The 239,721-nt window shown below is 58.3% G+C and overlaps 16 protein-coding genes across 32 annotated transcripts; 12 read left to right on the top strand and 4 right to left on the bottom strand.

Annotated features, from left to right (window-relative positions):
* Nucleotides 1–4,307: 4,307 nt before the first annotated feature.
* Nucleotides 4,308–23,371, top strand: LOC126038674 (signal transducer and activator of transcription 5B). 4 transcript variants are annotated; one of them, XM_049800707.1, is made up of 19 exons: nucleotides 4,308–4,422; nucleotides 16,966–17,106; nucleotides 17,257–17,413; nucleotides 17,497–17,586; nucleotides 17,766–17,940; nucleotides 18,016–18,146; nucleotides 18,222–18,373; nucleotides 18,456–18,611; nucleotides 18,712–18,891; nucleotides 19,048–19,135; nucleotides 19,312–19,434; nucleotides 19,606–19,698; nucleotides 19,842–20,048; nucleotides 20,533–20,627; nucleotides 20,696–20,826; nucleotides 21,457–21,627; nucleotides 21,836–21,887; nucleotides 22,297–22,404; nucleotides 22,476–23,371. In XM_049800707.1, exons 2-19 carry the CDS (start codon nucleotides 16,979–16,981, stop codon nucleotides 22,600–22,602), a joined length of 2,364 nt encoding a protein of 787 aa, XP_049656664.1. In that variant the 5' UTR covers nucleotides 4,308–4,422; nucleotides 16,966–16,978; the 3' UTR covers nucleotides 22,603–23,371. The 4 variants fall into 4 exon arrangements, with proteins under 4 accessions (XP_049656664.1, XP_049656665.1, XP_049656666.1 ...); XM_049800708.1 differs by lacking the exon at nucleotides 4,308–4,422 and adding an exon at nucleotides 12,151–12,542; XM_049800709.1 differs by lacking the exon at nucleotides 4,308–4,422 and adding an exon at nucleotides 12,562–15,911.
* A 604-nt stretch (nucleotides 23,372–23,975) lies between these two features.
* Nucleotides 23,976–27,609, top strand: GHDC (GH3 domain containing). The gene is made up of 8 exons (XM_049800718.1): nucleotides 23,976–24,235; nucleotides 24,329–24,459; nucleotides 24,565–25,141; nucleotides 25,412–25,595; nucleotides 25,691–25,762; nucleotides 25,897–26,030; nucleotides 26,182–26,270; nucleotides 26,632–27,609. Exons 1-8 carry the CDS (start codon nucleotides 24,013–24,015, stop codon nucleotides 26,830–26,832), a joined length of 1,611 nt encoding a protein of 536 aa, XP_049656675.1. The 5' UTR covers nucleotides 23,976–24,012; the 3' UTR covers nucleotides 26,833–27,609.
* A 1,528-nt stretch (nucleotides 27,610–29,137) lies between these two features.
* LOC126038671 (inactive phospholipase C-like protein 2) lies at nucleotides 29,138–42,113 on the top strand. 3 transcript variants are annotated; one of them, XM_049800701.1, is made up of 6 exons: nucleotides 29,138–29,323; nucleotides 35,424–37,913; nucleotides 38,133–38,336; nucleotides 38,884–38,959; nucleotides 40,837–40,946; nucleotides 41,183–42,113. In XM_049800701.1, exons 1-6 carry the CDS (start codon nucleotides 29,138–29,140, stop codon nucleotides 41,366–41,368), a joined length of 3,252 nt encoding a protein of 1,083 aa, XP_049656658.1. In that variant the 3' UTR covers nucleotides 41,369–42,113. The 3 variants fall into 3 exon arrangements, with proteins under 3 accessions (XP_049656658.1, XP_049656660.1, XP_049656659.1); XM_049800703.1 differs by lacking the exon at nucleotides 29,138–29,323 and adding an exon at nucleotides 34,694–34,809; XM_049800702.1 differs by lacking the exon at nucleotides 29,138–29,323 and adding an exon at nucleotides 34,867–35,105.
* Nucleotides 42,114–43,412: 1,299 nt separating this feature from the next.
* On the top strand, nucleotides 43,413–44,022 carry HCRT (hypocretin neuropeptide precursor; the record flags this gene model as incomplete). The annotated part of the gene is made up of 1 exon (XM_049801106.1): nucleotides 43,413–44,022. A coding segment is annotated over one exon (456 nt), but the record flags the coding sequence as incomplete, so codon positions are not given.
* An 818-nt stretch (nucleotides 44,023–44,840) lies between these two features.
* Nucleotides 44,841–57,183, top strand: KCNH4 (potassium voltage-gated channel subfamily H member 4). 2 transcript variants are annotated; one of them, XM_049800704.1, is made up of 16 exons: nucleotides 44,841–44,996; nucleotides 47,940–48,173; nucleotides 48,305–48,436; nucleotides 48,628–48,755; nucleotides 49,791–50,034; nucleotides 50,278–50,435; nucleotides 51,923–52,130; nucleotides 52,386–52,580; nucleotides 52,868–53,067; nucleotides 53,514–53,763; nucleotides 53,867–54,081; nucleotides 55,147–55,194; nucleotides 55,308–55,675; nucleotides 55,821–55,927; nucleotides 56,024–56,100; nucleotides 56,177–57,183. In XM_049800704.1, the coding sequence occupies exons 1-16, from the start codon at nucleotides 44,921–44,923 to the stop codon at nucleotides 56,648–56,650; spliced, it is 3,114 nt and encodes a 1,037-aa protein (XP_049656661.1). In that variant the 5' UTR covers nucleotides 44,841–44,920; the 3' UTR covers nucleotides 56,651–57,183. The 2 variants fall into 2 exon arrangements, with proteins under 2 accessions (XP_049656661.1, XP_049656662.1); XM_049800705.1 differs by lacking the exon at nucleotides 44,841–44,996 and having other exon boundaries at nucleotides 48,080–48,151.
* Nucleotides 57,184–57,552: 369 nt separating this feature from the next.
* RAB5C (RAB5C, member RAS oncogene family) lies at nucleotides 57,553–72,593 on the top strand. Of its 2 annotated transcripts, XM_049800719.1 has the most exons (7): nucleotides 57,572–57,640; nucleotides 66,411–66,651; nucleotides 67,404–67,648; nucleotides 68,707–68,858; nucleotides 69,177–69,299; nucleotides 70,084–70,177; nucleotides 70,601–72,593. In XM_049800719.1, exons 3-7 carry the CDS (start codon nucleotides 67,483–67,485, stop codon nucleotides 70,714–70,716), a joined length of 651 nt encoding a protein of 216 aa, XP_049656676.1. In that variant the 5' UTR covers nucleotides 57,572–57,640; nucleotides 66,411–66,651; nucleotides 67,404–67,482; the 3' UTR covers nucleotides 70,717–72,593. The 2 variants fall into 2 exon arrangements, with proteins under 2 accessions (XP_049656677.1, XP_049656676.1); XM_049800720.1 differs by lacking the exon at nucleotides 66,411–66,651 and having other exon boundaries at nucleotides 57,553–57,640.
* Nucleotides 72,594–73,866: 1,273 nt separating this feature from the next.
* On the bottom strand, nucleotides 73,867–75,061 carry LOC126038682 (heat shock protein 30C-like). The gene has a single exon (XM_049800723.1). It carries the CDS (start codon nucleotides 74,602–74,604, stop codon nucleotides 74,020–74,022), a length of 585 nt encoding a protein of 194 aa, XP_049656680.1. The 5' UTR covers nucleotides 74,605–75,061; the 3' UTR covers nucleotides 73,867–74,019.
* A 231-nt stretch (nucleotides 75,062–75,292) lies between these two features.
* LOC126038681 (heat shock protein 30C-like) lies at nucleotides 75,293–76,483 on the top strand. Its single transcript, XM_049800722.1, has one exon. The coding sequence runs from the start codon at nucleotides 75,712–75,714 to the stop codon at nucleotides 76,318–76,320; it is 609 nt and encodes a 202-aa protein (XP_049656679.1). The 5' UTR covers nucleotides 75,293–75,711; the 3' UTR covers nucleotides 76,321–76,483.
* A 737-nt stretch (nucleotides 76,484–77,220) lies between these two features.
* Nucleotides 77,221–84,817, top strand: KAT2A (lysine acetyltransferase 2A). The gene is made up of 18 exons (XM_049800706.1): nucleotides 77,221–77,712; nucleotides 78,537–78,660; nucleotides 78,758–78,903; nucleotides 79,301–79,390; nucleotides 79,537–79,718; nucleotides 80,023–80,214; nucleotides 80,316–80,422; nucleotides 80,569–80,676; nucleotides 80,767–80,903; nucleotides 81,042–81,250; nucleotides 81,325–81,451; nucleotides 81,776–81,886; nucleotides 81,965–82,108; nucleotides 82,424–82,538; nucleotides 82,648–82,684; nucleotides 82,880–82,943; nucleotides 83,151–83,235; nucleotides 83,459–84,817. The coding sequence occupies exons 1-18, from the start codon at nucleotides 77,503–77,505 to the stop codon at nucleotides 83,650–83,652; spliced, it is 2,382 nt and encodes a 793-aa protein (XP_049656663.1). The 5' UTR covers nucleotides 77,221–77,502; the 3' UTR covers nucleotides 83,653–84,817.
* Nucleotides 84,818–85,204: 387 nt separating this feature from the next.
* DHX58 (DExH-box helicase 58) lies at nucleotides 85,205–90,041 on the top strand. 4 transcript variants are annotated; one of them, XM_049800713.1, is made up of 12 exons: nucleotides 85,205–85,521; nucleotides 85,641–85,842; nucleotides 85,948–86,138; nucleotides 86,384–86,458; nucleotides 86,741–86,867; nucleotides 86,956–87,138; nucleotides 87,225–87,481; nucleotides 87,604–87,753; nucleotides 88,035–88,196; nucleotides 88,456–88,700; nucleotides 88,923–89,016; nucleotides 89,302–90,041. In XM_049800713.1, exons 1-12 carry the CDS (start codon nucleotides 85,354–85,356, stop codon nucleotides 89,479–89,481), a joined length of 2,034 nt encoding a protein of 677 aa, XP_049656670.1. In that variant the 5' UTR covers nucleotides 85,205–85,353; the 3' UTR covers nucleotides 89,482–90,041. The 4 variants fall into 4 exon arrangements, with proteins under 4 accessions (XP_049656670.1, XP_049656668.1, XP_049656672.1 ...); XM_049800711.1 differs by having other exon boundaries at nucleotides 86,342–86,458; nucleotides 89,302–90,040; XM_049800715.1 differs by lacking the exon at nucleotides 89,302–90,041 and adding an exon at nucleotides 89,128–89,294 and having other exon boundaries at nucleotides 86,342–86,458.
* Nucleotides 90,042–90,565: 524 nt separating this feature from the next.
* Nucleotides 90,566–189,406, top strand: ZNF385C (zinc finger protein 385C). The gene is given in 10 exon segments (XM_049800717.1): nucleotides 90,566–90,596; nucleotides 90,599–90,841; nucleotides 134,530–134,778; nucleotides 174,708–174,850; nucleotides 179,810–179,920; nucleotides 182,198–182,369; nucleotides 183,194–183,541; nucleotides 185,122–185,309; nucleotides 185,534–185,647; nucleotides 186,373–189,406. Coding segments are annotated over 10 exon segments (1,824 nt in total). The 3' UTR covers nucleotides 186,598–189,406.
* C5H17orf113 (chromosome 5 C17orf113 homolog) lies at nucleotides 160,367–168,592 on the top strand. The gene is made up of 3 exons (XM_049800716.1): nucleotides 160,367–160,817; nucleotides 164,077–164,705; nucleotides 166,427–168,592. Exons 2-3 carry the CDS (start codon nucleotides 164,187–164,189, stop codon nucleotides 167,957–167,959), a joined length of 2,052 nt encoding a protein of 683 aa, XP_049656673.1. The 5' UTR covers nucleotides 160,367–160,817; nucleotides 164,077–164,186; the 3' UTR covers nucleotides 167,960–168,592.
* A 143-nt stretch (nucleotides 189,407–189,549) lies between the features above and the next one.
* Nucleotides 189,550–192,298, bottom strand: NKIRAS2 (NFKB inhibitor interacting Ras like 2). 2 transcript variants are annotated; one of them, XM_049800725.1, is made up of 4 exons: nucleotides 191,702–192,298; nucleotides 191,363–191,440; nucleotides 191,199–191,265; nucleotides 190,563–190,790 (listed from the first exon to the last, which is right to left on the bottom strand). In XM_049800725.1, the coding sequence occupies exons 1-4, from the start codon at nucleotides 191,793–191,795 to the stop codon at nucleotides 190,694–190,696; spliced, it is 336 nt and encodes a 111-aa protein (XP_049656682.1). In that variant the 5' UTR covers nucleotides 191,796–192,298; the 3' UTR covers nucleotides 190,563–190,693. The 2 variants fall into 2 exon arrangements, with proteins under 2 accessions (XP_049656681.1, XP_049656682.1); XM_049800724.1 differs by having other exon boundaries at nucleotides 189,550–190,790; nucleotides 191,199–191,440; nucleotides 191,702–192,230.
* Nucleotides 192,299–192,351: 53 nt separating this feature from the next.
* DNAJC7 (DnaJ heat shock protein family (Hsp40) member C7) lies at nucleotides 192,352–218,048 on the top strand. Its single transcript, XM_049799445.1, has 14 exons — nucleotides 192,352–192,459; nucleotides 202,489–202,577; nucleotides 203,107–203,231; nucleotides 203,326–203,439; nucleotides 204,024–204,098; nucleotides 205,661–205,779; nucleotides 206,123–206,276; nucleotides 207,074–207,238; nucleotides 208,291–208,382; nucleotides 209,561–209,634; nucleotides 210,202–210,348; nucleotides 210,583–210,735; nucleotides 211,295–211,357; nucleotides 212,243–218,048. Exons 1-14 carry the CDS (start codon nucleotides 192,380–192,382, stop codon nucleotides 212,278–212,280), a joined length of 1,488 nt encoding a protein of 495 aa, XP_049655402.1. The 5' UTR covers nucleotides 192,352–192,379; the 3' UTR covers nucleotides 212,281–218,048.
* Nucleotides 217,986–224,926, bottom strand: CNP (2',3'-cyclic nucleotide 3' phosphodiesterase). 4 transcript variants are annotated; one of them, XM_049799446.1, is made up of 4 exons: nucleotides 224,728–224,926; nucleotides 221,755–222,424; nucleotides 221,050–221,192; nucleotides 217,986–220,481 (listed from the first exon to the last, which is right to left on the bottom strand). In XM_049799446.1, the coding sequence occupies exons 1-4, from the start codon at nucleotides 224,728–224,730 to the stop codon at nucleotides 220,029–220,031; spliced, it is 1,269 nt and encodes a 422-aa protein (XP_049655403.1). In that variant the 5' UTR covers nucleotides 224,731–224,926; the 3' UTR covers nucleotides 217,986–220,028. The 4 variants fall into 4 exon arrangements, with proteins under 4 accessions (XP_049655403.1, XP_049655405.1, XP_049655404.1 ...); XM_049799448.1 differs by having other exon boundaries at nucleotides 221,755–222,419; XM_049799447.1 differs by lacking the exon at nucleotides 224,728–224,926 and adding an exon at nucleotides 222,671–222,761.
* A 142-nt stretch (nucleotides 224,927–225,068) lies between these two features.
* Nucleotides 225,069–236,516, bottom strand: ODAD4 (outer dynein arm docking complex subunit 4). Of its 3 annotated transcripts, XM_049799443.1 has the most exons (12): nucleotides 236,395–236,516; nucleotides 235,716–235,847; nucleotides 235,260–235,413; nucleotides 233,254–233,315; nucleotides 232,058–232,214; nucleotides 230,827–231,051; nucleotides 229,587–229,794; nucleotides 227,952–228,038; nucleotides 227,531–227,727; nucleotides 227,235–227,335; nucleotides 226,317–226,395; nucleotides 225,069–225,457 (listed from the first exon to the last, which is right to left on the bottom strand). In XM_049799443.1, exons 1-12 carry the CDS (start codon nucleotides 236,506–236,508, stop codon nucleotides 225,216–225,218), a joined length of 1,758 nt encoding a protein of 585 aa, XP_049655400.1. In that variant the 5' UTR covers nucleotides 236,509–236,516; the 3' UTR covers nucleotides 225,069–225,215. The 3 variants fall into 3 exon arrangements, with proteins under 3 accessions (XP_049655400.1, XP_049655399.1, XP_049655401.1); XM_049799442.1 differs by lacking the exon at nucleotides 236,395–236,516 and having other exon boundaries at nucleotides 235,716–236,061; XM_049799444.1 differs by lacking the exons at nucleotides 227,952–228,038; nucleotides 236,395–236,516 and having other exon boundaries at nucleotides 235,716–236,062.
* Between the last annotated feature and the right edge of the window lie 3,205 nt (nucleotides 236,517–239,721).

Raw genomic sequence — 239,721 nt, 5'->3', positions numbered from 1 at the left:
GCCGGGGCCACGGGTCTGCGGTGCCAGCGCAGCCCTGCTGAAGCTTCACCCTTGCTGCTTTTGAAACTGAGTGGGAAAACATGAAGCTGTGACTAATTTGGGGATTCATCTGCTTTTCATTAGCTGGGCTGGATTATCACAATGGGGTTTTCTGGCCTCAGCACAGATCTGGGACCGCGTAGGACCCAAAGCAGGGATGGGTCGAGGCTGGGGTCCTCAGCAAGACTTCCTGGCCGCACTGATAAGCTTGAGGGGATGGAGATCAGAGGCTGCACCCTGGCCTATGGGTGACGTGGTTGGCGCATTTATGTTTTGGCCGAGCCCTGTGCCCTGCGTGTCCCAGGAGCAGCAGAGAGGGATGCAGAGGAGCCTCATGTACAGGATGTTCTGGGAGGGCTTTGGGGAGGGGAGGGCAATAGCCGGCAGCCTTGGGACCTCTCCAGAGGCTGCCTAAATAAATGCTTCCACTCCTGAGAAATAATCAAGACCCTCGAGATGCCACTTAGAGAAGAAGGCTGCTCTGCCTGCGCTCCTCATGCTCCTGCTCCAAACACAGAGGCAATTTTCTAGGAAATCAATTACGAAGGCCCATGCTCCCTCTCTCCCCTGAATGCGCAGCGTCACTCGGCATCCTGTTGAGCTCATCTGAGATGACAACGTGTTTGGACGCAGCTCAGCCTGGGCACTGTTTACCTTCCCAGAGGCTTTTTTGAGACTTTCTGAGGACCAACGCAAGAGAGGTCCTGATGAGAGCGGGGACCCAGCAGCGCTGGAAGCTTGCTGGGGTTGTGAATGGGCTCAGGAGCTTTGCCATGCTCAGTTGGCTGGAAAATCCACCTTTTCTGTCCTGCCCAGAGGTGTCAATGTTGCCTATTAGATCCCCTGGATGCCAATGCACCACCCCAGCGCCTGCTCTCCCATGGCAGGGTCTGGCCATTCTGCACCGAAGCAGGGCCAGGCGAGACGGCAGAGGGGGGAATACTGGCCATGCCCAGGAACCTCCGCTGGTGTTTGCAGAGTCCGTCCCACCAAGACAGCCATGTCCCTGGGACCCTCCAGATCCACCTGGACCTGCTGTGCCCCGCCAGAGGCCCAGCAGCCACAGACATTGTGCGTGACCTTGATTTTCTCGGCTGGAGCAGCCAGTGCCTGGATGACTGCGCTGGTGGGTTATGTGGGCTGAGGATTGTGAAAGTCGTTTGTCCGTGTGATGCAACTCACTGGAGCGCGAGCGTCCCCAGCCAAGGCAAGGCTGGCAGGGAGTGCAGTCCTTTTGCCGATTTCCCCATTCCTTTCCTTTGTCTCAGTGGAAAAAGATGCCGTGGGAGATGCTGGCCCCACACTGGGCGCCCGTCCCCAGCTCGCTGGGGTCCCAGCTCACATCCCCGTGAGGTCTGGAGTGGCGTGGGAGCGCTGGGAACAGCAGCCAGGACTCTGCTGGCAGCGGCTCAGCAGTGATGTGTCAGCCCCGTGTGCGCGAGATGCCTCCTGAGCATAGGCACACGGGCGATGAAACGTTTGGTGGGAGTCAGGAGCTGCTCGGGCTGGAGCCACTCGTGCCCCCGGGCTGTCCCATTCATCCTGGGCTACTCTGGGCACATAGCAAGTGCTGGCAGGGAGGAGGTGAGCCAAAAACCACTGGTTTGTGGCTGGCATTTGCATGGGAGCAGGTGCTCGGGTGGTGCCTGCCCAGCCCACAGATATTTATCTCTTGGACATGTGGAGCTGGGCTAGGCGGTGAGGAGCTGGAACTGGAGAAGAGCTGTTTGGGGGTGTCAGTCTGGGCAGCAGAGCCCTGAAGGCCATGGTACCCTGGGCTGGCTGTGTCTTTACTGGCTGGACAATGGTCTCTGGGCATCCTGCTGTGTTCCTGCCATGGCCCCGGCTTTTGGGGCTCACAGCGTTGTCCTCTGGGCTCACTTCGCCCCGCCTGCCAGTTCCCACAGTTGCATGGTCCCAAAGGAAAGAGGAGGAATTTAATACAAAAGCAATAGATAAAAAAAAAAGGAGAGGTGAGAAGCTGAGACCGTGCTTTTATGTAATTGCCAATTGATTCGCAATTGCGGGCGCATTAACTGTCCCAAGAACGATCCTGTCCCAGCACTGGCACTCGAGCAAGGAGAGCCAAGCCCGTCTCTCCCGGCTTCCCAGGGCTGGCGCTGGGTGCTCACCAGCCGTGGGCAGGGATCACCCACGCTTCTCCCAGGCCAGAGCAGGATGGCGCCCTGTGCCGGCTGAACTTCCCTCCAGAGTTTTTTCAGGCCGCAGAAGATTAACTGGTAACGAAAGTGAAAGCCCAGGAGATCCCATGCGGGGGCAAGAGCACTCAAGCAGAAATGAGCACACCCGGTATTGCTTCCTGCCTGGCCGCCTGTCCCTGCCACTGCGCAGCAGCCGCTGCCCGGGGTGCCCCGTCACCCGGGGTGCCCCATCGCCCTGGGGTGCCAGCGCTGCCTGGGAGGTGTTTGGTGTGGGTGGGCAGCTGTGCGAGAGCCCCTCAAGCTGTTTATCTCATGGCCGCTGCCACCTTTCCGTGTTTGGGGGATGCCAGAAGAGCAGGTAGTGCCTCAGGTCTCCTTACATCTCGTGGCAGCTCAGGAGAGGGAGACGCACTGGTGCCTGTTCCCCTGCCCTCACTCTCAGCATCCTCGCCCTGTGGTGCACCAGGCTGCGACAGCGCGGGGGACCCAGCTGTGGTGCGGACGTTGGCCGTGCATGTGTCCCCATGGCGTCACCCAGGGCCTGCAAGCGGGAGAGGGCATCCAGATCCAAACAGGGGAGCCGAGCTCGTCTCACATGGAGGGCCCAGTGCAGTCGCTAGCCAGAGTCAGCACGAGGCAACGCCGGAGCCACGTGTGCGGCTGCCCGGTACCGCAGCGGCGAGAGAACAGGACGCCGGGGTCTGGGGAACCCCGATCAGGCGTGTGCAGGGACCCCACCTCTGGCGCAGCAGGCGCTTGGCAGGAGACGACAAACCCCATGGACCCCGCAACACCAGGCCGGCACTCTCGTCCTGCAATGGCCCCCGGCCTCAGCTGCGGCACGGCCCAAACCTGGCTGTGCTCCTGCCGGTGCCGGTGGCCAGGTGCTGCACCCTGGTGTGGATGTACCTGCTCGAGTGGCTGCTGCTGCGCCGGGCGGGCACACGCAGGGATTAAGGAAACCTGACAGGGCTCTGTCATCAGGAGGTGGCTTGTGGCTGCTACGCTCGTCCCTGCTGGTCTCGCCTTTTGGATGGCTTGTCCCTGGAGGCCTCTCGCCCCGGGAGCTCCCTGGGATGGCCGGCCTCACCAGTCCCACCGGCCCCACTGCGTGGGAGCCTTTCCCCGCGAGCCCAGCCTGAGCACTGGAGCAGCCCTGGCGCCTGCCTGCCGTGTGCCCGTGGCTGAGTTACCAGAAGGGAGGAAGCCTGTGGAGCCAGAGGGAGCTGGGGCGATGGCGTTACTCACCCTGCACTTGACGGGATGTGATTTCCTTTCCCTCCGCATACTCACATGCAAACCCCGGCAGGGCCCACACTCCCATGGGAAACCTGTTCTCCCCAGGCGCCAGAGCCGGCACAGCCTCTGCCCCGAGAGGTTCAGGGCGTGCGGGAGGCAGTTGAGGCCTGCAGGCAGTGCAGCACAAAGAAAGCATTCAGAAATATTAATAGGGGCAACGGGCAGCATTCGCACCTTCGCCGCAGCCCAGCGGCTGTTGGGGATGAGCGGCAGAGGGTTTGGCCGGCACGCAGCGGGGTGGGTGGGTGGCTGCGGGGCTGCGGGGGAAGAGCTGTCCCGTGGGCAGGGATGGTGACGAGGGGGAAACGGCCAGCGACGTTGGGGACCGGGGACAATGTGGGAGAAAGGAGAGGTGCAGACGGGGGTCCCGGTGCCCACGGGGGCTCCCGGCCGTGCCTGGTGCCGGGGACCTGATCCCAGTGCCAGTGCGCGGTGCTGCGGTGGGCTCCCCCCGGTGCCGGCGCTGGTGTTGGAGTGGGATGCCCCAGGTGCGAGGGCCCCGTGCCGGTGCCCGGTGCCGGTGCCAGCTCCTGTCGCTGCCCGGTACCGGTTCGGGTACCCCCGCGCCCAGCACCGCCGCCCGGTGCTGCTTTGGCCTTCCCCGCTACCCGGTGCCGGTTTGTGCCCCGCCGTAGCCGGTGCTGAAGCCCGCAACTGCTTCGGGCTCTGCCCGGTGCCGTTACCCGCTGCCCGGTGCCGGTGGCGCGGCGGGGGCGGGCGGGGGGCGGTGCCGCGGGGGGGGGGGGGCGGTGCCGCGCGGGCCGGGCCGGGCCGGGCGGCGGCGGCGGCGGCGGCGGCGGCGGCGGCGGGGGGGGGGCGGCGCAGGCGGCGGCGGCGGCGGCCGGAGGGGGCAGAGCGGCGGCGGAGCCGAGCGCCGAGAGCCGCCGGAGCAGCGGAGCCGCAGCCGCCGCCGCGGCCGCAGGTAGGGACGGGCGGGCGCGGGGCCGCCATCGCCGCCGGGGCCGCTTTCGCTTTCCGCGGCCGGGGCGGTGGGCGGCGGGCGGCGGGCCCGGGGCCGGGGCCGGGGCCGGGGGGCACCTGCCCCGGGGGCGGCCGGGGCCGGGGGCTCGGGGCGCGCCTCGGCTGCCGCCCCCCGCCCGGCGGAGAGCGTTTTGGGCGTTTCGTAACTGCCGGCCGGGCGCAGCTCGGCGGCGGGGCCGGGCGCGGGGCTCCGCGGGGACACCGGCCGGGCCCGCGGCCTCCGGGGCGGCGCAGGTGCGGGCAGGGCCGCGGGCAGCGAGCGGGGCCGCCCCCGGCGCGGCGCTCCCCGGCGAGAAGGCGGCGGGGGGTGGGGGGGGGGCGGCCGCTGCGCGGGCCGGGGCGGGCGGCGGCGGCGCCGCCGTCCCGGTGCCGCGGCGCATCCCGGGGCGGGGGCGCTCGTCGCCCGGCGGAGCGGGGCCGGTTCCCGCCGCCGCCGCCGCCGCCGCCCCGGGCCGGGCCCTGCCTGAGCGGCGGCCGCGGGGGGAAGCGCCGAAACCGGCGCTGCGGGGGCCGGAGTTGGGGGGGCGGGATCCAGGCGCGGGGAGCGGGGGGGGGCCCGCCGCGGGCAGCACAGCGGCCCGGGGCGGCGCAGCGGGAGCGGGGGTCCCGCTTGCCGGCGGTGGGACGCACGGCTCCGCGCTGCTGGGCAGAGGCGAAGGCAGATGGAAAACGTTCCCCCGTGGAGGCGGGAGCGGTGGCACCCCGGGGGACTGCAGCGCCCGGTGGCCTTTCACCCAGCTCCTGCGCCGGCCGGGGCGCGGCCGGGCGACGGCGAGCCCGGGGGAGCGGCGGCCACCTGTCCGGCGGGATACGGGAGCTGTCAGGGCTCTGTGCCCAGCCAGCCGGCCGCCAGGCTCGCGCCGGGCCGGGCTCCCGGCGGCTCCTCGCCGTGATGCCGAGCGGCTCCAGGTCTCCGGTGCCCGGCTCGCGTCAGCGCTGGGGTGCGGGCACTGGCACCGCCGAGGGCTCCCCGGCTCTGCCTCTGCCTGAACTGCTGACGGCGGTAACACCTCCGATGTCAGCTGCAGCGCAGAGCTGGGGCCGTCGGTTCACGTGAACTCGCGGTGAGGCTTGGCAGGAGCCCCGCGGCAGAGGGCAGGGGACAGGGGCAGTGACAAGAAGCCATTTGTTCGCGGTGTTTGGGGTGCGTTGCGGAGAGGTGCGGGGCACGGGGCTGCTACGGCGGCACGGTGCGGGGCTGCGTGGCTCGCCCGTGGCAGGGACGTGGCACACGAAGTCCTCGCAGCTCGGGTCGCCTTGTTGCAGCAGGATGTTCCTGGCCCCAGGCTGGCTCACCCTGCCAGCTGCCTGTGGCCAGCCCTGTGTCCCCGGTGTGCTCGTGGCCACAGCCGGAGCTGCGTGAGCCCTAGCAGCCAGCATCCATGAAGGCAGATAGTGCACCGTAGCGTGGTCTGCAGAGCCTGTCCACCACTGTGGGCAACCAGGGAACCAGCCCTGTGCTGCAGGAGCTTTGCCCCCTCTCCCCCCGTGCCCCAACTTTTGGAGGAAGGCTCCGTGCCCGTTGCGGGGAACATGGCCCTGCGCTGGTGTGGGAAGGTTGGCTGTTGTTGTGGTACTTCCTTGGTGGTGCTTTCGAGCCAAGGTTTGCCATCATGCTTTGACAGCTTTGCACCAGTGCAGCAATCCTGCACTGGAGGGAGGTTTGCCTGAAGCCCAGGACCGAGCCTGGCTCTGCCCTGTCTGCGTGGCACTGGGTGAGGGGGAGGCGTTGGGGGTGTCGGGGTCACCTGCCTGCAGATGGCTGCAGCAAGCCCTGATGCTCCCAAAGCTGTCGGGATCTCGACCTGAGCTGACGTGGCTCCTGGATCCCCAAGGTGCTGGACGGAAGGATGAAGACCGTCTCCCTGGGTTTTATAACCATCCCTGGGGAGCGGGGCTTGTCCGCGGGGCAAGGGAGGGCCGTGCTATGCTGTGCCGCGTGTGCAGCCACGTGGAGGAGGAGCTCTTGGTGCAGGTTGAGAGGTGCCAACAGCCCGTGCCCGGGGACATGGGAGAGCCCGGCTGGGAACGGGGCGTGACGGGCGGCTGTCACCCACTCTGCGTTCTGTGGCACTCTGACAGTGTCCTCCCTCAGGGGATGTTTGCCCCCCTGGGCAGTTGTCACTACAGCCACCTTGCTGGCTTCGGTGCACCTGCCTTGTCCTGAGACTAATGCTCTGGGGCAGGATGAGGGGTGCTGGCACCGGTGCTGGGGATGGGGAGCTGCAGCTGGGGATGCTCGACGCAGGGTTGCGTGGAGCCTCTGGAGGGACCTTCCCCTCTTGCTGCAGGGGAAGTGCTGACTCCAAAGCGGCTGTGAGGTCTTCGCCGTGGGGTTTCCCAGCTCTCTCTCGAGTGATAGCAAAACTCAGATACTCTGCTTGCGAAAAATCCCTGCTCCTTGTACCCCTCCACGGCGTGGGTGGTGGGGCAGCGAGTAGTGACTGTGCTGTGCTGAGTACAGTAAAGCGGCCCTGTCAGCTGGGAAATGACTTTATGGTTTGCAAGGAATTCCTGTAAGCTGGGCTGTGCTCGACAGGCTTCACGGCAGCCCTGGGGAGCCAGCGGGAGCCTGGGCACGGCAGGATGGCGTGTGGGTTGAGCAGGACCTCCCTCCCGTCGGCATCCCCTGGGTGCCTGTGCTGGGGCCCCAGTCCCTCTGCCCGGTGGGGCTGCAGCGGCTGCCGGCTTCCCACTGCGCGGCTGGGGGTGCTGCCCTCGGAGCAGCCTCTGCATTATGGGGCCGAATGCACCGTGGTGGTGGCTGCTGCAGGGGAGCCAGTGCAGGGCTACGTGTGCTGGGGGATGGAGGCAGGGGCTCGCCGGTCCCTACCTTGCCGGGACGGGTCAGAGCTTGGCTCCGTGGCTGCGCAGGCGGCTCCAGCCTGGGAGGCTGTGCCGGCTGCTGGCTCTGGGGCTCCAGCATGCTCCGGGAGAAGTAGCCTCGACAGCTGTAATGTTTCTGTGGCATGCCTTTCCTTTCATGGGGTGTCTATTTTGCAACCCCCAAGTGTTTTGATCCCGGGAGGAAGGGGGCGGGGGTGTTTACCCTGGCACCGCGTGGTCTGTGCAGGGATCCAAGCAGTGCTGGGCATGCCTGAATTTTACATGCAGCAACAGTTCTAGCAACATCTGCTGGCTGATAAAAGGTAGGCTGCTGCGAACCGCTTCTCCCGCCGCGTTGGGAAATGTCGAGGGGGAGGCACACATGTGAACACGGCTTCCTGGCCGATAGGGCTGAGCTGACTTGCTGATAAAGCAGAATCCACCCATCTAGCTGCACCAGAGGGGCCGGGAGCATTGGCTGCTCTCAGGTGGGCGCGCTTGGTGCCCTGCGTTTCCCCTAGTGCCAGCTCCTGCTTTCCGCCAAGCTGGAAAGCGATGTGCTGCTGGGTGGCTTCTTGCCGGGCTCGGGGAGCTGCAGTGGTATAGCCAAACCATAATATAGTCACAACTCGCTCCCTGTTCGGTCACTGGTGAGTTTTGCAATCTCTATTTTCGCTGCAACTTCGTGTCTTCCTGTTGTTATGAGATGTAAATGCTGGTTTATAGCACAGCTCTGCCAGGGAGGGAATTGGGGAAAAGGCTGGTGCTGGGGCAGAGCTCAAAGAGCTGGCACAGCATCAGCACAGCCCTTGGCAGCCGAGCGGCTGAGTGCTGGGTGCATGCTCTGTCTGACTTTTTGTCCCTCTCGCTTGATGGCCGTCTGCAAAGCTTTTAGTAGAGAAAGAGGCAGTTTTCACTGGCGGCATATCTGAGCCCCTCGCACCGGCTGAAACAGCTGTAAAATGATCTCTGTCCTATTTGGTGGTGTTAACATGCGGCCCTGGCGCTTTTGGGCTGCAGCTCTGGGTGGCACAGTTGCCCTGGCCCGGCATGCTCTGTTTATAACCCCATTAGTCACCTGAGCCTTCTGGAAACGCTTATTTGGGGCACTCGTGGTGCAGCCGGGAGGCCGGTGCACTGCTTTGCTCTGGCACCGCCAGCGGCTGCTGCTGCTCCTGGGGCTGCAGAGCATGTCCCAGGGTGAGGAAAGCTGAAACCCAGCTCTCCGACCCGGACGTGTTTGTGTGCTTTGGGGATGAATGCTGCGTTTAACCCTGGGCCAGGCTTGCTGTGAGGTTTACCCACCCTGAATGAGAATTTGTTGCAGAAACCATTGGTGGTTTGGTTTTTCATTCCCATTCTGACTAGTCCACCCTCCTGCCAGCGTCCCTGTGTGTCTGCTTGCCCCCTCTTCCAAAAGCAAGGCTTTACCCTCCCTCCCTTCCACTCTGCTGATCTGGTGTGAGAGCATCTCCCTGCACAGAGCTGCTCCAGCTGCTGGGAGCACAAACCCCAGTGGCTGCAAATGGCCTGGAGGGGCAGAACATGGTGGGGGGGACCTGCCTGCCCCACACATCAGCTCCTCTTAGCGCCTGACAGCACAGGGCTTGGGCCCTGCCTGCCTGCCGTGGCGGGAGCCTGTGATGCCCGGGAGCAGTTTTCCCGTCGACTGGATGCGTCACTGGGCTGTCGGCCTGCACTGGTGGGATCCCGGCGCTGTGCCATATTGTGCTGCCTGAGCCTGCCCTCGGGCAGGGGTGACGGGGTGCTGCTGGGCTGGGACATCTGCGAGGGCTGGCAAGGCTGAGCGCTGGAAGCATTTTCCCAGGCACCATGCAGGCTCCATGCTGGCAGCACCCAGCGTCCCTCACTGCCCAAGCATCCTTGTGTGCAGCTGGGTGCTCGCAGCCTGCGTTTGGTGTTTGCTACTGAAGACGGGTGTGAGGGTTTGCACAGTGGGTCCTGCACGTACCCTGCGCTGTCTCGCAGTGTGGTCGGTGCCTCTTCCCCGGGCAGGGTGGCTGGGCAGGGCAGTGGGTGTCCTCAGGGTGCTGGTGTCCCTCTGCCTGTCCCTGCTCACCAGCTGTCCCTGTCCTGCCCCAGGTGCCCGTGCCGTGGCGTGCAGGCTGGGCTGGTCCCATGGGACTGCCGAGCCAGCAATGGTGGAGGCTCCTGGACCATCTCCCCTGCCCCATGGCGAGCACGAGCGTGGTGTCAGCCGGGGGGGATGGATGCAGCTGGAGCGGTGCAGCCGGTGCCTGTGCTGCCCGCATCTCCCATGGCCCACCTGGGTCCTGCTCTACAAATCCAGCCTTGCCGATGACTGGATTAGTGCGATTGTGTGCACTTGCTGGAGCGTGGCAGATAAAATGAAATTGTGTCTCCAGACCCCAATCGGCACTAATTCGACACTGAAATGAGCTTAATCCTCAGGTCCTTCCGACCAGCCCATCCCTCCTGGGCTGGTGCTGGTCTGAGCAGGGATTAGCAGTGAGCCTGGGGCTGCGCTGGAGGCAGCCTCAGTGCTGGGGGCTAGTGCAGGACCCATGGGACCCTGGAACTGTGCCAGGGCATCTGTGGGGGCCCTGGGAGGTGGCTGTTCTCCTTGGCTCGTTTGTTAGAAGGGCCAACTCAAGGATGAACTGGCTAGCAGGGGTGCGGGGGCTTCTCTCTTGTCCCAGATCTGCCTGGCCTGTTCCTATGCCTGAAGCTGCTGCCCCATCCTTGGGGGGGGCATTGCTGGGATCCTGTCACCTCCCTGTCCTTCCCCAGGTCTTGCGTCTGGGGTGACGCCTCTTCCCTCCTGGGGTGGAGGATGGGGACTGGAGCCAGACCCTCTCTGCTGGGCTGGAGCAGACACGAGGGCAGCGTGCTAGTCCCCAGGGGCTGCACCTCCTGCAGGCAGGTGCTTCACCCTCAGCACAGTGTTACAGGGGGTTGGGGTGGGTCATTATTGTGGAAGAAAAATACCTTCATCAAGTGTCCCAGCACATGGCGGCTGCGCATCCCCTCCTGGGTGAGGTCTGGTGCCTGCCCAGAGCCAGGATGCTGCGATTCGGCAGTGGCTCTGTGCCTGCCCTGGCATTCCCCCATGGAGCCCGGGAGAAGCCCTGGGACCCCGAGGCGCTGGAGCCGGCAGCTTGCTGCCACGCCAGCCCCGCAGCCATTAATTCAGCTGCTTGGCCCCAGGGAGCCGGGAGTAATTAAAGCTCTGCCCCAGCCTCTCTAATCCTGTCTGTGGGCTTACGGCGGGGGTAGCACCAGCGCTGGCGGGGATTGGGCTCCCTGCGGCGGATGTCCCGCAGGATCCACGCTGGACTTTTGCCTGTGGGGGCCAGGTGGGTGCTGGGCTCTGCCGGTGGGGCTGTGTGGAGCATCCTGCCCACCAGTGCCTGGCTTCTGCTCCGGCACTGGCTGCCTGCATCTGTCCGGGTGGGCAGGCTGCCTGCACCGCGCTGCCCTGCTCTGCTCAGCCCCCAGCCCCCCCGGTGCCCAGACAGGCCCCCGTTGTTCCTTTGCAGCCGCAGCCTCCAGCCCAGCCTGCGCGGGGTCCGGTACAGCCAGCTCGTTGTGCTGGGGCCAGGCGGGTGGTCCTGGGTGCCCAGTTCCCTGTGCGGTGGGGCAGGCTTGCCTTGCCAGAGTGACCCCAGGGGATGGGGCTGGAGACGGGTGGTGCTGGGGTTGGCCCTCCTGCGTGCGCTGCAGCAAGCTTGGCCAGGGGAGTGGCAGCATGGCCGCGGCCCCCCTGCTCTGCCGTGGGGACCAGGGTCCTGCTGGTGCTGGTCCTGCTACGTGCTCAGCATTGGAGGGAATCCTGCCGATGCTGGGGCAGCGCCTGTGTCTGGCTGCGGCTGCCCCAGGGTGGCTCTCGGTGCACCAGAGTGGTTTTTTTTCTTGAGGTCCCATCCCCTGGATTCGAGGGATTTTGCTGGGATTTCATTGGGTATTTTGGTGGTTTTGGTTTGACGCAGGTTTCTGGGCCTCTGTGGTTGGAAGGGAAAGTCTGAAGAGGAGAGAAGAAACGTTCCCAAGGGTGGCAAATGTCAATGGGCAGGTACAGCCCCAGGGCTGTGGCGTGAGATGAGCTGCAGGCAGCCACTGGCCCTGAGCCCCCCGGGCACTTGGGCAGCAGTGCCGGTCCCCAGCTGGGGCATCTCCATCTGCGTGTGGGGCCAGTTTCTCCCTGGGCAGCATCAGGCCACGTGTGGGGTTTCCTTGTTCCTATAATGACGCGAGTTCTCCATTTTTGGCTCCCAAATTTGCCGGGACACTCGGCTGGTCCCAGCACTGCCAGTCCCATCTCTGCCCACCAGCTGCGGGGTCCATTGCCTCTGCCCCTGGGGGGGCACGTTGTGTTTCCAGAGCTGGCCATACCTCTTCTGTGAGCCCTGTGGCTCCCGGCCCTGGTGGTTTCCAGCGTGGGCCAGGGGCTCTGGCGGGCCAGGATGGTTGGCTGCCTCCTCCCCGATGCCGCTGGGGCAAAACCATCGGCTGCCACTGCTCTTCTGCAAGAGACAAACAAAACCCATCAAAGCACCGAGCTTCTAGAAGGAGCTCGCCTCCTGCGCCGGGCGGGCGCTGCCGCCTCCTAGCCGAAAGCTGGAAACCACAGGCAGGCGTAAAACAGGCAAGCCGCCCCATTCCCAGCACCGTGGCCGTCTGCGCCGGCTTCGCTGTTCCCTGCTGCCCGCCAGCCCTGGCCGGCAGCTCCAAGCGGGGCCAGGGGGTCCGGGGGCTACTCACCAGCACCCCGGTGTTCCCAGTGCAGGCAGTGCTGTGTGCTGGCGGGGGTGGCAGCGGAGTCAGAGCTGCAGGTGAGTCCGTCCCGTCTCCCCCCACGCTGAGCTCCTGCATCGGTCCCTGGGGTCCCGTCCCTGCGGCGGGGCTCAGCCCCACTGACCTTCTGGGGCCAGAGGCTCTGCCTGGCTCCGGCACCGGCGAGGCGTGTGGGGCTGAGCGCGGAGGGGGTGCCAGCCCCGCTCGCTCGGTGGGCACCGTGCACACAGCAGTGGCAGAGGAAGCTGCCGGCAGCCTGGGGCTGGCTGCCCTGCGCAGGCAGCTGACATTTTGGAAGGAAATAGCTGCTCTCCGCTCCTTCCTGTAGCGCGCAGCCTGCGAAACGGCTGCCCTGGGAGCCCGGCTGTGCCGGCAGCGCCTGCCTGGAGCCGTGGCTGGGCTGCCCCCGGGGCCGGGACGCCGGAACGGTGCGTGGGGCAGAGCGGTGCCCGACCCCGGGTGAGTGTGGCTGCGGGATGGGGCACCCCCGCTCCAAGCTGGGGCTGCGGTTCCTGTGCTCCGAGGAGCTGGGAACCATGCCGAGCCCTGGGGCTCTCTGCCAGACCCTGCCAAGCCTGTGCATGGGGGAGCCCCTGGCTGCGGTGGCCCTGGGGCCGTGGGGTCCGTTGGGTGGGTGCGGAGCCCTCTGTGACCCCCAGCTGTGGGGCAGGACGTGGTGCGCAGCAGCGCTTGCTGCTTGCAGCTGACAGGCCCACGTGTGAGGGTGAGGGGGGCTGAGCTGTGGGAGCCCTCGGTGTGGGGGTCCAGCTGAGCGGGGCTGTCGGGCTGCCCAGGGGCTTCAGCAGGTCCCCTGGGGTGAGCCGGTGCGGGCAGGGGGGTGAGCCGATGTGGGCAGGGGTGTGGGCTGGGTGGTCTGTGTTGGGGGATCTGGAGCCCTTCTGTGTGTCGGGTGGCTGCTATCAGCTGCCAGCACTGCTGTTCCCAGGGCACGGCTGGGGGGGCCGGATCCTGCCCCAGAGGGAGCCTGCGTGGGGCTGCCCTTCTTGGGGGATGCAGGACACCCTCTTGCCGGGGCTGTCGGGGGGGCAGGATCAGTGCTGGCTGGGGCAGGACCGGAGCGCCCTGGCAGCACCGGCTGTGGGGTGTGCAGGGTCCAGCCCTGTGGCCACAAGCGAGGCCAGCTCTGACCTGGAAGCGATCGCGAGCTCCCGGAGGTGCCGAGAAACCACGTGTCCGTGTGTTTACTGCGATGGGAGCAGGCATCCGCAGCAGGCGCAGGGCTGCTGCCTGCCGGAGCCCAGTGCTGGGGGGAAGCGCCGTGCCCCTGCCCAGGGCAGGGTGCCGCTCCGGAGACCCCCAGGCTGGGAGAGCACTGGGCGAAGGGCAGTGTGGGAGCCACCGTGGCAGAGGGGTCGCGTGGGGCAGGCGCGTGGGAGCGGGGGGATTACGGCCAGAGCCCTTTGCCGTGGCTTCCCCAGGGCTATGCCCGGCTCTCGGCCCCTGCAGGGTGTGGGGCTGAGCAAGGGGCTGCAGTCAGGGGCTGTGCCAGTGCCGGGGCAGGGGTGTCCTGCCCCAAGGTAGCTGTGCGCTGCGAGAGTCCCGTGGCTGTGTGCAGCGAGCATCCTGTGAGCATCCCGCAGCGGCGCGCGTGCCAGCCCCTGGGCGGGCGCTGCCCGTGTTTGGGCTTTGCCGTGCCTGTGGCACGTGGGAAGGCACCGCTGCCGGCCTCGCCCCATGAGGCATTTCCCTCCTTTTGTCTGCCTGCGGACGTGCTCTGGCTGGCTCTGACTTTCCTGCAGCTTGTGACCCAGCGCTGGTGCCAGCCACTGCCACAGCCGGGAGGTGCCACCGCTCCTGCCCCCAGGGCTGCTGCTGCGGCTGTGGCCCTTCCCCAGTGTGGTGGTATTGGGTCCCCTGGCCACCCCTGGCCCCAGCGGTGCTGCCAGCCTCTCCCCTGCTGCTGCCTCTGGCCCTCTGAGAGCCCCTTTTGGGTGGGTTTTGCCTGTTTTGCGGCCGGTCTAGCGGTGCCTCCCCATCGGGAGCGGGGCTGTCAGATGCAGAAGCAATGACTGCTGGCACCTCCCCTGCTCACGCTGTCTCTGCAGGGCTGGGGTACCTCTCCAGGACACTTTTCCTACCTCCAGGAGGCTGCCGTGTGCACCGCTTTGCAGGTAGTAAGTCACCGGTGGGTGCATTGCTGTGGCTTGTTGAGTTGCTGCTGGTTAACCGAGCTGCAGTAATGGGTGGGTTATAGCTCACTGCCAGCAAGTAAAATGCAAAGTAGCTTAAACCACTGCAATTACCTGTCTCTTGCAGTTGTTTGAGTGCACGTGTGGCCAGTGGCTGCAGCACGGCTGACCTGTGGCAATGCATGACGCTGCAGCAGCACTGCCCATCCCTGCTGGGGTGCGGGAGTCGCAGTGAGCATTGTGGCTGGTGGGGTGGGGATGGCACTGGGGGGGGACAAATGCCGGTGGGCTGGAGCAGACCTCGGCTGCCCATCCCCGGAGAGGTTTTCTGAGCCGGGTGGCTGCGGGGCTGGGGCTATGCACTGGCAGCAGGAGCACAAGGAGAGAGCTGGTCCCTGGACACAGGGGCGAAACCATCCCAGGGCTCCAAGGAGTCCCTGCAAGCGCTTGCGTGGGGCAGACGGCTGTGCCACCGAGGAGCATGGTGCTGGGCATGGACCAAGGCAGGGCACTAGCTGCCAGCAGCCGGCTGGATGCAGGAGTGCAGGGCTGCCCGGAAAGGCTGGTGGCTCTGGCTGCACTGTTGGACCGTGATGCTGCAACTCTTGCTGAAGCAGAGCTGTTGCCCCAGCCTTGCTGGGTCTCGTGGCCAGAAAGCTTCATTTGCTTATGGCAGGTGGCGCTGGTGACTTTTGCTGGGGCGCTCGGGGTGCCCTATGGCCCTCAGGGAGGTTTGGTTTGTCCGTCTGTGGGTGAGACATGAAAAACAAAAATGAGGTGCTTGGAGAAGTGCCTACTGTTGGATTGGGGATTCTGCTGGAGGTCAAGTCCAAGCCTGGCACGAGTGGGGTTTTTTTGGGGTGTGCTTATCCGCTGGGGTAGTGTGGCCCCGGGGACGGCCCTGCCTTCAGTCAGGGCACGCACCAGGTGAGCCATGCTGCCATCGGCCACTGCATGGTCTCCTTGTGAAGGCTGATGTGATGCTGGCTCACCTTCTGCCACACAGCCCGGCAGTGATGGTCGTGCTCCTGCTCCCAGGCCAGCGCCGGCCGAGTGCGGTGTCTGCCGGCTCACCGCAGCGGCAGCCTGAGACTCGTTGCTTAACAACACGCTGGAGTGGAATAGGAAGTGTTTTGTCACCACGAGATGGGAAGAGATCACCATTTTCCCAATAGGCAGGGCAGCATTTGTTTGCTCTGTGTCCATGCGGATGTCCCCGCTGCTCTGGGGACTTCAGCTGTTTGTGGCGCGGCCGTGGCCGCTCTCCTCCGCTCTGCCGGGGCAGTGGTTTTCACCAATGCCCCTTATCAAGCATCCGCAATTTCTAACTGCCAGCGTGCGCGTCCTGCTGTCGACCATCCTGCCTTCCCTTCCCCTCCTCGCCTGCATTTTTATGCCTCCCCAGGCCCCTTCTTGCCAGCAGAATTTCCAACTCGGTGATTTCTGTGAATGTGGAAATGTTCCTCCCTTTTTATAGAGGAAAAATTCATTTTTAGCCAACTCTCGGTTATTGTTCCTCTTCCTGCACAGGGGGCGGGTGCGCAGGGCTCAGGGGCTCCAGCCATGGCTGCTCTGCTTGGACCTGCTGCCGCCGCTGTTCCCTGCCGTGTGCTCCCCCGGCGTGTGCCCCTGCCTGCGGGACGGCTCCGGCTGCTTTTGGAGCCCCTCAAGCCACCGGGTATTTCTGAGGCCGAACAAAACACTTTGGGGTGGGAGGGAGGCACAGCCCCCACCAGTGCGGTCTCCCTCTGTTTGTCACCGTTCAGTGCAGTAACTGGATCCTGTCCCGGTCACCCAGCCTTGGGACACAGCCCAAGGCATCGCGCCCCTGTGTGGCACCTCTGCATGATACTAAATCCCAGGGTTTGGGTGTGAGCGTGTGTAAATGCGATTTATTGCTGCATTCTTGGCTCGGAGGGGCTGTGAGCGCCCCAGGCCCTCCCTTATGGCTCGCCACCACATCACCCTCAAAGACTCAACGGCCAGGTTGTTTTTCCAGGTCCCGCTAAGCCGCAGGTGTAACTGCGGCAGGGGACGCTCCGGCTTTTTGTAGGTGCCATCCTTTCTTGCTGCCCTGTGTGAGCCGGGGTACCAGAGCCGTGTGGCAGGTGGGATCTGGCAGCGCTCATGCATGGAGCCAGAGCTGCCCCAAAACTTGCTTTGGGAAGCTCTGTACCCTGGCCGTGTCTCCCTGCGGCAGCTGTGGGACTGGGGTCCTGCCAGGATCTGCAGTGCCACGTGGGCCCTCGGGGCCGGGTCTGCTCCTGCCTGTCCGTCTGCCGGCGCTGCCAGGGTGTGGGCAGGAGCCAGGGTGAGCGCGGGGGGGCCTCCGCTCTGCGTCACCCTGGATTTCTCACCAGCCCTCCTCCCGGCCCCGTTTCCTCATTTGCGTGGCCAGCGATGGCTGCGATCCTGCGGTACAGCAAGGGGAAATGATTACCATGTGGAGAGGCAGCGCAGAGGCGTGTTCGTGGCCCCAGACCCCCCCAGGGCTCTTCCTAGAAAAGAGAGGGTGACTCAGAGCCAGGGTCCCCTGCCCCCCCACACCTTTTCCTTCGGTAGCCAGAGGTGATTCCAGCAGCACTGGAGAACTTGGAGGCTCCTGCAAAGGGCTTTGGGAACCTGGAGGAACCTGCAAAGGGGCTTGCAGGGGCAGCCAGGGCAGGACCCCCACCCACAGCGCAGCGCCCGGCCCAGCCGCGGTGCCCTGACAAGCCCATCCTCTGCGGCAGGTGGTGGTGAGCCATGGCGGTGTGGATCCAGGCGCAGCAGCTCCAGGGCGAAGCCCTGCGGCAGATGCAGGCGCTCTACGGGCAGCACTTTCCCATCGAGGTGCGGCACTACCTGTCACAGTGGATCGAGAGCCAGGCATGGTAGGTCAGCGGGGTCCCCGTCCCTGTGGGGGATGCTGGGCTTGGCAGCACCTGCCCTGGCGGTGCCAGCAGGTGCCCCCCTCTCTGCCAGGGACCCCCCGTACGGGGCCGGGGCTGCCCTGATGCCGCCGCTCTGCTCTGCGCACACAGGGACTCCATCGACCTCGACAACCCCCAGGAGAACGTGAAGGCGACGCAGCTGCTGGAGGGGCTGATCCAGGAGCTGCAGAAGAAGGCAGACCACCAAGTGGGCGAAGATGGCTTCCTGCTGAAGATCAAGCTGGGGCACTATGCCACGCAGCTGCAGGTGAGGGGGGGCCGCGGGTGGGTGCTGCAGGGCCGGGGGGTGTCCCTGCCCCGCACCCGGCTCAGGCCGCGCTCTCCCCACAGAACACGTATGACCGGTGCCCCATGGAGCTGGTGCGCTGCATCCGGCACATCCTCTACCACGAGCAGCGGCTGGTGCGGGAGGCGAACAACGTGAGTGGGGGCCAGGGAGCAGGGCCCGGCAGGGTGGGGGGGATGCACAGAGGCTCCAGTACCGGGATGATGGGAGCAGCCCTGAGGCAGGGGGTGCTCTGGGTCCCCACTGCCCCCAGCACCCAGGGGGATGGGGAGGGTCCCCTTGCCGTGCTGAGTGCTCCCTGTGCCCTGTGCAGAGCCCCTCGCCGGCCGGCTCCCTGGTGGATGCCATGTCCCAGAAGCACCTGCAGATCAACCAGACCTTCGAGGAGCTGCGGCTCATCACGCAGGACTCTGAGAACGAGCTCAAGAAGCTGCAGCAGACACAGGAGTACTTCATCATCCAGTACCAGGAGAACATGCGCCTCCAAGGTGGGTGGGAGACCGGGGGCTGACAGGGCCGGCGTGCTGGCAGGGCCGGTCCTAACACTACGCCCCGTCCCCCAGCCCAGTTCTCCCAGCTCTCCCAGCTGGGTCCCCAGGAGCGCCTGTCACGGGAGACGACGCTGCAGCAGAAGAAAGCGTCGCTGGAGGCCTGGCTGCACCGGGAGGCCCAGACACTACAGCAGTACCGTGTGGTGAGTGCCGCTGCCCTGGCCCCATGCTGGCTGTGCCACCATCCACGTGCCCCATAACACCGTCCCGCCTTGCAGGACCTGGCCGAGAAGCACCAGAAGACGCTGCAGCTGCTGCGCAAGCAGCAGACGACCATACTGGATGATGAGCTGATCCAGTGGAAGCGTCGGCAGCAGCTAGCGGGAAACGGGGGTCCCCCCGAGGGCACCCTGGACGTGCTGCAGAGCTGGTGGGTGCTGGCGCCGGCCGTGCCTGGCAAGGCAGGATGGGGTACTGAGGCCTGGCACGGTGCTGAGCCCCGCTCCCCCCAGGTGCGAGAAGCTGGCGGAGATCATCTGGCAGAACCGGCAGCAGATCCGCCGGGCTGAACACTTGTGCCAGCAGCTGCCGATCCCGGGCCCGGTGGAGGAGATGCTGTCGGAGCTGAACGGCACCATCACTGACATCATCTCTGCCCTGGTGACCAGGTAGCAGTGGGGGCCCGGCTTGGCTGAGGCATCTGGCAGGGTGGGGGGGCCGGATTGGGGCTGCTCTGCCTGCCTGCCCCTGATCCCCGTGCCCCCCCAGCACCTTCATCATCGAGAAGCAGCCCCCCCAGGTGCTGAAGACACAGACTAAGTTTGCAGCCACCGTGCGGCTCCTGGTGGGGGGGAAGCTGAACGTGCACATGAACCCCCCCCAGGTGAAGGCCACCATCATCAGTGAGCAGCAAGCCAAGGCCCTGCTGAAGAACGAGAGCACCCGCAAGTAATGCCCAGGGAGCTGGGGGGTGTGCTGCAGGGAGGGGGGACGACTGCTGAGGCAGTGGGGAGCAGGAGCTGGAGCTGGGGGCGTGAGGGGACTGCCCCTCACGTGGGCTCCCAGCCCTGGTGGTCCCCCTGACCCTGTGTGTTCCTGCGGCAGCGAGAGCAGCGGCGAGATCCTCAACAACTGCTGTGTGATGGAGTACCACCAGGCCACGGGGACGCTCAGTGCCCACTTCCGCAACATGGTGAGTGCTCCTGGCCCCCCACTCCCGACGCTCGCGCCCACCCTCCTATCTCCCCTTCACATTCCCCTGTGTTCACCCCTCGTATCCCCATCTGTGTTGCATTCCCCCTGCTTTCACCTCGGTGTCCCCTCGTGTCCCCATCCGTCGCCCCGTGCTCACCTCCCGTGTCCCTGCAGTCCCTGAAGCGGATCAAGCGCTCGGACCGCCGTGGGGCTGAGTCTGTGACGGAGGAGAAGTTCACCATCCTCTTCGAGTCGCAGTTCAGTGTTGGTGGCAACGAGCTGGTCTTCCAGGTGAAGGTAAAGCTGCCAGCCACGTCCCCTCTGCAGGGCATGGGCAACCCGTGGGCATCGTGCCCACAGGTGTGGGGCTGGGCTGGGGCCACGGGGTGCCTGTGCAGGCCAGGGGTGCCCGCGGGCGATGCTCCGGCAATGCCCCACAGCCCGTCCCGGTCTCCTTCCTCCCGGCAGACGCTGTCCCTGCCTGTGGTGGTGATCGTGCATGGGAGCCAGGACAATAATGCCACAGCCACCGTGCTCTGGGACAATGCCTTCGCCGAGCCCGTGAGTGCCAGCGCCATGGTGGGGCAGGAGGGGCCCCGTCCGCCCCGGGGGGGGCTGCAGGAGTTGGTCTCGGTCTTCTGGCAGGGATGCGCCAGGAGGCGGCAGGCAGAGCTTGGTGCTGACCCTGCTCTGTGTCCCCCCAGGGTCGTGTGCCCTTCGCCGTGCCCGACAAGGTGCAGTGGCCCCAGCTCTGCGAGGCACTCAACATGAAGTTCAAGGCAGAGGTGCAGAGCAGCCGCGGGCTGACCAAGGAGAACTTGGTGTTCCTGGCGCAGAAGCTCTTCAACAGCACCAGCTCCCACCTGGAGGACTACAGCAGCACCACGGTGTCCTGGTCCCAGTTCAACCGGGTGAGTGGGCTGGGCTGTGTGCCAGGAGAGTCGTGGAGCCCCGAGGTCCCACCGTGCTCTGGGATGGGCTTCACTACATCTGTGGTACCAGTGCTCGTGCCGGGGGGGCTGGATGGGGCACATCCCTCCCAAGGAGCCGTTTCTTGCTGGGGTGATGCAAAATGCTGGGGTGATGCAAAATGGGGTGATGCTGGGGAGATGGCTGTCAGCTGCAGCGGGGCGGGAGGTGTTGCCTCCCTTGCTTGAAGGCACCCGGTGCTCTAGGCCCCGCAGACAGGGTCTGTGTTCTTGGGGAGGCATTGCTGGTGCTCCCCTGGGGCTGTGCTGCCTGGCCAGGCTGACCTGCACCTGGTTCGGCAGCGCTGGCAGGCGTCCCACAGTCCAAGTCCCCAAGTGTCCGCTGCTGCGCCAAATGCTTGTGCTGTTCAACAGCAGCCTCATAAGGCTGGAGGCAAGAGTGCTCATTTTCTGGGCATTTCAACAGGAAAACCTGCCTGGGAGGAATTACACCTTCTGGCAGTGGTTTGATGGGGTCATGGAGGTGCTGAAGAAGCATCTGAAGCCGCACTGGAACGATGGGTAAGAGCCGCCCTGCCCGACACTGCCCGGCCCCGAGACCCCTGGCCCTGACACCCCGCTCTGCCTAGGGCCATCCTGGGCTTCGTCAACAAGCAGCAGGCGCATGACCTGCTCATCAACAAACCCGATGGGACCTTCCTCCTGCGGTTCAGCGACTCGGAGATTGGTGGCATCACCATCGCATGGAAGTTCGACTCCTGTGAGTGCATGCTGAGAGCTGGCACCCCCCCAGCCCCACTGTCTCTGGCCCCAGCCTAGGACTTGCCCGTCCCGTGCCCACAGGGCCGGTGCTGCTGCTCCGGCACCTCCTGTCTCGTCTGGGCACCGGCACTGCTGCAGCTTGGCTGCCCTGTGGCAGCTGCGGCCACATCCAGCTGGGGAGGAGGGACTGGGCTAAACCGTCCGACCCAATCCCCTTTGGGGCTGTACAAAACGCAGCGACTCCATGGTGCTTCCTGGTTCCGTGGGTTTGCATGGGTTGCCTGACCCTGTGCAGCAAGTCTGCTCATTACTGTTCTTCGTAAGAACATCCTTCGGAGGGTTGTGTGGCTGAGGAGCACTGCAAAGCCCCGCGGAGCCCCGCTGCGGCCAGGGGGGACCTGCCCCCTACGTGTCTGGTTGAGGCCAGACCTGCTTTGAGTTCACTGTGCCTCCTGGCTGATCCAGTTTCCTGGCAACCTGTGTTTTGCCCTTAAACGTTGCCGGGGAGGGATGCAGAGCAGGAAATGCCATCTGATGTTCAATGTGATCTCACAGCCTGCATCCGGAGCGGAGCTGGGAGCCACCAGCGGCTTTGGGCGTCACCGTGGTCCTTGCTCTTTTCTTCCAGCTGAGAGGATGTTCTGGAACCTGATGCCTTTCACCACCAGGGACTTCTCCATCCGCTCCCTGGCCGACCGCCTTGGGGACCTCAGTTACCTCATCTATGTGTTCCCTGACCGGCCCAAGGATGAGGTCTTCTCTAAGTACTACACGCCGGTTCTCTGTGAGTCCACGCCAGGTAGCGCTGCCCCTTCACCCCACGCGCGTCCCTCTCCTTCATGCATCTGACTGGGGTAGAGCCGGGGCTCACAGCATCCCTCTGCCCCAAGGCTGCATCCAGCCCCATGGGGGCCCTGCAGCTGGCCATGCGTGAGCCCCCAGCCCCACCGCAGGCTTGCAGCATGCACCAGCAGCTCGGGGCCTTAGCGCTGTCTTCTTTCCTCTAGCTAAAGCCGTGGATGGATACGTGAAGCCACAGATCAAGCAAGTGGTGCCAGAGTAAGCCTGACCCTGAACGCAGACCCTGGGCAGTCCTGTGGGATCGGCCCCAGCAAGGCGGCTGGGGTGGCCAGTAGCCCAGGGCACCTCTGCTTTCGGGCTCCAGCACCACCACTGGCCACGTTGGTGCTGAGCCGGTGCTGGAGGCTGAGGCGTGTGGGCCCGTGGCCAAGACAGGGCTGTATGTTCCCCGGGAGGGCAGGTGCCCCACTCGCCGTGCTGCCCTTCAGTGGGCTGGGGCCCCCACACATTGTCACTGTTTGTGGGTGTGGGGTTCGGGTCCCCTGCCAGCACCCTGCCAGTCTCAGGAGATGCCGGTCCGAGGTGATGGGAAGTCCCAGAGTACAACGTCGCCCGGGGGAGCCTGTCCGGTCCCCTGCCAGCGCTCACAAGCCCCCCGTCCCCACAGGTTCGTCAGCGCATCAGGTGATTCTGCCCCCGGAGGGGCCACCTACATGGACCAGGCTCCCTCGCCCGCCGTCTGCTCCCAGCCCCATTACAACATGTATGCCCAGAAGTAGGTATCGCATCCCCTGTCTCTGTCCTGCCATGGCTGGTCCTCCCCGCCTCACCCCCTGCCTCCCGCAGCCCCGACACCGTGCTGGACCCCGAGGGAGACTTCGACCTGGATGACACCATGGACGTGGCAAGGCATGTGGAGGAGCTGCTGCGGCGCCCTATGGACAGTCAGTGGATCCCCCATGCCCAGTCGTGACGGGCAGTGGCCCGGCCCCCTGGCCGCGGCCCTGTGGGGACTGTGCTGTGTTCGTGTCTCTGTGCCAGGGGGGGCGGCGGGTGGGCCCTGCCCCGGAGATTTGCTCTGTGCTGCCCCGAAATGCAGGCTGGCGTCCGGCTCTTTGGTGTTTATGCCCTTGTATAAACGGCAGCGGATTTGTCGCATGGTTTTCCTGTATGTTCCTTTTAAGAGGCCCAGCTTCGGCTTTCCGCTTCTGCAAGCACCGGCCCCGCAGCCCCCCCTGCTCCCCGTCAAGGGGCTGCTCGGGGCAGGGGCCGGGGGTCCGGCCTCGGGTTTGCTTTCGCAGTCGTCACTAAGAATGTACGTGTCGCCTTCTTGTTCTACCCCGTGGCTCCGTTCCCAGGGGGTCTGTGGGCGCACCAGGCTCTGGCATGGGGTGGGGGGTCAGCCGGGGCTCCCCCCTGGCCCGTGCTGGCACTCTGCTCCACAGCAGCAGGGTCTCCTCCCGGACCTTGTCTCCTCCTCTGGTCCCCTAAGGATGCGGGACCCCCTTTGGCTCCTGGCCTCAGTGTCCCCTGCCAGAGCCGGTGCAACACGAGGGAGACAGGGCACGAGGGCACCCAGCGAGGGTGGCCAGGCAGTGTGGGTGGTTTGGGGGGAGCGGAGCCTTCTGCCTCCCCACCCCCCTGCCTCTCCCCTTGCTCTGGCCAAAAAGTTCTGGGGTCCTGGCCATGTTATTTTTCTATCACAGAGTAAATAAAGCACGGAATATTTTTATAACACAAAAGCTCTGGGTTTCACGTGTGTCTTGGGGAGGAGACAGGTCCTTGCCCTGGGGGGGGGGGGGGGGGGGGAGGAGTGCCTGGGGCCAGGGGCGGTGGGGGACACGGGTGGCCCCATGTTCCCCAAGCTCTGGGTGACACACAGCGGGTGAGTGGTGGCCCGGTGCAGGGTTGGGGTACGTGTCCCCATGTCCCTTCCCCAGTGCAGGGGGGGTGCAGGGGGGGTGCAGGGGGCCGGGCCTCCACCTGCAGCCCCCGGGTCCTGGGAGTGTGCCCGGGCAGCGGGGGGGGGCGGCCGGGGGGGTGCAGCTGGGGCCCAGAGGCTGGGGACGTTTTCCCGGGGGAAAAAAAAAAAAAGCAAACCAGACAACTTACACTACTTTTTTAAAAGAAGGAGCTTGCTTTTGCCGAGGCGTGAAGAACGGCGGGGGCTTGCTCTCGGGTTTTAATTGCGCTTTAATTCTCCGCTGGGCGGGGGGGGCGGGGCCGCGTCGGGTTGTTGGCAGAAATGAGAAAATGAAAATAAAAATAAAGGCGGAGCTGACGGCGGCGCCGGTCGCGGTCATTCCCCGTCATTTCTGCCGGAGGCGGAATAGCCGCGGGGGGGTCCCGGGGCCTTGCTCGGGGCGGCGGCGGGCGCCCCGGGATGCTGCCGGCGGTGGCCGTGGCGGTGGCCGTGGCGGTGGTCGTGGTCGTGGCCGTGGCCGTGGCGCTGCCCGCCGCCCCCGCGCTGCGGCACCGGCTGTCCCGCTCCGCGCTGCGCCGGGCCGCGGGCTGGTACCGGCGGCGGCTGGAGCTGCTGGGCAGCGAGGTGCGGCTCAGCCAGGAGCGGCGGCTGCGGCGGCTGCTGCCCGCCGGCACGGAGCGCGGTGAGAAGGGGGGGGGGGGCGGCGGGGATGGGAGGGGGGGGCGGGCGTGGTGTCCCGGGGGTCGCCCCGCTCAGCCCGCGTCTCTCTCGGCAGGCTCGGAGGCTTTCCGGGAGCGTCACCCCCTGGGACAGAGCTGCCCCGAAGGGGCGCCGGGGAGGCAGGTCCCCCCGCTGCGCCCCTGGGCTTTGCTCCGCAGCTGCTGGGGCACCGACCCCCCTCTGCAGGTACGGGGGGGGGGGGGGGGGCGACGGGGCAGGGAGGGGACCACGGGCACCCCACCGCACCTCCGCCCGGGTCTGCCCCACTGACCCCCGCCTCTTCCCGCGCAGGGGTCCCTGCTCTACCTGGATGCCCTCGGCACCGCCTTCCCGCAGGCCCTGGCCCCCTGGGGCACGGCCCTGCTCTCCTGGGCGCCCGGCCGCCCCCTCGCCCCGGCGGGCTGGCCCCTGCCCACCCTGTACTGCACCCCGGCCGAGGCGGGCGCCCTGCCCTCGCGGGCCGCCGCTCTGCGGGTGCAGCTGCTCTTTGCCCTTCAGGAGCGGGCCCTGCGGGTGCTGGAGGCCGGGCTGGCCGCCGAGCTGCACGACGCGCTGGCAGCCCTGCGCGCCGGCTGGCCCGAGCTGGCCCAGGACCTGGCGCTGGGCAGGCTGAGCCCCCAGCCCGGGCTGCCCGAGGACGCGCGGGCCCGGCTGCAGGCGCTGCTGGCCCCCGACGCCGCCCGGGCGGCCGAGCTCCGGGCCGAGTGCGCCCGCGGCTTCGAGGGCATCGTGCAGCGCCTGTGGCCGCAGCTGGAGGTGGTGGTGGTGGGGACGGCACACGGCACGGAGCAGCTCTACTGCGATGCCCTCCACCAGGCCGACTGCAAGGGGCTGCCGTTCTACTGCCCCTTCTACTGGGCGGCAGGAGGTGAGTGTCCCCGGCGTGGGGCTGTCCCCATGGTCTGGCCTGGGTGCACGGTGGGAACCGCAGCTGTACGGCAGCACCAACTCCCCCTGCCCCCGCAGGCATGGGTGCATCCCTGTGCCACATCCCTCCCTGGAGACCTGCCTGCTCTCCAAAGCCGGCTCTGTCCTGGCACCGGCTGAGAAGTCCCCCTTGGAGGGGGGTGAGGCTGCGTGGGGCAGAGATGGGAGGGTCTGGGGGGGCTCATGCTGACACACGCTGCACTCTGCCCAGCCCTCCTCGGTGTGAACCTGTGGCCGGAGGAGCCCGCGCCCCGATTCCTGCTGTGCCCTGACTGGGCTTTCTATGAGTTCCTGCCCTGCCCGGCCGAGGAGGAGCCACGGACGGTGCTGCTGGGCGAGCTCTGGGAGGGCCGCGAGTATGGGCTGGTCCTGACGGCCTGGCCGGGAGAGTACAGGTGCCTACTCGCTGCTGCGGTGGTCTGGGGGGCACATCTGCCCCAGCCCCACGTGCCTGGCACCGGTCCCCCTCATGGTCCCCCTGCCCACACAGGTGCCGTGCCGGGGAGGTGCTGAGGGTGACTGGCTTCCACAAGCAGTGCCCCGTGGTGGAGCCCGTGCGCAGGTGAGGACACCCCAGCTCCCGCCCCTCACCTTGGGGGGCTGTGTGGGGGGACCCTGTGCTGGGCAGGATCCGGATGGGATGGTGCCGGTGGCACCCCTGGCACAGGGCACCCACCCCGGCCCCCTGCACCGCAGGGAGAGCCAGGCCCTGAGCGTGCGGGGCGAGAGCATCCCCGAGGAGCGGTTCTACCGGAGCCTGTGCCGCGCCGTGGGCATGTGGCCGGGTGCTCGCCTGGTTGACTACGTCTGCGTGGAGAGCGCCCTGCTGGGTGAGTCCCCCGCAAAGCTGCCCGAGTCTCCCCAAAAGCGCTGCCCGGAGCTCTGCTGGCCCTCCTGCACCCTGCTCGGCCCTGGGTTGCCTGCGCCCAGCGGGGCTGGGGGCCGCGGGCAGCTTTAACGTGCTCGCCGGTGCCGCTGCAGGCGCCTCCTCGGGGGCCTGCGCCCCCCACTACGAGGTGTTCGTGGAGCTGCGGGGCCTGCGGGACCTGTCGGAGGGGCAGCGCTACAAGGTGAGGGGGACGCGGGCTCTGCTCCGGGGCAGGCCACCGCAGGCAGGCAGGCAGGCAGGCAGGGCCCGCTGCCTGCACCCGCTGCCTGCACCCGCTGCCTGCACCCGCTGCCTGCACCCTGCCCGCCGGGCGGGCGGGGCGGCCGCAGCCACGCGGTGGCGGTGCTGGCGCGGCAGCCTCTGCGCGGCCGGGATGCTTCGCTGCGGGGGCTGCGGGGGGATGGCTGGGGGGCACGGGCAGAGCCCGGCCCTGCCCGGCGGGGGCAGCTGCAGCCGCCGGAGGGGCCCCGGGCACGGCGGCGGCGGCTGGGCTGGGCCAGCCGCTGTCGGACCGGCGCGGGCAGCCTGCCCTCTCTCTGCAGCTGGACCAGTGTCTCCAGGAGGATTTCCCCATCTATAAGTCCTTCCGCTTCAAGGGCAGCATCGGGCCCCTGCGCCTGCACCTGGTGGGGGTCGGGGGCTTCGCCCGGCTGCGGGAGGCGCTGGGCTCCCCCCTCCCCATGCCCAGGGTCCTGCGGGAGGAGCGGCTGCTGCAGCTTATCCAGAGCACCGTCATCTCCTAGGGCAGCCCGGGGGACCCGCAGCCCTCCCGCCCCTGGGGTTCGCTTGGCGTGCGCCCGCCGGGGACGGAGCGGGGCCGAGTCCCTGGTGGGGGGCGAGGGTGCCCAGCCCCGGCGGGTTTGGCTGAGCGGAGAGGATGGAATCGGCGAGCTCGGCTTTGCCGGGCACCGGTGGGGCATCGCGCTCGGTGCCGCCCGCAGGGATGGAGCAGGACGTGCAGCACACCCCAACCCCGGCACCGGCCCCAGGCACTTCGCCAGGCTGTTTCGGGTGCAGGGTGGGACCGCGGGCGCTTGTGAGTGTCACGGGGGCAGCTGGGTCCGGCTCGCCCCGCTCTGCTGAGTGGGTGCCTATGCCTTACCTGAGGGACGCCTCGGCCATTACAGCCCATGGCTGGTGTCGGGGGGACAGCGGAAAACCTCCCCAGGAGCAGGAGGAGCTGCGGAGCTTCAGGCCCGTGCAGGAGCTCAGCTCATCCCTGTGCTGAGCTCTGGGGCCCTGTGGCATTTTGTCCCCTGGCAGGGACACTGTGGGCAGGGCACAGGGTAGCCGGTGGTGGCTGGTGCCAGCTTCTGCGGAGCAGCCTCTCCATTGGGCTCCAGTGCACATCCGCTGGTTTAGGAAACAATAAGCTCCAGCAAGGGCTGCTTTTAATGTTTAAAAAAACAGAAGCGAAATAAAGGAGGATTAGCTCTCAAAAATAAATAAAGGGAGCGCTCCGGGATTGATTTTTTAATACTATTATTTTTAATCCTCATTAAAGACGTTTCTTGATGACAGCCCTGACTGCTCTGGTAGTTGAGAAGTTGCTGTAATTTCCTCGGGGTCCTGGGGAAGGGGCAGCCATGAATATTTAACCAGTTCAGCATCTGGCCGGGGCTCTGGGAGCATCTGGCCATTTGTGTCTTTGAGGCATGAATGTACCAGGTGGGAGGGACCGGTCTTTTCCCCTCCTGCTTGTTGAGGTTTATTTTGAGGGCTAGTGAGCCACGGTGCTTGGGGAAACTGCTGTGTGGGCAGCTGCTGCCCAGGGTGGGGGCAAGCCAGGCCGCTGGCAGAAGACAATGTCTTGAACAAGATCCACACAAAGCATCTGCCCCAGTGCAGCCAAAACCTCTGCCAGGGATGGAAACCGGGCTAAGGCCCCTTCCCCCCATCCCTGCCAGAAAAATAGCCTGGAGCAAAATTCCTGGTGCAAGTAGGGGAGAAGCAGTGCCTGCGGCTGGTGGGGTGTCTGCGGCTGGGAGGGGGATGCCTGGGGGGGGGGGCATGAGCCTGTATTGCTGCTGGCACGGTGGGGACACGGGTGCTGGGCCAGCTGGCATTGGGGGGTGCCTGGCCCCGGCATGGTATGGGCTGGGGTTTAGTAGGGAGAGGAGTGGGTGGTGGCCCGATAAAGGCCGGGGTCATGAAACCGGGCTTGGGGGGGGGGGGGGGGCTCCCGAGCAGCCCTGCGCTGGCAGAGACCCGTGCAACTGGATCCAGCCCAGAGAGCCCGGGGGGCTGCTGGGCCCGCCGCCTGTGCCACACACGCCACGCAGGTGCCTGCACCCCGGGCGAGCACAGCCCTTCCCAGCGGCCCAGCAGTGACCCGGCGCCCCAGAAAAAGCCTCGAGCCCCCCGCCCGGGAGAGCTGCGCTGGCCCAGGGCTTCACCTGGCAGCTCTAGTTGCCCCCTGCCCCTGCCTGGGCGCTGACCCCGCTGGGGGCTGCAGGCCTGGTGTGTGGGGGGGTGTGGTGTGTGCCCCGCTGGGCAGGGCCAGGCTGCGGGGTCCAGGCTCGGTTTGGGTGCCGGGCTGCAGGGTGCAAGGTCGATTTGAGTGGCAGGCTGCAGGGTGCAGGCTTGTTTTGGGTGCCAGGCTGCAGGGTGCCAGGCTGCAGGGTGTGGGCTGGGTTTGGGTGCCAGGCTGCAGGCTCGTTTCGGGTACCAGGCTGCAGGGCGTGGGCTGGCTGGGGGTGCCCGGCTGCAGGGTGCGGGCTTGGCCGGGGTCCCACCGCCGGCACGGGGCGGCCGCCGGGCCCGGGCGCTGCGGCGCTGGGCGGAGGCCGGGGGGGCCCCGGCGGCGGGAGGTGCCCGGTGCCCGTCCCCGCTCTCCGCCGTTGCGGCCCGGGGCGGGGGGGGCGCGCCGTCCCCATCCCCGTCCCCGTCCGCGTCCCCGCCCCCGGCCCGGCCCGTCCCCTCCTCCCGGCCGCGCCGCCTCCCGCCCGCTCCGCCACTGAGCCCGCAGCAGCGGCGGCGGCGGCGGCGGGCGCAGGCTCCGGGGGCGCCCGGGGCCCCGCGGCGGCCGCTGCCCTGAGGCCGCGGGGGATGGCGGAGGGGCCCCGGGGCGCCCCGCCGCCGGGCTCGCCCCGCCCCGCCGCGCCGCTGCCCAACGGGCCCCGCGGCGGCGGCGGCGGCGGCGGCAGCCCCGGCTCGGGCTCGGGCAGCAGCAGCCGCGAGGACTCGGCGGAGCGGAGCCCCGCGCCCGCCGCGCCCCGGGCCAGCATCATGAAGGTGAGAGCCCCGCACCCCGGTCCGGCCCCTCCCGCCCTCCCCTCCCCGCCCCGGAGCGGGCTCCGGGGCCCCCCGGGACCGGCGCCGCCCGGCACCTGCGCAGGGCTCGGGGGGGGGGGGGCGCCGAGCCGTGCCCCCTCCGCGGGAGCTGCGCGTCCCCCGGCCCCGGAGCCGGCGGGCACCGGCCCCGCCAGCCCGCGATGCCCGCCGCGCCCGCCGCCCCCCCCGGGCTCCCGCCGCGCCCGGCCGGCCGCTGCCTGCGCCCGTGGGGCGGGTTCGCGGAGCCGTGGGGCAGCTGCGGCCCCCCCCCCCCCCTCCCGGTTCGGTGCCCGGGGGTTGCCTGCCCCACCGGGCGCGGGGTTTGCCCCCTGCCCGTGGCACCGGGCTCCTCTCCGGGTGGCTGGCCCGGCGTCCCCTCACCCTGCCCGGCACCGTGGGTCCCCAAGGGCAAAGCCTGGCTCGGGCTTCGTGTGCTGCCGGGCCAGGCCTGTCCTCTCTGCGTGGCCGCGGAGTGCCCCGTCCAGCCGCCGCTCTTCCCGTGGGTCCCCTGCACGGCCACGCTGCTCCTGCCGTGGGAGTCACAGCGCAGCATCGCCCCATCCTGCTCAGGGCACCCATGGGTGCCGGTGAGGAGGCGCCTGCTCCTGGCTCCCAAGCGCCTTCCGTTTTCCCGTGCTCCCTCCTGCAAAGTCGCGGAGCCTTGGGCCCAGCCTGACCAGCTCCTGACTGACACCTCCCTGGAGCTGTGCCGTGGCCAGGCAGGGGTACTGGTGGGGCCGTGAGGGACGGTCTCTGGGGGTCTCCCACACGAGTGGGCATTGGACACATGCGTGCTTTCCTAAATGAGCCCCCCTAATTGCACTTAGGCCAGTGGTGCTCGCTGACACAATAGGTCGCGTCCGCCTGGGACCCGCCTCTCCACTCCTGGCAACCTATTTTAAGCTGGGATTGCTCCGGTGCTATTAATATAACCTGTGTGGGGGCTGTTCCCGTGGTGCTGGCCCAGCCCTGGCCTTCTGCCCCCAGGACCCAGTCCTCTGGGCAGAGGTGTCGGCCCCTCCTCAGGGTGGCCGGAGAGACCCTGCGCCCCTGCCGGTGCCCGCCTGGGCTCCCGCTGCAAACTGTTGCAGGAGTGGCAGGGCTGTGCCCCACATGGTGATGGCAAGGAGACCTCCTGGTGCTCCTGTGCAGCCAGAGGCCAGTGCGCCGGCTGTGCACAGTTTCCCTGGGGACCTCGCCAGGGTCTCTTGTTCCTCCCGGGTCTGGACAGCACGCCTCCTCACCGCTCTCTGCCCAGGGACCGGCCATGGGCACAGTGGGCTGAAGGTGAACCTCTCACTTGCCCCCGGGCTGGGTGCATCCCCTGTCAGGGCCATGCGTCCCTGTGGGATTTGGCCTCACGTGAAGGTCGGGTGGCCCAGGGCCAGTGCTGATAGGGGAGGGTGCTGGTGCTGGAGGAGGTCAGGGGCGGACGGTGTCCCCAGCCTGTGCTGATCCATCATGCATCTCCGAGTCCATCCAGAGCCTGATCCTGCCCTGGTGCTGGAGGGCTACAGGTCCCAAATCCTGCAGCTGTGAGTTCCCCAGGCTGAGCCTGTCTGTGCCCCAGGACCCTGGCCATGCTGAGCCCCTCCATGGGCTGAGGCTGGCAGGCAAGGGACGGTGGGCAGACATGCTGCCTGTGGGACCATGTGGGCACCGGCCGCCCACACCGTGCTCCTGCCCACACTGTGCTCCTCCTGCCCTCGCCTGTTCAGAGGCAGCGAGCGGTCCTGCTGCTTCCCAGTGCAGCATTCCTGTGTCTGAGCAGGGACAGAGGACAGAGCAGGTCCCTCCTGTCCCCCATCAGCCCCTCCAGCACCATCGGCTGAGACCCCTCTGTGCCCAGGCTCTCCCCGCTGGGGGATCAGCTTGGACCAGCTCTGCACAGCGGCTGGGGAGAGGGTCCATGGGGATCCCTGGCAGGTCTGGGGCCCAACCAGCCCCAGCAGGAGCTGGGGAGCAGCTGCCCAACCACAAATCCCTAGGAGATGCTGAGGCTGTTCCTCTGCTGTGGGCTCTGCAGCAGCTTTGCTGTCCCCCTGCATGGTGGTGGGTGGGAGTCAGGGGCTGTGCCCGCTGCTCGGCCATGGTGCAGGTACGGGGGTTGTGGGGCAGGGAGGGGGGTACAAACAAGACACGGGCAGCGGGGCAGCAGGCTGGGCAGGGGCTGGCTGCTGATGAAGTGGAGGAACATGTAGGAAGAGCTGCCGGCTCTGTTATTTTTTGGGATTTCCAGAAAAGGCTGGAGGAGTGAATCTGAAAGTGAGACTCACCGGCTGTGCTGGGGCAGGGGGAGCTTGGGGCCGGCCATGCTGGGCAGCAGCAGAGCCAGCCCCATGCGGCCTCCCCCTGCCCTGGCTAGAGGACCTGCTTTCTTCCCAGGCTGGAAGTGGAAGGGGCTGGAGGTCCGGTGGGCTGGGAGGATGCTGGAGAGGGACTGGGGGAGTACTGGATCTGTCCCTCCCTGCTTGCAGGAGGTGACCCTTCCCCAGTGCCCCGCTGTCCTATCCCCTGCTCCCCATCTCCATCCCATGCCAGCCCCAGGAGCTGTGCGGTGCCTCTGCTCCGGGCTCCGGCTCCATGGCCCCTCGCTGGGTAGCGGCAGCTGGTGCCGCGGGGAGTGGATGTGTCACTCGCTATCTTGGCAGGGAACAAATGACGGTAGAAAAGCCCTGGCTGTGCCTGGCCTCCCACTGCCTCCGCTCCGGTGCTGCTGGCTGCTGCTGCCTGCCTGCACCCTTGCTCGTGCTGCCCAGCCTGGGATGGGGGCAGTGGGAAGACCCAGGACCTGGGGAAACCAGCTGCGGTTGAGTCACGTCACAGCCACGCTGGGGAACAGCCCCGTCCCCTGGGTGAAACGCGTCCCCACTGCACGCCTCGTGGCCAGGAGAAGGGTTCCACTGCCGGGGCAGTAGAGCCGCGGTTGGGCTGAGATGCCTCAGCCCCAGAGGCTTTCAGTTCCTCTGTCTCCTGCAGTCATGAGCTGCTGTGCGGCAGGGACCCCCCCGGCCAGGCCTCGGGGGATAACGGGAAGGGAGGGGCGGCCGATGAGCCCTTCCCCATCCCTGCACTTGGGAGCGGGTTGCTTGGCCGGGTAACAACGGCGGTCACGTGGCGGCTGAGATTAGGGCTGCTGCGCTTGCCAGGGCACTAATCATGGGAGGTAATTGGCTGAAGAGGTGCTTAGGACATGCTGCAGAGCTGGGCAGGGTGCGGGCAGCTGGGTTCAGACATGCCCTCTGTGCCCAGCCAGATGCCCGTGCTCACCATTGGCATCGTGGTCGGCATTGGCATCATGGTCGGCGTGTCTTCCCTCTGCAGAGCCGGGCTATGTGGGTGCGATGTGTGTGGCAGCGCTGGCAAGAGCCCTGCCTGCTTGCTGCCAGCTTGGCGGCACAGCGAGTGGGATGCCCTGCTCCTGCCGGAGCCCTGCCCTGTGACCGGGGATGCTCTGTGCTCCTGTGGCCATGGGCGCCACGTCCTCCCGCCTCCGCTGCTGGCCTACTTATCCCCTTATGGAGCTCTGCAGCCCGGCTGCCTGCACCACTCCTGCCCGCACCTCGTGGAGCACTTAGTGGGGTGTCCCCAGGGTCGAAGCCTGCCTGGAAAGCGCCTGTGTAAGGGGCTGCCAGGGAGCAGCAGCTTTTCCCTGCCAGCCCCCAGTCCGGGGGGAGAAGCTGGCAGGCGGCTGCGGGCAGGAGGCCCCGTGCAGCTGCTGCCACCGGCTCGCTGGCCGCAAACACATTCGGCCGCAGCGAGGGCTGGGAGCTCCTGGAACGGGGCGACAGCAGCGCCCGCCAAGGTTCACCTGTGCAATTGGAGAGAGCAGAGCTCGTGTGCCACGGGCCACTCTCAGGTCTGTGCCGTGCATCTGCACCCCAAAGCACTGCAGCAGGCACCTCCAGTCCTTCCCAAGTCTGGGGAGAGGTGGGGGGATGCAGGGACGGGATTCAGGTTTTTGCCCTGAGCCGGGGTGGCACAGGATCCGATGGGGCTGGTGCCAGAGGGGTGGGTCTGGCTGCCTGCGGTGGGTGCAGCTGGAGGCAGGTCCCTGGGCGCTGGGTGCACACAGGCCCCCCGCCCGTGTTTCCTTTCCGGATGGATTTCCTGTTTTCGGCTGTGGGGCCCGGTGCAGAGCCGCCCAGGGTGGGGTGTGCCGGGGCGGGGAACGGGTCCGCAGAGGTGTGAGGGTCCTGCCTGGGGCAGGAGGGGGCTGTGCTCGGTGCTGGCCATTGCCCCGTGGTGGGGCAAGGGCCAGGGCTGCCCATCAGTGGGGTGCTCAGGTTGCTGCTCGCAGGAAGCATCCCGGCAGGTCTGCCAACAGCGAGTCCTTCCCCGTGGGGCTGGCCAATGGGGTGACCTGCCGCTGAGCCCCCCCTGCCGACTGGGGCTGACTGGGGTCCTGCACGGTGGCCCCCAGCAGCCGGGTCCCTGGCTCAGCCCTGGGAGTGATTGTCCCAGCTGGATGGTGAGGCTCCGGGGGATGCTGTGCATCACCACCCTGCTGCCCAGGGAGGCTGCAGAGGGGAGGGGGCAGCTGCTGCTGGCCGGGGGGCCCGGGAGCCGTCTGAGCAGGGGACACCCCCCCAGGAGCTGGCTGTCACGGAGGCAGGGTCCTGGCACTCGGCCGGCTCCCAGGAGCAATCTGGCAGTGAGAGGATGCAAACAGCTCCTGCATCCGAGCTGGGGGAAATAGCCCCTGTGCCAGGCTGAGCGGCGTCTGCCATTGCCAGCGGGCAGCGAGGCCGAGGAGGAATGGTGCTGCTACCCGCCGACTGCCCCCTTACCCGGGAAGGCATCTCTGGGACAGCAGGATCCAGCCGGCTCTGACGTGGGGCTGAGGGCTGGGGCCGGTTCCCCCTTCCCCGGGACTTTGTGTGCTGGGCACCCCCGGGGGAGCTGGCCAGCTGCCTGCATCACCCATCCCAATTACCCTTGGGCTGGGGCTGCCTGGCCCCGCAAGGGCAGATCCAGACCCTTTGGGGTCAGGCATGGGGATGTTCCTGCCTGCTCTGCAGCCCCCCTGTCCAGGAGGTGTGGATGCTCTTGGGGCACCAGAGGGGACAACCCCTCACCCCCAACCTGGGCAGCTGGGCAGGACCTGCCTCTGCTGGAGACACCACCAGATTAGAGGTGACTCACCATAATCTTGAAGGAGTGGATTAAATCTGCTCCTGCTGCACTACTTAATGAAATCCATCCCATAATATGCTCATGGCCCTGCTGTTCCCCCTCATCCCTTGCCCCCTCCAGTCCCTTGGCAGCAGGGTCCTCCTTCCCTGCCGAGGGGCAGGGCTGGCGCAGGCGTACGGGCAGAGTGCAGGCATGGGGTGCAGGCAGCAGACAGCCTGGACCCACTGTGACCCCAGCCAGGCAGCAGCAGCCACGGGCTCTGCGGGACCGGGCTGCGGGCCGTGCTCGTCCCCAGCGTGTGGCACTTGCAGGTGGCCGTCCTGCGCCGCTCCCTGGCAGACAGAGTGGGGGGGTCTGGCTGGGGGCCCCCAGGAGCAGCTCTGCCCGGGCATCGCCTCGGGGCACCCCAGGCATCCTTGCACCCTGGTGCCCAGGGTCGGTGCCTGGGGTGCAGGGGAAGGCATGAGGGGCCATGGCGTGTGCCTCTCTGCAGGGATGGGGCCGCTGTGGGCAGCCTGGTCCTGCTGGGCGCCTGTTTTCCTCCGGTGTCCCCGGGCTGGGGAGACGGGGACTTCTGGGCTGCCTGTGCACGGCCGTGCCTCCAACAGTGAGTGAGCAGTGGGGAAGGATCCGGCTCAGGGCCGGGAGCAGGAAGGAAGGAAGGAAGGAAAGCAGAGTTAAAATAAGCCAGGCAGCGAGCTGTGGGGGAGGCCAGGGCTGGAGCCAGCTCCCAGCCTCCGGGGAGAGGGTCGGACCAGGGCGGACTGGGCTTCGCATGGCACTGGGACACCCTGGGGTGCTGCACTGTGCATTGGGGCTGGAGTAGGGACTGTGTGTGGCAGGAGGGCACTGGGAGCTGGCAGGGTGCACGCTGCCGGCCCCGTCCCGTCCCTGACGGCTGTGGCCCCTTCTCCCACCTTGGCAGGATGGCTCCCGGCAGCGGCCGCCACAGAAGAAGAAGACGGTGTCCTTCAGCACCATGCCCAACGACCGCAAGATCAACAGCACGGCTGCCTGCATCTCCTTCATGCTGGAGGGCTGCGAGCTGAAGAAGGTGCGCTCCAACTCCCGCATGTACAGCCGCTTCTTCGTGCTGGACGCTGACATGCGCTCCGTGCGCTGGGAGCCCTCCAAGAAGGACTCGGAGAAGGCCAAGATCGAGATCAAGTCGGTCAAAGAGGTGCGTGTGGGCAAGAAGACGCCCGTCCTGCGCAGCAATGGCCTCTCCGACCAGTTCCCAGATGAGTGCGCCTTCTCAATCATCTACGGAGACAACTATGAGTCCCTGGACCTGGTGGCCAGCTCGGCCGATGTGGTGAGCGCCTGGGTGATGGGGCTCCGGTACCTGGTGTCCTACGGGAAGCACACCCCTGAGGCGCCCGGGACTGGCCACCCCAGCCTCCGGACCTCCTGGATCTCCTCCGTCTTTGACCTTGCCGACCTGGAGAAGTCTGGCCGCATCCCTGTGTCCCGGGCCGTGCAGCTGATCAAAGCGCTCAACCCGGGCATGAAGACCTCCACCATCGAGCTAAAATTCAAGGAGCTGCAGAAGGCCAGCGAGCGTCCTGGTGCGGAGGTGGCCTGCGACCTCTTCGTGGAGGTGTACTGCGAGCTCTGCACCCGCCCCGAGATCTTCTTCCTGCTGGTGCAGTTCTCCAGCAACAAGGAGTACCTGGGTCTGAAGGACCTGCTGATGTTCCTGGAGGTGGAGCAGGGCATGGAGGGGGTGACGGAGGAGAAGTGCTTGGAGATCGTCAGCAAGTACGAGCCCTCCAAGGAGGGCCGGGAGAAGGGCTACCTGGCCATCGACGGCTTCACGCGCTACCTGCTCTCCGCCGACTGCTCCATCTTCGACCCGCAGCACCGCAAGGTGTGCCAGGACATGGCGCAGCCCCTCTCCCACTACTACATCAGCTCTGCCCACAGCGCCTGCCTGCTGGAGGACAACTTCTGGGGCCGCTCAGACATCAGCGGCTACATCAGCGCCCTGGGCCTGGGCTGCCGCAGCATCGAGCTGGTGCTGTGGGACGGCCCCGAGGGCGAGCCCGTGGTCTACACCAGCCCCTCGGCTGCCTCCTGCGTGCCCTTCCGCGCCGTGGTGGGGCTGATCGACCAGCACGCCTTCACCGCCTCTGCTTACCCCCTCATCCTCTGCCTGGTGGTGCGCTGCTCGGCCGCCCAGCAGCGCCTCGCCGCCCAGTGCCTGCGCAAGACGCTGGGGGAGAAGCTGTACCTGGAGCCCCCCAACCCTGCCGCATCCTACCTGCCCTCTCCGGAGCAGCTCAAGGGCCGCATCCTCATCAAGGGCAAGAAGCTGCCGCCCGGCTGCGAGGACAGCGAGGGGGAGGTGTCGGACGAGGAGGAAGGCTGGGAGCTGGCGCGGCGGCTGGGCCAGGAGGACCGGGAGACGCTGGAGGGAGGTGGCCCACGGCGGGTGCGCCTCAGCCGGGAGCTCTCGGAGCTGGTGAGCCTCTGCCAGGCTGTCCCCTTCCAGGACTTCGAGAGCTCGCGGCGCGGGCAGCGCTACTGGGAGATGTGCTCCTTCAGTGAGGTGGAGGCGGGACGCTTCGCCAACGAGTGCCCAGCCGAGCTGGTGAGCTACAACAAGCGGTTCCTCTCCCGTGTCTACCCCAGCCCCATGCGCATCGACGCCAGCAACATGAACCCCCAGGACTTCTGGAAGTGCGGCTGCCAGATGGTGGCCATGAACTACCAGACGCCAGGGCTCATGATGGACCTGAACACAGGCTGGTTCCGGCAGAACGGGGCCTGTGGCTACGTCCTCCGCCCCGCCATCATGCGGGAGGAGGTCTCCTACTTCAGTGCCAACGCCAAGGACTCCTTGCCCGGGGTGTCTGCCCAGCTCCTGCACCTCAAGGTCATCAGCGGGCAGAATCTGCCCAAGCCCAAGGGCTCGGGGGCCAAGGGGGAGGTGGTGGAGCCCTATGTCTGTGCCGAGATCCACGGCATCCCGGCCGACTGCGCCGAGCACCGCACCAAGACGGCCCTGCAGAGCGGGGACAACCCCGTCTTTGACGAGAGCCTGGAGTTCCAGATCAACCTGCCGGAGCTGGCCGTCTTGCGCTTCGTCGTGCTGGACGACGACTACATCGGGGATGAGTTCATCGCCCAGTACACCATCCCCTTCGAGTGCCTGCAGCCAGGCTACCGCCACGTCCCCCTCCAGTCCCTGGCCGGGGAGCCCCTGCCCCACGCCACCCTCTTCGTGCACGTGGCCATCACCGACCGTCGCGGCGGGGGCAAGGGGCACCGTCGGGGGCTGGCGGGGCGCCGGGGCCGCCGGGTGCGGGAGTACACCTCCACCAAGGCCACTGGCATCAAGGCCATCGATGAGGTCTTCCGGACAGCCACCCAGCCACTGCGGGAGGCCACTGACCTGCGGGAGAACGTGCAGGTATGGACTCTGTGGAGGCACCGGGGGACCTGGTTTCTGCGGGGGAGGACGGGGCCGGACCATGAGCGGTGGGGAGCCCGGGTGTCCCCCCTCTTCCTGGGTACGCGGGCAAGGAGCTTCATCTGGAGGAGAGAGCCAGGGGAAACGGGGATGTTCCCGGCAGGGAGGATCTTGGGGGCCCTCCCAGGCTGAGCCCCTGATGCCGGTCTCTGCCCGCAGAACGCGCTGGTCTCCTTCAAGGAGCTCTGTGGGCTGACGCCCGCCGCCAACATGAAGCAGTGCATCCTGACGGTGGCCGCGTGGCTGCTGCACAGCGACAGCGCGCCCAGCGTCACCCTCAACCTGGCAGAGCAGTACCCCCCCATGGAGGCCCAGGGCCCCATCCCGGACCTGCTGCGCAAGGTCCTCACTGCCTACGAGACGGTAAGCGCCATCCTGCCGGGGCTTGGCTCCTCACGGGGATGAGCTGTGGGGCCAGTGGTACCGGGACCACCGCCCTGCCCAGGGTGGGGGACCCCGAGCTCGCTGCACCCATCCCACTGCAGGGAGACGCTGGCGGGGGGCTGTGTGGAGGGCTCCCCAGGGAGGAGTCTTGTCGAGGCGCAGGCTCGCCCAGCTGGGTACAAGCCCTGGGACCCCGCAGCCCCGTCCCCCTGCCCGCGCTGCCTGCACCCTGTGCCAGGGCCGGCTGGCGGGGCGTCCTGCGGTCCCGCCTGGCGGGAGAAATCCCATTAATAGCCACAGCCGGAGCTGCTTCCTTCCTTTGTGTTGGAGGGAGACCTGGCCGCCGGCCAGGCGCTGGTCACACCGCACCTGGCTGTGCGCGGCGAGGCGAGGAGGGCCAGACCTCAGCCACCGCGCTGGGGCGAGGGGCAGCCCCTGCCCAAGCCTCTTGGCCTCCTCCGCTCTGCTAGGGGGGGTGCGTGGGGCTGGGGGGCTGCCCAGCTCCTCACGCTGCCCCTCTCCCCAGATGATCCAGACCAGCCGGACGCTGATCGAGTCCGCTGACGCAGTGTACGGCAAGCTCATCCAGGCACAGCAGGCAGGTGGGTCCCAGGTGGGCAGGCCCAGCCCCGGCGATGCTCCGGGATGCAGACCCGGGCACGTCCCTGGGGGTGTGGGGGTGCCATGTCTCTGCACTGGGCTGGGGGCACGTGTACCCGCAGGGCTGGGTTCGGGGGGTCTGGCACCAGGCTCTGGACCGGGGCGTGGGCACAGCCAAGCGTGCCGGCTTTTTTGGCCGTGCGCTTGCATGCCTGTGGTGTGTGACGGAGGGCGAGACGTGCGTGTCTGCACCCTGGGCGGGTGGGTGCCAGGGCCGGAGTTCAGCGGCAGAGCAGCCAGGGCCAGCCGGCCATGAGAGAGTGATTTCCAGCTGGGGTGGCCCTGAGCCCGGCTCTGCGGTTTTCCCGTGTCCCAACAGCGCGGGGTGGGCATGGGAGGGTGCCGGGTGCCACTGGGGTGCTGGGGCGTGGAGCTGCCTGTGCTGGGGCAGGGTGCTGGGCAGGTGGGCTGCAGGGGCTGTGCTGGAGAGAGGGAGGGGAGTGGAGGAGGCTGATGAGGAAGCGGGGAAGAGTCATTAGCTGCCAAACGCCAGAATATAATTAGCACCAGAAATAACAGACTGGGCTGACGGTAGAAGTGGCAACTGAATGTTACGACTTCCAAGACACATGGCCGAACCCACACAGGCAGGTGCTGCTGCCTGCCTGCCCCGGTCCTCCCCCCATCCTGCCCCCACCCCGGCGGCTGCCCGGGACCCCCGGCCCTGCTCCAGGCACCGATGGCTGCATGGCCCCTCTGTGGGCTGGGGGCCCCCAAGGATAACCCCGGCCACCCCGGCTGCACGGGGGCTGCTGGCCCCGGGGCTCATGTGGGCTCCCTGCGGGGCTGGGCGAGCCGCCAGGAGCTGGAGGGGCCGGGGAGGAAGGAGGGGGTCCCGCTCTGCCACCCCCAGCCGGTACCAGCCTTGCTGCCAGCAGCCCTGTTTGTTCCCAGCCTGCGCGGCAGCCCGGAAATCTCCCCGAGCTCTTGGCTTTTGGCTGTGCCGCCGCTGCCAGCGCCGGGGAGATCGGCAGTGGCGGGGGGGGAGGCACGGGCTGTGGGGTTGGGGTGCGGGGCACGGGTGGGCTCTGCGCCCTCCTGTGCCCCTCTGGCTGTGGGAGCCCTGCTGCTGTGCTGGGGGGTGTGTGTCGTGGGGCAGAGGGGCTCTGGGGCGTGCGGCCACTGCTGCTGCCTCTGCCCGGTGGGAGGCAGCGGTTCGGGGGCTGCAACCCCCACTCCCATGCCCAGCGTGCTGCCCATCCCTGCTTTCGCCCCAGCTGCGCTGCAGACAAGCCCCTGCGGTGCTGGCCCGGCCCGTGCCCAGCTGGGGGGTGCTGCGGGGTCCAGGGAGGTGCCGGCTGCAGGCGGGGGTGCGGGGCTGGGGGCGTGCTGATTGACAACGTGTGGGCGAGCAGGCTTGCGTGGGAGCCCTCGTGTGGGCCCGGAGCCGGTGCTGCGTCAGGAGGGGTAAATATAGCACCCGCTCACGAGGACGTCACGCGGTGCGCAGCGCGGGAGCCCACGCTCCGGTGGGGGGGGCCCGGTGGCCCCGCTCTGAGCCCCCCTGGCTGAGCTACGGTGTGCAAGAGCCATGCCTCTGCCTGGGGTACTGGCTGCCCTTCCGGACCCCACAGCCTCCAGGGCCCAAAACCACCAAGGGCTGGACCGAGCGCGATGCCGGGGTGGTGGTGGCTCCGTCGGCCCATCGTTCCCAGCACGGAGTGGGTTTGGGGCTGCTGGGGCAGCGGGGAGCCCACCCAGCATGCATCCCCATGCCGGGCGAAGGGCATCTCTCTGTCTCAGTCCCTGTCCATGCGGGCAGCGGCCGTCCTCGTGCAGGTGGCCCTGCGCCCACTGAGCGACGCTCCCATCTGCGCAGGCATGGACTTCCACAAGGAACTGCACCGCATCGAGGCCAAGGAGGGGCTGCGGGGACGCAAGCTGCAGAAAGCGCTGGAGAGCTTCGCCTGGAACATCACTGTCCTGAAGGTGAGGGGCGAGGGCTGTGCGGCCCCCTCCCCACCCTGCCGACCTGCACCTGGGGGATGCTCCGTGAGCACCGGGGATGGCGTGGACCCATTCAGGGGGTCCAGGCGGTGCCCACACCCAGCGAGCCCCCATCCCAGGTGCTGGCCGGCGGGGCAGCCCAGGCTCCGCGCAGGGGGTCCGGGCAGCCCGAGTGGCACAGCCCTGGGGCCGGCCCCTGATGCCCTCTCGCCGCACAGGGCCAGGCTGACCTCCTCAAGCATGCCAAGGCTGAGGCGCTGGACAACCTCTGGCAGATCCACAACGCGGGACAGTCCTGCGGCATCGGCAGGAACGGCTCGGCCTCGCCGGAGCCCTCCCGGCTACGCACCCCGCTGGAGCCCATCCCCGAGATGGAAGGAAGCGGCGACACGGCATCCTGCTGACCCCGGCCTGGGGCTCGGGGCCCCGGACAGAGCGCTCCCCTGCCCACGGGGGCCAGGACCAGGGAGCCCCAGCCTGCTGATGGATGGGCAGCTGCCTGCCCGCAGGCTCAGTGCGCGCGGAGGGATGTGTGCGGGGCTGGGTACCCGTGCTCTGTCGTGCCGAGAGGCTGCGGCGGGGACGAGTGGGGAGGTTGGGGAGGGGTGTCCCCGCTCCTGCTTGCCCTCCCCCACCCAGCTCCCAGGGCCTCATCCATCCCCCCCCACATCTGCTTCTGGAGCAAGCGCCCTGCTGCGGGGCCAGCGTGGATGCTGGCACCCCGGTGCCTGTGTGCATGTACCCCCAGCCTGCTGTGCCAGACTCCCCTTGTAAAAGCAGCCCCGGGGCTGGGCTCCTGCTCCCGTCCAGGGCCAGAAGTTTTGCCTTCGCCAGCCCTGGGGAAAACCTGCCTGGCGGGAAGGGTCCTGGCCAGTCCCAGTCCCCTCTCCACAGGGGAGCAGGTCTCTTCTCCTCCCTGGTGTGCCTGGGGCCCCTGCTGTGCAGAGGGGCCGGGAGGCTCTGGGTTGCAGTTGCTGGGGGAGCTGGGGGGCCGCTGGAGACCAGCCTGGGCAGCAGATGCGGCCTCTGGCATCAGGGAAACGTCGGAGCTCGTCCTCCAGGGCGCGGGGGTCCCGGCGCAAGCAATGGGTGAGGGGCGGTCTGGGGTCAGACCGGGGCTGTGGAGCATTATAAAGAGTGCGAGACCCACCATGGTGCCCTGCTGCTCCCTCTGCGTGCCTGGTTTGGGGCCAAGGTGGGGTGGGGTCACCAAAGGGGATAGAGGGTGGCACGGGGTACGGGGACCATGGCGGCATCATCCCTCCCATGGCACCAGCTGAGCGCAGGGTGACGGCTCCCCACGTCAAGGAGCCGTGCGGCTGCCTGGCACCCCTTTGTTCAGGGAAGTAATTAGCCTAATGGGGCCATGAGGAGTGGACCCGTGTGCTGCTGCTGTCGGGAGCAGGCCAGCGCCTCCCCAGTGCTGACCTTCAGCCCCTTTGTGCCAGCCTGGCCGCAGGGCCCGTGGGCAATTATGGCCTCATTAGTGCCATACGCCGGTGGCCACTGCGCCCAGCCGGTGAGCACCCACACAATGAGGAGCTGCAAATGAGGGGAAAGGCCTGGCTGGTCTCCGAGCTACCGGCCACAGCGCACCCGTGTCTCCCAGAGACCGGCTGCTCCCGCCTGGCCCCAACGGTATTTTTGGCACCGCTATTGTGCCAGGCCCTATAAAGTGGCGGCTGCGGTGGGTGGCACAGGGTGCTGTTCTCTTGGCTGCCTGGCAGGACATGCCCCAGCACTGCTCGGCTGCCTGAAGACCCCAGGAAGGATGGAGGTGCCCAGTGCCAAGGTGGGGCCGGGGTGCTGCAGCCCATTGGGTTGGGAGGACAGCGATGGGGAAGAGGTTAGGATGTGGGGCCAGAGCTCTGGGGGTGTCGGAGGGCCTGGCTGGTTCCTTGGGAAGTCCTGAGTGTGCAGCTCTGCCCCAGGGCTCCCCAGGTGTGGCCAGCAGCCGACTGGGGGGGCTCGGCCCCATGTGGGCTCCTTGGGAGGGAGTTGGGCACATGGTGCCTGTGGTGTTGAGCATGGGTGCTCTCACTGGTTGTCCTTTGGCACTTGGTGGTGAGGGGAGGGTGTTTGCCACAGCTGCCTTGTGCCGGAGCAGGGCAGGAGTGCCGGTGCGGGCACCAGCATCTGGCTGCTGGTCGGAGCCTGGGTGAGGGCTGTGATTGCTCGGGCTGGTGGGAGGGTGCAGGGAGCAGCAGTCCCAGCTCCCCTAGGGGTGTGGTGCTGGCTGTGCCCCAGGGCACTGAAGGGTGATGCTCCAGGTGCACCCTGGATGTGGGGCTGGGTCTCAGCAGCAGTGGGGACAAGCAGGCAGCACTGCAGCAACGAGGGCAGCAGGAGCCAAGACACCGGTATGCACGGCAGGACCAGGGGGCAGCCCTGGGGCTGTGCAGCCCCCCCTCTCCAGCACTGCAGGCTGCCCTGCACTAACGCTGCCCGTTGCTCCAGCAGCTCCAGCGAGCTGCCTGCCTCTTGCTCCTGCTTCTGCTCTGCTCCCTGGCCGCTGCCCGGCAGAGTCTGCCCGAGTGCTGCCGGCAGAAGACCTGCTCCTGCCGCATCTATGACCTCCTGCATGGCATGGGCAACCATGCCGCCGGCATCCTTACGCTGGGCAAGAGGAAGAGCGTCCCACCGGCCTTCCAGAGCCGGCTCTACCGCCTGCTGCACAGCTCTGGCAACCACGCTGCGGGCATCCTCACCATGGGCAAGCGTGGGGAGCACCCTGGCTCTGCCTGCCACGACGCATCAGGCTGCCCTGTGGGTGCGGACGTCCAGCCGACGCCAGCGCTGCGGGGCACTGACGCCAGCCCTACCAGCCCCAGGGAGTGCCAAGGACACTCGGGGAAGGACGTCACCAAGACTCAGGCCGAGGGAGCTGCGAAGAGCTTTTACTGAGAGGGGTGGGAACAGCAGGAGCAGGGAGGGGATCCCTGGGGGGACAGACCCCGGGGACACAATGCCCGGTGTAAAATAGTACTTTCACATACCTCCTCCTGGCCCTGGCCGAGCCTGCTCAGGGCACTGCAGGCACCGCTGGCCTTTTACAATAAACGGTAGCCTGACATGACCCGGCTCTGCCTTCTCTCTGGGGAGGGGCTGGGGGGGTGGGTGGCACAGCTCTGCCCCGGGTCAGCCGGCAAGGCTGGTGCCTTTGTGGTGCCTGCACCAGGGGCGCGCATGGGCCCAGCTGGGTGGATGCAGGACCAGAACTGGGGCGAACTGAGCCTCGACCAGGCTTCCCAGGAGCGGAGGGTGTTTGTGAAGCCCCCCTGAAGGGCTCAGAGCATCCCTCACCGCAGCACCGGGGAGCCTCTGGTCACCCTCTCATAGCCCAGGGCCCCGACCTGCCACCCTTCCACCGCCCTGTCCCTGCTCAGGGTCCTGGGGGGGGGGCTCCGGCTGGGTCCTGTCACCCCTGGCTTGCCCCTCGGGGGGTCCTGCAGGACAGAGCCTTTGCCCTGCAGGCCCCCGGGCTGGCCCTCCCCAGGGCTGAGCCCCGAGCGGCGGGGCTGAGGCTGGTGTCCCACAGCAGCTGCCCCCGCGGGCCGCCGCGTCCTGCCCCCTCCCCAGCCTCCACGGACCCCGGGAGGGCCGGTGCCTCCCGGTGCCCAGCAGGCGCCGGTGCGGCGAGTCCCGGTGCCGAGCGGGTCCCGGCGCCGCCAGCGCGGTGTCCCCGGGGGCCGCGGGGACCGGTGTCCCCCGGGGCAGAGCGACCTGCCCCCGGGCGGCTGCCGGTGCCCGCCGGTGCCGAGGCCCCTCCCGGTGCCGGCGGCGCGCAGGGCCCGGGGCGGGGCGGGGGCGGGGCGGGAGCCCCGGGCGGGCCGGGCCGGGCCGAGCCGAGCCGGGATCAGCCCGCGGCGCCGGGGCCGCACCTGCGGAGGGGCCCGGGGCGGCGGCGGAGCCCAGCCCCGCGGCCGCAGCCCCGCGGCGGGCGGCCCGGCGGGACCATGCCGGTGATGAAGGGGCTGCTGGCGCCGCAGAACACCTTCCTCGACACCATCGCCACCCGCTTCGATGGCACACGTAGGGCCGGGGCGGAGGGGACCGGGGAGAGGGGAGGGTCCGCGCTGGGCACGGCGGGGCCCGAGCAGGGGGAGGCGCTGCCCCCGCCCCGGGAAGCGGCGGGGAGGGCCGGGGCTCGGCCCGGCCCCGCAGCCCCCGCGGCTCGGCGGGACGCGCACCGTCCGTCCGCGCTGTCCCGGGAAACCACCGTGGCCGCGGCCGGGCTCCGTGCCGCCGCCCGCCCGCCGCGTTCCCGGGCCGCCCCCGCCGCGCGGCAGGGGTGCTCCCCCCGCTGCCCGGTGCCCGCTGCCGGTGCCGGCGCGGCCGCGCTCAGCACCAGGGACAGAGCCCGGGCGCGGCGGGAGGGGCCGCGCGGGACCCGGGGCCGGGCGTGGGTCGGGGGGGCCGGTGGGGGGGGGCCCGGCCGCTCTCACCCCGCGCGGGCTGCCCCGGGAGCCCCCCCGGCGTTGGCCCGTCCCGTGCCCGAGCGGTGGCCGGGCCCGGGGGGCACGCGTGGGTTGTGCGTGACCCCGCGCTGCGCGGGGGTCGGGGTGCTGCCCCGAGGAGCCCCACCCCCCCCCCCCGGGGCCCTCGGGAAACGCCGGTGCTGCACGGCCAGCCCTGCCCGAGCCCCCCGTTAGCAAAGCGCCCGCTGGTTTGGGGTTACGTGCCTGGGCAAGGCGCATACCGGTCGGTGGTGGGGTGTTTCGGCAGGGGCGGGAGCGGGGCCTGTGCTGTCCCAGCACCGTCCGTTTTGGGGCCAATTCCCGGGGCTGGAGGTGCTGCTGGCACGTCGCCGGGAGGTGGGCTCCCCTCCATGTCCGTGTGCTGGGGCCAGGGTGGATTCAAACCCCGGCACGTTGGGAGGGGGATCATGCCGGGGCGCCACGTGCCAGTTCCCAGCACCGCTGGGACCATGCAGTCACTCAGGGATGGGCTGTGTTCAGGGCTGACCCCAGGCCTCCCCCAAATCACCTGGAGCAGGGGCCTCCCAGGCCAGCTGCCTGAGGGGCTGGATGTATCTCACCTTGCTGGGAGGGACTGGCGCGAAGATGGCACTGGGAGCCTGCAGCCACCTCCCATGGCACCGTCAGGGCACCAAGAGCGTGCTTGGGGCACGTCTTGGCTGCGATGTTGGGCTGGCTCCTGGCCTGGTGCGATGCGGAGCACCCCAGATGACACAGGGTGTCGTTTGCCTACAGGGGCTCTCATTTGGGGTGGTACCTTTGAGACTGTAATGCGTAACGAGGTAGCCAGCCCCCTGAGCCTTCCCCAGTTCAGACCGAGCTGTGCACCTCGTGCTGGTGATCCTACGACTGTCCCTCCGCAGGGGCAGAGGCTCCCCAGGGCTGGATCTGGCTCTCTGAGGAGAAGGGTCCCCAGGGGACTTGCCTGCAACACCCCGACACAAAACCCTGGGAATTTGCCCCGGGGAGACAGGATTTGCCCCACAGCACCCTGGCAGCATCCTGCCTTCAGCTTCACCAACCGCCTTCCAGGCACTTTTAAACAGTGTCCGGCTTTTCAGGTTTGATGTGTCTCTTATCAGCTTTATCTGCCATGGAGAGGGGCTTTAGCCGCAGTGATAGCCGTGCGAGTTAACCCTGCCTCTCCCAGGCAGCCGCTGCCCGCTGGGCCCAAGGGTGCCCATCCAGGCAAGCTGGCCACCGTGGCAGGGGGCTACTGAGCTCCCCAGGGCCGTGTCCCCCTGCTCAGCAAAGCTGCTCCCAAATGCAAGCCCTTTTTTTTCTTTTCTAATAACATATCCTGGACAACGCTGTAATCCTGGCTCCCCAGAGCCAAAATCTGGCCTTAGTCACAGCTTCAAGCTATTTTTGCTTCTCCAAGCTAATCCTGGGCTGAGCTGTGCTGTGGTGGCCCCGCTGCACCCCCATCACACCAGGGCTGCCTGTGGCTGCCATCCTTTCCTTCCTGCAACCTCCTTTGCCCTTGCCCTGCCCGCGCTGCCCTGGCATGGCTCTGCTCTTGGTGCATGGGTGCTGTAATCTGCTGCGGGCTCCCCTCCTTTGCTGTGGGAGGGGGCAGACCACATCTGCCTGCTCCTGGTGCCTGGGCTGTGGGCGTGCGGGGGTGCTGGGCTGGGGACCTGCAGGCTGGAGAGCGTGTCAGGGCTGGGGACACCCTGCTCTGCCCTCGCTGGGTGCAAACACAGCCCACGCCAGCCGCACACCCCGCTTCCTTGGCACCCTTTTAGCACGAGGCCATCTGTCCCGCTGGCGCAGAGCCTGCGGCAAGGAGCTGCTGCGGCCCCGGGGGCAGAGCCCTGCCCGGCCGGTGGCTGGGGTGTTGCGGGGTGAAAGTGTCCCCTCTGCATCTGGGCAGGGCATGGGGCTGGCGAGGGCCTTCCTCTGCCTGGTGCCATCTCTCTGCCAGGGCAAGGGTGATGCTGGGGAAGCTCTGCAATGTGGTGACAGACCAAGGACACTGCATTTCCCCTTCACCTCTGGCTTGTCCCAGCTCGGCATGGGCTCTCGACTCACCCCAGGCTCGCGGCTTTTCTCCCACCCTCTCGGTGGGTGCCACCACGACGCTGCGCCTGGGGCTGGAGGTCCCAGCACTGCAGCTCAACGCCTCTGGGCTGCCAGTGCCTGGCTGGGTTTGCCGCTGCTCCCGCTAAGCTGCCTGAGCCCCGGCGGGAGGTGGGAGCGGCAGATGGCGAGGGGGAGGCATGAATTGCCTCGCTTGGGATCGCGTCTCTGGCGGTGGGAGCCGGGAGCTGGATCTGGGCTCCTTGCCCTTCCAGTGCATGGGCCTGGGGTCCTGCTCGGGACGGGGCCTGGGGGCAGCAGGGCAGGGGATGAGCGAGTTCTGGGGGCAGCTGGCAGCTGGACAGACCTGGGTCCACTTCCCAGAGGGAGCCATGGGGATTCAGGAGGGCTGGCCTGCCCTTCGTGCCCCCCAGGGTGGCCCTGAGCCCTCAGGGGTGGCTGCATCTCCTTTCAGACAGCAACTTCATCCTGGCCAACGCGCAGGTCCGCCGCGGCTTCCCCATCGTCTACTGCTCTGACGGCTTCTGCGACCTCACCGGCTTCGCCCGCACCGAGGTCATGCAGAAGAACTGCAGCTGCCGCTTCCTCTATGGGGCCGAGACCAGCGAGCCCGTCCTGCAGCGCATTGAGAAGGTGCTGGACGGCAGGCAGGAGTACCAGACCGAGGTCTGCTTCTACAAGAAGGGTGGTGAGTGGTGCATGGGGCTGGGTCCCTGTCCGTGGCTCCAGCTGGGACTTGGCCCCGTGCTGGCCCTGGGGTGAAGCTGCCGAGCGGCTGGGGGGACTGTCCCACCTTCACCACCCCTCTTTTTCACGCAGGAGCTGCCTTCTGGTGTCTGCTGGACATTATGCCCATCAAGAACGAGAAGGGGGAGGTGGTGCTCTTCCTCTTCTCCTTCAAGGACATCACAGAGAGCCGGGGCAGGAGCCATCTGAGTGACAAGAAGGAGGGTGAGCCATGGCTGTGGGATGGGGATGGGATTTGGGGAGCGGTGTGCACAGTGGGCACATGCCAAAGGGGCTCCCCATTCCATGCTGGGTCCTGCCCACCTTTGTACACCTGTGCAAGGAGGGGTCCCCAAAGCAGCCCCTGCTCTGTGGTACAGTGCTCCAACTAATCCAGCATGTCTCGTCCGCTGCAGAGAAGCAGAGGAGCAAGAAGCCCGGGAGCTCACACCTGCGGGCAGCGCGGAGGCAGGGCCGGACGGTGCTGCACCGGCTTAGCAACCAGTTTGCCCGGAGGGACCGTGGCGAGATGAAAATCAACCGCGTAAGGACCCAGGGGAGCCTTCAGCTTCACCTAGTGCCTCCCGGGCTGGGGCTGCAGACAGGCTGGCAGTGCTGCAGCTTTCCTGGGATCAGCCCCACAGCAAAGCCCGGTCTCGCCAGGATGCTGTTCCCATGCACGCACCTCACTGGCCTCCCCAGGCACTAAAATGCCCTCCATCCCCAGCAGCCGCACCATGGTCCAGGCTGCAAATGTGGTTCGCTGGCAGCAGGAGAGAGAAGAGCGGGTGCCCAGAGCTTGCCTTAGGGAGAACAGATCTTCTGGCAGCTCTCACAGGGCTGTGTCTCTCCTCACACGTTAGCTGTCAGGAAAACCCAGCCGCTCGCTCGCAGCACAGCCGTGCTGGCCCTGGGGAGCGCCGTTACCAGGCTGCGGCAGCCACGGGTGCGAAAGCAGCGGGGCTTCCAGCAGCAGCAGGGACCAGTGTTGTCTCTGTGCCAGCCCATTCACACGGCTGGGGTGCCCCAGCGCAGGGTCCCTGGGCATGGGCTCAGCAACGGGCACCGCCTGCAGACGTGGAGCCAGGGTGGGGGTCAGCCACCGGCCGAGAGCGGCCAAGGGCCCAGAGCTGGCAAGGAGGCAAAGGGTTTCGGTGTGCCAGTCTTGAATTTTGGGGGCTTGGGTGCGATGGACCCAGCTCTCCCCTTGCTCAGGCTGGGCTCTCGCTGCTCTCCAGGAGCACCGTGTCCGGGCAGAGCACGAGGGTAGCTCTGCCCCAGCACGCGAATTGGCACCTGAGATGGTTCTGGGCAGCAGCTGGCAGTGCCAGTGGATTACTGTTAATAGCATTAGCATAGCGTTAATTTCGGTGCCATAATCGGGCATTCTGTGCCCATCTCTGAGGGTGACCTCAGCTCAACCCATGTGCTCCATTGGAAAAGTGTGTCCTTCACCCTGGCGTTGGGGCTGTCAGCCAGGCTGACAGGACTCAGGGGGTGGGAACTGCGATGGCCTCTACCACTTGCACGGGATGGCGCCTGCACCATCTGTGTGCCACCCTGCCGCTTGCTCCCCCAGAACGTGTTTGAGAACAAGCCGTCCATTCCCGAGTACAAAGTGGCCTCGGTGCAGAAGTCCCGCTTCATCCTGCTCCACTACAGCATCTTCAAGGCCCTCTGGGACTGGCTCATCCTGTTGGCCACCTTCTATGTGGCTGTCACTGTCCCCTACAACGTCTGCTTCACGGGCACGGAGGACAGCCTCTCGGCCGCCCGCAGCACCATCGTCAGTGACATCGCCGTGGAGATGCTCTTCATCCTGGGTAGGTCGGTGCCCGGGGCCAAGCACCCGTTTGGGATGGGGGACATGGCTGGGTGGGGCAGGGACGCGGCCAGAAAAGCAGACCTGAGGGTGGGTTGATGGAGAGGGGAGCTGGCATCGCTTTGCCCCTGCTGCTGGTGCTGAGCACCCCGGGAGTGGGACCCATCTTGGCCACAGATCCCCTGCCCAGCTCCCCTGGCTGTGGCGGGGGCGGTGAGGGCTGGTTCTGCTGTCCCCGGGGCAGACATCATCCTGAATTTCCGGACGACATACGTGAGCCAGTCAGGCCAGGTGGTGTATGACCCCCGCTCCATCTGCATCCATTACGTGGCCACCTGGTTCTTCGTGGATCTGATCGCCGCTCTGCCCTTCGATCTGCTCTACGTCTTCAACGTGACCGTGGTGAGTGCTGCTTGCACCGTGGGCCGGGGCAGCGGGGGGGAGATGGCCCCTTTCGCAGGGATCCGCTCCTCGCACGCCTGTCTGGGAGCGGCGCGGGCAGAGAGGGGAAGCAGCGATGGCAGCTATAGCGGGAAGCCTCCCACGCATCTTAATTTAACCAGAGGCTGCCACAAACGACAGTAACTGCCAAGGCACCGCTCCAGGAGCTGCAGGCAGGCACCCGCCCTGCACCCAGCACGCCTGTGCTCTGTACAGAGCAGCTCCACATCTGCGTGCAAATACCTTGTGCATGCACGTGCACCCCATCGCAGTGAGGGGCACTTGCATTTTGCCCGCTCTGGCGGGGGGGAGACCACGCGTGCAGGCACAAGAGGGCACACGCCAGTGACGAAGGCAGGTCCCAGCCTGAGCATCCCTGGGCTCCCGAGGGCCCCGCAGCGCAGCGGGTGTGATGGGCTGCGCAAGTGCGCTGCTGGCACCAGCCCCTTCCCATCCTCAGCTAATTGGGGCAGGGAGGGGAGGAGGGAGGCGAGCGCAGAGACTGTAATTACGCTTATTGGAGGCAGAGCAGCGTGTGGGGAGGACAAGGGCACCTGGGGCTGGAACTGCCCCCCTGAGCCAAACCTGGCTCTGCTCACGCCCCGATGATGCTGCCCGGCAGGAAAACAACCATGTCCGAGGCAGGGGCACGTTCCTGGGGCCACGGCCGCAAGGGCCATTGCTGCCACTGCCTCTGCCAGGGCCAGGCAAGCTGGGGGTGTAGAGCTGTGGCTGGCAGGACGGGCAGCCCTGGCAGGGACCCTCTGGGCAGCGGAGAGGTGAGCGGAGCCGAGCCACCCAGGGAGCAACTCTGTACTGGCCCACCTCGGTGGGGTCTGACCCCAACATCTGCTCTGGCATAGCCCCTGCCTGCTGCCCCTGCCCGTCCGATGGCCCTGGGCTCCTGCGAGGTTGCCCGATGAAGCGCTGGCAGGAGGCAGAAGGATGAGACAGGAGCTTTGTGTGAGGTGGGAGGCCCTGGGGCACTCAGCATTGCTGCACGTCCAAGCCCACCTGCCTAAGCCAGGGCATCTCTGGCTCTCTTTGTCCAAGATCTCTGCAGGCAAGGTGCAGCATCTTGCTGAGACTTCCCCTCGCAAATAGATTAGATCAGCTTTCTGCCAGCACAGCATCACTAATCACAGCCTCTGCTAGCAAAGCCACTGCTTCCTGCTCGCCCTCCCACCAGCCACCTCCCTCCCCCTCTCCAGCACCCCAAATCTCCCAAGGTGATCTGGTGCCCTGATGAGCTGTGGCCTGGGCTGCCTGCTGGGCATGGTGGAAGGCTGCTTGGGGACGAGTTCTTCCCAGTTGGCCCCATAGCCCACAATCCTCCTGGCAGCTGTGGGGAGGGGTAAAGGGTCCCTGCCCTGGGGGGAGGTGGGGGGGGTCCCTTCCCACCCCTGCCTGCAGCTCCGCCAGGTTCACTTGCCTGCCCCGCTCCCCAGACCTCGCTGGTTCACCTGCTGAAGACAGTGCGGCTGCTGCGGCTGCTGCGGCTGCTGCAGAAGCTGGACCGCTACTCGCAGTACAGCGCCATGGTGCTCACCCTGCTCATGTCCATGTTCGCGCTGCTGGCCCACTGGATGGCATGCATCTGGTACGTCATCGGCCGCAAGGAGATGGAGAGCAACGACCCCCAGACCTGGGACATCGGTGAGCGGGGCTGCCTGCCTGCGGGGGCTGCGCGGGGCGGGGGGCACGCTCGGGACGCCTGGCTCCCCCCGCCGTGCCGCTGCGTGCTGCTGGCAGGAGGGAGCGGGCAGAGGGGAGTCCCGTGGGGTGGGCCGTGGCGGGAGCTACGGCCCTTCTGGCTGGCTCCTGCCTGCGAAGCGAGGCTGGGGCAGGGACGGGAGCTGCGCTGGGCACCAGGCGCCTCGGCAAGTGCTAACCCCTGGCTGTGCTTGGCAGGCTGGCTGCACGAGCTGGGCAAGAGGCTGGAGGCTCCCTACATCAACAACTCAGTGGGGGGCCCCTCCATCCGCAGCGCCTACATCGCCTCCCTCTACTTCACCCTCAGCAGCCTGACCAGCGTGGGCTTCGGCAACGTCTGCGCCAACACCGACGCCGAGAAGATCTTCTCCATCTGCACCATGCTCATCGGGGGTGAGGCGGGGAGTGGGGCAGGGCTTGGGGGGCTTCATCTCCGGCTGCTGGAGCAGCGGGTGCATCAGGTAGCTGGGCAGGGCAGGGCACCGGGGGGAGGTGATGAAGACGTGTGCCCTATGGGACAGCCCTGGGGCTGGGGTCAGGGGAGAAGCCCCCCGTGCTGCACTCCTCACCCCTGTGTTGTTGGCGGGGGCAGAGCCCAGACCCTGCCTGGGCCCCCGTACGCCGCAGCCCCCACCCAGCCGGCCTTTCGGCGGGCCTGACGCTGCCCTCCCGGCCCCCAGCACTGATGCACGCCGTCGTCTTCGGCAACGTCACGGCCATCATCCAGCGCATGTACTCCCGCCGCTCACTCTATCACACTCGCATGAAGGACCTCAAGGACTTCATCCGCGTCCACCGCCTGCCCCAGCAGCTCAAGCAGAGGCTGCTGGAGTACTTCCAGACCACCTGGTCGGTGAACAACGGCATCGATGCTAACGAGGTAGGAGGTGTCGGCCGGGCTGGGCCAGCCCACCTCCGAACCCCCTCGTCCTGCACCCAGCGTGGGGGCAATGGGGTTGGCAGGGCCAGCTATGAGAGTGCAAGAGCAGTGTGTGTATGTATGTGTGCGCAAGCGTGCGCCTGTGCAGATGTGCACATGTCCATGCTCCGTTGCTGGAGGGAACAGAGCTGCGTGCCAGGTCTGGGGCACATTCCTGCCAGCACAGGGAACGGTTCAGGGACGTGGAGCAGAGGCAGCCCGTGACCACAGCCACGGCTGTCCTGCATTTGCCAGCTGGGACTGCTGGGCTCTGCCGAGGCAGCCAGGGCAGCTGAGTGGCGAGATGCTCCTCTCCGGAGGGGGATCCGTCCCCTGGGGATGTCAGGCTGCGGGGAAGACTGCTCCCCACCACCTGCACCCCAGCACCCTGGTCGCATTCTCCCCAGCTGCTGCATGACTTCCCCGATGAGCTGCGGGCAGACGTGGCCATGCACCTCAACAAGGACATCTTGCAGCTGCCCGTCTTCGAGACGGCCAGCCGGGGCTGCCTCCGCTCCCTCTCGCTCCACATCAAGACCTCGTTCTGCGCCCCGGGGGAGTACCTGCTGCGCCAGGGCGATGCGCTGCAGGCCAACTACTTCGTCTGCTCCGGCTCCCTCGAGGTGCTGAAGGACAACGTGGTCCTGGCCATCCTGGGTGAGGGCAGGCGGTGTGGGCTCTCCCCCAGCCCCTTCTGCTGCCCGGCCGGGTGAGGGGCCCGGGGCTCGTGCTGCTAGCCCACCCCGGTCCCCTCCTGCAGGCAAAGGGGATTTGATCGGAGCCGACCTGTGCAGCACGGACCAGGTGATCAAGACCAACGCAGACGTGAAGGCGCTGACCTACTGCGACCTGCAGTACATTGGGCTGCGGGGGCTCTGCGAGGTGCTGCAGCTCTACCCCGAGTATGCCAGCAAATTCACGGCGGACATCCACCAGGACCTGACCTTCAACCTGCGGGAGGGCAGCGAGATGGAGGTGGGTGCGTGTCCTCCCTCGCAGGCCCCTTCCCGTCCTTGCGGCCCTGGAGACCGGAGCAGGGCTGGGGCTCCGCATGGCCGCAGAAGGGGAGTTTGTCCGCTCCCTGCTCGCAGTCCCCAGGCTCCAAGGCCGGGGCGGGGGCTGCGGCTGTGCCACCCCGACCGTGCAGGTATGTCCCGTCCCAGCTCCTCGCAGCTCTGCGCAACCCAGGGGACTGGAAGCAAGAGCATTGGCAATGCAGGAGGCTGAGGCGGGTGGAAGGCTTGGAAATGGGGGGTGGAGGGGACTGGGGGGGCAATGCAGGACAGGTAGCTGGGGCACGGCCCCCCCCGCCCCGGGTGCGCAGGAGGCAGCGCCGGGGGCTGCCGGGTTTAGTCATGCTGCTGACTCCGGCAGCTGGGGGGATGTTCTGCTGCAGAAATAGCTCTGCAGCGCTTTTCCTCCCCCGTCTCTGATGCTGGCTCTGTGTTGGCACTGAGCGGCCGGGGGCTCCTCCAGAGCATCTCCCCCCAGCACTCACCGCCCCCAGGCCCTGTAGAGCTGGGGTAGGAGGTCGCTCTCTAGATCCCTGATTGCCCTACCACAACCCGAAGTGGCCATCACCCAGGAGAGGTATAAATAAACCAAGGGTGGAGGATGCAAACAGAGCTTGCTGGGTCCTGCAGAATCCCTGTGCACCCTCCCCCGGCCAGTGGCATGCTCCCGGGGGAGCTGATGCTCTGATGGCTGAGCCGGGGCTGGGATTTGGGGTGCAGCCTTGGCTCTGGCTCGGGACATGCAGGCCAAGGTTGGGCAGCTCATCAGTGTCATGACAGCAGCAGAGGAAGGAGAGCAGGCGAGGGGCTGCAGAGGCCAGTGCTGGGGCTGACGGGGATGGGGCTGATGCACGGGGCTGGGGGAGGTTTGGTTGTCCAGGGGGGACGAGAGTCCGGGATGGCTGCGTGCCGAGGCGGGGAGTGGGTGGGCGCATGCCCAGCACCGTGTCTGCCTGTGGCCGGTCCCTGTGGAGCCGTGCAGGGGTCCCGCGTGCCACTGAGCCGGCATCATCTGCTCTCCCCCCAGGGGCTCTGCCGCTACTCCCGGTCCCCACGGCTGTCGCAGGCATCGCAGGTTTGTGCCACGCCAGGGGCGAGCTGGGGGAAAGATGGGCTAGGGGTGGCCGTGTCTGGCCTTGGCACCCGTGTGGGGACCAGCCCTGACCTTCTCCCCGTGCCCGCCCGCAGCCTCGTTCGGAAAGCGGTGCTGCGCCGGAGAAGCCCCTTCCCTCCATTGTGGAGGATGAGGAGGAGCCCGATGAGGTCTTCCAAAACTCGCCTGCCACCATCACCCGCCGCAAGCTGCTGCTGCCCCAGCTGAGCAGCCCGGCGCGCCATGGCTCCCTGAGCAGCCTCCTGGGCGATGAGCTGTGCCAGATCTCAGCCCTGAGGCGCAACTGCCGCTCCCCTGCCCGCTGCAGCCGGGGCCGCAGCCCCTCTCCGCAGTGCCGGAGGGACTCCCGGCTCCCGGAGCAGGAGGGCGGTGTGGGCAGGAGGCCAGCCAAGCTCCTCATCCCCTCCCTGCATGCCTATGGCCCGCCGGACCTCAGCCCCAGGTAAGGCTGGGACATGCCGGTGGCTCATTCCGCTGCTGCGGGTTTGTGCCGGCCGGGCTGCGTGGGGCCCCAGGAGGCCACTGGGAATGGTGGCGGAGGGGCGAGGGGGTGATGTTGGCCAGCTCTCACCCCCTCCCTGCCTTAGAGTTGTGGACGGGATTGAAGACAATGGCGGGACCTCAGAGCCACAAACCTTCTGCTTCAACGTGGACCCTCCGCTGCAGAGCGCGGCCAGGGACTCCCCCACGTCAGGTACCTCCAGCAGCCGCTGGGCACGGCCAGGGGCGCCGGCCGCGGGCCCGGGGGGCTCGGGGAGCCCTCCGCCACCGGCCGTGTCTTCCCCGGCAGGGACCGACGCGGGCGGGCCGGCCCTGGCGATGGAAGCAGAGGAGATAAAGCAGAACATCAGGAGGCTCAACCAGGAGGTGCGGCGGGGGCCGGGGCTGGGGGGGCTCGAGCGGGGGCATCCACCGGTGCTCACCGTTCTCCCTCCCCTTCCAGATCAACCACCTCAACCAGGAGGTTTCCCACCTCAGCCGGGAGCTGCAGCGCATGATGGAGTTGCTCCAGGGCCGCCTGGGCGGCCCGCAGCCCCCCGCTTGCCCCCACCGCCTGCCCGCGGCCGCCTCGCCGCCCCCTCGGCCTTCGCCGCCCTCCGCCCCCGTGCCCCCCTCGCCCCCGCCCGCGCCCCCCAGCTCCCGCAGCTCCCCCTCCGCCAGCCCCCCGGCCAAACGCTGCCCCGTCCGCAGCCGCTCGGCCCACGCCGCCGCCAGCCCCGCCGTCCACCCCTGGGTGGGCGCCGAGGGACCCTGCCCGCCGCGGGGGGACACCCGCAGCCCTGACCCCCGCCGGGGCTCGGACTCGCAGCCCCTCTCGCTGCCGCCCCGCTCCGCCCGCTCCTTCCCCGGCTGCTCGGCCGGCGGTCAGCACCGTCTCCACCGGCACCCCCGCTCCAGCTCCACCAGCTCCCACTGACCCCGCGGACCCCGGGGGGGCGGTGGGGGCCCCTCTCCCTGGGGAACCCTCTCCCTGGGGGACCCTCGCCCGCCGCCCTCCTCGCTGCCCAGGACACGCCAGCTCCGGCCTCGCCCCGGTCACCGGGTCCGACTCCGCCAGACCGAGCCCCAACCCGCCCCCCCCCGGCGTGGGGGGCACCCCGCACCCACCGCCCCACTGCCGCGGGGGCACCCCAGGGTGCAGCGCTCGCCCCGGCCCGACACCGGCAGGGATTTTGATACGATTTTATACTCTTTGCCCACGGGGTCTTTTTTTACAACCAGGCCGGGCCCGATTGCCCCTCCCGACCCCCCCCCCCCCCCCCCGGGGCCGGGGCCGGGGCCGTGGGCCGGGGCTGGGCAGCGCTGCCCCCCCCGCCCCGGGGCCGGGAAGGGCTGGCGGCGGATTTTGTGCGGGGGCTCGGAGGGGGTCTCCCGGGGAGGGGGGGGTGTCACGGTTGCTCCTGCCCGGTTCCGCGGCTGTCGGCTCTCCGGCGGCTGTAGTTTAGGTCGTTACCCGCCCCCCGTACCCCCCGCCCCATCGGGAAATAAAGGCTCTATTTTTCCAGCCCCGGCTCCGGGTGAGTCTCTGCCCGCGGCTCGCCCGCTCCTGCGCGGGACCTGCCCGCGGTGTCGCCGCTCGCCCCCGGCGCCGGGACCCCCTTTCCCGGACCCGCCGGGGACTCCCCGGTCGTGTGTCTCCCCACCCTCCGGACTACAACTCCCATCGTCCCCCGCGAAGGACGCGCCTGGCGTCACACCGCCCGGATCACGTGAAGCGGTGCGTCCCCTAGAGGGGGCGGAGCCCCCCGCGGGGCGGGGCGCCGCTGATTGGCAGTCGCCTCTGCCTGTGGCCGGCGGTCTCGGAGCGGAAGGGGTGGGAGGATCCGGAAGCGGAACGGGTAAAGGCGGAAGTGAGGGCTAGGGCCTGCGAGACTCACCTGCGGCGGGGGGAGCGGCGCTCCGGGCGGTGAGTGGGGCCGGGGCCGCCCGCGGCGTGACGCGGCCCGCGGCAGCTCCGGGCAGGCGGTGCCCGGCGCGGCTCGGAGCCGAGACCTACCCCGGGCGGTGCCTGGCCCGGGGGCCCGGCTCTCCCGGGAGCCCGGCAGGCCGGCCGGGGGAGGCAGCCCCGGGAGGCAGCCCCGGGTGGGGCGAGGCCGCCGCGTCCCGGTCGCGCCGCCGGGTTTCGTGAGCCGGGGTCCGGAGCGAGCTGGCGGGGCGGGGGGGGGGGACGGGGACGGGGACTCCGTACCTCGCCGGGTATTGGGCGAGCCGGTCCCGCTGGGTGTCCTGGTGAGGCGGGAGAGCGGCGCTGCCGTGGGGCACCGGCGGCGATCCCGTGGAGAGCCGAGCCAGGAGGGGAAGCTGTGCTGATGGGAGCGACCGGCGCGTCAAAGGTGACGATCTCAAACTCGGGGAGAACGTCACGTCGGCCTCGTGGAGTCTCAGGTCTGGCACTCCTTCGGGCTGCGTTCCTTCACGAGTGGGAAAGGCTGGCTCGGCAGCGAGTGCCGGTGCCTGCTGTCGCTGTGCTGGGTCTGCCTGGCTGCTCTTTCCCAGCTCCTTTCTCTCTCTTGTAGCGATGGCTGTTTGAAAGTTAAGTGAAATCTGCGGAAGGTGTGGCACCTGTAAGGACAGAAATGGTATAATGTTTTGGTGTAGCTAGTCGGCTGCTGAGGTGGGTGTAGAAATGCCAGAAGTCTGGAAGCCCAGCCAGGTTCCCAAGTAGAGAATGCCTAAATGAAGGATGTGACTTTATCTGCTGAAAATAGGTTCTGCTGGAATGGAGACTATTCTGGATTGCTGCCGGTGACAAACACAGGCCCTGTGCTCCTCAAGGGGCATTTGTGAAGTGAAATATGCAGTGCTGCAGGCTCTTGAATGAGGCACAAAGTCTGCAAGGAAGTTTTGTAGCTTGTTAGGAAGGAAACCCAGATGCGCTCAGGTGCAAAGCCATCCTCGGATCTTCAGTGGAGTGGGAGAGACCACTGTGCCTAAGCCGAGAGCACAGTCGGTGTGTGATCCTGCAAAGGCTAATAGTGCAGGTGTAAGTGTGAGCAGCGGGTCTGTAGTGCTGAATCCTGTGAAATCTGCTTGAACCTTATTTCTGGTAATGCTCAAGGTGCTGCTAAAACTCCTGGGGCTGGGTCGGGGCTGTGAGGAGCCACGGCAGTCGTAGTTGCTCTCTGCTAACATGACTGTGACTCTCTCTGTAAACTGGTCTGCCAGTGGGACCAAATACAGTATTGACCTGATTTCAGCTGACCTTTAGCTTGTTGCTTTTGTACATGGCTGTTGGAGTTCTGACCTTGACTGTTTCTGAGTGTGTAAGGAAATCAGAGGGAAGAGAATATGCCGAGGTACTATTTTAAGTCTTATGTGGAACAACTTGCATCTACTATTCATAGCTTTTTGTGTGGTGGGTCAACACATATTTGAGCTGCCCCGCTTACAGCATGACATCAATTCCGTGTTGCACTAAGTTAGGACTCCTGAGCCTACTCTGAAGGCAGGACTCTGAAGCTTGGTTGAGACCAAAAAAAGAAAGATACTTTTGATTCATATTGGCTTGATGTGCCGTGCTGTATGAGTGAACTTTCTTGGAATATCCAATTAGTGTTTGCTACTGCTTTGGCTCTAGAAGTATCTCACATTTTTTTCAGCTTAACTGGATAATAAGGGGAAAGAGCTGTGACTGAAAAGGGTGAAGAATTCAGAACAGTGTGTGTAGGCAGCTACAAGACAGTGTCGGTCTTAAAGCACTCTTGGAGTGAGGAGAGCAGATAAAGCAAAAGTCTATATAGACCTGTACAGTTAAGAAAAGCAATGCTTGGATCCAGTAACTGGGTCTCAGTGCTGAAATCATCTCACGCTTCTCAACAGCATGCCCAAACAATCAACTACTTTCATAGCAAAAATCTACCTCTGGAGGCGATCTTTCCCTCTAAGATACTATAGGCTAATCTAGATTACACTTGTTTTAAGATAGTGCCAGGCACTGTAGGTCCCTCGAGGCTGTTTAAGTAGGTGCTGATACCCCTTCAGGTGAGGGAGCAACACAGGCAAGATGAAGTGGGGCTCCTGAAGAAGGGTTTAAGCAACACAGGCAAGATGAAGTGGGCCTCCTGAAGAAGGGTTTAAGTTACTAGAGAGCAGTAAGGGGAAGGCTCACTTGATGTACGGATATGAATATAGTAAAATAAAACATCTGTCTAGTTTTACTATGAACAGGGTTGGGTTTAGGTCTGTTTGCTTTACTAATGAAACCAATAATGAATTGGGCAGTGTCTGAAACAAAACTGTCTAGTAATGTATTCATACTTTGTGTGCTTGGCCAAACTTAATTGTTGTGATGAGAAATGACATTATCTCCATTATAGCAAAGCTCTTCTGCATCTGTGGAGGGATCAGCTCTGGAATTGCTCTAGGCCCTGATAGTGATCCTAACTTCTTAAACTGGTGCATGTTTAGCAGGTAGGTGGTCATGGCATCTCCCTGAAAAGGGAGGGGGAAAGAATGCCAAGTACTTTCAGACACAGGAAATGAAATGGGAACACTTCTAATGATGTGGGTGTAGCCCAAAGTATTTCAGTCAGCATACTTAAAAGAGGGTAGAATGTAGAAATGGCAGAGTCAGCTGTTTTCTTCCCTTGGGGTATGAAGTTTGAAGTCCTCTTATGCAAGTTCTGCGAAGTTGTCAGAGTAACACTATGAAAACACTCCGAATGCTAGCCAGAAACAATGAACCTTCCTGGAAGTGACAGTATTGGGGAAGAATAAAGCTTCATCTAAATCCTAAAAGGAACGCTTTCCTCCCCTGGAGCACAGGAATGAACTGCTGGAGTAGTTCTACATAAACAGATAAGAAACCCCTGGTTTTTGTGTTTGCTTTTGTTTGGTAGAGTTCCAAATAAGGAGCTGCTAGAGGCAAGAGATCTTTGTGCAGTCTAGAAAAGATATTATGAAGGTCACTGACTCTTCTGCAGGGAAGATGGCAATTTTTTGCTTAGCATTGTTAATGATCTTGCCTTATTGTTCACAGAACAGTAGGTGCTATTTAAAGCATGTGTTGCTGGACTTCTAGTCAAGATTAAGTGGTGTCTTGAGGGCATGCTGAGCAGTGGACAGTATCAAGAACAGGAGTTAAAAGAACCTAGCCTGCAGAATTAAAAACTTGATGCTTTTGTTCAATTTGTAGTTGGTCCAGTCTGTACTCGTGGCTTTCTCCTTCAGCCTAGCTGTGCTTCAGCCTAGCTGTGCCTCATCTTCTGTGAAATAGGACTAAGTTCTTGCAGTATCAAGGATAACTAAAAGTACGTAAGAAAGACCTCCAAGAGGGAGTTAATGTGGGGACAGGGAATATGGAGGCTTTGCTCCCTACAGCTAATGGGAAGCTTATATGAAATGAAGGAGGATGCAAAACTCTTCCACAGAAGTCCTTTGCTGCAATTCATGCCTTGATAACACTTCACAGAAAGCTGCCACTTCTCATTCCACTCTTTTTAAAGCAGTCTTTGCAAGTGTATTGTCTCCATAGCTTATGTAAGTAGAGCTTGACCAAAGCAGTGCTGAAAGCTTGCGTTTGTGAGTCTTCCATCACTTGGGTCTTGTGTGAGTTCACTTGCTATCGTGTCAACACAACTCGGGGTTTGGTGGCGCTGGTTAGAATGTGAGATCTAGTGTTATCCCTGTTGTCTTCCTGATACACAATCCTGATATGCAGAAGCACTACACCTCAGCCTGGCCTCACTGTCTGTTTCTCTGTTCAGCTATGGTGATCTAATAGGACACTAACTGCAGTTTTAAAAGCAATTAGTCATGCTATTCTGCAGAATTAAAACCCCCACTGGATTTGGCATACAACTTCCTTGTGCTGCTAGTGTGACCAACATGGTAATAACTCTTGTTGCTGATACCTAGTCAACTGTCTGTGAGTATTAAAAAACTGTAGCTCCAAGGTAGCACCAGTAAGTGTAACTTCTTTTCACATCATGAGGTGTTTTTGAGAATTCCTGGTAAAGGATAACCACATAAACCTAGGAAACCCGTCTGAGGGGATGTGTATGGGGTTAAACAGGCTGTAAGGCAGCTTGAGGGAGCTTGAGAACTCCCTTTGACCAAACTATTGCACTTCTTGACTCGGTCATGCAGGCTGTGATATTTGCCTCATCTTCCAGAGAAGTCAGATCAGCTTTGTAGCTTGCAGAATTGTTCCTGGCTTCATAGTTTCCTAACAGTCTTAGAGCTGACTTGCCAAGTTCAAGCAGATGACACCTAGGAAACGAGATTTAGTCTCAAACTGAGCAGTAGCTTTCTGTATGTAACAATGTGTTTTGAGTGAATCTGAACTTTGGACAATCTTGTCCAGGTACAGCGCTGTCTGTTCAGATGAGATCTTCAGTGTGGCCACTTGTGCTTGGCACTGAGCAGCAGCCTGTCAGTAGGGCCTCGTGCATGAGGCCCTGAGAAGTAGCAGAAAGTTAGCCTTCCTTGGGATTTCTTCTCTTGGGTTTGTCTTGCTTTGAAGCTTTAAAAAGCTTTAGAGATGACTGAAGGAAGATGGCTCTATTTCACTCTGCTTGGCAACTGTCCTTCGTAAGATCAGGCTTCAGCTTGCATTGTGAAGTGATGGAAAGGCCTCCTGTGCAGGCTTGGCCCTGGATTGCCCAGCTGGGGGTAGCTGCATGTTGTACTGTCCTGCTAGCTCAGCTGCACATAGCATCTGTGCTGGATTGAGTGGTAACTGCAGGGTAGTGGCCTTGAAATCTCTGATATAATTGTTTTTGAAAAGCTGCTTTGAAAAACAGCCGGCTGTTGGGGCTGCTTTGAAGGCCATGGCTCTGCAGATGTCAGGAAACAGATGCATGTGTTAAAAGCATGAAAAGGAGCTGGTGTTACAAATTCTACTGTGCTTGTTCAGGACTGTAGCTACCAACAAAAAGTAACTTGGCTTTTTGCCAATGTAGATCCTATTTACCTCTAAATTAAAATGAGTGTGCCCAAGTCTTTGGGAGACTTGGTCATAAGACTCTCCAGAGAAGTTGTGACCTTAACTTATGATACTGTAACACCCATAGTAGTACTTCTGGAACTGCTGCCTTGGCTGATTTAGGTCTGCGAATCTACATTTTAAAGCTGTAGCGTAGCTCCTGACAACTGCAATAACTAATTCCCCAATTTAGAGCTGTTGCTGAAGCTCCAGATAATAGCCTTACTGATCAAGAGACTAAGTATTCTTTGTGGGGGGAAGTGCATGTTGTCTGTAGAAGGATGAAGTATTAAAACTGATCAGACTTTATGGGGCTGAAGGACTGAGGTCTGTACTTCAAGTCTGTTTCCTTGTTCACCTTGCTGGTAAGAGCTGGACCTACTCCTTCCTCTGGCCTGTGGACCCTACTGCAGTAAGGCTTTGAAGTTTGTTCTTATTAATCATATTAATGTGTTGGAAAATCAGGTTGACACTCTATCCTATGCTAATCTGGGCTAGTGGAGTCTGTGTGTTGTTCTGGCAGGTCCTACACTTGCTGCTAGTCCTGCTCATGGAAGTTGCTTGTGAATCTGGGTCCTAAAGCTGACTTAACAGTTCTGAGTAGGAGCAAGGTAGCACAAGCTTCCTGCTAGTGGTGGCTAGCTGCCCATTCAGTGTGAGGTGAAGCAAAACCACTCAGTAACTTCAGGGCTTTCTTTGCCAAGGAATTCATGTAACGCTGTCAGCTATTTAACAAGATAAATACTTCACTGGGGCTTTTGTCTTTAGTATTTTGATTCTAAGCCAACAAATCCCCAGTGAAATGGCTTCTTGCATAGCTGAGAGCAGAAGCAGTGTTCAGAGTCTAACTTCTGGCACCTTAAACTAGCAGCTTTCCTGTGGTAGGGAGTCTTGGGAAGCAATTGTCTCATGCAGGGGTTAACATGGGGATCTCGTAGTAATGGCCCTGTGGAGACTGGGATTCTTGTACTGGGCTGGTTTGTTTGAAACCAGCTCTCGTGTTATTCTTGAGCGTCCTAACAGCTCTGGAGAACTACCTTGCTCTTGGGTAGGCTGGGAATACAGCAGCGCTGGCATGCATTTTTTCATTTAGGGCACTCAAATTCTTGAATTCAGTATTCATGGAAGTGTACAAGCCCCTACAGCAAATACTGGCAAACAGGTTAGGTGTTGAGAGGAGCATAAACTGCAGAATTGATAGACCTAAGAGTTCTTGGTTGTTGGACAGCATCAGGTATTGAAACTTGTCTTTGATCTCAAAACAAAAGAGACTTTTCCAAGAGTTTGCAATAAAAAAATTGGTACTTTTTTCCTGTAATGCAGAGCTCCTGCAAGCGCTTCAGTAAGCAGGAGACAGGTAGGGCAAGCAAACAAACCAGCACGTACCTTTTTATGGATCTTGTGACATCACAAGCTGCTGAGTTTTACTAGTTACAAGAAGCTAGTAGGAAAATGAACACTTCTTAATCTTAATTACATGAGTAATTAAGTATCATATCTTTCCTTCTCATGGTCTTGACTTCTTGGATTAGTATGGCAAGCTGCAACTTCAGCTGCTTCCATTTGTCTGCTCAGTATTGCTGTAGTTATTTTGGTCTGACTGACCCATGGCTTGAGTGTCAGTGCCAGTGTTCTCACAGGGAGCAGGGAGGGGTGTGTGCCCAATGCATTTTGCTGGAAGAGGGGATGAACAGCCTCCCTGAGCATCAGAAATGGCTTTGTACAGCAGGAAGCACTCTCTGTTTCTCAAGCCAGTGTTAACTGATAGGTGTGGGCTGATCTAGTGCAGATCCAGGCTGTGTAGTTTAGCTGCCTGTTATTTCTGCATTCAGCAGAGTAGAGTTCCGTTTGACAGGAATGTAGAAATCCTCAAAGATGTTGGCATTAGCAGAAAGTGCCAAACTGATCCTCCTGCAGTGGAGAGTTCTTGGTGTCTGCAGCTTTGGTAGTTCAGTTATTTGGTAGTCTTATGAACATCAGCAGAAGTGCTAAGCTGGTCATCCTGATCTCATGTATGTTCTTAGCCTGAGACCCTTAGTGACATGGCTGTAAATAGGGTCATCTGAACTGCATAAATTCCACCCAAACATCCTGAAAATCTGGCAGCTTCAGGTGGATGTGAAGTCATGTAATCCTGCAGCCAAACTTCAAACCATCTTTAGATGATGATCAAGTTCCCTATAATTAAAACTGGTCAAAGGCTTTAAGCTGCTTGACTACTTGCTTTGATCGGTACCTCTCCATGATGAGTTGGACATACAGACATGCTTGCTTAATTCTGTTTGAGTTCACATAGCACAACCAGATGGCAAAATGAATCAAGATCTGTGAAATACTGGTTACGCTAAGACTTGAGGATGTCTACAGGCTCATTTCCTTGTTTTGCTCTGGGGATCACCCCTATCATATTTCAGGAGGTCATAACTCAGTAGGGGCATGATTCACGTGGTGTTTAATGTGCAGAATGTTAGTCTGAAACAGCAACAGAGCTTACATATTGTTGATAGACTGCCCTGGTAAATGAATACAAGGTTAAACAAGCAAAAGCTGTTCCCTTGCAAACTCTGGTTAGAGGAGAAACTCTAAAAGGTGGAAAGTTTCAGGCTGGTAGAGATGTAGAGCTGCTCATGTGCCTTGCAAACCTGGTGATAACCAAGCTGCTCCTGGCCAGATCTGCAAAATGCTGCTTCCTCACTGTCCAGCAAAACAAGTTGCTAATTTGCTTCCTATCAAACTGTCTCATCCTGTCAAAACAGCATTTGTCCTTTCTCGGAAGCAGAGGTGGGGGTCCTGACGGTGTTACTAGCCTTTGCAAGGACCCAGCTCTGAATTGCAGTTTCCTCACTGACTTAACCCAAGACTGGACAGGCCACTCAAAGCAATGGCTTCTTCACAGCTCAGGCTACTGAAACATCTCACTGCACTGGGAAGTTACTCCTCATGGTGTCTTTTCTACCTGCTAGCTTCAGTGAATGGTACTGGTGTAATAGTAGGCTTCTTACTTGCCTCCTGGTCAAAACAATTTGAGGTTGAATGTCTCTAGGTCAGAGTATGTTCAAGTGCTTTTGTGTTTTGAAAGCTGAAGAAGTTCTCCAGCTGATGACACTAATGGGCTATCCCTCCGGATGAGCTCTTGGTCTGAAATGGCTGTAGGTTTCCTGTCAAACTATAGAATTGAGTTTAAACTTGAGTAGCCTCACAGCAGTCACAACTGGACAGGGTTTGCTCTGGAAAGCAGGTATTTAAACTCTTCTTTAGTAAGCCTCTGTACTGAGGCAGGCCTGAGCCTTCTTCACAGGACACACTGCTCCAGTTCAGACCCATTTCAACTGGCTTTAACCTTATTCTTGGGGATCTGCTATTTGCTGGGTAAATGCTGGATGTACTCAGAGCATACCCAGAGTTTCTTTGGGGGTACACTCAGAACAAGGAGAAATTGGCTTTCGGGGGATTTTTTTGCAGTTGTCTCTGTCAACAAGAAGCTTGGGTTATGAGAGTTGAAGAGAAAGCAGCAATACTGAGCAGATGCAATCAGTTGTAACATTTATTATTGACAGGAAGTGGGAGTTGTGATGAGTACAGGAAATATGCCTAAATCTGTGTAACTCTGTGCTTTGAAAGTGCTCCTGTTCTCTGCTGCATGCAGTTGAGCTAAATGGTTAGGAAGGCACTGAGACTTCACTTGTGGTTAACTATGGATGTAAACCAGCTTGTCATGCTGTTTGTGCAATGGTTTTGTGTTTCTGCACAGCTCTAGAGGTTTGGTGCTGGGGAGATGTGATGGCAGCTCTGATCATGGGTGATGCTACCTGTTTGTGCCGTTCAGCGTAACTGGATTTGAACAGACTTCTCGAAGAATGTGGCCAGTAGCCTGATGACCTGGAATGATGTGGGATAAGGGCATTGAGGCAGCTGGGACAGGGTGTGGGAAGTGGCAAGCATTAGGTGTTGCCTCTGCATTTGGATCAAGCTGTTCAGGCTCTTGTTTGGTGGTAAGTATCTGTTTGCAGCAGGGATGGGGAGTAGAAGCTTTCAGTCTCTGAATATGCAGCCTGTACCCAGTGAGTGGCTGCTACAAAATGACTTTGCTCCCTGTGGCAGGCTGCTTGCCTAGTAATTCAAGGGCCTTCCTCAGGACTGCTCTAAGATACAGTATTTAATGGCTTGGTGTGAGTGCCTCTAAACTAAGACTGAATATAGAAACTGCCTTTGAATGCCTTGTGATCTGAAGGACTGACATACAGAACTGTTTCCTGTAATGGCTTATGTGTGGCACTCAAACATCTCTGTATGGCATTGATAGTCTGAAGTTGCTGCCTTGTGAACTCAGGAGTGGAGGAAGGAGCTAAAGGTCAATCTCTGTTACCTCCATGAACTGAGTAATTGTTGTTTTAACAGACGAAGCTCTAATAACACCAGTTGGTGTGCTGGCTGTTCTTTACTTGCCTCACCCTAGCAAGGTGTGTGTAACATCCCCACATAGTGGAAATGCTGGAGGGGAGGGAAGCTTGTCTTACCAATATCCCTTCTCCAGGGAGGCTCAGAAGACTTAAGATTCTGCTGAAAGAGCTGCTGATGGACAGAAAGTGCCCAATAGTACTGTGGTGCATGCACTTGATAACTTTCCACTGTGGGAAGGAGTTACCACCTGTCTGTGCTGATGGTGGCTGCAGATCAAACCCACCCTCTAGAACTGGTACAGCTGGTCCATGAGTGTGTCACTAACTCTGACCTCCTCTTCCAGTTGCAACCTGCCTCCAGGTGGATCCCAGTGCAGAACCTGTAGCATCCTTAACTCTTGGCAACCCTGCACTTAGGCCACAATGGCAGGTCGAGGTGGAGCTGCTCGACCGAATGGACCAGCTGCTGGAAACAAAATCTGCCAGTTTAAACTTGTTCTCCTGGGAGAGTCAGCAGTGGGGAAGTCCAGCCTTGTTCTGCGCTTTGTGAAGGGGCAGTTCCATGAGTACCAGGAGAGCACGATTGGAGGTGAGTGCCAACTCCAAATTCCTATGGCTAAAAGATGCTGGCCTCACTAGTGTAGCTGAGGGATAACAGAAATAATAATGGCTATTTCAATCTGGTCTGGGGTTTTTGCTACACAGTCAAGCAGCTAATGCTTTAACTCTTGGTGTACAATTTGTTAGTATAAGATCAGTGCAGCAGAGAATAATACTATGGCAACTGGTGGTCTGCCTCTAAGGCGTCTTCACTTCTAGTGCTTGAATTCTTGCTTCCAACTAGAACTGAGGCCTTCAGCTTGGTTTATAGCCCTTAATTATCTTTTCAGACCATGACCTGGGATTTTGGGGCTGTTTCTAGCAAGATACTGTTAACTACTTCCACAGCTCTTTCAGGTCTGGTAGTTCTTTACCTTGAAATCATTAGAACAGTGTCACCAAAGGTCAGTCGGCACCCATGTCTCTGGGCAGTAATATGAGGAGGTGTGTACTGAGAAAAGGCTTGATTTGTCCCTATAGTAACCCATGCAGGGAGTGAGTATAGCTTATGGGCAAGCAGGGCTTAATGCTTTGCTGCAGAGGGCCATGTGGGCACTCTGCTGTTCTGCTCCAACCTGTATCCAAGGCTGGTTGCCTTTATGCTATTGTAATGCATGGTATTATGCTCACTGGAACAAGAAAATAACCAGTTACTAAATTGGGGAGCGCAGTGTAACTGGGCTGACTTCAGTGCTTTGGCACTGTGGTGCTCTCTAAAGCTAATCCTGATGATGTTGCAGCTGTAGTGTATGATCTGTGAGAGGAGGTGGCTGGGGAAGGGACTGGCAGTGCTGCTGTTCCAGTGGCTGTCTGCTGCCAGGGCTCTTGGGGCCACCTTCCTGTTGGCTGCATGGTAGCTCTTGGGTTTCTGTGTGCAAAGAGCTTGATACAGCAGACCTGCAACTTCTACAGCAAGCGGCACCACATTGGCCTCTGTCTGGGGCTTCTGCTCACTCCCATGCAAAAGCAGAACTGCTCCAAGCTCCTGGCTCTTGCTGCAGGGGCTCTCCAGCTGGAGGTAATGCAAATATGCACCTTCTCTTTCAGCTGCCTTCCTAACACAGACAGTCTGTCTGGATGACACAACGGTGAAGTTCGAAATATGGGATACAGCAGGGCAAGAGCGGTATCACAGCCTGGCGCCAATGTATTACCGAGGTGCCCAGGCAGCCATTGTTGTCTACGACATCACTAACACAGTGAGTACTGTGTAGGGCTGTGAGTGTTTACTGGGAAGGAGGCGTCTGTGCTTGCAGTTGATGCTTCTCAGTTCCCTGGGAGAGTGTCTGGGTTCAGAGTCCCTGCAGATGCCTGCCTGCAGGTACTGAGTTTCTTGAAAGCTGCTAATGGCCTCTTCCTCAGTTCTGACCAAGGCTGTCTAAGCTGATAAAGGATCCTGCTACAAAGTGCTGTAGAGGCAGAACACTTCTTACAGGAAAGACTTGTTCTAATCATATCTTCACTGTGGATTAGTAAGAGGCTGCCCTTCCTGACTGCTGCCTCCTGTTTGCTTCCAGGACACATTTGTACGAGCCAAGAACTGGGTGAAAGAGTTGCAGAGGCAGGCTAGCCCCAATATTGTAATTGCACTAGCAGGAAACAAGGCAGACCTTGCTACCAAGAGAGCTGTGGACTTCCAGGTGAGTGGGAATCCAGATCAGTTGTTAACTGAGCAAGTCAGGAAAACAGTTTTTTGCTTAAGTGGGGGATATGGTGGCTATGTGCAAAATGCTTTGAGGGAGAGTGGAAGCCAAGATTTATGCTGCTGAGGACCCCAGGATGCCACTTAAAATGAATCGTAGCCTGCCTTTCCCATGCACTCCTTTCACAGCACTTGTAGCTTTTGTTGGTAACAGTTATAGAATAAGGCCCACAGAGCACAAGCTTCTGTCTTCAATCTCTTCTGATGCCTTACTCATCTGGGGCTGTCTTCAGCAGTGTATGAAACAGCGTCTTTTAGATACAAGACATGTGAAGAATGATTCCCAGCTTGTTCTCCACTCTTCACAGCTCTTACCTTGTCTAAGGCAGACTTTCAAGGAGAAGCTTTTATCTCAGACCTCTGCACAGGATTGCTTGTGGTGCATTTACAGTGTGTATTACTCTCCCAGCTAACCAAAGTACATGGTGTTGTGCTGCTCGGGACATGCTGTGTCTACATTTGGCTCCAGTGGCTCACAAACAGTCTGTGCTGCTGTACCCCAGCTTGGCTGCTGGGACAGTAGCCATGCAGTATTGTCAGCGATGCATGTCTCCCAGCTGTCCTGGCCAGGCAGGGTCAGGGGACTGGGGTAGGAATGTCTGGCCTGGGGTGGGACAAAGTGTTTCTTCAGCGTTTAGTTTGCCAACAAGTGAAGTGTGTGAAGCCTGCTTGGGCCTCCTCTTGGCAGGATGCCTTTACCACTCTAATGTGATTGTTTGTAGGATGCACAAACATATGCAGATGACAACAGCTTGCTGTTCATGGAGACGTCAGCAAAGACAGCGATGAATGTGAATGAAATCTTCATGGCAATAGGTAACGGCTTGTGTACAGAGGGATGGCTGGAGTAGCTCTGAGTACCAGCAGTGCAGCCCACTGGAAACCATAGGAGCTCCCATGTCATCCAGGGCCTGGAGGCTCTTACTGGAGTAGATGACCAGTTTGCTGTACTTTTGTGAACAGTCACTCCTTGAGTGTTTGGAGCCTTTGCCTTGCAAGGCCTCTTCCCTCTTTCCCTTTATCTGGGGTGGTGAGTAAGGATGGAGCAGGGTTGATGACAGCCAGAACTAGGAGTGGGTTTGTTTGCTGTACTTGTGCTGCTAGCAGTGCCTGATCCCAAACTCCTTAAGAGGTGTGAGGGCTTGGGCCAGAGCAGGACTGAGCCCAGCCTGTGGTCTGCAGTGGGGAGGAGGTTGGCCTCTGTAGAGGAGCCTACTAACATCTTGGGTTTTTTTCTAGCCAAGAAACTGCCAAAAAATGAACCGCAGAATGCTCCTGGTGGCCCAGGTAGGAATCGGGTGGTTGACCTTCAGGAGAGCAGTCAGCCTAGCAGGAGCCAGTGCTGCAGCAATTGAGCAGCCGTTCCCGCCTGACGGAGCCCTCGAATGACGTGACTGGAATCCACGCTAACAATCGCACTTACCGTAGAGCGGCTGCTGCTGGTGGCTGCTGTGATTTCTCCATCCCTTTCTGATCATAGGCTGGAGGGAGTTCTTCCACCTGCACCTTTCTGTACAAATACTAATTCAATTCTAAGTCTTAAGTCACTTTTTTAATATATGAACTTCTGCTCTTCCCTCTTCCTGGTGGTGGTGGATGCATGATCTGGTGTCTGCCCAGCCAGCTCACCCCTTCCTGTGGGTGAGGGCCAGCAGCACCCAGGTCCCACAGTACTGTAGTTCACTATTGGAAACAAAGGGATATTGAGACTAGACAACCTTGTTTAAAATTACCCGTATGTAAAAGCTAAGGCTAATACCAGTACGATATGCCTAGAACAACCACTAAACTGTAGCATTATAGTGACAAACTCTGGCTTTTCAGCCGCTTGTTGACCAAATCAATGATGAGTATTCTGGGTTGGGGCAGAGGGAAGCAAAACTGGTTTCTTCTGTATTTTGTATTGTATGTTTCTTCATGTAACCAATCAGTATCTTGTCAATATAGTACATACAACTAGCTGCCTGTTGTCTTTATTTGTGTTGGACTCTAGCATGCCAACTCCTTTTTTTCTATCTCCAGTTCTGTCGTAATGCACTAATCCTGTTGCAACTTTTGCAAAGATCTTGTATAGAAAATTGTCCTTTTTTTGATGGTTGTGATGCCACTAATGTTGTTAACCCTACTCTAGTGTGAATACACATGGTTTACTGATGTACAGAGGTGGGGTGGGGAAAACCTCAGATAACTTGTCAGTGAAAACAATATGTATTGCAAAAGCCTGTAATTCCACAAAGTATGAAGGGAGGTATTAAAATGGCTTCTGTTGCCAGACTCTAACTGATGTTGGCTGCTGCCTAGTGCCTAATGCAATGTCTTATGCATACTGGTATTTAAGAGGAACTGTCAACTTAGTCTTCATCACAAACTTCAGTTTTGTGTGATTAAAAAAAAATTTTTATAAACCTATCATAATCAACAATGTTCATGTTTCTTAATCAGCTTGAACCAGACTGGGAGTGGACCAGAACATAACAGTTGTGCTGGAGGCTGAGATGCGCTAGGCTGCAGTGGTGTGTATAACACTCAGCTCTTCTGTAGGGAAATGTGGCCTTCCTTTGCTGGGCAGGGAGAAACATGGGCTGGTTGCCCTTGGACCTCAGCCTGAGTCTGGGTTGCGGTGGCTGCTCCTGCAGCAGCCAGCTCCCTTGAGAGACAGGAGCTGCAGGTGGTTCAGTAAGCTTGTGGTGTGCTGTACAGCAGCGTGCAAGGAAGCTTGAGGCAAAAAGTGGGAATTATTCATTGCCTAATACTTCTAGGGAAACTGTCTACAGTGCAAGTTGGGAAGAGGTGAGGGGAGCAGTATGCAGAGGAGCTCAGCTTGACAACTGGAGGGGCTTGGGAATACTGTGCTCAAGTATTAATGAAGAAAATGGCTCTGTCCCTGGAGGTTAATGGCCTTGAAAGATGGTACTTTCCTGTCACTGCTGCATGGACTTTGAGATCCTTACGCCCATGGGTGAGACCTGGAGTCAATATGGAAAATGGAGCATCCCCTTGTAGCTCTACTGCTGGGCCAGCACTGTATGTGCTTGGGAGAGCTTGAAGATGGTGATGTGCTGGTGCTTGAACCTGCTGCCTCTCAGCTGCGTGGCTGCTGTGGAAGCTCTGCAAGAGGCACAGCTACAGTCAACTGTGTGACCATCCCTCAGCTGGGCTTGCCCTTGGCTTGCAGTGTTGGGGCTCTGAAAGCTCTGCTGGGTAGCTGCAAATAAAGTTGTCTGTGTGAACAGCCTTGGCTCATGTGGGCTTCATCCTCCATCCAAGGTCTTGGTGCCTTTTGCACATGCTGGATTTCCTTAAAAATTCTGGGAGCAGGAAGGGTCTGGAGTTGACTCGGTGACTGAGTTCCGAATGTGTGGCTGGAGCACAGGCTGCCTGTGGTAGGGGCTCTAGTGGCCTCCAATGGGCTTTGCTCACCTGGTGCTGTGGGTGCTGGTTTTTTCCAGCCCCTGCAAGGCAGCCTGGCTGCTCATCTGCTAGAGGAGCTCAGGACCTCTGTGGGATATGAGGTCTCATTTCTTCCACTGTGGTTTGGACTGGTGCTGCTGGTTTGGACATGTTGGAGAAAGGCTTCCCCAATCCCAAATCTGATCAACCTTGTGAAACAATGTGAGGTGCTGTTGCCATCTGCTGGCTTCTTTTCCTTGGTTCCTGGTCGGCAGGGCTTCATTTCTGGCTCCTTCCAGGACTCTGGGTCTCTGAAGGAGCGAGCCTGTGATGCCCTAAGGGGTGTCTTACTGCTGCCCGAGCATATGCAAATATGCTCAGCACATATTTGTGCATGTGCTGCTCTGCTGGCTGTAAGGGACTCTAGCAGGGCTGGGGACCTGCAGAGGTGTGCAGCATGGCTCTGCGCAGAGCCTCCTTGCTGCCAGCACTCTGCTGCCACAGGGAAGGGCTGTCCGAGCTTGGAGCAGCTCTAGCACAAATAGGTGTGCCTGCCTGCATACCTGCTGCCTGCCCAGGCCTGAGCATGGGTGTTTATGGTGGTTGCACACAGTACCTGGAGCTGGGTTTTGCCATCCCTGCTGCTGGGATATCGGAGGGGGCTCCAGCAGCCCCCTTCTGAGCTGTGTGTGGAGAGAAGTGTGGCTACAACAGGGGCACCCTACACCTAGCCAGGACATCCAGCATGGTTATCTTGCCATTCAGTGGCATTGGCCGGGGAGGGATGGGCTGTGGAGCTGGTTGAGATACTGGCAGTAGCAGGAGGAGGGAGTGAAGGCAACCTGCCTGCTCCCTGGGAGAGCTGCCTCTGCTCAGGTATGGGTGAGTGGGGCTGCCCTTCCCTGCTGGGGCCCTTCCTGCCTCCCCCTACCCTGAGCAGCACTATGCTCATAGATCCCATCCCTTTCCTCCCTTTGGGTCCACTGTTGGCCCCATTTTGTGCTGCCCTGAGGCACCAAGAGAGGTTCTTCCTCTCTGTGCATCCAGCTCCTCTGGCATCAAGAGCCGAGACCAGAGCCCAGCCACCCCATCAATCAACACCAAGAGAGCACAAGCAGGTTCTATGCAAAAGTGTTTTTATTGGATACAAAAACATTCCAGTATAGTGAAAAAAATGACATCATTGCTGATGGAGCTTGTCTGGGCTAAAACCCGAGACTTGCTGCTGTCTGCTCCGGTCCTGCCGTGGGCCATCTGTTCCCCTCCCATTACACCTGGGCTTTGTTGGTGGCTCCATCCTCAGAGGCTGGTCCAGGTTGTGGGGCTGCAGGGCTGACCTGGATGGGCACGTTCCTCTCTGGAGCAGCCGGCAGGGCCAGCCTGGGGGCTTCGATGCGGAGCTGCCCTTCCTTGGACAGGGAGCACGTCAGCGCCTCGGCATCCACCTCTTCGGGCACGTCCCACTCCCGCTTCAGCACCTCGTACTTGTAGGAGAAGGAGCCCTTCTCATCGACGTTCTGCGTCTCCTTCTGCCCCACCAGCACCACCTTCCTGCCCACCACCTTCACCGACAGTTGCTCCGGTGCAAAGTTCTTCACGTCCTGGCAGACGGAGAAGCCCTCCCCGGAGCCCTGGGTCAGGGCTGTGCTGGTGCTCGGGGCTCGCTCCAAGGCAGCAGCTCCGTGGCTGCTCAGGAGCTGCTCGAAGCTGCTCATGAATTCCCGAGCTTTCTCCATCTCCTGCTGCAGCTCAGTGAAGATGGTCTCAGCGTGCGGCCAGAGGGTTCTCACTGTGCCCAGCCGGGAGGCCAGGGAGCTGGAGGCGAATGGTGCGAGATGCATTCGGCAAAGCATCGCTGCTGCTGTTGCTGCTGCTGCTGCTGCTGCTGCTGCTGCTGCTGCTGCTGCTGCTGGCTCTCAGGCTGGGAGCGCTCTGCCCCGGCTCTGCTGCCCGTGGCTTTTATTCCTGTTCCCGGGAGGAGTGGCCTCAACCCGCACATCACGTCATCCTCGGGAGAAGAGCTTAGCTCTTTCCAGCCCGTTCCAGCTCATTCTTGTTACTCACCCATGAGGTGAGGCACCTCTTACGTCGTGCCCGGCATACCTTCGCCCTTAGTCTTGCAGCTCTGCTCTCCTGGCTTATAATTAGCAGCATCACCTCAGCCTCTGAGCGGGATGCCTGAGCTGCCCCTGCCAAAAATCTGTGGCCTTTCTACTTCCCAGGCAGGGAGCAGGGCTGGGCTCCTCTCCTCCCTGCCTTCCCCCCCTTGCCTGTGGCCCCCCTGCCAACCTGCAGGCAGGAGAGCCTCTCTGCCCCCCACCCCATTTGCAGGACCCTCAGCTGCCCCGGGGGGGACATCAGGGTGAGAGCAGAAACCAGCCCATGGGCCCCCTCCCCAGGCAAAGCGCACAGGCGGGGTGCTGAGGGGCCGGGACAGGATGGCGGGTGGCCCCCGGGGAGGGAGGGGGCCTAGAAAGTGCGAGAGGCGTCTGGCAGCGGGTGACGTAGGGACGCGTTGCTTTAGGGGTGGGACTGTGCCTGCTCCAGCCGAAGCGACGCGCTCCCGGCACAGCGTAACCTGCGCTCTGCCGAGCCCCCCAGTGCAGGGGCCGTGGGAAGGGCTTTGCTCGCCCCCCCCAGCCAGTGGTCCCGCAAGCGTTGCTGCATCACGGTGGCTCTGCAGAAACCCGAGCTCCCAGCGGTGACTGCAGCGCCCTATTTGTGTCGTGTGACTCGTTCCCAGAAGCAGGCGCTGCTATTTTGGCTGGCAGATAATCAGCCTCTCAAAAATAGGCGATGGCTCTAGGAAGGTGCGTGGGGAGAGAGCGTTCTGGAAGGGGCACACCCCTGAGCAGGGGAGGATAAAACCCTCCGCTCCCCAGCCCCAGCCCAGCACTGCTCCAGCCTCTTGCGCAGAGCCGAGCCGCAGCACGCGCCAGGAGCACGCACCAGGAGCAGAGATGCTTTGCCGCCTGCACTTCATGCCGCCTGCGTCCAGCTCGCTGTTCCCGTGGCTGGGACCCGTCCGCACCCTCTGGCCACATCCAAGCACCCTCTTCGCCGAGCTGGAGCGAGAGCTGCGGCTGGAGATGGAGAGAGCTCGGGAGTTCATGAGCAGCTTCGAGCAGTTCCTGAGCAGCGGGAGCAGCCCCAGCCGGATCGGCATTGCCGCGGAGCGAGCCCCGAGCACCAGCGCAGCCCTGACCCAGGGCTCCGGGGAGGGCTTCTCCGTCTGCCAGGACGTGAAGGACTTTGCGCCCGAGCAGCTGTCGGTGAAGGTGGTGGGCAGGAAGGTGGTGCTGGTGGGGCAGAAGGAGACGCAGAGCACGGACGAGAAGGGCTCCTTCTCCTACAAGTACGAGGTGCTGAAGCGGGAGTGGGACGTGCCCGAAGAGGTGGATGCCGAGGCGCTGACGTGCTCCCTGTCCAAGGAAGGGCAGCTCCGCATCGAAGCCCCCAGGCTGGCCCTGCCGGCTGCTCCAGAGAGGAACGTGCCCATCCAGATGGGGCCAGCGGTGGCACAGCCGGCAGCCAGCACCGACGACGGAGCCGAGCGTGCCAAGGCGTGACGGGGAGCGGCGTGGGGCTGGGCTGAGCCCGGCTTCCGGGGCAGCTGCTGGCCGCAGAGCAGGACCGCGCTGGGGACTGCGTGACGGCCCGGTGGTGGGGGTGTCTCTGCCCAAAACATGTAGCTTTTTTTGATATGTAATAAATATTCCCGACTTTTATTTGTGCGGTTTCTGTGTTTGCTGGTCTCGCCTGGCCCCGTGCTTTGCGACCCTCCTGGCTGTGCCCACGCAGCAGGACGGCAGCCCAGGGAGCTGGGCTGTGCTGGCCCAGGGCACGTCCCTGGCACCTCTCCCCAGTCCGGCCTTTGCAGGGAGGTTGGCTGAAGGGCTCCAGCGCATGCACAGCGCTGAGCACCGCTGGGGGGGCCCCTGAGCATCCCCCAGGGCAGCCCTCGGGCACCCGACCTCCATCTTCGGGATGGGGCTGGGACGCTCCCGTGCGATGCCCGCTGGGCCACGAGCCGTGTCGTGACAGCATCACCCGTGCTGTGACATCATCCCCCGTTACCGTGCCCCCCCGCCCGCCCGCCCGTTGCTGGCACTTTCCAGGCGCTGCCCGCTCCTTCGCTACCCAGCCAAGCCACGCCCCCTCCGCCGCGTGAGACTGAAATGGGCGGGGACTCCCATAAATGGGCAGGCGGGGGGCGGTCCACTTTATATGTAGGAGGCGGGGGCGGGGCCACACTCCATATTGGGTGGAGGAGGCGGGGCGCAGCGGCATGGCCACACACTCCCCGTGTTTACAGGGAGGAGGCGGGGCGCGGGAGGCGGAGGGGCGAGGCCTCACCCCATATTTGGCGGAGAAGGCGGGGCCGCACTCCATATTTGGAGGAGGGTGCTGGGCGCGGAACGCGTCGTGCAGCGCCGAGCACCGTCGAACCGGGCACGGTACCGGTTACCGGAGCGGGGACACCACCGGGCAGTGATGGGTTCGTGCCGCCGGCACCGCCTCGGGAGGGGGTCTCGGGGTGGTTGGTCCCCGTCGGGTCCGGATCTCCATCCTCCCTGGCCGGCTCAGGCCTCCCGCAGCCACGGGCGGAGCGGGAGCTCCCGCCCGTGGCTGCGGGAGGCCTGAACCGGCCCCGGTATCACCGGACCCACCCGGCTCCCCGCAACGGACTACCGATCCCGGCGTGCCCGGCGCGCAGGCGCAGTGAGCGCGGAGCGCACGCCGGGCCCGGCATGGCGGAGCCGGAGGCCGCGCAGCCCGGGCGGCCCCCGCCGGGCCCGGGGACGGCGACGGGGAGCGGGGCGGCGGGAGGAGCGGGGTCGAGCGATCCGGCCCGACCCGGGCTGAGCCAGCAACAGCGGGCGAGCCAGCGCAAGGCGCAGGTGCGGGGGTTCCCCCGCGGCAAGAAGCTGGAGAAGCTGGGGGTCTTCTCGGCCTGCAAGGTGGGCTGGACCGGTACCGGGCAGGACCGCCGGGGGAGGTGGGGGGAGTTGCATGGGCAAGGGGTGCAGGAGGGGGGGGGTGCAAGTCCGTGCGTGGGCGGGGGATGCAGGAGGGGGTGCTGAGCCATGCAGGGGGTGCAGGAGGGGATGCAAGGACGTGCATGGGCAGGGGATGCAGAACGGGGTTGCAGGAGGGGGAGTGTGCAAGGACACGCGTGGGTGGGGGTGCAAGGACATTTATGGGCAGGGGTTGCAGGAGGAGCACGTCGGGGGTGCAGGAGGCTGGTGCAAGGACATGCATGGGCAGGAGGTTGCAGAAGGGGTTGCAGAGCTGTGCAGGGGGTGCAGAAGGAGGATGCAAGGACATGCATGGACAGGGGATGCAGGAGCGGGGTGCTGAGCTGTGCGGAGGGGTGCAGGAGGTGGGAGATGAGCTGTGCAGGAGGGGGTGCAAGGACATGCATGGGCAGGGGATGCAGAAGCGGGGTGCTAGGCTGTGCAGGGGGTGCAGGAAGGAGATGCTGGGCCGTACATGGCTGGGGGGTGCAGGAGGAGGGTGCTGAGCTGTGCAAGGGAGATGCAATGACATCCGTGGGCAGGGGGTGCAGATCCTGGGGCTGCACACAGGGGAAATGTGGGAGAGTGTTGGGGTGCTGGGTCATGCAGGGTGGGTGCTGAGGAAAGCTGGGATGGATAAATAGGGATGGGTGGGACAGGTGGAGGAGACTTTGCAGGGGGAGTTGTTTGGCTGGAGAAGGCGGCAGCCCTGGCACGAGGTGGTGCCTGGGCTGCTGCATGACGGCTTCTCCTGTCCCTCGTCCCAGGCCAATGATGCCTGCAAGTGCAATGGCTGGAAGAACCCCAACCCTCCCACTGCCCCTCGCATGGACCTGCAGCAGCCGGTGACCAACCTGAGCGAGCCCTGCCGGAGCTGCAGCCACGCACTGGGTAACCCCCCCGCAGGGTGCCTGGGACCCCCACGGGGAGGGGGAGCGGTTCTGACCCCCCCCACCCCGGTCTCACTGCGGCTTTCTCTCCGCCACAGCGGACCACGTGTCCCACCTGGAGAATGTCTCGGAGGAGGAGATCAACCGGCTGCTGGGCATGGTGGTGGACGTGGAAAACCTCTTCATGTCGGTGCACAAGGAGGAGGACACGGACACCAAGCAGGTGTATTTCTACCTGTTCAAGGTGCGTCTGGGGCTGGGCACGTCTCTCTGCCCCGTTCACGGTGGGGCTGGTGCAGGGGTCCCCAGCATTGCTGGGGAGCTGGGGCTGCTGTCCTGCTGCTTGTCCTCTGCCTGCTCTGCTGGGAGCTGTGCTCTCTCTGTGGCTGTGAGCCAGCCCACCAGCCCAGCTAGAGACCTGAAACGCTGACCCTGTCCTGGGAGCGACTGCTCTCTGGGCCTTGAATTCCCCTGGGAGGAAGGTTTCCAGGGAAGAAACGGGTGTGCTCCAAGATGGACCCTGGCACCTTCCCGGCTGCGTGAATCGGTGCAGCCCTGCAGCACCGTTCTGCCACTTCCACTGCTTGTGGTGTGTCTGGTTCTTGGGACTTCAGTAACTGTGTCTGACGGTGTCTTCACAGCTCCTGCGGAAGTGCATCCTGCAGATGAGCCAGCCTGTGGTCGAGGGGTCCCTGGGGAGCCCCCCCTTTGAGAAACCAAACATTGAGCAGGTGAGGCTGTTGTCAGGCTCACGCATTGCACCGATGACTTGTCCTCTGTTTTGCTGCTCTTGCATGGTCCCCTCCCTCTTGGGGGGCAGCACTGAAGGGTCTGGTGCAGCACCTGGCACCCCTCCACCTCCCCTTCCTCCACCCAGGGAGTCCTCAACTTCGTCCAGTACAAGTTCAGCCACTTGCCACCCAAGGAGCGGCAGACCATGTACGAACTCTCCAAGATGTTCCTGCTCTGCCTCAACTACTGGAAGCTGGAGACGCCCTCCCAGTTCCGGCAGCGCTCCCAGAATGACGATGTGGCCACCTACAAGGTCAACTACACAAGGTGAGGGCGGGAGGGGGTCTGAGCCAGCCAGCCTGGGGGTCTGCCTGCTCCTCCCACCCCTGCGTGGGGCTGACCCCTGACTCCCAGGGTCTTCACCTCTCCCCAGCTCTCCAGGGTTGTTGGTCCGTTAGGAGGGCAGGCATCCAGTGGGGAGACTGTTCCAAATAACGTCAGCTGTGACCCACCCCCCCCGGATGCCTCCTCTTCTGGTCCCTGCTTCCAGCAGTGTAGTCCCAGGAGGGATGTGGATGCTCTGGGGTTGCTGGTCCCAGCCCTGTCACTGGAGCGCGTTCTTGTCTCCTAGGTGGCTCTGCTACTGCCACGTGCCACAAAGCTGCGACAGCCTTCCCCGCTACGAGACCACCCACGTCTTTGGGCGCAGTCTCCTGAAGTCCATCTTCACAGTCACCCGCCGGCAGCTGCTGGAGAAGTTCCGGGTGGAGAAGGACAAGCTGGTGCCAGAAAAGCGGACGCTGATCCTCACCCACTTCCCCAAGTAGGTGCCTGATGCAGGGATGGCTGCTGTGCCGCTGGGGAGGCTCTCCTCCCTCGGGGCACTCGCACACTGAGCGTGGCTGACGTGCTGCTCCCTGCCAGGTTCCTGTCCATGCTGGAGGAGGAGATCTATGGCGAGAACTCTCCCATCTGGGAGGCTGATTTCACCGTGCCAGCCGCGGAGGGTGCCCAGCTGGTGTCTCGCCCAGGTATCTCAGGGAGCAGCCCCCCCAGCTCAGGGGCTCTAGGATAAAGGACCGAGGTGCGGGTGAGCCTTGGCTGGTGGCAGTGGCTGGGCTGCCACAGCGTGATGAGCTGCTTTCTGGCATTCACAGGCATCGTTGGTCTCTTCCAGCTGCAGTCAGCACTGTCGCCGTGCCCACCACTCCACTCTTCAGCAAGAAGCTCAGCAACAGCAGCTCTGCAGTGAGCATGGATGCCAGCACCCCGGAGCCCCTGCCAGGTAGGGCTGGCGTGAGCCTGGCACCGGGGGAGCTGGGACCTTCCTTGGTCCCTCCTGGCGCTGGATGTGCTGCTCTGCTCCGGTCCCCAGGGGAGAAGCGAAAGCTGCCCGAGAGCCTGACGCTGGAAGATGCCAAGCGGATCCGTGTCATGGGAGACATCCCCATGGAGCTGGTGAACGAGGTCATGCTAACCATCACGGACCCCGCTGCCATGCTGGGCCCTGAGGTACGGAGTTGGGGGCGCTGAGGTGGCACCGGTGCCTGCCAGGGCCCACAGACCTGCTTTCCTGGTGTGCCGGGGCCTGGCTGGTCTCCCCCTGCGGAGAGTGTGCTGTGGCCAGTGAAAGCCCCTGCACCCCCCCAGACCAGCCTGCTGTCGGCAAATGCGGCACGGGACGAGACGGCCCGGCTGGAGGAGCGCCGCGGCATCATCGAGTTCCACGTCATTGGCAACTCGCTCTCGCAGAAGTCCAACAAGAAGATCCTGATGTGGCTGGTGGGCTTGCAGAATGTCTTCTCGCACCAGCTGCCCCGCATGCCCAAGGAGTACATCACCCGCCTCGTCTTTGACCCGTGCGTGGCTTGGGGAGTGCAGGGGGGGCTGGTACAGGGTACTCCCATCTCACCCTCAGCCTTGCTGCCCGCAGGAAGCACAAGACCCTGGCACTGATCAAGGACGGCCGAGTGATCGGGGGCATCTGCTTCCGCATGTTCCCCACCCAGGGCTTCACGGAGATCGTCTTCTGCGCCGTCACGTCCAACGAGCAAGTGAAGGTGAGAGTGGGGAGGCGGGTGGTGGGCACGGCACGGGGGTCCCTGGCAGCGCAGTGCAGTGGCTGCAGGGTGGGGGAGGAGTGGGGCAGTGGGTGGGGGCTGTGGGGGGAAGGAGGGTCTTGCTGTAGCTGGTAGAGCCCGGGGGTGGCCCAGCCTCTGGGGTAGCCAGACCCGCTCGGCACTGGCCAGCCCTGAGTGGCAGCGATTGCTCAGGAGCGTCTTCCAGCTGCCCGTGTCAGTGGGTGGGAGGGGGCCATGCGTCCCATCTGACTTGGGCTGCCTGGGGGGGCACGGGGTGTCCCTGTCTCACGGCGGCTCCCCCAGGGCTACGGGACGCACCTGATGAACCACCTGAAGGAGTACCACATCAAGCACAACATCCTCTACTTCCTCACCTACGCGGACGAGTATGCCATTGGCTACTTCAAGAAGCAGGTGGGCTGCTTCCCCCGGGGTGGTTCCCCTCAGCCCTCCTGCCCGCCAGCCCCTTCCCACCTGCCCTTTCCCTCCTAGGGCTTTTCCAAGGACATCAAGGTCCCCAAGAGCCGCTACCTGGGCTACATCAAGGACTACGAGGGGGCAACCCTAATGGAGTGTGAGCTGAACCCCCGCATCCCCTACACGGAGCTCTCCCACATCATCAAGAAGCAGAAGGAGGTACGTCCTGCGAGCAGGCGGGTGCTGCCAGGATCTGCCTGCTCAGGCCCCTGCCAGCCGCCTCCCAAAGGCAGGGGAGAGGGGTGGGGATGTGTCGGCCCTTGGGAACCGGCCCTTGAATCTCCCCTGGGAGCAGGGTCGAGAGGGGAGGGACACTGCGGTGGTGTTTACGGTGGCTGGGCTTGGCTCCAGCCCTGGGCAGCGGGTGCAGCCGGTGCTCTGGGCCCGTGGGGTCCCACGTCACGGTTTGGCTCCCCGGAGTATCCTGCAGTCCCTGCTCACCTCCCCGCTTCCAACCTCCCCTTCCTGCTGCAGATCATCAAGAAGCTGATTGAGAGGAAGCAGGCGCAGATCCGCAAGGTCTACCCTGGCCTGACCTGCTTCAAGGAGGGTGTGCGGCAGATCCCCATCGAGAGCGTCCCAGGCATCCGTGAGTCTGGCCAGCTTTTGGTGGGGAAGGGCTGTCTGGCAGGAGGGCTCTATCCTTCCTCGCCCACTGGTGTGAGGCAGACATGGTGATGTTGACCCTTGTCTTCCAGGAGAAACGGGATGGAAACCACTGGGGAAGGAGAAGGGGTGAGTGCTGTGCAGAGGGGGTGGGTGTCCTGCAGCAGCCGGGCTGCGGGGGCTCGGCTTGGGCTGTTCCTCGCTCCTGGCACTGCCCCGGTGCCACCCTGGCCATGGCCCGGTGCTGGGTTGGGGAGGTGGGAGCGCCGGGATGGAGAGAGGCTGCCCATCCTTGGGCTGATGGGCGCTGGTTTTGTCCTGCAGAAAAGAGCTGAAGGATCCAGACCAGCTCTACAACACCCTGAAGAACCTCCTGGCCCAGATCAAGGTGCGGCAGGAGGGGATCCTGCGCTCCGGGGAGCCTGTCTCCCCGACAGCCCTTGGAGCTGCTTCCCCCGGGATAGGCTGTCCTGGGCTCTGCCCTCGGGGGGCAGGTGGGGTGACCCAGGTGCACGGGGAGCGGGACCCCCGTGTGCTGCGGCAGGCAGGGACTGCGTGTACTCGCTGTTGTAACCTGCCCCTGCCCTCTCCCCAGACCCACCCCAGCGCGTGGCCCTTCATGGAGCCAGTGAAGAAGTCGGAGGCGCCGGACTACTATGAAATCATCCGCTTCCCCATTGGTAGGTGGTTGTGGCTGGAACCCCAGCGCAGGATGGTGGAGGGAGGGCTGAAGACCCCCTGTTGTGAGGTCTGGGCTAGGGAGTCATGGCTGGGGTGATGGGGTGCTGGGAGCCCCAGCACAGTCCAGAAGAGAGAGGGGTGAGTCACGACCCTCAGTTGGTGTCCAGCTCCGTGGCTGGGGGGTACAGAGGCCTGGGGGACCTGACCCTTCCCCACCCCCAGACCTGAAGACCATGACCGAGCGCCTGAAGAACCGCTACTACGTCACCAAGAAGCTGTTCATCGCCGACCTGCAGCGCATCATCACCAACTGCCGCGAGTATAACCCGCCTGACAGTGACTACTGCAAGTGTGCCAACACCCTGGAGAAGTTCTTCTACTTCAAGCTCAAGGAGGGGGGGCTCATTGACAAGTAGGGGAGCTGGCCTCGACCTGCCTTGGCCACTGGCCCCCCCATGAGAGGGACAGGGCTGCCTGTGGGCCCCAGCCCCGCTCTGTGGGCAGGGGTTGCTGGAGGGTTTGTTGGTGCTGAGCAGCCTGGGGGAGCTGAGCCTGCCCTTGGGGGGGGCTGGCAAGGTGGTAGGGGGTGCCTGGTGCTTTTACCCTGAGCTGGTGGCTGCCTCTCCTGGGGGTGTGTGAGCAGCAGGGCTGGAGCCACCTTATCAGCATCTACCTGGGGCAGGGGCAGCAGCAGTGCTGAGTTCCTGCCTCTCCCTGGGGGGCTGGGGACCCCCCCCCCACCCCACACCGGCGCTTCCCTCCTCCCCAGGGTCGTGCCTTCTGCCCTGGCTCTCAGCGACAGGGCAGGGGCACACAAAAGTGCTTTGGTTTTCTGCTTCTGTCCACGCACAGGCAGCTCCTGCCCCTCTTGTTGAATGTACGGCAGGGCTCAACCCTGCCCGTCCTGGGCTGCGGGCAACGATGCTGCTCCGTGGTCTAGGGTCCTGCTGTGAGGGGGTGCTCTGCCCCCACACACCCCCAGCTCCTGCTGCCTCTATCAGCTCTTCCCTCCCCCTGGGGGGGGCAGGTCAGCCCCCAGCCCTGCCTGTGCCCCAGGCAGGGGCCCAGCTGCTGGCTGTACAGTGCTCCCTGCCTGCTCCTGCTGCCAGCCAGGGCTGCCCCTGGCCTGGCCGGGAGTGGTGAGGGTTGGTAGCCGTGCCTGCTGGGTCAGTGGCCTGCCCCGTGCTGCACTGGCCTCTGCTCCCCCGGCTCTGCCCCAGCTGGGAGCCAGCTTCTGCCCCTGGGTGTGGGGTCGGCTCCTGCTCGCCTCCCCCCCCCCTCTTGCTGCCCCCTCCTTGCACCTCACGGGCCATATTCCCCCTGTGCCTACTTGGGTGCTGGGCTGGGGAGCGCCTGAGCCCAGCATTGACTTGTCCCCCACCCTCGCTTGGTCCCCTGCTGCCTTCCCCCCCTCCCCGTGCTGTCATCGCTGTGTGGGTGCTGGTGATGCTCTGCAGCTCACTGGCCTCGCCAGGGTGGGACCAGCCCCCTCCACCCCTTCCCTGCCACCCATTCCACTTGACGGTTGTTCTGTTTGTTTGTTTGTTTGTTTGTTTTTTTAAATAAAAGTCCTCGTGCAGACCCAGGTGCATCCTGGAGCCTGGTCCTGCAGCACGACCAGGTGGGCTGGCAGCCTGGGGTGCTCGGGGCGGGGGGGGGGCCAGGAGCAGCTCAGGGTGGGGAGGATGCAGAGGGCCCCTGGGCCGGGCTGGGGTGCACTGGGCTGAACTGGGGTGCAGGCTGCTGCCCTAGGGGCCCGGACTGGCCAGGGAGCGGGGGCCGGTTGGGGTGCGGGGCGGGGCTGCACCGGGGCGGCCGCGGCTGTGGCGGCTCCGCCCGGTTTCGGTTTCTGTTCGTGACCGGGGCTCCCGGGGGGGCTCTCGGGCCGCTGCGGGCCGGGCGGGCGCCGAGGCCGGGCGGGGAGCGGCGGGGGCGCGGGCAGCGCGGCTCGGCCCGGCTCAGCCCCGCTCGGTTCGCCCCGGCCCGGCTCAGCACGGTCCCGCCACCCGCCCGGTCCCGGCAGCGCGGCCGGCGGAGCCCCCCCTCGCTGGGGCTCCGGCAGGACGCGCCGCCCCGAGTTTCGTTTCCTGGCCGGCACCGGCACCGGCACCGGCGGGATGGAGCTGCGGGGGTACCAGCGGGAGGCGGTGGCCCCGGCCCTGCGCGGCCGCAACAGCATCATCTGGCTGCCCACGGGCGCCGGCAAGACCCGCGCGGCCGTCCACGTCTGCCGGCGGCACCTGGAGAGCCGGCGGGGCGGCAGGGTGGCCGTCCTGGTCAACAAGGTGCCCCCCCGAGCCCCCGTCCCCTGCCCCGGGGGTAACGGGGCGCCAGCGCCCGCCGGCCGCGGGCTCGCGGGCGGTGGTCCCCGGGGCCGGAGCTGAGCGGGGTCTCGCGGGCGCAGGTGCATCTGGTGGACCAGCACGCCAAGAAGGAGTTCCACGTGCTGCAGGACGCCTTCAAGGTGACGGCCATCAGCGGGGACAGCCACCACAAGTCCTTCTTCGCCTGCGTGGTGAAGCAGAGCGATGTCGTCATCTGCACGGCCCAGATCCTGCAGAACGCGCTGGTCAGCGGGGAGGAAGACATGCACGTGGAGCTGACGGGTGGGTGCGGGACACGCTGCTGTCCCCGCGGCCGGGCTGGGGTGCGACTGCCCCGGCCAAACCTCCGCCACGGCTCACCCTGCTCCCCTCTCTCGCCCGACGCAGATTTCTCGCTGCTGGTGATAGACGAGTGCCACCACACACACAAGGAGGGCGTCTACAACAAAATCATGCTGAATTACCTCCAGCGCAAGCTCAGCGGGCAGCAGGGCCTGCCGCAGGTCCTGGGCCTGACGGCGTCCCCCGGCACCGGGGGGGCAACCTCCTTCGAGGGAGCCGTAGAGCACATCCTGCAGGTGGGTCCTGTGCCCCCTGTCCTGTGCCGAGACGGTGCAATGGCCCCGGGCACGGCTTCCCCTGGGGTGTAGCGGGTTGTCCCTTGGTGTGGGCATTGATAACCTGGTGTGCAGGTGCTGGGCAGCTGGGCGGCCTGGGGCAGACATCCCCGAACTCATCGGGGCTGCTAGGCTTAGGGCTAGAAGCGGGGTCTCGCCCTCAGATCTGTGCCAACCTGGACACCGAGAAAATCATGTCGGCGCAGGAGGAGGTGCAGCACCTGCAGAGCCACGTCCCCCAGCCCAGGAAGCAGTACGACCTGTGCCAGGAGAGAGCTCAGGTGAGGGGTAGCTGGCTGAAGCCACAGGGCTGCTCGCTGGGTGGAAGACCAGACCCCTGAGCCCTGCTGAGCCGGCGGGCTGTGTCCCTCCACCCGCTTAGCTCAGGCCAGCACGAGGACCCGGTTGATCCAGAGCCTTGGTGCAGGGGGATCCCGCAACCGTCTGGGTCCTGCCGTGCAAACATCCCCTAATCCCAGGCCAGGCGCTCTGGGCTGCACCTTCGAGGCTGTCTGGAGCAATGTACCTGATTCCTCAGGTCCTGAGCCCCTCTCTGCTCCCAGGACCCCTTTGGCGAGCAGCTGAAGAAGATGATGGAGCAGATCCAGCAGTACATGGAGATGCCTGGCCTGCCACAGGACTTCGGCACGCAGATTTACGAGCAGCGCATTATGGAGCTGGAGAAGAGAGGTGAGGAGGCGGTGGTGTGGGTGCGGCGAGGCAGAGCCGGCAGCCGCGGTGCCAGGCCGTGACCGTGGCATGCTCTGTCCTTTGCCAGCGGCAGAGACGTTTTGTCGCAAGACGCGGGTGTGCGCACTGCACCTGCGCAAGTACAATGACGCATTGCTGATCAATGACACGGTGCGGATGATCGACGCCTTCCAGTGCCTCCAGCAGTTCTACACTGCTGAGAGGGACGCAAAGGACCCCACCGAACGGTTCCTCACCACCACGTTTGAGGGTAACGGAGAGACCAGGAGCGGGGGTTAGTGCTGGCAGCATTTGGGGGGCAGGGAGTCCCCCTTGACGCCCTGTTTGCCTGCGCAGAAAACAGGATGAGCTTGCAGGCGCTTGCCAGGGACCGGCGCTACGAGAACCCCAGGCTGGGCAAACTGGAGGAGATCCTGCAGGAGCACTTCCAGCCCCCAGGCACCGCTCGTGGCATCGTCTTCACCAAGACCCGGCAGAGTGCCCACAGCCTGCTCAGCTGGCTGCAGGACACGGCCACGCTCTGCGGCCAGCACATCAGGGCCGCCGTCCTCACCGGTGCCGGCTACAGCAACCAGACCAAGCACATGACGCAGGTGAGCGGAGGGTGGGAAGGAGCTGGACCTATCCCTCCCTATGCACTTTGTGGATGCTGCAGGTGCTGCCAGGGGCTCTGAGCCCTATGCAGCTGCTGAAGCATCACCCCCTCTTCCCTCAGAATGAGCAGCAGGACGTGATCAAGCTGTTCCGCGAGGGAGCCCTCAACCTGCTCTTCTCCACCAGCGTGGCTGAGGAGGGCCTGGATATCCCCGAGTGCAACATTGTGGTCCGTTATGGGCTGATGACCAACGAGATCGCCATGGTGCAGGTAGCTGCCTGGGCTCCCTCCAGATGCTCTTCCCGGCTCCATGGGGGGGGCAGCCTGCCGGAACGCCCCAAAGCCACAGGTGTGGGACGTGGGGGGCTCTCACATCCCACGCCCGCTGGCAGCTCCCTGGGGATGAGCCCAGCCCCTGGCAGTGCATCTCCTTGGCGAGGCGCAGTGGGGTGTGGAGGGTGGATCCATCCTCGCGGGGTGGTGTGGGGGGGCAGGAGGGGCCGGCCATGGCCCTCCTCTGCTGACCGTAGCATTTGGCCCTTCCGCTGCAGGCCCGGGGCCGTGCCCGTGCCGAAAACAGCGTCTACTCCGTCCTTGCCAAAGCCAACAGCAGAGAGGTCTCTCGTGAGCTGCTCAATGAGAACCTCGTGGAGCTCATGGAGAGGGCGATCAGAGCGGTGCAGGCCATGCCTGAGCAGGACTACAGCCTCAAGGTGAGCACTGGGCCCTGCCCTGAGCACCAGGAGGGCCAGGCAGGTTCTGCCCGTGCCCTGGTTTTGGCTACCCGCTCTCCCTTTGGGGCAACACCGGCTCCTGTGTAGGGGAGGCATCAGGTGCCCAGGGCAGTGCATGCCCATCCCGTCCTGCCCATCCTGCCCTGCCCGTCCTGCCGTGCAGCTTGCGCTCTCTAGGACAGCACATCTCTCTCCAGCCATGTGTCTTGCCATGCCTGCTATCTGTCTGTGCCCGTAGCCCTGTGCTGCCTCCTGTCCTCCCCCCTGTCCTGCCTCCCACTGCCTTCTGCAGATCAGGGACCTGCAGGAAGTTGCTGTTGCCAGCTGGCTAATGAAGGAGGCCAGGATCAGCGAGAGGCGGCAGCTGCACGACCCGGACGATGTGTACTTCTACTGCGTCAACTGCAACGTGGCGGCGTGCCGTGGCAGCGACATCCGCACTGTGGAGGGCATGCACCACGTTAACATCAACCCCAACTTCAGGTAGAGCCCAGCTGTCAGGCGTCACGTGCATAAGCTGCTGCACTCTCCACCCAGGATGGGCAGGGGTGGCAGCAGCCTGCTGCCAGCTCTTTCTTGGGGACACCAGTCCGGGGAGGTTGCAGGGGCTTTGTGGGACTGTGTGACTATGGGAGCACATGTGCTGCCCTGTTTCTGTCCCCTGGACCATTGTCCTTAGAGTGTCTTTTGGCCCCTTCCTTGCAGGGTGTACTACAGAGTTTCCGGGAAAATACAGTTCCAGCGGACTTTCAAGGACTGGGAGCCCGGCTGCCGCATCATGTGCAGCGAGTGCAGCCAGGTGAGTGGGACACGCGGCAATCCCCCCGTGACTGCAGCCCAGTCAGAGTTGGAGGGACCGTGCCTTGTGCCCCAGCTCCCGGCTGAGGAATGGAGCTGTATCTCCCTTCAGTACATGCCCATATGATGTGCGCGCTGCGCATGTGGGACATGGACACGTGCAGCTGTCTCCAAGCGGGACGTACCCCGGGAGCAAGGAGCTGCCTCCGTCCCAGGTGTGTGTGGCCCTGGAGCCTGGGGATGCTGCTCTGCGGTCTGCATGACTGTCCCCTCCCTGCCCACACAGGACTGGGGAATGGAGATGATCTACCGACAGGTGAAGCTGCCCATCCTCTGCATCAAAAACTTTGTGGTGGAGACACCGGCTGAGAAGAGGAGATACAAGAAATGGAGTGCCGTGACGTTCCCTGTCAAGGAGTTTGACTACCTGGAGTACTGCTCCAGCACCCATGGCCAGTCCTTCTAGCATGGGCTCTGCTCAGAAGAGGACTATTCCCAGGCCATCTCCTGGAGCAGTGGGACCCTTCCCGTTGCCCTTGGCATGGGACCCTACCTCCAGGCCTGTGCAGAGAGCCACAGCTTGCTCCTCTTTTCCTTGCTGGACTGAGTCACCGCAGCACATCCCTTGCTAGAGCCTGCAACTGCAGGAGGAGGCTTTGCTGCACCCATGCAGAAAGGACGAGACACTGGGATGGGAAAATACATGAACGCTTGCCTGCCCGCTGGCAGCTGCTCCCTGTGCCACTGCCTTCCCCTCCTGCCCCCCAGCACTGTGGGACTCGGAGGGCTGTCACCGCAGCCCTGCCAGAAGAACCAGCCATTTCACGTGGGCCCAGGACACGGCCCAGCGTTTATCTGGCAGCCTCCGGTCTGCTTTGCGAATTTGATGGTCCTCCGTTAAAAACGTGTGTGTGCGCCGGGAATGAGGGAAGCGTTGGCAGTTTCATTCATCGCGAGAGCTCACTGCGTGCAGGCATGTTCGATGCGGGACAGCCCTCGCACCAGAGCCAGACCACCCCATCCCCTGCTGGAGAGCCAGATCCCACCGCGCCAGCAGGGCAGGGGTCCCCAGGGAGGCACCTGCGAGTGCCTGGAGCTGCATGCGTGGGGCTGCCCCAGTCATACCCCTCCCGCAGCCACTGGCCCGAGCGACCCACCCACCCCCCCACCCACCTGTGACCAAACCTTCCCGTGGCCCAGAACGAGTCTCAGCGGCAGCTCAGCCCTGCAGGAACGCAGCCGGAGCTGCGGGTGGATTTGACCTTCTGGCAGAATTGAAAAGGCTGCTGGGGCTGAACCGGGGCGTCTGGAGTCACCCGGCCCCGGTGCCCGGGCGCTCGGGGAAGGGGCTGTGTGCCCCGGCAGCCCCGGGTGTCCCCGCGGGCTCAGCTGGGGTCGCCCCGGGGAAGCCGGGCTGGCCGGGCCCCTTGCTTCCCAGCCGGGGGGGCTGAGGGAGCCGCGGGGCTTGCGGTAGGAGCCGGGCCGGCCTCGGGGCGGCGGCGGGGGGGGGGTCGGTGCCGGGCGCTCGGGGTCCCCGCGGCCCGGCCGGGATGCTGCAGCCCCGGATCCCGCGGCCGCCCCCGGCGTGCTCTCCCGCCGACGGTCGCTAGAGGGAAGCCCCGGCCCGGCCCGGCCGTGGGATGAGGGCGATGCCCGGGGAGCCAGGGGACGCCCGGGGGGTGCCGCCCGCCGGCGGGAGGATGCTCAGCCTGTGCCCGGCCGGTGGCAGGGAGTCTGCGGCGCTCGTACCCGCCGCTCCGTGCGTGGCCCTTCCCCGCGGGATCCGGCCACGCGTGCCGGTGCCGGCCCGGTGACCCGCCGCTCCGGTAAGCAGCGCGGTTGCTCGGCGGGTTACGGGGCGCTCCGGGGCACCCGGAGCGTGTGTGTGGGGGGACACGGGGGCGGCAGGGGGATGCGGTAGCGCTGGGAGCCGCGGTCTGTCCGAGCTCCCAGCCCGGTCCTGCCGGGCACAAGGAGCTCCCGCGGAGGGCGAGGGGCGGCTTTTCCCCCGGGCACCGGTGGCTGCAGGCGCAGGCAGGGGCGGGCAGGGGCACCCGGGTGCCTGAGCGTGAGCTCCATCCAAAACCCGCCCCCCCGCCCCGGGACAGCCCCCCCCCCCGGGAGCGCGGTACCGGGCGCTGCGACCAGCGGGGCCGCTGCCGGCGGTTCTCTCCCGCGCGTTCGGAGCCAGCGTGCTGCTCCTGCCTGACTTTGAAGGCAGCGGCTTCTGCCGTAATGAGGCATAGCCCAGTTTCAGGTGGAGTTAGCCCCGGGGGAAACATGAAACCGAAGTCCTGTTCATCAGAAACTGGGTAATGAGGCCGTTTGAGTTATTTGTAGCTCTCTGTGGGCCGGGATGGCCTCTCCTACCTCTCCCCAGGCAGAATCCCTCCTGCAGGGACCCCAGATCCTTTTGCTAAGCTCAAATTGCCCCGGTTTGTGCTTGGAGAATCCAGGCTGCGAGTTAACCTGATGGGTGCACTGGGTGGTACCACCTCCCACCAGCCTAGATGGATCTTGTTGTCCACTTTGGTGCCCAAAACCAGATTTTCTGCAACATTGATCCGAACTTGCCCATATTTGAAGGGGTTCACCTGACCCCATGGGATACAGGGCCAGGACAGCATTGCTCTGTGGGACTCTGTGGGTTTTGCAAGTGGGTCTGCATCCAGCCTCTGCTTGTTCCTCCCTATGCACCTCTGCTTTAATGCCAGCCTCATCTGGCTTCTCCTTCCCAGGGGCTTGGTCACCTTGGGCCTCGTGGCAGGGAGCAGCCAAGCTGCAGCGATCCGTGCTGCGACCTTGTCCGGCGTCCTTCAGAGCCGACGTCCTTCAGAGCCGGCATCCTTCAGAGCCGGCCTTGTGTGGCTGAGTCTCCAGGCTGCCTGGGGCCGGGCCAGCCTGCGTGAGGGTGCGGGGATACACATCCCTTCAAGCCCCGTTAATCTGCCCTGGCTGTCCCCGGCAGCCTCCCCCCCCGAGTGTGCTGTTGCTGCATCCCTCAGCCTGGGGCAGAGGCAGTGGCTGCTCCCCTCTGATCAGCCATTCGGATCACTCCCGCATTGATCAGGTCTGGAGTGTGCTGATAAAGTGGCTTCGGAGCCACAGGGACTCAGGGAGGCTGGAAGTCCGTGTCTGACCAGGTCTGCGTGTTGTGGGGCTGCCCGAGCGTGTCCCCAGCCCCAGCCCGCTCCCGACAGGCTCTCCCCACACACCAGCACAGTGTCCTTGCTTTGCACCACTTGTCCTTCTGCCGGGCGGGATGGTCAGACCCCTGGTCGGGGGGACCCTCTGTTCTCCCCCTCCTCGCACAGCCCAGGGCCAGGGTCCCCCGAGGGGGGTGCACCCTGCCCTGTGCCACCCCGCCCCCTGCAGCACAGCATGGCCGTGCCCCCACAGAGAGTGACAGAGGTACCTGGCCCTTCAAGCAGCACTGGGTGGGCTTGTCCTGTGATTAAACCAGCCTGAAGCCTCACTTCATTGCTCCAATTGCCCTGTCAATACCCGGGCATTAGAGAGGGCTGCTGGACTAGTTCTTGCGCCCTGACACAGCCCCTGTCAATAACCTCTGGATTTAAGCCTGTGGCTCGGAGCATCTTTGCTTATCTCAGCTCCCCAAAGCACTTATGTTCCCGGCCATCATAACTCCCTGCCTGTAAGTGGAGACAGGCACCATTAGCCCCGCAGCAAACAGCTGCTGCCGCAAGTTTTGCTGGCAAAAGTGCAGCAAAGGTGTTTTCCACCTGCTCTTTTGCAGGTGAGCTTCCCACAGGCTGCCAGGCCAGGGTTTGGCGTGGGGATGGGCACAGCCCCAGGAGCACCCGAGTTCTCCTTTCCCAGCACCTCTTGTGCCTCCGGCAGCCATGTGTGCTCACAGCCCAGAGCGAGGCCAATGCTACAATTTATACAGCCCATTTCATTTATCATCAGTGCATCAGAAAGCAACAATTCACCTTTCAATGCACCAGCTGAAAAAACTCCGGCTCCGCTCTGCTTGGCAGCGCCTCAGATTGGCCCTTTCCTGAGGCTGGATGTTAAGCAGTGACTTAGAGCTCAATCTGTTTAGCTTATCGAAAAGTAGCCTGAGATGTGACTTGATTACAGTGTGCAAGTACCTTCCCAGGGAGAAAACTGCCAGGTATTAAAGGGCTCTTTAACTTAGCTGAGAGGGGAATAATAAGAACTGAGGGCTTGAAGATAAAGTCAGACAAATTGAAACAAAATCAGGTGCAGGTCTGCAGCAAGGAGGGCGCAGAGCGGCTGGAGCAGGGTCCCTGGGCGCCTTTCTCAAAGCGATGCCCTGGCTGAACCGCAGGTTCCTGGGGCCGGGGGTTGTGACCTGGGGGGTGGCTCTGTCCTGCCCTTATGGCTCTGGCCCCATGAGGATGTGGGCTTGGGGAGCAGGATGAGTCCGGTGGCATTGTGAGCAAGGCAGATTGGGGACTGAATTTTGCTTCCTGGTCACATCTGAAAAAACTCACTGTCACACAGTATCTCTGCCAGAGCCCGGGAGCACGTCAGCCCCCGAGGTGACCTTTCTCGGGACAGCTGGAGCCTCCCTTTCTGTACCAGGGGAAATGCCAGCCTGGTGAAAACTGCTCATCGCGGAGGAACTCGATCCTGAAAACCAAAAGCCCTCTCTCCATGTTGCTCATACCTCCCCTCTCCTCCGCTGCCAGGAGTGCATGGGAGCCCACAAAATGCACGGGGACGTCCTCGTCTTGCTCTGCTCCGCCGTCCCCACGACCAACGGCTGCATGTCTAACGATTCCCCGCCGGGAGTTAATCTCGACTGTTAGCATGTCAGGTTGCTGGTGGATTAAACAAGGGGATTAGCATCAAACAATTTCCCTCCCGCCCTGAGCAGGGAGGCAGGAAATATAATCACTGCGGTTTTATTCTGCTTAGGCTAAAAAAGCTCCCTGGCATGTGGCCGGGTGATGCCAGCCGTGCCGGTGGCACAGAGAGGCACGTGCCCAGGGCACTGCGGGGGCACCGCTGCCTCTGCTGCACAAGGGTCCCCACCAGGACTGTGACGGGCATGCCAAGACCAGGAGCTGCTCGTCCCGGGGGGCTCGGGGAGGTGTCCTGGGTGGTACTCGTGTAACCAAGCTGTTCATCACATGCCCCTGAGGAGAGCACAAAAGCCAGGGCTGGAAGTGGGGAGGGTCCCAGCCCCCCGGCAGCGCCCGAGCCGCCCCAGCACCTTCATCCCTGCTGCTCCTGCCAGCCTGGGCTCAGCTGTGGACAGCAGAGGATGGAACAGCCTTGCAGGTGTGAAAGCAAATCTGTCTTCCCAACAGCTCCCACGTTCCAGAGCCAGGGGACAGTGACGCAGCTCTGATCCAACAGCTGTGGTGCTGCAGAATTGCCAGCTTTTATCCCAAGCTTCCTCCCCACCTACGATCGCAGGATCCACTATCAGCACTGGGGCACAGCACTGCCCTCTCAGCCACTATATAAAAAGTAAAATAAACCCTCTAATCCAGGGCGTGTGTTTGATAAAGAACTCGTGCAGCTCTTGTTGGGGCAGGGGCAGAGCAGCCAGCCCCGTGCTTGGCACAGAGACTCGACTTCTTTTCGGACCAAAGCGCTGCGGGGGAGCAGCCAGCCTCGCATCCACACATCCTCTTTGGCCCAAATCTCCTCGGTCCCTGGAGTTTACTCAGCAACTTTCATCTGAGAAGCATTTCCAGGATGGCCAAGTCTCTGGTCAGCCAAGGAGGATGGGACCGCTCGCTGAGACGAGGCTGTGGCTGCGCCGTGGGCTGGCAGAGGGGGGCTTGGCACGGCAATGCCTGCAGAAGTGTTGCCCTGGGGAAAGGGGTCACCCAGCAGCAGTGGGTGGGCTAGCACAGGGCTGTGACGAGGGGGAACACAGTCGTTTGCTTCCTCATCAGAAGGCAAAGAAACCTCTCAGAGATCTCCCCCTCTGGTGTCTGGGGTTCCAGGTGTGAGCTGGTGCGGAGCCTCCTGCCCAGGAAGAGAGAGATGCTGGTGGGAGTTATTCCTGAGGTGGATTTGCCATGTGTGTCCTTCTCCTCCAGCGATGGGCTGCCTGCTTCTCCCCTACTTGAGACGGGACCCGGTGAACCCATAGGTTGCTCCCCAGCGGTAGTGCAGGTGAAACGTGGCTCCTCTCCCTGCAGCTGCCTCCCCCGTGCCACAGCCCTGGGGCCAAACTGCCTCGTCCCCTCACTGGAGGGAAGGCTCGCCCACCTCTCCTGCCTCCCCAGGCTCGCTGCTTTTAGGGAACCTCGTGGGTACCTCCTCGGCCTAAGACCGGCCAATTGATTGAAATTGGCTGAAAGGTCCCGGGCAGGCACCAATGCCCAGGCAGATGCTGCCCTGCACGTGCCCACCTCGCTTTTCTAGGAAGCTGGGCTAAAAATACTGTCCTAGGGCTGTGCGGCAAAAGACTGGGCAGATCCTCAGCTACTGGAAGCCCGAGTGATTTACAGCCCATAGCCCGTGCGTGATCCCAGCGGGCTGTCCCTGGGGCTGCGCAGGGGCAGGGGTGTTCCCGGCACGCAGCACCCGGGGCCGAGGCCAGGGCACGTCTCCGTTGGGCAGAAGAGCAAGGAGGCTGCAGGTACCCCCCTTCTTCAGCGCTGCCTGGGGGGTTGCCTCTCATTCCTGCCAATTTTTAGGTGACTCTCTGCATTTGGGCTGTGCATCGGCAGGATGAGGGGAAGGAAGGGGATGCAGCACAGTGGGGGTGAGACCCAGCGATGGCTCGATGGGTGCTGGCACAGCCCAGAGCCTGCAGGGACCCACAGCACAAGCTGCAATATCGGAAAATTCCAAAACAAAATTTCATGCACTAAATCTCAGGGCTGCGATTCTGCTGAGACCTGGCTTTATAATTGGATCTGTCAGAAACCCGTCACACTTAATGTGCAGCTGCCAACACGCCGTGCGGCTCCTCGCCACGCTCCGTGGCCGGTGCTGGCTCTGCCCCTCTCCCTGCCCCTCGGCAGGCAGCCGGGAATACCTTGTCCTGACGTGCCCATTGTCCCAACCCACTGCAGAAACATCCCCAACCGCTGCTGCCCAGCCAGGTGTTGGGAATGGCTGCGACAGGAGCGCTGCTCATCCCACCCATTCCAGACCCCAACCCCTCGGCATTCAACCTGGCAAGAGCTCTTCCCTCCCATCTGGAGCAGCGGACTGGGAACACCTGGTCTCCTGTCCCACCGTGGTGCTGCTGGCTGCAGTTGTGGGTTCCTGTATGAAGAAGCAGGAGTTTTTGCACCCAAGGGCTGTGGGCCACGCTGTCACCATCGGCCTGGGTGGTGCTCCGGGTCCATCACACCTCCTTGCCTCACGCACTGCCCAGATGCTTCTCCTGCGGCCATGGTTACTTTGATGGATGGGTTTTTGTTCGGTAATTTGTTTCCCTCCCACAGTTTCTCTGCTACTACCTAAACCAGGGCACAGCGGGGCAGCAGCGGTGGGAGAGAGCAAGAAGCTGCTTTTCCTTCCCACCCCGTGTGGGACCACATGCGTATTCGTGGAAGTTCTTCAATGTTGTTTATCCTCCCTGGTGCAGTGCAGAGTCTTGGGCTGTGCAGTGGGACGTTGCAGCCCCTTGGTCAGGTTGGGCTGTGCCTCCCACCCATCCCCAAAGCCCCCGTGGAGGTGCTGGGGCTTTTGGGGCTTCTGAGGAAATGTCCAGGGTTTTCCAGGAAAAGGTCAGGATTTCTGGTTTCTCTCTCTGCCCCGGGGACCAACAGTTAGGGCCGGGCACTGAGCAAATCTGGCTGCCTGGGATTTTCCAGCTTGAGGAGAGATCCAGCTTGAACCTGAACCTCCAGCCCTGGGAGTGGGGTGGCACAGGCCAGCCCCTGCTTTGGCTTGGTGACCACCTGAGTTTTGCCTCACGGTGCCTCAGTTTCCCTCTCCGCCGCCAGGGAAGGTGGTGGGACAATGCCAGTGCCGGCGAGGCGTGGGAGCCCAGCAGCCTGCAGCTGCCAGGGAGGAGTGTACCTGTGTTTTCTTCACCTGAGTAATCAAACCCTTTATCCAGTGTTTAATTAAAGGCCACAAAACATATTATCTTTGATTCTTTCGCTTTATTTTTGTTCCCTTCATTTGTCCCTTGGAGATGAGGGTTGCTCTGGTACTTATTAGTCACAAAGCCCTAACCTCGCGCTGCGTTCTTGCTATCTGAGAAATGAATTATTAATGGTGCATTAAACAGAGACTGGAAAGGGGCCCTGGGACACTGATAATCAGGAGCTAATTGAGGAAGAAATGAGATACCGCTCCCGTTGCAGAACGAGGACTGTGCAGCGCTGCCATACCGAAGGTGACCCTCCTGCAACTCCTGGGCCGATTGCGCCAACCCTCACCGATGGGTCACACGTGCACGGTCTGCCCTGGCCGGGATGCTCTGCCCTGGCCGGGATGCTCTGTGCGGTCTCCATGCTCGGCTGTCCCACATGCGTCCTGCCTGTGCAGCAGCCGGTTGGCACGACAGCCGCTCCCGAAGGGACGAGGCAGTTGGGCGCCGTTACTTGCTGTGCTTCAGGTAATCCTGGGTGAAGCAGCACAGCCGGGGAACGGCCCGGGGGATGCAGCGGGGCCGGGACCAGCATCTGTGGCAGCATTTGGCAGGAGGGACGAACGTGGTCGTTGGAGTCAGGGGATTAGCACAGATTTTTTCCAGGCTGCCCGAGAGCCTGCCGAGAGCTCAGCCCAGTGCCATGCCGACATACCAGTTGAGGCTCGGCAGAGCTCGGCTGCAGGGGATTGCGGGGAGGAGAGGATCTTTCCCAGGAGACCAAAGGAGCCCCACCGTGCTCAGCCCCTGGCCCCTCCAGCATGGCAGGGATGGGAGACAAAATCCTGCAGTCTCAAGGGCAGAGCTGTGCAGCAAGGCAGGAGGGCTCATACCCTGGCATGGTGTTTATTTATTTTCAAGTGTCGCCTGGCATCAGCTGTGGCCCCGCTCCCCTGCCTTGCTCTGGGGCTGTTGCAGGAGCAAACAGCGGCATCAGCAAGCAGGAAGGTGTGTTAATAAAACATGCCAGCAACCTGGGCTGCGGTGGGGGCTGGCACAGACACTGGTGGGGGCTGGCACGTGCTTTGGGGGGCACTGGGCTGGGAGCACGCAGCTGCTGGCGCGGGCTGGTCCCTGTGTCTCCAGGGATGATGTCTCACCGTAGCAGTGGCTGCTCAGGATGCTGGATCCCACCCAGACCTTGGCTGAACTGCTGCACAAGTGACTGCGGGCTGAACAATTTCAATCTTCTTTTATTTATTCTCTTTTACTGTTTTTCTACACAGCTTGGAGCCATAGGCCTGTCAAATTTCTCTTCTTCCACCCTGGCCGCATTAAAGCATAAAAAAATGTCTCCCTTTAAGCCTGAGCCAAACGGCAAACCTGTGTGAGCCATAAAACTTTCTGCAGCAGCTGAGGCGAAGCTGTGAAAAATGCTGTGGCATGGATGACGTTCCCTTCTCACTGCTGGGGAACCAAAAAGCTCTGAAATGGCATCTCGCTGTCAGGACTGAGGGCTCAGGGTGCAGGCAGGGGCAGCCAGGGGGTTGGTCTGGGGTGGCAGGGAAAGGGCATGATGGAAAATAGCATTTGTTTTCTGTTGTAAAACATATTGTCCACGTTGCTAAAGTGGTCAGGGTTAATACTAGAAGGTGTTGAGCAAATCACAGCTTTTCTCTGTGCGTCGGTTTACCTCCTGGGACGGGGGTCCTGGCAGCTCCCCTGCAGTGCAGGCAGCTGGGCAGGCAGGGCAGCTGAGCCCCCGCACCCAGGTGGGGCCGTTCAGCCTCCCCCACCCCGGGGCCGAGGTTTTAAAGGTGAGCGGGGTGGCTGCAGGGAGGTTGGTGGCTTCTGGGGCTGCCTGGGGGCAGGGATGCTGGGAAGGAAAGGAGAACTAGGTTTGTTCTGCGGGGAAATGGCTATTTCTGTTGCTGGGATGGAGCTGGACTTGGTGATGTTTCCTGAGCCCCGAGGCAGGAGAAACCTTTCGGAACTGGCAGGTAGGTGTGTGTCTCCAGCGGCAGCGAGGGGCCGGGGGAGCAGCCGTCCCCCCAGCACGGACCCAGACTTCTTCCCAAGCGCCTGCTCCTGCCCAGCCTGTCCCGCCATCCCCTGTGAAAGCTGCCGTGGTCCGTCAACCGGCGGGAGACCTGCGGGGGCTGCCCGTGCTGCCAGCACAAAGCCCCCACCCGGGCTGGGATCACTGGGCTTACGGTGCCGGTTCCCTGTCACTGTGACCCCAGGTACCACCCAGGGCCCCAGCCCCTGCCCCTGCTCCATGCCGCGGGGGCTGGTATCGCCCTCGCTCCCCTGGCTCCGGCACCAGGGGCCTCAGTGGTCCCGCTGGCATGTGGCCACTGGCTCTCAGGGGAGATGGAGAAAGACGGGGAGGGGGGGAAAGCCGCTGTCGCTGGCTGCCCTGGCCACCTGAAGTGGACGCTTCTGCTGCTCTGCACATGGCCGATGCCAGGTTGAGACGGCCCCGATGTGTCCCGTTACCTCCCCTTTCCAAACGCCGGTGGTGGTTTGGGTTTGAGACCCAACTGTCCCATGCCCCTCCTGGCACCCGTGGGCTCGGCTCCGCTCCCCCCGAGCGCCCGGCTGGGGCTCCCTGCTCCAGCTCTGTTCCGACATCACACTGAAGCAGCCGCAGTTCATCCAGACTCCTCGCATAAATATTTATGCAGTGATGCAATGCTTTTCTAAATATAAAGCTTTATCTGGAATTTCATTTAAACATTAAGTGTAGATAATTTATTTATAATTAATGTAGACATCAAGTCCCATCTCTGGAATGCCTGTGAGCTTTCATTTATAATTGGGAGGTAAGTCAGAAGCTAGAGGCTGGGCCTCTTATCAGTTTCATTTTAATTTTCCTCCTACAGCAAACGAAGCTGGTGCAATTCATCTCTCATTAGGAGGAAGCACAAAACTCCCCTAAAATAACAGTTTTATAGGGAACATGTAATAAACCCATCTTTGTTCCTCTTCTCGCCTTTGATATGTTACCAGGGCTCACAGCTCCCTTCAAAGTGTTGCTCTTCCTTAAAAATAAGTCTATTAAAAATTAAAACCACTTCTCTATACAATAAAATTTACGCCCCGCAATTATGCAGAGGGACTAGTTATCTTCCTTTTGTAGATTTTAATTAAAAGTTACAACGGGAAGGAAAGAACAACTGCCATAAAATAATAGAAGTCTCTCCACTAATGATGAGTTATTGGTGCCTCTTCCACTCGGGCGGCCTTCCTGGGAGCTGATGCCACGGCTGAGGAAGCGATGCCCGGCGCGGGGCTGCGAGGGTGAGCAGTAACGGGGGCAGCTGGGGCTGCAGGCACCGGGGGGGGTGTGGGGGCAGTTTCCAGGAACCGGTGCCGGGTGTCCCTCTGTTAGCCCCCGGTGAGGGGTTTCTGGCACCCATGGGTGCCCAAACGGGTGCTCAGCTCAGCAGAAAGCCTGTCTCATGCTGAACCCCTGGCAGCGCTGGCTCTGACCTGTTTGTGCTCTCGCTTCTGCGTCCCGGTTAGAAAGTGGGGCTCGTTGTGCCTGCGGCACCTGTGGGCGCAGGGTGCCGGTGTCCCGGTGATGCGCAGATCCTGGGGTGCAAACCAGGCTGTTCGCACAGCCTGGCTCTGCCAGGGGTGCGGGGGTACGGCTGCCCCATGCGTGTTTAATCTCCAGAGGCGGGTGGGTCCCTGACCCCCCCCAGATGGCGGGTTCCTCCCCATGGTGTGGGCCCACCAGCGGCAGCCGGCGTCCTCGAGCTGTTCCTTGCAAGGCACGTTATGGTGGAGCTGTGCTGTGGAGGCTGTGCGATGCGCTCGTCTGGCCCCGGTATTTTACAAACTTAATAGAAAGTCGATCAAAGGCAGCTCCATGCTTGTGCTAAAAATAGTGGGTGTCCAGGATGGAGCGGGGGCCGCCGGTGGGAGCACGCGGTGCCTCGGTAACCTGTAAACACTGAGCGTCGCCCACAACATCCCCGCTGGAGCTCGATTGCCCCTGTTGCTTGTTCTTGAAGTCACTCAACAGCCCCGGCTCCTCCCAGCTACCGCAGGGTGACGAGGGTGGGCGCCGGACCGCATGCACGGCCGACGGGTCTGTCCTGCCACGGGGCTGGAGCATCCCTGCCATGGGGCAGCCTCTGGACCACGCTGTGGGACCAGGGCCCCTGCGCCGAGCGTGGCTGCAGCGCCTGGTCGGCCGGGTTCCCCGCAGGGACGGACCCTGCGCGCCCGGTGTGGGATCAGCAGAGCTGTGGAGCATCAGCTGCTGATGATTCAAAATTCATAAACAAGCTTCCCGGGACTTGAGGGATGGACTCCAACTCCCCAGTGTTCCCATGACGGATACTGCACTCCTCTTGTTGCCTTTTGGTTTCCAAAGGTTTTGCTAGCACACGCTTTGTCTCAAGCTTTTGTAGGCTCAAGGCAGGCAGAAGAATGCTGAGATTTAATTAAGGAGCTATTTGCAAAGTGCTCGTGTGGAAAGGGCTGTATAAATGGAAAAGCTTATCCCATTTTTACAACAACTCTTAACTTACAGAGTGCAAACCTTCACCCCTGAGGACACCGTGGGCTCCTCTGAATCCAAATGCGGGTGTTTGCTGGGCTGGTGCCCTCCCTGTCTGTGCTGACTGCTGGGTCTGATCTCCGCATCTGGCCAGAGCCAGATAATCTGCTAATTCAGCTAACGGGTGCAGCACAGGCATGAGAGCCAAGATGCGGCTATTGCTCAGGGCTGGTGTGGCTGCGGTTGCCCTGTGTTGACTTCTCCTGGAGTCTGGTGGTGCTGCCATGCCTGCATCCTGGCATCCCACCACCTGTGTCAGCAGCGTGCCATGGGAATTTAAGGCAAATAACCCGGACCCCACCAAAGATGGGCCCTCGCACCCAGGTTATTCACCAGGACCAATCCTGCCCCATGCCACAGGGGCGGGCAGAGTCACTGTAGTCTTGGCACAAAGGCAAGGATGACTTCCTGCAGGCCAGAGCTGCCTGTCAGTGTCATTTCTTTAATCGGTTATGGCTGTTGAGACATTCTGTTGCCTGTCTCCCCATTGCCTGCCCCTTCTCCTGGCTGTAAAGATGCCGGGAGATCCCCATTGATCTGGATCTGAAACATTTATGAAATCTTTATGGGCTTTTGAAACGATTTTAATTCCCTGACAGTGCTGCTTTCACAAAAAAAAAAAAAGACTCAATGAGCAATTATAGGCTTAACAGCTGCTGAACGGCCACGGCAGCTGCCGGAGCAGCTTGGCATGGCTCAGCGCAGTGGCCGAGGAGCCAGTGAGGCTTCCTGGAAAGCGACGCTGGGACTGAGCCGCCCTGTGCCGACCTTCCCAGGCTGCGGGACCCCGGGCTCGGTTCCTGCAGCACAAACCCTCCTCTGCCCACCCATCTCCCGTGGGCCTCGGTGCCCAGAAGCCCGGGCAGGGAGAGGCTCTGCCTGTCCCAGGTGCCCAGCTGCCTGGGAGGCAGCGATGCTGGGGATGGGGACAAACAGCTCTCAGCTGCGCCCGGAGATGCGGCACCGCAGCCAGCCGGCGCCGGTGGGACCCCGGCAGGTGCTGCAGGGGGGTCTTCCTCCCCTTGGAGAAACCTCCAGGCCCTCAGTGGCAGCTTGCCCAGAGCAGGCTGGGGCTGGGGGGCTCTCGACCCTGCCTGGGGTCTCTTGGGGGGCACTTTGGCGGCACCTTAGCTGCGGACTCGCGTCTCCACGGGACACAGCAGACCCTGTGCAGCCGTTTCAGGGGGATCTGTCGCTCGTGAATCACGCGTGAGTTGTTGCGTTGGCAGCAGCAGCCGGTAGCGGCACCGGCTCGGCGCCCTGGTGTTTGCAGACAGGCTCTGCGCGGGCAGGGGCCAGCAGCCCGGGATGGCTCAGTGCTGGTGGCTCGGGCTTTGTGCTTGGGGCTGCTCTTTGCAGAGCCGGCCGGCGCAGGGAAGGGCTTTGCAATAATCAGTTGCTTAAAATTGCTTTCAAAGACTCTTGCTTGCTGTCCCTCCTGGTCTGTCACAGGTGCTTGCAGCGGTGCCTCGAGGCAGGCGCAGCTGAGGGTCTAGACTGTGGTTTTCCGAGGCGGGCTCCTCCTCGTCATCCCTTTTCCTACCTACTGGTGATCTGGGACCCTGATGATGCACAGGAGCCTGTGGCTTTCCAGGCAGGACATGGGCAGGGCTCATGTTCCTGTGGCTCCACGTTTGGGACTGGAAATGTCTTGATGGCATCGTGTCCGGGACAGCCTTCGGCTCCTCCGTCAGCCCCACCCGGCACCCAGCTCACCGGCGAGGTGCCGCCGTGGCATACCCGGGCAGCACCAGCACCTCCCTGTGTGGCAAGATGCTTGGAGCTGCCGGTGGCCAGCAATGCAGCTCCCTCACTGCTGTGAGGAGGTAGACGTCGGGTTAATTGTAAAACTTCTTATTTACTGAACGTAGAGTTGATGAACTCTACAAACAGGAGGAAAGGTGAAGCTTCAGCCCTGAGGAGTGCCCGTTCTCTTGTAGGCTCATTTCTTCTCTTTTGAATGCAAAAAGCTGCTGTAAAGAAATGAGCACGGGGGTGGGAGAAACTTTGTGGGCAACTGCAGCGAGATGGAGGATTTGGATATGCTGTTCCTTCTGCTAATCTGTCCCACAGCATTTTGGTGTGGTGCAGCTGGAGACGACCTTCTCTTTGTTTAGAGATTTGTCTTCATTTTCAGAAATATCTGCAACAAACTAAAAGGTTTAAGGGCAACGAGTCTCCGTTGGCCTTGGCACAAACAGTATCTCAGGGAGAAGCTGAACTAAACATAAGAGAAGAGGTGTCTCTGGGATGATTAGCCAGCATTGCTGAGATGCACATCACATTGATTGCCTTGTCCTGTCTTTGCGCATGTTTCTGGATGGGAAAACAAGTTTACTTGCAGTCTATTAGAGTTTGTTTTGAGTCAGCTGAGGCTGGGTCTATGTGTGAAGAGGATGGGAGCAGACAGTGCTGGGCAAGGTTGTATGGGAAATAAAGAACAGATCATGAAGCTAGCACTAGTGAAAACATTTTCATGAGGAATTTAATCAGCAAAGCCCATTTGCATTGTGGGGAGCCAGCGCCTGGCAGAGCTGGGCTCCTCTTGGCAGGTGCAGACCTGGGGGGTCCAGCTGAGGACACTCTGCGTGAGCCGATCGGATCCAACCCTCTGGCTGGGAACAGCTCCCTCCTCCCTCCTGCCCAGCATTCTCACTCATCTTTTTGACACAGTAAAGTGTCACAGGCTCGTTCCCTTCATAGGGACAGGCTAGAATGGGCATGAAAGTTTAGTTTAATTTAAAAAATCCCTGCATGCAAGCTTGCTAAATATACCATGAAAACTTCAGGAGATGGGAAAGACAGCAAGAGGAATATTGCATTAGACTGGGAGCGATGTGAACGGCTGCCTTCGGGAGGGGGAAGCCAGCAGTTACTGTGGAGGGGGAGCGACTCATCCGTGTTCCCCAGTGCTGGAATGCTGGGAGACGTGGGTTGGGCGAGAGGCCTCATCCCTCCGCTTCCCAGTTCCCATGCCTGGAAGGGGGGAGTACGTCCTCCTTCCTCACGGTGTGGTGGCAGCAGGATGAGGCTGCAAGGGTTAAGGTAAATGAAAAAGTCTGTGGAGGAGCTGCAGCCCTGTCTCTGCTCCTTGGAGAGGAAGGCTACACCATAATTGTCAAGCTCCTGACAGCTAAGGTAATGCAAGGTTTGAGATCCATTAGAGTGCCTGTAATTATTTATAGGAAGAAAAAAAACACCCTACATTGTGAAAATCAGATGGCATGGCAAATAAATGCACCAAGCTTTGGAGAAAGGATACTTAAAGCCAAAGTAGTTTGAGGGCCACGCTGAGGCTGGATGGTGCCGCGCTGCTGTTCCTCAGGACCCGACCCCGGCTGTGGTGGCAGCGAGGAAAGGGGCTTTTGGTGTGGACAGGCGTAACCCAGCGCTGCCGGGCCATCCGCTTGTGTTCCAAGATCTACAGACCTAGAAATAGCTGCTGGAGAGCTGCTCACAGCCCCATCTCTCTGCTCCCGATTTCCACCTCCCTGGTAGCTGGGGGGCCCTCGAGCCCTCCTGCAGCCGTGGTCCTCTGTGGTCTCAGAGGGGCTCAGAGCAGCATGTGGTCTGCCCTCGCTTCCCACAGCCTCCACCCCTCTGCCAGCAACTTCATGGGGCTGATCGGACTTCATCTTGGCATCAATTCCACTTTTTAGTGGAGGCAAAGCAGCGAGCGGGCGAGAGCTCCTGGAGATGAGAGCGCCTGAGTGCGTCTGCTCTGGAGGAGAGTGCTCTTGGCCAGAGAGCCCGGGAAGGCAGAGCAATTCCCTCGCAGCTGGGCTGCAAAGCTTAATTAGCATTTTTGTGAAAGTGCTTTGAGATCCTCTGCAAAATGTCCTGGAGGAGGGCAAAATGTGATTATATAACTTGTCTAGACAGTATATTCCTTGGGGCAGGGAGCAGGTCTTTTTTATATCTGCTCCTCTATGTCAACACTGTGTGGCCCTGCTTAAAGGTTCTGGGAGCTGCTAAAATATTAATAACAATGGCAACGATAGGAAAACACATGCTTTTGCGCTCAAAAAAATGTTGATGTTAGCACCAGCCAGCTGTATGTCAGCAAAGGAGCCTTTGCCTGGCGGGTGCCTTGCGCTCCAGCTATGATGACTGAACAGCAAACAGCCTCTCCCCGCAGGCCCCCTCCCTCCGTGCCCTCTCGCCTGGCTCAGTTTCGCCCTCCTGGAGCAGCCGGGCTCCTCCAGCTCATTCCAACTGCCGGGGCTGTCCAGGCAGGGTGCGAGGCCTTATCCTGCCATGCTGCTAGCTGCCCGCACGGGAACCGCAGCCGCACTCTGGGTCAGACTGGGGGTCTGCCACCAGCAAAGCCCTGCAGCCCCCGCAAGGGCCAGCGGTGCCACCTCCCCTGTCCTCTCCGATTGCTCCTGGAGATCTGGGCTGCTGCTGCCGCTCAGCGCTATGGAACTGGGGACCCTTGTCCCACCAGCACCGAGACCTGACCCCTCCGTGCTCCGTGGCGCTGGGCATCTCTGCGCCCTGCAATCGGGGTGCCCTCCCCAGAGCCCTGCTGGGTCACCCTCCTCCGCGTGCCCAGCCACGCACCTTACTGACCCCCCCCCAAATCCCCTGGCAAGGGCCTGGGGAGCCACCGCGCTCCCCCAGGGGTGCCCAGGGGGCTGTGGCGGCACAGCCGGACAGGGGGTCCCCGGGGGTCCCCAGCCCCCGCTCAGCTGCCCGCTCCGCCTCTCTGCAGCCCCGTCCCAGCCCGGGGCGCCCCGGAGCCAGGGGGTGCGCGGCGGCCCCCCCCCGGGCTCCGCTGCGGGATGCAGCACCGGGATGCGCCGCTGCGGTTCCCCCCTCCCAGCCGGTACGGGCGCACGGCGCCGGAGGGGGGGGGACGGACGGACACGGGGACGACCGCGGCGGCGCGCGCGCTGCCTTCATCCCCCCCTTCCTCCTCCTCCTCCTCCTCCTCCTCCTTCTCTTCCTCCTCCTCCTGCTCCTCCGGGAGCGCGCTCGCCCAGCCGGGAGCGAGCAGCCGGCGGGAGGATGCTGCAAACGGCGGCGGAGCCGGGCGGCTGGGCAGGTACGGCGGGCGGGCGGGCGGGCGGGGGCGGCCCGGGCTCCCCCGGTACCGCCGGTCCTCGGCGGCCGGACTGCGGGCCCGGGAGAGTTGCGGCCGCGGCAAAGTTGTCGGAGGCGGGGGGACGCGCTGGGGAGGCTCCGCGGAGCCGGGAGAGGGGATGGACGCCGGCCCGGGGGGGATGCTCCGCCGCGCCCGGGCCGGGATGCTCCGGTCCCCGCTTCCATCCCGGCTCTCTCGCCTGCGGCGCCTGGAAACGGACAGCCCGGCTGCGCAGCGCCGTGCACCGGGGCGGCGGCGGGGGGGGGGGGGGGGGGGCGGCAGAGCCCCCGGGCCCGCTGACCTCCCCCTCGGGAGGCGTCGGGTCAGGAGGGAAACTTCTTCAGAGGAACTTTGCCGAAGCCCCGGTTGCAGCCCCTTCTCCCTGCGTGGGGCTGCCTTTCCCAGGCGAGCGGGACGCGCTCGGGTGCGTGGCGGGTGGCGGTGCCCCCCGGCTCGTCTCCGCCAAGGTGTCCGCGCCATTGGGGTGCGTGGCGTGCGATGCCCACGGGCGTGCGGTGGCCTTGGGTCTGCCGGCAGCGCCTGGGCCCGGGCGGCGTTTGCCAAGGTGTCAACGACCGGGTTGTGCGGCACAACCTGGGCAGGTGGGCCGCGGGGCCGTGTCCGTGGGCCCCACCGTGCTGCTCGGGGCGTCGAGGTGTGCAGCGTACCCTGCGTGTCCCGCGGCTCGGCCGCAGGGTGCCCGCGGCTGCTCACGTCCCTGCTTTGATTGAGGCACGGAGAGGTTTGTGTTGGAAATGGAGCCGAGGCTTTCTGGCTGTCTCCACAAGGGGTACTCGGCTTTTAAAGAAAAGGACTTTTACTGAAGGCTCACAAAAGCGCTTTCTGTTAGCGATTTGGGCAGTGAGCGCTGTGTCTCGGGGTGGCTGCAGCCTGGGGTGGAGCGTGGTCCTGCTGACCGGGCACGCACCTGCAGTGTAACCCACCGAGCAGGAGTGAACTTGGATACAGAAGGAGCATCCTCATCTGGAAGATCGCCCACTCTCTCCTCAGCTTTTATCAATATATTTTGCTATTAACTTGAAGCAGCAGCAAGTTACTGCTGAAGCTTTTGGTGAATTGTGCATCAGGGCGGGGTAGGGCTGGAGATCCCCTCTGCGGGAGAGCAAACCCTGCAGATCCCGGAGAGCAGGAGCGTGCCTGTGCCTGCCCTTGACAGTGCAGCGGCAGGGCTGTGAGTGCTGATCACGCTGGATGTGCGTGTGGGAAAACAACTTCTTGCACAGAATCTGAACTCCCAGCTCTCCTTGGCACATGGGGCTGCTTTTTATTTGCAGAGCAAATCTTGAAAGTGCATCTTAAATACAGGAGATTATTCTGTATGAAGGTAAGGGGTCCAGGGCCCAGCTTTGCCCTCCTGGAGTCTTTAAGGGGCTTCTAGGTTAATTCACTGGTGTGAAAGGGATCAGCACCAGCTCTGGTGCCACCTTGCTGCTCGAGCTGCTGGCTCCTGTGAGGGCTGGATGTGTCTGCGGGTCCCATGCAAGCTGGCAGCACCCCCTGCCCTGAGTGGAGCATGGCAGCAGTTTTCAGTGAAAATGTGAGGCAGGAGCTGGCCTCGTGCTGCTCAGTGCTGCGCAAAAATTGTCTTCGTCTCCGTGATTATCTGGGGTGTCTGAACAGGGAGCTGCGATGTTTGGTGTAAGCTGCTGTGTCTGCATGTGGGGCACGGTGCCTGAAAATAGCATCAATGGGCAGTGCCGCTGTATGTGACAGTCTGCGAATAAATGAAGCTCTGTCCCCAGCTGCCAGCCTGGCCAGGAGTTTCTGCAGCCAACGCAAGTCAAATCCACAGTCATTGACTTTTTTTTTTTTTTAAGTGGCTGCAGGTGTTTTCCGATGGAGCATCCAGCCCAGCGTCGGCTTCTCTGAGTGATGTTTGTCAGTTGGCTGAAGTGGCTCCGTGGGGATGGGAGGAACCGCACCGGTCCCTCAGTAGCTGCCGGTGTGACTCTGCTGAGAAGAAACTCTCCTGCCATATGTAGAGTTCAGAGTCGGGCTGGTGATAACGTGTGCTGTGGGGTTTCTTGCTTGCTCTGTAATCTGCCACGTGCATTAAAAAAAAGACTCGTATAATCCTGGATGTGGCTCTCTGTATGTAAATGTACAGAGCTTTGCTATATGTTATCAGGGTGGTGACGTCACACCGAACTGTGACTTCCCGCTGTGCATCTTGTGCACGAGCATCCCTGAGCTCTGGCTTCATGCTCTGCTCAGCTCACTCTCTGGAGCAGGCTGCTCTTGCTGCTGGCTGTTCCAGTGATTTTTGGCTTTGACGAAACAGCCAGCCTCTGGTACGGATAAATCAGGTGGTTGGTGTAACAGTCCTGAGAATAAGAAATATTTGTTGGGGTTGGTGGCTCGCTGGCCTCGAGGCCTTGTCCCTCTTGCTGGACGGTGCAGGGACGCATGTCCTGGCCATGGCAGGTGGGGGCCAGGGGCCTGCCCACCCAGCAAAGCCTGACAGTGAACCCGTGCAAGGAGATGCCGTCCCACTCACGCGTGTGCTGCCGGCTGGATCGGGGCTGCCTTTCCATCCCTCCCCTCCTGCCTGGCTTCTCCCATCTCTTTCAGCACAAAGACGCGAGACACCCAACTCAGACGTGATGAGTCTATTTTTACTGGCAGGGAAGAGTATAAATACTGCAGAACCTGAAGTACAAAACTGAACTGGCTGCACAGCAACTTTGCACCCAAAACTGCGGGGTTTCCCCTCCCGCTTGTGGTGCTCCGCGCTGGGTTGTGTTTCGAGGCTGGTTCGCTCTCTGTGCCGTTTATTTGTGGCTGGTGGTGGCTGCCTGGCACAGCCGGCTGTCACAGCATGGGACAAAGCTCCTGTCAATGTGCCGATGGGGACAGGGACAGGGACAGGGCAAAGCTGCCCCACCTGGTCCCGCCTGCACCCTCCTGCTCTTTATCCCCATGGGTCGACGCTGGGGCCGGCGTTCCTGAGCGGAGCCTGGCGTGACACTGTGGCCCTGGCAAAGCAGCACCAGGAGCTCACCTGGCTGCAGCTGCCCACAGCCGTTCAAACCCCAAAATACTCCTCAAGCATTGCCCCAGCATCCTTGAACATCGGCTGGTGGCCAGTAACGGAAACCTGGTCTTGGAGCTGTTATTTGCTATATTTCTGGAGATCTTCCCCTTGCTTTGGCTTTTATCTGGCATTTCTGGGGAGACCTACATATTTCTACAAGTGCATAGTATAAGTCTGCTATTGAGTAAGCAAGGACCTTTGCACAGATGCTCTCAATTGAGTACTGAACACGTTAATCAAGTTGCTTTACAGTGTTGAATTTCCAGGACTGGAAGCACAGGGCAATCTCCAAATTGTGCTAAACTTAAACATTATAGGAACAGAGACCCCCTCTCTGAGCTCTGCATCCCATCAAGATACTTTTCTTGCTTCTCAGCTTGATCAGGGCTGGTGTTTGAACTTTCTAAACCCAGAGTCCACAGTTCTGGAGCCCTTTAATCATTCCTAGGGAAAATAAAAATGCAAAGATGTGCACCCAGAGCAAAGTAATGAAGCCCATGAGAGTCTATTTGTCAATTTAAAAACAATATTGTGATGTACAAAGGGTGTTTCTTAGTCTGATGTTCTGAGATTGCCTCCAAAATAGTGTCATAATTTATGTGTCAGGAAGCCCCTGTCAAGAATTATATCTGTGCTCTCAAGGAAATCCAGTCTGCGGCTGCATAGTAACAAGCGCTCATTTTTTATTAGAGCCACAACGATTTACTTGCAAGTCATAAAAGGGAACCTGCATATTTACGGAGCCCCGAGCCGCTCTGCAGGCGAGCTGCAGGCATGGGACATACCCAGGGAGGGTCCCAGATTCCTGTGGGAATCTCCCTGGCACTTCCCTTGGATGCCAAGGATGCAGGTTTTTGTCTTTTGGAGGCATTGCAATGTCCTTCCGTGGCCAAACTGCCGGCATGCCTGGCCTGGCCATGGCTGTGGGGCTGGGTGGGCACTCTCGCCCCCCAGGGCCGCGGCAGTGGGGCCGGCTGGGCTCTTACCCCGTGGCATGGGCAAGGGCTGCGGGCTGAGCGCCCCGGGGCTGGGGGCAGAGGGGTCCTTTGCTCTGCAGAGCCGTGGGGCAGAGGCGGGGGGGTCCCCCGAGCACCCCAGCTTTGTAGGGTCTGAAGGCAGGGAAGGGTTCCCCCGCTGTCAGAGGGCCATTTATAGTTGTTTTTTTAAAAAAACCCACCACTTTTTTCCCCCTGCAATGCAAACAGCCTTTTTCCAGAATGAATACCCGGCTGAGTGCCAGGCAGAGGGGCCGGCGGTGGCTGGGGCTCTCGCAGGGACCCGGGGAGGTGTCACCCGTGCCCGTGGGCTCCCGTGCCACCACGCCGTGAGGGCAGTGGAGCAGCGTGGGGACCCCCAGCTCCTGTGGGGATCCCCAAATCGCCAGGTCCTTCCCTGTAGGGTTTGAAGCTCTTGGGGCTGCAGGGCCCAAATGGGGCAAGTCTGGGCTGAGCCCTGGTGCTGATGGGGTGGGGGGTAGCCCAGCTCTGGCGGGGGGTCCAAGCCCTCAACGCGGAACAGATCTGTGCTGCTTTGAAATGGGAACATTCCTGAGTCGTGATTTTCCCTGGCCTAATTATGGAAATTTTTTAATTAGTTGATAAGAAAGATCACTTGGAAATTGCAAGGGAAACATTTTGAGGTTAAGTCCTAATCCGTGCCAGTATCTGCCTGAAGATGGGAGCTGCTCCGGCTGCACGAACCTTTGTAAAGGCTGCAGCAGCCGGGGTGCCGAGGAGGCTGGGCGTCCCTGCCGCTTCCTACGGTGAAGCGCTGGGCTCCTTTGGCCAACAGGTTTGATCCTGGAGGAATGAAACCAGTCTGGATTTTGCTCGGTTTGGCTCTGAGGCCAGGCTCTCATTTCATACTCCATGGGCTCTGGGCTGGGCTGCAGGGATGCTTTTCCTCTGCGGCGAGGAGGCACCTGCAGGACGGGGCCTGCTGGGGCTCCACTCAGCGTGGCCGTGGGGAGCAGAGGGTCTTTTGCCGACGTCCATCACGGTTCCTGCTGCTGGCCCATGCCCTGTCTTGCTCCAGGCACTCTCTGCTCCATCTGAACAGATCCCCGGCACGGGGCTGGTTTTCCTCCCCTCCCAGACCACGTGGACTTGGTGGTCCGGTGGGAGCCCACACGGCACAGGCTTTGGTCCGTGTGTGTCGGGGGGATCCAGGCTGATGCTGCGCTGTGAGGCAGATGCCACCAGCCGCCCACCTGGCAGGGTTGTGCCCAGCACTTTATTTCCAGTTTGGATATTTCTGGCTCTGACGTCTGGTCGCTGGCTCTTGCTCTGCATCAGCGGGGGATGAAGGAACTGTTGAATGTCGGGTGGGTTTTGCCAGTGTAAGATCAGAGGCTGCTTCTCACCTGCTTTCACCTCCCAGTTCTTTGAGACCTCTGCTGCCTTTGAACTGGGAAAAGTACTGCAGCCCACTGCAGTGGGGAGCAGCAGGTCACATCTTTGTAAAACTGTGTGGCAAAGGGCCAAGAGCTTTTTGGGGTTATTTTTCCCCTTTATCTGCTGGAGCAGGAAAGACCTGGGCCTTGCAGGTGCTGCGGTGTGGCTGCCCTGGCCGTCCGCCTGCTTCTCGGACGCCACTGAGCCCAGGACCAGCATGGCAGAGGTGCCAATGGCCACCAGTGGTGGTTACTGGAAACCAGACCTCCAGAGCAGGATCCCAGCCTCCTGGCCTGCTGCTGTCAGGAGGCGGCGGATGGAGCTGGACAGGTCCTGGGGGGATTGATCCTGGCCATAGGCGAGCGAGGTACAGCGCCCAGAGGGATTTCTGGTCTCAAACACTTCAAGCTCTCTCCTGTGGGCAGCAGCAATTCTGGGGAGTGGTACCCACAGCAGGACCCTGTCCCAGTGCCGTAGCCTTGGGGGGGGCTGGTTTCCCAAGGTTTCTGTGTGCCTGGCCAGCAGCCCCTGGGCCGTCACGGCTCGCTGCAAGCGGCGTGGAGGGAACGCTCCCGCTGGCAAGCGGAGCAGGACCCTCATGTCAGCAGCCAGGTCCGTCCCCGTGAAGGAGGGATGCGCGTGGAGGAGCTGACCCCTCTTCTCTACGGGCGGCCAGGGAGCCCCAGGGAGCTCCGCACCATCGCCATCTCGCCGGCTGGCATTGTGTGGCCTCTGCTTCCCAAGGGGGGACGGCGGCAGCCCCGTCGCTGAAAAGCACAAGCGACCTGGCTCTGCCCTGTGCGGCATCCTCGAGGCACAACGACGTCGAACAGCCCCTGTGCTCGCAGGGGCTGCCCCAGGGCCTGGAGACGGGGTCAGAGCTCTGCACGCAGGTGTTTCTCGGTGGCCCTGACCAAGCAGCTCCCTGCAGTTTTTTGTGGACGTGGGTAATTTCTGGCACCCGACGTTGCTCAGAGCTTTGGCACTTGGTTCCCCGCACGACTAATTCTCAGTGAGCCCGGGCAGTAATTTGTGGGTACGGATCTTCAGTAAGAATTCCTGCCATGTTAGTGGAGAAATAATTGAAGGCTTTGTGCCACTCCCTCATCCAGCACCGACACTGTCCACTGCGCTCTCCTCTTTTAATCTGTAAGTCACAAAGATATAAAAAAGAAGAATGGCAGCTGACAATATTTTTAAAACCAAGAACCCTGCTCTGGGACAGATAGAGGTGTCAGGGCTGGCCTGGAGGATGGGATGTCCTGTCCCCACCGGGGGCAATGCCAGCCCCGTTAGCCCCTGCCCAAAGCTGTGACTCCAGCAGGGCTGGTCCAGCCCAAGAGCTGCTTGTCACCGGAGCAGATTTCACCGCATGGTTGCAGCTGGTGAGAGACCTTGTCCCCCAGCGGGATCTAACCCACCTCTGGAGGGGAATCGGTTCTCCAGGACCTTTCCGGCTCTTTGTCCTTGTGCCAAGGCTGGTGGAGGAGATGCTGATGGGGGTCGCGCCGGTTCCTGGCGGAGGGGGGGAACCTCGTCTCATGTTCCTGGAGAGTGAAGTGGAGCAGCCGGGACCCTCACGTGTGTGGCTGTGCTCCCACCCCGCGCACCCCCAGACTTGGGGGCAGTCAGTTGTTTAATGGGCTGGGTTCCTCCAGGCTGTATTTTTATTTATTTTTTTTTAAGTGTCACTTTTCCCGTTACTGTTTGTCATCTGCTCCCCTCACCCTGCCCTCGTCCTCCCAGGGAACACGTGCCGCAGGGGACGCAGGCACCGCCACTGTTTATCTTGGTCGGGAGCGCTGCTGCTTTGCATTTGTTTGAAGTGCTGAAGGCATCTCAGCACAGAGCCTGTCTGTGCGCTGGGGGCTGGAGTTTCTTCTGAGGAGCCCTGAAATGTTTTTAGGAAAAAAAAATAAAAATCCCAAACAAGGGAAGCTTGTTACTGAGCCGGCAGGAGACGGGGGAGAGGCACAGAGCGGGCTCCTGGCAGGACTGGGGGGGCGAGACCCCCCCCCGCAGCAGAGCCCTCCCACCCATCGCCGGGTGAGCTTCATCGCACGCAAGGGCAGAGCCTATAAATATCCCAACTCCAAATTTTCAAGAAGTATTAGGAACTCTCCAGGCTTATTTTTGAGCGCTGTTACGAAAGGGCTTTAGCGGATTAAAGCGCGCCCAGATTAATCTGTGCTCCGGCAGGCGCAGGGCGCGGGAAGGGCAGCTCTGATGCCCTGGGGACGCGGTGCGGGGGGTTCACCGGGGCTCCCCGCTCCCCGTCCCACCGGGGCATGGGGCAGCAGCAGTGGTCGGGCCGTGGGGCCGCGGCTGGTGGGACAGGGAGGGACGTTTCGGCAGCCGTGCTGTTTCCAGTCCCCCGCTCGCCCTCCAGCCCCACTGGGCACTCCAGACCCAGCCAGCATCTGTAGGGTTGCAGATTTTCACAGCTCAATGTCAAATTTCTGTCCTCTCCGGTTTTTCAGAGGAGGTAATTAGCCAACAGGCATAATAGCAATTTAATAAGTGTGTCAAATTAGTGAGCCAGTCGTGGTGTAGGGCATGCTGTGCCTTTGGAGGAGCCTTCCATGGAGTGGGGACGCGGCAGGCGGCCTTTCAAATGGGAACACAGCAATCCCCTCACCCAAGCTGGGGGTCAGACTATTCATCCCGTGGCTGCGTGTGAGCTCACTCTTGGCCAGGGGCTGCTGTGGAGCTCGGGGAGCAACCTGGGGCGGACACCTCAATGTTTTAATCTGCGCCAGTATCTCACCTCCCCGGCCAGACACAGAGAGGAGATTATTTGCGCTGCTCCATTACTGCTGGAAGGCACGCAGAGTCGCGGGGCAGGATGAGTGCCGACTTAGGCAGCAGATGAGTCGAAGGGATTTACGGAAACCCGGCAGCCACCTGCACCTCTGGGTGCTCGCGTGACACCAGCGCTGCTGCAGTGCCCGTGCTGCTCCGCGCTGGCGGGGGGCTCCGGGCAGCAGCAGCGCAGCCCAGGGAAGCGCCGAGATGGGCTTTGGCAGTAGGAAATCCAGCTCCAGCGCCTGCCTGGGTCTGGCCTCTGCTTAGCAGTGGGAAAGCTTTTCAGTTTGTCCTTGGGAACGTTTCCCCTCCTAAGGACTTGGGCAAATCCTCTCTTTGGGAAGGAAGGCGGTGGCACGTGCTGGTGAGATGCTGGCAGGCGGCAGAATCCCCCCAAGTGCCCCGGGGGGCAATTCCCCACTGCCCACCCATACCCGGCTGACGAAGGAGCTTTTTCTTCTCCTGCTGGTCGCGGGGAGCCCGACTCCTCTGCAGCCCTGGCTGGAGATAACGCTGGCTGTGAAGTGACAGAGATAACAGCAGGCAGGGGAGGATGGAGGCAGCTGCCTGCGCCGAGGTCTGGGGCGTCAGGGCCGGCGTGAAGCCGCAGTCCTGAGCAGGGTCCCCGCTCGGTGCGTCACCTCCGCGGGGAGGGCGATGGGGAGAGGCGCTGGCTCGTGGCAAAGTGCCGCCTGCATCGCTAATAAACAGCCAGCCCATCTGAATACCAATCAGCACAAGGCGCACGAAGCCCGTTTTGGCTGTGGATGGAGCGAAGGGGCAGCTGGTCCCGGCGGACTCCGCGCGGATTGGGGGGGACGTGGCTGCGGGATGGTGGTCGCCGGTCCCGGGGGGCTGCAGAGGGTCGTGTGTGGGGCCGGGCAGCGGCCACGTCGAGACAGGCAGGGCGGTGGGCTCTGCCGCCGGCACAGGGACGCCTTGTGCGGACAGGGCAGGCAGGGTCACAAAGACACCTCTGTGGAGAATTTGGCCTCTCTCTGCCTGCCCTGGCCCCTGGCAGTGCTTCAATAGGGTGTAAATCAGTAATCAAGAGCAGGAAGCCCCCGCAGAGCCCAGACCCTGGCGGCGTGGGGGTCTCACCCTTTCCCTGGCACCATCGAGCCCCATCCCGCTGTGGGACCGTGCATGGGCACCCCAGCACCCACGGCTGCAGTCCGGAGCCCTGTGCCCTTTGTCCAGTCAGGTGCCAAAATTTCTGCCCTTCTTCACCTGCTGACAAGGCATTGGAAAAGGGAGGATTTTTTAAAATATAAAACAAATAAAATTAGGCCTTCTGGTAAGGGATTAAATCGGGGCCCTCAGCTGTATTTATAGAAGGTTCAAAAGTAAATCTGTTTCCAGACTGAATAAATATTTTGCTCAGGCAGGCGCGATCTTCAGTTCATCTGTCTTGGAAAGACTTGAGTGAGAGGGGAATTGATTTTCTTCAGCTTGAACAAGGCAAGCAACTCTCAAACCCAGATAGATAGTGAAGTCCCATTATCAGCTAAAATGGGGAAGCAGCTGGGAAATCATTAAAGAGAAAGTGAAAACGAAGCCGCTTTAGGGAGGCAGCAATTCCCCATCCTCCCCCACGATGGCTGGGGCTGCCACCCCCCAGAGCTGCTTTGGGGCCGTGTCGGTCCAGCCCCATGAGAGCGTTTGGCGATGCTGAGCAGCCGTCTGCCATCAACACCAGCAGCTCCTCAGGGGAGACGGGAGCGGCCAGCACTGGTCGCACTGGTGCAGGGACCACCTGCCAATGGGCCTGTGCTGGGGAGGTGGCATGGGGGAACCTGGGGGGGGCTGAGCTGGGATGGAGGGGGATTGGTGCAGGCGTGGTGGTGGTGCCAAGGACATGGACCTCAGCCTCTGCTCCTGCCCTGATGACCGAAAAAGGTCTGGAAACGCCGGCAGCTGGGGTTGGCCACCGGGCACGGAGCCGCCCAGGGCTGGACCCAGCTCTCACCGTGTCGAGCTTCAGTGCTTGGACGGCTGATGTGCTGCGGCTGCCCTGTCTGCAAAGATGAGAAGAAATTCATGACACGTCCCTATCACCATCCCCAGCCCGCCGGGACGCAGCCATTTGCGCGGTGCTTGGGCTGCCCGTGCAGTCTGAGCAGGTCCGGGGCCCCTCGTGCTGCTGCTGCAGATGGCACGGGCAGAGGTTCTCTCCGGCAGTGTTCGCCCCGGTGTTGGCCTGTTTCGCAGCAGAATTCCCTCTCAAAGAGCTTGTTAATTCAAGCCGGCACCTGGTGTTTTCAGACATCAGTTACCGCCAAGACAAGAGCTTAGTGCTTCGCTCTTGACAAAAGCTGCTGCCGGGTCAGCTCCAGTGCGGCGTGAACTGTGCAGCGACCGCTGCCGGGGCTGCCTGCGCCTCCTGGCTAACCAGGGCTGTAGCACTCCCCTTACCTTTTCCCGAGTCATGAAGGAAAAAATAAAAGGGAAAAATAAGAAAAAGCCAAAGCCCTTGGCAGCATTGTCTCATTTCTTCTCCCTGTTTTCCAGAGAAGTGCATCCAGCAGACACTTGTCTGCAAAAGCTCCCCAGCCCCAGGTGGGCAGCCCGGCACTGGGACGCCTGGGGGGGTGGGAGCGGTGGCGGTGCCAGGCGAGGGTTTGCCGAGCGAGCTCTGTCCGCCCCATGCTAAAAAAAGCCACGAGATGAGCAAAATTATCCGCTGAGTCACTAATCATTCACCCGCTGCTTTAGTCACCAGCTTTCCCACACTGGGGGGATGTTTGCTGCTGAGGGGGCATAAACTGAATTGTAATCGCGTTAAATAGATGTGACTGAAAGAAATAAAGAGCTGCTGCTGCACGCGCAGCATCTGACACCAGATGGATCATCAGGCTGTACAGCCACCGGAGGTGCTCAATTAATGACGACTCCCTAACGAAACCATTGATTAATAGTGCCCGCGTGCTGCGGCGCTGAGGTGTGCTCCCCGCGGAGGTGGTGCCAGCAGAGCAGCTGCTGCCCGTGTCCCGTGACAGCACGGGTCACTGCGTCCTGGTCCGTGCCCTCCAAGCCCATCTCCGCAGGCGTTGCCCTATGGGACATGAGCTGCTTTTCCATGGGGTGCTGGTGCGGTGGGAGCACCCCCCCCGCTCAGGAAGGGGTGCTGGGGGTCAGACCTGTGGTTGGGTGACCACAGTGGAGGCACATCTGAGATTCTGGGACTCGGGAAAGCAAAGCTGCCACCTGCCCCCATCACCTGAGCCGGAGGCTGTTGTCCTTCAAGCAGAAAATTTTGCTGGAGAGCTGGGGTTTGCCGTGCTTCTTTCTCAAGTGTGTGACCTGGAAATATGAGAAAGGACTGGGTCAGGGCTGCAAACCTGCCTGCGAACGCATATGGCCAGCAGCCAGGGCTGCAAGCTCCCCCCATAAGACAGCTTACTCCTCTGGCCGGGGGCAAGCCCCGGTCCTGTCCCGCTTGTCCTCTTACCTGGGTGTCAGCAGGCACCTTCTCCTGGGGGACCACAGCACGCTTTGCCATTTGCCCCAAAGCAGCTCGGGTGAGGAAAAAAAGAGATTACTGTTCAGGTGTCAACACATTCGCAGCTGCAAACGCAGAAGGACGGATGCTGGCAGGGCTGCCGCCCCGTGCTGCTGGGGGGCCGGGTGCGTGTCACGTTGTTGGAGCCTCCAGACAGAAATAGCTCCCTGCACAGCCTCATTTCCCGGGAACCCGTGGGGCCGGGGAGTGGGAAGCAGCAGAGCACGGTGCCGGCACGTGGATCCAGTGGGGAGCTCGGCTTCGGCTGCTCTGTCCCTGGAAGAGGCTCACTCTCACGGGGAGGTGATTGCTGCGGGGGAGAAAGGAGCTGGGAACTGCGGGGTAGCCCCGAGTCCTCAAATCAAGTCTGTGTGCGTGGAGCAGGGACCTCTCTGGGTTTGGTGCAAAACAGCATGGGACTGGACTACGGATGGGCCCTTGATGTGCTGGTGCCATGCCGCCTGGGCTAGAGGGGACCAGCTGGCACAGGGGGTGTCCTGTGCTGGACCCCAGCCTCACCGCAAGGGATGTCCTCGGGCAGGCACAGGATGCTCCTGCCCAGGCACCGCGTGGCTTCCGTGACACCCATCTGGCTCGCTCTGCGCTGGACCTGGCCATCCCCATCGCTGTCGTCCTCTGACCTGCCCCAAATCACCTTTTTCCCCATCCCGGCGGGTGCCGGCGTGGTGGGGCTGGGCCGGGCAGTTCTGCTGTGCTGCGGCTCTCAGCCTCCCGCCTGCCCGTGCCTCCCTGCCTCGCCCCATGCCCAACATGAAGAGTTCTTTTAGCCGAGTAACCCCGCCGTGCCGGAGCCAAGCGCATGTGAAAGGGCCTGTCTCAGAGCAGGAAGGAGCCATAAAGGGCCTATTTATGTAGCTGGCTCCTTGCAATGTTTTCAGACACAGCCCTCGCATGTTTTCCTAACAGCAACGCCTCCGCCTCTCGCCAGCTGCCAGCAGAGACGAGCCTTTCGCCGCTGTCCTCCGCTTGGGTCCCCGCGCACCCGGGGCTCTGGGTGGCCGTGGTCGGTGCTGGGGCAGCACCGGACTCGCTGGGGAGGGTGTGGGGCGCGGGCGCTGCGGAGCTTGCTGCCTGGCGCAGGGCTGGCACGCCGCACGCCTGCCGCTCGGCGATGCTCCAGCCGGCCGCCCCAGTTAGTGAGCATCTGGGTAGCGCGCAGGGCTGCAGCCGGTGTGGGGACACGTGTGCTGGGGCCGAAACGAGGACCCCCTCTCCCGCCCTCCCACGCATCCCTGCTTGGAGCACGGGCTGCCCCTCCGGCTCTCGCATCTGCCCGGGAGAGCGGTGAGCTCTGGCGATGGGCTGGCCGGGTGCTGGGGTTCCTTATGGGATGCCGGCCCCGGCACACACCCCAGGGGCAGCCTGCAGGACCGTGCCTTGGCTGCAGCCCCCGATCCCGTCTGCGAGGGTGGCACTGTGCCCACTCATGGACACGCTCAGACCCTTGGCACCGATCGGCTGCGCTGCCTGGCGGCTGTGCGTCCCGGGAGGTGGACTTGCCAGCACCTCTGCCCGGGCCACCTCGCCACCGTGTTTCCCGTCGCCTGGAATTTGCTGGCGGGCAGTGCTGAGCACAGGGCTGCATCTCACACCCAGCTGGAGGAACGGCAGCTCCCAAGCTTTGCCCTGGGAATGCCCCTGCAGAAGAACCAGCCTTTCCTCCAGCCACGGCTCCCATGCTGCTCATCGGCCGTGTAGAGGGGTGGATGTGAGCTGCCCCCTCTGTGCCTGGCCCTGCCATCCCTGCTCTGTCAGGCACCATCTGGTGACAGCAAGGCAGCCCCTGCGGTGACAGCGCTCCAGCGATCGCAGTGTCACACGTGCTGGGCGGTGTGGGATGCAGGTGAGCAGCAGAGGAGAGAGGAAGGAGATCTTTCCCGTTCAGCGCCGATGCGTGGGAGGGAGGCAGGTGCCGGGTGCCTTGGCTTGCACGGGGCTGAGTGAGGCTCCTGCGGGTGCCCCAGCACCCTGCGGGGACCCCGTCACCGCTCGAGCGCTCTCCTGGCCACGGGGCAGTGACGGGCTCCTGGTCCCCTTTGGGACAGTGTTGCAGAGCGGGTGCAGAGCTGCGGCCCCAGAGCACCCGCGGCTGGAGTGGGAAAGGAAACAGGCAAAATTTCACCGAGTGCTGGGGGTGAGTCCCAGTCCCATCACCAGTCCCTCCTCCTGTGCCAGCCGAGCCCAAGATGGGACCCGAGCGTCGTGCTGTTACAAACCTGCCCGAAGCCCCCCCATACAGCAAGTCGTCTGCGGCACGTACCGTGCATGGCTCGGTGTACCCGGGGCCGGGCGCTCGCAGCCCGTGTCCACGTGTTTTCCATGGCAGGGAGACAAGTAACTTTTCATGAGTCCATTTACAAATTCCTTTCAAACAGGAAAGCTGACCCGCTAGAGCTCATTAAATAACGTTAATGGTGCTGCCCAAATAAATATTAGAGCTGCCACCTGCACTGCCAGCCAACACTTGCTGCCTTCTGGCCTTCTCGGAGCAAAGGTTTCTCAGTTTAATTGGACACACGTGCTTCTCTCCTGACACTGGTGACCTCTGCTACAGCAAACGATGCTCACACTGCAGCGATTGGGTTCCTGCAACTTTATCCTGGCGCTGCAAAAGGAGGGGAGTGAGTCCAGCCGGCTCGCGGGAGCCACGGGCTGCTGAGCTTAGAGATAACCGAAGAAACCAAGACAGCGTGCGGAGAGGAGGTGACTAATTCAGGCCACGCTTATCACTGAACTGATTAAACCCAAGCTCTAAAACTCTTTTCCTCTTCCTTCTGTCCTCTAGCCAGCGAGTAATGTATAACTTCATTAGTCCATATCCAGGAGACACTCAAAGACATGGACAATTAATTATCATCTGTCCCATTTAATTTCCTTGCCTGTCAGTGATGGCTTCCTGGCGGTTCACAGACAAGTCAGCGTTTCAAGATGTGAGCTGAGGCTGAAAGGCTGCGCTCCTGCAGCGCAGCTCCCGCTCACGTAGCTCTGTGACGGGACCCTTGCACCCCCATCGCTCTTGGGGAACCCCTCAGCAGCACCTCCCGGTCCTCGCTGCCACCGGGCTCAGGGTCTCGGGCGTGCCGTGTTGCCCCGGGCTGGGGGACCATCGCGAGCAGGCTCGAGGCTTTAGGGGCTTGATGACTGGAAGGGGCCAAAGTGCTCCCACGTACCAACGTGTGCCCCGTCTTTCCCAGCAGCACGGGAAGGTCTCCGCATTTCTCCCCAGCCCACTCCAAGGCAGAGCCCTTCCGACTCCTGCAAGATTTTGTCACGGTCTGGAGGGTTTAATAATTCTGCCGGATCTGCACAAACACCTTCATTACCTGGCTGAGGCAAACCCCCCGCGGGGGCTGGCTGCTCGCCGGTGCCTTTGCCGTGGGTCCGGGCTACCTGAGCCGGCCAGGCCAGTGCCGCGGTGCTGTTTGGGTGCTCCAAGCATCCAAGAGGTGTCGGGGTGCCCCGGAGGTGCAGGGTACAGCAGGGTGGGACAAGTCACCCCATCACCTGAATACCGGCTGAGGTGGAACCTCCCGGGAGCTGCTGCTGCCCGCAGGGAGCCCAGGGGTGCCGGCGGTCCAGCACCGGGCGGCGCGGCATCTCCCCCTCGGGGCGGCCAGGGCTGCGGAGCAGCCAGCAAAACTGTAAAACCTGGTGGAGCACTGGTAGCTGACAGTTAATAAAAATGAGTAAAACCAATTAAAAGGAAAATGACTGAGCTCCCTCCTCCTGCGAGGCGGATCAGATAAGGGGTGAGCTGCCTGAGCCAGCGGTGATGGGAATGGCTGGGCTGTCTCTGATCCCTCAGCCTCGGCTGGCTGACAGGACTTCTGGGAGGGCTTTTGGTAAACATCTCAGAATTGCTAAAAACAAATAAAAGGTTGCAAAAATAACCTGCAGATGGAGGGATTGCCGTGGCTAATCTGAAGGCGGCAAGCGCTGACTGCGTGGTCCCTCTCTAGCCCAGGCGTGAGACCGGGGCGGTTGCAGAAGCAAGGGATGGTTTCGGACCTGTGTTTCTGGCTCCTCTCCTCCTCGCAGCTCCGGTGCTGTCGCTCTTCGCCTTCCTCAGACCTGTCCTTCCCGCTGGCGCTGCCGGCTTGGCCACGTCCCCCTCCACGCTGCCCCGAGCAGGGACCAAAGGCCCATGTGGGGGCTGATGCTGCCGCAGCCCCAAGGAGGACGGCAGCAATGCGTCCCGCGGGGTCCTGCCCGTACGGCGCTCGCCTCAGATCCTGGCTACTAATTGCTCTGCAGAAAGCATTTCTCACAAGTTTCTTTCATAAGAAATGGTAAGCACAGGCTTTGATTTATGTCTTCTTCTCCTTTCTTCCTTTCTTTTTTTTTTTTCCTTTCCTACCCCGAATGAAGAAACCCTTTTGATCATGCCGGGTTCAGACTCTGTAACAAGCATCTCTGTTTGTATTGTGGGGTTGTCAGCGTGATAACATGACAACGCGTCTCCCCGTCGTCTCACACACAATGAATTATTTCTTCCCCTCTTTCTTTGTACCATCTCTGGGATAAATTACTGCTTCCAGTATTCACAGATGGGCTTGTCAACCAGTGAAGCATCCTTAAACTCTTAGATTATATGCTGCCCAGCACGGAGCGCTGGCCACTGCGGCTCAACCAAGGCTGCAGTAAAGTGTTTGTGCGGGGAATTGTCAGGCTGGCTTGAAAGCAAATTGCTTTGCCAATTTATTTTCTTTCCTGTGTATGAACATATTTTTCTTAAAGGGATGCTGTCACATTAAATATGGAACTGCCAACTGCAGGCATTAAAAAATCATGGGTCGTCCCATTTTCTTTCCTCCCACTCTAAATTCTAAGAAAACAATAAATTCGGGGTTCTTTTTACTTGTCATCTGCCTTTCAGCTAGAGATGCTTTTTCAAGCTCTTCCCAGCAGTCGGGAGGTTTGGGAACTTCAGCGCCATGACAAGTGCTACAGATCTGGGACAGATCGTGCCAGGGCGGATCAGTGGAGGGGCGGCCCCTTCCGCTGCGTTACCAGCGAACTCAGGCTTTCTCTCTTGGTCCCTTCTTTCCAAAATTCAGGCCTTCGTAGCCAGCGGTCAGAGGGCAGACCTGAGAGCAGTCCCAGTCACAAAGCACTTGGGGAGCCTTTCTTTCCCACTGAAGCTGATGGGACTGAACCATGTGCTGGTAAGCAAATTTTTCCCCTAATATGTCCTTGAATGCATGTTCACCATCATCAAGCCCAATCCTGCTGCCCGGACTCTGTGTCATATCTGCTGTGACTGATGCAGAAAATCCTTCTCCAGCCTTTATCTATCCAAGCACTTTTTTAGGGAAGTTAATGAAAGTAGTTTTGTTATATTTTGACAAACTTTCATTTTTACAGTGTGTTTCTATGCAGCGAGCATACTGCTTAACTGGGGAAGTAAATCAGGCATTTGTCAGAACTGAACAACATCAAGGTAATTCCTAGAACAGGTATTTGAGAGATCTGTGTGAAAAGAGGTTTCATTTCTGGCCAGGGGTCGGTCCTTTTCCTTCTCGCAGCTGCGTGAATCCCCTGCCAGGAGCTGCGGGGGGTGGGTTACACCCAGCTCGGGGCAGCCCCAGCTGGGCTGAGTTTGGGAGGGTATAACAGGGGGGACAGCACCTGGGAGGGGGTGTCCTGCCTGGCATCCCTGCTCCTGCACCCTGGTGTCCCTTGGCAGGGATTGCTTTGCCCTCTGCCAGCCTGGCCCCCCATGATGTGCTGGTAGGTCCTAATGTGCCATTTTGTTTGGGGGTCCCGGCCTGGGAGGAAATTGCTTTGCTTTGGTGGTGTTTGGTGCGGCTCCCTCTCAAGTTTAAGTTCTGAGCGTGATCCTGAGATGGAGGGAGAGCCTCTGATGAGGCACAGGTATTTCAGTCCTGGTGGTTAAAATACATGCGATGTACGGTATTCAGAAATCAGAAGGCAGAAGTGATGCAAAGTCTCTTGTCGGTCTTAACTTTTTAATGAAAATAACTTTCAAAGCTATGCTTTAATGGCAGGCTCATGGGTCAGTGGGGCTCAGCTTATTTACTGTGTGTGTCCGTCGTGTCCCCCCCCCTCCCCCCCAAACTACTGAGCTCCACTGTGTGGGCTCCAGAGCCTCCTCCAGGAGATCAGGTGTTTGATAACTTTTATTTTAATAAAGCACTGGGCTTGTTTTGATGGGCTGATCCAAAGCACTACATGGATTTAAACAGATCCCGTTGCAAATATCTTTATTTGATACCCCTGCGATGACTGGATTTCAAATGTCACTTGCTTAGCGCTATGAAATATTTAATTTAGGTTGTAATACAGTAGCGTGCAAGAACTCCAACTTAAATCAGAGGTCTCCTGTGTTAGCCAACACCTACCAGCAAATGTGCTTGAAAGCCCGTTTCTGCCCTGAAAAGGTCCTGATCCAGATGCAGGACTGAGGGGAGCCGGGAGGGAAGACCCTGCCCACCTTTGTGGCGGGTCCGTGCTGGCACCCCAGCTCGTCACTGTAATTTGTTGTGGTGTCCCTCACCTCTGCCCTCCTGGGGCACGCGTGGGTGGGGGAATGTGACCGCCACTGCCGCCACCGCGGTGCTCTGTGGCAATGGCAGAGCTGCTGCGGGCACGGCACCCATGTGTGGGCTGGGCAGGCAGAGCTGGAGCCTGGCAGGCGCCGGGCTGCGGCCGCATCCTGCCTGGGTGGGCTGGCCGGGATGCTGGCCCCCGGGGAAGGGTCTTTTCTCACCTGGGAACAAAAGCTTTGAGCTGTGCTTGCCTGGCGAGGCCTCTGAGCTTTGCTTTCGCTCTTTATGTGTCTCTAGCATGAATCCAGCTGTAAGGAAATTTTAGTTTTGCTCCATAGAGGGAGCAGTACTGGCTGGTGCTTTCTGAATTGGGACTTTTAATGTTTAATGCGATAATCTTGTTCTGAGTCCTGCACATGTGGTAGACCGTCTTCTCCGGGAGCTTGCTTGTGGCAGCTTCAGCGAGAGGGGTATGAGGCGCTGTCGGGGCTCGGCCGCTTCCCTGTGGCGTAACGCGTTTCTCTGTATTTTATTTTCCAAGAGAAAATAGTTGCAGCAAGCTCAGCGAGGAGACTGGTGAGGGTCAGGATCAGGGCAGGGGTTACCTCAAGCAGCACAGGAGGGATGGTGCATTTGGGGAACTCCAACGCCAGCCAAGTCGTGCCACGTGCGGCGTCACCTCATTGTTTATGGGTCTGTGCAAGGTGCCACAAGGGTCGGGGCTCTGCTGGGGTGATGGGAACCAGCCCTTTGCCCAGAGGATACATGCCATCTCACAAGTGGTGTCTGGATTTGATTTCAGGGAGATTTGGAAAAAAAAATAAAATTCTGTTTGTAGCGACTAGGAAGAGCCAGCGAGGAGCACCTCGGCCAAGACTTGCCCCGTGGCTGCATCGGGTTGCACTCCTTGGGTCTATTTTAAGAAGCGAGCGGCAGGGAGGCGGGGGAGCAGCCAGAGCCATCACCTCCCCGATCCCGTCGGCTGGGCAGCGCTCCTCCGGCAGCCGCCCCGTTATGAATGGGGTGCCAGGGTGCCATTCCTGCTTTCTCCCCAAAAGTTGGTGAAGCTGCCTGGTTTATTCCTCTTCTGCTGTGACACTTCAGATCCCCACCTTGCCGGCTCCTCCCTGCCCTGGGTGCTGCCCACAGGCAGCCGGCTCAGCCGGGGTGCCCTGCCTGCCTCCATCCTCTGGGAGCTTTGTGCCCTCCTTGAATTTTGGCATCGTGTGAGACCTTGGTGGAGCGGTGCTGGGGAGAGGGCTGGGTGCTGGGTGGCTGCACCAAGGGCAGGCACATCCTCAGCTCGCCGCACCTTTGTAGTAGGTGGGTCTGCCCTAATCTTTGTGCTGATGACAAGAAACCTGAAGGATTTTGTGATCTTGCAAGCCCCGTGCCAGGCGTTCCTCAGCTGGCAGCATGCGGAGCGGCCGGGGGAACAGCAGCCAGTTGGGATGATGAATCGCTGGCGCCTCAATCTTTCCTCTCCTGCTGCTCCCTTATGCTGTGCTAACATTTACAGCTGAACCCCTGGGGACAAAATGTCAGACTCCCTGCCTGTGTTTGCTTTGGTTTTTTTCTCCGCTGGTGTGAGAGCGGGTGGGTCACCGCTGGGAGCCCACCCTCACCCACCCCAGGGAAGGAATGGGACCTGGCTGTCACCCGTGCCCAGGACAGCGTGCTTGCCAGACCCTTCATCATCTCATCTATCATTCTAAAAAGACACAGTCTGTGTGCCCTGCCTGCCCTACCACCACCCTGTTTTCTCTCTCATTACCCCACACGCTGCCTGTTTGGTCCCTGCTGAAGCTGATTAATCAACTCATTGGCAATGTGGTGTTAGAAGCTGAGGGACTGGGACCCTGGGATGGGAGCCGAGAGGCACTTCCCAGGTTTTGGTTCCTGGGGCAGATGGGCATGTTCTCTGCACCGCTGCAGAAAAGCAGCGTTGCTCCCGCCACGGCGTCTCCTTCAGTTTGCGTTTTAGCTGTCCTCGCTCTTCAGGAGCCAGGCCGAGATCTGCTGATTCAGGGGACACGCAGCCCTGCGGTGTTAATGATCTCTGATGTGCAAGCGACAGGACAAGTACAGCAGCACCAGCGTGCCCGTGCAATGCCCTCTGCATGCCTGGGGTGCTGCAGGATGTCCCATTGCCCTTCAGCATGTGGGAGCGGGGCTGATGGGGACCCCGGGGGGCATCCAAGGGTAAGAGCCAGCCTGAGCATTTGGGGGGCTTAGACCCGAGGTCTGAGGATGGTCTGAGCCCCCTGCGTGCCCTGGTCCCTGTGCCAGGAGCCAGCCTGCAGCCCTGAGCTCTTTGGGAAGGCTGGCTCACACTAATCCTTGTCTGACAACGGATGGTTTAGGGACTGATCCTAAAATGTGCCTCTCTCTGGCATTAGCGGAGCATATGTTGGGGCTGGGGAGGGGGGGGGGTAGAGGGGGCTGGTTTGATGCTGTGTTATGAAATGCTGAAAGTGATGTAGGCATGGCCAGGGGCCCCTGAAATCTGCAGTCTGCCCGTGTTTGCTCGGCTCTTAGTCCGGGACATCAGAGCATCTCTTGATGCTGTAGCAGGTCTCCTGGGCCACCTCCATCCATGGGGCAGAGCACCCGTGCGCTCGCTGCTGCAGCCAAGGCTGGTTGCTTTTGCATCCCTCCACCGGTGGCTGGTGCCTCTTTATGAAGCCACACAGGGAATTTTCTGGGTCCGACCTTAGAGGCAGCCTGGGGAGTGCCCCCGCCTCCCTGTTCACCAACAGAGCTGATGTCAGGTGCATTCGCCCGCTCTTGGCACAAGGTAGCTCCTCCAGTGCAGCCTCCCGCCAGCTGGCGCCCGCTCCCCCGCGTGACGCTCGGGGCTTTTTGGAAACTTGCTGAGCTGCAGGCACCCAGCTCGTACTCGCCCCGGCTCTCGTCTGGAGGCTGCTGATGAGGGCTGACTTGGTGGCGATCGAACCGCATTTGAAGTGCTCCTTGAAATATGAGACAAGGGTCGGAAACTCTCCGGGCGTAGGGGTGTCTGCTGTGCCCTGACGGCTGCGGCACACGGGCAGCAGCCGGCTCGGTGGCTGCGAAGGGCAGGGCTCGGTGCTCCCTTTGCCGGCGATCAGGTAAGGGCCTGCCAGAGCTGGGCTGGGGGCACCAGGCGCTGCCTCTTCAGCATCGCTTTGCCTGGAACGCAAATGGGTGGGTGGACTGGAAATTGCCCACGCCAGCAGTGAGGGCGTGCAATTGCCTGTGCAAAGGCAGGACGGTGCGGCTGCCTTGGTCAGCCAGGCTCCCCTGTGCCCCGGGGTGGGGGTCTGGGGCTCCCTGGGGGCTCTAGAGGGTGGACGCAGCCAGGGCTCCGGTGCAAATACGTGCCTGGCCTCTGTGCGCGGCAGTGATGGGATCGCGGAGCTGCTCCAAGACTCGAGCTGCCCCTCTCCTGAGATTTACACCTCCAAGCATGGGAACTATCGGCTAATTTGTGCGTTCAAGACAATTTTAATGGGGACGCACTGTCAGCTCTAACAGCAAGTTCCAGTAGAAAAGAGCAAACTGAGCCAGCAATGAGATGCAGTGATTTGAGTTGTGTTCGGGTAAGGGTTTGTGGTATTCTCTGGCTTTCCTGTGGATCCTTGCAAATGCAAACAGGGCCACTGCAAATAAAGTCATTGCTTGGGATGTTTAAGTGAGTTTTGTGACAGCTGTTGGTGGTGACTTTCATGCTAATTCTTATACTTCCATTGCTTTTATTTACTATTACGAGCACTTGACCAGAGATAAGGAAAGCGGGTTCACGGTTACGGAATCATGTGAAGTCAAATCGGTTTGGTTTTTTTTTTTTTTTTTATATTTCTTGCTCTCTTAGCAAGTTCATCCAAACTTTAGGTTCAGGTGGTAGTTTCCCTGATTTCACAATACTGAGTGGGACAGACCTCCAGATTAGCAATTCTGATGCCACTTCAGCTCTGTGGTGAAGGCAGTTTTACTGGTGGAGGTTCTGGCCCCATGTGTTGGGTCCGTTGTGTTCAGGCCCAATAAAAGACCTGTGGGACACAAATCTGTGCTGATGGCAGGAGGGGGCCCAGGGGTCCCTGCCAGAGTAGGACTGGGAGAACATCCCTGGGCAGACGCTCGGGCTGCATCAGCATGGAAACCTCTGGCCGGGCTGCGCTTAACTGCGTTCCCTGCACCCTGGGACGGCCTCGCCGTGTCTGTCCTCAGGTTATCCAGAGTTCCAGAATTGAGGTGAAGGACCCAATGTGTATCGAACCCGTGCTCTCATCAGGATTTTGTAGTTTGGCCAGAACCCCACTGTCCCGGTGACTTAGCTCATGCCCAGGTAGCTGCTTTTCTGGGTGCAAGCCTATTCCCCCTGCTAAAAAGCAGCTGTTTTGAGATCTGGGGGGGCCCAGCATGGAGGGTGGGTGTCTGCAAGACCTTTGCCATGTGCCCTGAGCTCCAGCTCCTCCTTTGCAGGCTGAGGGTGCGTAAATGTGTCAGCACGCTGCAGATGTCTGCTGGCATCGCCTCCGCTAATCCTCCTTGCTCCTCCCTGCCGGCGTCGGGGGTTGCTGCCGCCTGCAAGTTCCTGGCAGAGCTGCCCAGCAGAAGGTGGCCAACTGTGGCACAGGGCACTGCTTGGTCCACCGGCACAGCCCAGGGCTCACTGAGACTTGACCCTCCCCGGCCGCAGAGGTGAGGGATGCTGCGTCCCTGTGCTCGCGGGGTGCGTGGGCAGCCGCAGGTGCATGTCGGCACGGAGCCGCTCTCCGGTGCCCACAGCCTGCGTGGGAAGTTATAGTTGCTAAAGAGTTTGGTTTGCATTTAGGAGCTGAAGTAAAGGATGTCCCAGCATGGGGCTGCTTCAGAAACTCAGCTGCTGACTGTGCAGAGCAGCTATGGGGATGTCCCCTGCGGAGGGGACCGCAGGGCAAGCCCGGTGCCTGCAGAGGAAGCCTGGAGGTGCCGGGGTCTTGGGAAATGGGATCTCACTGCTGTGTGTGTGCCAAGGCCAGGCCCCAGGTGCTCAGGGGACCAGTCAGGGTTTTCCAGGGGCTGAAATTAATTTGGGCTGTGGCATCGGCTGAATGGTTACCCTGGAGCCCAGGGATGCAGCGTCCCTGGGGCCAGTGCCAGCATTGGGACAGACTCCTGCTGCCCAGGCTGCTGGTGCAAATGCATCTGGCCTGGCTCCTGGGAGGAGAAATCGCTGTTGGTGGGGAAGGGTGGTCCATGGGGGGCTGAACTGGGGTGGTCAGGGAACGGAACGGTAGCTGCAAAGGTCCTGGAACAGATGAAGAGGCACGTCCTCGCCTGGCAGAGCCTCACTCCGTCGCTTCCCTTCCACCTGCACGGATGCTCTCTGGAAAGGAGGCGAGTTCTGCTGTCGTGCACCCTCTATAAACCAGAGTGTTTCTTATTTCAGATATTTAATGCTTGGATTTAAAATTCTTTCTAACATTTGTCAGCGCTTTACAGCCTTTCGCAACATGTTTATGGTACTATTAAAAAAGAGAGGGAGAGACCTGAGGTTACGGGCTACTGTACAGGAGTATATAAAACTGACCTTAAAATTACGAACTTGCTGTGCAAACCCACCTGCCTGGCAGCCTGCTGTGCCGCTCGGCTGGGGAGACCAATCCGGCTGCCGGGAGTGACAGGGGATGAAGGGATGGCAATCCCAGAATCAATTTGTTATTCCAAGTGATTGCAAACAATAAAAGCACCGAGGGCTAGAGGGGGAAATCTCCCTTGGACTCGGAGATTGCAGTGCTGCAGTCCTGGGCTGGGGCTGTGTGTGTCGCAGGGTGTCCAGGGCTTGGGGACCGGGGTGAGGAGCAGCATCCAGTGGGGGACTGGGGGCTTGCCATGCTGGGTGGGCAGCGTGTCCTGGAAATGCCACGCAGTGGGAGGATGGACACTTTGACGCAGCGCTCGCTGCTGCAGTGACACCCAAGCCGCTCTGACCTTCTTTTATTTCAGAGAGATTTGGACATCTGTCAGGGAGCTTTTCGCACCCTGCAGGAGCCTTTGGCCTTGCTCGGCCGGCAGCGGGGTCGGCACAGCCCTCAGCGGTTCCGAGCAAAGGGCAGCAAAAAGTGGTGGTGGGGGAGGGAAGCATCGTGGGCCCGGGGAGGTGTCGTTGGTGCTGCTCAGCCAAGTGAAATCTGGGCAGAGGTGGGTGAGTGAACCCCCCCATCCCAGTGGAGCACTGCACCCCTTGGGAAGACCACCCAAAAGATGAAGTTGCTCGTGGTCCTCCGTGGAGAAGACAAAAGCTTGGTGGCTTTGGCCCCGGGGTGGGATCGGGCAGTGGAGCCGGGATGCGTTGACCCTGTGCTTGGTGCTGGGTTTGGCTCGGAGCCCCTGAGTCACCTTGGGCATGTGTGGGGTGTCGTTTCACCTTCACTGTGCCTTGGTTTCCCTCCTGTGAAAGGGGGTAACAGCCCTCCAAAAGATCCTCAGTGCTTTGCTGCAAAGGCAAAATCTGCCCCAAAGTAGCTGTCAGTCAGGGAGCTGCTGGTCCTTACATGTGCAGTGACCTGTCCCAGCCAGGAATCACCAAATTTATGGTCCTGACACCTGAGAAGCAGAACAGGGGCAGCAGAAATTAAGTGAATGAGACAAGCGTGCACGCAATTAGGACAGACCTTTTAAACACTGCAATGAGAGCTGGGACAGGGAGCCTCTGCCTAATCAAAGCAACAGCAGTCCCTTTTTTTTTAAGATGAGGGAGACTTTTGGGATACTTTGTCCACATAATGTTCCAATTTTAGCTCTGCGTCCTGGGATGTAATTGCATTAAAAATACCCAGGGAGAGGGAGGATGCCAAGGGCACCCGGGGACCTGCCTCTGCTGGCGTGTCCCCACCAGCGCTCTGTGTGTCCTGCTGCATCCCCAAGGCCCCGTTTCACATTCCCGATGCTGATCGTCTCCCAGGCCCCGTTTCACATTCCTGATGCTGATCGTCTCCCAGATCTGCTTTCCGGCTGCTCTGCTAATGGTTATTCTGGTAAAGGCCCTCTCCCTGTGGTGCTGCGGGGCTCGCTGCCCATCTGAGTGCAATCAGGCATTGATTGCTGTGAGTTTTGGGGAATGACCACAAATGACGTGGTTCAGTTGGACGGGGCAGCTCTGCTGCCGAGATCTTCGCTCTCAGTGTGGGGCGGCTCTGTCCTGCTGCTGTGCCGGCCCCGAGCGTGCCAAGTCCAGGAGATTTCATCTGAAAAACATTAGCTGGTTTTTGTAAATACAGTTTGGGGAGTTTTTGAGCCTTTCAGTGCTGGGCCATGCTTGTTTCACTTGTCTCAAGCACAAGGGCTATGCATTTTCTTTCATTTTCATTGAAATGTGAAGCTGGAGCCTCAGGAAAAATCCTGAGGTCTCTAGAGAGAGTCCAGGGTTAATAGGTACCAGAGGGCTGCATGCGAACTTCAGGCTCCTAAATCCTTCTGCCCAAAAGTAGATTTACTTATATTTAATGTAAATCTCCTTTTAGTTATGCTCCTTATTATTTTAACCGGTGAAGCAGGAGTTTAAGGATCTCATTGTTAACATTTTTGGCTAATCGTGGAGTAATTTAGGCTGGAAGGGACCGTCGGTGGTCGGTCCAACCTTCTGCCTGATGCACAGCTGGCTGCAAGGCTGGAGCACGTCGTGCAGGTCCCGGTCCACCCCCACACACAGACCCCCCTCCCTGAGCAAAAATGACATTAACTCCTTCAGGAGATGGTGACAAACGCTGCGGTGGGCGCGGGGTGGTGACATCCCGTGGGGTGACACCGGGCTGGCTCTGCTGCCGCAGCCTGGGTCGCCCTCCATCCCCGCAGGTCCTGGCTTTGGCCTCCGGCTCAATGAACAGCCCGTGGAAAAACCTTCCCTTGTTTTTTTTTGCTGACGAGAACTCCGAAGGGAGATGCTCGTTGTCACCTCGGGGGGCTGGAAAGAGCCAGACGGGCCGGGCGCTCTGAAAACGCCAAAACCCGCTGAGGACCGGGGCGTTCGCCGCACGGGTGGGTGGGTGGGAGCGCCCCCGTGCACCCACCCCCGCCCGGGCGGCTGCCCCAGCCCGCTCCCCGCAGAGCCGCTGGCTCCCGCGGCTCGGGCCCGCCGCTCGCAGCCCCTGCGCCACCGCGGGGCCGCGGCCGGGGCTGCAGCGGCCGGAGACCGCCCGGGCCCCGCTGGGCCCCCCCGCCCGGCTCCCGGGGCCGAGCTGTGCCGGGCTGCCGTCAGCGCACCGAGACCCTCCTCCCCGGGGAGGCTCGGGGTGCTGGGGGGGGGGGGGCAGGGCCCCCCCCCGGGGTCCCAGCGCACCCCCGGCTGGCCGCTGGGGGGCTGGGGCAATTCTTGGGGTGCTCAAGTTGTGACGGGTCGTCTCTGGAGAGGAGTTCTGTGATTTGTCGCAGAGGGGAGTCCGCGGGAGCTCGGCCTGTCACCTCCCGCGGCAAAAACACGGGCGGGGAGGTGGGTGCGGGACTGGGAACCGCAAGCCGTGTCCCAGGGGACGTGCGGGGCTTCCCACCATCAGGAGCAGTGGACTGGGGCTGCTGGGTGAGGCCTCCCAGGATGGTGCTGCGCCAAGTCAGGCAGGGACGGCCGCGGTGCTTCAGGCTGCTTGTTGCATAAGCCAAAGCCCCTGATCTGGTCCCTACCGTCCGAGGAGGGCACCGGTGAACCCCCGAGCAGTGTCTGCACAGCCCTTCCTGAGGATGCCAAGGGCATCTCTGCAGTGCACCTTTGCAGCCTGTCTGCCCACCCACAGACACCCCGGTCCCCCGCTCTTGGCCCCTTGGGGTGTCCCGGCACAGAGTGCCTGTGAGTATTTGTAACTGGCAGCTGCCAGCTCCAAGGTGGTAACTGGATCGCAGGGCTCGGGTGACCTTTGCGCCTCTCCAAGGCTCAGTTCTGGATGGCCCACCAGCTCCCAGTTCGGGGTCGGGCAGTGGGGACTGTGTGTCTGTGAGGCAAAGGCTGCAGGAGGGCCGTCCCCGGCCGACCCCATCCCCTCCGTGGGCAGCTCTTCCACCTGGTGGCCCTGCGTGGGTCTGGGACTTGAGCTCCCAACGCGAGTTGCTCCTGCAGAACCCTGCGTTCAGGACAGGCACCCACTTAACATGGGCTAGAAAGTGCTCGTGGCTTGAGGTACCGGTGCCGGTCGTCCTCCTGCCATGGCGGGGATGGGCTGCAGGACACCAGAGCAGCACACGAGTCCAACCAGTTGAATTTCTTGCCTGCAGAGAGTTGGTTACCATCCCAGCTCTTCCCTCGGCCGACCTATGGTGCTGTCCAGGAGTGAACAGAAAGACTTTAACTGACATAAGGAGTGTCATTTGGTGCTAGAAACTTGGAAGAAGTGTGTTATTCCCTGCTCCAGCGCTAACCTCTTAGGAATGCCACTGATCTTGCCTAATGCAACTCCTTGCAGAGATGTAAATGCTGCTGTTCTTGCTCAGGGAGCAAGATCCAGGCAGCCTGGGCACCCCACAGGCATGGCACCTGTGCTTGATTTTCCTGCCTCACTTGGCCCCTTGTTCCCATCCCTCTGTCCTCACGGCAGGTCTGTCCTTCCTCCCGCAGGCATGAAGCGGCCCCTGAGCCCATCCCACAACCCCGAGAGCGGGGTGCGGCTGGTGGAGGCGGCCAGCTGCCCGCTAAGCCAGCCCGAGCAGCGCATGAAGCGGGAGAAGAAGCACCAGTCCTTCACGCTCTGCGAGGTCTGCAACATCCAGCTCAACTCGGCCGCGCAGGCGCAGATCCACTACAACGGCAAGTCCCACCAGAAGCGCCTCAAGCAGCTCAACAAGGGGAAGATGCCGGCAGCCCAAGGTAGGAGCCCATCCATCAGGTCAAGGTTGCCCAAAGGCTGCCCTTGTTCTGGGACAGCTACTCTGCTGGGCTTGGCTTGCTGGAGTTGTGGGATGTTCAGGAACGCTGTGCTGTCCTCGGCATCTGTCACTTGCTTGTCTGCCTGAACTCCGGGGGCTTCCCCAGCCCGCTGTCACTGCCGGTCCTTGAGTGATTTTGGGGCCTGAGAGCCCACGCTGCTGCGCCGGACGGATGGACGCGTGTGGGTCCCGTCCATGTGCAAGTATGGTTGCTGGTACTCTGTGTCTTTGTGAGCATCTTCTTGGGTTTCTGTAGATGACTTGTGCAGCTGGGATGAGCGCATCCAAGGGTGGAGTGGCTGCTGGCTTCTGGGTTACCAGCTACCTGCTTTCCAGGTGCCATCCTGACCCTGTCCCTCCAGCCTCCTGCTGTGCACGTGTCCTGTAACTGTGCTGAGTTTGGCTGTTGCCTCAAAATACTGCTTAGATTTTGGTGCTGAGGGTTAAAAGCTCTCAAGTGATGCTTTCAAATATGGTTGGAGGTTTTGTTGGAAGCTATGATCTCCTGAAACTTCATCTCCATTTTCTTGTTGGGGTGCTCTGCACTGGCAACCCCTGTTAACCTGCTGTGTTCTGTGCTCAGATACTCTGGCAGTATGTAGCAGCCTTGGATTCCACTGGCCCTCTGACACGTAACGTCCTTGGCAAATTGTCTCATTGCGCTGGCTTGTGGTGGGGGATCTTGCTTCTGTCCTGCAGCCCCAGGAGAGGCTGCCCGGGGAGGTTTTCTGTGGTGTGTTTGCAGAGGGGAGGTCACTGCCCCGAGTCCCTTGTACAAGGGGATCTGTTGCCTGCTGTTAGCTCACTGGGATACCAGCGAGCACTGGGATATTGTCTGCTGTGACACCGACACTTGATGGGCCCTACAACAAACCAGACAAGCTGTGCCATCTGGAGTCTGTGTTTAACAGGGTCAATCTGTTCCAGTGAGAAGGGAGCACCAGCACTGCAACAAGGGTGGGTCTTGTTTTCTGTTTAGAGACCCATGTTTATCAAAAAAACCACTTAGCAGAAGAGGCAGCCAAGACATCTCCGTGTTTGCCCTTGACGTGATGTTTTAGGTCCGTGGTTTTGTTTCACAAAGTGTTTAGGTGATGGGCTGAGTGCACGGGACCTCGGGCGTTGCAGCATTAGGAGGCAAAGGTATTTTTTGTGGGATGCCCTGAAGCACCTGTATCTGAACTCCTGGGGGTGACGTGCGCAGTGGCCTCTTCTACTTACTGGTCATCCATGTAATGCCGTGCTGGGGCTGTAGTGGTCTGAGGCTGCTGTGAGTTGGGGATGGTTTCTCTTTTTGGCGGTGGAGGTCCTGTTAATTGCCAAGTTATTGTAAAACGCCTCTGTTGTGTTACGACTGGCAAGAGAGCAGCCTGGCGTCATCCCTCCAGGCAGGCTTGACATCCACTCCATGTTGTTAGCAAGTCCAGGCAGTGCAGAGCTGTGCATTAACTAGTCGGGCTGCAGCACGAGGAAGGAGCATGTCTGCTGGTGGCTGGACAAAGCCACTTCTAAAGAGCAACGAGGTGATCCCATCATGCTGAGCCTGACTAACCAAGTCTCCGCGTTCCTGCCTGTTTTTTTCCAAATGTCACCTTGGTGACAGCAGTCTCCTCTAAGCCCCTCTCGTTAGTTCTCTGGGGGCACTTTCAGCGCACAAGAAGGGCTGGCGCTTGTCCCCGGGGTCTGGGTGGGTGGGTGGTCCCGGCCCCTCGCCCGTCAGCCGCAGCGGGGATGCTGGCACACGGCAGGTGCTGTGCCGCCGGGCTGGAGCTCGTGCGGGGGCAAGGACTCGCTTGCCCTCTGTGCCATCTGTTGGCATTTACCTGGCCTGGGCCCGTACAGCTGACTGCTGCAGATTTTCTCCTGCATAAAAGCAGGGAAACGTGCCCACAAATGTCACCCTGCAACAACGATTGACCAGCTCTGCCTGAGCCTTTCGGCTGCGAGGGTTTGCGTTGCATTAAGCAGCAAACCAAGGGAATTTGTTCTTCCTGGCGCAGACACGTGTGCCCAGGGCAGTGCCTGGAGCCCAGTATTCCCAGCCTGAGGCCAGTGCTTTCCCTGGAACCCTGCTGCCGTTCGAGGAGGGTGTCGCTGGCTGTGCACCCTGTGGCTGCTCCGCAGGGATCAGCGGTCGCAGGGGGTCCCGATGCAGCCCCCTTTGAGCTGCATTGGGCAGCCGAGTTGGCAACTGACCTCCTTTCCTTACAGACTAATTACAAACTGGATTAATGAGCTGAGGTCTCCAAAGCACTTTGTAGCTAATTGATGCCTTTATCTGGTGTGAGGGTGATGAGAAGTTGAGGGGAAGGGGAAAGGGCAGGAATGTGCCGGAATCCTGTAAAACCACGCGTTTGATGCCAGCCCCTCGCTGCCCAGCACCGTGCCCCCCGGCTGCCCTTCTGCGGCCCACGGCGTGCTGTCCTGCAAGGAGCTGCTCTGCTGAAGAGCAGTAAGGGGTTGGAGTCTAGTCCCAGTTTTGTGAGGAAATGTTTGTTTAATAACATCTGAAGCCGGCAACATCTGTTGGCAAACAAATCTGCAATGCTTTTGCAAACAGCAAAGCAGCAGCGGGTTGCAGGGTGGTAAAACCTGCTGCGTCTGGCTGTCCCAGCCCCAGTGGGATGGGTGACCATGGCACCGTGTCCCGCACACAGACGATGCTCTCTGCGTACTGGGTGGCTGTCCTCAGCGCTCGTGCCTTCGCTGCTGTGCTCGCTGGTGGCTTCTGGCACGTCTGTGGGGTGGGGAGGTCCTGAGTAAGAATCTGGACCCGTGTTCCCCTCCAGCATTTTCCATCCTGCTGAGCACTGGACTTCTTCAAAGGCAGGAAAGTGCTGATGGGACCCGGCTCGCAACCGGGTCAGGAGGATGCTCATCCCCAGCAAACCAAGAGGGTGGGTAACTGGGTGCTGCGGTCGGTTCCAGGGCTCTGGCTACGCTGCCCTGGCCTTGGCAGACCTCTGTGGATCAGTCTGTATAAATACCTGCTTCTGCACTTGCTAGAGACGGGGCAGGCTGGAGCCATAAATTCCTAGCATGGCAATGGTCATCTGTATGCCAAATCCTGCCCTCCCTGGTGGTGGTTTTGTTTGAGCAAGGCCTAGGATATGCAAAGGAGCTGGTCTGTTTATCATCGTTTACTGACAGATGGAAATATTGCCTGCTATTTTAATGGGAGCAGGGCTCATAAATTCTAGCCTGTAGCTTCCAGATTCTCCCCCCGGACCCAGTTGTGGCTCAATGGGAGGCTGTCCAGGGATGCATTTCCTATCGAGCCAAAGAATCTCGGAGCGTGCAAGTATGCTCTTTGTACTTCTGCGTCGTCCCTGACCTCCGCCAGCGTCCAGGGCTCCAGCAGACAGTCGCAGCCCTTGGGGCTTTGCTGCGCTGTCAGCCTCGCGCACGCTTTGCTCTGGCGTTCAAGGTGAAGTTGGCTTCTGCTTGCGCAGGACTGCAATTTGCTTATGTGGGGAAATTGCAGACGGCATCTGCTCCCCTCGCCTCCCCAACCCTCCTCCCCCCCTCCGTGGCGGTGGGGAACCGGTGCCTGTGCGGGATGCTGCTCCCACCGCAGCCTACTCCGCTCGTCTGGAGCTGACCTTCTTCCCCACGCTTTTGGTTAAAAGTGTCATTTCCAGCTTTGTCATGGGCAACTTTTCCCAGCCTCCTGAGGCGTGAGCCCGGAGGGAGGCACGCGGCCGCGAATCAGAAATTAGGGCTGGGAACCGGTTGATGTGATGCCCGTGTCCCCTCTGCGCTGGTTGCGCCGCTGGCACTGTGGGTGCTCGGTGCCACCCGGCCCCACGTCACCTGCGCTGGGAGAGGGGCTGCTCCCTCCCCAAACCCAGTCGTCCACCGCTGCTGAGAAAAGCGGACCAGTCTTTTCTGCCTTGCCCAAGTGAGCTAAGGACAAGCGCTGGAAAAGCTCCTGGTCTGTGCTCCTGCCTGGGCTGCAGCGTGCAGGCAGAGCTGGGCAGAGGTGATGATTGCTTGGGCTAAGCCTGGTGCTCGGGGGGTCCTGCCCCATCACACTCCTCTTGCAGCCCTTCGCCAGCCAAACCAGCACATTTGGGTGCTGAGAAAATGCACCTGCCCGTGGTCACAGGAGCAGTCGCCCCTTCTTGGGCCGCTCATGGCCAAGCTGCCTGCTCCGCGATGGGCTCAGCCTGGCACAATCCACCGAGAGGGCAGGCTAAGGCGGGTGTCTGATAGTGTGTCAGCACTGGGGGAGCCTTGGGAGGAGAGGGAGAGTTTTTAAAGACAATGAATTAAATGAAATAATTGAGCTAGACAAAGATGGGATATTCCTCTGAGCTGGAATCTCTGTCTCGCACTGACATCTACAGCTACATCAAAGGCAGCTTTCACAGATGCTGCTCCATCTTCCCCGTTTCCCCTCTGGCTTCTCTGATCAGCTATTTCTGCAAAGGCTGTAATCGCTTGCATTTTGTGGAGCAAAGCTGTGGAGGAGCTTAGCTGGCAAACAGATGTGTTAATCAGTATCATTACAATTTATTAGCTCTATGCCAGAAAGACCCCCAACTTAAAAACAAATTATTGTTCATTAGGCGTTTTCTTGCAAGGCAAATCATAGATTTCTGTTGTCTCACGACGAATTGCAGTGCAGGCGACAATTAGATATGGGATGTCCACAGATGAAAGATGTCTTCGTGTTGCAGATGCCAGTTCAAATTCAACTGGGTCAAGAGTGATTTAATTGCTGCCTGTGATTTTCAGTGGTGCCCAAGTGAGCTCAGGTTGCTCTTGGTGACCTCATGCTCCCGCAGCCAGGAGCCGGACCCCCCAGTTCTGGTGCCAAATGAGAAGAGCGAGCTGCGCTACCCCAAAACAGGGAGCGACGGCTGCAGGCACAGCCTCCAGCACTGCTTTTGTGCCAGTCCAAACTGCTGGGTGAGGGTAGGGACGAGGGTTTGCTGCCTTCCCTTTTTCCTCCTGGGTGATCTCAGGGGCTGCCCATCGCAGGTTGGGCTGAGCTGGAGCATTTCAGGAATTTGCTCCCCTGCTGTCCACTGCTCCCAAAAAAGGCCCTTCCACCAGTGTCCCAAAAAAGTCACGGGATGTAAAGAGCTGCTCATGCTCCCCTGCTGCCGGAGCCGGCGTCCCCAGGCCCTGTCAGCTCACATCTCGCTGAAGTGTGGCAGGGAAGCGTTCTCCTTTGTAGCAGGAGTCTCCCAGCTTCCTGGGCAGATCCGAGCTGACAGCTCATACCCCACCTTGGCCGAGGGCGGTGGGTGCTGGGGGGTGGTGGGAAGGACACCCTGTCCCGGCATCTCCTGTGCCAGGAGGGTCTGTGCGAGCCCCAAGCCCACTCAAACGGCCTTTCCCAGCTCTGGGGGCTGCCGGTCTGCTCCCCCAAACCCAGTGCTGAGGCTGGGTGGGCAGGATTGAGCCAAAACATGCGGAACCAGCTGTGCGCTAGTGCCAATACATGTCGCAAGCTCTTTTTCCTCCTTTCCACGTGCCTCCATGGGATTACGTACCCAGCCCCTCGCGGGGGCTGCCCAGTGCTGTCCCCCAGCCCTCGCACTGGATCTCCCTGTGCTGCCGTTCCCACCCGCTCAGCACCTCTGCACAGAAATAACGGCTCCTTGCGACGGGAAAGGTCCTGGTTTCCCCAATTAGCCGCTGAAATGTCTGTCTGTGCGCGTTTGCAGAGCAGAAAGGCTTGAGATGCGCAGAGAAATCGGTGTGACAGCTTCAGCATCGCTGGGTCTGCTGCGGAGGGGATGGGCCCCCGGGAGGGGACGTGGGGACCCCACGGGAGCCTGCGCCGCTCCAGGAGCCGGGGAGGGGCTGGCGGCTGCCAGTGGGAGTTATCTTGCGTTGCATGGGGGGTGCCAGCCGAACCCCGGATTTTGGCAGCAGGCGGGGCTGCTTCTGGGTGCTGGGGGAGGATCCTGCTCCCCTTGAATGGCTCCTCCACCACAGGCACGGGGCTGCGGCGTGTGAAGGCTGGTTTATCCAGATGAAAGCAATGGGCTGTGGTGTTAAACCGCAGGAGACACCCCAGAAGGATCCCAGGGGTGTTTGCGCTGCTGAACAGAGCCTCGTGTCCCTGGGCATCACCCAGGCTGTCGGTGGCCTGGGTGAGTTGTTCTCGGCCAGCACATGGAGGGTCCCCGCAGCCTGTTGTGCTGACCAAGGAGTACGGGCTCACAGTCGTGCTCTCTGCTGGGCTGGGATAACCCTGCCAGTAGACGAGTCCTGAAAACGACCTGGAACATCGCCTGGGAAAACAGTGCCCTGGCGTGGAGAGCAGCGGAGGGAGCGGAGCTGGTGGGTCTGACTGTGAACAGTCGGGCTGGTGCGTGGTGGCTGCGGGATCCTGCAGTGGGATCCCGCTCTGTGTGCTCCGGCATCTCGGAGGTCAGCTGCAGCGACTGTTTCCTTCTGCCTTCCCCCTGCTGCTCTCTGCTGTCAGAGCTCTTCAGCTGTTAATTACCAAGAAAATGGGTGCCAGTCTAATTTTTTTTTCAATTCCGTGTTATGCACGGAATCCTTTAATTGTCTTTAATAAACAGGGCGATGCTCAGTGGCGCTTTGTCTGCGATAAAATCCAATGTATTGATTTAAACAATATGCAAACATGCAGGATTAGAGTCTAATTGGGGACTAATCGGGGTGCAATGGCCGTGTCGCCGGCTGGGCCAGGATGTCCTCGAAGCCGGGGCAGGCGCGGTGGGAATGTGCCCAGCTCCTCCGGCCGTGCTGCCGGGAGCCCCCGTCCGTGACCAGCCTTGGCAGCCTGCCGGGAGCTGCACCAGCGATGCTGCAGGGGCGAAAGTTGGCTTTTCTGGCTTCCTCCTTAATTCCTGCAGTGGTTTGCTGCTTTCCTGCTTTTGGGACTTTTTGGAGAAATTTGGCAAGGAAAGCCAAGGGTCCAGCTGGGCCAGGAGCTGCATTCGCAGAGCTCCCTCGCCTGGCACGGCCCCTGAGCCTGATGTCTGCTGACAAGATTAGTTATAGATACTGGCGGGGGGAGAACAGTTGGGAACATAAAGGAGCAGCGGGCGAGTGGGGAAGGACAGGCGTGGGTCTCGCAGGGGCTGGTTGGGGACCGCTCCTGCTTGACCCCAGCCGGTAACTGGGCACGTACCTCCTGGGGATGTCGATGCAGCGTATCAGGCTCTCCTGAACTTCCTAACAGCAGATCCGTGCCCACCCTGTGCGTTAAAAGGTCTTTAATATTCAGCTGTGACAGACGCTGCATCTACCCGTCTGTGGATCGATAACCTCGTGGCCAAATGGTAGCGGGGTTCATATTTTAAGCTTCTGTAAATTTAGCAAAGGACAAGCATACGGAGTCCTCCTGCTCGGTTGGCCTCGGCTGCTCCCTTCAGCTGCGAGCAAAGATGATTAAAAATAGCTTTTCAGATCAGATTTGAATAACCTGGAATCTCAGTGGGGGAAATTTAACGTTTTTTCATGTCTTAAAGATGCTTGCTGGGATCAGGTGTTGTTTGAAGAAGCGCAGTTGTGTAATTGTACGTTTTCCTTCCCTCTGCTTATTCCCAGGCTTCTCCCTTCCCCGTTGGGGTGTGGGGATGTTCCTCGAGGCTCCCAGTGGCAGCGAGCCCCGGCAGGGTTGGGTGCTGTGCAGAGCTGGGGGGGAGCAGCCACCCTGCCCCAGCCCAGCTGCCGAGGGCTGAGAAGGGGAGAGACTGACCCCCATCACCGGGAATTGGCAGAAAAGCTCCAGTCCACTAAATGCTCCTGTTATACCGAAAAAAGCCATTTCACGTGGGGGAAAAGGGCCTCTGGGCTCCACGTGAGAGGTTCTGTGGGAGCCCAAACCCTCCTCTTGGCACATCAGCCTTGTGCCAGCCTGTTAATCTGGAGAAAACTGCTCCCTTTTTAAATCCTCTGAAAATACCCCATTAACTTGCTCTCCCTCTGAAAAGCCCAGCTATTCAGCTTATCATGGATTAATAACTGTATCATAATTAATCTCTGATTTTATTGAGTTGGTAACTTCAAATAAAAAAAGAAGTTGATTAGCTGTTAACTTTTGTTAGAAGGATTTTCTTGATGTAGTGCCTTCCCCATCAGGGCGCTGTCCCTCTGCTCTGCACCCTGATTTCTGGCCAGAGGATTCAGGGATTTTTTTTTTTTTTTTTCCTGACACACTTATTCTAAAAAGATCCTTAGAATTTAAACTCTCGGCCAAAAAATGACGCAGAGAAGCTACTGGGCTTTGCCTTGTGCAAGTGCAGCCTGGCACAGGCTGTTGTGTGTGTGATGCTCAGAGCAAGGAGGAGGTCGGAGCCCCGCTGTGGTAGGGGGCTGGGGTGGATGCTCTGGCTGCATCTGTGGGAGAGGTTTGCCTTAAAAAAACCAAAACAAAACAAAAAACAAACAAAAAAAACCCCACAAGCCAAAAGATAACAAGCTATGATAATATATATATCAAGTATAATCTTTGGGTGGGCTGACAGCCTGATGCCTGGGCTGTGGGGGTCAGCAGCCGCGGGGGCGTTTGGGAGGGGAGCGGAGCGAGCTGCGGTTTCTCAGTGCATTGAGGGGAAGGGGGGGGGGGGTCTTACAGGAACTGGACCCATGTCTGAGGGGATGAGATGTGTCATGGCAGAGGGTGAGGAGGGTGCAAACGTTGGGGTGAGGGAATAGGTGGTGGGAGGGATGGGATCATTTTGAAGGGGAGACCCCAGCAGCAATTGCTGGCTGCACACAAATATTGGAGACTGGCTTTTGGCCCCCACCAGCCCCAAAATGGTCTCCCGAGAGTGAGATGGGGCTGACCTTCGTGAGGTGCTTCTCAGGGGGAGGGTGCGGGCTGTGTTCATCCTCCGAGGATGGGGCATCACGGGGGGAGCGGAGAGCTTTGATCCGAACACCTGGTCCTGTGCTTGGCCGTGCGGCTGATTCCTCCTCTGATAATGTGCTAGCCAAATTTCTAGTGCTGCTTTCCCCCTCTCTTTTCTTCTCTTATAATCACCCTCATCAAAAGGCTGCCATCGTTTCTGGCAACTGGTGTAAAGGGGTTTAGGTCCTTTGAGTCCCAGGAAGATGCAGTAGCCGGTGCAGCGTTCCATGTGTCCGGCTCATCCTGCTGCGGGAGCTGCTGATGCCAGGGATGGGTTGGGATGAGCTGCTCGGGATGGGTTTTGGGGAAGCCGTCGGCTTAAATCACAGCTTGGGGTGCCCGGGGGGCTCTGACCCTTGGCTGAACTTTCCGGGGAGGTTTCGTATGTGCCCGGTGGGACCGTGCGCGGGTGCTGTGGATGTGGGGTCGCAGCGGGGTTGTGGCAATCGGAGCGGTAAGGGGAGCAGCAGCAGTCGGGCAGGGCTGTTCTCTGCACGGCACGCTGCCGAGATGTGTTGCCAGCCGAGCCGGGGAGGCAGAGGCTGAGCTGTGCCGTGTACAGAGGATGCTGCTGGCAGTGGCGATTTTTCCCGAAATCAGGAGGGAATTGCCTCATGTTATTTTTAAGCACTGTATTTTGTGAGCCAGCTATGCTTAATCTTGGATTTTGCTGTAATTTTCTTCCATTTGGTTTGCTATCAAGTTGCAACAATAGCATTTTATGGCCACTTAGCTCAGGCATGCGTCACACGTGATCTTAATTGGAAGTGGATTAAGAGCAACGGGGAACATGCAGCCATGGAATATTTCACAGTTTCCCATGTAGCATCAGCTCAGCAGATTTGGAAGAGGAAAGCCTGGGATTTATTTTAAGTGGGGGGAAAAATGGAAAAAAGCAGAAGCTAACCAGGAGCGTGTCTCGGCTTGTTAGCGGCTGCCGATCCCCATCCCGAGAGAGCACCCAGCCTGGCAGGGCCTTTCCCAGGGAGGGCTCCAGCAGCAGCTTCGAGCGGGGGGCGAGGTGCCGGGTCCGTGCTGGGGGTGCTCCGGGAGCTCCCTGCTCCTGCGGCCGCCCCCGGGCATCGGAGCTGACCGCATCCTGCTGGAGGGGGCCCGTCTGTGCCTCCCCCAGCACTCGGGTGCTGCTGCACAGCCTCGCTCTGCCAGCCAGCGCCCTGGCACGAGGGTGCCTTTTGCTCCTTCGACATCCCCACGGAGAGGTGAGGACGCGTGGGACCTCGGTGGCCCCGGGGGGACGCGACCGTGGAGGGGGGCTCAGCCGTTCCCCGGGGATGGGGGGCAGCCGCTGTCCTGCTCCGGCGTGGGAGGAGAGGCGAAGCATCGCGCTCCCTCCCGCTCCCGCGCCGGCTGCTGTCATCGGGGATTAGACGTGACGGATAAAACGGGTCGCACCGGGCTGTGCGTGCGAGGGCTGCGCAGCCGCCCTGCGCCGAGGCGCCGTCCCAAAGAGCACCGGGGCTGAACGGACTTGGGGGGGGGACTGGGCTGGGGTGACAGCGATGGGGAAGTGACTTGTCTGGGGTCTCGATGAACAGCGAGGGTGGGAATGCAGCTCGTCCCTCCCGGCCTCCAGCCACGGGCCCCTCTCGGTGCCCACTGTGCCGCGGCCGCTTCCCTGCGAGCGTGTGCACACGCGTGTGCTGCTCTCCCAGAGAAAAGGGGGGGAGCGAGCGTGCATTAAAAAAAAAAAAAAGGCAAATGGGGAGGGGAGGTAGGTAGGACTGAGCTGGATAAGGGCGAGCAAAGGTTTGTGGGTAGTGTAAAGCTGTCACTGTGATTTAGGGTCGGCTGGTTAAACTGTTTTATGTTCACAGACAGTAAGTCGTAAGCAATATAAAATTTTCTATGAAGAGATGATCTTCCCTCGTCATGCTTTATGCCATCTTTCCCAGAGTGATCTCTCCTTTTTATAACCCCACGGTGTCACGGTGCGGTTGCGCAGAGGGAGAAAACCAGATTCTGGCCATTTGAGAAATGGCAACAGCCCGAGCCCCGGAGGTTGGGTCTGCGCCGGGGAGGGGAGCAAGGAGCTGGGGGGCTGAGCCGCAGTCAGGGTGCCGGCTACTTCAGCCTGACCCCGGTGGCTGCACCCGCATTTTGGCTGTGTGAGGCCGGGCACGGGCCTGGGACCGAGGTTCGTGATGCTCTGTGGCCGTGCGACACAGTGGGACGTTGCTCCACCACACCGCTGACGGGGTCCTGCCGTCTCGCCGAGCCCCGGTTGCTGCCGCGGGACAGCTGATATTGCTGAGAACAGACCAGTTCAAAGCCCACGTGTGCCGGGTGGGTTGGCCATGAGTGACCGGTGAGCGTCCCCCCGGCACAAGGGCTGGTGGCCTTTCCCCTGCGGCTCCTCCTGGGGCAGCAGCCACCTCTCTGCTTTTAGCGCATGAGAGGCGGTTATAGTCTGTTGGAGCAGGACTGCGTTTAACTGCAGTCGTTGTGTGATTGCCTTAAATCAGGTTTCCTTCCTTTTTCTTGCCTCCGAGTCGTTGCTGCTTTTTGAAACCTCACACACAATGCTGCTCCAGTTCACCTTTGATATTTTCTACGGCCGTAGATTTATGAGTAATCGTTTCATTTATTCCACCGTTGCCGTGTCAGCAGGAGCGCCTTGGCGTGCTCTGTGCCGTGGCACTGGAGCGCGTGCCCGTCCCCGCGGTGCTGCCGTGCAGCTGGATGTGCTCCCCAGCCCCTGGCAGGTCCCCAGGAGCCCCCCGAGGGGCACGGAGCTGAGCGGGGACCTTGCGGACGAGACCGGAGCCGGCATCACCCCCTGGCTAATTAAACATCAAGAAGATTTTGGGTAGCTGGTTGCCACGCCAACCCCCAGCTGAGCCCATGTGGGGGCTCAGGAGCCCTGCGACCCCCCCCCTGGAAATCTGCACAGGGCTGGGGGGAACCGGCATGGCAAACGCTTTTCACCCTCCAGCGAGGAGGATGAGGAGGAAGGCAGCTACCCCGGGTGCGGCAGCCTTTGGCCACGGGAAGGGGATAACAATGCTGGGCCACGTCGGATGCTGCGTGGCCGGAGCTGCCGAGGCTCTGCCTCCGGCGTCGGCCGTGCCGGGCGGGCTGGGGCCGGAGACCCGGCGAAGGGGGGAACCGCGGCAGATGTGCCGATGAGCACGGCGCCTGGCTGCGGGGGTCGCAGCCCGGGGGCCGACGGCGGCTGTCGGAAGGCGTGGGATTTCACGTGGCTCCGCAAGCTGCTCCCAGTTAGTACCCCTCATGTCACAAAACCTCTTCCAAATATTTCCAAGCTGTTGTGCTGCTGTTGATGCCAATTATCAGAGGTCAGGTGCCGGGTGGGCTCCACGCTGGCAGACCCAAGTGCCTTCGTGCTGGGGTGGGCTCCAGACGTCCTTCCCAGCAGCGCTGGGCGAGCTCGGGATTTCAAACAAAGCACCGGGTTTGTGATCTGTGCGTGCGTGCCCGGGGCTCGGCGGCGCGTGAAGGGTTTCTTCGTGCGTTAAAGTGTGGTTGCAGGTGAAATCCTCTGCCCTGTTTCTTCCAGGAGGGCCCTCCTAAATTAGATGGAAAATATTACACCCTCTCTCTCTGCAACTATTTACAGGTGTAATTTCCATCCCTTTTCCTGATAATTAAATATTTTTAGGTCATCCAGTTTCTCCACCCTATTTGCAGACCTGTCCTGGATGCCTTTGTAATTAGACATCTCCCTGTGAAAGATGATTAACGCGGGAGCCGCGAGCGCAGCCCTGGCTCTCCTCCCGCATCCCTGCCCGCGGCGGTTCCTGTGTTCAGGCAGTTGTTCGTCCTTGGGGCTCCTTGTGGGTGTCCGGCCTCGGGCATGCCGGAGCCCCGTCCCCTTGGAGGGTGACGATGGATGGAGCAGCCCCTATTTAACGTCCCCAGACCTGGGGACGCGGTGGCTGTCCTCCGCGGTGACACCCGGGCAGCAGTTATCGTGGCTCGTTAAAGCGTGAGAATTTTCAGCATACGCATTTAAGCAATTTTAAGCTGCTTTTTTGAGGTGGATCCGTACTAAAATGAAGGGGAAATAATGTTTTAACGCCTTGCCCTGTAACAAAAAGGCCCTTAATGGAGTAGTTTCTATCGCGGCTTAAAGCTGAGACCTTGCGCAGGAGCTGGGATTAATGAAAGGGCAATATTGTTCTCCGCTCCTGAAACAGCTAAGATTAAAGTAGAACAGAGAAGAAAAGCTGAGGCGTTTGGCTGTTATCCTGGTTCTTAGCAACACGATGAGACCAGACCTTCCCTTCGTGGGGAAAATTGAGGTTAAACCCCAGCCCCCCCCAGCCACAGCCTCCGGCGGCACATGGGCTGCTGGCAGGGGTGTGCGTCCCCCCCGGGGACGGCCGGCCAGCACCGCAGGTCACCCCTCCACACAGACAAACGCAGCGTTAGCTCCCCAGGTTTACTTTGCTCTTTTTAGGTGTGTAAAAGCAGAAGTCTTCAGGGAGAATTAATTAAAAAATCAGGATGCCCTGATCTGTTTGGGGTGGGCATATGCCTGCGGACTTGACGGTTTGACCGGGTCCCTGTTTATCGAGGCGGGGGGGAGGAACGCAAGCTGCAAACCCCGTCCTCTTTGTGTGGGAACCCCCCCGGGGGGAGGATTCAGCCCTTAAAATATGTTATCTTAATCCTGAGCAAACTCGGGAGCAGGAAAGGTCAGCGCCCGCCTTCCTGGCCTGGCGGGGATGAAACGCTGCTCCACGCCTGAGCCTTCTGCTTCTGACGGGGCTCAGGTTACGGAGCAGAAGAAAACTGATACGCGTCCTCCAGGTGTATCGGTCTTGATCCTATCTGGCATCTTTCACCCCCAAATTATACCCTAAATCCTCAGTGAGCAAAGTCAGCCAGAAAGGCTCTGCAGACCTGGGCGGGGGTTGCTTTCCTGCTGTTTTTTCATCCCTCTGTCTCCCTTCTTGTTTGTTGAGGTGTTCATTGCCCCATTCTGGTCACTATTTGCCAGGCCACTTTTGGAGTCTAAGGCTGGGGAGAGCCTGTTCTGGTCATGTCTTAGCCAGCAAGGAGTTTAACACTGCCCTCAGTAGGTTTCAGAGTAATCACTCTGTTGTTCCTGAAGTCTGTCCTCACAAAGAGCCCAGTGAATCTGCGGTGTTAGGGTCAGCCCATGCGCAAACTGAGCCTGATGGGCCACAGCCAGACCCGTTCTGCTTCCCCAGCACCCTTCCCATCTCCCTGCCCTCCCTTTCCCTTTGAGTTGCTGCCGCCCGGGCTGCAGGCACAGCTTGTCAAAGCAGACTTGCCCGAGCAAGCCTGGCTCTACGGCGGGTGTAGGTGAACGCTCCCCCTCTGACTACATGTTTGGGATTTGCCTCTCCCAGGACGTGCGCAATGAGCTGCAGGCTGAGGACTGCTGGGGGGCTGCGGCCATGCCAGGGCAGGCAGTCTTGCCTCTTTGCAGAAGAACCTCTGGTTTCATCACAGCTCTCTCCTAACGCTCTGCCGTCAGGGCCCTGAGTTTGGTTAACGACCTGTGTCGAAAAGTAGTGACTGCGGGAGGTGTGTACCAGCTGACGCAATGATGCCTGTTGGCTTTGATTTTTATTTTTTTTAGTGCCTCCCACAGTGTTACACAGGGATGGTAAAGCCAGTCATTAGGGCCCCAGGCGCCCTTCGCAGCTGCAGGCTCTGGTGAGATGCTCGGCGGCGGCAGCAGCTTTGTCCCGCAGAGGACATTGTGGGAAGAAGCGGCCGTGGGCTTTGCTCCCCCAGGTGCAGGGTGGCTGGTGATGCCCCTGGGAGGGTGACGTGGGTCTGGGCCTGGTGGGAGGGTTTGTGCTGCTGCCGTGTGCCAGCACTGGGGTCCACGTACAAATATAGCAAGTTATGCACCGGCCGGACCCACGCTGCGTCGCTGGGAAATTCCAGTGATCCGCTGCGGCTGGGCAGGGGAGGGCAGGAGGCGTTAATGGCAGGGGTCTGTAATCAGCACCTGCAATTAGCCCCAGCTCCAGCTGGCCTCAAAGGCTCGGCCATAAAATGCACCATCCCACGCTGCCGTTCCTCTCCCACCGCTCCATGTCACGCTGGCTCGACCCCCTTCAGCTGCGGTGATGCCAGGGGGACCTGCCTGCCCGGCTGGGATAAACTCAGCACCGGCCGGAGCGGGGAGATCGTTTGTTTACGAAATTGCTGTGCAGAACTCGAGGGGGTGGTCAGGGCTGGGGGTGAGGGTGGATGGAGTGTGGAGGTTCAGAGCTGTATGTCGGTCCAGCCGGTCCTTGCCAGTGGGGCTGGAGGTTGGGAGATGCCAAACTTGCCCATGGCTTATGGTCGTCCCAGAGGAAAGGAGAGCGGCCCCCAGATCGTTTTCAGCCCCTGGCTCCTCCCGGTCTTTACACCTCCATGCTCCCCTCTGCTTGATGGTCACTTGCAGTAACGCCAAACTGCTGATGACATTAAACAAATTAATACCAGGTTTAAATAGCCTGCCGGGAGGCTGGTAACAGGCGGCGCGGGCCCAGCTGTCAATCCTAGATTAGCGAGTGCCCAGGCTAAACTTACTGCCGCTGCTAACAACCCCGAAAGCAATATCCTGTGCAGGGGGCACGTGTGCCCAGTGCATTGGCCCTGCTTGGGGCTTTACCGGTGCTGCCCCGGTGCCAGCCGAGCACAGGAGGGTGTTGGGAGGAGGTGTGCAGGGGGCCCTGATGGCTTTGGGTGCTTTTCAGAGCACCAAAATGCTAGAATTTACCCCAAAAGTGCCTGGTCTGCCTGCAGCACCTGGGAAGGGAATTTGTCATCTCATGGTTTACATCTTTGTTTTTTCCTCTGCTCGTGGCTGACAGAGAGGGGTTCCTGCCCGACTCCTTGAGTTGTTTGACTTGAGGGAAGTATTTAAATCCCTCTCTGTTCTCGTCTCCCTTTGGGGGGGGAGGGATTATTATTTCCACTTTTCACAAGCAGAGGTTCTTCATCATTTCCCTCTTTAAAAGGCACCATGCAATTAAGTTGTGAACCTCCCCTCCTGAGGAGCTCTGGAGGCCAAAACTGAGCCCAGAGAATGTGCTGCCATCAGGGAGTCCAACTGCCTCAGCCTTTGCTGACAAAAGCAATGGGGAGGGCAGCAAACCTTGGGTTCCAGGGCACGTGCAAAACCCCAATCACGGGGGGCTGGGGCAAGCCCCCCCACCTGGGGCAGGCTGCCTGCATCCACCCGTGTCACCCCACAAGGTCATGCTGCGCCTGGATCGAATCCTGTGCATTTCCAGCGCTCAGGGCCGGGGCTGAGCCAGGCAGGGACACGCAGGTGCCCCCCTTTCCCCGTGGGGCCGCACTGCCTGCGCGGGTTGTCTGGCATCTGATTGATGCTCCGGGGCTGGCTGGGAGGTTCAGACCTCTCTTGTGGGGATAGTGGAAAAAGGGATGAGTTCGTGCTGCTGCTCTCGGGCCAGCGTCTCGGTTGTGAACCCCGAAAGCCGAGGGACGCGCCGGTGACTGGAGGGGGGATGCATGCCGGTGTGTGCGGGACGTGCTCGGCTTCCCAGGCGAGTGAGGCACACGCAGTTCAGAGGGATGGTGGGCTCAGCCTGCGTCTTGCTCACGGGGGGATTTTGGGGAACCTTTTCCAGAGGGGATCATGCGGGAGGGTGGCTGCCGCGGCTGCCTCCCCTCCCTGAGCAGACCCCGCCCGGGGCATCTCAGCAGGTGTCTGCCCCACCACAGCCACCCCAAAACAGCTCCCTTGGAGGGGGGGGTCCTGGGCGCTCGAGGGAGCGATCCCGGGGGTGCAGACGAAGCCGGTTGTTGTGGGCCCCCTCGTCCCCGCTTAAAGCCGCTTTGCTTTGGCAGCCCCGGTGCTCGCTCCGTGCCAGGCTCGGCAAGAAAAGGGCGCTGGTGCTGCGCCGGGGGGAGCCGGTGTGTCCCCCAATCCCCCCCCCCATTGCCATGTTAATACCCGGCACCGCCGGCCGCTTTTCGCCTCCGCGCTCCGGGGCTCGCACCGCCCGCCGGCTTTCGGCGGGTGATTGCGGGGTGCGCGGGGGCGGCGGGCGCGCCCCGCCCTGCCCCGCCCTGCTCTGCCCCGCCCCGCCCCGCCCCGCCCTGCCCTCCCCTGCCCGCAGCCCAGCCGGGCGAGCGGGAGGCACCAGCAGCGCCGAGGCGAGGCAGCCGGATCCAAAATGCTTCTAGGTGGGTGGAACGCAACTTTCCCTCCCCCGCGGGAGCAGCCGGCCGGAGGTTGCTCAGCCCCCCCCGACCCCCCCCCCCCGGCCCCCCACCGCTCCCCTTAATCCGCGGGAAAGCCGTTTGCGGAGCTCGCTGGGCGCGGAGGGGGGGTAGCGGGAGCCCTGCCTTGCACAGAGACCCTGGGAGCGGGCAGGGCTCTGGGGGCTCGGCCGGCATGGGGAGGGGGTCTGGCGGGGGGCAAGGCTCGCCCCGCTGCTGTCCCGGGGATGTTCCTGCCTGCACGGAGCCAATTCAAGCGTTCCTGCAGGCAGCCGCTGCCTTTTGCCGAGTTACTTGAGCTTGAGAAAATTGCAGTCAATCAAGGTACGAGTTGTTCTTTAAAGAAAAAAAACCCAACCTATCTAATTGTTTCTTATTTTCTGGGGAGCTCTGCTAAGGTTATGGGAGGGGGGGGTGTCTTTTCTCCCCTTTGCAATTTTGACCACAGACTTAACTCTTAGTAGTGAAAAATCGAGGTGGGTTATTTACTGCCAGGGACGAGCTCCAGAACGTGTGGTGCTTGAGGAGTCCAGGCTCAGGAGCGAGGGGCTGGTAACAGACGCGGCATCAAACACAAACATTGATTCACCTGTGTGGTCCCCATCCTGCTCCCATCAGGGCTTCAGCATGCTAAATTACCCTTGTGAGGTTTTCTTCTTTCTAAGCAAATCAGGTTGTTACTGTTCCCTATTGCCATCCTGCCCGAAAACCAATTTAAAGAGCTGTTCTTTTTATTTGCATCAACAAAGCTGTGTACCGTACACCCACAAAATGGTCCCTCGCAGCCCAAGGCACACATGCAGCCTGTTTCTTCGGCTTCTAGCTTGGTAATCCTAATTACTTACGGGATTCAAGCTGAGTTTGACTCACTGCATCTTATTGATTTTTCCCAGGGCTGCAAAAAGAGGAAGAAAAAGGTCACACGCTGACACGGCTTTATTTTGCCCTTGCCGTTCGTTTGGGGGTCAGCTCCGACTTGTGTTTCTGCTGCACCCGCGATGCAAATGTTTGATGCTTTTTGTGTGAAATGAGGCCGGAGGGAGCGACTGGCAGCGCCTTGGCAGAAAAGGCAGGGAAACGCTGGCCGGGTGCGGGGTGGTGGTGCTTTGCTGCTGGCTTTGGCTCGGGGAGCGGAGCGGCAGCAGCAAATGGAGCGCGGCGCTGCTCTCAGACCCGTTTCACGTGCAGATTCGGGGCTGGTAATTTCGGTGGTTTTGTTATTATCGGCATTAACTTTCCAGCAGGCAGCTGGGGAAGGAGCATCGCCCCTGGCTGCTGCCTGCGCTGGGCAGCGATGGGGGTCTGGCGGGTCCCTGCGGGCAGCGGCGCTGGTTCTCCCCATGCATGTACACATGCATGCGGTCTGCACGTACGTGTGAGTGTCTGCAGGTCCACATGCTTACCTGAACTCATTTTCCTCTGGTAAGGTATCGCTGGCGTGTGCTTGTTGGTGCCTGTGGCTGCAGGAGAGCAGCCAGGCCGGGGGAACGGCGGATGTTATTGAGCTGGCACATCTGACGGGGCTTCTCCGAGGTGCTTGCTTTGTTGTAACTGCAGCCTTGCCCGTCAGCTGTCTCCTATGGATCACTTTAATTTTTCTAATAGTTTGAAATACAATCTTTTCTCCATGAGCTGTCTTTCCCTGTATTTCTGGAACATGTAATGCTACTCGGGATATTTATCTGGAATACTTGTCAGGCAAAGCAGTTTTTAAAAAAAACCAAAACCACGCCAAAGCTTGCTTTTAGCCTTGTGGTCTCAAATATGTAGAAAATGTTGTAAAGCCACTAAAGCTTCAACTTTGAACCCGTTCTGCCGGGTGCGGTGCCAGGGGCTCGCTGGCAATCTCTGTGCTGGGGCCAGGGATGCGGGACCGTGGTGCTCTGGGTAGAGAAATGCGTTGGTTGCAAGGTGCTTGCGCGGTGGCTGCTCCCTGCGAGTGTCAAGCATCCTCTTCCTCACCGTGTTTTAAACGTCTCTTCAAAAACAAGTGGGAACTTGGAGTCACCCGGCTTTGCTCTGTGCCACAGCGCAAACCTGCGGTGGGCAGCGCAGGGTGGAACCACGCGTGGGGCCTGATGCTGCTGCGAGTTTGCTGCTGTTAATTGGCTGCTTAATGAGGCTTCCTGTCCTCTCCATGGTTGTGGGGCTAACAGAGAAGGGAGCCTGTCCCCTCTCAACCGCTGGGTTTGGCTTTGGGGCTCCTTCATCAGATGGTGGGACTGAGCTTTCCCTGAGGTTGTTTTGGGTGAATTTCCCTGTAAATGCAGCAGTTGTTTTTGTTGCCAGGGGCTTGCTCTGAGAAATGTCCTGGGGAAAACATCTGTCCCCTGGTTTCAACCACGAGCGACACCCGGGGGGGGCACTGGGGGCTCTGAGCTCCTCCGACAGCCTCAGCCTCCCCTTCGGAGTATTTTTAGACCAAGCTGTCATCTAATCTTGACCTCCAGTATGACGTGGGCTAGAAAATATCACTGCATTTCCAGCATCAAGCTGAGGGTATAACTCACAAAGACCATTTTTAATTATACTTTACCTTGCTGAAATAATGAGTTGCTAACAAGTATTTTGAGCAAACGTGAACTTTGCTGAAGTTTCTGCAGTGACGATGCTCCCAGCAGGCTGCTGGTGGCTGCGCTGCCGGCACCGATGCTTTGATGGTCCGTTCCAACACCCGCCTGATGTCCCGAAGCTCTAATGACTGCAGGGGCTGGGTATTAGCAGATTGCTTTTTTTTTCCCTCTTCTGAACGGGATGTTAGAACGAGTAGGCTGGCTGTTCCCACTCTTCTCTGAAGTGATTATATTAGCACGGCCTGGGTAGGAGTGGCGGAAATTACAATGAAATACTAGCAGTAGGAAATAAAAATCTAATTAAAAAATAATGACAGATGTGTGTCATCTTCCAAACCCTGGGTATGACCAGCCTGGCCCGAGGGCAGCCGTGGTGGGGAGTTACGCACTTCTGCAGCTGTCAGCGCAAATGTGCTCGGGGCTCCCAGAAAATAATGTTGTGAGCAGAAAGCAGGTTGGGGGGAGCAAGGGGCTTTGACCTTCGTAAAGCTTAGGGGGGATATGTAAATGGGGTTTGAAAATCCTCTCAGCCCCCCCCCCCCCCCCCCCCCAGGGCTTACACCCCTGAAGTCTGAGCTGGTGGGATGCCCTGCAAGTGGGGCGATTCCCCTTTTCCCCCCGCCAAGCAAAGCGGGGAGGGACTGGCTGAAGGCCACATGGTTTCACTGCTGGGGGGGGGGGCATTGGGGACAGCCGCGATGTTGTCACATGCGGTGGTTTGGGCCTCACCGCGGTGGTCTGCATGCATCGTTCCAGCAGGTCTGGGATGGTGCCGCTGAGAAGGGATGGCCACTGGCCTGGAGCCTGGCTCTGCCACCGACTGCCAGGTGGCCCCGGCCATGTCACTTACTCTCTCTGAGCCCAGCTGTGTCCTCATGGCTCTTCTCTGCTCTCCGGGGGCTCGGTTCCCTGGGGAAGGGCCAGCCCAGCCCTGGCTGGGCGAGGGAGGCACCTGCCTTCAGGTGCTTCAATAATAGAAGTCATTAATTTTCACTGCTAATGGAGGAAACGCTGCACTATGAAAAATGTGCATTGGCTTAGAGGCAATTCAAAAGGCTGCTAGAGACGGGAGCCCCTTAATTTGTTCCAAATTGGTTATTTCACTGGAACGGTGAGAAAGCATCAATTTGAGTATCTTTTTTCCCTTTTCATTTCTGTCAGTCGCTTCCTGGCTGTAATGAATTGGACTCGGCTGTAATTTTTATGATTTAAACGATGCCCAGATTAAAGGCTGAACTAATCTGGTGCTCCAGTCTCCCCGCTGAGCTTGCCATGTTTTGGAAGGACCCTGACCTCTCCCTCACCACCACCCCAGAGGAGAAGGCGATGGTGGGGAGGGGCAGGGAGGGCTTTGGGGAGCAGAGTCTGGATCGGTGTTTAATGCTCGCTGCCTCGTTTTTCCCACTGCCCCGGGTCAGGTTTAGCCCAGCTCCTTCCCGGGCTCCTCAGGACCTGTTGCAGAGATCAGCAAGGTCTCAGCCAGGCTGCGCCAGCCCCGGTCGGGGCTGGATGGGGGCTCTGCAAGGAGGGCATCGCTAAATGCCCATTTTCAGATCATTAGCTGACACGTGAGGAGAGCTGGGAATTAAAATCCAAGGGGAGGTGCGCTCAATGCTTGTGGACGTGAGGAGGAACAGAGGCTTGATACAGCGAGACCTGTGTCCAGTTTTGCTCCTCCGAAAGCATTTATTATATCATTGGTGCAGGGTTACTGCTCCCTGCAGCTCTTGGGGTGCTGGGTGCTGCCAAGCTGCCTTTCGAGGACCAGGTGCATCAACTGGGAGGGAGCCCAGGGTGGGAGGTTACCTTGTCTCTGCTTCTGCTCTTGCTCCTTGACAAAAGGGCTTTGCCCTTCTCGGCTGCTGCATGGCGGAGAGCAAACTGGCCCTGTCTCTGATCGGAGGAACGTTAGCCCGGAGCTGGGGTCACTGGCAGGGGAGAAATGAGCACTGCTCCCCTCCCCAGCCCAGACAAATAATCCTGTTTGTGGCCATGCCTGGGAGTTTGCAGGGATGTCATCTGAGTTTATTTCAAGGCTTGTTCCCTGCCAGCTCAAGTCATGCAGCAAAAGGTTGTGACAAGGCTGTGCAGGGGAAGGAGGCGTGAGGCAGCGTCCTGCAAGCTGGTAGTGGCTGGGGGAGCGGGGGGCCCCCCGTGTCAGCTACTCGGGGGGCTTCCTTCTCCAGCATGGTCCCATGGTCCACTCTCCATGGCCCACTGCCCACCCAGGCCCCTCTGCAAGGACCTGACTGTGCCCGAGCCAGAGCCCCTGTACCCGCAGCGGTTCTGGAGGGGCCCCCCCGGCAGACAAGGAACAACCCCCGAGTACCCCGGGGATGTGCAGGAGAGCTGGGACACAGCAGGGAAATATTAGGGTCCCCCAGCATATGCCCCATCCCCTTTTCTGAGCCGAGGCACCCATTCTTTCCCGTGACCCTCTGGTCTCTTTGCAGCGATGCTGCGAAACAGCAGATCCCGCAGGAGGAGCGAGCCCTGCCAGGTCTGCCTGGCCAGGCAACAGCCCTGGGGGGGTTGCAGAAGTATTTTTAATTTGTCTGAGCTGACACGGTGTTGAGTGCTCGCTCCCTCACAGAGGGACGGCTCTCTCCTACACAAGACAGCGGCTCCTCGCAGCCTGCCTTCCTCCGCCATGCACAGCAGAGATTAAATTGAACTGTCACCACCTTTGGGTGCGAGGGACGCTGCGGTGGGCAAAGCCGGCGGGGGGGCTGGGTTGCTCCTGTGCGTGCCCCTGCTGCTCCCAGCCCCCCGTTCGTTTTGGGGCCTGGCACAGATGGGGCTTTGGGCGCAGAGGGGGAGCAGGGACCTGCAGAGCAGCGTGCTCCTTCCCTCCCCCCAAAATCCTCCCTGTGCAGAGCTGACACAGCAGCCCTCCTGGGGCAGCGTGCCGGGGCTCTCCCACCCTGTCCCCGTGGGATGGATGGGGAGGAAGAGGAGGAGGGCGGCTGGTGGAGCCGGGCAGGAGAGCCGGTGGGCTGCGAGGGGATGGGGCTCTCCTGGGTTAGCAGCTTCGGGAGCACCAGCAACTCCGCTTCCCTGCTGGAAAAGTGTGAGTCATTCCCCAGAGACTGAGACTGGCTTAAAGCAGCGAAGGAAAACAAAATCTCATAAATATGTTTGGACTCGGGGATTGAATATCTTTTGGGGTAACGGGGCTGGGTTATCAGTCTCTTCCGTTCAGCTTCTTATCGATGCAACGAAAAACCCTGGGGGAAATGCAGCCCCTAGACGTGGGGCTGAAGTGCTGGCGAGCGGTGCCAGGGTCTGGCCCCTCGGCATCCCCGGCAGGGGCTGTGTGCCTTGGGTTTGGTTCGGCCATCGAAGGCGTGGGGCTGAAATGGAAACTGTGGCTCATCGGGCAGCGGCCGCCCTCGTGCCATGCTGATGATAAATGTGCTCGTGCAGACCGGGCACCTGCCCGCCAAGCTCTCTAGGCATGTCATGGGGGAGAAAAATAGCAATGATCGAATCAAACCAAGACTGCTGCTGCTGCATAGGAGTACATAGAAATATTTCCATCTTAGTTCCTTTAGGAAGGACGTCTGCCATCCCACAAGGTCGCAAGGGCAGGGGTGCTCATCAGGGTCAGGGACATGCTGCAATCACTGCCCAAAATCCACGTTAAAGCTGGAGGCTTCCAACAGAAATGTGAAAGGAGGCAATTAAAAGACTCTTTCACGTGAAGCGTTTCAGCTGTTTCCTGTAGCGTCCCCACCACAGGACCCCAGGCAGAGGTGCGCAGGGCAGAAGAGACCAGGGGGTTCAGCTGTGCCCCCCGGCATGAAGCAGGCAGAGCCCCCCCCCCGCTTCCTCCACCACCCCAGTGCCTGCAGGGTTCACCCAGCACACCCTGGTTTTCCCAGCCCTCTCCCCGGGCTCGGTGTGCCTCGGCAGGTACCTGGGGTCTCTACCTGGCCGCTCGGCCCCCGGCAGATGCCTGCGTGTCTGTCCTCATCCCACCCTTGCTCCTGCGAGGCCGCTGTGGTTTGGCATTAATGTGGGCGAGGATGTGAGCTGGGTGGCTGGCAGGGCTGGGGCTGCTCCTGACGGGTTACCGACCCCTCCAGAGCCAGGCATGGTAAATTATGGCCCCCCAGCCCGGGCAGGCAGCTTTCACCTTCCCCGGCTGATGCCTGTCTCCCTGCCCGGCGCTGGGGCAGGGTCTCCTTGCCCCGTGCAGGGGCTGCCGTGTGCCAGGGGCTCTGCAGCAGCGGCTTGCCCATCAGTGAAATGCCCTGCAGAGCAGCCGACCTGCTCCATGTCCCTGGTTTTCTGGCTGTGCTCAGAGAGGAGCCTGGTCCCCGCTGCGATGCCGCGTGCTGCCGCAGTTGGCTTGCCCAGCGGGATTTTGGTGTCCTGCCTGGTCCCCGTTGCTTCTTTTCATGAGAGGTTTTGTTTCTTCGCTGCAGATTTTTCCTGCCTGGCTCCCTTTGGGTTGTGATAATTATAAGTGACTGCGTTTGTATCTGGTGCTGGGGAAAGCAGAGGGGAGGATGGGCAGCGAGTGCTTTTGCCAAATCCACCTGTTTTCCAGGACTTTGCACGGGGCTCATTGGTGCTCCCTGTCCCTCTGCTCTGGGTTTGGGTGCCTCTCCCAACAGTGTGGGGCAGGAGCAGCCTGCGGGATTGGACCAGGCTGCTCCCTTTGGGAACCAGAGGGGAAAAGCAAGCGTGTTCCTCGGTCCTGCCAGTGCATCCCGTCGTAAGGGGCTCGGTGGGGGCCAAGCGCTGCCAGGGCCCGTGGGAAACGGGGTCGACCCCAGCCCGCGGGGCCACCGGCTGCTGCCGCTCCCCGGGCCGGGACCGCTGACCTTTGCAATCCTGCTCCGGATGCTGCGAACCAGGGGATGCGGCAGCCTCCTGCCTGAAAACTGATTAAAAAGGCTAAGTCCTCTTTTCTCGCTTGCATTAGCACAAGAATAAATAGTGCATATTTTCACCCCTAGGAGCCCCGTCTCTGGTTTCACCCAGCTCCTGTTAGCTTTAACCCTGGGCTGAGGTGGCCGGGCAGGAATGTCCCAGGAGCAGGAAGAGCCTCTTGCCCCGGGACATGTGGAGGAGCCTAAAGAGAGGAATTCACTCGGGGGCGCCGAGCCAGCCGGAGCCAGGTACAATGCAGCCCCTAATCCAGGCACATACCGTGGGGCCGCAGCCCCTGTCGAGGCCTGACTGTGCACCGGGTGCAGGTGGAGTGGGGGCCGAGAGCATCCTCCGGCGAGCGGCCGTGGTGTCCGTGCTGTGGGACGGGGAGGGTGTTCCCATCTGGGGCTCCTGTGGATCATCGGTGCTCTTTGGGATTTTAGTGACCTTGGGAGCCTTGTTCGGGGGGAAAGCAAAGGTGGCATAAAATCTGATTTTTGGAAGAAGTTGAGGGGCTCTCAAATTCACCTGCATTTAGTACTAAAAGAAGGGGCTTTGGTGTGAGCGGAGCTCCCGTTCTTCTTAGGGTGCCCCAGCACGAGGGGGCTGGTGGCAGTGCCAGCGCCGGTCCTGCCGCTATGGACAAGGAGCTCGGTCCGAGTCCCGCTGCAGCGTCCCCGCTACGGGGCTCGGACCTGGATTTTGCAAAAGCTCAAGGCCTGCGGGCAGGGCTGGAGAGCTGCTTTGCCCGCAGCTGCCGTGTCGCGGGGCGCTCGGGTCCTGGCTCTACCCAAACCCGAGGAAACCCATCCCGGCTGGCTGCGGCTTGTCCTCGGCCGAGGGACCCGTGGTGGGGGTCCGCGAGCCGGGCACCCTGCGCCCGTCGCCTTTGCCGTCCTCGCACTTCGGCGGGACGCCTCTCGCCGGGGAACCGTGTGTCGGGCGCGGGGCCCAGCTCGGCGCGTTCCCCTGCCCCGGGGGGGGGGGCCGGAGCCCGTCCATCGCCCGGTCGCCGCCTCCAACCGGCCCCGGCGGCCGGACCGCCGCCACGGCGCCTTCCCCGTTCCCGGCCACCGCTAGTGGCCACTGCCGCCGTCGGCTGCCGGGAGCATCGGCGGAGCCAGACAGTCCTCGCAGCAAGATGGCTGCTCCCATGCTCCCGTGAGCACCGGGCGGCAGCCGCAGGCTTTGTTCCCGCAGCCGCCCCGCTCGGGGCCGCGGCAGCGCCGGAGGGGGCGTCCGCCCCCCCCCCCCACCCTGCGCCGAGCGGGGCTGCCGGGGCGGGGGGTGCGCTGCCGGCGCTCCCTGCCTCCCGGCGGGTTCCCTTTTCCTTTTTTTTTTTTTTTTTTTTTTTTTTTTTTGGTCTTTGCATTGTTTGGCTGGGTTTGGTTTTTTAATTAGATTTTTTTTTTTTCCCCCTCTTTAAAAACCAAAATCTGGGAAGTTCATCCCAAAGCCTATGGCAGCCTTTCCATGGTACGTATGTAGGGGGAGGGCGGGTGGGTGGGTGGCCGGGCTGGGTGCCGGGGTCGTGTGCCGCTCTGCTCACCCTCACCCGGGCAGGCGTGAGGTGACCGGCAGCCGTGGGCGACGCGCCCGGTGTGGCGCGAGGGTCAGCGCAGCGGCTCGTCCTCCTGCGCGTAAATCCCGATCCTGCCCAAACTTCCCTGCCGACCGCGCTCCTGCCCCGGCTGCGGGGAGCAGCGGGCTGGTGGGGGTACTGTAGCGTCACCCCCGCTCCCGAGCCGCTTCGTCCCCGCACGTGCTGCCGAGTCCCCGAGGAAACGCAACGCTGCTTTCCCCCGTGGCCAGCAGCGGCCGGGGAGCGACGCGCACGGCGGCAGGGAAGGGTGCCCGGAGCTGGTGCCGGTGCAGAGCAGGCGCTGCGGGAAGTGGTGCCGCAGTACTCTGCTCCATCCCGAGCTCTCCCCAGTCCTGTGCGCCCTAGACGCTAATTGCTGCTCTTTTTCTTTCTTTCCAAGGTAGTGGTTTTTGCTGGAGCAAGCGCTGGGGGCTCTGTGTAGGTGGGGACGAGTTTGGGAGCGAATGGAGTCGGTGATGGGGAGGGAACGGCAGAAACCGCCCCCCCGGGACGGCAGCCGGGGCACGCCAAGCTCGACGCCTGCCCGGCACGGGGATGGGGGCGGTGGGTCCGGGGCAGGCTGAGCCCGTGAACCATGAGCGAGGCTGTCGAAGACGGCAGAGTTGTCCCTGCTGCGCGGGCACCTCCTCCTGTTTCGGGGGCAAGCCCCGAGCCTCACCGGGGCGCGGCAGGGGCACCGGCGCAATCCCAACCCTGGCAGAGCCTGCGTCCCCTGGGAATGTCTGATGGGTGCTGGCAACTGCAGAGGAAAACATTCAGCGAGACAGGTCTGGGCTTTGACTCTCACGTGGCAAGTCTGTCACAGTTTCCTAATTAACGTGCTTCCGAGGAGACGCTGCTCTGGCCGGCACTTGGCGGCTGTGGTGCAGCTCTTGGACCGGCCTGGGGAAGCGGCTGCAGCTTTGTCAGGACCCCCCGGCTGTGGGAATTGTTCCCTGGGCGCTCCCGGCTGCACCGTGCCAAGGTTTGGGACCAGGCGGGAGACCTGCCTCTGGGAAGCAGACCAAACCACATTAAACAGGCTAAGAGCAAGATGCAGAGGGAATCCACACACCCGTTGCAAGCCTTGAAAGCTTTGTGCTCCCTGCGGGCAGGAAGAAACTCCTAGCAGGGCCGTGTCCTGGGGTTTCTCTCCGCTTCCTTGGAAGCGTTTGATGCTGACTGTGGTCAGAGCCAAGTTTTGGACTAGCAAAGTCCTACTCTGACCTGGGCTGGCTGCTCTGGTCCTTCTGTCCCTGTCCCCCTGCCCTCGCAGAGCTGGCTTGCAGCTCCCGGTTTGCTGGAAGAGCACAGGGTGAGAGCTCCCGGGGCTGGAAGCAGAAGGGTAACGCTCTGAAGATGCACACGTGTCTAGTGAACTGGGACAGGGCTGCTGAGGGAGCCGGGACCATGATTCACCTGGACGGCAGCAATGGGAGATACGGGCTCCAAGGGTCCGCACCCTGCTGGCCCCACAACACCCACCTCTGCAGGATGAGGTACTTGGTGCCTGGCTGGCACGCAGGCTGCGGCTGGGCTTGGAGATGCCGGTGCTGCCTGCTCCTCTGCCGGCTCCTTTCTGGGGGCAGGCATGTTTCCTTTCTGGACGGAGAGAGGGTTTCTTGGCCTTTTTACCAAGTTACGCTGGTTTCTGTGATGGAGGAGCAAAGCAGGAGCGCTGCTTCTGTCCAGCGTGGCAGGAGACTTTGGTACATCCACCCTCTTTCAGGAGGAGTTTGATGGGAAGGAGAAGGAGAGGTTCCCCGAAAAGCTGGGCGCAGCCAGAAGAAACTCTTAGAGCTGCGGGAAGACTCACAGCTTGGAGCCGGACCTTGGGGGGACCAGCAAGGTGGCGAGGGAGGACGGGCAGCTGCTCCTGAGCACCCCAGGGAAAGCACAGGGGCTGAGCACGGTTACCCTTTCCCCTCCCGCTGTCAGTAAAGGACGTTCCTCGGTCCTGGGGAGCGTGGCTGGGCGAAGGGAGTCCTGTGGCTGCGGTGCTACCTGGCCGTGGTGCTGGGCAGCTCCACCGCCACCTGGCCAGCATCACCCGGGGCTGCCCGAGGGGAACCCCTGCTCCACGGGAGCGGGTGTTTGCAGCTCTGGGAGTCGGGGTATTGCTCTAACGCCTAAATCATGAGGCTTCCCACTTCTTCCTGAGCGCTGTGGTAACGGCTCTGGTGCTTGGGGGTTTTGTTCTTTAGGAAAATCTCAAGTTGCTCGTGGGTTTCTCAGCAAGTCATACTGACTGACAGTATTCCCTGGCTTGCACTGCTGCTCAATGTCCATTTTCTTTCCTTTTCCCTCTGCATTTCATTTCCCCCCCTTTCCCCACCCTGTGCTGGGTTCCTCCTCCCACTGCCTTTATCAAGGCTCATTTTGGTTTTTCAATCCTTTTCATGGAGGAATGCAAGGATTGTACTGAGTGGGGCTTAAGTACAGGGACGGAATTGAGTGGATGCTTAAATACTTTCACCTACCTGGGTTAAACACATGCGTAAGTGCTTTGCAGACTCAGGCTCCAGTAGATGCTCGGGAGCCCTGGCTGGAAGGGGTCCTGTGCATCAGCTGCTCCCGGGAGGGATGCTGGGCTGGGGTTCTGACTGCGCGGAGCACAGCCCCACTGCCACGGGACACAGCGTGGCTTTGGCAATTTCCCGGGATAGAGACAAGCAATGGAGGAATGAAAACACACACGTGCATGCAAGCACGTGTTTCTGAGCTGGCCTCCAGGTCTTCCTCTTTCAGCTCCAGGTCTCTGGCACTCGCCGTCAGCAGCGGGTGCTGCTCCTCATGGGGCCGAACACTCGTTTTTAGACATTTGGTCCAAAGCCAGCTTTGAACGTGCCACACCTTCCCAGCATCAGCCGCAGCATGGAGGTCTGGTCTGATGGGAAGCGTGCTTTGGTGTCCGTGTGATCACGAGGAGGACTGTGCATGTGTGCCAGTCCCACTGCTGACACTGAGAGCTGCCGGTGACACCGATGAGGCGCTCGGTGGGATCCCCCTGCGCGGTGCCGGGGCTGTCGCACAGCCCTGCTTGCCCGGAGTGCTGCCGCCGCAGCTCTTCATTAGCAGCCAAGAATAAACGATGAGCACAGGCTGAGGTTTGCAGGCCCTAATCCCTTTCCCTTGTGTCTCTTTCATCTCCAGTCGGACCAGGAGAGTTGTAATAGACCTTCTTACTAAATTAAATGTAGAGGCTGCTCCTCCAAGGCACATTTCAGTTCAGCGGTAGTGTTTGATTTCCCAGCCACAGCAATATGGTGCCTCCAGGGAAAAAGCCAGCTGGGGAAACTTCCAATTCCAATAAAAAATGTAAACGCTATTTCAATGAGCACTGGAAGGAAGAATTTACCTGGCTGGAGTTTGACTATGAGAGGAAACTCATGTTTTGCATAGAGTGTCGGCAGGCGCTGGTGAAGAACAAGCACGGTAAAGCGGAGAACGCTTTTACCGTGGGCACGGACAACTTCCAACGCCATGCCCTGCTGCGGCACGTCACCTCCGGCGCGCACCGCCAGGCGCTGGCGGTGAACCGGGAGCAGCTGGCTTTCGAGACCCGCGTCCACGGCCACCCGGAGCTGCGCTCGGTCATCAAGGTGGAGGTCAACCCGGCCAAGGTGGCCGTCCTCACCACTGTCTACTGGATGGCGAAGGAGGAGATCCCAGACGAGAAGTGCTCCTCCCTGCTCGACTTCCAGAAGTTCAACCTGTGCCAGGCGCTGCTGGCCTCCGAGCACAGCGAGTACTACCACCCCAGCAGCGTCAGGGAGATGCAGGTGTGTATGTCGGGCTGGGGGCTCTGCACCCGCGTTTGACGGCTGCTTTGGGGCTGGGTGGTGCCGCGCGGCTGCCTGCCTGTGAAGCTGCCCGCACCCGCCGCGTTCAGCAGGGCGGGTTGGCTTCCCGGCACCCCGTCGAGCGTCGCCAGCGCCCGCTTGGCTTTTCTTCGGGTGCCGCATGTGCGAGCAAGGAGCCTTAAGCACGAGCTCCCATCGCACGGGCCCCGGTGAAACGCGGGGGGGCAAGCGTGTGCGCTGCCTCGCCAGGGCCAGAGTCGTCTTCGCGGCGAGGATCGCTGGATCTTCCCGGCGGTGTGAGCCCGGGAGAGCCGGAGCTGGGTGCCGTGGCGGCAGGCAGAGCAGGCAGGAGGCCGGGCAGGGAGCTGGTGTCCCAGGCAGAGCAGGGGCTGGGGCTGTTGGCTGCTCAGGAGCACTGACAGGCTCTGTGTCAGCGTTGGCTGATGGGCAGACATCTGTCCCCGTCCTTGGACAGGTAAATGCGTCCGGTGGCACCAGGGCACATCCGCGATGTACTTGGGACCACCGGCCCCGTCCACAAAACCAGGCTGCTCCAGGGCGTGCTCTAGTCCCACGGGGGAGCCGGCGGAGCCAGGCAATGCTCCTGTTCTCCAGGAGCTTCAGTGGAGACTGGAAGGTCCTCCACATTGAACATCAACGTGGCACTTTCTTGGTGTCATTCCCTGATTTGACAAAGCAGGAGAAGGCGATGGGCTCCCTCGAAGGAGCCTCGGGCTCGTGGTCACGCGTGTGCTTCCAGACACGCGGGGAGACCGGGAGCATCCTCTCTTGTCTGAGCCTGCCAGGCTGCTTGAAGGATAAAAGCGCAGGAGTTCAATTAGCACACGAGCACTGTGGGTTTTTCCTCTTTTGCCCTAAACTGAGCAATCAGAAAGATCAAGTAGCCGGAGAGTTTAGAAAGGATTTTCTTAATTTTACAAATGCTTCATGCCTGTTAAAATCAAATTAAATTTTTAGTGAGTCTTGGCCATTTGCCAGGCTTTTTAGATCTCTAAAGAGCCTTATTTTTCTGCAGATAGACTAAATCTACTAATTAGATTTCTCAGCCTGAAGTGCTACTCACAGCATTCACCCACACTGAGGAAGTTTTCCTTTCAAACCGGGGTGTTTGCCTGAAATGTGGAAAACTGAGTAAAGAAGGAGAAGATGCTGTAGAGTTTTGCTGCTGCTCCTACCCATGCTGGGCTTGTAAAACACGAGTGTAATTGCTGAAGTTTGAACCAAGGCAGTGGGTTGTCGGTGTCTTGCCTCGCTCCCGGCGCAGGCAGGGTCTTGGGAACCCGGGTGACGGCAGGGTGCGGCGGCTCGGTGCTGCCCCGGTGGTGTTTGGTCCTGCTGAAGCTGTGAGGCTCCAACCCCCGGCTCAGGGCAGGGACCCCCGAGCTCTCTGCAGCTTCGCTCGGTGCTTGGGCTGCAGGCCAGCAGCGGGAGGAGACAGTATATTAGACAGAAAAAAAAAAAATAGTGATTTCCAGCTTGTATGTGTACTTGTATATACAACTTGCTTAAGGGCTTTTCTCCGACTCGGGACCTTGCGCCGCTTCTGGGGAGATCCGAGGGCGGGAGCCTTGCAGCTCGCTTTGCGCCGGGTGCTGTGCATCTCCCGCGTGCTTTTGAAGTTCATTTGTGTTTCTCTTTCCCTCCCCGCCTGCCCTGCGCACCTCCTTTAACTGGCTCAGGCAGCGATCGCCAAAGTCCTGCACAACGAGGACAGGCACAGGATAAAAGCTTCGCCGTTTGTCGGGCTGGTGGTGGACGAGACGGTGGACGTCCTGGAGCACCGCAGCCTTGCCATGTTCACCACCACCGTCTCCCCCTGCAACGGGCAGACCTCCGCCACCTTCCTGGGGAGCTTCGAGCTGCCCGCTGGGGAGGCCTCCACGGTGGCGGGCAAGGTGGGCGAGGTGATGCGCTCCTTCGGCATCCCCACCATGAAGATCACCTGGCTCAGCGCCGACAGCGCCTCGCTGGTGGCCGAGCGGCTGAGCGGGGTGGGGACCGCGCTGACCTCCCTCTGCCCGCTCCTCACGGAGATGCACTGCCTGTCCCACGGGAGCTCCCTGCTGCCGGCCGAGAGCATCGTCAGCATCGAATACCTCCAGAAATACGAGACCACCGTGGATGCCGTGTACAGGCTCTGCTCCAGCTTCAGGGGGGAAAGCAACGGCCTGCAGGAGCTGCGGAGCGTCCTGGACCTCTGTGAGATAGACCTCGGGAGCCCCAAAGCCATCCACTGGACTTCTATTTTCCCAGCCGTGGAAGCCATCGATTCCTCGTGGCCCACGCTGGTGCTGCTGCTGGAGAGCGAGGCAGAGCGGTCGCCCGTGGCCCACGGCCTCTGCGAAGAACTCAAGAAGTTCCAGTTTGTGGCCTTCACCAAGATCCTTCTGGATGTCCTCCCCGTCTTCCAGAAACTCAGCCGCTTCTTCCAGATCGAGGACTTCGACCTCTCCATCCTGAAGCCCATCGTCTCTGCCACGGCCACCACCCTGCAGGCCCAGAAGAGCGCCAGCGGCCAGAACCTCCAGGAGTTCCTCAACGAGATGAACGAGCACCCGCGGGACGACCGGGAGGGCGAGAGCCGCCTCTACTACAAGGGTGTCGAGCTGGCCAACTGCTCCAAGGTCCACCTGAAGCACTTTGAGCGCCTGAAGGAGAGCTACCTGGAGAGCGTGCGGGGCAACCTGCTGGACAGGTTCCCCAGCAGAGTCCTGGAGGCCATCAGCTCCTTCTCGGCCATCTTCAACCCCAAGTGCTACCCCCAGTCTTTGGAGGACATTGGCAGCTACGGGGTCAGCGAGCTGAATTTCCTCCTGCAGGCTTACTCCCGGGTGGTGGTGAGCGAGAGGGCCCTGAGCGATTTCCCCCTCTTCAAGCGGATCGTCTTCAGCCTCAGCCAGCTCTCCTTCAAGGACCTCTGCGTCAAGCTGGTCTACAGCAACTCTGAGATGCACGAGCTCTTCCCGGACTTCGCTGTCCTTGCGGCCATCGCCCTGGCCTTGCCACTGGGCTCGGTCCTTGCCGAGAAGATCAGCCGGGGCAGGGAGCTGCTGAAGCGCGGCCGGTTGCGCTGCACGAAGGACGAGGGGTTCTCTGACCTCATGAAGATCGCCATCGATGGACCGGCCATCAACGAGTTTGACTTTGCGTTGGCCATCGAGCACTACGAGAGCATGAGGGAGTCCGGCTTCATTGTGGCCCAGGTGAAGTGAGCGGCGGCCGGCAAAGGCAGAGCCCTGCGGGCAGGGAGCCGGGTCCTGTGGCCAGCCCTGAGCGCTGGCCTGATGCCACCTTTCCCCATCGCTGGTCACGGCTGGGGCCGGGCAGCTGCCAGTGGATGGCGACCTGCTCTGTGCTGGGAAGAGGAGATGGGATCCTTCACAAAGCCATGCTAGTTGCACGACCACCCCTCCCTCATCCATCTGAATTGGGGCCACCTGAAATCCAAACTGCACGGAGGTTTTTTTCAAGGGTTTGTTGTTATTCTGTTTTAGGGAGATGAAGGCAAATCTTCTCTTGAGCTCAAATGTCACATTGCATTTGCACAATGATACGCAGCAGCTTTTACTTAGTACTCTGCAAAAAATATCTGATTTTTGTTGTTTTGGAGCCTCGAGAATGAATGCAGAAAAGGCAGTGCATCTTTCTAGCTCCATGGCAAACCCTAAAATGCCTGGCGGTGTCTTGTTGGTATTCCTTGCGCACAGCACAAAATTTTTTTAGCAGTGGCATCAAGTCCTGATCATTTCAAGAGCAAGAGATTTAGAGAATGGTATTGTAATCACCGAGGAAATAGTAACTTCTAAATGCATCATTGTGTATATATGTGTATGTGTATATATATATATAAATATATATATAAATATATATATATTAAAAAGGTCTATCTTAATTTTCCTAGTGTTTAAAATACAAAGATATCTAAAAGGACTTTTTTTACAATGACAGAATAAATTATAAGCAGGGGTCCAAAAAATAATAAATAGCGAATTCCTGGTCTTTTCAAAATGGCATCACATACCTACGTTCCCTTTGCACTCTGAGCTCTCTGCAACCAAAGAAAGAGTCTTTTAACACCTGCTTTTGGGACAAGCCTGAGTTGTTTGGCTTGTGTTTTTCCTTTCAAACATTCCCTTTACCCCAAAGCAAGCGAAGCCGTTGGGAGCCCACGGCGGGACGGGGCTTGGGCTCCTCTGCCGCCGGGTCTGGGTGTGTGAGCACGGTGGCCGAGCGGGGCAGTGGTGCTGCGTGGCAGGTCTGGGTGTTATGGGGCTTCTCTGGTTTTAACTTGGAGGGATGTTTTCTTCAGTTCTGTTGGGGTGGGTGAGAAGATCCTTCTGACTGATTTTAATCCGCAATTAAGCCAACGCAGCAGCCTGAAGCATCACGTCAGTTTAATAGCGAGTGCTGGGTCCTCCCGCGGGATTCGGCTCCGCTCCTTCCTTGGGTAAGTTGACTCCGTCCCGCAGATGCAGGGTCCGTGTCTGGCAGGATTTGACCCCGATGTCCATAATGCTGACGATTCCCGTTGGTCCCGTGCGGTTGCCTCCGGCTGGGACTTGTGCTGCAGCAACATGGAAGGGCTGGAGGGGGGGGGGCTTGGGCTCGTTGCTCCCCCTCTTCTGGAGCGAGCAGCCGCTGCCCCTGGCAGAAGGACCTTCCTCCGCCCCAGCCCTGGCTCGCGGAGCCCCTCAGCTCTGGAGAGCAGCCTGGATGGCTGGAGGGGTCGCACAGCCCCGGGAGCAGTACTCGGCCAGCACGGCTGCCTGCCCTGCTGGGGTCCCTCCATTGCTCCGAGGGGCGGTTCGCTGTCTGCCCAACCCAACGGGTACCGTGCCCCCAGACCCCCGTGTCGGATGTGCAGACAGGGTGTTTGGGGGTGCCCGGCAGTGTCTCGTGGGCTCCCACGGGCGTGCTGTGCCCTGTGCCTGCGGTGGAGGCACGGAAAGCCAGGATTTCTGTCCTCGGGGCTGGTGGCAGGTGATGGCCCGGAGTCCATGTCCTTCTGGCTGATCTGTAAGGTGGAGATGCTGGTTTGATGGCAAGAGTATTTGGGTGAAGGCTGCTCGCTCACAAGCATCCCCCGGTTCAGGTTTGTGGTTCTCGGCGTGCCCTTGTCCTGCAAGCTGGTTTTTGCTGCGGGCTGCTTTCTGTCCGAACGGTGCGTGTAGAGGAGGCAGCTGTGGCTGTCGAAAGCTGGAAATAGGAGGATTTAGCAGGGCAGCGCTCACAACGTGCGCTGTCCTCATGTTCCCAGGGAGGCTGGGAACCGGCGTCAGCGCCAGAGCCTGGTGCACAGAGCAGCTCTGCAGCCGCCGGGCAGGGGGGGCCTTGGCCCTTCCTTTCCATCAGGCTCCACTGGAGCTGGGTGGGATTGGAGGGGCTGCGCTCGGCCAAGGCTGGTCCTGCTGCCGGGACTGCTAGGGCCTGGAGCAAACCCAGTGTGCCAGGGTAGCTGCAGCATCACTGTCTCCAGGGCCGACAGGTCTGCTGCACTGCGGTCTGGGTCGGGTTTGCTGGGTCTGGTTGCTCTGGGAGTCCAATGTGGTGCAATCATTCATTACTGGTCCAGACCCTGAGTGGTGCCGGGGCTGCTCCGGTGCTGCAGTCGTGGTGCGGTGTTGTGACGGGGTGTTGCTGCTCTTCTCCTGCCAGCAGCCTTTGGCATGGGGGAGCACACATGTGTTTCCCTGAGAGTCTCCTGGAAATAGCTGGAGTGAATTCAGCCGGTGCTTGGCCAGAGACAAAAGCTTTAAAGCCCTGGGTAAGGAATTTGAGACACCACCAAAATTTGCTAGGAACACCTACCAAACAGGAGGGAGCCAGTCTGCTTCTGTGTGAATAAACAGCTCCTGTCTCCATCTGTCCTGTGCAGACTGCGCCAGATGCTCTCGCGAGGCAGCCGACGTCTGCAGAGATGGGTCCTTGGCAGATTCTCGTGTCAGTGTGAAAACCCACAGCATTGTCCCTGCCGCTTTCAAAGGTGTTTCTTGGAGGTTCACACATACGTAGCGTTAGAACACAGGAGTTGCTCTGATCTGTCTTGCAGGGGACCTGGGAGAAAACCCACTGCAGACGTGCGGTGTAGTCGCTGCGCGCAGCACAAAGAGGTGGTGGGGACCAGCTGGGGATGGCGGCCGGGCAAGGTCCTGGGTGGGCTCAGTTAAATGAAGGACTGAAACGCGTCTTTAAATTCCGAGCGACCCCTCCAAGAGTTACGTGCCTGCGCGACAGAAGCTGGGCAGAGCTTCAAGGCGCTGGGAAGAGGCTGAGCCGACGGTTCCAGGCTGAGCCCCAGGCAGAGGATGCGCAGCACCGCAGCGGTGATGCCGTGTGGTTTGGCGTCTTTCAGTCAGGCCTGGATGCTCAGTTAAGAACGGCTGTGCACCCTCCCTGCGGAGCTGGGGGGCGGGTGGTGGTGTGAAGGGACCCCCCCCAGGCTGCAGCGGCTCAGACCTGACCGTCGCTCAGAAATTTAATTCAGCGGCTTGGCAGGCAGGGTGCCCCACGCAGCAGGAGCGGGCACAGCGACCCACCCCTGCGGTTTCAGCTGGGTGACATGTGCCGAGAGCCCGGCTGGGGCGTGGGGCAGCGCCTGCGGTGCCCTTGGTGCTTGTGCCGGGAGCACGGGGCTCCTGCGCTGCCCTCCTTGCGCCAGCCCTTCAAAATGCTCCACGGAGCCCCGGCACGTCCCGTCCTGGCAGGACCCGTGGGGCTGACGCCGCAATGCCAGAGCAGCCGTGTTTGCTGCAGAGGTAGGGGTCCTCTGCCAAAACGGGGGGAGAAACTAAGGCAGTGCTGTGGCAGGGGATGGTCCTGCTCCAGAGCTGCAGACCGAGCATCTGGGGATGCCATTCACCAGCAAAGCCCACCCTGCTGGTGACCGTGCCCGTCACCTCGGGTAAGGTCGTGTCATTCTATACAGACCTGGGGGCCCTGCCACTCTCCCCAAAGTAAATCCCCTTAATTGAGTGTCTAATTAATACCTAAAAATACAGCCTGCAGCTGCTGCCGGAATCTGCCCTGCAGCAAAGGTAAGGCAGGAGCCGCAGCGGCACAGCCCCGTAACCTTGGGAAGGTGTCCCAAGAGCATCGTGCGGGTGCCCTGTGCCCCGGCGGGGTGCTGCGGCATGCCGGGGCCGCTCGCTCCGCGCCGGGGAGCTCCGCCGGTGCCGGGACTGCGGCTGTGCCCCTCGTCTGCCCTCTCACTGCACGCGGTGGTTATGCTTTGGTGATCATCTGAGGTTCGGGCAAACCACAGCCGATGGTGACTTCGTCCCTGTGCCGCGTGGCTGCTGTCCTGTTTGCCCTCTGTAGCCGGGGGACGGCGAGCCACGCCGGCTGCAGCTCGTCCCTTCCGCAGCGAGCGCTGCCTTTCCTCCTTTTGCCGGCTGCAGGTGTGTGGCCGCTCCTCGCAGGGTGCGTGACCGACGATGATGCTGTTTGAGGCTTTCAGCCCTTTTCCTGCTCTTGTCTACTTCAGTGGCAGAACCAGCAGGGAAAGGTCCTGCCCCATCCACAGGGTCCCATCTCGGCTGGGTTTCTGGGCTCCCTCCTCACAGCCTCTTTTACCCCCGGACTGCAGACCCAGCTCAGAAACATGTTTAATCCACAAATTTGGGCTCAGGGACGTGCCAAAGCAGCTTGGTGTATCGCATCCTTATTGTGTCGGCGGCAGCAGCTGCCACAGGCGGTGGCCATCCCTGGGAGCCCATGTCGTCCCCCCCAGTACCCCCAGGCCATGTGCCCGTCCGGCACAGGAGCTTCTCCCTGGGGAGCAAACCCCTCAGCTGCGGAGCCAGGAGCCAGGCAGCAGGAGTCGGGTTTTGCCAGCGTGGTGGTGTGTGCTGAGCTGCAAACTCCCTTTATTCAGTTACTGATGATGGGGGCAGAGGCGTTCGCCTGCCCTCCTGTTCCTCCCAGTGGTAAGTGTAATACATATTTTTTTCTTAAGGCCAGTTCAGTCAGTGCAAAGTGTACTGACAAAGGCAAGCAGAAAGTCTCGCAATCCAGCCCCAAATGCCTTTGTTGTAACTGCTGCTCTCCGCAGGGTCGCGGCTGCGTGTGTGGGCTGGGGGGGGTCCCCAGGGGCTGGCTCCCCGGGTGCCGGCCCTGCCGTCTCAGATGATTTGATGCAGAAATACTGTTTCATGCCTCAGAAGGTTAATTATGCATCGTTCACCCATTTCTGCTTGCTTTTGCTCCCTCCCTCATCACTGTTGCTATAATTTTATTTATTTATTTTTAAACAGTTTCACAGATTTCCCTTCTGGGCGACTCTGGAATTAACTCGATCAATGCACGCCTGATGAAGCAAAATGTAATTTTTCCCCGGAGTCAGGCCTGACTCAGGGACGGCTCCAGTGCCGCTGAAGAGGCGCCCGCGTGCGCTCTCCCAGAAAGAGGTCGTCGTTGCCCGCAGGGCCCACGCAGCGAGTGCTCGCTGCTCAAATCCAGAAAATCTCTCAAACTTTGAATTTCAGATTTGTATCTCGGCTCCTGCACCAGCCTGGTCTCTGCCAGCGGAGGGTCGGGTGTGGAGCAAAAAGCAGGAGAGCAGCACCGACCCGCTGCCGGACTGGGGTCCTCATCCTGCACAGCTGGTGTCGGGGTGTGGGGGGGCTGGAGGGGGACAAGTGCCTCAGCACTGTCCCAAAGTGGCACCGGTGAGTACGGCTCCCGGTCAATGTTTCTGCTGCGGGAGGACCCAACCCTTCGGGCACTGGCTGCTTTCATCCTCCCACGAGGGACTGGTGCTCTTCTCAGCGCTGGGGCGGGCAGGGGGCTGGGTGCTGCACTGGGGCAGCCTGGCTCCACGACAGCCTTCGAGGTGAAAAAAAGCCCAGAAATCCCCCCCAAAAAGGAAAATTGTCCTTGTCCTTGTTCCAGGCAGAGGGACAGGGCTGCTGAGGTGGGCTGGAGGAGGGAGAAGGCGTGAAGCCGGGCGAGATGCGAATGGGTTTCTTGGACTCACAGCAATTTGAAACCTTTTCTTATTTATTGTATTTTATTCATTTGCTTATTTTAACTTTTCCCCCCTCCTTGCTCTCAGAGCTGTACGTAGGTGCAGGAGCCCAGCCTGGGCCCTCGGTGGGTCAGAGGATGCTTTCCTGGGGGGGATGGATGAGTCCGGGTGGAAAACCGCTGCCCTTGGGCTGCTGAGCGGGGCGAAGCGCTGGGACGGGGAGCGGGCTGGAGAGAGAGCCCCTCTGTCTGGCCTTCCTTTCTTCCCAGGGGTGTTTTCTTTTTAAGCAGAAAATTATTAATAACTCCAGGCTATTTTTAAATCGCACGGCGGAGCTCGTGGTTAGCTTGCGGGGGACGATGGGGAGCAGGCAGCTCTAGTGCAGGAGCCGGTGGGTCGGGGTGAGGGGAGCCCATCTCCAGGGGTTTCCACCCAAAATACCTGTGGAGGGGCAGAGCTGGGGCACCCACGCGGCTTGGATGGTCCCAGGGGCACCCAAAATTTAACACCTTTGCAAAGCCGGGTCGGTGTCCTGGCGGGGGCTGCTCAGCCCTCTGCCCCCCACCTGGTGCTCGCAGGGGTGCTCGGGGCCGGGGTGCTCCTTTGGCTGCTGCCGGCAGCCAAAAAAGCACCGGCCCCATTAAGGAGTACCCCCCATGGTGCTGGCGTAGGAGAGCCTGGGGCTGCGTGGGCTCCCATGGGAGAGCCCAGGGAAGGGGCTGTTTCCCCGGGAGAGGTTTTGAAGCCTTTTGGAGGGCTCGGAGCAAACTCCTGCACATGTCAACACTCTGACGCGAAGACGGCTGCATTCGGCTTTGAACCAGGATGCTGGTTTTGAGCCCGAAAGGCAGAGGGGTGCCCAGGGCCACCCTGGGCTGGGACCTTTCGCTGAGGAGGGTCCGGAGCCCATGGCAGATGGCCCCACGTGCCGTGTCCCCCCGCTGTGAGCAGGGGCCACCAACGCTAACGCTGCTCTTTCCCCTCTGCCTGCCCAGGTCCCTCCGGACACAGCAGCCCCCTCTTAGCGTCGTTGCCTATCCCCGGCCGTCCCCTTCATCCTCCCTTGGACATCAAGCACTTTCTGACCTTCAGGCTCAACGGGACGTCACCGCTCAACCTCTTCCCCAACTTCAACACGGTGAGTCCCAGGGGGTGGGTGGGCATCGGCTGCTGGACCCCTCGCCCCTGCAGCAGTCCCTCTTCTGCACGGCACCGCTTCTCGAACCCCGCCAGGTAATTTCTGGCTTAATTACCGGGGTCTTTGGCTGCTCGATGCTGGTGCAGTGCGCCTGCCTTGCCCTTAGCTCAGGCAGTTTCTGACCAGCCATCACCCTTATATACCAAAATTAAAAAGATGGTTTATTATAACCAAGATCAATTGGATTTTGCTCCGGGAATCAATAGTAATAAAGTAGCTCTGGAGAGCTGTTCATTAGTTGAAAAATAAAGAAAAGGAAAGAAAGAGAGAGAAGGCGTATAAAGATAGAAGGAACCTGGCTGGTGCTGCATGGCTGCAGGTGTTGGGTGAGCCTGGTTGCTGTGGGACTTCTCCCACTGCCCAGTTGGGCTCGGAGTCCCCAACCTTGAACCACCGGACCAAGTGTTGCTTGGGTTGTGCAACTGGACGTGTCTCTCTAGAAACGTTCTGTTATACATCTAAATTGACATGGATATGGCCAAAGACATACGACAGGATCTCGGGCATGAAATGGCCTTTTCTCCGCTCCGTGCCTCTCTCCCCAGGCTGATCTCAGCCTGGCTGGGGTCTCCGTCCACCTGGGCACTGCCCCATGCCTCTTGCTGATGGGGAGGGATGGGGGTCCGCTCCAGGAGCCCCTCTCTTGCCTTGCTTTGGGTCCCTGCCCCGCTGTTTCAGCCGCCTGGGATTCCCCGGGACCTGGCTCCTGGCATCGCTGAGAAGCAGGTTTTGCTCTTGCCGAGGGGCAGTGGTGGTGGGGAGCGGGACCCGGGGCTGCTCCCCCGCTCTCCCCCCACAGAGGCAGGGCAGACATTTCTGCATTTTGTAAATGCCTGGTTGTTATCCCTCATGAGCCTGGAAATGCGACTTTCCTGAGCTCCCTCCCCGCTCGCTTGCCGGCCTTTTGTAAGTGGCTTTGAGATTAAACGTGCTCGGAAGGTGCAAATTATCGCTGAGATCTTCAAAGACGGCCGTAGAAATTAAGTACAGGATTCCTGTTGCTGTTAAATGGGATTCAGACATCTAACTCCTTTAAGCTCTTTTGAAATCCCAGCTCTAGCCTGTCTTTCCCCTGTGCTAACAAGCAGAAACACAGGAGAGGAGGATTTTTTTGATGCCATTAAGGTTGCTGCTCTTTGTCTGGGCTCCTTTTTTTTAGTCGCTGGAGTCAGTTGTTCTGCTTGGCTCCTGCGTGCTCCTACCTTGGCACGTGTTCTCCAGAGTTGTGTTGCTTTAAAAAAAAAATAATAATAATTTGGAAAATGAAACTCTGGCACTTGCTGGAGCCGCACAGCCCCGTCACGCTGCTTCTGTGTTTGGTGGGGAGTCCTCTGCCCCCGAGGATGAGTTGGACACGGGGATGGAGATGCTGGGGGAGGCCGTCCCAGCTGCATGGGCACCTTGAATTAATTGTTCTGACCTCAGACCCGAGTCTGGCGTGTGATGTTAGCCGAGTGAAGCCAGGCCTGATCGTCTGGGGGTGGGAGCTGCCCCTTCGGGATGTGTTTGTGCTGGAGAAGTGGCTGAGGCCGGGGGTGTGAGGGCTCAGCGTCGCACCAGGCAGGCGGCTTTGCCGGGAGCCAGAGCAGAGTCCCCGTCCTCGCAGGACACAGGCTCGAGCATCCCTGCACCCCAGAGCCGGGCTGGCGGCTCCTCTTTTCTCTGCCCAAGTAACGTTGATACCAGGTCAGAGACTCCTCCTGGCAGCTGAGCCTCAGGGGTAATTTGGGAGGAGGGGGGGGCATCAGTCAGGGTATTTTACTTTTTGAGACAGCTGCCTTTCTGAGTTGCTATAAAAAGAAATCCGAGGGTTTGCCTTTGCTTACCCAGCATTGCTGGTGATGCTGTGCAGGATTCGGCCTTGCCCTGCTGAGCAGGAGCTGTTTGCAACTGTTCAGCAGAACACTTTGCACTTTGAGCAGGTCACAAGGCTCTCATGAACCCAGCAGATGTTTTACTCTGGAGCAAGCAAAACCTTTCCAAGCTGAGTTCTCCTGCCACTTAAAGCAACAACAGGGAAAAAAATTCCTAACGCAACACAAAAGGTGCGTTTCATGCTCAAAAGGCCCTTTCCAACTCTTGGGATGTTGCAAATCCCCAGGACCCAGCAGCGCCTTGCAAAACCGCAGCAGGACATGCAATCCAAATTGATGCTGCGTCCCTGTGAATTCCCATTTCTGACCTCGGTGATGGGCAGGCAGCTCAGCGCAGGGATCTCTATTTATATCGGTAGGAACATCCAGGGATAAATAAAGTAATGTGAGTCAATAAGAATTGACTATAAAGCTGAGATCTTTATTCTCCAAGTGCGCGTTGCCCAAAGCCTACCTCTGCTGTCGGGTCAGTTCTGCTGGAAACCCCCAGGAAGAGCCTCAACCCACCCGGCTGCGGGCGCCGGGACGTACCGCCGTGGCACAGACCCTCGCCAGCCCCAGGGGTGAGCCGGGGGTTCTTTTTCACACCTGAAATAGCAGTGAGTGCGTACGTTAGGGAGAAGCTGACGGTGTGTTTGTATTTTCATTCGGAGTGAAGCGCAAGGGCTCTCAGGTGGCATCCAAGCTTCGGATGTGCTCAGTGCTGCACGCTGGATGGAGCCAGGCTGGGCTTCCAGCAAAGCGCCCTGCACGCTGCCGGCACGCCGCGCTCGCCAAGTGCGCTCGCCGGAGCGAAGAGCGGCCGTGGCAAGGGTCGCTCAGCCCCGGGGCGCGCTCCCACGGGGCCGGGCGCCCGAAGGCTTTTCAGGACGCGGTGCTTGCGTTTGCTTTGGGATAGCGGGAGCAGTGATAGGCACCAGCCGCACCAGTCTTGGCCGGGATGCACGGGACTGGGGCGAGGAGCCAGGTTTTGGGTGCGTCGGCCAGCCCGGCCCCGGGGAGCTTGTGGCACCTGCCTGGGGCGGTCGCAGGCAGTGTGGGCACTCCGACAGACACAGCTCATCGCCGTGCCGCGGGGCAGAGCAATGGGGGCTTGGCAAAAGCGTGGGGGGGGTGTAAAGGCCCGGGTTGGTGCCATCGCCTGATGCCCCGGGAGGACGAGGGAGCCCTTTGCTGGGGCCGCTCGGTGCTGCCACCCTGGAGTCGGTGCTCAACCGCAGCCCTGGCGCCGCTGGCAGGTTCGGGTTCACGCCGGGATGGTCCCCGGCCGCTTTTGTGTCCTCGTGCTGGCGTCTCCCTTTCCTCTGCATCCTCCTCCGTGCCCCTGCCCTGCTCCTGCCGTGGTGCTCGGGGGGTGGATGAGCCCGTGGGAGCCGGGCACCGGCACCTGACGCTGCTGGGGTTAGAGCTGTTTTCTTTGCGTGGAAAAGGTGGGTGTTTCTCTTGAAAACAAGTGCCGGCCCCGCTTCTGCCCGCGGACTGGCAGCGTGGGGATGCTGCCTGTAGCACGTCGCAGTGTTTGTCGTCAGGGGTGGAGCAGCATCTTTGCCATCTGTAGCTTCCTCCAGGTCTCCGCCGAACCCCAAATGCCTCTTCATTTATATGCCAGATAAGTGAGTAAAATTTCATAGCAAACAGGCACTTCATTAATCACCTGCTTTTACCATTCCGCTCACTCCTGGAAAGGAATTTGGGGTCTTGATAATGGCTCTGTTGTCCAGGCATGTGCCTCGAAGACTGATGCACCTGTCTCAGCAACGAAATAGCTTTGCAGAGAAATACGATCGCCTGAAAACCCAAGGCTCTACTGACAGCAGCACTCAGATAAGATAATCTTCCTATGCCACAGGGTAGGGGAACAATACTTGCATTATAGATTATAGCCACGCTCAAACAAAGAGGTTATTCTTATTTCCCCCCCCTTAATAAATGCATTTTGTTTAAAACAATTATGGCTTTTCGAACAAGTTTGCTGCCTGGGCTGAGGAATGACGCCGAGCCCTGGGGACAGACAGAAGCGCCAGGGGCTGTCATCAGCCTGCACGCATCTGCCTGCCTGCAGCCCCCGCGCGCTGCCCCGCCAGGAATGGGCTCGTGGAAAGACACAGCTCCTCGAGAAAACCGGAGCTGTTCTGTCCCCGCACGCACGCCTGGTGAGATACCAGCGGCTGCGCGGGCTTGCAAGTCGTCAGCCTTGTAATTCGCTTAGAGCAGGCAAAGTGCACACCTGACCGGGAGCGGGGCAGCTCAGAGTGGCTTTGCGTGGGCACTGTGCTTCGGGCGAGCTGTGCCCGCGGCTGTGGCCACGGCTGTGGCCACCGTTGTCCCTCCTGGCCTGGCCCCTGCGTGGGCTGGGCAGTGTTCCACGGGCAAGCAGCAGGCGTGCGTGGCTCTGCTCGTGCCTTCGGCTTTGCACAGGGATGTTTCAGCTCCCTGACGAAGAGCGTGTGGAGGATTAATGGCCGGTTGCTCGTTTTGATCACCTCTGTCCCTTGTTTTGGTGGTTTCAGCTCCTGCTAAGTCCCTCAGAAAGCTGCCCTGGCATCGGGAGGTCGAGGGCAGCAGCTGGGAGCTCAGACAGAAACCGATAATTTGCCACCCGTGACACCAGTGTCTGTGGTGGGGGGAGAGGGAAGAGGGGGGACGCACAGGGGAGCACGTCAGGGACGGGGAGGACGGGGTCCGCAGTCTGTGCCCCCGCAGCAGCTTCGTCCCCTCTGCCAGAGCACAGCAGGCGTTTGGACCCTGCAGGTTTGGATTTTTCAGGGATGGTTTAAAAAGGACAAGAACAGGCGTCGACACAGCACACATTGCCCTGTGCGGAGGATGCCTCCATGGCAGATGGGGCTTCTCTGCCGCCCCGGCCTCTCGCTCCTTCCAGACACCAGGCACGAGCTCTGCCGGCGTTGGCAGCGGCTCCACGGCGAGCGTGGCGGGTGCAGGGGATCACCGGCTCGCGGTGCCGTGCCGGGGCGGCCGTTGCGGCGTGGCACCCAGCCGCCTTCTGCCTTCCCTCCCCTTCCAGATGGACCCGGTGCAGAAGGCGGTGATCAGCCACACTTTCGGCGTGCCCGCCCCGCTCAAGAAGAAGCAGTTCATCTCCTGCAACATCTGCCACCTGCGCTTCAACTCTGCGGTAAGCGGGGCCGGCGAGCGCGCGGGGCTGGGCGGGCGAGCGGGGCGCACGGGGCCGGTGCTGGAGCATCCCACGACAGGGGCACCACGCGGACGCCCATCGCGCAGGCGGCGGCTCCTTGGAGCTCTGCCCTCCCTCGCTCTGCGGCTGCCCCGGCTGACGTTTCCACCGACACCTCCCTGCCCGTGGCCCAGGTGCTCCTGGGTCTGCCGCGTCTGCTTTGCCGCGCTGGCTCTTTCTGCTCCTCGTCTTTTTGTTCGGTTCTGTTCCCTGCTGCCTTGGTCACGGTGTTTGCGCTTGAGCTGCTTTATCAGCCCGTGCAATTCGTATCTGGTCCTTGGGAGCTGAATATAATCTTCCCTTCCTTGGCTTCCCAGAGCTCTGGTGTGGCGGGTCGGGTTTTTTTCCCCAGCCTTTTATTCTAAGTAAATCAACCACCTTGCAGAAGGTAGGAAGGAAACATTCATTGACTCCTGGGGTAACGAATTGCACACAGCTGATCTTTTGTGGGGAAAACCGATAAAAAGGTTGGAAAGGGAATTCTCGCTCCAAGCCGGCAGGAGAGGGATAGGGGTTTGCAGGCAGCGGGGCTGGGAGCGGAGCAGCAAGAGCCTCCTCCACACGGGCAGTAGCTCGGAGCCCGTCGCCTGGGCTGGCCCCGCTCACGCCGGCACAACTCCGTCCGCTCCTCCGTGCCACTGCTGCGTGGCGTGCAGGGCAGAGGTGGAGACAGGAGCCTCCTGCGCTCAGCCCAGCCCGGGCACACGCATTTCCTATAGAGCTCTGCTAGAGCCTGGGAGCATCCTCTGGCCTCGGCCGTCCCTTCCTGGGGGGAGCGAGGCGGTGCTGAGCCCCTGTACCCACGGGAGGACGGCCGCAAGCGGAGTCTCATCTGCCGGAGCTGCCCGTGCCCTCTGTGTCTGGCGGCGTGGGCTGCCGGGAGCTGCTCTCGGCTCCCCTGGGGCATCTGCACCCACCCAGACACTGCACCCCGGCCAGGCTGGCTCCCAGCTGCATCAGCAGAGCCCAGGGCTGGGTGCTGCTCTGCCAGCAAAAGTCAGCGTTTCTGGGCTTAATTATGCCGCTCTGCAACCAAGCGTCTCGGGGAAAAGCATTGCTTTCCCGTTCCAAGCTGCATCCCGGCTGGAAGCACGGTGCCGGGAGAGTCAGTCCCACCACGCGCTCCCGCTGCCGTCACGGGTACCCCGTGCCGCTCTGCCCGTCCCTGCCCGCGTCCCCCCCGAGGTCACGTCTGCGGGCGAGCGCATACTGGCGCAGACCCTCGCACGCCACTTCTATTTCTGCGCAGAGCGGCAGCCGTGCCGGGTGACCTACTTAGGCTGCAGCCCAGCCCCGTCCCAACCCCGTTATCTGGTGGAAGTTTATTGTATTTGCTAATGAGGCCCCCCGCGCTCGAATGGGCCTTTCGCTTTCCCACGTACCCGGCCGTCGCTGCACAGCCCCGGACGCCATTCCCAGCCTTTGGAGAGCCGCGGGGGGAGGGAAGGGAAGGGAAGGGATGCTTCTTCATACCGAGCATGGGAAGCCTCAGCCGGCCTCTGAGAACGCCGTGCAAATTAATCCGTGCTGCTCAGTGGTACAGTGTCTTAATTCATATTGGCTTTACTGTCCATAAATTGCTAAACTGTAGTTGTTTTGGGGGACAATGTGGCATTGTCCCCGACTGCCGAGGACACAAATGTTCGGGTGATTTTCTTTTATGTATGTTTTTATCAGTTCGGTGCAGGCATGAACCCATCAACGTGCACTTCATTATTCAGCGTTTGCTGGGAGAAAGGAGCCCGTGAATGTAAATTGCATGTTAGATACCCGTTAGGTTACAATGGGAGACGCGTCCTCCCCACCGATGTACTTTTTTATTTTATTTTTACAGCTAGCAATTCATTGTACGTTTCTGAAGTCATAAATTTTGCCTGAAAGCTTCTTTTAAAAGTGACTTGGTGCATTTAATCAGAGCAGGGTCCTTATCTCAGCTGTGCAATGCGGTGATGTCTTAGCAAAGTGATACCTCGGCCTGAATACATTTGTGTGCAGAGCAATCTGGCGGGAGGAGGAAAGCAGCTTTGCGCTACGCCCAGCCAAAAATACCACCTCTGAGGTGGCCCTGGGGATGAATGTCATCAGGGGAGGTGGCTGCACTGGAAACGTGTCCGAGCAGCCGCGCCCTGGGGCTGACCCCTTCACCTATCCTCCCTGTGTCCGGCCGTCTGTCCGGCCGCAGCACCGACGTGGCCGTCCCCGTCTCTCCCTCCCCAGAACCAGGCAGAAGCCCACTACAAGGGCCACAAGCACGCACGGAGGCTGAAAGCCATTGAGGCCATGAAGAACAAGCAGAAGGCAGCGGGGGCTGCGGCGGTGGCCGCCGGCCGGGACAGCGCAGCCGACTTCGCCCCCAGCCCCGAGGGCAGCGGGGAGCCCAGCAGCACAGGTACGTGGGCAGGGGGTGCGGGAGGGTCCCGTGCCGGCAGCCCGTGACACCGGAGTGAGCGACCTGGCCGGTTCCCGGCAGCGCAGCGGCGGTCGTGTTCACAGCAGCTCTGCCGTGGCTGCAGCATCCTGAAGAGCCGGGTTAAATCCTGAACCGCAGCAGCCTCGTGTCTGAGCATCCTGCCACTGTCAGGCTGAGGAGGGCTGCGACTAGTGTGGCGTAAATGCCACCACAAATGCTGATAAATTCGCTTTTGTGCTCCGCTGGCATCCCTGGCGTGCCTGGCTGGGGGCAGCATCGCCGGGAAGGGATGGAAATCCAGCCCGGGAGCCTGGGCAGCTCATGTCCCTGGGGGAACCTGGCCCCCCTGCGTCCCTGCGGTTGCGTGGGGGAAGTGGCGGGTGTTTTCCCTGTGATTTGCTGTCTCTGGGAGACGTTTTGCACGGCTGCAGGAGAGGAAGCAATCCCTGCCCCTGCCCGTGCCCTGATGAGGGCTCGCACATCCCCAGGGCTCTGCCACTGCGCAGGGATGGGGCTGGTACGAGCCAGTTCCCCGGTCCGAGCTGAGGCAGCGCCGGAGCTCACCCGGGCTTTTGTGCTGAGCCCGGCAGCCACAAACCGCAGATAAAAGCGGTAACGGGAGAGACCTTGGGAAAAGCCATCCTCGACAGGGATGAACAAGAGCAGACAGTGCCTGAGATAGTCTTGGGGAGGACGGGGGTGCTCTCTGAAACCCAGACAACCCGTTCAAGCACAGAGAACTTTCCCTTTCTGCCCGTTTCTTCTTTTTTCCCCTTTTCCCCCTTTCCTTTCCCTCCCGCCAGCTGAAGCCAACGGCCTGCAGGAGCCGGAGGGCGAGTGCAGCAGCCTGGGGCTGATGCCCGGCGCCGAGGAATCGCCCGCGGAACTGTCGGGCAGCGTCGCCCCGCTGGGCTCCCCGCCGGCCTCGGAGCTGTCGGAGGGCACCTCGGACGTCACCAGCGTGGCCTCCTCGGCCCCGCAGGCAGCCGAGGTGCAGGCAGCCGAGGCACAGGCAGCGGAGTCGGGCAGCAGCGTCAGCTCGGCAGCTCCCGACAGCGAGAAGGAGGGGAAGAAGAGCAAACAGCACCTGTACTGTCCCACCTGCAAAGTGACCGTCAACTCCCTGTCCCAGCTGGAGGCTCACAACACCGGTAAGGGCATCGCCTGCACGGGGGGACGGGGGAACGGGCCCCTCGCAGCTCCGTCCTGGGATCTGTGCAAAGTCCTGCCGTGCCCCATCACCGAACAGCCTTGCAGGGAAATGGCGAGCGTTAATGAATGTTGCGTTAATTAAAAAAGGCTAAGTAAGGTGGCTTGCAAAGATAAGTGGTGGTGTTTTACCTGTGCTGCAGCTTATGGAGTGAATTTTAGCAAGGTCAAATGCTCTCTTATTGTTCATGTCTCTTAATTAAAGACACTTTCAGATACATTTAATCAAGTGATTGGAGGCTACTTTATATTCCGTTGCAGTTTGGCTTTAAGCTGATAGCAACCTGAGTGCCAGTGCCTCTTTCAGACCCAGGATAATCCTCCCAAAAGCAGCTTGGTGGTTTGGGCTCGTGGTCATTTTGAGAAGCCCCTTGGGAATCTGAGCTTCGGGGCCCAGCAGCAAGCGCTGGCTCATCCATCGGCTGCAGCCGGCAGCCCCTGCGGGGCAGGCAGGCGTCTGGGGCTGGCGAGGGTCCCCCTGCAGCGTGGGGGTGGCTGGAGGGGAGGAAGGGGCAGCCGGACACCCCCCCCCGGGCCTTTACACCCCCCCTACAGCACCAGCTCCCAGCTTGCCCCTTTCTCTGGAGGATGCTAAACAAGGATGGGCACCCCGGTTTTAAAGAGAAGGGCCTTCCCTCCCCCAGTTCAGCAAGAACTGGGAACCAGTTCCCCAGGCACCTGCGGAGGCAGCAGCAGCAACCATGCACAGGGGTCAGCTCAGGACACCGCTGCGGCTTAGCTGCAAATGTGTCCTTTTGCTTTTGTCAGCTCCGGTTACAAATTTAGGAGCTGATTTGGGGAAAAAGAACAAACAAACAAACAAACAAAATGTTTGCAGGCTTGCGCTCCTCCGTGGCTGTCACACGGACTCAGGCTCCTTGCTTAACGCCTTAAAAAATAGAATGAATTAGCGGTGACTTAAATTACTTGCCCACCCCCGCCGCGCTGTGCCCGCAGGGGCAGGACAGAGCGCCCTGTCCCCAGGTGTGCAGGGATTTCGGGTTCCTCCTTCCCTGCCTCCTGTAACCCCGCTGAGCTATTCCTGGCTCTGCGGCCGGATCCTCTCTGACCTTGGGCACAGCTCAGATGCTGCAGCATGGCGGGTGACGCGTGCCCGGCTCTGCAGACTCTGCTAACGCCCGGGGACAGGCGACGGGCTCCAGCACACGCTTAAAATAGCAGTTTCTCCGAAGGTCTGGCACATGGAGAGAGCAGGGGGTCTCTGGGAAGCTGAGCATTTCTGGTCTGCCTGCAAAGCGCAGCTGGCCCCGAGAGCTTGGCAGGGTTTGGGAACAGGCTGCCGCATCCCCGGCAAGAGTCCGGACTCCCAGGCACCTCCCTGTCCCCTCTGCCTCCAAGTGCCGCCGGGCACAGGTTGGTGGGGGGACCAGGGTCCCACGGGAAGGGGGATGTACAGCGCTGTTGGGCGGGTTGCTTGGAGGGTATCCTTCCTGCTGCCGCGGCACGGCACAGGGTTTGTTTGCAAAGTCAGTGTTTGCCGAGTGTCCTCTCTGCCACCCAGGCGCCAAGCACAAGTCAATGCTGGAAGGTCACAGCACCCAGATCCGGCGAGGCCGAGGCAAGCTCCTCTCCCGGGCAGGGCACAAATCCAAGCGGATCGGCAACAAGGGGAGCATCAACATCCAGAACAAGGCGTTTCACTGCCAAGTGTGCGAGATCTACGTGAACTCGGAGACCCAGCTCAAACAGGTGACGATGCCAGGCCTGGCATGTGCCTTTCCCCTGGGAACGCAGGGGCACCGGGCACGGGTGTGCAGACCCCTCTGCACAGGCACCAGGGGCTCGGGGGGTGGGTACCTGATGGTCCCCTCCGAGAAGGTGATGGGCATCCCCCGTGGAACCGAGCCACACGGTGCCGTGGGTCTGCCCTCGCTGTCCCGGCTCCGGGTGATCCAGCTGTTTTCCTCTCCCAGCACATGAGCAGCCGGAGGCACAAAGACAGGCTGGCGGGGAAGCCGCCCAAGCCCAAGTACAGCCCCTATAACAAGCTCCAGAAGAACGCTGCCCTCGCAGTGAGTATTCTCAAGGTATCTGTCTCCCTGCAAATTACCCACCCGGTTTGCTCTCTGAAACGTCGTTTGCCATGTTAGCCATCTCTTGCAGTAGGAGACACAGGAGCTGCTTTTCTTAAAGCTTCAGTTCCCATGATCACATCTAAGCTGCTCCCCTTGGGGAGGGAGGGCTGTAGTGGTGAGAGGAGTTTGAGTCTTTATTCCTGAGAAGGAAAGCACGGGAATAACTTGTACGTCCTCTGGCAGCAGCATTCACAACTGCAGCAGTTGTCATTCTTCCACCGGTTTCACAATTTCTGAAGGGGAGAGCTGTGATGGTTGGGTGCTTGGGGCTGGCACGGCTCAGTTAAACGAAGCCTAAGCGTTTGCTTGCAGAGCACAGAGTTTGGCAGCAAAAGCCATCCCAGGGCACCAGAGGAAAGCATGGATGCGGGGAACAGCCCAGCCACAGCAGGTCTCTGGGCTGGTGTGATGGGGCCGAGGACCTCCCTGGGGAGGTTGTAACGACCGGGGCATCCTTGCGTGCTCTGACCTGGGAGCGGCCAAGCCGAGGGAGCCGGTCTGTGGGATGGAGTGTGTCGGGTCGGGGGCCGTGTTTACCGCGGAGACGTGCCGAGAGCTCAGCTGAAAGTCAGCGTGGGCAGGGGCTGACGCGGGGCTGTCTGTCTGGCCTGGGGAGCTGAGGCTGGGGGCTCTCCCGCGGCCGGCTGCCTCACAGTGTCTCCTCCTCCCTCCCGCAGTCCAAGCTGGCTTTGCAGAAGCATCTCACCAAAACCCTGGCGACCCGCTTCCTGCCGAGCCCGCTCACCGCGGCCACTGTCTGCGCCATGCCTGGCCCCCTCGCCCTGAGACCAGCCGCTGCCACCACCCTCTTCCAAGCCCCGATCCTCGGACCAGCCCTTTTCCGAACGCCACCGGCCCACGTCCGCACCACGCCGGGCCCCATCGTCTTCGCGCCCTACTAGAGCCGCTCGCCTGCCGAGGGTCCGTCTGCTGCAGACCGGGCTGTGCCGTGGGGGCTGCGCGGCGTGGGGCGGCACTCCCGGGCAGGCTGCTCTTCTAGCTGGTGGGAAACCATAGTCATAGACATCAACCCTGGCTTCTCCTTTGCTTTGAGCGGGCTCCTGCTGGGGCGAGATACCCCGGCACAGCCCAGCCAGCCCCGCCGTGCATCCCTGCTGCTCTCCCTGCCTGTGCCGGCCCCGTGCTCAGCAGAGGAGCCCATCATGCAGCTGGGCGGCACACAGGAGAGGACGGTGCCCGAGTCACCCTCCCAGTTAACAGACTGGAAGAAGAGGAGCTGGCTGGTCCCTGGGGGAAGGAGCATCCCTCTAGCTGGCTGGTCCCTGCCAGCCCAGTGGGAAGGGAACTGTGAGGGGAATCTCAGCCCAGCTCGTACTAGGAGAAACGACCCCAGAACAAGCGGAAAGTTGACAGTTCCCCTCTCAGACCGGGCTGGCTGTGCCCTCACCAGCCCTGCACTTGCCTGTGCTGGCCGGGTGTTTCCTTGCTGCCCACCAGCCCCCTACGCCCCACAACCCCTTATGTCCCACCAGCCAAAGAGCCCCCGCCGTGGCGGGCACCGGCCACACTGACCATATCTTCACTCCAAGAGCAATAGCTGAAGCCCAGGGCCGGCGCCTCCTCCCTCCAAAAGCACACTGCCCCTGCCCTGGCCCCCGAGAAGCACACAACTTGGGCCTGCGGCCGGAGACGGGCTCCGCTGCAGCCCAGCGAGGACGGGAGAGCCAGGCCACCCGGTGCGGGCTCTCCAAGGAGGTGACCCTGTGCTCGGCGCCAGCTGTTTGCCTCTGTCCCACCTGCAGGGGACAGCCCTGCCCCTACCTCCCGGGAGATGCTGTGAGGCTAAGTGAATGTCCCTAAAGCACTTTCGGTTCTTCAGTGAAAGGCAATGAAGCTGCTCACCTGTCGGCCAGCTGCCATGCCCGGCCCTCCAACCCCATCCCTGTTAGGAGCTTCCAGGGAGTTACCGATGATTCCCAAAAACAAAGGTGTCCCCAGCAGCCCGGACAATCAGGTATGAAGGAGCAGGCAGCACCCACAGCCTACGCTCGGCGCTCCCCATGTGACGCTCCTGTCGTAGCCTGCAGAAAGCTGGGCCCCGGAGGGACCCTGAAGTCGTAGCTCTGCTTTTCACTGTGCTCAGAAAGCCCAGCGATGACCTGGTCTGAAAACTGTAATCACGGCGCTTCGGGTTCCCAGCGCGCTGCTGTAAATAGAAGTATGCAGGAAAGTTGCAACCCAAATGGACCTTACGCTGGAGTGACAACCCACCCCGATCTATGCAATCCAGGGGGAGCAGCTTGCCCGCCGCATTTGCTGTCTGCGTTTTACTTTGGTGCTCATGCTGTCTGTACAGCCAGGAGTGGTGGTCAGAGCAGAAAAAAACAGTGCAACACTTAGCTCTGTGCAGACGATTCCCTTCCCGTCCCGTGGCCCAGGGTGCTGGCTCAGAGACCTCTGCTGTGGCGTGCTTCCCTCCCAGCCCTTGGGAAGAGGTAGGTCAGTTTATGCACCTGGGAATCCACACGCACAAGCACGTATTCGACATCTTGGCCAGAAGCAATGCCTGGATTTCAGGAGGATTTTGCCCAGCGCGCTCCGCTGATGCTCAGGACAGAGTCCTGGCGATGGGAGGTGAATGGGAACGGGCCAATGGGAAACTCATGCGGCTCAAACGCTTCTGCTTCCCAGAGCTGGCAGAAAGAGCTGGAGCCTCGGGCGAGGGCAGGAAGCCTGCACAGAGGGAGCAGGGCGGCACGGAGCTGTGCACCTGCGTCTGGAGGGCCTGTTTCTCACGCCGCGGGCAGCGCTGACCTGCGGTGCCACTGCTGTGCTCCTGCTGCAGAGGACAGGATTGCGAGGGAGCCCCTGGGTACAGATTCATCTGCTTGGGGCACCTCTCTGCCCTGGGGAGGAGGGAAGTGGAGAGAAGGCACCAGAAGAGCGAGCTTGCATGGAAGGCTGGGCATAGAGACAACCAAAAGGTCTTACAGTGGTGGGAGACCTGGCTCAGAGAGCAGCCAAGGGAAGGAAGGCTCCCAGCAGCAACGGCTTTGTCAGCGACAGGGAAATGGTCCCACAGCCTAGTGGACACATACAGCCTGGACCCCGTGTCCCACAGGCCGGGAGCCTGCGCTGGCTGGGGCCTGCGGGCGACAGGAGGGACACAGCTCCGACAGCGTCACAGTGCCAAGCAGTCCGTGGTCAGCCCGGCTCCAGCCCTCCCCTTGTTCATCTCACTGTGCTCTTCCCCGGGCCGCCTCGCCGGTCACTCCCAGCCCTGGCCACAGCAGAGAAGGGCAGCGTGTCCCCTCCTGCAACGTGCCCACCAGCCTCAGGAGCGTGGGGAGCCAGGAGCAGCCAGCTGTGGCCGTGCTCCAGCCTGCAGAAGCCACCCGGCACCGGTGGGTCGTTCCCCTGCATTTTGTTCTAAAAAAACCTGTGCTGGAGCCAGCAGTGGCTGCTCCTGTCATCCCTCCACCAGTGGAGTCCTAATAATACACTCCTACACTTGGCACTTTAACCCCTTGAAAGCCATTCCTTCTAATAACAATAATACTGCAACGAGCTGCGTAAGAACACACTCCCTCTATCGCATTCCCTGCCTCCAGAAACCCTCCCTGCTCCTGTGCTATCCAAAGCATTTACTGCCTTTGACTTAGCATATGCTGTACTAGGTAGTAGGGCATAGTCCATAGCGCTCAATAATGTGTGCCCCTCTGTAAATAACCTTGGAGTGACGTGAACAGTTTGATTCAAAAAAACAAACCACCCCACAAAAATGGAATAAACAGACTCTAGGGACTTGGCCAGTACCCCTCCTGTAATGTTCATTGTATATTTTTTTGATGTACTATAACTGTTGGGAAAAAAGAAAAAAAAAAAGGAAAATATTTTGATAATTGAATCTCATGGCTTTATTGTGTTACTCGGTAAATAAAAGGAACAAGTATAAACAAGGCAGGGCTTTCTCGGGTTTTTTTGTTGTTTTTTTTTCCTCTCCTAGATCCAGACTAGCTGAAGGGAACACATGTTGCTGGGCAGGACCGGGACACCTTTCCCTTGTCTTGTGGTGGTTTTGAGAGGAGAGTCAGCACCATGACAGATGGGCAGCGAGAGCTGCCACAGCCCTAAGCATCAGGGTGTGCAGGCTAAGTACAGTCCCAGCTTCTGCAAGGTCAAGACCGAGTCCACACTCGAGGAGGGCTGCATTGTGGTGGATGTGGGCACCCTGCCCTCAATAACAACATCTTGCCCTGCCTTCTGCACTATGCATTCACTGGGGCAGGATGACTAACTATTTCTACAGGTAAAGGTGCAGCAAGCACTGCCAGGTAAGGGGCAATCTGCCAGGGAATACTGCAGCACCACAGACCCAGGTGGGGTAGGACAAGGGAGAGGTGCTCTGACAGCAGCTGGGATGGAGGCAGGGCCAGCAAATGGGCTTGTCTCACATGGTCTCAGTAAATATAAAACAGAGCAGCTCAAGAAGGGGGGGAATTGTTTCCTCTGGCCCGGCTGTGCTCAGCCATGGAGCTGATCCCCACCTGCTGGCCAGCCCCATACTGTGCCTCCCCTCTAGCAGCCTACGGCCCTCGGGTCTGCCAGCCTGTGCACAGAGAGCAGAGGGGGTCACTCAGCGAATCCTGGCTTTCCTGTAGCACCTCCAACATCTGCAGGTGCTGGGCAGTGAAAAGAGCCATCCCTGTCCCAGTGCAGGGAGATGGGTCACCTCTCTTGCCCTCAAAGACCATCCCTAGCCCTGGGACACCCGTTCCTTGTGCCACGGTGCTTCCCGCAAGCTTTGTGACACCAAACAGGCTCAGCAGGAGGTATGTGTAAGGGAAATAGGGAAGTGAGGAAGAGGAGGTGGCAACAGAAGGAAAAACAAGGCTCAGCCATCCATGGATCCGCTGCCCTTGTTCTTGCGACTCAAGGGAAAAGCAGACTTGCTTTGTGGCTGCGTCATCTTACTAGCCAGGTAGATGAATGGCTCGATCAGCGTATGCCGGTCAGCCACAGACACCTCCCACAGCTTCACCTTCTCACCCTTGGCCCAGTGCTGGGCTGCGTCATGGTCCACCCGGCGCTGCTCCTGCAGGTCACACTTGTTGCCCAAAACCACGATGGTGACCTGTTCAAAAAAGGGTGAGAAGACTCGCTGAAGGTACCAAATGCAGAGCTGAATGGGGCAGCCTGGCTCTGCGCTGAAGACCCTCAGTGCCAGGCCCAGTCCTGCAGCTAATTCCCCCTCCATGCTAAGGCTTTTTAGAACGCCACATTTCCCAGCGCTCCCTTTTGGCAGCTTCCCCTCCTGTTCGGGTCCATGTATGTCAAACCAGCCCCAAAGTTGGAAGGGCCTGTTGAGCACTGGCACACTCAGAAAGCATCCCAGGACAACAGCTGGTTACAACTGAGTGTTTTATGGAACAGGAGTCCCTGTCGCCACCTTGTAACAAGTAGAGGAAAGGAGTCTTTGGGTGAGAACTTGAACAAGGGGAGCAGATTCCACTCTGCAGCCCCTTTCCCCTAGGATACTCGCCTCTTTCTTGTCTTTGGACTTGTCAATCTCCTTCTTGAGGAGCTCCACTCGCTTGAAGGACTCCTTGCTGTCAGTGCTGTAGACCAGCACGTAGCCGTCCGTGCAGGAGAAGCAGTGCTTGGGAAGCTCCAGGCCGTCCCGCAGGCCCCGCGTGTCGTAGAAGCGCACCTGCTCGCGCACCCCCCGGTCTGTCTCAATGGAGCCCACGTAAATGTCCTCCTGGGTCTCGATCATCTCGGATCCTGCCAGAGAGGTGGGCAGGGGAGACGTGGGGACCCTGGCACAACCGGGAGAACTGTCCTGCCAGGTAGCCTGGGGCAGGACAGCGAATCTTTCCTCCTCCCACTGCCTGCATGTTTAGGGGCTCTCCAGGCACAGCCTTGCCCAACGGGGCCAGGCTTTGTCCACCTGCAGCACAGGGCCGCCTGGCACCCAGCGGAGCTGCCGGGCGGGCCCCTGCCAGGTTCCTTCCCCGTCGTCGTCCCCCCCTCCCCCAGACTCACCAACCACATGGTTCCCGTACAGAAGCTGCTCCAGGATAGACGTTTTCCCGACGGAGGCCTGGCCGCACACAACCACCTTGCAGCTCTTCCCCATGCCGCCTCACCGAGGGCCGCCGGAGGAACCCGCCTGCCAAACGCGGCCGATCAGGGGAGGGCCGGGGGGGGCTGCCAGCGCTGCTCGCACCCACGGCCCCGGCCGGGCGGGGACAAGAAGGGCCCGAGGGGACGCGGGAGGCCCGGCCCGCAGCCGCCGGCGGTCGGGGGCGGGACGGGGGACGATGACACCCGGCTGTGCCCACAGCCGGCCCGGGGCGAAGCGGCCCGAGAGCGGCCTGCGGGACCGGCGGGGCCTCACCTGAGCGGCGGCGGAAGGGGCGAGGCGAGGCCCAGCGGGCCCACAGCGCCCCCTAGCGGGTAGGCGGACCGGGGCCTTGCCGGGCCGCCCGGGCCGCCGTGACAGCGGGTGAGGGCCCCCGGTACCCGGTACCCGCCGGTCTAGCCCCGGTCCCGTCGCCGGCCTCCCCATGGCGGGCGGACCCCGCGGCCGCCCCGCCCCAACGCCGCTCTATGCCGGCCCGCGCTCCGCCGCCGTTGTCCGCGGAAGCCCCGCCCCTTCCGGCGCCGTGCCCGCCCCCCGCCCCGCCCCACCGTCCGTCCCCAGCCCGGCCCGGCGGTAAGATGGCGGCGGCGGCCGAGTGCGATGTGGTCATGGCGGCGCCCGAGGGACTCGGCGAGCCCGAGAGCGAGGAGACGCGGAGGTAGGGCGGCTGCCCCGGGCCGGCCTCGCCCTGCCGGGCAGGGGAAGGGGACGGCCGGTATCCCCTCCCGGCGGGCGGGGCGCGGCCCGGCCGTGGCCCGGCGGGCGGGTAAGGCTGAGGGAGCCGGGGGCGGCCCTGGGCTTGCGGGGGCGGGAGGGGGCCTGGGCCGTGGCGGGGGGGCCTCGGTGCGGGGGAGCCGCAGGTGCTCGGCCGGCCCCGCTCCGCGGGGGGGGGGGGGCGGGGAGGGTTCAGGGCCGGGGGGCCGTTGAACGGGCAGGGTCCCTCCGGCGTCCCCCGCGGGGCCGCGGGCGGGCTGTGGGAGCTCGGGGCGGGGGCGGGGGGGGGGCAGCGCCGGCGGACCGCGAGCAGCGGGGCTCGGGTGGGCGCCGGCAGCTCCTGGCCTCGGGGGCGGCGGGCAAGGCAGGGTGCGCTCCCGGGGGGGGCTTCGGCAGGTCCCTGCCCGGGGGGGCGGGGGGCAAAGGCCTTTCTCCCAGCCGGGCCTCGTCCCGCGGGGAAACGCCGGCTGCTCCCCGCCGGGGCTTCGCAGCGAGGGCCCGCAGTCCCACCCGGGGCTGCGTTCGCTGCCGGGTGACGCTTTATTTTGGGATGCCCTGGCTGCACGTCCCGTGCGAGGCCTCATGGCCTCCGTGTGTACCAGGATTAGAACGCACACCCTGTAGTGGAGTCGGGCTGTCTTCGGTCAACTGGAGTTTGAGTGCCCTAGAAATAGAAATAACGTCCTTTCTGTCTCGAGGCTGCATGGGCTGGTGTCTGAAGAGCGGTTTCTCCCATCACTGAGGACGAGGAGGAAAGTATTAAACTGTGGTGTAGAAGGGAAGCTTCAAGCTCGTAGGTTTGAGTGCTCTTCGCTTCTTCATCGTACCCAATTGCCTTTTTGCTGGTACCATTTGAAACCTGCATGCAGCAATTTTTACTCTGTCCTGCCTTGGATAATGGGATGAATGTCAGTTGCAGGCATGTGTTTGGGCAGAGTCCTGCTCTGAAAAGGTTACCGTAATTCAAGAGCCTCTTCAAGTTCCAGTAGCTGTTTTATTTCTAAAGCGATCTGCTGCACCTTGCCCAGGGGAGTAGACAGTGTTGCCTGAGGCTGGGGGTGGTAGGAATCCCAGCCTTTCTTGCACATTTTCTTCTCAAGAGCAAGTGAGCTGGTTCCCAGCAGCAGCCAAGCATTGCAGTCTCTGCAGGCAGTGAGATGGGAAGGTCCGATGTCTAGGAAATTCTGCTGGTTCTGCAGCATCTAACGCTGGCAGCTGCTTATCTCCTGGGGAACTGGGGAGGAGAGGACTATTTCTGTAGAAGGTGAGGCAATTGCTCTAGGAAATTATTCAGTGGATGGAATTAAAAGGAGGAAACAAAACTGAAAGTAGCCTCTGAGGAATGGTATTTTCAAAATAATATTGATGGCCTGGGGTGTTTTGTGCTGCTTGTTTACTGTCAGAAATTGAAGGCTTAAGGAGCTGTGCTGGGAAGGAGCTGGCTTCCTGGTGATGTCATTCTAAGGAGTTAAATTAGATGATGTTGCTGAAGAGGCACCTGGATGTTGTGCATAGAATTCTGACAAATTGCATGGCCTGTAAAGCTGGGAAAGCCCTGTTTATGGGTAAGTCATTCCTTCCCCCAGGCTAATTAAATGTGTTTGAAATCTTAAAAATATCCAACTGTAAAAGCGGTGCTGAAGGCACAGTCATCTTCTGATAGTGACCTCTAATGTTACCCTTCCTTCCTACTTCCCAAGTTTCGTGGCAGAAGCGATGGGTGCAGGAAACCGGTCATGAATAGTATGATCTTCTTGGGAAAGGCTGAGCAGGTGCAGAAATAGAAGAATTCGTAGGCAGTGTTTGGCCCTCGCTCTGCTCTGAGTGGAAGGTTTAGCTGTGAAGAACAGACGCCGTCTCATGCATCTGGGTTTTTCTTGGTGTCAAAAGGCCAATGCCCTAGTTTGTAGTCGTTAGCATGCAGTGCTTTTGTTAGGTGCTTTCACGTTTCCTTTTTTGTTGTTGTTGGGATATTACTCCTTTATCCTGCTAAAAGAGAAATGCGTAGGTAGGAGATGATTATTGTACTTCCAGTTATTCTTTTTGGTTGCTCAGAAAGTGCAGGCCTTACATGCTCATGCCTTTCTGCCAGCCTGGACAGATTTTCTTGGGGTCCTGTGTGTTAACCTTTTCTCTACTTTGGCCCTTCCTGGCTTGCATCAGTTGCTTAGCTTCTGTGGCTTAGCTGATCCAGTGTAAATTAGGGTGATAGTCACTGTGTTAGGGACAGTAGTTGGAGGCTTAATTAGGTATCTAATGTTTGTAGAACATCTTGAACCATGAAGGGGCTATGCAGGCACTCCACGCTAATGGGCATGAACAGACATACACTTGAATCTGATTTAGTACAGCCTTTATGATGTGTCTGTGCTAGCTTCTATAAAAAAAAACAGCAACAATAAGTAAAAACCTTTTTTGAATCACTGCTGTAAGTCAGCATCAAGAGTTTCCATGTTCTGTACTTCTGTTTAGGACTTACAGTACAACAGGATACAGATACTTTGCTTGAGGACTCACCTTTGTCTAAACACATAATTCTGTTCTCTGTGGCTTAATAAAAATTAGGAAATTAGCAAAAGTGGAGATCTGTATTTCAGAATGATTGTAACTAATGCACTGAAACAGGAGAAAACATGCCAAATGGCTCACTCACAGGTTGTTTAAGGGACAAGAGTAGTGTGTGGTCACAGGATAATTATTGTCTGCTGCTGCATAAATTGTGGGGGTCCTTATGGAAAAGGGTTGATGTAATTGCATTAATTTTATCTGCTGGGTACTGGTGCTGTTACTGCCAGCTCCTCTGCTGGGCAGCAGCTGAAGAGGGGTTGAATTGTGGTGCAGTGTCAGGGACTGGTTCACCTGCAAAAAGTCAGTGTTTTTAATTAATTTTAACGGTTTCTAACCTATGGGGACAGTTTTTTCCTGGGCCCAGCTTGGGTCACTGGAGTTTTGCCAGGGAGAATTTCCTTGTCATCTCTATGGCAGCTCTAGATTCTGTCTGATGTGCATGCTGAAGGCTGGATCTTTCTCCTCATTCTTCAGCACTGGAGGATGCAGAAGCCTCTTAAAAAGAAGTATCTCAAATTGTTCAGAAAATACCATTATGAAATGATCTGCCCAGACTGTTGGTTTTACAGTGCTTTTGCTGCAGACTTCAGATGTACTGATGCCTCAGTAAGAAATCATAGTTAACCTTAGTAAAGCAATAAATGTGAAACTTGCCACACAAAGGAAATTGTGCAGAAGTCAAGAAGGTTTCACACCTTGCCTGACTTTGGGTCACTAATTAGTTTGACAGATGTTGCCTGGAGGTTGTCAGGTGTTGGTGAGTAGCAAGAGTCTTTCCACTCCTTTCATGCTATTTTGCATGAAATGAGTTGCATCTTGGTCAGGCTCCTTGTGAATAAATGTTGTTACTTGACTGTGTTCACAGAGAGCGGGGGGGTTGAGTCAGCTGTAGGGGCACCGTTGGGAAGGTTCCACTATTCCTGTTCTACTTGTAAATGGGCACTTGAGTTTCCCAGGCTGTAAATCCAGCCTATTTTACTAATATGTAATTACTTTATGATCTTAAGATAATACAAAGAGCAGCAGAAGCTGCTTGCATAGTTGTTTGCTCTCCCATAAATTTGCAGACTATTTGAATACTCTGAATTATGTAGTTGCTTTATATAGTATGAAAAGATGGTCAGTACCTGCTGTTCCAGCCTGTTTCTTTAACATGAGACATGATTTTTTAGGGTGAATCATGTTGTAGATGCAGTTCTTTTACCATGTAATTCTTCCAGCTGGCTAGCTTCCTTCATTTAGGCCTCTCTGGAAAAAAAGCAATCTCTAGCTGATTCTAGACCCTTCCGTGGGTTTTCACGACAGCTATGATGTGACCCTGCCAGAAATGATCATGCCATTGCTATGAATTAGGTTAATACTGAGCTCTGTGAGTGAGGTGTGTTACATAACTGTGCAATTAAAGTTCGGGGATTGTCTGTCTGTTTTCACTTGCAGCTGCAGGGAGAGGTTTGGTTCATTTCTTTAATTTCTTGTGGCATATTTTGTTTTTTGCAGCTCTTGGTCTTCCATGTTTGAGTTTGTCCTCGGGTATTGGGAATGTTCTGGCTCTGTGTAGAGGATAGTGTGGGGGTTTTGTGCGCCTTCTCTGGAGTAAACACCAGTTACATTGCAGTTGTCTGCTCTTGTGAGAGACTTGAGGCAGACCTTTGCTTTTATATTTCAGCTGGTGAGTCTTTAGACTATCTATGCAGATATTTACATGTACAGACTCAAGATTTCCCTGTTTTGGGGCATGCTGTGAGTAAATGTCATTTTCGTTTCTGTATTGCAGCTAGTAGTAAACCCACTCCTTGTTCAGTGGGGGGTGCTGGTGTGCAGATAAATGTGTTGCGTGGTGTACTGTTCTGCTCTGTGTTCAGTTTGGTCTCTACTGCAATAGGGTCAGCATGATGATGTCTAGCTGCAGAGGGTGATCGCAGTATACGTTATGTATGATTTTATGTTGTTTTCTGCACCAGAGACAGAAAACACAAATGCTACTGATGGGAGATTATATATATTACCTTTGCTCTAAATCATCACTCGGAGCATAAAACCTAACCTGGACAAAGGGTCTCTAAAGTGTACAGGGAAGATACCCTGTATAGCTCTGTGGCCCACATAGTGTTTGGCTTCTCTTCCAAGTCCTGAAAGAAGGGAGAGGAGAGTATTGTATGTCCAGTGGCAAATATGACAGCTAATTTTAAGCTCTAGACATCTGCCTGCTGTAAACTGTATTGAGATCACCAAACTTATTTTACCCCAACAGCTGAGTAACATACGACAGCTGAGAATCTGGACTGGATTTCAACTAAAAAAAAAATGCCAGATAAAGGCACTGTATCCTATTAAAGAAAAATTCTCTGCAAGAATTGCTTAGAAAAGGCAGGTGTGCTCCTTTTGTTAGAGCATCCCCAAAAAGATTGCTTGGCCAGGACAGGATTTTGGAGCCTTCCTTAAATCCTAGATATTTTAGGGGTTTTGTCACTGTTTCGTAATGGTGGCAGGAAATGAAGTAGGAGTGAGAGTCAAGAGGGCTGAGAGAGAGCAAGTCTGCCACCTGCTTAAATGCTGAATTTCTGTAGGTGGGTAGTATTGCTTTGAGCACGTACCTGTGTGCACGGGCTTGGTGCTAGCACATCTAGACCTAGGAGATGCTGTTTGTACAGATCCCCCAAGTTTTCGACGACTTAGAAAATCAGGTGTGTTGCGAGATAGGTCTGTGTACATCTCGTTAGGAGCTGGCGTAGGAAGGGTGGAAGCCATGATCGGTGCTCGAGTGGGGGCAGTGTGTGGAAGCTCTGAGGAGGAGGCAGAAGTTGTTAGGCAAACGTGGGATTGTGTCACTGGTGCGCGGGATGGCTGCTTCTCATAGCTCTTCTGGGAACGAGCAGGGGCTGAGCTTTCAGCGGGGCATGGGGAATAGAAGGAGCCTTGTGATGGTTCCTTCTCCCACCAGGCAGGCAGCGAGCTCCTCGCAGTGTGTCCCCTGAGCCCCTGGCTGTGCGAGGGGAGCATCAGAACACGCGGCTGCTGCTTGTCTTGGTGGCAGGTCCTCTAGGGTGACCAGGGCCAGAGCATCTGAAGAATTGGGGGTCCTGACAAATGTTATAAAAGGGGGGGGGGGGAAATGACTAGCTTGCAGGGAGAGAGTTACTCCAAACAGTTCCCTCCTTGTGAGCCCTTGGTACATGCAAGCAATGAAAGACAAGCTTCTTCCTGAGATCCTTGGTGCAACTCTTCCCTGTCTTCTGTGTCTAGTGTGGAGAGACCCTGAGAAGACACTAACCTCCCCTCACAAAGCAATCTATTCAGCCTGGATCATATTTTTAGCAAAGCACGATTCTTCTTCAGTTTCAAAAGTAGCAAGTGGGGAATGCAGCCTACATCAGTGTGAGATGCAGAATGATCTCATTCAGGCTGCAGCATCTGTTTGGATTGAAACAATTAGCAGTGATATCAGGAGATCTGCATTTTTTCTTGTTATAGCCAGAGACCATGGTAAACAAGAACTGTTTTCTCTGTGTGCTTTCTATGTCAGTGGAGCACAACTGAGGAGAGATGCTTCTGTTCTGTGTCTAGGAACTCAGACCACAAGCCTTGCATTTCCAGCAACTGTCTTTGTGCTTTGGAAGGCGTTTGCTTTTTCTTTCACAATCTTTTGTCATCATTAAGCTTTAAGCCATGTGAGCAATAGAAATACCTGTGTACTTCCTTTCTGCTAGTGTTATCTGAGGTGCTGTGACTTGTTGATATATCAATCTGTTAAAGTAAACGCTTAAAAGGAAAATAGACCAATGAAAAAGAGTAGAAAACAGTAATTCTTGTGTCTGTGTGTTTTCTCTAGCATCTCGGAATACTGGGTGCTTTGTGAAAGTTGGTTTTGCCATGTATCTGTTTTCTTTCTCCTATTTTCCCAACTCTTCCCAGCAGTTTGTTGGCAGACAGGATGCTCTGGCACCCAGCCCTTTAGCTGTATCTATTAGACGATGCTTCCTTATAATGTGACAGGTAAAATTGCTAAAAGACTTGTGAATCAGGGACTGGTATGCTAAGCAGGTTACGATGGTACCTCAGATGAGTTCTGCCTTTCATACTGTTCACCCTTTTCTTTAGACTGTACAACAGAGAGCTTCTGAGGGAAGGAACTTTAATAGGGTCTGTGATTTTCTTTTCCATTTATGATTACAGAAACAAGAGAATAAAGTTTTGGTTAAACTGCTTACTGCCAAGGTTCCGGAAGTGCAGAATTACTGATAAGTTTTTCCACTGCATTTTGAATGTTTGATCTGTAATATTCAAAAAATGTGGTTGGACACATTTTTAATCATGCAAAGCATGAGTCCTGCCACTTGTGATATAGAGCCATCCAACAGGCACGTAATCATTTCTAGATCTTGTGGCCTTAGGGAGGGAGGAGCATGGAGGGGTGCTGTACTGCTTGCTGTTCAGGGTCTGGCAGTGTGCTGGCTTCTAAGGAAGAGCAAGGCTGTGGGACAAGCACCTTCCTTGGGTGAGATGGGGTAAGGCTGGGGTGGAGGAGGTAATGGCAGTTTCCCATATCAGATGGTAGAGTTCATCGTTTGCTGGAATAGGAGTGGGTGCAGCAGGGATGAACTGAACCCAGGAGCTGTGACAAGACCCTTCCAAGGCAGTGGGGTGCGTGTGCTAACCCGTTTCTTTGTCACCCTGTTATTTATTCATCTTATTTTAAATAAATACATCAGTGTGGTTGTGTGTTCTTTCTGTTGCTTGGCTTCAGCAGAATTACAGCAGGGCTGCATCTGGTCCATTGCTGGAGCGTAGCTGATAGCAAAAGTTAAAAATGAAAGTGAAGAGCATGCACTTCAACTGTGGCCTTCGGGCCCTCGGTGTGGCAGCTCCCTGTGTCTATTGTTTTGCCAGCTGGCAGAACTGAGATGGCTCAGTGAAAACAACCCTTTGCATGAGGCAGTTGTGTGGGAATGGCCAATGGCAAGCCTGAATGAGGTTAAAAACATGTGAACTTGTTTCAACACAATTCCCTTTGTTCTTTTTCTAGTAGGCTTGCTGAACATTGCTCTCGTTCACTGGTGGGGTCCCTCCTCCTCGCTTCAGCTCCTGCGCTGCCTTTGCCGAGATGTGGCCTGGGACTGCCGGGGTCTCTGGCAGTGCTCCCCCCTTGGCGAGGACGCTGCAGCTTGAGCGCAGTCTGTCCTGGGTTGGCAGCTTTGTATGGAGGGCAGCTTCCAGTAGATAAATGCATTCCTTGCATAAGGATCTGATGTCTAGGTACTTCCAAAATAAAAATGCTAAGCGGTTGTCAACTCTTACCGAGTCTGCTCTGCACCCGCAGGTCTTGGATTTGGCAGCTTACTAAAATGCAGGACTAGTCAGCAGTCTTCCCTTCAGTTTTTATTTTGTATACTGAAAGAGGCTTCTCACAGCAGCACATTCTAACAGTACGTCCTCTATAGTAAGAGCACCTTTTCCACACTTTGTATGTGTTGTAGCTACAGCCTTAAGTGAAGACAGTCAACTTCTATCCTGCTAGGTTTATTAAGAATGTGATTTGTGAAAGACAAAATTCTTTGCTTCCTCTGGGCAAAACCCAGTCCTGTAACACGCCCGAAGTTGCATCTAATTTTTGAGAATTTTTTAAGGTGTACAGAAATGAATCGCTTGCATAATACTTTCTGCAATAGATAAGCCTAAATTTTGAAATGTGAACATTATCTCTGTGTTTATAGTACCTGGTAGACTGAAGACTGGCTCTGACTCAGGCCTTTGACTGTTACAGTAGTGTTGCCAGATGCAGAAATAAAGCTCCTCAGCCCCAAGAGCAATTGAACAGCCCATGTGTACTCTGGAATTGGGTGGAGATATTTGTATGTGAAAGGTCCTGTGACTCTTCACTCTCTAGTCCTGTGTTCTCTGATTTGGCTTGCTTTTATTTACCTTGGGTTTCCCTGTAAGTAGCTTTCCTGCAGCAAGTGGTGCAAAGACACACCTTTGCTTCTGGATCCTTCTTTCAAGAAAACACTGAAGCACAGCCTGGAAGTGACCTATGTTTGAGCCCACAAGTGCAACTCTGCTCTGGCAGACTGGGGGATCACCCAGCTGTTTTTGAAGCAGCTTGGCTTCTGCTTCATTCCTCAGCAAAGGCTTTGTTCAGATCAGCTGGTAGTCATCCAAGAGGAATATGATGACCTGTAATAATCAACTTCACCTGTACTGCTTGTGATACAGTCATTTCCCCTGTGCAGGTGATCCCTGTGGCTGGGCAGCTCTAGCAGATGATTGCTAGTTGTTGAAGGAGAGAGTAGCTGGGGCTTGTAGATATGCTGGCCATGTCCCTGGTGGGACATGAAGGGTGGAGTCTGAGCTGGTCTTTGTTCCAATGGTCAGAATTTGTCTTTGTGTGGGGCCAGAGTTCTGGTTGTGCCAGCACTTTGGAGAGCAGACAAACAGTGTCTGTCTCTCTGGCTACAGCAGTGATGTCCCAAAAGCACGATGCAAGTCTTGACTGCTGTATCTTAAGAGTGGGCTGATGCTTCTTTTGAGTTGGCCTCATAGTTTTTATGTGTTAAAACAGTCTAGAAGGGGAAGCAAATGAACTAAATCACTGCATTTAATTCAGTGAAGCTGAATTAAACTTAACACAATGGTACAAGTTCCCTCTCAGACTGTTTATCTAAAAGGGTGAAGGTAGATGGGAGAAGAAAGAGAAGGGTTTAATTTCCTTCAGGCGAAACTTTGTTTTCAAGAGTTTAAGGGATGCTGCTCTAAACCATATGTTGTGTGTTTTTAAAAGTCCTAAACTGTCTCTGCAAATGCTTGCTCTTGAGTGTGAGGACTATTTCTGGACCTGTTGCCAAGGCAGTGCCTAGCTTCTACTTGAGGCTTACACCCTTATTTCTCTTAGATTTAGCTGTCTTGTGAATGTAGAAATTGTTCTTGGCCCTGTTTCTTAAGTATGTGGGACTACTTCTGAAAGATAGACAGTACTCTGTTTCTTGACTTCAGTGACTGCTGAGGTTATGCAGCACCTCACGGGAGTAGGCTAGTGTGATTAACCATGTACAACAGAGTTTTGCTGGACTCTTAAGAAGCCAGTGCTTCTGAGACTGAAGGGAGGGTAGTACTCAAAGGTGGCTTTAGTCTGCTATTGCATTCCAGTAATACTCGGCTAGGTAATATCCCTGAGTATCCCTGTTCATGGCCCTGGTAAAGTGATGAAGTATCTGAGAGGCAGGAGGACATGAGTCGTGCTGTTTTCTTATGGACAGTATATACAGAGGAATTCTCACAGCAACTAGCTAGAAGCGCTTAAGAGCACCAAAGAGTTGTACTGAGGTTGCTTGGGGATCACGTGCTTGGTCATGGTCAGAATCTGTTCTGGTGCTCAATTCCTTTTAAAATGTGGTGGTTTGCTTCTTTTCAGAGAAGCTGAATCATTCAAGGAACAAGGAAACGCATACTATGCCAAGAAAGATTACAATGAAGCATACAACTATTACACAAAAGCCATAGGTAAGAACATTTGATGATAATATTAATCTTTGCTGAAGACCATGTCTAAGAATCAAAGCTGGTTATTGATTTAAAATATACCAGCAGAGTTTCTAACAGCGCACATTGGATGAAAACTTTTTACGTGCTTTAATTACCTTGCAAAATTTCACCAGATTGGTAATGCAGCTCAGTGCCAATGTGGGTGATTGCAGCAGTTCTTTGTTTCTCCTCCAGCCAAGATATTCTTAACATGAAACCAGTCCAGCTTTCTCTCTAATGCAGGGTCGGCAGTGCTGCCAGACTGAACGCCACAAACTTTTGTTCTATATGAGTTTATTCTTGTACATAGTGTGGGGAGCAATAGTATTAGACTTGCTATTCAAAACAGCTACTTGACCATCATGTGTCATCTTAAGCCACTCAGGTGATGTCATAGATCGGGGAGGGAATGTGAGTTTTTAATCCAACCACAGCTTTTTAATACATTCTACAAGTTGTATGGCTGCTTGCATTATACTAACAGTGAGTGCTCTTACATCTTCTCCAGATACCTGTCCTAATAATGCCAGTTATTATGGTAACAGAGCTGCCACACTCATGATGCTGGGGAGATTCCGAGAAGCACTGGGAGATGCTCAGCAGTCTGTCAGATTGGATGATAGCTTTGTAAGGGTATGTGAAAAATGTCATGCTTCTTATTCATGTCTCAATACTCTTGTCTCCACCTACTGCACCTCTTGCAACTCCCTTTTAACTGTCTTCTCAGGGCCATCTACGGGAAGGGAAGTGCCATCTTTCCCTAGGGAATGCCATGGCTGCCAGCCGCTGCTTTCAACGAGTTTTAGAACTGGATCATAAGAATACTCAGGCACAGCAAGAGGTAAGAGGTTCTTAAAATTTAAATATTCCCAGTAGATGAGGCTGTCAAAGGGAATGGGTTGAACTGGTAAGCCTTTCACTTCAAATTTGCAAGGTGGAATCACAGTCGTCATCATTAGTAATGATACTTTGCATGCTGTGAGGTAATGGGGGAAAAAATGAGATGCTGTCAAACTCTCTATATCTGTTTTTCAGTAGACCATCAGGTCGCACAGTTACTTTTGTGTGTGATTGTCTCTTAGCAGAAAACACGGAGGCTAAGCTGGTCTTTCACTCAGCACTCCAGAGGAGAAATGGTGAATGGTAGTAAGGCAGCAGGGAAGTGGGTGATGCAGTGTGTAGAAGGTTGCTGCCACTTTTGTATCTTATTTGCAGGGGTACGTTTTCTTGGGCTACCAGTTAGGTCACTTGATTTCAAACTGATTTTAATGCTGGCAAAAGAATTCATGTAATCTGCATTATTGTTCCATGGTCTGCAGTAGTTTTTGCTCTGATGCTTTAGGGATTGGCTGCTTAAATGCTGCTTCATGGTGTTTTAGAGCACTGACTGTCCTGCAATACTTGCTGTGTTCTCCTGTCTTTCAGCTGAAGAACGCCAGTACTGTGCTTGAGTATGAAAAAATAGCTGAAGTGGATTTTGAGAAACGGGATTTCAGGAAGGTAAGATTAACTTGATTGTTTGCTGAAGCATTATGAACTGACATATTTTACGTGGCCAGTTCAGCCAGATGCATGTCTAATTTCCCTGCCTAATATTAGCTGGGTCCTGATGGGAGGTGCTGTACAACATACTTTTGCTATTGAAGCAGGGCTGTCTTGTGAACTGTAATAGTTGTGAAAATGGCAGAGCTCATGCTCTCTTAGCACTGAATGAATGAAGAGTGAAGAGGGTGACTGGCTCAGGCTGAGTATCCTTTATTATTGTTTGCTTTGCAGGGTGAGTGGAACCATGAATGAGCTGTTTAATACAGATTTTGTCAGCAGCAGCATTTGATCACGCTTTGCTCCTAAAATGCATATCCAGGATTCTTCTTTCTCAACTCTTTAATTAAAAAAAAAAAAAAGGCAGTCTGCCAATATTATAGTGAGGGTCATTGAAGGAGGAATGCAGATCTGCGTGGGGCATTCTCTATTACTGTTTCCAAATCTTTCTTCCCAAGGGCTGTAACAGGATGCAGCTGGTACTGACCTGATATAACAAGAAATGACAGCATGAAATCTGAAAGGCAAAAAACACTTCTCATGCAACTGTTTCTGTTCAGTGGATGCATGTAAGGCCCAAGTTTGGCCCAGAAAGGAGATTGTCCAGCACATTAAGCTCATTGTTCTGGTCACTGACTCTTAGGCTAAGCTCAAGATTTTGGAAGGGTAAATCCCAGCTTTGTGTCACCTGGTTATGTGGAGCAAATGGGATGTGTGGTCAATCTGGATTTCATGTGTAGGAATTATCCTGCCTGTATTGCATGTTCTGGGCTTTTGCATCTGTCCCTTCACTCCTCCCGTCTCACTTCACTGGGGAGGCTTGCATGAAGTGTGATCTTTGTTCCTGGAGAGCTGCTCTTGCTCCTTCCTCACCCAGAAGCCATTGGCTTCTCAGTCAGGAGCACAGTGCTTCCCACAGCAGGCAATCGTGATGTCACGGGCCGGGGAAGCAGATGAACCTTGGTGAAACAATGACCCTGTTCTCATGCAGATGTCCCCACCAGAGAGGCAGAGATGGAAAAGACCTATTAGATCACCCTGCCCATTGCAGTCAGACCAATGTAAGATCAGTCCCTGCACTGTACTTTTTTGTGTTTTGTCCAGTCCAAACTGTCTCAATCTATTGAATTTCTGTCCTTCCCATGTGTCTTTATAATGCAGGAAACAGGGGCAGAATTGTCTTCCTTGGCTTTTTCTTCAGGGCCTACAATTTCAGAAGAGTTAAAGGGATGGACCTTCTACAGGTGTCCCTTGAATTTGTGTAGTGCTATGTCATAGTAACATAGCAGGTGCCACAAACCTTTGTACACAAAGCCCTTTAAAAGACAGGACAAAAAACCTGCACGTGAGGAAAATTTTCTAATGAAATATGCCTCCAGCAGCAGAGGAAACAGGTGTCTGCACGCTTATCTTCCTGTTCAAAGACAGATATGAAATCTCAAGTGTGGTAATGGTGCAGCCTTTCAAATTAGGCCTTTGGCTATTTGCTTTGCTCACAGTTGTGTTTTTTCTCACACCAGGTTGTGTTTTGCATGGATCGTGCTTTGGAGTTTGCTCCTGCTTGTCACCGATTCAAAATCCTCAAGGCTGAATGTTTAGCGTTATTGGGTCGCTACCCAGAAGCACAGTCTGTAGCAAGGTGAGTGTCTTAAGGTCTAGAGTTTGAGGAACACCTGATAGTATGTCCTGGCGGCTGCTTGTTTTCCACAGCCTGAAATCAATGAGGGAATATAAAAAAAGAAATAATCCTTAATGCAAATTGTGATGAGGAAGGGTGTATCAATTTATCCCCTTTAAAGGTAATCTCACCAGGAAATTATTTAGACTCAGTTAATAACCAGCAGTCTTGCTTGGTTATACTTTTTGCACATCTGTACCATAGACATGATAAAATAAATATCTCGGCGGAGGAAGAGTACTTTTGGAGATCAGAAGGAAACTGGAATAGGGAAACATTTTATTTTTTAATATGTCTGTTACAGTGACATCTTACGAATGGACTCAACAAATGCAGACGCTCTATATGTCCGTGGTCTCTGCCTTTATTATGAGGACTGTATTGAGAAAGCAGTGCAGTTTTTTGTCCAAGCACTCAGAATGGCTCCTGATCACGAGAAAGCATGTCTTGCTTGCCGTGTAAGTTGTGGATGCTGGGGATGGGACAGCAAAATTACCGGGTTTGGGTTTTTGTTGTTTGTTTTGGTTTTTTTTAACCAAACACCTAACTTAGTTCTACTGGATCAGTCCTTCCTTCCTCCCTCAACATTATCATTCCCCAGCTCTCCAGTAGCAATTAGTGTGTCAAGGCCTTCCCAAAGACAACCAGCTGCTGCTTGAGGTAAAACTGAGTTGCTAGAAGCTTTTTCTCAGAAGGCTGTGATACTTTGAAGACTGCCTCCCTTTCATTATTCTTTGTTCTTTGATCAGATATAGGAGCAATAAAACTATGTCTATCAGTTCTAAAAGAACTTCTAACTTTCAGATTCAATATTAGTGCCTACAGGTTGACTTGCATTTAAACACTCTTACTTTCATGTTGCTCCTTCCCTTATTTCTACTCTGTAGTTCTTTGACTTTTAAAATCTGTTTACTTGTATAAGCTCTCAAAAAGTAAGATCCTGTTCCTATTTTTTTTAAATACATAAATTTACTTCACTGTCATGTTCTCATCTTAAACATTAGGCAAGCTTTGTTTCTGCAGAGAATGCCTGTAACTAGCACTGGCTGTTCCTTAGCGCTTCTCTTGGGGGAAGGCAGAGTGCTTACAGCTCGTTTCAGCTGCTGTAGCAAGGCTGTGACTTTTGTATCCTGTAATGGTGTCTGAAACCAAATTTGAACAGTTATGTTTCAGGACCCTCACCCAGCAAAAAAAGGTGCTTGGTACCCCTGAACCACTTACCTAATGTCCTTATCCAGGGTTTATTTTCTTTTAGAATGCCAAAGCACTTAAAGCAAAGAAAGAAGATGGGAATAAAGCATTCAAAGAAGGAAACTACAAACTAGCATATGAACTGTACACAGAGGCACTAGGAATAGATCCAAATAACATAAAAACAAATGCCAAACTCTACTGCAACCGGGGAACAGTTAATTCAAAGGTAAGAAATGGTCACCTGGCAGGTAGTCTTTCATCATATTCCTCACCACATAGTTTCTAAAATGGAGATCAGAAATTTTGGAAAGCATAGGCTCCTCTGGCTGCTGGGGCAGCTTAATCTTTCTAGTGCTGTAGGCAATGTTTCAGGTTTTTGTACTTGCACAATGATTGGATCTGTTCCAAACAACCAACAAAGTTGACTCCTGAAGAAACGAAACTCAAATGCTTGGGCTGCACAGAGTGGGAGGGAGAAGAGGAATGTAGCTTAGCCTTATATTAATCAGCATAAAGGCATCCTTATTTGTTTCCTTCCTGGTAATGAGGAGATCTATTTTCTTTTCTTGTTCTTCTTGTAGATCATGTCTTGCTTTTTTTTGATCTAAAAAATATGACCTAATTTTAAAACCCTGGACACTTTTTCCAGGTTTGCTGTTGCATTTTAGTCATGCACTGTCCAGAGAAAGTCGGTCATGTGATTAGTGCTTCCAGTTTCCACCCTGCATTTCCTCTAGATGTGTTTCCTCCTCAGCTGTCTCTGTGTTGATGCGTGCTCTGCCAGTGTCGAGGCTTTTCAACACCCCTGCTTGGTCAAGAGATAGAGGCTATTCTCAGAACCTGGGAAATGGGATGATCTGGAGGCACCAGTAATGGATATTTAGCATGGGTGTTTGTGTCTGAAAACAAACAATGCTTTTTTTTAAAAAAAATTCTTTTAAATATTTTTAAGTTTATTTTCCTGTCTGGAAATTAGTTTGGACACAGAATAACTTGATTGTCCGATCATTCTAAGGAAGACCCTTGTTTCCAGGTGGTGTTTCTTAAAGAGAAGCACCACGTAGTTCTAACATTTTGCTAGCCAGGCTTCTAATTTTTCCCTAGGGAACAAAAGCTCTGTGTTTTAGGGTGATTGGAAAAATTTCCTAGATGCAGACACACAAAACAGTGAGATTTTTCCAAGATTCTTTACACATTTCAGTTGCCTAAAATCGTAATGCTACTTAGCAGAATTTGTTCTCTGACTGGGATTCGCTTAACTTTTGTCTGACATTGTAGCTTAGGAAACTCGAAGAAGCAATAGATGACTGCACAAATGCAGTAAAACTGGATGACACGTATATCAAAGCATACTTGAGGAGAGCACAATGGTGAGTAGATCTTTATAATGGACATGCTGAGCAGGTTTGTGGGTAGAAACCTTTTCCCTACAGTACTGAGTGACAGGGATAACAAATCTGAAGCTTAACTGAGTAAAGGGTCTTGTCTAAAGGGGCTTCTAACTTATGCTGACGAGGAGACAAGGGAAGCTCTATGTAGTCTGTCCTGCCTGCATGGATCTGGGACTGCCTATTGATTGTTGCATTTAGGCAGGTTTTGTTCTAAAGCTTGATTTATTATGTTTATAGACTAATATAAGACATTCTGTCCCAGAGAGCCTCCCTCTTAAGCTTTTTCAGAAGGGCTGTTGTGGGTAAGAGATCTTATCCTGGCAGAGCTGTTCACGCTTCCAAGAAACCAGAGTTTGAAATGGGATGCCCTGCTTCCAGTAAAGGAGAAATCAGCTGAGACTACATATTTCAGCCATAGATAATACTGCAGTGTAGCATGGTGAGGCTGAGCAAGTTGTACAAAGAAGTTTGGGTCTGTATGTCTCGTTTGTAACTTGGCACCAACCAGGGAAGTAGTCAAAGCTCTGTTCTGACTACAGATTTATGTGCTACTTTCCTCATTACTGATTATTCCCCAGTTTGTGGCAAAGCTGCCTGCCTTGTAGATGAACCAAAACCATTATTGCAGCCTTCCTGTTGTGCATTTATTTTAATTTGCAATGTTCAGTGTTCTTCTCAAGCTCCATCTCAGTAATTGCTAAATTATAGTAAGTGGTTAATGTGTGAGTAAGGCTGAAACACCAATAGACAGGCATACATCCCTCTGAGGTGCCAAGATTGTCACTTCTAACCAGCGTTGCTAGTGTACAGCTCTGCACCAGCTTCCTTGAAATCTTGCTGGCTGGTATTAGTTCCTGCGGCTAGATAAAGTCATTATGAGATCGTTAAAGTAGAACTGGTGCTGCCAAGTGAGATTGCGGTCTCCACTTGGAGCCCAAAATATAGATTCCTGTGCCAGGATTTCTCACAAATAGCAGGTGTCTGGGCTTCCATTCAGTCTAGCAGTGACCCTTTGTGGGTTCCCTTAATGATTGTTCTTTCTGAAGTCCAGTGCATATCTCTTCCTTAATTCATATCCACCCACAAAGCTTGTGTCTGAACCCCCTTTTGATATTTCCTGTGAAGTACACCTTGGCTACCAGTGTTTCTTTCCACAGTTACATGGACACAGAACAATATGAAGATGCTGTAAGAGACTATGAAAAGGTTTATCAGACAGAAAAAACGAAAGGTGAGTGTATTGGCATTCTTTTTGTGTGCATAAGTTTCCCTTAACTGGCAATTTTGTTGTTGTTGCCTTTGTTTGCTTTTTTCCTCATAAAATGCTCTGATTTGCAGCCTTTCACCCCAGCAGGACAATACCGGAAAAGTCCAGAGAAGCACTCTGAAATGCCTGTCTCCAAATCTGGTTTCTTTTCCAGCATTGAATGCTGAGAAGATAATTTAGCTTGTATCTAAATGCAGTGCACTAGATTAAGAATATCTGGTTATGGTTCTCATTGTTAACTGTTGTCTTGCTTTTTTAGTAGTCTGAAATGAAACAGTAACCTTAGTTGTTGTGGTTCATTTTCTAATTCTGGTTTAATAGCACTGAGATGTTCACCTACATTTGGAAACAGCCTTAAGTGGACAGTGAGTCTTTAATTAGCTAACTGTAAATCCAAGTGGGTTGGTTACTTGTGGCACTTGAATCCTTCAACCCAGGTCATCCCAACATGTTGGTCTTCGGCCCCTCTTAAAGCAGGAGGCTATACCTGACACTAAAGCCACTTTCCTTTGGCATTGCACTTCTTTCTAGAACACAAGCAACTTCTAAAGAATGCACAGGTGGAACTGAAAAAGAGCAAACGGAAAGACTACTATAAAATCCTTGGGGTTGACAAAAATGCTTCTGAAGATGAGATCAAGAAGGCTTACAGGAAAAGAGCACTAATGCATCATCCAGGTACCCACAGACAGTTATTAGAGCATGTGTTGTTGCTTTGATCCCTTGCTCCATGCATGTGCCCTGTGCAACCATCACTCAGAGACAGGAATAAATATGAGAGGGGGAATTTCTGGACAAATAGCGCTTCTGACCCCACAAATCTAAATCTGTGGCAGTAGCTGGGAACATGTAGCATTTTCCATTTACACTAAAACCAAAAAGCTTCTTTCCTGCTTTTTTTTGTGTCCCTAGACCGACATAGTGGGGCAAGTGCAGAAGTACAGAAGGAAGAAGAGAAGAAATTTAAGGAGGTTGGTGAAGCCTTTACCATCCTGTCAGATCCCAAGAAGAAGGCCCGCTACGACAGTGGCCAGGATCTAGAAGAGGATGGATTGAACATGGGAGGCAAGTGTTCCTTAAGATATTCTACCATGGCAGCCTTTAAAAAGATTAGGCCACTTAGAGTCTGCTTTCTCCTCTAAAGCAAACCTCCCATTTGTAATAATCCTATGAATTGACTTGGTTTGGTCTCTGAAAGCATTTGAATAGCAGATCTGCACTGAATGTTTCAAGTTGCAAACAGTCTAGGTTGTATGATGGATGTTATACTTGATCAAGCCAGTAGGTAGTAGCTGCCATTAGGCAGAACTCTTTCGTAGGAAGTTTGAAATAGTGTAATAGAAAGATTGTGCATCCCTAAATGCAACTTATCCAAAATTCTTAGGTTGCCCTTGTTACTGAAATTGTCTCTCTGACAACTCTTGCTTTTACCTGTTTTTTGCTACTGTCAGTGTCTCTGTACTCTGCTGCTATGTAGCAGTGCTCAGACAGAGCAAGCTGTTTATAGCTTTTTGTGTGCTTGTAAAATGTTCTATGAGCCCTCAATTAAGTAACAATTTCTAAATTGTGAAAACTGTAACTGGCTGTTTCACTTCCACTCACAACTACCTTTTCTTCCCTGTAGACTTTGATGCAAATAATATCTTCAAGGCCTTCTTTGGTGGGCCAGGTGGCTTCAGTTTTGAAGGTAGGTGGAAGTGTTCTCCTGTCAGCTTTGGGTACGTAAGTACGCAAATCACTTGACAGGACAGCTGAGTTTCCCAGAGTGGATGTGCTGTTTGAGGAGAGTATTTGACTTTTCCATGGAAAAGTATCTAACCTCTTGGGAAGTTCTATCCGCACAGCATCCCAGCTGATAGCTGGTTCTGGTTCTTTTGTGTTCCAAAGCAACAAAACCCAGGGGTTCCCTTTTCAAGAAGTATGTGTAGACTTTCCCATCTAGAGTGGTGCTTTGCTGCTTAGGAATAGTTGATCATAACTTGGATGCAGCTGCTGGTGCTAAAGCAACAAAAGGTGATTCTTGGTCAGAAGTCCTGTGCATATGTATCGCACAGCTCTGTCCTCTGGTTTCATGTGTGATGAACGTTAAGTCATGTGAATCCTCCTGAGGGCTTCTGCCTGCAAACATTTTGAGGTGACTGGAGGCAATGAAGAAGCTGTTACTCACTTGTTGTCCCTTCAAACCTCATGGGTGGTCAGGCTTTCTTCACACGCCTTGGTGCAGGATGGCTTTGTACAGTGTTGAGTGAGCTCTCGGCTAGCATCAATATACCCCTTAGGGAAGCGTGTGTTCCTTAAGGTCTTTTGTTAAGTGAATTTTGAGAAGTCTTGCATGCTTCGTGTACTGTTTACCTTCCTCTTTGTAAATCTGCCTCCTCTACCCATATGGTCAGTGGTCCACTCTTGTTGGAAAGTAGCTGCTGGAAATGCATAGCAAACATCTCTCTCCTACGTGTTCAAATGCTTTTCTTTGAATTAAGTACTGGCTTGGCATCAAGCCACTGCAGGATGGTAGTTAACTGTATTGTCTTTGAATTTTGAAAGTGCTAATATTTTTCATTTTCTTTTTCAGCTTCTGGGCCTGGAAATTTCTTTTTCCAGTTTGGCTAAAAAAACAAACAAAAAAAAAAACAAAAACAAAAACCACACATACCTGATCTGCTTATTTTAACCTTGAATACGGACATACTTAGACTCCTTCCTTCATCATGTCTCATTGTACTTAGAGCAGTTTCATTTTTCTCGGTTGGAGACCTCTGTTTTGTGTGCTTTTGTGTGTGAAGAGGAAACCAGCTCGGGGAGGGGAAGGCTTGTGAATTTTGTTTTACTGTTAACTTTATTAAAAAAAAAAAAAAAAAAATAAAGCTTTGAATCTTTTGGTCCCTCCATGCTGGCCCGTACTTTCAGACTGTTCCTGCTCCTCAGCAGAGAGGATTTCCCTGAAGTCCTCTCGGAATCTTGACTTGTAAGAGGGTGAAGTAATCTCCTATTTTGTTTTGGTTGACTCCAAAGTGCAGTGTGGCAGCATGTCTGGGGTTTGTAGTAACTTTTAAGTTATCTTAATCTTCTGAAAATATTGCCAAGATTCAATCAAGTTTCATACAATCACATTTTACCTGCCAGCTGTCTTTTTTTTTTTTTTTTTTTTTTTTTGCCATGGTTCTACCAGAATGGTACACTTGGGCATTAACTTCAATGATAATGTGTAAGCTTAACAATTTTGTATCAGAGAAATGCTTCTTTGGATTTAAAAGACCAGCTTATGCGAGAATTCCCTGTGATGCAGCTAGAATTAAGGGCTTTGTGTTACCACTCCAAGAATTGTCCTGTTTAAGGGAATATTGAATTTGCTCTGGGCTGAATTTCTTCACCGTACTTTTTTTAATTAATCCACTTGAACATTTAATATTTGTGCTAAAACTTGATTTTGTTGAGCTTGATGTTTGATTTCATGTTACTGATCCATAACGTGGATGACCTCTTTCTAGCTCTGAAGAAATGCAAAGTAAAATTCAGGTTAATAATTGAAAACGGTTACTGTGTGCGTGCAGCAGTGTGCTCTCGTAATGTTTACAGGAACTGTACAGATATGTTAAACTAGTCAAGTAGTTTTCAACTAGAAGTAATTTACTAGTCCAAAGAAGCAAGAAAATGCAAAGTCAAACTCTGAACTGACAGTCTGTCACTTGCTTCTCTTGCACAATGTCAGGGCAAGTGCTGGAGGGATGAGCTTAAAGCCTGGAGCTGCGTGCAGCTGCGCCATCTCAAATTGAAAATGGATTTGGTTTGGTGGTACTGCCAGTTAACATGAATGCTGTTTTATTTTTCACCATAAATGTAGTGTTGCAGCAAGATCTCAGCTGGGAGAGGACTCTGCTTCCAGAATTCTTCCCTTTTCTCTAGAGAGTGAAGAACCTTTTTGACTAGGTGCTTTGTTCAAGTTAAGTACTGTCTGTGAAACGGTTCTGGAGCACAGCGGGTGGCATTGTCTGACAGAGCTTCTCGAGGTCTTGCTCAGAAGTGGGGTGTGAGAGAAAGTGTGTTGGCACTCGGCAACACCAGCGAGAAGGGCAGAGTCTCGGCAGCCTTGCTCTATCTGGAGTGTTTTGAACTGACCTGCGGTAGTGTAGTGAAGTTTGGAGGGCTGAACTTTGCTTGGCTGAGAAAACGGGTGTTTATACAAATACATGCAAGACTCTTTCCTAGAGCAACCTGACACTAACTTTTATATAATATCTGATTTAACTTCTTACTGCAGGAAGAAAAACTGCAATGAATTCATTGCATGAAATGCTAACATCGTTGTCTTCCTTCCTTTTGAGGGCTGTACTTGTCCTGTTCAGTGGGACAGAGTTGCTAGACCACAATGCAAGCGAACTTCATTTCCAACAGTTGCAATAGTGTCATGGTGCTGCCGCCGCCAAGTACTACAGTCCTGTGGTTGTGTTTTGTCAGATTTATTGACAATCTGCTTTCATAGAGGGAAGATTTAAGGGCTTAAATTCTAGTACTGCAGAATAAAGAAAGAATTCTATAACTCACTCAAAAGTCAGCTTTGAAAATGAGCCAATGTTGAGTAATATTTCCAAAAACAGACTCTACAACATTTATTCTAACTTCCTTCGCACCAGTGTAATGTGATGGACTTACCCGGATTGCACTGAGAGCAAAATAAGGTCCTAGCATCTTTTAGACTCTGAAACGGTAATTATCTGGGGAATTGAAATACTGGTCTATGCATATTGATACTTCTTCAGTTCTCATGGCACTTGTGAGTCAGAGTTTACAGGACTTGTTTTAGTGTGGCATTCTGGATTCATAATGTCTTGTCCTGTGTGTATTGATATTACTGTACAGTTTGGACTTTCCTCAGTCTTTTATTACCATGCAGAGACGTGTCCTGCATTTGTCAGTGGTTTTTATTATTATTATTATTATTATTATTTCCCCTTCCCCCCAGTTAAGTATGACAGGCTTCCTTCTCTCCAAACTTTGAATGAGACCATTCCTTGGAGGACAGAAGCGCAGTGGCTTTTCTTCTGAGAGGGAAAAATGTATACAGCAGATATTTATAGAACTGCACATGAATGCATGATTTTATGTAGTTAAATATTAATATGGTGAGTGCCAAGACTTTTCTAAGGAGCGTTATAATGTGATTCAAAGTGAAGGCGAACACATGTTCCCTTTTGCACAGAGCGCTGGCATTTGAGCGGCGTTCAGTGACTCTCCCGTTACCTCAGGACAGCAGCAGCAGCGTCTGGAGATAGAGGTGCGGTGGCATTGTAACCTCCATCGTGTCCTCGCACAGCTTGGAGACACGGAACTCTGTTTCTTTCAGAAAAATCTGCTTAGATGTGTGTTGCCTGAAATGTTGCCTTTCACACTTGGTAGTTATGGAACATTATTCATGGGTTGTATTTTGTACACAGCCACAGGGAAACTTAGTGCCATTTTTCTAGCTGCTACCACTCTGCAGACCTCCCTGGCTTCCTTCGGCTGGAGAGGAGCTACCAGACATAGGAATTTGCCACAGAGACAATGAGTAAGTATCTTAAAGTGGTATTATGCCTGTGCTTTTTCTAGAATGGTAAAGAGCTAATGGAGGTAATAGGAGGCGTTTGCTGTAGGTGATAACCCTTGAAGCACAAGCACATTGGGATACACATGCATCGAGCCTTATTTTAGAAGCGTACTGTTCCCTTTGGTGTGACTGTAGGCAGGTGGAAGAAACCAGTGATGAAGCCCTTCCTTTTAATGAGAAGAGCTGTTTTTCTGGAAGTCAGTCTTTGTAATTATTGAAAGGATTCTTTTCTGGCATAACAGCAAGAGCCTTAATACTTCACCCTGAAACATACCTAAACATGCCCCCAGACTGTTTGTTCCATGTGCAGAATCCCTTGCACCCTGTTCTGCCTGGTGAACAGCCCGAAATACAGATGCCAAGCAGCTTTTGCTGCATGGTGCGTGTTTGCCCTTTGGCCTACCAGCTCCTGCCCGGTGTTTCCAAAGGGGAATGGTTGGTGCTGTGGGAGTTCCTGCCGAAGGGAACAACCAAGAGATAGCAGAGCTGACGTGGCTAAAAAAGCCAGACCGGGCTGGTGTGTAAGGGAGGGATCTTTTAGCGGATGTGATGGAAGTAATTGCTATTGAAGAGCTCGATAACTGGCAGAGAAGCTGCCAGCTTCCTCTGTGAAAGCTATAAACTACAGGGAAGGTTGTGTGTGTGTGGGGAGCATGGCTCTTGGCAGACCAAGCGTGTGAAGTGAGGCTCTGTAGTTGTGACTCTATAGTGTTTACAAGGAGATAAGGATTTATTTGACTATTACGCTTTCCCTCTGATGTTTTTTTGCCTAATCATGATACTTGTGGTGTCTGAACTGCTGTAGGGATAGTTTCAAGTAGTGAAACACAGTTGCATTCAAATGAAAATGGAAGCAATTTCATGCTTTAAAAATTAAAACATGCATCAGTAATGCTAGTGTGTGGGAGATACTTGCATGTATAATGGTCTGACCTCTAGACCACAAAGCCTGGTGTGTTCCTTCTTGTGTGGATTTACTATACAAATCTGATGCTGTGTCAGCTCCACCTTTTCCTGGGGAGTATTGAGAGAGTCCTTTTCAGATACACTGAACCTGGACTTGAAATCAGCTTGTAAAGACCATTAAGATGCTTCTGGCTGCCCACTTTGACAGGCTCTTCATTGTTTCGGCTACACATGCTACATAGGAAAGTACATGGTTTCGTTTGTGAACTTGGAAGTGTTGCTATAAAGCTGGATCCTTAGTGCTAAAGGCTTCTGACTGTTTTGTAAATACATTAATGCAAATTGAGAGAAAGGAGAAAGAAAAAAAAATGTTTAGGGACAACAGTATTATTATCCATGGAATATTGCAAGTCCCTCAGCTTTCTGTATCTGAAGGGGATACAGAATGAAAGCTGCTGTGCTGTTGTTTCATTTCCAAAATGGAAACTGGCTCAGCCCCTGTGCCCACGTGTGAGCGCTGGTCTCGAGCCGGCCACGTGCTGGAGGGCTGTGCTCGGCCGAATTGCTCTTCAACCAACTGAATGACCAAAGCGTTTGGACCACACAGTGGTTTGCTCTTCTTTCAAAATCTCTTCCTCAGTTTCAGTAATAACTAAAGATATTAATTTATCTTCAAGTGGATGATTTTCATCCCATTTAAATTTGTGCCTTGTACCCTCCCCTCCCCTTTCTTAGGGAAAAAGGAGAGCTCGTGTGTTGCACCTACCCGAGTTTCTCTGAGCAGTGCTGAGGTCTGTCTCGGGCTGTTGCAGGAGTGCTGTAACTAAGGCTGAAAGGCAACAGGCTGGATCACAGCAGTTCTGTGACCCTCCATTCTCCTGGAGGCTGCTCACACGCAGCAGTACTGTATTCTGGAGATGTTCCTGTTGTCCTTGCTTACCAGGGCAGCAGGACCTGGGCTTGGCTTTGAAAGACGATGCGTAATGCTTTGGCCTTCCTCGACGTACCCTGGCTTTCCCCACTCCTGCGGAGTCAGGGACAGGATTATCCCCTCTTCTTTGAGTAGTGCTAGGCAAGTTTCACTCTAGCATAGATCCGACCTCTGAAGGAAAGCTCTAGTATGAAATGTGAGCTCTGAAATGTTGTAACCTAGACGATGCCAAGGTGAGGCATCTTCTGCAACGTGGTGTTACTGAGCTAGAGCTTCGGCACGATCGGGTGGCTCAGGAAGGCAGGAGTCTGTTGGGAGAGCTGGGATGCTGCCTCTGGTTGGGTGTGCAGCTTGGCTGCAGTTCTGGCATAGCCAATCTGACCTCAATTACCCGATCTTCCTCCCTTGCTTTCACTTAATAGCTCGTGCTTCAAAAGAGAAAATTGCGTGAAGCAATGTTGGAGGGGTTGAGTGCGAAACAGCAAACCGCGCACCTTCATTGCATGCGTACCTGCTTTGTTGTAATGACATTAAGGAGTAGTCAAGACAAAACCAGACGCTGATGTGAAGCCAACTTAGAGAGGACGCTAGACCCTGTGCTGCAGTATTTATCTGAATCGAAATTCTGAATGTTTACCTCAGTGTAAATATCTTAACCTTTCCAGTGGGAGGAAAGGAGTATTGCATGGAGCAATCACTATCCCCAGCGCTTTGCCAAACACATCATCCTCTCTAAGACAGGCTTCACATCGGTATGAACACTGTCCCTCTTTGGACCCTTACCTTTCTAGGATGTGAATGGTAAAAATGTGAATATTTGTTGTTTACTTCATTAGGCATAATTCATAATGATGTGTTTATATGAAGAATATCACAGACTGAAACAAAACCATATGCAATTGGTTTACTTTATTATAAACTGTATATGATGTACAAACTAATAAAAACTTAAATGACGACAGTCTCACTGTTGTTCTTTAACAGGCAAATAAACAAGATATTCCAGCTGTGCATTTCAGTGCTGGATGTGATCTGGAGCATTGGGTTGTTGCCAGGGCATTGGAGGGAGAAGGGGTCAGCGTGCTCCTGTGCTCCCACAGGAGTTGTCCTTGGCAGGCGCTGGTAAATACGTTTCTAAAGTTTTGATGGAACAAACTGGCCGGAGATTTCTGTTGGGAAAGGTCTGAACTGAATATCGGGCACTTGCCCCTCTGCCAGTGCAGAAGCTAGCAAAGGTTTTCCTGTTGAAGGTAAGGGAGGATTATGGGTGCTATGGGTGTGTGTATATATAAAACTTTTTTTTTATGTTATAATGAGAATTTATCATAATCCATCTTTTTGAAACAGCATGAACTATTTGGCCTTATTGGTAAACTTGCTGAGTGTTTACCAGATTAGCCCCGAAGCACTCCTTGCTTTTGTTTTAAATGTTCAGAGGAGAAATGCTTCTTGCACAGGCACTGTTGGGTTTCCTAAGCAATGGTTTCAGTGCGCACCCAGCTGCAGGTAAGCTGTGCCCATGCAACAGCTCCTTTACTGATATAAGCCCAGCACATGCTTGTCAAACACAGTAAGTATTTACATATATTAATAAGGGATTAATTTCACTATGCAGTTCACCACACACTGAGTCGTAGCATGAGTTTAAACTGTTGTCCTGACCTGAATCCATTAGTTGAGCTTTGTGTTAAAGTAGTGACCACAGATCCACTGACCAGCTGACAGATGGTCCAGCTAAGAGGAAAACCATAAGTTTCAATAAAACAGACTTAACAGAAGTGCTTGATCATTAACTTTTTTCCAGCCAATGGTTTAGGTTTGAGCAGACTTGAGTTACGCAGTTATGATACCTCCACTTACTTCCTAAATTACAATGTTACTGCCATCCTAACTTTTAACATTCAAGTGCATTAGAGAAAAGTAGTAAAATCTTGCATGAAGTACAGTTCTATACTTCAGACATGATTTTAATTTCTATAAAATAAGATGGAAGAGACATTAGTTCATCTCTTCCACCCCCTGCCAAGGCAGGATTGCTCCCTACAGGACACGGACACTGGACAGTGCTTGGTCCAGCCCAGTCTGACGTGTGAAGTGAAATGGCTGGAGCCATGCTACAGGAACTGAATGCCTCTCCTGGTATTTCACTTGTTTCCCTTTAAGTCCACGATAGCTGTCTTTCAAGACATCATCTGGCAATGGGCTTTCCTTCTGTCTGTTCACCAGCATGTCTCTTCCCTGCAATGAAGGAAGCATTCACAAGCAAACAGCAACCATGAACTGGGGTAGAGCACGGCTGGCTGCAGGACTGACCTCTGATCAAGGCTGTTAAATGCCCTGCTGCCCTCCGCAAGTTCTTTTCTTGGGAACTAAACTATTAGTAACTGCCACACTTGACAGAAGTGATCCACAACTGGGTCTTGCTGGTTTTTACCCAGTAGTTCAGCTACTAGAGTGACTGATGTCAGTCCCTCGGGTGTGGGAGAGGGGGAGAGACATTACACCGTTCACTTGGCTTCAGCCCAGTTATGTACAGGCTTTGGTCTGCCACTGCTTATAGTACTGGCATGTACAGATCTAACGATTGTGGTTCATAGGGAAGTTATAAAAGACCATAGTTGATCTTCCTCTGAGGAAGAAAACAAGCAGAACACCACAGCTAATTCTCTCCAGAACCCTTCCATTAAAATACATTCGGTAGCACCTCAGTTATGGACATCAGTTATGTGACAGTTTTCCTTTGTCAGTCAAGAGTTGCTTGTTTTCTTCCTTGCTCTGAGGCCAATAAACTCTCTCCCCAGAAGGGCTTCACATTGGGGCTGGCAGAAGGGCTTACTTTAGTAAAGGTAGAATTATTTCTCTTTACACTTTTAAAGGTTACAGGAGTTACTTGCCTTTTAAAAACAAACAAACAAACAAGCTACCCTGCCCATACTCCTAGATGATGGTGCAGGAACTAAAAGCAGAGCCCCGTTTGTTGGTGCTCTGTGTTGGCACAAGTTTTCCTTTTCCATAGTAACCTGAGAATATTGCCTTCACATCGATCTTTTTAGAAAGGATGAGCATCCACATACCATTATCAAAATACAGCAGTTTCCCTCCTCCAATTTCCCCTACTTCATCCCCTTTGTTCCCTGCCTTTTCCAGTTTCACAAACTCCAGCAGATCAAGCCCAGTCTGGACTGCTTCGACGCCGTTGGCACAGCCAAGGGTGATGTGAGCCCGGCTGCCTTTTGGGAGGTTGTCGGTGGGCAGGATCTTATCAGCATCTCCAGGCCACAGCAGCAGTTGCTGTTCACTCAGGTCTACGCGCGCGCCAACAGTTTTTGTTGTGATGAACAGAGCAGAGATGGACAAGGTGAAGCCTTTGCCGTAGGAAGCCTTCACAGCCTGGGAGAAGAGGGAGACAAGTCCAGAACACAGTTTTACCTACTGCAGACAGGTGGGATGTACAGCAGAGTGGTTGGTTTTATTGTCCACAACCTCAGGGTCTTGGCGGATCACATTAGCTCTTACTTTGACATATTTGAGATACTGTGTGCAACTAGATCATGGGCTGAAGTTCTTGCTCAGTGAATTTGGGGCTGGTTACATCTTTTTCCTTCACAAATTCAAACATTGAACTTGGGCTTATCTGTTTTGAAATAATTTAGCTAGAAGTGTAAATACCTTAATTCATCATCATTCAAAGCGAGCTTTGGAGATGATGCTGGAAGTCAGGGCTGGGGGTGGGCAGGGCAGGAGTATTTTATTTGGAAACTAACATGCAACAGTCACCATTTCTCCCACAGTTATGACCTTTCTATTGCATAAGCCACAGGGACATACTTGCTGTCCCTGCAATTACCCTCTCAGCTCGCACTGCATCCCCAGCCCACCCAAAAGGCTCATGGATCCCCTGCTGGGAAAGGAGAGGGAGACTGGAGTCCTGGGGAGGAGTTAGAGCCCTGGTACTTACTTCTTGCTGTGCGTATTCCTCGGCTCCAGCTGCTTTTCCAAACTCAGTGTATTTTGTGGTGCAGTGTAAGACCCCAGGCGGCCTCTTCACAAAGTAGCTGGTGAGATCTATTTTTATTTTGGGATCTTCAATAGCATAAGCAACTGCAAATACAGGTAAGCAATATTACTATCAAAAAATGGTGAGCCTAAGTCCTGTCTCAGCTTGCTTCACTAACCTGTTCTTCATGTTTCAACTTTCTTACTGCTGAAAAGGCCTAGATGGGTAAATAAAACTCCCCCTTCCACCTAGGCTAACAGTGGATGCAACTAGAAAACAGAAACTTCTGCGCATCATGATGGCTTGTCTTAACCTTGATGTACAAATCCCTCAAGGGACAAGGTTGTTCAGTCTTTCCCTTTTCTCTTTGACTCATCGCAGCAAGCAGGGGATGCCCAGCCATGCGTAACGCTGCCTGCCATCAGAACCCAGCTCCCTACAGTGCCAGAGCTAAATAGACTTATTTGGAAAAACTGTTTAATTTCTTTTTACTTACAACAGCAGCTTTGTCAACTATGGGAAATGGATTAGTAGCTTTAAACAGTTTTTCTTGTTGCTGACTTTAACTAGAAATTTACTTTAGAAGCTGACCAAACTTGTTCCATCTGCTAAATGTTAACATTTCATCAACAGAGTAAGAACTTGGTAAGATACTTCTATACATACAGTATTTACTCTCCTTTTTGAAGGCTTTGAGACTCCCAAGCTCATCTAAGAAGGCCTGGCCAGCCTTCCTCAGGATCTCTGAACTTCTTTTGCTCAAAAACCACCCAAAATACATGGGTAGGAATTCCTTCTCCAGGCTCGGCTTCATCTTCTTCAGCTCTTCCACTGACAGTTTCCATTGATTCTTTTCCTTCAGCTGCAAGCAATCCATTCGCCACTGGGTTTTGGGCTCGGCAAAGATGACTTTGTACCGGTATTTGTCAGCAATATCAAAGAGTTGGTCCAGTCGTTCCCTCTCATGGTGAGTGTCATCCAAAACGATAACGCTGATATCTCGTTTGCAATAGTCAACTAGATCCTCATCCACCTTTGAATACTCTTCAGGAATGGCGCTTCTAATTAAAGGTGTAATTTTATAGTTATCAACAGAGATGACCTTGCAGGCATCTTTATATCTATCTTGAATAGCCTGGGCAAGAGTGGACTTCCCACTGCCAGGCAGCCCTCTTAAAATAAAAAAGGTTTTAGATTCTTTGACTGTAGAGATGGTATCTTCATCGTCAAGGAAGGGGAACTGCAAGCTTTCGGGTCTTTCTTTTGCTGATTGAGTAGACATTTTTCTAAATATTTTAGGCAGGAATGTGTGACTCTTCTTTGAGAAGCCTCTGTTCTGAAATGCAAGAAGAGAGGATTTGGCAGGCTAGCAACCCCAAGAGACCGCGCGCTCCCGCTGCGCAAGCATGCGCCGTTGAGAACCTTTGCTGGGGGAAGGGCGACGCAGGGAACATCTCTACCCCCACGTCCCCCACCCTCAGCTGCCCTGCTTGCCTTAAACCACCTCTCAGAGCTACCCTGGCTGCTCCCGCAGCAGGGACCCATGCCCTGTCCCACCACCCACCAGCACCGGCCATCTGACCTGAGGAGCTGAAGGTGCAGCTCCGCTCCCCGCTCCGGCCTCGGCAGCTTCAGTCCTGCCTGGCCAGGAAGGGGAAGTTTTACTGTCACGTGGCAGCAGCTGCAGTTTCAGAGGCACCACGAGCTGCCACAAAGCCACAGCCTGGGGAAGAGCACTTCAAGTGTCAAATTTATTTCTGAAAAATAAACACCTGTGGCTACTAGATAACGGGGGCGCAGTGTGCTGTGGGGAACTCCACCTGAAAACAGGAAACAAAAGTCCCAACAGGTTGTGACAGCTGCTGAAATCTCATCGCTTCATCTGAATAAAAAAAGGCTGCATGGGGATTTAAGTCTGTTTAGGGACCCTCTGTCCCCGTAGGAAAGGCTGTTTCTGAGTGAAGTCTGTGAGGATGCCATCTCTCATGTGAAGAACTGCCATTTCTTTATGCTATTCTGAACATCAGCACCCCAAATGCCTCGGAGGAGGGAATTCGGGCTCCTCTTGTGATGAAGAGCAATTGAAATTGCTTCCGGTAAAGACAAATCCCTTCCCAGCAGCTGCTGAGCTGAACACGAAAGCGAAACCGGCCCTCTGAGCACCAGAAGAAATGCTCGTATTTGGCAACAGCAAGCAAGCCAGGAAAAGCGCCGCTGGGGAGCTGGCGCTGACTCTCCCTCCCTTCCTGCCAGCAGCTCCAGTAACTGGAATCCCAGATTAATTCCCAGCAGGGCCTGGGAAAACACGGGACTGGAAGGAAAGGAGGGATTTCTCCAACTGTGCGAGTTTTCAATTGCATCAACGGGGCAGCTGCTGGTTTTCGGGTCAGTATGTGAACTTTTCGCCTTCCCTCCCCAGCTGCCTCCTCACCCAGCCCGGCCCTCCAGCCGAACGCTGTGCCAGCAGCCACGGAGCGATGCTGAAGGAGTAAGTTTTGCCTTTGATGCAAAAATGGAGGGGTTTTACAAACAACACAAATGCTCTGCCCGTGGCAGAAAAAATACAGCTTTCCTGTTTGCAGGGTGAAGACATTGTTTAAAAAACAACTGTTCAATTGACTAACTTTTCTGTCCCTTATTCCAGAACGTGGAGGTGGGTTTCGGTTCCAAAGCGCCCCGGGACCAGGACCCCACTGCTTCAGTGGAGGTGTTGGACAGGGAGCGCTGCCCGCCCTGGGGTCGACTGCCACGCAGCAGGCCGGGACGGCTCCCGAGACCGGTGTGGGAACGAGCGGGCTTCTGAGAAGAGCGAGGACCACGCGGTTCTCCGGGGCCCCCCGCGTTGCCTTCCCCATGGCTTCGAGGCTCCCAGGTCATCATCGCACGGGAGGAGGCGGACGGTGCGAGCCGCTCCTCCGGGCAGGGTGGGTGTCCCGTTATCCACGGGGAACGCTTGGCCCGAGCGGGAACGGGCAGCGGCCGCGGACAAGCCCGGCCTCGCTGCTCCGGCGGCCGCGGGCTGCGGCTGGGCCGGTCCAGCTGTTTGGCCGAAGGCAGCTGCCGGTGACGGCGGTAACTGAGGCCGCTTTTCAAGCGCGCAAACAAAAGAACAATAATAGAAAACACCCTCCGGCCCCATTGTTTAGCGGCCAGCTTGGAGGATAATGGTCGCCTTCAGGGGCCGGCCCGGCCGGACAATGGCCCCTCAGAGACCCGCCTCGGCGGGCGCTGGGCTCCCCGGGCGGACAATCCCCCATTCAGCCCGCGCCCCCGGCCCGTTCCCCCCCCGCCGTCCCCCACAAAGCTCCCGCTTGTCTCCGCGCCCCGGGCTCCCCGCGGGACCGCGGCTCGGGGGAACGATCGCTCCAGGCAACGGCGAAGGGGGCTGCTGCCCCCAGGGCGGCCCGGGACAACCCCCCGCCCCCCCGGGACGGAGCCGCTGCGCACCCGGGGGGACCCCGGGGACCGGTCCCGGCTGCGCCCTGCGACCACCACCGCCCCCCGGCGCCGGGCACCCTCCGGGGCTCAGCGCCCACGGGTCGGCCACGCCGCCGGCGCTCCCTCCCCGCCCCGGGAAACGAAACCCGCGCCCCGGTGGGGGTGTGGGGGCGGCTGCCCTAACACCCCCTCCCCACTTACCATGGTGAGGGCAGCGGCTCCGGGGCGGCCGCCGGTGCGGAGCGGCGCGGCGGGGAAGCGGCTCTGGGGCGGGCACGGCCGCGGCCCCTTTCATAGCACCGGGCACCCCCCAGCCCCCCCCTCCCTTCTCCCGCCTTCGGCCGCGCAGGCGCTGGGGGCCGGACCGGGCCCTCCCCCGGGAGGGGCGGGGGGTGTCCGTGTCCGTGTCCGTGTGTCGTGTCTCCCCCCCCCCCCCTCGCCCCGGGCTGGGGGCTGCCGCCGCGCTCAGGACCGTTCTCCGCCGCCGGGACAGGGCAGAGGCGGGGTGTCTGAGGCGGGGTGTCTGGGGCGGGGGGGGGGGACACACACGCTTGTCCGCGCTCCCGCCCCACTCGTGGCCGCGGAGCGGTGGGGAGGGCAGGGGGCGGCGCGGACCGGCAGGTGCGGGAGACGAGAGCTGCGGGACCGGAGCTCCTGTTGGCAAACCCGCGGCCGCGGCTCGTCAGCCCCTACTTCTTCTGCTTCTGCCTCGCTCCTCTCCGCTCTTCCCCTTTGCTCTCGGCGTCCTCCTCGCCTCGTTCCTCTCCCCGCTCTTGACGCCGTCCCCGGTGGTCTTCGCGGTTCCCGGCTGCTGCCGCCGCCGCTTTTTGCTTTTCGCCTCCCCGATGCTCTGTGCTTCGCTCGCTTTCCTCTCCCTCTCTACCCTTCTCGAGGTTGCCGTCTTCCGTGCTCCCCGCGCTGAAACTGCCCTCTGGGGAGGAAAACGCAATTTTACACCGCGTTCCGGCACCGAGAAAGCAGGAGGGGACAGGGCCGGAGAGACCCCCCGGCCCCCGCCGCCGCCCTCGGGACGTTCTCCCTCCCTCCTCCGCCTCACCGGACCCGGTTGCTGACGGCGGGGAGCGGGCACCGGGAGCCGGCCGGACCGGCGCCGGGCCCGGGCTCGTCACCCCGGGCCGGGCCCGGCCGTGGACCGCCGCGGGCCCCGGGGCGGAGGGCGGGCTGGGGAGATGCCGCCATCTTCTGCCCGGGCTCGGCATCGCTGCGGGGCGGGGAGCGCGGCGGTGGGGATGGCGAGAGGAACCTCGGCCCGGGTGTCCGTGCCGCGCTCGCAAGGAAACCGGTACTACGTGAATTCGAAGACGCGGCTGATGTTTTCGAAGGCCTCAGCGCTGCGGGTCGCGTTCAGGCACGGTCACGTTTTGCTGCCGACCGCGTTCTGGGCCACCGTTTCTGTGTTCTGGGCTCTGGAGCTGCTCTCGGTGTTCTTAAAAGCGGTTTCTTAAATGGGTGGCACCAAAGAGTGAAGCCAGGCTCCGTCACTGTTCTCGAGGCTTCGTTGACATCGCTTACTTTGGTTTACACCAGCTCAAGATTCAACCTTTGCTACCAAAAAACTGAGGCCGCTAATTTTAACTATGCTATGGCTTCACATATAAATGAATTCCTGCTACTGCGTGCTAGTACAGAGGATGCAATATGGGCCAGAATTTCGGATGCTTGCTACCAGGGAATGGGGTGCTTTGTTCCCGTGCCTCAGTCTGTGCTCAAGGAAAGGAAAGTGGACGATTTTGATATTTATGGGGTGCGGAGGTCTAAATGACAACTACCTTTAAGAGAGTAAGCTGTCGTTTCTTCTCTTCTTCCGTGCAGCTCTTCAATGAAGCTTTTGCTCACATCATCTAAGGCCTGAAAGTGATACGGCTCATTAATAAAAGCTCTAGAAATGCAGTTACATACTTAAGTTTTTCCTGCTTTCTTTTGATCTCTGCTGTCACTACCACATCCTTTCTTACCATAAAACTCTCTGCAACAATATTCTTAATTTCTCCCTGCAGTGATTCCTACCTGTTAGTATCCCTTATCAAATGTCTCCTCACCTGAAGATTCCATCTCTCTCACGCTATCGTTTTTCTTCTGGCAGGAGAACGGGCTCTGCCTGAGCTCTGGACACCCATCAGGGACAACCAAATAGGTAAGTGTCTGTGCTGTAACTGTTGCCTGGCAAGGCGTGTGCAGTCAGATCACCCACAACCCACTGTCGGGTCAATGAAGGCTGGCTACCAGAACATGCAGACTGCTTTACTATGGGTCATTGGCCGTGCCCAGAAGTTCTTCCGTGGTTTGATGCAAAGTGGTTTCTCTGGGACATTTTGGAGAGGCCGGAAAAGGGTGAGCTGTGATCAGCAGCTGATAGCAACTGAGCACAGGGAAGGCACCGTTGTATTCTGTGTGTAATGTGTGCCCCAGGGAGGTCAAAGGAAAACTTTCCTTTGACCTGAACAGGGCTGGGGCTTCATCCTTGTATGTGTTGGACTGGTTCATAAACTGGGGTTAAGTTTTCTGAGGCAGGAGGCTTCATAACTTTTAATACATAAACTGATTCAGAGGCTGCATTTTTCCACTCTTAACGTGCTAGCTGTGCAGTGATGTTTTCTCAGTTCACAGGACACTAGACAATAGTTACAGCTAACTTAACTGATGCTGCCTCAAGCTTCTCTCCTCTTTGCAACAGCGCACTTACTTACACTAATGATGGCCTTTTGAGCATCTTCATTGTGAATAAGCTTTGCCTTCTCAAGTGCTTTTTCAAAGTTCAAGATTGCAGACCGGTAATCCTTTAATTTTACTATAATAGACAAATGAAAACATCTATTTTAACCCAAGATCAAGAGAACAACAACAGCTAAACAAGCAAGTCTCTGATGAGAGATCTTGATGTGAACAGTTACTTTGGGTGTTAAACCACAGAGATGTTTTCACTAAGATGCTGAAAGACAGGCTGTCTCTATCCTTAAAACAAAGTATGTATTAACGCCTTTACCTTGTGCTTGTGCCACTAGTACAGTAGCATGGAGTTGCCACTCAACATCTCCTTCTTCATCTGCTGACTGCAGGGACTTCTGTCCGTAATTTTGGGCTGCTTCAGCTTTATCCAGCTCGAGGTAACATTGGCCAATTTCATGGAACAGCCAGGTCTTTTCCAGGCTGGACTTTGCCATTGGTATCTTCTCCTCCCAACTTCAAGCAGAGAGTAAGACAGACAGACAGACATTTACCAAATCTCACTAGGTACAGTTACAATTTCAACCACTGATTCTATTAAAAAAAGGGTTCCTGGTACTATTGGTATAAAAAATTTCACAGGCCCCCTTGCTAGCAGTACGCATAAGCAAACTGAAAAGACATAATCTATTTAATTCAAAATACAGCCTTACGCTTTTTCTGTTACTAATTCTACATACGTGTCAATAGCTTGCTGGAATTTGCCGATTCTGGCATAAACTCTGCCAATGTTATCAAGGGCTCTGGATACAGCATCTGGCAGATCACTGCATTGAAAAGAAAAAGAAATCGTAGTAGCTGACATAGTCTTGTTCCTGATACAGTCTGAGCGTTGTTCAGCCTTACTTGTTTTCTTTGGTGCTCAACATGACTTCAGGCTAGATGTTGAGAAGTAGTGGTAAAGGACCAATGTCATACTGAAAGTCATAAAATCAAGGTAGATTTTTTATTTTACCTAGAGCTGTTGCAACTGACACCCCATAAGACACAGAGGAAAATGCTTTAGTTTTGTCTTGGGTTGGGTTTTTTGGGGGGGGGGGAGGAGGGGAGGAGGTGGGGTGCAAATCTAGCAGTTCTTGTGAAAGTCTTTCCACTTTATTTGCCTCAACTTCCCTTTGTTGCCTTGTGGGTCCCACAGAAGTCCCTACCCGCTCCTGGGTCCCTAACACTGATAGACGATTTCTGTCCAAGAGAAAAGGGAAGATCCCAAAACGTGTCTGCAATGTGTCTACAGACTCCTGCAACATGTCCTGCTCCCTGTGCTCTGATGAGCTTTTGCCCCATGCTAGAGGCAGCTCCTTCTATAATAACGTAGCCTGTGGACTTTAATTTTTTTCCTTAATTAGTCCCCATTCCATCTTTGGAAGTGGCCTGCTTTGACTACCCTTACCTTACAAATGAAAAAAATGATGAAAGGAGAGGATAAATGCCTTGCTGGGGGCGATGCAAGTCATTAACAAGGTCTCCTCTTCACCCTGCTGAATTCCAGCCACCAGAGGGCAAGGCCCCCCCCCAGTCATCCCTGTGTTTCCATCCTTTAAATGTAACTTTACATGTTTTTAAAAGTACTAATATTGTGTATCTCATTCCTGCACCTCTACTGCTAATTGTTAACATTATTTGGCATAACTGGGGAGTGGAGATCACCAGGAGACAGACAGAAATTTCTTAAACCATTATTAATTTTTAAAAAGTGATTTGTGACAATGACAAACAGTCAGTCAGTTACATGTTAAAAGCCCTATGCTGTATTGGGAAAAATAAAACCAAAATCACTTCAATTCAAGCAACTATTCAGTGTTCTCTCCTGTGCTTTGCAAAACTCTTGCTAAGTCTTAAGACTACATTTTGCTCCATTCTGTTTCAGCTGAAAGAGCTGCAGAATGTGTTCTGTATGGTCAGGTAACTGTACCTCTTATATAAGTATTTCAAGCCTGCTATCATGGTTTGAATGCAAATGATTTTAAGAGAAAATGTAGCAGAAAACTTGTGCAATTTAGAGCCTGACCTTCCTGAGAAAGAAGTGCATACTAGAGGCTAAAGTGCTGAGACTGAGACTTGTGTTCTCTTTTGCTTTGCTTCAGCAGAGATTTAGATGTGCCACGTGGTCTAGGTCATTAAAAAATCTGCTTCAGGCTCCTTGTTTTTGAAATAGTGAAGGTAAGAGCTCACTAGAGACCATGATACTTGGGCAGAGTCTGAACGTGTTGCCCTGTTAAATCTCAGGTGAAAATTACAATATTACCTGATGCTAAAACACCTTAACAGAGGTACTTTCCTCTTTTCCCCATCCATCTGAACTTCTCAGCACTTACTTCTCCCTGGCAACTTCCAGATCCATTTTATGGCTTTGCAGAGCTGCCTCCATCTGGCCCATCTCTAACTGAGCATTCCCAATGCAGCTGTGGAGGTTTCCAATCAGTTCATTCTTCTTGGGAACTTCATCATCTGACCACCCTTGTATTGTTTTTAGCACACGCTCAGCTTTCTTGCAGCTTTCTTCAGGGCAGTCACCAGTCAGCACTGGAGACAAAGAAGAAAGTTTAATGCTGGGGTATGTGGGGACCATAATATTGGGGAAGTAAGACAAAGTGCAGTTGTGTAAGCCTCAGACAAAGCTTAGGAAAGGTTAGAGCTCCTCACTCTTCATGCATCTTCTACACTCCTCACTCCAGTCTCCAAGAAATCTGCCCCTAGGAGATGGTACTTCTGACCCTCCACCTGGCGCCACTGGAAATCCCTTTCATCGCAGCAAGTAAGGGGAAATGACCCCTGGTAACACCTCACACTTGCTGAAGAAACATAAAGGAGAATGATGCTTGTCATCCGAAGGTTTTGAAAGCTCATAATTATTGCAGCAAGGCAGCCTGGTCTTGGAGATGAAGTTCTAGCTACGGTACTTAGGTTTTTATCTCCTAAATTAGCCCCTTGTGCCTTCCTGGTGAGCTCTGTTCATTGCACCCAGCTGGGCTACAGTGCTGCAGCAATTAGACTGCAGGATGTTTCTGACACTACCTTCACCCTCCTGTTGTAGCTTAAAATAACTGAATTGCAGTAACAACTAAAGTCTTTTCCCTGCATTGTAAATACGTAGCACAGGAAGAAAGAAAGAGACCAGAAGTGGCCGAGTTACTCCTTCCTTCCAGACCACTGTTTTTCAGCTGCTTCATCACTCTACAAAGGTATTTTTGAACTATAGGAATTATTAAATCCAGTGGCCTGCATTCTCTCAATAAAACAACTTCTGATGACCAGACCAGAGGCATTTGCTAAGCATGCAGCAGTGGCCCACCTGGTTTTGATATCTAAGTGGTGTCCTGAAAACCAATCAGCAAGACCTCACGTAAGGAAAAAGCTCAGAAAAAAGCGTTGAATCCTATATCTAAGAAAGTGTTGGGAAAGGCGAAGAATACAAAAGCAGATACTTCCCCAAAACTGCCTACTAGTGTTTGTTAATATTTGCACTGCTTCTGTTGTTCTGGTCTGTAATTACTACAGCAAATAATTACATGTGTCAATCATCATTTTCTTACTGTTTCCAGCCAGGACACCTACACATATCAATGTCCTCCATACTCTTCACAACGTATCTGCCAACCTCAGCTGGTTTTTGTTTCTTGTCCCGCATCCACCTTTGCTGCCTGAGCTTGCGCTCTCTCACACGGGCATAAATAGGCTTCTGCTGCTGCCAGAATTCACTGCGTGTGTCCAGGTAGGAAATGCCACTCAAAACCAGGTCTGCTACTTTGATCCCCTGCTTTGTGCTGCTCTCCATCAAATCTGAAAATAAGATGGTAGAACCCAGGAGAGTATTAATACATATGATGGATGAAGCTGCGGTTCAGTGGGGGACTGCTTGTGAATGTTTTTCTGCTCTGATAGAAGCATAGGCCTAGAAATTAAAGTCTTCAGTGCTCCTCAGAACTGATGTGATTAGGGGGGAAGTTATGGAAAACTCCTTTGCTGTCACCCATTCTGTGTGTTTTAGCAAGCTAGAGCTGGTGTTCCCAGCCCCTGTAGCTGCTGCCTTCTCTGCTGACAAGAGCCAAGAAGGGGCCCAGTTATTGAGGGCCAGCTGTGATGAGCGAGCACCCATCCTCCTGCACAGAATAACTGTATGGGGCATTTGTACTGAAATGGCACTTTGAAAAGTGTTGTGGATTAGACTGCAAGATAGAAATTTAGAGGGCTTTTATATGCCTGGAAACCAGATAGCCCCAATTTTTAATGCTGGTAATACCATAAAACCTGCGAGTAGACTAAATTCTTAATTACTTCTCTACTACTGGGTAAAGAGTTCCCTAGAAAAATTACTAAAGGCGAATCACCTTTCTGCCTACTTCTAAAATAAGACACTTCTCTGAATCCTGCATCTTGAGCTTAACAGCATTTATAACAAAACCACAAATGAGTTAGTCTTATGAGCAACACTTTGCACTTAATGCAAATATTAGTGGAATTTATCGTTATGACAGAAGTAATGTGTAATGATACTGTTTCTGCTTTTGATTTCATCTGCACAGATTGCTTTGAGCTGATTTACTGTTTGTTATAAAAGCCTGCCATTTAATAGGGAAGGAAATATGCTCATAGTTATGAATATTAGATCTGGCTCCAAAAATACCTGTACTCTCCAGATACCTGCCTCTCTCACAATCACTGCAAGCACTGTGTGCTACGTGAGCTCTGACACAAATGAGGAAGAGTAGTCATAGGGGTATAAAAGAAGAAGAAGAAAAAGAACCTGCTTAGAAGGAACATTTAGTTAAATACAACGGAGAAAGACCTTCATCCTTGAGCAACTTTTCTAGGTAGGCCTTGTCAGCATAAAGCTCTCCAAGAAGCTGTCGCTCTGTTTTTGGATTCCTCACAGGCTCCCGTTTCCTTGTCCATTTTTGATCCTTAGTCAGTTTGACCTGGAGTTTCTGATTTGCTTTTTTGCTCTACAGCAAGAAAAGATAAAGGAGGTTGGGGGACGTTAGTGGGAAACAGTACAATTAGCAGAATTCTGTTTACATTCCATATAAGCCAACTTATTTTTTAAATAAAAGCAAAAACTCAGTGTCTCACCAATTGCTTTGGTCATGAGCAACTGAAATTTTGCACCCGATTGTGCTCCCTCACTTCCAAGAACAGGAGGGGGCATTGTAGTATTAGTATAGCGGGCAGCACAGAATTAGTTCTGCCCCGTGACTTGTACTGGTCTGGAGGGCTGCGTGGTCAGTGCTGTGGGAGGTCATTAAGGCTGTGGAAAAGGCAGGTCTAGTTGTCCACAGTCAAAGAAACAGAGCCCGTAACAGCGAGGGCTTCTGAAACTTGCAGAGGGTATTTCTAAAGTTTCACATTCAAACTCCCAACAATCACAGTGCTAATCTTTAGGCCCCTTTGTACAAATTGTTTTTACCACTGAGTAGCCGTGATTCCAGCTGAAAGAAGCCATGAGAATTCACTGCACTGACTTCAAAGTGAAATGTGGCTTGGCATCTCAGAGGAACAAGGCACTACTTCAATGGACCACCCCAAAATTAAGCAATCGAGAAAGTGTCCATTATCAAAAATGTGAACCTTAAACATCAGGTAAAACCAAAGTAAACACTGTAGATAAATGTACCCTGGCTCCGACCTCAGTGCTGTTACTTATTAGCCTTTGATGGGTGATCAGCAACACCAGACAGAAACAGTCAGGCTAGCAGAGAAATTTCAAACTGGCCTTTGTTTCTCCTTGGTTGCTCTTCCCTGCCCTTCTGCCTTCTCCCTTAAATTTTGTGTAGCTTGAGCCAGAACTACATTAAAAGCAGGTGCATAAACACTCTTGTTAACGGATCAGTGTGCTTCCTATGCTCAGAAGGCACTTCATTAGACCAGCCATATCCACGCCCATGTTGCTGCAGAAACAATTAATCCTCTAATGCCTATTCCAGAAAGTATTAGCATTATAATAACTCTAGTTGGCTTCTAAAGCAAGAGCTCTTTAGACTGTACCTCTGCCTGCCTGCTTATAAAGCACAGATCCTCTTTATTCTCCAGTTTAACTGAGGATGGACCTGCAAATACAGAGAAAATACTTGTTAGTGTTCAAGAATAGCAGTGCAGAGGCTTTAGAAATTAAAATGACCATAAATGTGCCAAGCCTATAATATCCGGTTTGAAATAAAGCTTTCTGCTAGTTCCCTCATATAAAATATGTGGATGTTGGTATGTTTGGTAAGCAGGGAACACAGCTCATAGATGCAGCTCCTCTCGGGATTTTAATTACTATTTTCACATTGCACCAGGGGCTCCCATCACAGTGCAATTTTCCTACAGAGACATGCTACATCCTGCATGGAAACAGAGGAAGAAAAAGAATGGCAGGTTCTTCTGAGGGATGACACCTGAAGCTTGGAACAGAAGGAAAGCTCTAAGCACAGGGATTTCCAGCAATCCAGAGAACTGACATTAGGGCAAAATTCCCATTTAATTTTCACTCTGACATCCAGTTCTGCTATTCAGATTGCACGCTGGCAGTGGAGGTAAGAGTGAAAAATAGCTCCTTGTTTTGGCCTGGTCAGAAGGAAGGAAAGAGCTTCACATGCTGTTGTAGAAGGATTTCCTTCAGCAAGGCAACTGCGCCAAGATGAGCAATGTGAGTACACGCGCATCACGGAAGGTAGGTGTTTCTGAATCTGCCAAGCAAAGCAGATTCAGTAAAGCAGTTTTGGGGATGTGCCCTGTTGATGTTAATGTGTGTGCATTTCCCAACTATTTAAACATCTAGATCAAATGCTAACATGTTTTCTTGCTGCTTTTCTCCTGCATCTAGGAGCTTCACTCAATTAAAAATCTTCTTGGTGTTTAGTCTGTTCATTTGCCTACAGCCCAGGTGTTTGAAGGCATTTAAACCTCTTAGCTCAGTATATCAAGCATTTCAACTGAGAGTTGCAAAGATATCTAGGCATTTGTATGAAGCTAAGAAAGCAGCAGTAACAGAGGAAAGCAAGCCAGATCTGGAAACTTTCCCTGTTTTTTTTTTTTAATAAATACCACATATGAAGGAGCTTCAGGCTTTTAAGCAGCTGGGACATGAAGTTCATCTGTGACACTTTGAAACTGATTTCAGGGAGATTAAGGCACTTAACTATCTCAACATCAGGGCCTATGTGTACGGGTGTGCTGCAGGGTGTGTCCTGGCTCTGTGAAGGGACAGGCTGTTGGGGATCCACCTGAGCAGTCTCTGACTAGCCAGGCGGGTTTTACAGCAGCCTTGCCAGCTACGCACAGGCTGCTCTATGCACGTGTCTAGGGTGGCAGCCCCAGCTGAGGCGTGTGTTCGTGAGAGTGAGTGCACGTCCTGTCCGTGCTTGTTGGCGTATGAGAGCGTTGCTAAGAGAAAAACTAAGGGAAAAGGGACAAGTTTTCAGTTTGCTTTGAACATCACTAGGTCCTTGGCCTTTCCTGCATCCTGCAGGACTCCATTCTATGATCGAAGCCAGAAATTATGAAAGCAGTGCTCCATTGCAACAGTCAGCAGTTTCACTGGTCTTATGCAATGTAAATTGGAGGAAAGTCAGGATCTCAGGAAGGCCGGTCTCGGGTAGCAAGGCAAATTTCATTACAAACTTTGAATATTAGGATAAAGATCTCAAAATGTATTCTGTAATCAGTAGGGCTGTAAGTAGATGAGCTGCTTTGTTCTGTTTTACCTAAAACATTTTCATGGTGACTTTGGAAATTTAAGTTAGTGTCATAATTTACTTATATAACTGAAGTTATTAGACACTGTGTATGAATAGGCATTCAGCCAAAAGAAGAAGAAAAAAAGAACAGGGCTGTGCTCTTTTTGGTGCTTCATGGTTTCACCTAAGAGTGGCCACTGAGTGCATGAATCCAGAAGCAGAGAGACTGCTGTTGCAGGGTCCTTGGGTCACTTGCTGAGCTAATATGCCATCAACTGTCCACCAAACAGCTTCTGGCTGTGCTTGTAGGGGCCATAAAACGAAACGTCTTACTTCCAATGCAGTTGACAATTGCCTCCTGGGATTTCTCAATACCCAGCCTGAACTTCTGTAGTTCTGGACGTAGTCGGTAGCCTCGATGATAAAACACTAACGCAAATTCAAAATCACCCATGGTATATAATATCTCAGCTTTTTGGTAAAGTCCCTAAAATGATATTGGGGAGAAAAAAAAAGAAAAAAAATAAGTTTGAGAGGTCTCAATTAATTCCCTGCTAGGCAGAAACGAGAGCCCTGTGCTATGGCTCTCTGCATACAATAAAATCTCATCCTGAAACTCCTTCTCAGTTGCTGACTAAGCACCTCCACCTCTCTGGAAGCAATAAAAATGTCAAGGGTGTGTTTAGTTAGCTCTTTCTATGCAATACTGTCTCCCAGACCCTTCAGAATTTCACAGATAGAAAACCAGTCCTTGGCCATCCCAGACTGTTACCAGTTCGTGCTGTTTACCTTGGAGAACGTTTTGTCGTTTTGGAGAGAAGCTTCAGCATCTTTCAGGGAATTTTCTGTGTCTCCAAGTTTCAGGTAACATTTCGAGCGGGCGACTAGACAGTCCTTGTCTCCTGCTCTCAGCTTCAGTGCCTGGAACGCAGCAGACAAGGGTAGGCCGTCAGTGCCGGCGCAACAGCACAAACGCATACAAGCATGGATATTTGATGCGACCTGCTCTGCCCCAGCACAGCTCCTGATGACGGATGAGGATAAAACCCCACCGCTTTCACTGAAAAAAGTATTCTCTTGCTGTTTGCCCATTCCCTCTGCTGCAGCTACCCCGCCTTTCCATGCCAGAGGTGCTGCAGCCCCTCTCCCAGCGCTCCCCCACTCCAGACGGGAGCTGCACCCCCTCAGCCCCCCCGCCGTGTGTCACCCCCCTCACGCTGTGACCTTCAGGCGCCCTTGGGGACAATTCCCCTCCCGCCCCCGCCTCGGTGGGCCGCATCTCCACCTCCCCCCGCCGTGGGTGCCCCCTTCGCCTACGTCCCCCTTCCCTCCGCCACCCGCCCCCACGCGAACCGAGTGCCACCGCCACGCGTGGGCCTTCGCGGCCGCCACCTCCGAGTGCCACCTCGGGGCCCCCTCCTCGCCCCCGCCGCCGCCACCGCCCCCGGCCGCGCCGCGGCACCCTCACGTTGTTGAAGCAGGCCAGGGCCTTGCCGTACTCGCCCCGCCGGCACAGCAGCGTCCCCTCGGCCATGAAGCTGGGGAAGGTGCCGGCCGGCACGGAGTCCTCCGCCGCCGCCATGGCCGGGCCCGCCGCCGCCGCTGCCGTCGCCTAGCAACCGCTGCCGGGCAACGGCTCGACTTCCGGCGCGGCGCGAAGCCCCGCCCAGGCGGTGACGTCGCGGTGGCGCGCCCGGCGAGCTTTCCCACGCCGCGGCGGCGGATCCCGCGCTGCCGCCGCCGCCGCCGCCGTACACCCCCCCCCCCCGACCCCCATTAGACCCCGGCACCAGTGTCCCGGGAGCGGCTTCCCCGGGCCGCGACGGGGGCCCCGCCGTGCCCTTCACGGCGAGTCCGCACAAGCACGGCGGTACGGGGGTGGGCTGGTCAGAGGTGCGGTGTAAGTAGGGCACGCGTGGGTGCCCATAGAGAGGTGCGTGGGGAGGGGCTGCGCGGCTTGGGAGGGAAGGAAATGCACGTTTTCCACCAAAACGGGTGCAGGCTCTGACCGAAGCCAGTCGGGGCTGCGCAAATGGGTGTCTCACGCTTCATCTCTCCTGAGCCAACCTGTCTGACCGACGGAGGATCCGGCGTCCGTGGGGGTTTTGTTCTTACACCCGTGTTTCCAAAGCCCTGCGCTGGAGGCACGGCCAGAACGAAAGGGGGTGTGGGAGCGCAGGTGCTTGCTAAAACCGCTTTGCAAAAGCAATCGTGTGAATGCCTCGGTTACTGCCAAATGTCAGGCTGAACGGGTTCCTCTGCTCAGCCAGGTCACAAGCTGGTGCCTGTCTGTGGTGGGTTGACCCTGGCTGGACACCAGGTGCCCACCCTCCGCTGGGCAGGGGAGGGAAAATAGAACAAAAGGCTTGTGTGTCAAGATAAGGACAGGGAGATCATTCACCAATTACCATCACGGGCAAAACAGACTTGACTCAGTTTAATTTGTTACCAATCAAATCAGGGTAGGATAAGGAGAAATCAAGCCAAATCTTAAAATCACCTTCCCCCCACCCCTCTCTCCTTCCCTGACTCAACTCCACTCCCGAATTCTCTACCTACCCCCCTCAGCAGCACAGGCGGACAGGGAATGGGGGTTTCAGTCAGTTCATCACACATTGTCTGTGCCGCTCCTTCCTCCTCAGGGGCAGGACTCCTCACACTCTTCCCCTGCTCCAGCATGGGTCCCTCCCATGGGAGACAGTCCTCCATGAACTTCTCCAATGTGAGTCCTTCCCGTGGGCTGCAGTTCTTCATGAACTGCTCCAGTGTGGGTCCCTCCCACAGGCTGCAGTCCTTCAGGCACAGACTGCTCCAGGGTAGGTCCCCCATGGGGTCACAAGTCCTGCCAGCAAACCTGCTACAGTGTGGGCTCCTCTCTCCATGGGTCCACAGGTCCTGCCAGGAGCCTGCTCCAGCATGGGCTTCCCACAGGGTCACAGCCTCCTTTGGGTATCCACCTGCTCCAGCATGGGGTCCTCCCTGGGCTGCAGGTGGAGATCTGCTCCACCATGGACCTCCCTGGGCTGGGGGGACAGCCTGCCTCACCATGGTCTTCCCCACGGGCTGCAGGGGAATCTCTGCTCCGGCACTGGAGCATCTCCTCCCCCTCCTTCACTGACCTGGTTGTCTGCAGGGCTGTTTCTCTCACATTCCAATCCCCTAACTCTGGTGCTGGTTTCCCTTCTTAAATACATTATCCCAGAGGCACTACCACTGTCCCTGATGGGCTCAGCCTTGGCCAGCGGTGGGGCCGACTTGGAGCTGGCCAGCATTGGCTCTATCAGACATGGGGGAAGCTTCTGGCAGCTTCTTGCAGAAGCCACCCCTGTAGCCCCCCCACTACCAAAACCTTGCCATGCAAACCCAATACAGTAATGCAGGGGTTTTGCCAGGGCAGCCCACCGCCTCTCCCTGGAATTAGTATATTCCATACTTTTGGTATTTGCTGGTAGCCCATGGTACTGGTTTCATCACTGCAGTGTCCAGTCCTGGACAAACAGATGATGAATGAGAGACGCTGCTGGTTGTCTCCTCCTATCAGGAACTCCAGTCTTGACTTCATTTTGGCCTTGGGTAAGACCCTGCCAAGATTAATGTTTGGAGCAGTTTGTTCCTGCCAAGTGACTCAGAGTGGGTGTGGCGTGTCTGTGCTGTTCAGGTCTCCTGCTCGAAGCCTGTAAGATTTAACTTCACCACAGGGGAAAATCAGCGCTGCTGCTGGATTCTGGATGCAGCTCAGGAATGACATGGCCCGTCCTCACTCCTGAGATGGGGCTGGAGTGGCTGCACAGCACTGCAGCGTGGGAGGGAGGCAGGGTGTCTCACACACGGGTGTCGAGACAAACAGCAGTGGAGCCCTGGAGTGGGAGGCCAGCGTGACACACCCCTGTCCCCAGGGAGTCAGGCAGAGAATTTTGGTTTAAGCTTTTGGTAACGGTTTTCCACGGAGACTTTCCCCAGGGGCACCGCCGGGTGTGTGTGACACACTCTCCCCAACCAGATGGGCAGGAGAATCATGTCCGTGTCCTCTGGTCCCCCTCCGTGTGGTGGCCGTTGCAGGGCTGTGCTCCAGCCCAGTGACACCATCAGATGGGCCACAGCAGACCTCGCCTCTGGAGCGAGGCCGTCCGCTGCCGTCAGAGAGTCCACCCCAGGCTGCTTCCCTTCGGCGGTGCTGATGCGCGCTTTGGTCACAGGTTGGAAATACCAGGGGGAAAAAAAAATGAACGTGCGATGATTATTTCTGGCAAACGGAAGAGATGCGCTGGAGGATCGTTAGAAAACGGGGCACCCGGGAACAGGGTGGCGGGATGGCTGCGCCCAGCCTGAGGCCTCCCAACACCTCTGAAACTTCTCCTGCTCCCGTCTGTTGTGTCTCCGAAACCTCTCCCGCTCCCGCCTGTCACGTCTCCGGCCTGTACGTGTTCTGTGCCGGCCAGAAGCGCCCGTTGGCCGTACCCCCGGGGGTCGAAAGCCCGTGGTGAGGTACACGGGCGATGCTCCCTTCCCGCGCAGGGCTGCTGTCTGCCGGTGAACCGCACAGGCTCCCCACCGGGGGCACCGCCGGGGACCTCCTGCCCCTGCAGCTACGACCCCGACCCCCCCCCCCCCCCGCCGCCGTGGGAGGTGTCGCAGCCCGGGTCTGCCCCCGCTGCCGGGGCCCGTCGTGGGGGCGTTAGGCGGGGCCGTGCGATGGGGAGGGTGAGCGGGCAGCCCCGGGACCGAGCGGCGGCGGCAGGAGCGGGTACCGGCGTGGACGCTCCGGTGTTAGGCGCCCCAACGGAGCCGGGGGCGG

Source organism: Accipiter gentilis, chromosome 5, assembly GCF_929443795.1.
Source record: "Accipiter gentilis chromosome 5, bAccGen1.1, whole genome shotgun sequence".
NCBI classification, from domain to species: domain Eukaryota; kingdom Metazoa; phylum Chordata; class Aves; order Accipitriformes; family Accipitridae; genus Astur; species Astur gentilis.
The sequence above is the reverse complement of the archived record's forward strand: the minus strand, read 5'-3'. Positions and strand labels throughout refer to the sequence as shown.

Bases quoted from the DNA above. Each gene is read 5' to 3' on its own strand.
- LOC126038674 (XM_049800707.1), top strand. From the start codon at position 16,979: ATGGCGGTGTGGATCCAGGCGCAGCAGCTCCAGGGCGAAGCCCTGCGG. The intron at 17,587-17,765 runs GTGAGTGGGGGC...TGCCCTGTGCAG, and splicing joins TGGTGCGGGAGGCGAACAAC to AGCCCCTCGCCGGCCGGCTC. The intron at 20,827-21,456 runs GTGAGTGCATGC...CTTTTCTTCCAG, and splicing joins CGCATGGAAGTTCGACTCCT to CTGAGAGGATGTTCTGGAAC.
- GHDC (XM_049800718.1), top strand. From the start codon at position 24,013: ATGCTGCCGGCGGTGGCCGTGGCGGTGGCCGTGGCGGTGGTCGTGGTC. The intron at 25,596-25,690 runs GTGCCTACTCGC...CTGCCCACACAG, and splicing joins GCCTGGCCGGGAGAGTACAG to GTGCCGTGCCGGGGAGGTGC. The intron at 26,271-26,631 runs GTGAGGGGGACG...CTCTCTCTGCAG, and splicing joins CGGAGGGGCAGCGCTACAAG to CTGGACCAGTGTCTCCAGGA.
- LOC126038671 (XM_049800701.1), top strand. From the start codon at position 29,138: ATGGCGGAGGGGCCCCGGGGCGCCCCGCCGCCGGGCTCGCCCCGCCCC. The intron at 29,324-35,423 runs GTGAGAGCCCCG...CCACCTTGGCAG, and splicing joins CCCGGGCCAGCATCATGAAG to GATGGCTCCCGGCAGCGGCC. The intron at 40,947-41,182 runs GTGAGGGGCGAG...CTCGCCGCACAG, and splicing joins GGAACATCACTGTCCTGAAG to GGCCAGGCTGACCTCCTCAA.
- KCNH4 (XM_049800704.1), top strand. From the start codon at position 44,921: ATGCCGGTGATGAAGGGGCTGCTGGCGCCGCAGAACACCTTCCTCGAC. The intron at 50,035-50,277 runs GTAGGTCGGTGC...TCCCCGGGGCAG, and splicing joins GGAGATGCTCTTCATCCTGG to ACATCATCCTGAATTTCCGG. The intron at 54,082-55,146 runs GTGGGTGCGTGT...CTCTCCCCCCAG, and splicing joins GGGAGGGCAGCGAGATGGAG to GGGCTCTGCCGCTACTCCCG.
- RAB5C (XM_049800720.1), top strand. From the start codon at position 67,483: ATGGCAGGTCGAGGTGGAGCTGCTCGACCGAATGGACCAGCTGCTGGA. The intron at 68,859-69,176 runs GTGAGTACTGTG...GTTTGCTTCCAG, and splicing joins TCTACGACATCACTAACACA to GACACATTTGTACGAGCCAA. The intron at 69,300-70,083 runs GTGAGTGGGAAT...GATTGTTTGTAG, and splicing joins AGAGAGCTGTGGACTTCCAG to GATGCACAAACATATGCAGA.
- LOC126038682 (XM_049800723.1), bottom strand. From the start codon at position 74,604: ATGCTTTGCCGAATGCATCTCGCACCATTCGCCTCCAGCTCCCTGGCC.
- LOC126038681 (XM_049800722.1), top strand. From the start codon at position 75,712: ATGCTTTGCCGCCTGCACTTCATGCCGCCTGCGTCCAGCTCGCTGTTC.
- KAT2A (XM_049800706.1), top strand. From the start codon at position 77,503: ATGGCGGAGCCGGAGGCCGCGCAGCCCGGGCGGCCCCCGCCGGGCCCG. The intron at 79,391-79,536 runs GTGAGGCTGTTG...TCCTCCACCCAG, and splicing joins AGAAACCAAACATTGAGCAG to GGAGTCCTCAACTTCGTCCA. The intron at 81,452-81,775 runs GTGAGAGTGGGG...CGGCTCCCCCAG, and splicing joins CGTCCAACGAGCAAGTGAAG to GGCTACGGGACGCACCTGAT.
- DHX58 (XM_049800711.1), top strand. From the start codon at position 85,354: ATGGAGCTGCGGGGGTACCAGCGGGAGGCGGTGGCCCCGGCCCTGCGC. The intron at 86,459-86,740 runs GTGAGGGGTAGC...CTCTGCTCCCAG, and splicing joins TGTGCCAGGAGAGAGCTCAG to GACCCCTTTGGCGAGCAGCT. The intron at 87,482-87,603 runs GTGAGCGGAGGG...CTCTTCCCTCAG, and splicing joins AGACCAAGCACATGACGCAG to AATGAGCAGCAGGACGTGAT.
- C5H17orf113 (XM_049800716.1), top strand. From the start codon at position 164,187: ATGGTGCCTCCAGGGAAAAAGCCAGCTGGGGAAACTTCCAATTCCAAT. The intron at 164,706-166,426 runs GTGTGTATGTCG...TAACTGGCTCAG, and splicing joins GCAGCGTCAGGGAGATGCAG to GCAGCGATCGCCAAAGTCCT.
- NKIRAS2 (XM_049800724.1), bottom strand. From the start codon at position 191,795: ATGGGGAAGAGCTGCAAGGTGGTTGTGTGCGGCCAGGCCTCCGTCGGG. The intron at 191,441-191,701 runs GTGAGTCTGGGG...CCTCTCTGGCAG, and splicing joins GTACGGGAACCATGTGGTTG to GATCCGAGATGATCGAGACC. The intron at 190,791-191,198 runs GCGAGTATCCTA...TTTTTTGAACAG, and splicing joins AGTCCAAAGACAAGAAAGAG to GTCACCATCGTGGTTTTGGG.
- DNAJC7 (XM_049799445.1), top strand. From the start codon at position 192,380: ATGGCGGCGGCGGCCGAGTGCGATGTGGTCATGGCGGCGCCCGAGGGA. The intron at 205,780-206,122 runs GTGAGTGTCTTA...TGTCTGTTACAG, and splicing joins GAAGCACAGTCTGTAGCAAG to TGACATCTTACGAATGGACT. The intron at 208,383-209,560 runs GTGAGTAGATCT...TTCTTTCCACAG, and splicing joins TACTTGAGGAGAGCACAATG to TTACATGGACACAGAACAAT.
- CNP (XM_049799446.1), bottom strand. The intron at 221,193-221,754 runs GTATGTATAGAA...CTGTATTTGCAG, and splicing joins CAAAAAGGAGAGTAAATACT to TTGCTTATGCTATTGAAGAT. The intron at 220,482-221,049 runs GTAAGTACCAGG...CTCTTCTCCCAG, and splicing joins AGGAATACGCACAGCAAGAA to GCTGTGAAGGCTTCCTACGG.
- ODAD4 (XM_049799442.1), bottom strand. From the start codon at position 236,018: ATGGGCAAACAGCAAGAGAATACTTTTTTCAGTGAAAGCGGTGGGGTT. The intron at 226,396-227,234 runs GTAAGTAAGTGC...TATCACTTTCAG, and splicing joins CTCAAAAGGCCATCATTAGT to GCCTTAGATGATGTGAGCAA. The intron at 225,458-226,316 runs GTAGTTGTCATT...TTTCCTCCCCAG, and splicing joins GACAGCTTACTCTCTTAAAG to AGGGCAGTTTCAGCGCGGGG.